This window comes from Sturnus vulgaris, chromosome 5 (genome assembly GCF_052056855.1).
Source record: "Sturnus vulgaris isolate bStuVul1 chromosome 5, bStuVul1.hap1, whole genome shotgun sequence".
Lineage (NCBI taxonomy): Eukaryota > Metazoa > Chordata > Aves > Passeriformes > Sturnidae > Sturnus > Sturnus vulgaris.
In genome coordinates, this window is record NC_142247.1 from 14,799,219 (window position 1) to 15,036,454 (window position 237,236).

Consider the following 237,236-nt stretch of genomic DNA (forward strand, 5'->3'; position numbering starts at 1 on the left):
CTGAATGAGCCATTCGGAGGAGTGGAAGCAGACTAGGATTGAAGTCTAGCATTTATCTCTTCTTACAGCAGATTTGTGAGTGTTTGCCCTGGAAAGAGGAGAGGCTTCAGAAGGCATCAGTGTTTACAAACCACAGTGTTAGAGCTGAAGTGTTAACGCCTTTCTGTGGTTCTGTGTTGTCTTTGTAAAAAGCACAGTAACTTCTGTTGGCAGATAAATGTTCACTACATCCATTTCATGACTTGTGGGGAAGCTATTAGTAATAACAAGGAGGTGTCTGTACCTCATAACATTTCTCTGGATTAAAGTCAGGTATGCCAATTCCAAACTACTTTTCAGGCACACATAATCCGCATCAGTAATTTTAATTAATTTTCTCCTTGTAAATAAGTACCACTAGCAATAGCTAAGATGTTGATAGGATCGTTTTATGATCTTTCTCATCACATGTAATTTATACACAATTGTAATTATTATTATTATTACAAAGCCCTTTACAATAATTGTATATGGTATAGGTATATGTTAATATATGTATGATGTTGTTACAATAATGTATATGTAACAATGTATTAATGTATATAAAGTGTTGTAGAAGTAAATAGTAAATATTAGTGGATATATATATTATTTGATACATATATGCACAAGGCAGTGATGGGTACTTTGACACAGAGTATCACAGTTTGAAGTACATATGAATAAAAAATTGAGAAATAAGAAAAAGGAGCTATGGTAAAGATATTCTATCAATATCCAAATTTTTAATGATATTTTTGAGGACAAGTTAGGATGAAACTAAAAAAAGAAAACAGTAATCAACAATCAAGCTATATTTTCTTTTCTTTCTCCCTAAGAATAACTTTGATTTTTACTGTATTCAGATAGATTCCAACCTATTCAGAAACTGTCACAAGACCATTTGTCATTCATGGGGAGATATAACAGAACTTGTATATGTATATTCAGTAAATGAAACAGGACCATTTGATATTGCCAGTATAATATCAGCACCTTCTATTCAATTTGGATGCAATTAATCTGGAAGGATGGCAAGGTCCCAAGAAATCAAATTTCCCTAGTTTTACACAGCAGAAATAGATGCAATTTACTGGAATAGTGGCCTCATTTATGTGGGACAGTCCTTCTAGTTGGAGATTCCAAGCTCCCCAACACTTTCATTTCATCAAGCTTCCTATAGGGTATATATATCTATTTTCTGTGCTGGAGTTACATGAGCTGTGAACTGCAGGTGTAGTGGCACAGGGTGCACAGCCTCTGCACTTGAGCAAGGAGAATTGCAGGATATTTATGAAAAGATTGGGGTGACATATGCAGGAGGACAAGATGGTGGATATGTAAAAAGGAACAAACACATTGAAGATACGAGAGGCAAAGAAGATCATCTTCAAAACACTCCTTGTCAACAACACACAGAGAGGGCAACCACAAGGTCCCCAGCTCCAGTGGAGTTATTTTCCAGTTTTAGATCCATGTGCTGGCTCTGAATGGGTTGGAAGTTCCTCACTCCCTGGATTTGTCTGCTGTCATGACTGCAAGCATAGGGATGGTGGCTTTGAAAAGCTGCTCAGCTGCTGAGTGACATACCTACCAGGATGCCTCTGCTGAGTGTTGCAACTTCCTAGTGCCACCCTCAGCTGCTGGCAGCTGTTGCTGGCACTAGCCAATACTCAGGCATAAATAATTGTCTTTTACTGTCTCTGCATGAGGTATTCAAACACAAAAAAGGGCAGGTAACTCCCTAGCCTATAAAGCTGCTATGAATAAATTGACATTTAACTATTGTGACTTAATCAAGATTTGTAAATACATTAGAATAAGCAAGTGATACACTCGGTGTCAATTAAAACAGGAGGATGACACATCACTGAGCTGATACTAGTCAAAGATATTTCTTTATCATCTGAAAACCACACCTATCTACTGCTGATGCTTGGGGCACATTATTTCCATAGGCTCAAACAATTAGAGATACCCTTCTGAATGATGTTTATCTAACACTGCTTTCTTCACAGTAAAGACTGTTAATGCAGCAGTTGAGCAACTCCAGGAAGGCACAGTTATCCTGAGATAATCAGGAGCCTGAGGGCTCCGAGGCAGTCATCTGTGTCCTCTGCCCCAATTTCATCGGTATATTAAATTAAAAAAAACCCTCTATGTTAATACATCATGAAGGTCAAACATTGCATTGCAAAGAAGGGTGGAAATTCAAAAACAGGATAGGATACCAGAACAATTCTAACTAAATGTTTACATGTATATAGGCACAGTGCATTATCCCAAATATTACTATGTTGTCACTGAAAACCCTTTAGACTGCAGACAAATTATTAGGAAACTGATGCATCAAAATGGTACATTTGTTCTTTTGCCTACATGTATAAGTTTATGAAGTGTGTGGGTAAGCAAATAACCAAATCAATTTCACTTTGGAGATGTATTTAAAAATATTCTTTGAATTTTGTAATTCACTTACATATTATGCTATTGCTTATAGGGGAGGTTAGGACTAAAGTTCATCTGTCCATCTTAAAAATTCCACGTAACTACATGGAACCTGTTTTATGTGAAACTGGTACCAAACCACAGGACACCAAGTATATAATATATTTTTAATTGTCTTTCAGGGAAACATTAGTTTCTATATAGGTTCAGCTGGCAAGCTTTTTGCCACTGATATACTCTGAAAGAAAATGGGGCCGAGATTTATTAGTTGTGTTTAGGATTCCTAATTATGGACTAAGCTGCCATGGACATATACTAGAAAACCTGGAACAAGCTGGAACAAGCTGACAGGCATCTCTGTGACAGAATGGTTCATGACTCTGTTGTGCACAGGTAGCTTATTATAGAACATTAAAAAATATATCCCCAGAGTGTAACTTGGACAAGTACACGCTCAGCTTTTTATCATGGGTGTCACGCATGTGGCAAGGAGTCATGATTGACTGCCCTCCCTAAATCATCATCTGAGAGAGCCATCTAATCACACTTTGGCTAGATGGGCAAAAATGTGGCCAGAAAATTCTGAGAATTACTGGCCCTGTGACTTGTTGGCACTCAGTGTTCTCTGTACCTTCAGTACTGTGGGCAGTTGTGTTCACTTTCTGGAGTCCATGTGCCTTCATGAACAGCCTAAACCATGCACTGAACATTTCTGGGAACTAAGATACAATGTTATGCCTGAAACAGGGCAGGTACAGGGAGAGTAGGAAACGGGCTAACTTGGGAAGGCCTGAAGCATCTCAGAATTTCTTTTATAAAAGGAAGGATTACCCCCTGAGGACTTTTCCTCCATTACTGAATGCCAGAGACAGAAAAAAAAATCACTTAAATGATAAAAAGCTATTCACAAGAACTGGCTATAAAATTACTCCGAATCTACTGTTATGCACCAGAATTGTTAAATAACAAGGTACTAATCTAAGAGTGTTTTCAGGCAAAAAAAGCTACACTCCTCTCTTTATAACACTGAAGGAGCATAAAAAAACACAGTAAGAGTAAATGCTGATCTCTGAGCATAAATTTCAATATTGTAGTGAATGAAAGGAAATTTAAATACAATTTTGAAGTTGATTATATCACACAACTCCACCCTAGAACTAACTTGAAGTCTTTGAACTACTGTGTTAAAGCAAAAAGGGAGACAAAAGATAAAGAGAAGAAGGGGGAAAGGAAAACTTGCTATTTTATGAAGTAATAGGATTCTGTAGAATAAAGGATAGACACAATTGTAGGAGTTAGAGAAAGACAGCATGAAATCCATTACTTGAATTCATTGTGGTTTCATTGGGGTCTGAAACACATAATTTTATTATTTTTTTAAGGAAGAATGGAAAAATGTAGAAAACAAAAAAAAATAGGAAAAGCAGGGACGAAAACTAACGATTCAGGTGGCAACACAAACAAATTGTTAAAACAAATTAGAATTTTTATTTTATGTTGCATCATTAAAATTATGGCTCTATGTCTTCCTTAATTTGAATTGAATTTGGAAATGCCAGACCGGGCATACAAACAGGCTGCACAACCAGAAGAGCCTGTGGAGTATCACCTTAGCATGTGAAACACAGCACCAGGGCAACAGGAGTATCATTTTCAAGGAAGGAAATGCAACACCAGGCAACAGCTTCCATTCTGTCCCTATCTTTGGTAGTGATTCACAGGCCTCCTCTACAGCTTTCTCGGAATGTTAAAATCCTGTCTGGAGTTCAAATTTTATGCTGCTTGAGGTCGAAATAGAAGATTCCGTGTAGTGCAGAGGCAATTAAAAAGTCTTGGGTCTTCTGAATTTCTAAGAAAGAGAGAGGACAGCATTTTCATTTCAAATGCATGTTTTTATTGATAAAAAGTGAATATAATAACAAAGATATCTCATGTGAATATGATATTATGAAATCTTCAATTTGAAGTTCAACAGAACTGCATAGTACAGCAGAAGTAAAATGAAAGTATTCATAAAATAAATCTATTGCACAAATCTTGTATTCAGACTTTCAGAACAGTTAAGGAATAAGAAGGGATTTGAACACCTGAATCCCCTGAGTCCTTCTAAAGGTGACAATAGAAAGGGGCAAATAGGTTATAGGCCTACTAGCTGATAAACCACCCGAAAGTAGGACTAAGGTGAAGCAAACAAGCTGCAGAGTATGATGAGAGGAGGCAGAGTGGGGCATCACCACATCTCTGCACAAGTCTGATGCCATTGATTATCACTGCACCCATACGACCCAAAAAAACAACCAAATTTTTCCAGATCAGACTGTGAACCATGGCCTGTGCTGGATGTAACATCTTATCTGGAGATGGTTTGAATATATGCACTTATTCAAAATCAACATTTTCCTGTTTTTACACTGGCTATTTACAGGATACAAAATATCACTAAAGTATTTTCTTCTAACTATAATAGATACCATTGGATTAGCGGTAAACACTTTAATGAAATGACTATTTCAGAGGTTTGCAATTTAGGGACTTTTTAAGAAAGGAGTAAAACAAAGAAATTTTTATCAGCTAAAATACCCGCAATGCATTCATATTGAATAAAAAAAAAAAAAGAAAAAAATTAACCTGCTTTTTGGGTAGCTTTAAAAGGCAAGGAATATGTTTATTCCTTGGTGTAGACTTTAACTATACTCATTAAGACCTCTCTCATGATTGTAGTTTCAGCAACAGTTTCCATGGCCAGAGGAAAGATATGGCAGAACAAGGCCACATATAGAGAGAAAGCTAAAAAGGAAATGATCTAGCAAAGTTAGGAAATAAATTCTCCTTTCTGTGCTGTGCATTTTGTTTTTCTAACCAAACTGAGTACCAAAACTAATGAACTACTAATGTAAACAATTATTTTCCCATTAATACTTTTGGCCCATTGTGTTAATTAAGGCTTGATTCTGAAGTGAACAGAAACAAAAAAGAAGCAATGAAAAGTCACTTCCATATCTATATGTCAGTGTAAATTGCTGTATTAATTGGGATATAATTTGACTGCTAGGGAAAGCAGGACAAAAACCTGGAGTATTTTTAGGCGTGTCATTGTTAAATATATTTGTTCCTGTCTTAATATTGACATGAACCAGAAGTGAATATATATATTTTAAATGCAAGTGTTACTAAATGTTGCACATCCGTCAAGGGCTGAATTTAGGTCCTGATATAAAGCTCATTAAAATCAACAGGAACCTTTCTTCTGTTTCCAGCAGTCAGAATCTAGATATAAATGAGTATGCTAAAAACAAGTAGCAATGAAAAAGGAAAAAAAGAATCAAAGAACAAAAGAAGGGTACAAGAGTTAAAATGTTGTTACTTACATTCAGTTATAATTATAAACACGTTTTTACCAAGTAAAAATTCTGTACTTTCATGTTCTCATAAAACATAGTGAAAAGTACTCATTTTTTCCATACTTGTTAGCACTACCACTATGCACCCAGTGTTATCTTTGATCAGGCTGTTCTATTTTGCTCAATGCATTATTCTAAAACGTCTGGTAATGGGGTGAAGAAGGACATTCCTGGGAACAGCTCGGAATCATAAATGAGGAAACTGTTAGTTTACAACTTTATACTGACACATTGTGATCAGTCATCACAATGCCATTGCACCCAGCCCTTTTATGGAAGACTTTGAAGAACTACCCAGGTATCAGAGCAGCTGGTGATTCAGAAGGTAGTAGCCTCCTTTCTGCATCGGGCGCCGCTAGAAGTGTTCTCCTGGAAAAGCAGGGAAGTAAAGCTTCTGAAGCTTTGAAATTGTGAAAAGGTGTGCGTGACTTTTGGCTTTTTTTTTGAGAGAAATAGCCACCCATATCCTGGACAGATTTCCCTCCAGGTAATTACATTCCTCCTCTAGTTTAAAGTACATGCATTATTCCTCATTTACACTTTTAAAGCATTTATGTTGCTGTGACAATCTTGTTCCTTATCTGATGAGCTGGTTGTCCAAAGCAATTTGAAAGATCTTTTCCACAGAGGATAAAATAAAGTAGGCTTTTCCTTCTACCAAATGAATCCTTATTTTGAAGAGTTTAAATTCCAGAGTTCGGGACATTTTCTTGAATCCCTCTGCAATTCAGAGGACTGTGCTTTCACAACAGCTACGTTGTGAAACAGCTATCTCTTGCTTTATCTGAAGTAACTGCAGTGATATAAAAGTAGTCTCTCAAAGACAGAAGAAAATCGATTAAAAAACTTAGACTCCTGTAAATAAATGCTGACATTTACAATTTAAATTGCAGTAGCATCCATTGCTTGTTCTTTCCCACCTTAAATAAACAAAGGTAAATTTTGCTCCTCAAAGCAGGGTAGGGAAGGAGACAAATCACTAAACAAAGGGAGGACTATATTGTATGACCAATAATAGGATTTTGGCCAAGGATAAGGAAAAGGGCTCCGTGAGAGATTTTGGCAGATAAATTGAGGACTCGTGGAGCATCACTTAGAGATAAGAAAAAGCATTAACTAAAGATAGTTTAGAGAAGGAAGAGGAGCAAAGTGACAGAACTTTCTTCAACAATGAGGTAAATGTACAGAAAGCGAAAAAAAAGTTGAGAAAAAATCTTCATGTTAAGTTTCAGTCAAGCTTGTGATTAAACCAATGTTTAAACAACTTTGATTAGCAGACTGCAATACATCAAGAAGATGGAATGAAGAGACATTAAGAAAAAGAACTGCATAATGGAAGCTATGTCTGAAGGGAAGATGATGAAGGAGTAGAACTGATAATTATCAGGTGAAAAACCTCAGGCTGAAGCTGTATCAACAGATACAAAGGCAGAGAAACTGCATTGAGTCTGGAGAGGAAGACACATCCCCGAAACATCTCAAGGTTCTATCCAGACAGACAGGTATTCCCACTCTATGTGAATAAATCTTCTGAGTATGGAGAAATAAGAAATGAAAATCATGTTGAATGATACAGAATGCAAAAAAAAAAATCTCACATACCTGTGTCTCAAAAATATGTTATTTTTCTTTAATATTGAAGTTTTCTCTTTATTGCTCTCATGATCCAAAGCACATTCTGATCTAGTAACCATTCTCCTGCTGGAGCAGTTGTATAGCTAAGAATTGATCTCTTTCAGCCCATCCCCCTTAAAAGATGAGAAATTTGCTTCCCTTCTGAAAGCAAAGCATCCTCTTAGGATTTACCAAATGGCGCTTCTTTTCCCTTCAGGACAAATTTCTAGAAAAGCTCATAGCTAGCTGGCATGCAGGCAGCACTGTATTCCCTGGCACCACATACCCATTTAACTTTAGAGTTTGCTGGCACAAGCCAGCTCTGCATTCTGTCCCAGAGATGGCCGTGTTTCAGCAGTAATGAAACTGCAATACACATAGTGCCACATTCTTCAGTCCAAGACCCATGCAGTGAAAACAATGCAGGCAAAGTTAGGAAAATTACATGGAGGAGACCCAAGGCTGTCCTGCCAAGATTTTATTAAATAATTTTTTAAATATTACTTTGTTTTCCCCAAATAATCTATCGACCCCCACCTTAGTCCCCCACTAATTCCACTGAACTGTCAGTATTTTCCTCCTCATCTTCCTTTAGAGGGGATCTTCTATGTTCTCTCGTTTCTTACATGAGCCATGACATTATCAGATGGCTCACTGTGTTAGAGATAAGCAGATTGAACTACCTCCAGCTAAGCACTGGTCATTGAAATAAAAGGGTTTTGAAGTACATGCAGGCAACTGGTAAATTGGGAGACAGAGATTACAGCACAAAGGACAAGTGCTACAGTGCTTTAGAAAGGTGAAGAAGAAACATCTATTTGATGTTAAGATTCATGTGCATAAGCTGGTCTCTACTGCTTTTTGTTCAGTAAACAGGCAGCTGAGTATTTGACCTTCTTTCAAAAATTCCAGATCAATGCTGGGCACAGCCAGGCCCACTAAAGCAAGCTGATGTATCTGTGTTGTTCAACACAACAGGACTGCAGCCGTATCCTCCTCATTTCAGCCATATTCCTGGTTCTCTGGGAAGTTGCTCTATCATAGGGAAACCTCAGCACTTGTTCAGCTGCTTCAGTGACGATCAGTGATTGGGCACATAGAAACTCTGAGCAAGCTGAGCAGAACAAACCCTGTGAAGTACCAGGTGAGTATGCTTAACAAGCACACCAATTGCCATTTGCCAGTCATCCTGATATGAGTAAAGCTGGTTTAAGAATTAGCCGGATGATTCATAGGAAAATCCAAAACTAAGGGCCCAATTTGCATTCAAACTATGTGGCTGAGAGAGCTGGGAAGGGGGAACACTTGGTCTCTTACTTAGAATGAATCCTAATTGCCTAATTCTTCTGGTTACAGTGATCAATCTCCAAACATGTCTATATTAAGCAAACCATATGTTTATATATGTGCATACGTACTTCTTGTAAAATACTAAGTTCCAGATACCCCTTGTGAAGCTCAAAACACCAGGACCTGCTCACAAAGATTCACTCAAGACTCCCAAAGGCCACCTTCCTCTTTTCTTATAGTATAGCAAAGAAGAGGATTTGCCCCAGAGCCTATAAAACACAGAACAATTAAAGGTACACTGTAAAATACTATTACATTAGCGTCATGTATCTGTTCCTGGAACACTGCAAGTTTTTTGTGATTAACCTAGTTCACTGAAGAAAGTTGTGAGGCCTGAGGATATATATCTTTGTTATTTTCCTCTGAATATTTCTGGGTGCTGATAATAATATCTAGCGACAGAAAAAAATAAGAACACAAGTATTTTTCTGTCTGGTGAGCTAATATGCTACACAGCTAATAATTGCACAAAATGCTCTTTTGATTTTCACTTGAAAGGCTGTATTTCACCTATTCATCTCATTAATGATTTTTGTCCTGCACAGGATGCCTGGCTGAGAAAGGACTGGTTTCTATGGACTTGATTTCTCACAACCAGAACTCTCTTGTATTATCCATCATTTACAGGGATTCATTATCAAAGGACTGCACATGGGTTTAAGCTGTAAAACACCAAGAGATTTGTCTGGATTTTGAAAGAGATTTTATGACGTTCAGGATTTGGGAGCAACACTGTAGAACAAAAATATTTTTTGAAGTGCATCGCTTTCTGGATGTCCTGTATCTCGATGAAGTCTTCCCTACCAAGGTCAGTTCACTTCACTGGTCATCCTTTGACCCTGCTCTGAGCTTTAGCATCTTCCACAGAACCGCTTAAAGTCATATGGTCTCCCTTTCCTATCTGTGTCCCACAGACAGAAAGCCTCTGCTTCCTCCACACCCACTCTCCTTGCCAGAAGCCTCACTGCAACTTCCTGTCAGTTTTATACACTCTTGTGTAAGTGTGGAAGTGCCGTGGACTTCCTGAGCTCAAGTTTTATCTGAAAGCACCACGTTGACTATTCGCTTACCAAGTGTTTCCTAGAAACACAAATGCTCATTTATTTTTAATTTTTATCAGCTAAACTCTGCATAACTGGAAAATATGAGTGGCACTCGGGGGGGGGGGGGAAATGTGATTTACATATTTGAGGGCTAAAATAACAGAAAAGCTAATACCGTAATTTTTTGCAGGCATTGGGAACCCTGCTTTGTATAGGCAAGACTAATGATAGACCGTTCACATCCAGATGCACAATAATCCACGTAAAACCAGCAGTATGCGGCATCTCTGAAACACCCTTCACCAGCGGATCGCAAGACCCTTTTCAGAAATGCAAGAAATACTGCTCTGGGATTTACTTTTCCAGCTCTTTACGTTCTTAATTAACTTCAGGCAACCTTAGCGTGCTTTCGGCGAATCTTTGAGCTGTAACGCAGCCACAGCTGGCACCTGGAGCGCACCGAGCACGGGCACAAGCCCGGCGCACCCTCATGGACACCCGGCCCCCCCAGCGCCCCCACAGCACCGGGCCGGGGTGGGGCGGGGCGGCCGCGCGCGTGCGCAGGGGGCGGCGCGCGGGGTCAGCCCTCCCCGCGCCCGCCCCTCCCTCCGCCCCCGCCGCGCCAGAGCGAGGCTGGGCGTGCGGCGTCACGGCGACGGCCCCGAGCCGCGCCCCGGCACAGGCGCCGAGCGGAGCCGAGCGGAGCGCAGCGGGCGCAGCGCAGCGGGATCGGCCGGCGAGGCGGCGGCGGCGGCGGCGCGCGGTCGGCGGGGAGCGGAGGCGCTGTCGCTGTCCGGTGGGTGGCGGCGGGGGGCAGCGCGGGCCGGGCCGGGCCGGGCCGCTGTGGCGGGGAGCGGCGCGGCGTCTCTGGTACAGGTGGCGGGGCGGGGTGGGGTGGGGGCGGCGGCGAGAGGGAGGTGGTGGTGGTGGCGGCGGCGACGGCGGGGAGCGGCTCGCTTTGAGGGAAGGGGCACCAGCCTGGAACATGGCGGAAGTGGAACCGGGAGCAGCCGCCTCGTCCGGCCTCAGGCGTGGTGGGACCCCGAGGGGTGGGGGGAGCAGGGCGCTGAGGGGCAGCCGTCGCGGCAGGGCCCAGGGCCCGGCCCTGCCGTTCGCCGCCGCCCCCCCGCCCGCCGGTCCTCGGAGCAGAAGTTGGAGCGGAAGCGGAAAGTTGTAACCCCGCGGGTCGGGGCCGCGACGTGGGGCCCGGACGGCCGCGGGGAGGGGCGGGTGACGCCCGGCTCGGCCCCGCCGCGGGCGGGGAAGGGGACGGTGCCCGGCGGCCGCCCGCGTTGTCAGCGGGAAGTCCGAGCCGAGCCCCACCTAGTCCGGCCGCGGGAGAGAAGCCGCTCGCTCTTTCCGGCCGGTGTGTGGGGGCGAGGCGGGGGGGCCAGGCCGGGCGCGGCCGGCCGGGGCAGCCCGCCGCGGCTTGTGCCTGGGGTGGCCACGGACCGGGACGAGTAGACAGCGCGGTGGCCTGCGAGTTCCCTTCCTGCTTATCACAAAATGAAAAGGAAATGACAGGGATGTTCACCTCGTCTAAACACCCCACCATCACCCGTGTCAAAGCAAATGGAAGAATTTGACTGACACTTCCTGCGTCAAACCCGTCTAATGAGCCTCAGATCCTTGTACCCTTCTACGTGCGTTGGTGAAGAAGTGGTGGAAGGAAAACAAAGTTTGCAGAGGGGAGAATAAAACCAAATTTGACTGTTCTCGCATTGGCCCTAGATTACAAAAGAGAATGAGAAACCAAGGTTTTCTGTGGAAAAAGAATACCGTTACTCCCATTTCAATCTTGAAGGCATGGGTTATGCTGCTCAGGGTAAACGAAACAAAAAAAGGAAAGTCTTTCTCTATACTGCTTTGGGGTGCAATAGCAAGGTAGTATAGTTCCAAGAGAGAGGGCAAGTCAGAGATGCCCAGCCTGAAAATCATGTAGATCGTGTATGTGTTCTTGCATTTAGATGTTTTGATTAGTATAATTGTAATTTTCTGCATATAACAGCTACATCTTACCCCAGGATGAGATGTGTAGACAGTGTATGACAAAGACTTTTCAGTACTCTTTCACAGTGAAGTATATGTTGAAATTACTGTTATGAGAAAAGGAGACAAATAACACTCTTCATTTCCCTTAATTATAATTAAAAGGCAATGAAGCAATCACATTGCCTTTAAGAATAACCATTCAAAAACAACTGTATTTCCCTTTGGAAAGAGTCTCTTCTCTCTATGAAAAACTTTGAACATTATTTAAGTTACTACAGTTTGGATTTCTTGTCTCTTTATTAAAATCACAAGCTTTTGGTAGGGGAAAAGATCCAGCCAAACTTGGTAGAGTTGAGTCTTTTCGTTTTTATTATTCATTGCATCTTTTTTTTTTACCCTTGCTCAGAATCTATCCTGTAGACTTCATTCTAGATAAAAATGAACTGAGTGAATAGTGGGGGATAGTTGAACTATTCACATTAAAGGCTTTGCAGAAATAAACTTTAACTAATTAGATGAGATGATTTATTCCTTTGGTACCTGTGTGTTTTCAGGGATGCTTCTTGTAGTGATATGAGCTACTTCAAGTTTAACTTAGAGCTGTAGTGTAAAACTGTATCATTATCTGTACCCAAGAAACTGAGTTTGGAATTACACTCTGCAGTATAAGTGCCATGTATCTTTCTTGCAGCAAAGATGATCATACTTGAAGCACCTGTCTGCCTGGGGGTGAAATAATCTGCAAAACAGAGTTGAAAGACCAAAAAAAAAAAGTCAGACCAGAACTTTTATATGGGGGGGGAAAACCCAATAGTCTTTTTACTGTCTGTACCTGTGCTGTAACTATATATGTGCACCAGATAAGTTTTCTGAGTGGAATTAAAATTGTGCTATTTTGTTCCAAAGCTCTCCTGTAGGACAGTTCATCAAAAATAAATCTGAAGTGAGCCATGACAGTTCTTTTTGTGCTGTGCCAGTTTTTGCAGAGTAAAACCGACTGTCTTTTTAATTGAGAGCCTTTCTGGAGCAGAGGCAAACAGATGGGAATCTAGGTGAGGGCCTACAAAAGGAGAAAGAAATTGTTTCTGTGGCTGAGGAAGGAAGTGTGCTGAAGGCTACATTGTAGCTTGTGATCTCACAGTTAGTAAATGTGACAGGGAACTAAAATAAACAGTTGTCCACCTATCATCTGGGATGTGGGAAGTGCAAGAGTCACAGAAGTGCTTGAGTACTTGATGCTTACTGCTACTGTGCCAATCCTGTCATCCACAGAGCTCTGCTAGCTGCTCGGGGTTAGGTACAGAGAGGTGCTCTTAAGGATAAGAATATCTTACCGATAAAAACAGGTCCTCTTGTCCTTGGATGTATGCTGAGAGGGTGGGCGGATCCTTTATGAATTGGCCTTTCTAAGTAATGCTTAGATGACTTTCACATATCTAGCTGACATTTGAATGTGTTTGTCAGATTAGGCTCAAGTTTTAAGTTTTAATCAAAATTGCTCTCATAGTAAAACAGATCTCTCAGCATAAGCTGTGCGACAGAAGTCTGTGTTTAGCTTGTGGTTGTGAATGCTGCCACTCCTTTACCTCAGAACAAATCCAAAAGCAGACAGAAGTGCACTGTGTGGTGTCAGTGTGCTAAATCCCTGCTGAGTTGGGGCAGACTTCTGCTGTGTTCTGTTGCATCTAGGTCAGGTAGGGGGATATTTTAGACAGCCTCCTTGTTCAGAGAGATTAAAGGAGTATCTACAGTAACTACACCTTCATATTTCAAGGCAAACTTTGTTTTCCTGCTCAGATGTGGTTAAGATAGTCTGTTTCTATTCTTCTTGCATAAAACAGCTTTTGTACTTTAATGCCATTAATAGACCTGTTTTCAAGTAGACTGAGTTTTCAAAGTTGTTTAACAGTTGAGTGTAGTAGATCTTTAATACCTTAGAGCATCTAATGTATGGCTTTTTCCTTAAGGCCTCTCATCCATGAGGCAACTGGGTGAGACAGGCATAGTAGAAGTAATATTTTGATGAAGTTATGGCAGTTTGCTCTTTGGAGTAAGTCAAAAGACCTTGTCTTCTGGTACAGACTGTTTCTTCATGAAGCAGTTGAATGAGGTTACCTTCAAAAGTAGCAGTAGGTTATGGCTTGAAACTCTTATCTCTCTAGCTTTAGAGTGTGAAAAGAAACGCTGGGAAACTAAAAATGAAAAAGGTTTTTATTTTTGTGTGCTTGCTCATGCATGCTGTCATGAGCTCCTGACATACTGCATGTTCCTCTCTTCTAGCAGCAAGGAAAGGGAGGAAGGCTATAAACACCAGGTTGTTAATCTGCCCATTAGGCAACTTTTGAAATATAAAATCATTTGGGGGCCTTCTAGCTATTCAGGGTGATGCTTTTTCAAGAGAAGTGTTTTAGAAGTGATTTTTACTATTGAAGCAGTAGAGTGAAATTCACTATAAGACCTTAGAGGAATGTGTGTTACAAAATTACAGAAACTTTTTAGAGGTGAACCAGGAAGAAGAGGCATTTGACAATAGCTTGTACACTGTCCCAGTCAGCCCTCTATAGTTATTAATCTAAGGACTTGATGTTATTTGAAGTAAATCCCTGCTATGCGACTACAAAAAGAGACTGTCAAGTAAGTCCACATGGTTAGTTCATTCCTGACCAAGGGAGGAAGGCTAGACCATAGTGCAGGAGTAGGACAGCCTAGCCCTTCTAGTGGACTGGTATTTGCATCCTGTGGCAGACAAGCAACATCTCATGTTTCTCCCCAGCTTGAAATTCTCTTCAGGAAATCTGTACTTTCTTAGATCACTTGGTATCATTCCTGCAGCTGTTGCAACACAGGAAGCTGGCCTAAATCTGAATGACTTGACCAGGTCTTCTGCGAAAAAGATACTGTGTGCCACTGTTACTCATTCATGAAATAATTTTCAACGTAACTCTAACTGTAGAGCTGTGAGAAACCTTACATCATTAAATTTTTGGACAATCTTGAAAACCTGGAACGGGGGAAGAGTATTTTCATAACTGAAGACAAAGCAAGGCTCTGTCTGTTATTTTTCTTTTCACAGAAACTCGGGAGAATGTGTTCTCTGCAAGGTTTGTTGACATTGAAGTGACTCTTACTTGCTGTAATTATAGCAGTTATTATTACCTAATTTCAGTAGGTGATCTGGATTAAACGAAAATTTGTAATTCAGCATTTCTATTAGTATGTTTTACTGTATAACTTTTTGTGACATTAGATGGCAGAAGTTTTTTCTTAAATTAACTTCTTAACTATTGGCCAGATAATGTATCTAGTCAAACCTTGTTTTCAGTTAATCTGAAATAATTTGTGAACACAGAGTCCGTGCAACTGTTTCTTTTTGTTTCTCTGCATTAGTTGTCTTAGCTTTTGAAGTCTTGTCCTATTTTTCCCACTCACGGTCTGTTTCTGAAACCAACCAATTGTGCCTTCACTTTTTTTAATGTCTACAGTGAAGAAAAGTTTCTTAAAAGCATGCTTCATATATCGGGGGAAGCAAAAAAAAAAAAACAACAGTACCACCACATCTCTGTCAAGGATGAGCCTCAGACACTTGTGAGGTATCTCTGTGGAGTTCCAGAGGGGAGGTACAGGAGATAACAGGACCTGTTACTAGGAGTGGCACTTCAGCACTACAGAAGTGAAAGTGGTTTTGGTAATTGCAGAGTCAGACCAACTACTTTGATTTTTTTGAGAGGTTTCATGTATGGTCAGTATTTTTTATTTGAGATGAAGATAGCATGCTGAACAGTAGTTGGAGTGTGTCAGAACCCAGATAACAGTGATAGTTAAGTTGTGAAACTGTACAATCCTTGCTTGCAGTTAATCAAACTCCTGTAACATCTTGTCTAATACCTCCCCTAGAAGTGATTTGTTAGAAGGCTAGTGGAAAGTGCAAACTGTTTCAGAAGGGTAAACGGGAATGTGGACTGGAAGTTATCTCCATTGAAGTGGAAGTTACCTAAAAATCTTACTCTCTGCAATACAGTGTTTAGGACTAGATTGATTTATTTATCGGGTGACAGTTACTGTTGATACTGAGTTGTGGATGCCTGATCGCTGAAAATGTTCAGAGTCAGGCTGGATGGGGCCCTGAGCGACCTGGTCCAGGGGGTGGTATCCCTGTCTGTGCCTGGTGGAACTACATCATCTTTTAGGCCCCTTTCTATTCAAGCCGTTCTGTGTGTGTAGCTGTGTCCAGGTGTGTGGGGGAGCAGCCCAACACTGTATAGGAACCTCTTTTATTAATCTTGTAAATGTGAGGCAGTTATGGGGGATTGTTAGAGTTTGTAAGGTGCGGTCAGTAACCCTCCTGTGATCTTTCACTATGAAGCTACCTACAAGGTAACATTCTGAAAGCTTGATGTACAAATTGACCCATAAACGTCACCTACTTGGCTTCATACGATTGCTTTTTGCATAAAATATTGCTGAAGGATTTTCTTTTGGTTGGGAGAGTGTATAAATTCATACAGCTTGCAAAATCTTGACTCTTGCACTTCTGGAGTTATGTTTATATAGTTAGTATGAATAAGGATATATCATACTGTCTTTTTTGACCCTTGTTTAAAATGGAGATTTGATGGGCAGTAGATTTCCCATTCAGGGAATGGTCCTTTTGTTATTTACCGTCTGTTGTTTATATTGGTAGAAGCATACAGAAAATGCAATGTGTTTTCATGGATTTTATGATGAGGAGCATCAAAAATAAGTTTGTAGCAAGTGTGAACTCAGCTACAGAATTCTTACAAATATAATACCAATCCATAGATGAATTTCCAAGGTAGTTTTATATCAACAAGTATACAGTTCGAGATGCCTTGGAATTGTATTCTTTGTGTGCTGTGAAATGTTACGTTCAAAAATCCAACCTCTACCAAGATAAGTTATTTCAGAATGTACCATGCTTCTAGAAACTGATGCCAAATTGTCATCAAATTGTCACTTGGTGGAATCAAAGAGACTGTAGTAGTCCTGTGGCATCGAGGAGCACTGAAGAGGCAAGAATAGCTGACTGTCATGCTGGAGAGTATCACTGTTCCATTTTTCTGATACATCTTTTTTGACTTAGTAGCAGATTAGATGGTATTTCACCAAAGAAGAGACACCCTGGCACTTAAATCTCTGTTGGCATTGAGTAAGTTTGGAGATTAATAGAGAGAAGCTGTAATACTATAATAAGCAAGCACTCATAACTAGTTTTTTCTCTAAATGCCTGGTCTTCAAATATTCTTACTTTTGTGTACAATTTTCTACTTGTTTTTAAATCTGAATACTAAAGAGGGAAGCAAGCATTTCTCAGTCATAGCTAAGTATATCTGTACTTATTGTATGTCCTTATTTTATTTACCTTTTCATCTTTCTTTATATTTGAGCTTACATTTTTATATTTGTTTATATTTTTAATTATCCTCTGGTTTTTGTCCTGATCTCTCTAAACATTTTATTTCAGGAATTGCCCAAAGCTAAATTGAGGTTGAGCCAGAGATGTTGCATAGAAAAATAAGTGTCATAGCTCAAATTCTGCAAAGACTGAGGAGTTGAAAACGAGGTTTTACAATTAAGTGTTTATTGCATCCTTTTGATCTGTGTGTAGCTTTTCATCAAACTCTTAAGAGTAATCTCAGAAGAAGAGTGCTATATCGATGTAAGTAAAAATTAGATTGAGAAAATAAGAATATTTAACATGGAAAAAGATCTAGTAGGTTGTCCAGTTTTATGCTTGAAGAACAAAAAAAGTCCTGAAGTTCTCCTTTTCTGCCAAAAATGTAAGTCCAGTTTAGCCAGGAAACTGGTGAAGAGCCAACATTAAATGCACGTTAGTTTGAACATAAAGTGCAGTACCCAATATTTCGAACAATGTGCAGTCCTGCTAACTAGTTCTGCTTCTAGCCAGAGGCAAGATCTTAAGATGCAGTTTGCAAAAATGTTTTTCAAAGAAAAATGTCAATTTAAAAATATTTGTATTTACAGGTAATGCAATTCTTTACTTAATCTTATTGTTAGACTACTTTTTAAATGAACTTTGATGCTATAAGTTTCACAGAGGAAAGCTGAAGCCTCTTTTCTGAGCTGAATGCTGAATCTGCTGTGGTAGAATTGAAAATAAGGAACTGTTCACAGACTTGTCTACAGAAGGTTGAAGTCATAGATCACAAGAACCTAAACAGAGTAAGCATTTGGTAAACTGCAGGCACCTTAAGCAATGCAGGAATGAGAGACTGATTTCCTGAAGGATAAACTTGTTTCACTGGAACAGTCAGGGTCTTCTGCTTGGGCTATGCCCAAAATACAGATTGTTTTGAGATGCTTGTATTTAATTTGCTGAAAGTTAAACTCTTCAGTGAAAGATTAAGGATGTAGTGGTGATGCTCATAGAAATGCTGTGGTGATTGTAATTGTCATAGCTAAAATAATAGATTACTCTTAGAAGACAGACATGGGGATTTTATTTAGAAAGGTCTCCCCATCCAAAACCCTAGAGTCAATTTTGCATTTCACTAGCCTTTGGACATCTTCTGTTACCTTATCAGTGTGTTTGATTTGTTGTGGATTGACCCTGGGTGGACATCAGGTGCCCATTAAAGCTGCTCTATCACTCCCCTCCTCAACTATTTGGAGTAGTGTATTGGGTTTGCATGGCCAAGGTTTGGTAGCCTATAGGGCCTTATTTTCTGTGAGAAGTTGCTAAAAGCTTCTTCCATGTCTGGCAGATCCAGTCCCTGGTAGTTCCAAAGATGAACATGCCACTAGTCAAAACTTGGCCAATTAGAAATGGTGGTAATGCCTCTGTGATAACAGATTTAGGAAGAAGAAAGAAAAAAAAAGTTATTTCACAGTCATAATTGCAGCCAGAGAAGAGCAGGGTGAGAACATGTGAGACGAACAGCTCTGCAGACACCAAGGTCAGTAGAGAAGGAGGGGGCAGGAGGTACTCCAGGCACCAAAGCTGGGATTCCTCTGCAGCCTGTGGTGCAGCCCATTGTGAGGCAGCTGTGCCCCTGCAGCCCATGGAGGGGCATGAGGATGCAGATCCACCTGCAGCACATGGAGGAGACCCACACCAAAGCAGGGGGATGCCTGAGAGGAGACTGTGAACCTGTGGGAGGCCCACACTGGAGCAGGCTCCTGCCAGGGACTTGCAGACTGATGGAGAGAGCAGCCCACAATGGAGAAGTGTCCTGGTCCTTTGACTCTGTGGGAGACCAATGCTGGAACAGCCTGTCCTTGAAGGATTGCACCCCATGGAAGAGTGATCCATGCTACAGCAGTTTGAGGGCACTGTTGCCCGTGGAATGGACTCATATTGCAGCCATTCGTGGAGAACTGTTGTTTGTGAGATGGACTTGCACTGGAGAAATTAATGGCAAATTATCTCCTGTGGGAGGGACCCCACACTGGAGCTGGGGAAGGACTCCTCTCCCTGAGCAATGGGAGAAACAACCTGTGATGAACTGACTGTAACAGCCATTCCCTTCTCCCTGTGCTGCTGGGGAAAGAGAGAGGGGTGGGGGAAAGGTGTTTTAAGGTCTTACTTTACTTCTCATTATCCTACTCTGATTTCGTTAGTAATAAATTCAGTTAATATCTCTAATTTCAGCCTGTTTTGCCTCTGATTGGATTGGGTGAATTATCTCTTCTGGTCCTTACCTCAACTCATCAACCTTTCATTATATTTTCTCTCCCTTGCCGGGGCTGGAGGGTAGTGATAAAAAGTTTTTGGTGGGTGCCTGGCATCCAGCCAAGGTCAACTCACTACAGATAGATAAAATACAGAACAAGGCTTGTGGGTCAAGATAAGGACAGGGAAGATCACTTGCCAGTTGTTGTCATGCAGATAAAACAGACTGAACTTGGGGAAATCGGTTTAATTTATTGCAAATCATATCAGAGTAGGATAATGAGAAATAAACCCAAATCTTAATAACACCGTCTTCCCAGGCTTTGGGAACTTTGCTCCTACATTTTCTACCACCTCTCCCTTAGAGGCACAGTGGGTAGGGAATGGGGGCTACAGTCAGTAGCATGTGCATGTTGTCTCTGCTGCTCCTCCTTCCTTAGTAGGACTCCACACACCCTTCCCCTACTCCAGCGTGGGGTCTCTCCCATGGGCGATAGTCCTTCACAAACTTCTCCAGTGGAAATCCCTTCTAGGGGTGCAATCTTTTGGGAACAAACTGCTCCAGCATGTCATTCCCGTAGTATTACAGCCTCCTTCAGGTATTTACCCACTCTGGCCTGGGGTGTTCTATGGGCTGCCAGTGGATCTCTCCTCCACTGTGCACTTCCATGGGCTGCAGTGGCACAGCCTGTCTCACCATGAGCTGCAGGGGAATTTCTGTGCCAGCCCATGCAGCACCTCCTCCCCCTCCTTCACTTTGGGGTTTGCAGAATTGTTGCTTTTGCATGTTCTCACTCCTTTCTCTGCTGCTGTTGTTCCCTCAGCAGTTGTCCCCTCCAACCTGCTTCTTAAGTATGTTGTCCCGGAGGTGCTACTGTTACTAATGAACTCAGCTTTGGCCTGCAGTGGGTCTGTCCTGGAGCCCATCTGGCATTGGATATGGGGGAAGCTTCTGGCAGCTTCTCACAGGAGCCACCTAGCTAGCAAAACATTGCCATGCAAACTAAATAAAATTTGACTTCTAGCAAAGTGAGTCTTGAGGTATGACAGGTTTCTCCAGAAAATGGCAAGCTTTGAAGATGCAGAGGAACCAAGAATTATGGTCTAAACATGAACTAGAGTGATCTTAAGAAGATTCAAATAGAATCTTGTGGAGACTTGATTAAACAAGCTTAACCCTCATTAATTTGGCAACTCTGTATTAAAGATCTAGTCCATGTAATTGAAAGTGGTGTGGGGATGAGTGTGATTCAAATTCATTTGGTTAAAATTATTCAGCTTTTTGTGTAGGTGTCCTCATGGGAGAGGACATGAGCTCAGGCTTGCAAGTGTGAATTGATTACCTTTGGGGTTGTGCTCCTAACTTACAGATCTTTCACCTCTTGAAAATTTGTGACCCCTTAAATGAGAGCTAAGGTGCATCAGCTGCTCACAGAGCAGATGCAGAGTTATGGTAGCTCACAGCTTTGCATGCAAATATTAACTAGAATTTGTTTTTTATGGGGGCTGTTTGTTTGTGTTTGGGTTTTTTGGGGGGGGGGACATGGGGATGGGGAATTTACTGGGAGGGATTTTTTTCTGTGGGGTTTAGCTTTAATTGGTTGAGGGTTTTTTGTGTTGGGGGCTTTTCTTAAAAACCTTCTTCTGAAGCTTGTGGCAGCTTAGTTGACTGAGGAACAACCAAGTTGTCTGTGTATCTCCATATGGGCAGAGGTGTGAAGGTCGATGTCTGTAGTTGTCATCTTCTAGTTAAGGTTTTCTTGTGGGTTGGACATTGTCTGCAGAGCAACCATCTCTAGTTTCAAAGTGCTACTGTCTTGCTGCCAGAAACAGAACAGAATGCTTTGCCCAAGTTTTGCCCTCTTCAGTTAAGCATGTCAGACGTTTTAGAAACTCATGTTCATCAGTGGATTGAGCTAATGAAGTTAATTGTGAAAAGAAGCAGTTAAAGTTGCACCTCCATCATTGCACAAGTAGCAAAACCAGGTGGCAAAAAATAGTAGTTGTTGCTGGGTGTCAGTGTATGCCTTTTTCATGTTACCCTCAAGACAGATGTCTGAAGCTGTAACAAAAGAACCATTGGTGAAGTTAGGTATAATTTGAGTGACTTTGTGTGAGGTTTGTTGCTTATGTTCAAATACCGTGTTTCTATTAGGGAAGCGTCAACTGTGAGTCAAAACAGAGTTTTAACATGACTTGCAATTACTTGGGACTTTGCTGGTATGGTTCAGTTATCATGAAAGAGCTAATTTTATTCCTGTTAATGAATGCTAGTAGTGAGTAGTCTCAATTTGCACAGAATCAGTGTCTTTTCAATAGATAAAACTTCTAATCTTAATTAAAATGACATGTGGGAATTTGTAAGACTTGTCTCTGGCTACCAACCTGATTTGTAATAGAATTACTGTAAATTGTACTGTGGAAGGGTACTTTGTACATAAAGGGCCTACACTAGCTGTGTTTAAATGGCCAGTAACAAAACATCATAAAATGTTGAATGAAATCTTTATATCTGTGGCTTGATGATATGTTGGTAATCTAAACAAACCTGAATAAAACCCAAACTTCTTATAGTGAAGACAGTGCAAGTAATGATACATTGGCATTGGCAAGCTCTGGCATTGCCAGGGGTGTGTATGATGTGTAGGTTATGGAGAAAAATAATCAGGAGACAAAAGGTATCCTGGAATTGCAGTTAAACCCAGCATTGGCTTACATCTGTAGAAGGAAACCTGATACAAGGCTTTACTAGTTCAGCAGCCAGTGTCACAATCAAAGTAGAGCTAGGATTGCCAGATATTAAGCAGATACCAGATGGAATTTGAGACTAGGTCTTGCTTCTGAAAGAGAAATTAAGATGCCTCTTTCCAAAGAAGAGTATCTTAAGCCAGCTGGCAAGCTTAAAGTAACTTTCAAACTGCACTTACAAAAGAAATACCTTAACTCAGAAAACTTCCATGCCTTACTTGTAGTCCTGCTGGGTTTTACCTTGTTTTGAAGCTTGAAAGATAAAATTTATTGTAACAGTTATGGAGGCAAACAAATACTTACATCTGCTTTTAATCAGAAGGATGCATATCAGGTAAAGCATGTTGTGTATACTATGAGGTGGCAATGCAATAACTTGGAAAAACTGTAGGGCTAAATACTGATCCTTCTCTGTAATGACAATAGAGCCAAATTCACAGCATCAAATTGCTGGCTCAGTTATCAGAACTTGCTTTATAGTTGAATATCTAGCTTATGCATAGCAAGATATTGTAACATGGTAATTATATATTTTCTGAATTTAATATACTTGTTGTATTTTTTAAAATCTGTGTGTTGTTTCTGTTTATAGCCTGTCTGGATTTTCTTGCAAGCATAAAAACTATTTGCAATTCAGTTTCTTCAGGAATTCTGAGGTCATAATTTTAACTGTAAGTCTGACTGGTAGGACATTCGCAAACAACTTTCCTGGGGGATGGTGACTATTTGACAGGAATAGGGAGAAAATGAAAAATTGTGGCAAACAGCCACAAAAAGTGAGAATGTATCTGATAAATGTTACAAATTCCATTTGGAGTTTAAATAGATTCTATAGCATAGGCTTTATAAGGTACTCCATATTTGAATTGACACATTAGAATTTTTGCATAAAGTTGAAACTTGAACTCAGGAAGTGTTGAAGCATAGCATATTCTTAGTAGCATAAGAAAGTTCATTACATCACTTGCTTTGAAAATTCTTTTTATATTTTGTGTGAATCTACTGCAAGTTGTGCATGATTGCTAATCTCTCACATCAGGAAACTTCCATCTTGAGATATCAGTGACTTTAAGTAGGGAGTTTTTACCCTTACAACATCATTAAATTTATGTTTAAATTTAAAATCTACCTGTGACTAAATTTTGACTTAAGAAAAAAGAAATCAGATTTTATTCAGCTATACTAATTATAGACAGTGGAACTAGTCTCATAAGGTTAGATATGTTAGCTGCTTTGCAAAAATGGTCCCTGTGTGCAGTATTAATCAAGGTAGCTCCCTTCAGTGGAAGGAGGAAAACTTGGTTAAGCATTTTCTGTGTAAGTGTCCCTGTGGACTGTTCAAAGAGCAGGTTAAACCTTGCTGCCATGTTTGTGCTGCAGTCGCTTGTTCACAGGTCTCTGACTGTTTCTCAGGTGGTTAGTATGATTTCATGTCACTGAATAAGCTTAACCACCCAGACAGCTTTTTGAAAATCCTCTGAAGATTGTCTGATATCAGTTAAAATATTTGAACATAATTGAAGAGCTATTTTTGTCCAAGAAAAACTAGAGTATTATTGCCCAGAAGAAATAGCTGTTCAGCTGATGAAATACATGTTTGTCAAGACCAGAGACTATCAAAAGCAGGTAAAGTCTAGAAATGAAAATTGCTTCTAGCTTTGTTTACTGAACAGTTGATTTGTTTCCAGAGAGTGTGCATTAGTAATGAAATAGCTGTACTTACAGGAATCTTGAGTATGAAAATCTTTATTAGACCCCGATCAACTTTTTAGAATTGATTTCTGAATGTTTTTTATAAGTTTTTGTAAATGCGTCCAAGTCAGCTCTGGAGTATTTCAATTTCTCTTTTATAAGAGGTACGCTTACCCTGTTGAGTAAGGGTTATCTGAATTGCTTTAATTTCTAAAACCTCTGAAAAAGTTGGTGAAAATGAACAGGCTTCCACTTTGGGCTATGTTGTCAAAATTCTGCTTGTGCACTGAAATTATTTGGGCCAGGGGGGAACCCTCGTCACAGTTGAGAGGTAAGAATTTAGGACATCTCACGTGTAAGTATTTGGGGAATATTAAGAACAGCACATATCTTCTCTTAATTAGTTGTTTACTTGAAGAGAAGGTTCTAAACCAGGAGATTCAGAACATAGTGGAATCTGGATGGTTTGGCCATCTAAGACTACTCCAGTGTCAGAATAGAGAAACATCTCTGGACAGACGTAATCCTCTAAGCTTGAATGGTCCCGTGACTGAACTAGCGCTATTTTTCCAAATGTCTGGCCAGTGTTATCTTATTTCTTCTCAGGGCTACTATCCCCTTTCTGAGAAAAAGATTGGATTTTTTTCCCACCACTGCTAATTGTAAGTAGATAAACCAGTCAGTTAGTTTGTTTCATCTGTCAATCTAGTGTTTGAATCTTTTTTTTTTTCTCATGCAAATAGTTGGGATTAATTTAGGAGTGCTGTTCTCAAGGCGTTTCTAACAAAGTCTTTTTTCCAGAGAGGTAAATGTTCTGAGGCAAAAGTATTAAGAAAATTTTAGTGAATACAGTGCAACCAAAATGTCAGGGTCTGAACAAGAATCATGGTATCTATGAAGTGCTAAATAATCATGATCTCTTCTGAAAACGATAAGGCTTCTGGGAGGGCCAGTTTATTCCATACCTGAACAACTAGTTCATATAAGCAAGTCTTGGGGATATCTTCAAGTTAGTGACTGTACTTAGTTCATGTCTTCAGCCTGGGGCTGAGCTCCAGTTACAGCTTCATATGGCTTAATGTCATTTGAAAAAATGGGATTATTAGCTTTCCTATCCCTTAGATAACAAAGTTCAGTCAGAACCCAAAATTTAAACTGAAGGAGTTGAAAGAAAACTAAATAAAAAAATTTAAAAACCCACTCCACTTTCACAACTATCACATCAAGCCCAATTACCAATAGTATATAAATTTCCTTGAATTCTTCATTGCGTGGTTGCTTTTTAGAAAAGCTTTACAAGCAGTAAGTGTGCAGTTTTTTCCATTCACCTCTATAATAAGGTTACTTGTTCTTCAACTTCCTTCGCATCATCTTTCGTTTGTGTTTTTCTGAACACATGCTTCAAGAAACTATTGAAGAAAATGTGCAGGAGGCACTTTTTCCTGGTTTGTCTGAGAAGGACAGAACCAGAAAGCAAGTTCCACCTTCACAGTTCTTGTCAGATGTGAAACTTTTGAAATGCTGCATTTTCAGTGACTTGTCCTGGTTAACCTTTCTTGCTTCTGTTCTAATGGGCTTATTCAAAGATGTCCTTCAGAGAGAATCTTTATTGGGAAAAGTATCCATATGTATATCAAGTGTGTGCATGTGCTCTTCTAGTTTATCAAATACTTTAATTTTAAGTATGCCATGAAGAGGTAGAATTAACCAGTTAGCTTAATACACTGCAGGAATGCACTAAGTACAAAAAGTAATATGAACAGACGAGTGGGAGAGGCTGCACAGACACAGTGATTTTATGGACAGTTGCATCTCAGGAAGTGTGCAAGGCAGTTCCTGTGGCGTCACTGGCAGTTAACGGAGGCAATCTAGACTTGAGCTCTGTACTTTTGAGAAACTGTACTCAAGACAGCATTAGAATCAAGTTTGTGATAGTACTGTTTTTTAAAGAGTAGCTTTCCTCCTTTTTTCTAACTAAATCTTACATTAGGCAACTCGACAGTTCAGTTATGTCAGATATATCTGTGCATATAAATACTCAACTCAGCCATTAAAAGGCAGTACCTGCTCCAAATGAAATGGGAACAAAAGGTCTTGTTTTTTGCATGCTTTCTATCTTCTTACTCTTGAGCATCTGCATAGGGGCCATAGTTGATGGTATTTTCCTGTCTAGAGATAGGGGAATGGAAAAATTAAAAAGCAAAGGAAAGTTGGCATTGTTCCCACTTTTTGCAGATCAGTCACCTTATAGGTAGACAGCCTTTAAAGCAAAATTGCTTCTTGAAAGAAACTCCATTAAATGAAGAGGGGGATTCAAACAAGTTACTTCGTATATTTGCTAGGAATAAGTTAGTTTAAACTTACTTGTATCTAATTGTTGGGTAGTTAGGTAGACACTTCCCAAGTGTCTAGTAAATCTGGGGATGTCTTGCTTATCTGTTGCTCACTTACGTTAGTGTCTTTATTTCTGTTGTGCCTGTTTGAGTACACTCATTTTGTATCCCTGAAGTGATCAGGGGATTAGAGACAGATACTGTTGTTGGACTTGACCCTAGCTTATTCTAGAAATGCCAGCCAGATATGGTGTGTTATGGCTTAAACCTCCTCTTTTAGACTTTGTGTTCTGTTTTTTCTCCCGTTCGCTTGTCATTAATGAGTCAAAATGTTGGCACTAGATGAATCTGGATACATTATTAGTTCCAGAGTCAAGCATTGTGTCAATTGAAAAATAAAGTAAGAGTGTGATTGAGATTTAGGATGCCAGCAGTTTCTACAAGATCTGATATGGAAAAATAGTTTTGATCAACAACAGAAGCAGGTCAGCTTATCTGGGAATCACTGGAAAGTCAAGCTCAGGAAGGATAAGAGCTGAAGTCTGAGGCATGCTTGCAGCCATCAGGCATACTGATCAGTGAAAAAGTGTGTGCTAGGCTTTAGCAATATCATAGTGTAGCAGACGGCAGTGTCCTACATGATCCAGTGGTTTCTTGGGTGAGGAGGCAAAGATCTGCAAGCAGGAAAATTTTCTTAGGAAAGCTCTTTCAGCTAGGAGTTGAAGTTTTCTTTTCTGTTAGAAAACAGTAAGAGAAAGGTGAAGTGGCATCAGTACTGTTGCTCAAAGGCAATGGGATGGTTGATTTAAGTGGCAGCAGGCTATAGATGGTGCTTCTGCTGCCTGCTGTGTTAGGGATGTCCAGGTTAGCTTTCTTATTATAAGTGTTTTAGAGGATACACTCGTTTGTGTTCCATTCCAAGGTGTAATGGCCAGGTGAAAACAAACAGTGCAGGGGTGCCAAGCTACCTCTATGCTATATGGGTGTGTGCATATATAAAGCATTACTGTGTGCTCTTGGTGAGTTAAAGAGTAACTGTACAAATGACCAAAAATTGTCACGGTGAAAGAAGGTAGTACTTGTATTGTCCATTGCCCAAGTTTGGAGGGAAGGTCAGAGAAATGTTTAACCTCTGCTGCAGTCTAACTTTATCCTCAAAGATATTAAAAAGCTTTTTGCTTAGATGTTCACTGATTAAGAATATTGCCTAACCAAGCTGTAATACTGTATATATATGTTTTGATTGTGTGCCACCACTTAAAGTATGAAAATCAGCTCCAGAATGTTGTACAGTGATTGGATATTTAGGGTTGAACTTCCAAAATCTGGATTCTGAAAGAAACTTCAGCTTGCATTAAATTCCTGAATTGCTGTTTCAGAGCCAAAAATGAAGTTGGCAGTCTCTCATTAAAACCAAGTTAGTTTATTTCAGGATTTGGAATTTTCTTTGGAATAGTGGATCATTGAGTAAGAAAAAGTCAGAAATAACTTAAAACAGATATGTGGTACCTGCTGCTGAAGTTCTGTTGCTTTTAAACTACTGTCAGCCTTCATTATTGGTATCTCCATATTTAGTTGCTAACTTCATTCTGAGGACTGAAAAATTCAGCTTAAACTTTTCTATTAAAGACAGTGAAATTGCTGCAGATCACCCAGATTACTGTACTGGGTTTTCCACTACATCCATAATGTTTATATCGTTCTAGTGATACCCTTCTAAAAATAAAAGGATAACTGAATGTTTGTTTTAAAGAAATGACAGTAATGTAGTTAAAGGCTTAATTTATCATGAGTTTGAGAGGTGCCTTTCAGGACAGTTCGAAACAATTGTGTTTATAGAAAGACTGGACAATTTACAGATTTGTGGATCTAACAGCATTTACAGTGGTGCCAAATAGATAAAATTTGTGGTGTGAATAGTTCTCGTGATCTGTGTTTGCAAAAAATTTTGTAGGGAGGGAAAGAATTTTTAAGTTGGGAGTGAAAAGATGTCTTACTAGCTGTGAAAATCACTAAAGAATCTCAAAATGCACTGATAATGAAAGCCTGTGGAGACATCTCTTCTGCCGGACATCAGATCAATTATTTCCATAAAGCTTTCTCTTTGTATTCTTTTTGTGAGGGACAGTTTAAATAAATCGAAAGACTATGCATTTGCAAAAAGAAATAGGACCTGGTCTCTTGATTTCTCAGTCTTCTGACAATCGGTAGATTTAATCAGTGATGGTAAAGGCGGGACTCTACCATGGTGGTTTAATTTCTGTGTCAATCATCTTAGCATTTTGCGCTCAACACCTAACAGATGGTGTTTCAGAGATTTCAGAGATGCTGTCAAATTACTGCTGATAAGAAGGGTCTTTCTTACCTTACTTTCCTCCCTGCTTACCTTTCACAAGCACCTGTGTTGGATCCTTGCATTTTTTTTTTCTCTGGCCTGTAGATTATTCATTAGTTGGGGAGGGTTTCATCTTTCTTTGAGGGTGGAGAGGGGAGAAAATGGGTAACTCAATCTGCTTAGTGCTAGAGTCCCTGCAGGAAAGGAACTGAAAACTTCCTCTTGGGGAAGCAGTAACAGTCCTACTTTAGGACAGTCACTCAGTTGCCAGCACAACTGTAAGAGGTGGTGTGGGTTTTTGAGCAGTATGACCCAAAGACATGTCCCAAAATCTGTGGCCTTGTTTTGGTTTGGTGGGTCAGTTTGCAACAAAAATGAGCAAACAGATCTAGTTTGCTGTTGGTAGCCACACTGGCTAGTATGGAACAGGGAAGCAGATCTAGCTTGTAGAAGAGGTATAGTCTCAAAACACTATTTTAGTTGCTTCCACTTGCTCATGAAATGAGTCATAGTAGATCTAGTGGAACATTAAACAGTTTTCAGACTAGGCATGGGATTTTTTTTGAAAAATGATTTCTGGCATCCTGCTGTTCTTTTTAAGAAGTATTTGTTTGCTGGGAAGGAGAGACTTTAATTTTCTTCTAAAAGTCTCTGTGATTCTTTATTTAGTGCTTAAGTGTTTCAGAATTATAAAATTCATGCTATCTCCTCTTGGATAATTATTTCTTATGAATAGTAACTGTTAGCTTTAGTATAGTGGGGTTTATTAAATATTTATGGGAGAACCAGTAATGAAGCAGAGCAAATACTGTATCTGATGGTTTGTAGCATTTTATTGTAGCTGCATTAAGAGTTGATAGTTAGAAAATATCTGCTGTGTTAAGTTAACTAAGGAATTTTTATCAAACCCTGCTTAGTGAGCTGGATTGTGGTGTCATTATTGTACTTCCTGCATATAGATTAAGTTTTAATCAGACTGTTGTTTCATGTGTTTTAGGTATTGAGGGTGATTTATCTCTTGCATCATGCGTGAATACAAGCTAGTGGTTCTTGGTTCTGGAGGTGTTGGAAAGTCCGCTCTGGTAAGTATGAGGCAGTTCAAGTATATTATTTTAGGTTTATTGTATTTTTTTTTCTCTAATACACTCTCTACTAAGTAGAGATTCTTTATTTTAGTGTGCACTAATAAATATAAGTGTTAGTAATGCCCAGTGAGGCATCATGGCTAGCAGATCCTTTCCTGGGTTCATCTGCATCCATTGGTGCATTCTCACATGCTGCTGTTCTCGTATGGGTTTGGTTGATGGTGCTTGATCAGTCTCGTGCAGTGAAGTGCAGAGCTGCAGCATTATGGGGGTGTCTGGTTTTGACAGATAAACCAGCTATCATTCTGTGGGAAATCAAGCTCCTTTGTGAATCTCTCAAAGGATATGAACTAGCTTGACCCTGTAAATCCTGTCTCTAGAAAGATTTTCGTGGTGCTGTTTGCTTAATGTTTGATAGCAGTGTCTTTAGCACTAATATTTTTATGTGGATAGAAATGCAGATTTGCCTGTTGGTAGAGAGTTTAATGTGTATGCTGCATCCTTTCTGTGAAAGTAGGTAAATAGCTGTGGCAGGTAGATGATTAAAATGCATGTGTGCTTTTATTTACAATTAAATGATTACAGAACAGTTTAGTCTGACCTAGACTAGAAGTGAAAAAATTCACAAAACATTACGTTCTCAGGCCACCTAAGACCTTTGCATCTTTCCATTTAATTGTGCACCTTACCATAAAGTAAGCTCCAGAGATTACGCAGTCCCTTGAGTAAGAAGTATTCTCTTTCACAGCAGTTCATAACGAAAAACTTAAGTGACAAACCGTGTTAGATTGTGAAAGAACATTTTTGTTCACTTCTGAATTCTTTGTCTCACTGCAACATTTCTGGATTTGAATATGACTGCTCTGACTTGACCATTGAGTCTTAAATTCCATTGGACTTGTGCTAAAAATGTCCTTCGTGATAGGTACACAGGAACTACTGAGTGTAGTTAAGACTGGCAGTTGTTTTTTGACTAATTCCTGTGCTGGCAGATAAGTAGCAGAAGATGAAGTAGTTCTAAATACAGATGTAAAAGCTGTGCAGCTATATTGTAGCCTGGTCAGCTAGAAACTAATATTGATTCTAAGAGTTAGGCAAACCTTAAATCGATGCATGCTTTAATTCTTACCCTCCATGTGACAGTGGATAAAGGAAAGTGTAGCATTGCTTCATCTAATGGTTAAATAGTTAAATATTCATACACATCTAACTTTCTGTTATGACAATCATTTGATTTGCTTTAAAAATGTAATGGCTAACAGAGTATATGCCTAGAACAGTGATTTGTGTACAACGTTTACAAAATGTTGCTATGCAAGAGAATCTTACAAGAACTTTTGTGTTGCAGACTGTACAGTTTGTTCAAGGAATATTTGTTGAAAAATACGATCCTACGATAGAAGACTCCTATAGAAAGGTATATACAAAAGACCTCTCTGGTGTTACAATGTTTTGCAGCTTTACATTTCTGTCTGATATTTGAGTTAGTGCTTGAAAATGGATATGCCTTGTAATGCTATATTAAACCAGATAACAAATTTGAAATATAAATGTTGTCCTAAAGCTTGTTTAAAAGGAATAATTCAAGACTAGCTTTTTAACATTTAAGCATAATATCTTGCTGGCTAGTCAGTATAAAATGGTTATTTCATTGTCAGAGTTGGGAATGTGGATTGAAAAAAAATACAAAAAACATTACCACTTTTCAATTTTATAATATTTATTATTAGTTTATTTGTGTGTTAGTATTTACAGGTACATTTGGACTTGGAGCTACTAAGCTATTTTACTGCTAGAAAAATAGCTAAAAAAGTTCACACCCTTAGAACACTGGAGGCATCTATCATACTGTACTCATAACAATTTAAATGATAGCTAGATATGCTTCCATTAGATGAGTTGTTGTTTTATTAATAAGTTAACACAAACCTGTCATAAATGAACAAGCATTTACAGCAAGTGGCCTGTTAATTTCTCTCTTCCTGTCTTCAGCATGACAGGCTGAAAGGTCTGATTTTGCTTGCATCATCTTGAATCTCCATATTGCTCACTCTTCAGTTTCACCTGAGACCACGATTAAGATTCCAGACTAAGATAATTTATATCCTAACTGCTACCATTAACCATTTGGTGCAAGAGATAAGTTCTTGGCTGTGTCAGTTGCTTAATCTATCTGTCTTTTTTAGCTGAATTACTTTTCATATGCATTAATACTCTGATCTTGCTCATCATGTGGCCACAAAAATGTTGGTGTCTATACAAGGGAGGCAAGATGCGCAAACCTTAGCTAGGAATGGGCTAACTGCAAGACCTCCTCTTTCAGCACTGAGCTACATATGTATTGGAACAAAGGTGGTGCATTAAGAACTATTGCAGCCTTCAGTCACCAGAATCTCTTCTGAACAGAGAAGGAATTAGTGAGAGCTAAATAATCATTTCATACCTCTTTTCTTTGACCTCATATAAACTGTATGTCGGAAAAACCCAAGTCTGTCTTAAGTATGTGGGCTTTCAGCCAAAGCTAGAACTATTATTAAACACACAATAGCAGAACCAAATTCTATGTTGACACCTTCTGTATTAGAGAAGCAGGAATTTTTTACCATATATCAGTGTTTGTTATATATTTACATTCTTTAGGTCATAATAGAATAATTATGTTTGCTGGGTGAATTTTTCCAAAGACTGCTTCCATGGAGCCTAAAAAAGTAATGCCATCCTATGAAATGTTGCCACTTGCTTACTACTTTTGTTGTTCCTGCTAATAAAGATTTATAATATTCCTTTTAGGTTTGTTCCTGAAATAACTAGTAATAACTTCTTTTCAAATCAGCCAGATTGTTAAGTCTTGCTAAAGTCTGGACAATACTTTATGTAGTCATTTTCACCTTCTCACTGTTAGTTACAATTCTGACTTGCTTCTTGACTTCCAAATACATTGGTTTGGCAGTTGAAATTCTATGTTATTTATGTTAAATACAATTTTATAATATTTAAAGTTGAGAGGATGTGACTTGTTCGTCTAAATATTTGAGCTTGAAGTCTTGAAACTTTATGCCTTAGTTTACTCCCCAAATATTTCTTCATGAAGTGAATAAATGCTGCTTAATTAGCTGAATAACTTCAGCAACAATACCTGTTAAAATAGTGATTATTTTTAAGGAATCATAATCCATAGGAGGCATGGGGGAGGTGTGAGAGGAGGGGAAATGTTGCCAGCTCAATTCTAGTTGCAGAAGAAAAGCTGCAAATAAAACTAGTGGCAGTGCATAAATGCAGAAGAGGTAATTTGTTAACTAGGAATTTCACATGCAAACGGAAACAAGGGAAGTTTGCCAATAGCTTGAAAGAAAAAAAAAAAAGTTTTAAATGTGGGTGGTCAGTTTGAGGGCATTTCCATGTTCTTTGCTGCCCTCAGGGCCATTTCCTTGAGGTATTTCCATTAGATAGAGGAACTCTGGAATGAATGCAGAAATTGTTCTGTCTTCTTAAACCTTCCAATTTTTGCAAACTTTTCTAAGCTGGGTCAGTTTTCTAATTAGTGTTCCTAAAGGCTTGTTTTGGGGACACCACTTTCAGTGGTGGCTGTTTAATTGTTTGCTGTGTACTTCTTACTCTCTTGTAGATGTAAATTACTATGAATGAGCCTTAGTATACCAATCCAGTTTTCTCGATTTCACTTGTACTTTTCTTTCAATCTATGATGATCCCTGAAACAAGTGGAAATTAGTTGTGCTAGTTGCTGATAACCATCATTACAAATTTAGCAGCGTCCTTTTAAATAATCAAAAATCCCTAATCACATTGCAAAGTGGTACTTGGCTGCTGACATTGCATTTGAAAATGTCACTGGGGCTCTTTGAAAGGCTTCTTCCTGCTGTTTTCAAAGTGTATATCCATACAGTCTTTTTAAGCCATTATGTTACTTTATGCATTATGAATTTGCTTTTAAAAAAATCACATAATTTCTGGTGTCTTTGGAGGGGAGAGTTGCAAGGGGAAAAATTAAAAATTATAACCATATCTTTCTCTCTTGACAGCAAGTTGAAGTAGATGCACAACAGTGTATGCTTGAAATCTTAGATACTGCAGGAACGGTAAGTAAAAACCAACTTCTCTAAATACTGATATACAGCATATTTTAAAAAAAACTTGAGTATTGCAGCAGAAAATTAATTGCAAGTTTCCCATGAGTTCATATTCTGTAACAGGAAAGAAATAGAGCATTTAAAAAGAGATTGTGCTCTTGTTTTAAGTTTGTTGCCCAGAAAAAAATCAGGACCCGCTGGCCACTGAGACTTGATTTCTGTTGCTGTAGAGAATACGTGCTGTCTTCTGATGTCCTTTTTCTTTTGTGTGTGAGATGCACTGTGACATTGGGATAAAAATAGTGTTGCTTCCGTCAGCTTATAAGAGCTCAAAGCACAAGGGTTATGCTGACCCTTTGCATACTGGTCAGGGTTTTCTCTGACAAGTTCCAAAATTACTGAAACCAGTAATTTCCTTTATTGATTCCAGTGAGTTTAAAAGACCCTTGGAGTTTAACATGTGTTCTCTGAAGTGTGGCAGTAATCTGGTCCAATAATAACTTATTTAAATTCCCTATTAGATTAATACTCTGTAAATATACAGTAAGATGGAGTGGCTGTTTTCTAGAAATAAATTGCACTTTTCATCTGACATACAGCAAGGGACAGGGAGTGAGTGATCAGGCACCAGATAGCCAAGTCACCAATGCGAAAGAGGCACATGCCATTCTACAGCTGTACTGGTAAGAGTGCACCAACGAGTCTTTATATGCAATATCAGTTCTCCCTGAAGTCATGGAAATGTGGCAAGTCTATTGAGTGTCTCCATCCTCTAGTCCATCTCCTTGAAAATTAATGTAGAATTTAACATTGCCTAGACTACAAAACTGGGGTGAAAAGGGATGCCTTTATGATCCATTTTAAGGAACTATCAGGATATGGAGAAAATGTTGGTGTGTTAGGAGAGATTCAGGAGGAGTTCAGCTTCTGTAATCTACAGATTATACTGTACCTTCTACTGTACTTCCCTCCTATGAAATTAATCTAGTTTCTCTGAACTAGACCTAAAGTTTATAGCAGCTTGTGCAAGTAAATAAAAATTAAATGCAACATCTGTCTTTTTTTTTAATTACAGGAACAGTTTACAGCAATGAGAGATCTGTACATGAAAAATGGACAAGGTTTTGCATTAGTATATTCCATCACAGCTCAGTCCACATTTAATGATTTACAGGATCTAAGAGAACAGATTCTTCGAGTCAAAGACACTGATGATGTAAGATCTCTAAAAATTCTTAATACTTAAAGTTTTCATTAGCATGTTGCAGTGTACACACTGTGGTCAGGTGGTCTCCAAGTTTTAAGTTAAGCTGTATGAACTAGTAGATGCGTAGTACAGAAATGCAGCTCTTAAGATAAACTGGAGAAATGTAACTTGTCGTGTGTTATATGGAGAATTGTTTAATCTCTTTCTTTAAAATACCTTAATTGAAACTGGGTATAACCTTATTCATTACACTGCAGCAAACGTTTCTAAAGCAACTATTGTTCCCTTAATTACTATCAGTGAAGTTTTCTACTCAATATCCCTACTGTTTATGGTATTTTAAAAGCATAAAATTTTAAGTTGTAACCTTTAAACTTGCACGTTCTGTAGCTTTTACATTATGTCTGCTCGCAATTAAGTTTGGTCATCCTATTTCCACACAATTTCTATTATGCATCTCTTAGCATTATTAAAGCTATCAAGTGAGGTTAAAACATCATATTTTATAAATGATGAGAAGAACTTTATAGCTGTTGGAGGAAGTGAATGCTTGGTCCCCTAATAAAGGAAAGAAACATTTCAAATGTGAAATCAGCAGTAGGAGTGTTTTTAACAGAAACACCTTGTAGCCTGTAGCCTTCAGGCAGAAAAACTACCTTCTTGAAGAAAAAAAAAAAGCAATTAACAGTTTTTAAGTGTGATCATCTCATTTAAACTGTGTTTATGCAAATTTTGATAACTTTTGATACCTTCCTTAGTGCATGTATCTGCATATTCTTCTGCATACACAGACACAGAATATATTAACCATTTCAGTTTCAGGGAAGTTCATTAAGATGTTTCTAATACAAACCACCTTGCACTTCCTTGACCATAGGTATTTGCAGGTCTTGCCTATGTTCAGCAGATTTCTTCTTGAAGTAATTTATTACTTATCACAAATGTATCTCAAAAGGTTAATATTTAAGTGGCGTGGTCCTTTCGCACCCACAATCTACCAAGTTATATCCTTGTTTACCATAAAATTAGTTTTGTACAGTAAGACCAAGATAAATGTGATGATATTTAAAATCTTACTTTGTGTGTTATATTTATGGTGATTAGTATCATTTTGGCGGTATTTTCTTAGAATTATATTTTTTGGAAGAGACCCTTCAGTCCTGAAAGGCATTCCATAGTATCAGGAGAAAGATAATCTTCAATTGCAACTTTAGTTTCCATTGGAATTCACAGAAAAAGTTTCTCGTATGTCAGAGTTTAGGTATGGCTTGCTTTCTTGGTAGGGAGAAATTAAATGGTCAAAATATCATAAACCTTTTTTCATCACTTGAATCTGTGAGGACTTCAGCTATGTCCTCAAATTAGTAAAAGAAAGGAAAGGAGAAAAATAGATTATAGCATTTTCTTGCTATAAAGGTCAATTCACCATTTTCTGTAGTTGAAATGCTGGTAAGGTAGCATGTTCCTTTTCTCTCTACGCTGTAGCTTGCTAATAAGAACTGTGTGATATGCTGAGAGCAGAGGAATGGTGAAAGGAGCTTTAGCATCCTTCATCATGGTACCCAGCACAGGACGCTGTTTCCAGGATTTTGGAATTTGTAAGAATCATTTGGTAAATTCTTCAGTAGTCTTCTTGATGACTCAAACATTTAAAAATGAAATCTCATTAAGTCCTCTAAAAAAACATGAAATTTGCTCAATTGGCAGTGTACTAAATCCTAAAACCATTCCCCCTATTGCCCTGCCAAAAGCCAGCCAAAATGCAGTCACTTTCATTTGGAGATTGAAATATCCCACAGCTGTAAACTTAAGTTTCAGTTATATCAGAGCTTAATTATTCTGAAAATCAGGATACTCTAAGGAATCAGATGGCTTTTAGGTGTGCATTTACATTTTACTGTTATAAAATTTTAATTGTTTCTTTGCTGGCATTGAATTGTTCTTTAGGTGCCTATGATTCTGGTTGGCAATAAGTGTGACTTGGAAGATGAAAGAGTTGTGGGAAAGGAACAAGGTCAGAACCTAGCAAGGCAATGGAATAACTGTGCATTCTTAGAGTCTTCTGCAAAATCAAAGATAAATGTTAACGAGGTAAGGCATATTACCTGTGATGGGGAGAGATGTCAGGGTAGAAAAATGGGACACTGTCCTGATAACTATTTACTGTTTGTCAAGGAAAACTAACAAAATCATGAATAATATTCACTATTACAGACAAAACTGTACCCTGCTATTGTGAGATGTTTCTGTCATGTTCCATTCCTTAGTTGATACAATCTCTGTTAATTGAGACTGTACTGCTAGACTTCTATTTTTTAAAGATCTTTAAGGGAGTTAAGTCATTAAAACTATTTGATTTAAGTTATTTGGTGTTAACACTATTTGAAATGGTAAGTAAAAAAACTATTGAAAGTTTAGTTAAAATTAGCTGCCCTGTAAAGTAAAAGGGATGCAAAAGCCTCTCCACTATATATCTCCTTATTTGTTTAACAGGAGATAGACAATTAATCAAATGCATGCATTTTGGGGATTTGCCATAATGCATGCCTCTTTATCCAGTGGGGTGTGCCAGCATAAAGAAAGGGATATAAAAATTTTAGAAAAAGAAGCTGTGTTAGTATTTATATTTTTGGAACAGCTTGAAGTTTATGATAAATCCTACAGTTCATTAGGTCATCTGGAAAACATTGTTGGCAGCATCAGTCAAGTTGAAAGGACCTCTGTGCAAGACTTGCAAGTAATCAAAACAGTATGGTGGTTTTAACACAGCTGATTTTTAAAATAAGTAATGTGTGTTTAATTAGTTGGAAATTTCTGGAAGCCATTGACTTTTAAAAAATTCTAATTAATCTCCGTAACTGTATAAAAGTCATACATTCAATGAAATACAACTTCCAGCAAATACTATAAGCCCTTGTTGCTTTGCAGCCAGTGTTTAGGAAAGTGCCAGGATGGCTTTAGCATGAGGCCTGCATTAGTTTTCAAGATGAAGAAGTAATTGGAGCAATGTCAATTATTAATGAAACAGATGCTGTTGAAATGTTCTGTGTTGATTTGTTTTAAATTAGCCTTTCAAAAAAATCATGTTCTCATTAGAATTCTAGGAGACTCAAAGTGTTAGAGTCCCATAAATGAGTTACTTTTCTAAGAAATTTTATGCTGTCATGCTGTAGGTCTAGAGAGACAGAATTAGTTCTTTAGACTTTAGTATTTTTTAAGTATCTGGAAAAGCATGATCTCATTCAAATACAAGAGACTATTACTGAATATGTAGTGTATGTGAGTCACCATGAAAAATGTGTCATTAAAACTTACTAGAATTTTCTTTAAAAGAATATCTATCCTAAGAGTGATATGAGTTAGAAGAAAGCTGTGACCTGTTTCTTGACCTTACTGCTAAACTGCAAAGTAATACCATAGAGTAGTTGATCACTGTGGCATTTTTCATGTGAGTTCAGATGAGTTTGACCCAGAGATTAAATAGCTGTGGGTTATAGATGCCTTTCCAGTTTGCTTTATTGAAACTGTAGAACTCTTGGCAGACAATTATCTTAAGCAAGAAAAAAACACAACCAGTTATTAAATAAGTATACAATTTAACTTCATAGCTTTGTGGTAACTAAACATTTTCAGGGGTTCTTAAGTATCTTGAGTGTATTATGTGTGAAGATTCAAGGCTTAAGATTATAACAGAATATCCTCCTAATATCCATAATCAACTGATTTCTATCTTTTCAGATCTTTTATGACCTTGTGCGACAAATTAACAGAAAAACTCCGGTGCCTGGAAAAGCACGCAAAAAGTCATCATGTCAGCTACTTTAATGCATAGCTGTACTGTAGCTCTGAGCCAGGTAAACGTTTTAAACTTTTCTGTGCATTATGGCTATTCAAAACAAACAAAACAACAACGAAAAAACCCTAAACAGCTGTGGTAGCTGTTGAGGCAGAACAGCATTGAAAATTACTGATTTATATTATCACAGAAATGTTTATGATCTTTATTTTGCCATTTCAAAGTCAGAAGTACAAATAATGCAAGTTACACTGTTCACACTAGTCTGGGGTTTTTTTTCAAGCTTTAAGGTATTGGTAGAGCTCAAATTAACAGTGTTTCCTCAGATACTTCAAAGATTTTGGAAACACAGTTTTCTCTTTTAAAGCCTGATAGAATAAACAAGAGCTCAGTTATCTGGAATGCACACAGTATAATATTGTAGTTTGCATGCTGGTGTCTATTTCTGCTTTGAACTCCTGCATATGCTTGTGTGATGTCATAGCTTCCTTTCCTGAGACTGTGTGGATATTTTGGAGGCCGAATAGTAATTATTATATGGATGAGAAATTGGATTATTGTAACTCCAAATATTTGACCTGAAACTATTGGTTACTAGATCAATTTCTTACTTGTTTGCCATTGGCTAAATTTCTACATGCCTTACTATGTGCACAAAGAATGGTGCTGAAGGATAAAGCAAGCTGCAGCCTGCTCTTTAAGCAAGCCTTTCCAGAAGTTAGTTAGTCAGCAGGCATGGATTTTTTTCTGCAAATTTTATTTTGGTTTCTGGGCAGGTTTTTTAGCTCTTTCCATCTCCAAACCTTAGTATGGGCAGAGGTCTGTATTGATTGACCTGACATCATCAAAGTTGCCTGTTACCTCCCTTTCCTTCAGTGTTGAACGTATAGTGATGCAGTTACTTAAGTACTGTGATCTGTTCTTTTGTCATCCAATAGACCTGTTGGATATACTGAAGGGTCCTAGCAGGACATCCCACTGTCAGAAATCATAGGCTTTTATTAATAACAGGTAGTGCCTTATGTAACTATTTTTTTGGTATATTAAAATCTCCTCACTTTGAACAACTTAGATCAGTTAAAAGTAAAACTAAGATGGTTCCAAAAGCTTTTGCTGAGGGTGGCAGAAATGGTTGCTCCACTTCCTTAACGGGACTTCTGATTCAGGAGCTTTGATCCTTCAATTGTGCTTGTATTTAAAGCCATGGGAACTGTCATGCTGTAAATAAAACTAGTCCCATCAATCAAGTATTACTTCCACAGTGCAGCCTGGATTTCTCTATGTATCCTAATCCAGTTAGGCTCGTAATTGAGATAGCTTGTTATTGTTATTTCTATGTGTACAGTAGGAAGTGTATGATTAGAGAAGTGTTTAGGTTGTTTTCTGTTTGTCAAGAAGTTTGCTAGTTCCTGCTGTACCTGTTTTTAGTAAAGAGCAAGGATAAATTGTTGTTACTAATACTAATCCCTTGTTTTATTGTTACAGGTCTGAAGAACTGTTGCCCAATTCAACAGTGCCAGCATTCCAACTTTATTAAACCTACCAACATCTTAAATGGACTTTCCTGTGGTGGTACCCTTTAAGAAATGGATGAAAGCTACATCAGTTTGCACATTCTATCACTTTCCAGTGTCATGAGAGATTTTTACTTCTAAATATTCTGTGTATGCAACTGGTAAAACCAGAGCCTACATCCAGTATTACTGATAAGAGACATTGTTCATCCACCAATGTTGTACATGTATGAAAACTGTACTGTATACTTCAACAATCCCCACTTTCTATTGGAGAGTACAATAATGTAAATCCTAAAAGCACCACTATTTTAGCATAATAAAAGAAAGTCCAAAGAGCTCCTATATAGACTACTCCAGATAACTTTGCTTCATCGGTATTTGTAGCTTATTGTAACTTTTTTAAAGAAGTACAGGATCATCATCATCGTCGTATTGTACAAAAGCGCTTTGATTAACACAACGGCTATATAGTTTTTTAATTTTAGGAAAAACCTGTGGAGACAGTGACCTAGTCTTTAAGAGTCCTTTCAGTATAACGTCTGACTAAAGACATGGCCTTTAATATCTGTTGGGAAGGAAATGTCCAGACTTTTCAACCTTTTATTGTATGTTTCCTTTTCCTTGTTTACATAGGGAACAATGTTTATAGTTGTGTGTACAGTGGGGGTCTACAACAAGAAGTGTATATTTTAAAACAATTTTTTAATGATTTAACAATTTTTTGTAAATCATTTTCGGGCTTCTGCAGCTGTAGATTCTCACTGTGAATTCCCTTGCTTGCTCATGCATAAGTGTATTTGCAATACCAAATATACAGGTTTAGTACTTTTGCCTGTTAGTGATTGTTTTACATGTGTAACGTTTTGGTTGAGATGTTAAATGGTGGAAGAGTACTGTGGATGTGAATGTGGGAAGTAATTTTAATCATGTGTAATTGGTCACAGGGCCTAAGTTGCAGTAATTAACTTTTGCTGATTTATTTAACAATGCCTTGTTGCTTTGTATGCATTAACGTTTGGGTGTAAAGATTGTGTGTATATCCAACAGGGAGCCACAGTATTTAAATTGACCAACCTAATGTTACAACTGCTTTGAGGTGGCCAAATGTAAACTAAAAGCCTTAATTAAAGTGGTGCAATTTTGTATGACTTAGCATCAGTAGTTCAATAAATTTGGATTGCCATGCAAGGGCTTGCATTACAGTTATACTACTTGAATGTTTTGTGTTTTAGTAGTGCTAGTAAATATTGATTTTTAAATCTCTTGCACAGTGCAGATTCATACATCTTAGGATGAAGAGGAACCCCTATGTCTTTGTCTTCTAACAAATACATGCCATAGATATTTCTTGTAATAGTATCCCATGTGTTAGTGTGAATGAAATTCTGACTGAATGAAATTCCATGTATTTCTGGACTTGGAATATTCCAAGCTTTAACAAAAGGAAAAGTCTAGCAGAAAAATAACTGTCTTCAAAGGTTACACTATCAGTGGCTGTTTTGGAAACTTGAAAATATGTTGCCTGCTATTTTCTTTTTTTCCAGAGAGAATTAATTGTTAAAATTTACTTAGTCTAGCAAAAAAAAAATATCTTGGGGAGACAATGATTTTTCTGCATGATTTTTGCATGAACCAAACTTTATTTGTTTGGTTTTAAGGAAATCTGCAGAAGAGCATTCCTGCAGTATTGACCGTAGAATTTTGCAGGCTTTTGAAATACCTGTTAATAGTGTTGGGGAAGTGGAATGCATGAACTGTAGATGATTTCCTGATCTTGGCTGTGCTGCTGAAAATTAATGTCACACCCAAATACTTGGTATCTCCTGTTTCTCTGGCACAGAATTATCAGAGAGCTTGTTCAAATTCATTCCTGCAAATTCAGTCAGATTAGGTTAGCTGATACTGGTAAGCTTTGAGATCGTTTATGGGGCCCAAAGTGAATTAAGGAGTCCAGCTGATCCTTCCTGCCAGTAGTTTCATCAGTCATCACCATTGTTTAATGGAGGTAATACACTTCTACTGTGCAGAGCCAGATTTAAGATTGAAATTCCTTTTCGTTTATCATTAAAAACTAAGATGTGATGATCCCCATTCTGCTTGGTCCCCAGAGTAGAGGAGACTGGAGCACTAGATGCCCTAGTTCTTTTTTCACTAGGTACCTACCCTCTTTGGTGAGCTAATCAGAATTTTTCTTCCCTTCATTTCCAACCTCTGCTTATCCAGGTCTTGTAACACTTTTACGTACTGGCTGTCCTTTTATTGGTCTTTTTAAAGTGTTTCTTTTCCAGGCAGATGTAAGATGGCATTGGGTGGGAGTGAGAGAAAATTCTTTGAGAACATCATAGAAAGGGCCTTGGTCTGGTCTTGGTGTCCAGCCAAAGAATCCTACTGACAGGGAAGATCAGGCTTTGTCCTGAAAAGCTCTGTACTGAAGCATTCTTGGTCGTTCTGTTCCTCAGCATTAGAGGTATTCAGTTGGAATAAATCCTTAAGGAAGTAAAATTTTCAGGATCTCTAGGCTTTAGCATCTAAAGATTGTGCTAAAGAAGGGAAATATGTTTCCCCCTTCTCCGTATTTAGAACTTAGGTCAGATGTGTAAAGCCAGCACATTGTAACCCAGGTGACACCTAAACCCCAGTATTCTTGAAAATTTAGGCAAGCTTGAAGGGAGCAGTGTCCCAGGGAAGATGCTGGACAAAATATTGCTAATGAAATGATGAAGTGTAAAGAAAAACACAAGAATTCTCTTCATGTCTAAATAATTATGGTGTAAAAAGCCGTTCCCACTGAGGAAGTGAGCACCCCGTTCCCCCTGGGAATTGAAACTATCTAAGCAGTTCCCAATTCTAGAAAAGAATCCTGTCTGCTGAGATTTTGGAACAAATTTGTATGTATCTTCAAGACAATGCCACTATGCACCATTGCTTAAGAAGTTCATGCTTGAAGTACTTGTACAGAAATGGAACACTTATCTTAAAGCTTTGGATGAAAACATGGATAACTCACATATTGAGAACTAATGCAGACATTTTTGCAAATTTGGTGTTAATACATGTGTTACTGCTTGTATAGTTAGCTTATGCTTACAGTGCACAATGCTTCATTTCCTCTCTAATCTGAAACTGATATATGTCAGTATTTAAAGTCTGAGCCTTCTATGGAAAAAGTAGTATTTATGTCCTGAAATACAGAAGTATTATTTAATGGAATTGCACTCTTCCTATTAGGACTCTTTCCTTGCAATATAAATTTCTGTCTTACCTTATCCTAGTACCCTTTTTCATTCTCAAATTATTCTGTGAAATGAATGTTACTTGCCTAACTTAGAAGACTATTTTGAGACATGGCAAGATGTTTTCAGATGTCCAAATGAATTAAGTGTAAGCTCAAACTACTACTGCTCTCATGCATAAGATACTTAAATTCTGGAAAAGTATTGTGGAGTTAGATATTACAGTTCTTTCATAAGGGATACTGATTCTATGATGCTAGGTGAAATGAAAGGTGGCAGGAGTTTGAAACTGGGGTTAAAATGTTTGAAGTAGAATTGCAGTTTTCTTACAGATGAACAATAAAGATGAGATTTTTTCTTCTTTTAAAATGCTGTCAACAAACTGGATGAATCAAACATAATGAATTTTTTTCCCAAGTTTTCTAAACCTCGCCAGTTTTGAAAATAGCTTAGCTGGGAAGAAGTTTGGCCACAATACTGTACTAGTTCTAGATAGACTTCAGTTTAGACATACCAACAGTAGAAAGTTATACTACATGTGAGTGGTCAAAAATAGTCTATGTACAGCTATGTAGCACTTTTAAAATTGTAATCTGATGATGCAGCCAAGTGTAGACAATTTTAAACTGCTGTCCCAACACCATTAGGCTATATTTCAATTTATTGCTTTTATTTTGCCTGTGTGTGGGGAGGAGGATAAAGACAAATAAAAACTTGATTAAATATATAACAAATGCAATTGTAAGTTGTTCTCTAAGATAGCATTAGAGTACCAGTTACTAAATAAGGTTTTTATTTCTGAATCTCAAGCACGTTATGCTTTTCTTTCACAGGCTTATGATCAACTTGACGATTTCTAACACCTCATCTACCTTTTCCATTTTATAAAGTAAACTCTGGAATGACAGTTATACTTGTGGAAAACTTTACATTCTGAGTCTTGAACTAAAAGACAAGCAAAGTTGTTTTGTAGTCTTGATTTTTGTTCACAGTGTCTCAATATCTGGGCTTCAACCAACATATAAATGTGGATTTTTCTGTGTTTTGGATTTTTTGAGGTTGTTTGTTTGTTTGTTTTAAATAACCTCCAAAGCCATTTATTTTCAGAAGTCTGAGTCATCAAGCAGAAAGTGACTTCCTGTTTTCAAAGAGTTGTCTTTAGGGAGAGATTTGTTAATGGATAAAAGAATGTCTTTGCCGTTCCACTGTACTCACTTCAGTCTCAAGAGATCCTAGTTCTGCCAAACAACAAGCTTTACATCTTCATTGTTTTAAGAAAGTTTACTACCACCAGGATATTTTTTCTTTGAAGTTGTGACTGGGGTGAACTTCATTTGAACATCATTGTAATTTCTAATTAATTTATGTAATGTCTTTTGTTTACCATGGACTTGGAGGCATGGGACATTTCTGCAACCTTGAATATCGAGTGAAATCCTAGTGGGTGTTACAGTTCCTTCTTTTGTCAGTATACTTTACCTTTTCATACCATGTGGCATTTTAACCTTCCAGATTTAGTAGGGAGGACTCAGTAGCTTCACTCCTATACTAAGTACGAAAAAAATCTCTTCATGTGAAATCCCAGCTCTCATCAGCTGGGTTTACTGCTTGTAATGCATTCAATAGCAACAAAGACCCTTGGCAGTACTGTCATGATTTTCAGACACAAATAAAATGAGTTACAAATTTGTCTCTTTCTTTTTCCTGTTTAATAAAAAAATTGTTTTAGCTGAGCTGCCTCAATAGAAAGAGCATGAGAATCAACTTGTTTTGCTAAGAACCTGAGAAAACATTTTGAGAGTCAACATGTATTTAAATACTAAGCAATCACATGAACACTACTTGCATTCTTGAGATTGTTTGTTTTTTTTAAAGTTTCCATGCATTTAAATTTAAAAAAAAAATACACATTTCCAGGAATGTTCTTCAGCTAAGAAAAGATGGGCTAAAACATGAACTTTTTTCTTTCTCTTACCGAAAGGCAAGGATAGTGTAGTTTCTTTCCAGTTTTCTTTGTATTGAGTGCAGTTGTGCTTCTGTCACACATTGCAAAAACTCTTGTCTTCGGTCATTCTGGTTTAACAATTTTGTATATGCAGATGGCATGTATGCAGCTTAGCAGGGCATTAAAATTAATATATGAGGTGTCTTTAAATGTATTTTGTTAAGAGTAATGGGAATTTTGAATTAGTTTACTTGTTTAAAGTTCAGGATATACTAGATTGAAATTAACCTAGTACATCCTGTAAGCTCTGTTAACTTTGCAGAAAGGGAGTAGTAGGGAGCAGAGGGCCGTTAGGCATTGACAATAAATATGCCAGGTTTCTGTGTTAGTTATGCTGGCTGCAGGGTCATCTTTGGGTGTCCTGCCTCTAAGTAAGGAGCATTGCTATATTATGGTAACAACTGGAGTTAAGGTCAGTGTATCTGATGCAAATATGTGAAACTGTACGATTTAGGAATTTTAATTATAAATTTGAATTTAGAATCCTTTATGTCACTGACTGAAAAAAATTGCATTCCCTTCTGCTTCTTGGAAGCATAAGATGCTTTCATGAGATTTTCAGTTAATTTTTTCTTCATATTTTTTTACCCTATTTCTATCTTGGTAGATAAATTTGAAATGTGGTGCTAGTCAAAAAGTACTGAAACACATCTCCAGGTTTTTACCCAGTTCCCCCTGCCTTGCCTCCTTACTGGAGCCTCTAAGATGCTTCCCCAGACTGCACTTTAGAGAGGCTGTACCTTCTAAGACAAGTTCTCTCAAAGGCTCCAATCTTTCATATACTTTTACAGGCTTGTTGGGTTTGGGGTTTTTTTTAAAGTATGCATCCTGCCCTCCCAGGGCTCTGAATTTCTCTTCAGACTTACTTCCTTTGCTTTGTTCTCATCTGTCATTGCTTTGAATAAAGTTGAGAAGCACACAAAGGAAGCTTCTTCTCTGTTATTACATTTCTCACTTGTTTGCTCTCTGCCCTGAGGCAGAGCTAGCCTGAGGGTGTGAGCTGTTAGCAAACGATTGAACCAGATACTAATTTGTGCATTACTCTGAATTTCCCACTGCACTAGAGACGATAATGCTACATTGTTTCAATAGGATATGTTGAGAGGTATATTCTATAAAATATATAGTACTGAACTAGGAGGTAATAATTCCTTTAACACTCTCTTAGTTTTCGATCATGATGAAGGTTGTTACCTTTGTGCATTCTTGATAGTCTTCAAGATAGAAAGACAACTTTTTTTGTTACTTTTTTTTTTGTTTTGGTGGTTGGTTGTTCTTTTGTTTTGTTGGGGTTTTTTAAATCCAAAAGTACATTTCCTGAGTGACTAATCTACTCTCTATAGGTCTTCTCTTGCTTGTGTTTCTGCATACCCAGTCTTCATCAGCTTTCTTCTTGTGAAGCCTTCTGAAGTTAGGCTCTCTGGCAGCTTCAGTGAGACTATGCTTGGCATCGTGGTGTTGTATCAGTATCTCGAGCAAGCTGGAGGACTTCAGACCATGTCTTGCAGTTCTGCTGCCCTTTGCAGCTGTTGTCAGGTGTATCCTTCTGTCTAACGTACTTGCAGTACCCTATTGCAGCTGTAGCCCTAAAAATACCCAAGTGCAAGTGTTTTTCATAACTCGCCTGTCTACATGAAAAGATCCACTTTGGACAGTTTTCCTTGTCCTAGAGCACAGCTAAACGAACCAGGTCAGTTGCACGTTCGTTTGTACTTATAAAGTAGTAACGATGCTTTTCTGTAGTTAAAAATTAGGCAGAATTCATTTGGGGAAGGAGAGGTGATTTCATAATTCTGTTAATTTGTCCAGCCTTGAGTGATCCTGCATGGTGCTTACTTTACCCTTCAACGCTGGTGCCAGTAGACTGAGTTACACTGGGAGAAACGGGAAAGAAACAGACAGACGTGTGTTCGCAACTCGGTGAAAACAAACTCGTCATTGCTAAGACCGGGATGGCAGGTGCTCCAACCGAATGTATGAAATAGTCTGCGCGTCTGATTAGCCCTTTCCTGTGCGGCGAGATAACCCCAATAGCACCTGCCGCCTTTGCACTACTGGGTTTTTCAGCTCTGACTCTCAACGAGGGCTCCGCGCACGAACGGCGAAGAGCAGAGCGGGGCCACCCCAGCCGGGCCCCAGCGCGGCCGGGCAGGGCGCATGCGCCGTGAGGGCGGAAGTGCCCGTGTCCTTCCGGGCCGGGGACCGGCGGCGGCGGGAAGGCTGAGCCCGGGCCGGGCCGGGCCGAGCCGGGACCGCCGCTATGGACAGGTGAGGGGCGGCGGGAAGGCTGAGCCCAGGCCGGGCTGGGGCCGCCGCTATGGACAGGTGAGGGGCGGCGGGAAGGCTGAGCCCAGGCCGGGCTGGGGCCGCCGCTATGGACAGGTGAGGGGCGGCGGGAAGGCTGAGCCCGGGCCGCTCCTGCCGTGAGACGCGTCCCGGCGGCGGGGAGCGGGGGCGCACAGTGCGGGCTGCGAAACGCAGCGGGCCTGCAGCGGCTTCTGAGCCTACCGCAGGCTTTTTGTCACCTTTAAGTCTGGCTGTTGCTTCTTGAATGTATCTTTGGATTAACCGGGAGCTGTGAGTTGTTCGGGGGTCGCGTTCTTTGGCAGGCCTGCTGAGGCGGAGCCGAGCTGCCTCCACAGCCCACCGGGAGCGGGTCCTCTGCTCCGAGTAACGGGGAATGGGCATTTTCCTTTGGGCAGGACACGTGAACTTTCCCAGTCAGTGGTGATTGCGTTATCCGAAGGAAAAAATCGTGTAGTGAAATCATGCTATTCTTTCAATTTAATTTTTCAGTTCAAAATTGAATTTCCTACTGTTGCATCTTTTATTAGTCTTTTTTATTTCCTTTTTAATAGTAAAATGTTAGTCATGATGTAGGAGAAACAGAGTCTGGCTTTTTACCAAAGCTCGTTTCCCTAAGCTAATAAGCAGTGCTGGATTTCTGCAGAGGAAGCTGGACATAAGTAGTAAGATTGGAGATGACTTAACGCTTTAAGTTTCCTGGTTGTGGAATTACTTTGACATGACAGTAAGATCTTGGATCACTGGCTTGTTTTCTGTCTGTGTTCTTGCTTTGTAGAAATGGTTTTGAAGACATGCCATCCCCGCATGATCCAGAGATGGTCAGACCTGGACGGAAGCAAGGCTCTCAGAAAAGAGTTTCTAGTATCCTTTCTCTGTAAAAAACTTTTGTCTTTAACTGCTGTGCTCACCAGGTATGTATATTTTTAATACTGCTTTGATTTTCCTGGGTGTATGAACTCAGGTGGTTGTCCACCCAGAGAACTATGTGAGCCATAGCTGACTCAATTTCTGAGCTTCTGGAAAAGAAAAATAAGTTTTCTTCATTATATCTTAATTTTATGGTTTTGTGCTTATTTGCAGGTATTGTAGTATCAGAGTATCTTATCCACTGTATCCATCCACTGTAATAGCAAGAGTAATGCACAGACATAGATTTAAATTTCCATTTAAATTTTCTCCCGTTTTTTTACAATACGAAACCCCCCCTTTCCATGTAGTTTGACAGCTAAGATAATGTTATTTTTATGGTTGTAATAACAAAGGAATCCGGTAAATTTGCTTGTTCTTCTGGAGTTTGCATCTGAAATAAAGCTACTGAGATATTTGCCCTGATTATATTGTGCCTAAGAATCAAGGTGTTTCTGAAAGTTAACAACACAAGCTACTGAAACTTTTATACAACTATTTCTTGGTAAATCATACCTAGAGCACTGTACCTGGTTGCTGACAGGAAGAAGAAAAGTAGAGCAACAGAGCACCTGGAACAAAGAGAAGGGGGACAATTTAAAAAATGCATTCAGACTCCCATTCTTGTTATGATGATGTAGCATGAAGCAGCTCCTCGTGGGGCAGAAGGATTCTCTCTTTGATCTGAGCTGCTATGAGGAGTCCCAGACCTCTTGTGTTTATATTTCTGAACTTCACTTTGTGGTGTTCCATTTAACCATCTAGCTTTTAATGTTCTAATGAAACATTTTATGAAACTTTCTGTTTTACTCTGAAAGTCAAGGTGTGTTATTTTCATAACATTTGAGTTATAACAAAATATTTTTCCTTTCCAAGTAGTCAAAATCATTTAGAATAGATCCAAAAGTGTGTTTAGGAGAATGTTTCTTAACTTGTTTATTAATCAGTTCTTACATCTCTGGATGACACTATTGGAAACATGACACCCAAAAGCAATTTTCTTTCCCGAACTCCTAACTCATTACTTCACCAGCCGGGTAAGACTGCTTGCTTGTTTGCTTATTATTTAGTTAAAGGATTTATGTGCTTGTACTTAATAATTAATGGCAATCCATAGGAAGGAAATGGATGTGCTGTAATCCAGTGAAGGCCCACAAAGTTGATTAGTGGGTGAAGTATCTGACATATGAGAAGAGAGTGAAAAGAGCTGGGATTGTTTATCCTGGGAAAGAGGTTGGGGGATCTTGTAAATATGTATAAATATTTGATGGGAGGGAGTAAAAAAACCCAAGTTTTTCTTGGTGCCCTGAAAAGTCAAAATGCAATAGACAAAACAGCATATACAAGGAATTCTGTTTAAACATTAAAAAACACCCCCTTTTTTACTCTAATGGTGGTTGAATGCTAGACCTGATTGCCCAGATAGTCTATGGAGTCTCTGTCCTTGGAGATACATAAAGCTGGACAAGGTCCTGAGCAATCTTTTCCGGTTGATACACCTTTGAGCTGCCTTTTGCTTTAAGGGTTGGAGACCAGTTTCCAAGAAAGAATGAGTGGATAGGTACTGTTCTTTATGCTTGTGTGCTTGCAATGCACTCTAGTAACTGGAGATATTTGCCTATATATGCCTATTTGGTGCATATATACAACCTGCTTTCAGGCTTCTATCTGCACTTCATGAGTACTTCAGTCTCTGTTAAAATTTTCTTTTGGGATTTCTGGATAGAGCAAAGTAGTTTTAAATACTTTTCAGAAAAGCCTCTTTCTCTTTCAGGTGCTGCATTACATCGCAGCTCCATAAAGCCGTCAGATATGTCTGCCATCCTGGGAACAGGAGGGAAATCTCCTCTCATTTTACCAACTTCTGGACTTTTTGGCAATCTATCAATGGTAAGATAGTTAGAGCATCTCCTTCTCTTTTGTTCCTGTGAAACATAAACTATAAGTTTAGTGTTTCTGTGTTGTTTACTCCAAAGACAAACTGTGAATGGTACAAGCATGCTAGTACTGCTATCTCTATCTACTGCTGGTGTTATTTATTACTGTGTTGTTCTTTGAGATGATGCAATAAGGAAAATAGAGGTTTACAAGGACTTTCCAAATACACCATGTGTGTTAAGCTAGTCCTCATAATGTAAAAAAATCATAACAAAAATCCCAACTATGCTTATTTACTAATTCTTCAAAGATAAATGTTTTATGTTAGCCAGTTAAAACTGGGATTTTTGTTATTTTAGCATTTTCCAGTATTAGGCTTCACTGGAGTACTGAAGTTTAGACTTCAAAGAACAAGCTCTTCTGATGACTTTTTAGATGACATTGATTGTCTTCTACTGCAATGTCTTTGGTAAAACACTGATTGGAAAAGTTATCAGTAGGGAACTCTGAAGTTCATATCATATCATATCTCCATTTATTTTTAAATTAACTCGAAGTTAAGGTGTTTCTTTTCTATCTACATTTCAATTCATTCTCCTTTTTAGTTATTTCTGTAGTTTGATAGGGGCCATTTGTTTCTTCATAAATTATCAGCTTCTAGGGCCCAGTTGATCAATGTGTATACAAAACTCTTAGCACTGGTAGCTTTTTAAGGCATAGTTGCACCTTATCTAAAGGCAGTTCTTTCACTATTAGTTTTTTCGGATTCTCTGTTTATATACCATTCATATAAACGGAAAAAGGTGTAACAAGGCTTGTAATATCTGAGATTACAATTTATTTTCTTTGTGTTTTTGTTGTGGCTTTAGTTGGATGAAAGTAGCTGGACAATGGCACTCTCGCCTCAGCAGACAGGAATGTTTGTAAATGCAGACATGTCCAATATGACAGAAGATGTCACTATGAGTGCCGTGTTGCTGCGTGAGGATGATCCTGGAGAAGCTGGTGAGACAATTTGAAGTTTTACTAATAATTGATCAGTTCTGATTTGTGGGGTGTATATATATATATATGTCCTTTTAAAAACTTTTCTGTATTCTTTTGCTGGTATTTCTTAGTCAAAAGCAGTCTAGTTTTAAAAGTTCAGAAAATTATGCTGTTCCAGTTTATTAGAGTTTTGTGAGTTTGTGCTTTCTGTGGAGCCTGTTCTGATGGAACAAATGTGATGCTCTAGTGATATGGGAAGGAAAATGGATTCATTTTGTGGAGATACACAAATGAGTTTGCTGTTGAAATTCTTGCAGGTGGCCTATTTACAACAGAAGTTTTATAACTGACATAGCTCATAGCTTTTGTATATCTTACTATCTTAGCTGATAAATGCTTCTGACTTTGTGAGATAGTTCATACCATCATTGTACTCGTTTAAATTTGCAAAGATGAGATCTTGTCATGAGAAGGGTGTTTTCATGGTCCAATGGGAGCTCTTTTACCAAGTTATGCCTCACTAATTTGGCTGTTTCTTCTTATATCTGTCCTAGCTACTATGAGCATGTACTCAGACTTTCTGCATTCCTTTCTGAAGCATACATCAACTACCATTTTTGATCTTGTGGATGAGTATGAAAATATTTGTAACAGTCAGGTAAGTGGTTACTTGTTTTTTTTATTTACTTTGTTTTACATTCCCTTTCCAAAGCAGTGTTGCTGTGAAGTCACAGTGCTTAACATATATACTTTAAATCTTCCAGCTTATGAGTCACTGAACACTAGCATTGAGTAGCATCTCACTTTCCTCAAACACTGCTTTGGCACAGGAATACCCATGGTGTAGCTTGCTGAATATTAAAATTGTCATCTGGCTGCTGTTCCACTGAAAGTGTCAAGTGGCAATAAACATTAGCAGATGTATAAATGTTTTTATTAATGAGATGGATTAAAATGTACTTATTTCTCTCATATATAAGTAAATTAAATAATTATATTATTTTATAAAGGAAATCATCATTTGAAGAGATGGTAATTAAACTCGTGTGTTGGAAATATTCAGGATAATAAAAATACTGCTGTAATGGCTTAGGGAAAAAAATACACTGATGGGCAATATTAACTCCGTATAAAATTATTTTCCTCAGGTGAATATATTAGGGAAAATAGTTTATCGGGCAACTCCTGGACAGCAGAAGTTTTCCAGAACTGCCAGTGTCTTGTGGCTTCTCAAGCAGGAGATGGTAACTTGGAGACTGCTGTCCTCACTTTATAGGTAATTCCTTTGAAAAGCACACTACTACATTTTTGTACTGAGATTACTTTCTTGGATAAATTTTTTATGAGTTAATAAATAGGGAGTCAAGCGATTAAGTACCTAATAATAAGCTGTTTATAGAAGTAAGTTCTGATATATACATCTATTCATTATTTATTTACGAAAATGGAAGTTGTAAATAGGAATGTTCTTACTACCTTTGCAACTTCTTGTATTTTTTAAGAACATTTCTGTAAAGTTTTTTTAAGTATTTATACTTAGGCATTTTGCTAAATTTTCTCAGCTTTTGTTTTAATCTTTAATGCTTTGCACTATTATTTCTAGAGACAGAATACAGTCTGCGCTGGAAGATGAAACTGCATTTGATATCCCTGTAAGCATGGACTCTTTTGGCTTTTTAAAGTTATATAAGAAGCTAAATAAGCAAAGTATAGGCTAAATGCTTGTATTTTACTTACAATCTCAAAGTGGCAGTCACTCAAAATTCCAATGTGAAAAATGAGACTGATTTTCATCAAGACAAGTATTAAATTATTTCATCTATTGTGAAGAGTAAATATAATTATTCAGCTCTAAAGAGAGAATGTTAGTTAAAATTATTGTGAACTAGTCTTTGTTTTGTTTCCTTAAATATCCTGAGTTGAGAGGGCTGCACAAGGATCATTGAGTCCTCCTCCTGCTCTGTATAATACATCCCTAAATTCACTAGAAATAACTATTTATTTATTTATTTTTAAAAGCTGCATTAGTAGCTGTGACGTTCCCATAGGTCAGAGATAATTTTGCTTTGCTTAAAAGAAGAACATGTGGTCTCAAACTGTGGCCTTAGCAGTCCTGATTCCAATTTATCTCAAGAGAAATCCAGATATTCTAGCATTCCTGTTACAGCTGTAGTCGTCTATGTCAATGCAGTTCTTCCAGTCTTTGTTGCCAGAATATGCTTAGGAAAACAAAGCAATAAGTGACTCTGCCTTTGTAAAATTTATGATTGCAGATTTTTCTTCTCAGCCATAAAATAGCTTCATCTACAATTCCCACTGCTAAGCTGACAGTGTTAAACACCGATGTGCCAAAAATACCCAGTTTCCTCCTACCTGTGTTTTCTCCTCCTACCTGTGCATCTTGTATTCTCTTTTTATTGGAAGTCTAATGAAAGCTAAATTGATGCAGGGGATCAGTTAGAAGAATCAGGGTTCTGGGGTTGGTTTTCTGTTTGTTTGTTTTTCACACTTTTTACTGTTAAATGTGTGTATGACCTTGAAAAATGTTATTTTTTTAATTTAAAGTAACAAATGAGATTTAAGATAATATGCAGGCAGTCAAGGAATCAATGACTCTACTGTGTGGAATCTTCCTGTGTTCATATATTTGTGAATTATGTTCTAAGTCTCATTTCTACAGTTATTAGTGTAACTGGATGTAAAAGATCGAATAAAACAATATATAAGGCATGTATTTTTTAAGAAGAGGGCGGGGGAAGATAGCATACTGAACTTGTAGCAAATTCCTGAATGAGTATGTGTTTGATTTGGTATTTGTGGTTTTGTGGAAGCTTTCTTTTCCATTAAGTAATAATCAGCTTTTTCTTAAATAGGCTTTAACTGCTAGTGAAAAAACAACTGTAGACAACTTGTTTCAGAAAGATTCACTTGTTCGACAAAGTCAGGTATGATGGAAAGTTTTTAATGTGAGAATGAAAATAGATTAAATGTTTATAAGACTAATGCTCTATGCACTCTTTGGGGTTGTTTCTAATACTTCTTTTTTAATAGTCCCTCAAATGTGTATTAATTGTATGCATAAAAATTATGCTCCTGACTTGCTGAAGAGGAGAAAGGTTTTTCAGGCTATTTTGCAGAGGATGAAAGGCTGAGAGCTGTTCCCGTTTGCAGCATCTGTTACTGTTGATGAGGACTGATAAGCTGTTAAGTAGCAATGTGTCAAACTGCAGTATCCAGTGAGAGAGATCAAGTGCCAGCCACCTTCATATTGGATACTTAAAGTAAAAGTGGAATAGTCTGCTGGATCTGTCGGCCTTTTGGTTTCCACTTAGATAACAAGTGGATCCAGAGATGAGAGGAAGGCAGTAAAAGTATTACTGTTACATGTTTGTTTTAAAAATGCAATTTAATTTTATTCCAGCTGGTGGTGGATTGGCTGGAGAGCATTGCTAAGGATGAAATTGGAGACTTCTCTGATAATATTGAGTTTTATGCCAAAACAGTATATTGGTGAGTTCAGACTTTCTTAGATTATATGCTTTTCCATCAAGTGTAAGTTTCACAGTCACAGAATCACTCTTGAAAAGAAGTGGTCTTTTTAGGTTGTTCTCTTCATTCACTTCTTTTCTTTAAATTCATACATGTAAAAATTTAGATTTCTTACCCATCCACTGAAGTAAATCTCAGAAGTCATTTAGTGCCTTTGGGGAAGCAAAGATGAAAGGAAAAACGATCAAACCATTTTAATTTCATCTTTGACTGGCTTTAGTTTTTACCCAAGTTCTTATCGTTTTGTGTCATTGGCCCTTCACCAGAAGCTGTTATTGTCACCTGTATTATCACTGAGGGTTTTATGGTAGAATGGACAAAAGACTACCTTTCATGCTAGATGCCTAGAATAAACCTGCTTTTAATGGCTGGTGAATACAGGCTTTTGGAATTATGTGTTTATTCTCAGTTAAATTTCTGTCCTAGACTGACTTTATAGTGAATACTAATGGCAAAATTTGCTTATGCAGAAATCAGTTAATAAACATGAATCATTGAAATAACAGATGCTTTTGAAAGAAATCAAATACATGTGCATTAATATATTAATATTGTACTTGTTGTGAAATGTTAAATTTTCACAATGCTAGCAGAGTCCAGTGATATATCAACCAAACCAAGTGTCTGTTCTGTAAACATACTCCATGTAACAAAATATACCTTTCAATATTTGTCTTACTAAAAGATGCTTGCTAAAAAAGCATTTTTCTATAAAACATTCCACTACTTTCAGGGATAACACACTACACGCCCTGAAGCAGCGACAGTCAAGTACATACGTGGGAAGTTCTCGTCCTCTGGTAACAGAGTTGGTAAGTATTATATAAAAATAAGGCTTGGCTTCAGAATGGGCTAGAGAGTATATATGCTATCTTCACAGATTCCCACCAATTCTTAGATAGTTGTACTATCTAAAAGTAGTTGTAGTATCTAAAATTGCTACAGAAATTATTTTCGGGATCACTGTGGACTTGTGTTTTCTTTCAGCAATCACTTCCATACTCCCACCCCCCTCACAAGTATTTGTGATCTATTTGGTGAAGTAATGGCTTTCTTATGATTTTTTATGTCTGAAACAAACTCAGGTTCCTAACCAGAAAAGCTTATAAAACTTTTTGGGAGCCCTTGCAGATAAGGGAATGCTGTCTTTATGCAGTAACAAGTACAGAGAAACCAAGTCCTAATGCAATACTTTGAGAGCTCTATAATAAAAGCTAATAGGAGAGAAGTCAAGGAAAGAAAGGACTGTCCATTAGAACGAGGTGATGAACTGCCTCTGTGACAGCAAAGCAGCCACAGAAGATTGATTCAACTGAGGAGTGATCTGAGGTATTGATTGGCCTTAGAAAATCTCTTTGGATTAAATAGAAGCAAGTGCAGCTGTTGTGGAAAACCTTCTCAGATAGAAGGTGGAGGAGGAGAAACGGTCTGATAGGCAGATACACAGAAGGGCAAAGGATGTTTGAAGGTGAGAAGAGCTGGAAGATAAGAAATTTGGGGCAAGTAACAAGGCAGTGGAGTAAATTGCATTAATCCTTCTGATAGGAACAGTGACAGGAGAGGAATAGAAGAAATCAGGGGAAAAACAGAAGTATCATGCTCAATACTGTAAGAGTTGTACTGATTGTTGTGCTAACATGAAAAAATAACTCCAAATGGTAAAACAGGGCAGGACATTATTGGAAGAGACATATAAGTATTGTGTTGACAAGTGATGCCATTTTCCTTGCAGGATCCAGATGCTCCTATTCGACAGAAACTGCCTCTTGATGATTTGGACCAAGAAGATGATGCAAGGTTATTGAAGTATCTCTTCACTCTCATCAGAGCAGGAATGACAGATGAGGTAGTGTTAAGTTTTAATTAAGTAAACATAAATACCTTACTGTTAAAGCCAATGTGTACTAAAATGTCTGTTTAAATTTGGCTTGTAGTGATTCAGTTTTCAATTTGTTGTCAATACTGACTGCCAAATTAGCATTTTAATCAAACTTGCTTTTAGTGAAGTAATTTTGCGTGTAGAATAGATGTTACAGAAAAAATGTAGGTTTGAGTGTTTGGGTTGTTTGACGATATTTTTTCACTGTTGTGTTTTGATACTAAATACTGCCAAGACAAACACACAGAATGCTTTAAAGAACTTCCTAATTGTGTCTCTAATCATCAGTGGATTATCAGACATGTATACATAATGACCTTTGAGTAATGGGGAGGAAAGGGGATTTGAGATTCTGGTGCCAAAGACCTTAACTGAGGACTGTGGTTACTTGCTCATATTCTGTTCCAATATGGTGCACATCTATTAATTTTCTGTTGATGGTATTGGAACATGAGTATATTGCTGCTGGACAAGGTGAGTAGGAATTTGCAGCTTCAGTTGGGGTTGGGAAGGCTAAGTGAGCTGGGAAAGTAGGTGACTGCATGAAGACAATGATTAAACATCTAAGCAAAAGGGCTGTGCTTTACACTAAACTTACCAGAATGACACATAACAGCTGTTCAGCTAACAAAGAAGAGGCTGTAGCACATTTCTTACATTGCTGTAAATACTGACTGAAAAACTGAACATTTCTATGAAAAAAATGATGACATTTACTTTGAAATCTTTCAGTTGTTTTGAGTTTAAGATCTTCTGTGCTTATTTTTCACATCGTAAAATCTCTACACAAACTATTTTAATGATATTCATATTTTTAAAGAAGAAGCTGGAGGTTTTCCTGCCTTGAAGTGTGTTGCTGAGAAAGTGCATTGTTTTTCAGGCACAGCGCTTATGCAAACGATGTGGTCAGGCCTGGAGAGCTGCAACTTTGGAAGGATGGAAATTGTATCATGATCCTAACATAAATGGAGGTATCTGCTCCAAACTGCATTTGAGACAGATATAAAAATACTAAGATCTCCTAGTATCTGTTTGTGGCAAAGAGAAATAGCTCTTTCTTTTCACCTGATGAGCCTTTTTTGGTGTCTGGAATATTTTACCATGTCTGTTGAGCATGTAAAAACTAACATGAAATTATTTTAGTTGAAGGTAAGTTCACTGAACCCATCTACACATGCTAAAGCCATTTTCTTTCTTTAAGTCAGATGTAATCATTAGAAAATAGATGTCTCAGAGTTCTGTACTGATCTTCACCTCCATGTAATACTTGGGTTTGTATTTTCTTAACATCTGGCTTATACTGCCTAGCATACATTTTGTTGCTTACAGCCTCAAATTGGACTATATACCCAGCTTCAGAAATGTGTAGTAGGACTAGAGTTCAGCAAATGTAAATGCAGGAGAATGAGATGTTTTTAAAATATTTGAAAATTGTAAAATACCTTTCTCCTTGATTCCTTGCACATTCTTCCCCATTATAACACAGTACCTTGCTTTTCTTTGTGTTCAGTACATTGCTGAATTTAGCAAGGAATTTAAGAATGAGTCTAAATATTGTTTATAGCTGGGTGTGGAAGGCTTAATGCTTTCTTTCTTTTCATATCCTGCTAGCCTGTTGCCTTTATCTGCATGCCACACCACTGTCCTAGCTTTTTTTTGAGTCTGCCTACCTTAACTGTTGTTACACAGGTATAAATGCCCATGCAGATGCATGCAAAATAGCAATACTGAAGCAGTGACATTTTTAAGAAGTTTTGATTAAAATAAAAATTATTTTTTCCCCTTAACTTAGTTTTTTTTCCAAATGTAGACATTGTAGATATGTTACAATCAAAAGCATTATTTTTTAAAAGCTAGATAGCAGCCAAGATTTCAAATTACTGTAACTTACAGATGCAAATTCACCAAACTAGCCAGAAAAGCCACCTTGCTGTCCAGTCAAAAGCATCAAAATGCTTTAGGAAGAGTTCTAAAGGGGTTGAAATTGGGCTATGAAAAGAAAATAGACTTCACCGTTTTTTAGATGTTACTGGAATCTCTCTTTTTAATAACACTTTCTCTCTTTTTCCTTTCCCACTCTTTTTATTTTTTTTAAATTATTCTTTGCATGTAGGAAAAGAGCTGGAGCCCGTTGAAGGCAATCCATACAGGTGCATTTGGAAAATAACTTGCTGGCGCATGGCTGAAGAAGTAAGACAATGCTGCTTTTCTTTTTATTAATTCATAAATTTGAACTTTTCTGAAAATGGGATTTTAAGTAAAAATACCCACTCTGTGTTTGCTGCTTAGAGGATCCGCAATTAATGCTTCTAAGAGGACTTCTGAAATACCATATTTATGTATTGCAAGAAATCTACATAATCAGCACCACTTTTTCAGGAAACGTCTGCCTTTTTATTCTGGTTGAAAGTAAAACCACTGACACTGACTTTCATCTTGACTTAATTGAATGGGAAAGAGAAAACACTGTTTTCTTTCCAGGTCAATGTCAATTTTTCAGTTAAGTTACAAGGGGATGCTAGTGAAGGAAAAGTCACTTGCTATTCTTATTTTGGCTCTTTGTGTGATTTTCCTGTGATTTTCCAACTGTACTTGGAACCTGTTAGATGGAACATTTTGCAATGGATTAATCTCTAATAAAATGTAAAGTGACTAGAAAACTTAAATGCTTTGTAATTTAAAGTTTGGATGTTTTTACTGTTCATTTTAGGAGCAGTTTAATAGATATGAAAGAGCAATCTATGCAGCCCTAAGTGGAAACCTCAAACAGGTATGTCAAGACCCCTAGTTAAGCAATGTTTGGTAGCTGTTCATTTCCTTTCTCATATGTGACAATGATATCATCAGAAATACTTAGTTACCGGTTTCTGTACTTTTAAAGGTCTAGTTAACAGGACAACAATAAACATGGCTATTAGCAGATATGCTCTTTGTAGTACTGACATGTCTTAGTTAAATATATGATGGACTTTTCAGTCAAGGAAAGGCTGCTGTTTAAGGTGGTTACTGCACTGCTTTGGTGCCTGAAAATCTAAATTATAGTTGCTCTATTTGGGTTCTGATGTTTCTTCATCTCTTAGTAATTTTTACTCTGTGTTTTTAATATGTAGCTTCTTCCAGTTTGTGATACCTGGGAAGATACTGTTTGGGCATACTTCAGGGTCATGGTGGACACTCTAGTTGAGCAGGAAATACGAACCTCAGTAGTAACTGCAGAGGAGATGGAAGAGCTCCCTCGAGATTATTTAGAAACAAAGTAAGTTTCAAGTCAAATTATGTTGCTGCTACACTCAACAGAGCATCAGGTATGGAATCTGTGTGGAATAGTCAAGGTAACAGTATTTATCTTTTCTCTCTTGCTTTGAAGCTGGACTTCAGAAAAAGTTTTTGAAGAACTTCAGGCAACAGATAAAAGGGTACGTAATAATTGCAGTGTTTCTCCTTACTGCTTATCATTTTTAATTATTCACTAGGTCCTACTTTTTACTGCAGTGTTTAATGAAATACTCAAATATGCACAATGACTAATTTGTTTCATATTTTCTATCCCCAAAAATGTGTGATTTCCCAATTCAAATGGATTTTTCTTCATGCTACTACCTCTTAACAGTGAAAGTGATACAGGTGTTGTGCCCTGCCCTGTATCTGCCAAACTAGCTGGGTGTGCTAAAGAAACAGATGACTGTCCAATGTTGTCAGACCTACGAAGCAGACAGAGTAAATGAACTATTCAACGCTTCAATAAAATGTTCAAAATTGATTACATTCGATTTTCTTCATAGGAGGTTTGTGTGCATATTTCAGAATAGGCCCTTCAAAATTTAAAAGCTTATTTGCTTTTTGACTATGATTCTTTGTTACTTTTAGCACCCAAAATACTCAATTCATGTAAGATGGGGACAAAGAGGTTAATTTTGCAGTGATTAAATTGAAACTACACTTACTTTTATTTGATGGAATGGACACATAGCATTTATCATATTGCTAAAACAAAGACATGCAGTCAGCTACAGATACATCCAGCTGTATTTGCCATTGCAACATAGTGTAAAACTCACCATAAAGCAAATTTACAGATGTGTTTGGATTGCATTTCATGCATTAGTGCATTGATTCCTCTGGGGACAGGGTGGAATTTCTTCCTGAAGTAATTTTCACAGGCCTTTTCTTTAAGGATTTATACACATTGTTGCTTAGTCTGTGATTTTTGTAAATCTTATCTGTAGCATCATTGTTTATTCTCCTTCTCATAGGAGGAGAGTGATAAGCCCTTAGTGTTGGATATCTTCCATGAAAGTGTTAACTGGACAGATCTGTATTCCAGCTCTTCCTTTCAGTTTGTCAGTGTTCTTGTAATTTGATGTGGAGACAGCAAGTGCCTTTTCTTTTGCTCTTTATGAAGAATATCCTTTGAAATAGGATAGCTTTTTCCCCCTGAGGAACCTTTGCTTTATTTATAAGTTTGTTTTCCTCATACATTATGCTAGAGGATTTATTCAAAGTTTGAATTTTCTTTTTTTGTCTCCAGAGGATTATAGAGGAGAATCAAGAGCATTATCATGTGATTCAGAAATTCATTATACTTGGAGATGTGGATGGTAAGCATTTTTCTAAGTGATTTTTTTTATTGTCAACTGACTACATTATTTTGAGGGACCTTTCCAGAAACTTCTGTATGAATGGATTTTTAGAAGCACACAGTAGGCAAGCTCTGCATTAAAGCTATGCTCTAATCAAGAACTGTAGGCTCAGTTTGACCTAAAAGGTAGTTTTCAAAGAAGTAATGAAATCATGTACATGTGTCGGGATATATGCCAGGCTATAGCTATAGCATCTTCTCAGAAATGGTGGAATACATACAGTGCATTTTTAAGCCAAACAGCTACATCGTTCCAGAATTGTTGCTATCCTGTTTTGTTGGACTTCTGGGACTAATTTACATTTGTTGAATAAATGCCAAATTTTGAAATATTTCTTAGGTGGATTTTTCTTTTTCTCTGTGGTATGGCTAATGCAGACATTTCCTTGGTGGTTATAGGTTTGATGGAAGAAGTCAGCAGGTGGCTTTCCAAAGACAGGAGTGTGCTCCCAGGACACCTCCTTCGTTTCATGACACATCTTATTCTGTTTTTCCGCACTTTGGGTATGCAGACTAAGGTCAGTTCACTTGGACTTGATTTGCTGTCATAGCAGTAGCCAGTCTTTGAAGTAGAAATGCTTGTGTGCAAATACACAGACAACACAGAGTGATGGTAAATTGCTACCAGGCTGAGGAGGAGCTGCATGCTTAAATAGTGTGTTTGTTGATCTTGGAAACTAAAGGAGAAAAAAGCATCATCCTCCCTCCATTCTGAGCTTAAAAATTGGGTTTTGAGGATGGTGGATTTTACTCAGAAGCCCTTTGTTGAGAAGGTCCTGAATCAAACTTCAGTGTTATGCTTATTCATAGCAGCCAAGATGTCTTAAATATAACCTGTTCTTATAGACAATTGCTGAAACTGCACCTATTGCTCCTGTAAGCTCACAAATGCTTTTGCTTGAGGTGATTAGTACTAGCTGAAACTTTCTTATTATCTCCAAGTATAAAGTAAGTATAGGTTACTACTTACCTGGCCTATTTATGCTAAATATGCAAATGTGTCACATAGCTGTAATTACTTATTTCTGACAATATCACAAGTAGTTTGGGGCTCTCCTTTTCTACTGTTTTTAAAACTAGAAAAATTATTCAGTTGCTGAAAAAAAATCCTTGGAACACTAAATCTTTGAATCAGAAGACATGCTTTTTTAATCATGTTCCAGGAGAAAGACTTCTTCCAGTTGAGCCTGTTTGTGTAGATTACTGAAGCAGTAATAGGCAAATAACCTTGTGTCTGTTTTAATAGTGATAGCCTGTCAAGTATATTTTATTTTATTTTCCACATTATGTGATTTTAAATCGAATTTATATTTGTTTGCAATAAGGAGGAAGTTTCTGTTGAAGTCCTAAAGACCTACATTCAGGTAAGCTTTCAGAAATATTGTTTGTTTTCTCTAATGTAATTTAGATGTAAAGGAGGAAGAAAAGCAGACTTAAGGTTACAGGATGATAAGAGCTATCATGCAGCAAATGCTCTTTTCTCAAGAGATTCATGGAAGCTTGCCTAACACGCAAAGTCTCTGTCAGCAGTTCTTAAAGAAGAGACTGTTTTATTGATCCTTGTTTAGAAGCTGAGTGGAATTTTCCTGTATCAGAATAAATCAATCAGAAATTTGTTACACGTTTTTGGGTTTACCCTGTACATGTTTTTACTTAAGTGTAAGTACACTGAGGAATATAGTATGCATATCTGTTATATGTATTTATATATTAGTTGATATCTTGTATATATTTGCTTCTTATATCTTTGCTTCTCATTCTGTACATTTTCTTGGTACTGTGCAGCGGTTGGTGTCTGAGAAGCACACAGATTTAATAGCATTTTATGTCAGCCACTTGCCCCCAGAGCTGGCTGTGGCTCAGTACGCTTTATTTCTTGAAGATGTCACTGAGAGTGATCAACGTCACCACTGCCTTGAATTAGCAAAAGAAGCAGGTGAGAGACCCTGATAGTCCAATAATCATTTTATATCCTGGGTTATTTTGTCTTTCAGTAGTTTTTGCTCCAAAACCTAGCTATGAATATGACACTCTTTCTTTCTCCTGTCTCGCTGTTTTTCAGTTAAATAAAATTAATTTGCTGATCACTTCTTCAAGTAGATGTATAAGTGTGTCTTCATTAACCTAGAATTGTTTAAACTAACTGTTACTGATTCTGGGTTATGTCCAAACACACCAGGAAGTAAATGCCAGCTGCCTGTCTCAAATATATGTTCTGAAGCTTGATCATATTATTTCAGAGAACTAATTATAAAAATACATACCTCTTTAGGGGTTTAGGAAGGTTATAAGTATCTTAATTTTTTTGTCTTATTTATAATGCTTTTTCTTAGCCGTGGTGGGTTGCTTGCATTAATTGTAAACTTCCTTCCAGGCCTGTACATGAAAATAGAAGGGATGACAGTGAAGCAGCACATTGTCCATTGCTTGACAATGCCTCTGTGCCACTCAGAATACACAAAGAAGCAGATTTCCTGCAGATTTCAGTATCTTAACTTCTCTTCAGTCATTTTTCAATCATTTTCTTTAAACTCAGCTAAGGTTTCAAAAACAAAACATCCTGCTTAAGCATCTGTAAAAGAACTATTCTGAGCTTTTCCTGGTACATTCCTGTCAAATCATTGTCTTGCTGTCAGAATTGTAGGAGTCAGTGATCTTAGCAGATATATCTATATACTGTTTTCAGCACAGACTGAAAAACTTACTAGTTGTCTTATTCTGATGTTTGATATTCTCTGCTACATCAAATTTCATTCTTGTAAAATATCTGCAATAAATTACATAGCGCAATAAATTACATAGCACAAAATCTTATAATTTATCTGACAATGTGTGTGTGAGCAGACTGGTAAGAATTACCAGTAGTAAGGAATAAGATCAACAGTTGGAGTCTGAAATTCAATTTGTGTCAAGTTTGAATTCATGATCGTTCTTACATAGTTCTTTTAACTCAGGTCTGGACGTTGCAACCATAACAAAAACTGTTGTTGAAAACATCCGCAAGAAGGATGCTGGGGAGTTCAGCCACCATGACCACGTGCTAGACACGGGCACAACAGAGGTGAGTGCTTTGCAGAGCAGAGAGTCCAGTTTTTTGAACGTGTATGAGCCACATTTTTCTTTCAACAATGGTGAAACTTGCCTTGAAAAAGCCTATGAGGGAGATGTGCTTTTCATGTGACCAAGTGAGGATATTGCACAAATCTGTAACTCTCTTTCTACTTCTCTTTGCTCTTTGGGTGTGTGCTTATCAGCAGCCTTACCTATATACAAACATTAAGTGAAGATAAGGCCCTTGAAATGGCTGCAGCACCCTATGTTGTAGCTGGGAGCAGGATGTTGTTGTAGCCTCTACAGTTTATGAGGATTAATACTTTGGGTCTCAGACGTACCTTTTAAGATGCTGAAGTGGCATTTCTAGCTGCAGCAGACACTGCTTTTGCTGACAGTTTTCTCGTCACTGCTATTGAGTGTTGGTTGGATCCAACTCAGTGCTTTAGGAACGGCAAGGTAACGTTAATAGGCTCTCTTCAAAGTACTGATCATTTTCAAATTTGTGGTAATGTTTTTGCTATTCATTACAAAGTTTAAGCTCCCTAAGACAAAAAGGTAGTTTATCCAGTTTATTTCAACAAGAGTTGGAAAACTGTGGTTGCAGGCTGATGGCACCCCTGAAGATTATAGCAAGAGCTCCATAAAACATGTTGGTACAGTGTATCTGTATTAAAATTGGAGGAAAAAGCATCATAATCTGTAGAAAATGTTGAGATATGATGCTCTGAATATCTTGGGAACACTTAGCAATTTTTTTTATTATTCCAGATGGCAGAGGTTTTCTAAGCTTTTGAATAAAGCAATCTTTGCTACTATGTTGTAATCCTTTCCGAACTTGTGTATTTCCTTGACTAAATCTAATGTGTGTTACATCAGCTGTGTGCTTGAAATGGTGGTGAATCTCTGTGTTGGTTTTTACAGGCGGATCAGCTGAAAATAGATGTAATTGACTGGCTCGTATTCGATCCTGCACAGAGGGCAGAAGCACTTAAGCAAAGCAATGCAATCATGAGGAAGTTCTTGGGTACTAAGCTTCACAAATATTGTAGACTTATTTTTAAATGTTGGTTTTGTTCTCATTGGCTCTTGGCACTACATTTGATATAACTTTGGATCTAGTCTATTAAAAGGCATGAGTTTGCCAGCTTAAGAAGATAAGGTATGGAAATTGCAAAGCTCTCATACCCAGTTCACATTCTCATAGCATCCAAGAAACATGAGGCTGCAAAAGATGTGTTTGTGAAGATTCCCCAAGACTCTATAGCAGAAATATATAACCAGTGGGAAGAACAGGGAATGGATACTCCACTTCCAGCTGAAGATGACAATGCTATCCGGGAACATTTATGTATTCGTGCATATTTGGTGAGTTTCAAATATGCAGTATTCCAAGTTATTGTTTAGAAATATTGGTGGCTTTGCCTTGGTGGTGGAGTTTTAGCTTTGTCCATTTGATTTAACTTCTGATTCTTTGATGCATTAGACCTGTGCATGTAATGACATTCTGGTTATTAGATGAGTCAAAAATACCCAAACACTGTTTCCAATGCAATCCAGGAAGCCCATGAAACCTTTAATGAATGGTTCAAACACATGAACTCAGCTCCACAGAAGCCTTCTTTGTTACCACAAGCAAGTTTCACTGAAAAAGTGGCCCATGAACATAAAGAAAAGAAGTATGAGGTAGGTGGAAGTGCTCCTTAATTGCTGTAAACTTTTATGTTCTTGCTTTAGCAGCAGTCTAGTTTAATGAAACAGAGTAGAAGACTGCTATTTCATATTATTTAAGGACTCTATTATAAATTATGTTAAGAGAGTATGAGACAGTAGAACAATAAGGCCAATGCACAATAAATTCTGTTTTTTTAATGACTCAGCTTTACATAAAATACTGTAATGTAGTAGTAATATTGTCATGTAATATTACCATGTGTTGATTGTCAGTGTTATTAGTAAATGTGAGCACTTGAATTTGCTATTAACTCTATCACCTTTTGTTTTCTTGCTTTGTCTGATGTTGTTTTTGCAGGTCTGGCCAGTAAAAATATACTGTATTCAGTTAATATAAACATTTATTTTATAAGCATGGCAGAATAGGTTGTTTAAAATTATCTTCCTCTAGTGGCTTTGCTTCTGAACAACCTATCTGACTCTTTGGACAGGGCATTAAGCAAGGATGTAAATAGCTGTTGGCAGCAGGCTTTTAAGTTTTAGCCACTGACTGAAGATTCTGATTTGAATTGGAGCTGCACTGCCTGTTGCAGTCTGTTTTAAAATAGCCTTGGAAATTATCCTGTTCTGCAGTAGTTTATTTTTTGTTTCTTTGCCAGATGGATTATGGCATTTGGAAAGGCCTCTTGGATGCTCTTACAGCTGATGTTAAGGAGAAAATGTACAATGTGTTGCTGTTTGTTGATGGAGGATGGATGGTTGATGTCAGAGAGGTAAAATGAATTTTTATGTCATGGCACAGACCACAAAGCACAGATCATGTGTAGTTGTACCTTTGTGACATTTAGTTTCATGGGTTCCTGTTTAATTGGCTCTGGCCTTGCTGTGAGCATTTAGAGCTTGCTCCCCTTGGGTACCATACAGATCCTATCTGACAGTCCACTCCAGGCTGCTTAGGCCAGTTTTCTGCCTCTGACAGTACTAACTGCGTGGTTATGCTGAGTTGCCTGTTAAAGGTAGATTTTCCTAACTCTACTATTTTGTTTTGCTCTGGTAAGGATGCCGAGGATGACCCTGAGCGAACACACCAGATGATCCTGCTGCGAAAGCTGTGTCTGCCCATGATGTGCTTTTTGCTGCACACGGTGCTGCACAGCACGGGGCAGCACCAGGAGTGCCTGCGCCTCGCTGACATGGTCGCCTCGGAGCGCCACAAGCTGTACACGGTGAGCTAGGCAGGGCTGCAGGCAGCCTGGCTTACATTAAAAGCTCTGTGGGCTGGCTGTGGAAAAAGCTTCTATATAGAGAGGAAGAGACCATATGTTCCTGAACATCATAAGTTTCTTTATTGCTTCCCATTCGCTACAGTTGTAAAAGGTTTCCTTGCGTTATGACTTAAGGAAAATCAAAGAGCTAACTTTGAAACATTGAGGATAATGACTGGTGTTCTGACAACCAGTTTATTTATTTCCGTTACGTTTCAAACACTATATAAGCAGGTTTTGGTTTAGAGGGTTTGGTTTAGCCTTTACCATCTTTGCCTCCAAAAGCCTAAGAAACAACCCCAAAATGAGACAGAGCTATCTTGAGCCTACCTACAGGTTTTGGATGCTGCTACTAACCTCCTGTGTCTTACTAAGTGTCCTTCTGAAATGCCTGATGATCACACTATCTTAAATAGAAATAAATAATCAAATAGAAAAATAGTAACTTAATTAACCACCACTTACTTTTTTGTATCAGTACTGTTCATTGCAAATAAATACAGCTTTATGATGTTTGTTTTTTTATTATTTATTCTTAGGTATTTTCAAAAGAAGAACTCCGAAAGCTTCTGCAGAAGCTGAGGGAATCTTCTCTGATACTTCTGGACCAGGATCTTGATCCTTTGGGATATGAAATTCAGTCATAAGTTTTCATGTAGATACTTGCAAAAACTTCGGAGCATGGACATTCTGGTTATTAACAAAACAAACAAAAGATACCAACAGCATCATTACTTGGACAAAGTGTTCCCTTTTTGCGGGGTAAAAAACCTCAACCTTCAGATTTCAATTTAAACTTGAAAAAGTATGACCAACTTCAGAGATGTTATTTGTTATACAACCTTTTTCATTTTTTTCCTAATAAAAGTGCTTGAAAAAGAGAAAATATTTGTTCATTCTAATCTAAAATGTCACTATGTGAATTTGGTGATTGTATGAACCTCCTTAATCTATTTGCTACCTGCCAAAAAGAGCTGCCGATAGACTGGAAACATTACTTGGCAGTAAAATGTGCATGGACACGGGGAAGAAGGGTGAGACTGCCGGAAGGTGTATGGAGAAAGTAGGGGAGAAGAAAACAGACACACTGAAGGAAAGCCAAAAAGCAAAAGTGAGGGGTTACTTCCAGCACTTCAGAAGAGAAGGCAGCCTTGCTCCATGGCTTGTGCTGTTCTCCTGTACATGAAAGAGTTGCTAAAATGTGGATGAAATCGTGAACCAGTGGAAAAATGATCATACATTGAAACCTCCCCGTCTGAGATTTTGTAGTTAATTTTGAAAGCTTGTTCTGCCTCTGTTTACATGTGTAAGCACACGTTTAGCTGCCTTTCTCTTAAGGAGACGGAGTGCAGAGGACACGCAGTGCAGTTAGGCAAGGACTTCGGCTCCTTCACCCAAGTCGGTGTCTCTTGACACCTGACAAAGAACGTACTTTGTGCTGTCCGTCTGTACGAACAATGTCGTGTTTGTGTTCGCGGAAATGCACGGTCCACTTGTGGAGAGGTGCTGGTGGCTCGGAGCCGAGGGCAGGCGGTGGGGGCACGCAGACATACAAACACACACGCAGAGGCACAGGGATACACAAACACACACACACACACACACACAGAGAGGCACAGGGATACACAAACACACACACACACACACGGGCACACGGGCACACGGATATACCAATACTCACGCACACGCCGCCCCCCGCCCCTCCACGCCTCCCGTTCGGGCGGGCGGGGCCACCGGAAGGCGCGAGCCCACGTGTCCCGGCAGGGCGGGGAGGCGGCGGCGGGCCCGGCCGGTGGGCGGGCGGCCGCCGGGCTGCCTCAGCCATGGGCTGGCTGCCGGCGCAGGGCCGGCTGGCCGCCGGGCTGCTGGTCAATCTGGCCGCCTCTATCTGCATCGTCTTCCTGAACAAATGGCTGTACGTGCGGCTGGGCTTCCCCAACCTCAGCCTCACCCTGGTGCACTTCGCCATCACCTGGCTCGGCCTCTACCTGTGCCAGGCGCTCGGCGCCTTCTCCCCCAAGAGCCTCCAGCCCGCGCAGGTGCTGCCGCTGGCCCTCAGCTTCTGCGGCTTCGTCGTCTTCACCAACCTCTCCCTGCAGAGCAACACCATCGGTACCTACCAGCTGGCCAAGGCCATGACCACGCCGGTCATCGTGGTCATCCAGAGCGTGGCTTACGGCAAGACTTTCCCTCTGCGGATCAAGCTGACCCTGGTGAGGAGGCGGCGGGGCCGAGGGGAGCGGGGAGGGGCAACGCTGAGGGCAGCGACCCTGCCTAAACCCGCCGTGTGTCCCTCCACAGGTGCCCATCACGCTGGGTGTTTTCCTCAACTCCTACTACGACGTGAAGTTCAGCGTTCTGGGGATGGCGTTCGCCACCCTGGGCGTGCTGGTCACCTCCCTGTACCAAGTGGTGGGTAACGGCGCGGGGCGGGAGCGTTGGGGTGCTTGGGCTTTGATCGCCTTTAAGTAGCACCCAGTCTCCCAGGATACCTTCCGTGCTCAGTTATTTCTTTTTTTAAAACCACCATCAAATTATCATAATCACCATAACCCCCGATAAGTTAAGGAACTGATCCTCCTTGCTGCTAAAAATTGGGGTGTCATCTTTAACGTGAGCGTTATTTTCAAGGGGCGAAGATGGCTTTAGCGGTAAAACTCCTTTTTTCTAGAGGGAGCAGATGTTCTCCTTGCTGAACCAAGTGCCTTGTATTTGAGCTTTTTCCCTAGAAAGGATATTTTCCAGTCCTTCAATCCCATGGTTTATCCTTGAGCTATTGACATTTTAACAGTATCCTTTTTCAGTTTTGATTATTCACATTCTACGGTGGTTTTGTAGAGAGTGAATTAATACATAAACACACAATACAACCTCTCTGGATAATTATGATCTTAAAAATTCATATATCCAAGGACTGCCTCAGCCCTTTCTGCTGTAACATTGTACTAATAGCTCACCGGATTTGTTATTGACCATGACTGTAAGAGCCTCCTAAATTAGAAACTCCTGTCATGTTAATGTGATAGATTTAAATATGGACTTCTTTGTATGAGGTGTGCTGTGCCTCAGAAAAAAAAGTGAGGCTCTTTGACCTGTAATGTGTAAGATGATAAATAATGATCTCTTGACCTGTTTTGGGGCTGGAGGAGGAAAGAGGTGCTGCATTATATAAATATAATTTATGGGTAAAATTATGTAGATAAAAAAACCTGAGTGAGTTTATATGCCGGAATCCATGTTACCATTTAATGTGATTTAAGTAAGTATTAAATGTCAGTTTTCAGCACAACGCAAAGACCATCCTTTTGGCTGTAACATCTGTCTGCATAGCCATAGATAAGTAATACTTGTGAAAACATGCAACCTTAAAAATTGAAGTTAGCATCAATTATAATCAATATTGAAATTAAATCTGGTTTGACAAAGGACAAATGTGTACTGGTTTTGTTAGCTTATATGTACAGGAAAATGAGAAGAAAGGAATGGAACCCAGTCCCTGCTTAGGCAAGGATACTCAGCTCCAACTCAGGCAGGATCTGGAATTTGTGTTGAAAATAAAGGGGAGCTACTATTTTCTTCCCAGCTCCACAACCTATTTCTTCTTCCTCGAGCACGATACTTTATCCCTAGGCTATGGGAAATGGAAAGTTTAGGCACTCTTTTCACTGCCCCTGCATACGATTTTTTCCTCTCATGGCCTTTTCACTTGAAAGAGACAAACACATGGGGCCTCCGGTGAGGCAAAGGTGAGGCTCAACAGCCTGTTTAAGTAGTATTGTCCACATTAGACTCCCTCTCTGTTAGTAGCCAGTTTGCTTTTGCTCCGTTTTTTCAATTTATGGGTTTTTTTTCCTCATGTTTAACAGCTTTCTCTTTTGGTTTTAGTGGGTAGGCGCTAAGCAGCATGAGTTGCAGGTAAACTCTATGCAGCTGTTGTACTATCAGGCACCAATGTCCTCAGCTATGTTGTTGTTCATCATACCCTTCTTCGAGCCAGTCTTTGGAGAAGGGGGAATATTTGGGCCCTGGACACTTTCTGCTGTGGTAAGGCTTTTATTGACTTTATTTATTTATCACTGATGTAGTTAAATTTGATAGTAAGATCTCTTTCTTTGTGAAACAGATTTTTGTACAGCTGTTGGCTAAGGAGAGATGAGAGGGGCATGTGCAGGAGAAAAAGCCCCTTGTTGAGCCTGCCCCACTTCCTCTGAGAGGAGCGAGTCTGTCAATTGATTTATCTCCTTATTCTTGTTCCTATTTAGAGGGCATCTGAACAACAGGAAAATCTATCAAAATCTAGAAGCTTCTCCTAGTGTATTAAGTGCTCTAGTTCTGGCTCTGTCTACTCAGAGAGAGAGGCTGTTAACTTCTCTTCTATGGAAGGATGCCAACATTGGTTGTTCTCTAGAATTAGTAGTTTATTTTCACCAAGAAAACTATAGTTTCTCTCTGTGTCCTTCTGTTCAAAAAAGAGCCAGTGGCATATTCTTACTACTGCTGATTGTGTCCCTCAGTGATGGGTCATTTCTTGTAGCACTGCATTTTGTGAATGGGATAGCAAGTATTTACAGTAATAAAATCAATTATTTTGCTAAACTAGTTTTTGTTGTGGCCATAAATAAGACTTTATCTCAAACTTAAAGAATACAACCTGTATGTGAAAGAGTATCCAGATTTTCCAAATCACTCTTAAATGTTCACCCAGAGTAAAGGAGAAAAGGCCTGTGACTCTATCAATGTGTATTTATGGATGTTATACCCTGAGCTGCTTATACACATCACCAGTGTCTGTACTGATTTGAAACTGTTCATATTTTTGTTCTCCATATGTTTTTCTTGCCTGATACTTTGCATTTGAAAGTAAATGAAACTAAATAAATAACCTGGAATGTATCTGCAAATTGCCCAAAGCAAGTCAGATTACTGACTGTATCCATTAATCCACAGATAATGGTACTGCTGTCTGGAATAATAGCCTTTATGGTAAACTTGTCCATTTACTGGATCATTGGAAATACGTCACCTGTCACGTATCCTTTGTAACATTGGTTGTTTCTCCTGTTTCCAGATTGATTATGTTGGAATTCATTTGGGCTGATTTATGGGGGATTATTGTTTGATAAACTTCCTGGTTTATTTTAAATGATGAAGCTGGAAAAGCGTGTTCATGTTTTAGTGTATTTTGTTTCTTTGTTTGGGATTTCTATAGATAATGGCTGTTCACTGACCTTCATACCTGCAAGGAATGTTAGCTCACGCTTTGACTGCCTTGAGGAAGTGTTGGCATGTCCATCAGACTGCAGTGAAAGGCTTTAGGTGGAGGTTACTACAGCCACAAGAATTGGAAAAACTGTATGAGTTGAGTCAACACAGTGTACATTGCATGCTTTGGGTAGAACTAATGAAAATTCCAAGTGTTTCTTTTTGCAAAAAATAATACTGGTATTGGCTGTTATCCTTAACAGGTCTCTAGGTATAACATGTTTGGACATTTCAAGTTCTGCATCACCCTCCTGGGAGGGTGCCTCTTATTTAAGGATCCATTGTCTGTTAACCAAGGCCTTGGGATTCTGTGCACGCTGTTTGGCATTTTAGCCTACACCCACTTCAAGCTTAGTGAGCAGGAAAGCAATAAGAGTAAATTGGTCCAGCGTCCATAGAGCAAGAGTTTCTGAAGACTGTTGTGAAGGAAAACAAGTATTTAAATATGCAGTGATTTTGGAATGCACAAAATTGCCTCATCCACTTAGATCTATGATTTTAGTTTAACTTCCGGGATTGTTATTCTGTAACTAAACCAAACAAACTGAAGGATGTAAAATGCTGGGCTTTTGCCTTCTCAGTCTGTCCTATAGTTTTCATTAAATTAAGACATTAACTTAAAAGAGAAAAAGACACACTTCAAATTGCTGTGGAAATTGTACTGAAGTAATTATATTTTTTTGCATACTAAATGAGATCATGATGGCTACAGTTATAATAGAGAGAGAGAGAAAGAGAAAGAATCCTGTCTCTGTGATCAAGCCAGTATTGCTGTTGTGAAGAAATTGGAGGTGCTTTTATGCAGATGTTCTGGTATATAGTGAGGCTTCCTCTTTTTTGTCTGATGAACAAAGAAGAGGGAAACATACTTTGTCCAGTCATTTTAAAAAAAGGCTGCCAGACTCGTTCCTATTTCTTGTATATGCTTTCTTATCTCTGGCTTCAACACAGGGATAGATTTTTAGATGAAGAAAGTAGATAAAATTACAGGTGAAGAGGAAAGCAGAAAACTTGAAGCCTCAAGCCAAGCTGTGGAAAAATAGGAAATCAGATCTAAACAGTTCATCTTAATTTTTTCTTTTAATTTGTCAGGACATTATTGAAGTAATTGACGTTTTGAAAAATGTTGTTACTGCTTTCTAATTTTCTCTGTGCCAAAACCAATACTTTACACAAGATCTTGTAAATACCTGTGAGCCTAATAAAAGCTCTGGTTTTGTGGTAGTAACCAAATGTTTTGCAGCCTTTGCACACAGACACTCATGCTAAAAAATATTTTTGAGAAGGCTTTGGGAAGGTCACAGTCTTTAATGGGTGTGAAGGTTGCCCAGTTCTCTCTCTTGGCTTCAGCACCACCTCCTTTGCTCCAATGCCTTTCCCCAGGAGTTACCTTGGGTGGGATCTGCAGGTTTGTCTTTTGTCATTGCTTTAGGGGAGAGGCCCGAGGGCTGTCTGGACATTGCTGGGTGTGAGGCAGCATTTCCTTAATAGACAGTCCTGGGAAATGTATCTGAATGACTGAAGAGTGCAAGGTGGGACCTGCTGCTCTAATTAAAAATGCTTTGAAAATTATTTGATTACAGTATCAGGCAATTATTGTGACAATGTGGATGGAAGAAGTTCAGTGCTGTTCTAGTTTAAAAAAGGAAAGAAAAAATAACCGTAAATCTGGTGAGAACATATGTTCACTAGATTTGCAGGGTTAGAATTTAATTGCAGTATCTTAATCCTTACATGTTGGGGTTTGTTTTGTCTTCATCTACCTCTGTCAGATTTAAAGAGGGAAATTGTATGGACAAAACCAAGTATTTAAGCTGTGCAGCCACTGACAGAAATAATATTTAGTTCCTCTAAGTTTTTTACAATAGAGGTAAGAAGTCTTTGTGTTGGAAGCAATGCAACTTTTCTCAGCTTGTAAAATATTTATTCTGTTTATTCTGTTAGAGAGCTCTTGATTTAAGAAAAGGTTACTCCTCTGTGTAAACTAGGTTTATACAGTAACACTATATCGTTTCAGAGTTACAAATACCTGAATAATTTTACATCTTTACCAACTGTTTCTTGGACATTGTACTGGTCCAAGAATCATTTGTTTTAAATACAGTTTTGTAGATCTGTATACTTAGTTTAAAAATACAGCCTGGACTACTGAAAGATGTGTTCAGATGTCAAGCTCTGGATACATATCCTTCAGTATGCACACTGAGAAAGCCATTTGCATTAATTTGTGCTGTGCACAAGTTCTTTTGAGATGTAGATAGACTGCAAAAAAACAGCTAGAGAACAACTGAATTACATGCCTGTATGACAAAAATATTTGAGATGAGATGAATGTAAATATATATATAAAGTGGTAGAATGAACTCAACAACCATGCCTGGAAATAGAAAAGACTCTGTAAGGAGAGGAGAAGATCTGCAAGAGAAAGTTAACAGCATCATTAAAAAAGTACTTTATAAATATAATCTGGTGCTGGAAGGTGTGTGTGGGAGTCACTTAAGTGATGTGATTTTTTTTTCATGCATTTAAGAACTCTCTTTTAAGATTTACTTGTTGCATCTAATAAATAAAGTATATTGAACTTTGTCATATGGTTCAAAATATTAAATCCAGGATGCTTGTGTAATTGTGGGATAAATAGATCTTTGTATGTATTGTTTCTTTAGATACCATGTGTAGGGTGGGAATAAATTTTTAATCATTTGTCTGATGCCTGCTTATTGCAGAAAAGAGGAGTTGTCTTTTTTCATCTTCCTTTTGAATTACATAACTTTGGGGGTCTAGTGTGTATAAGACAAAATGGAACCACATGGATTTCTGTCCACATGAATACAGGGGAGGAGTTTGAACTTTTTGGACTTGTGGCTCAAATGAGAGAAACTTTAAATCCCGAGGTGAAACTGGAGTCTTATAAAAATCACTGATATTTGCTTATTCTATTTTTCACTACATCACTTGAATGTGTTCTGCTGCTGTGTATTTCAATGAGTTTTGGCTTTCCTGAAAGAGAAATCACAGACTTGCCATCTTCAGCAATGTGTAGTCATCACCCTGTGTGAGCTGTTGCAATTGAAGCCGTACCATACACACCCTAGTGTTTCCTTTCTGCTTTTCATTTTACTCTATATTCATACTTTATGTGACTAAACTGTGGTAGCAGCATAGGCTTTGGTCTTTTTCTGCCATGCAGTGCTTTGCTGCTGTATTAGCATTCTTTACTTTAAAAAGCTACCGTTGATGTAGTTCAAATGGAACTGTAGATATCAAGATGGCATTTACAAATGAGAGCAGATGATTCTGATTCAAATGTGAGCGACTAGTGGTAAGTCATCTAGCCTTGTCCCCAAAAACACTTTAGAACAACATCCACAAGGTTTTCCCATTTTCCCCAAAGCAATAGGAAGTATGTCTTCATTTAAGAGATACTCAGTGTAAAGCTTTGTGTTTCCTTTAACTTTGGTAACTTGGCGCTTGTTTGATAGCTTTTTGCACTGGGTTTTGTACAACTTGCTAAGTTCTTGCAGGCTCCGGGGCAGAGTGCCAGAGGAGTTTTCCTGTAGATGGGTGAACAGCTGCTCTCTCAGGCTTGAGGTTGAAGGAGCGTGGTTTGCTGCTGTTCCATGTATGAAAAGAAGGTTTGTCTTGCAGGGAGCCTACAACGTTCAGGACAGAACTGCAATTCAGCAGCACTATATCCTCTCTCTGTCTCATTTCATGAAATGAATGCCCAGCAATGGCCTGGGGCTAAAGCAACATTAAAACTTTGTTTAGGCTACCCATAGGTTTTTACTAAACTTTTTAAAGAATATTAGTGGTAGTAAATGCTGCTTAAATATTAAGGTAAAATCTCATTTTTTATAATGTCTTACTATATAAGAGTTTCAGAAGAGTGGTTTTTAACATTTTGGAATTGAGCTAATGTCTAACCCACATGTAGTTTGTCAAATCTTCAAAACCTATCAAAAGATTCTGGATTTCGTAGGTGGCTGTATATATTGGTACAGTTGGACTGCTGAGAAGAGGCCTGCTCTAGAGCAAAACTGGACACTGGCACACTGTTCAGGTGTTTAGCAGTGACTAAGAAACATAGGCCAGAAATTCACCAACATATTTGGGAAAGGAAAAATGCTCACTGATTGGTGAGAGCTTTTTAACTTCCTGCTTTTTATGTCCCTGCTTTTAACAATAAGCTTGCAGGTTAAGGGAATTTGGAGAGTAGGACTTAGTCCCTCATATCTCCTTTTACATGAAGATTTTTCTTCCAAGATGTCAGTTTTGCTTCCAGTTAAATAGTTACGTCTTACCTAGATCGTGAAAGATACAGAGTTTGGATTAAAGACTTGCAGGTATTTGTGTTACGGAGTTTTTTCCTCTTAAAATTTTATTTTAGCCTTTCGAAACCCAAATTCCCTATTTAATGAGAAAACAAAAAATTATTTAACAAATGAAAGGCTACTGTGCATATATGGTGAAAATATGTTTTGTTTTGCAAAAAAAATTCACTCTTCTAATTTTGAAGATTCAGCTCTTTGTTTTTCTACTGTTACAATCAGGCAGATGAAAAGAAGCACCGGCTTTTCTGCTTCATACAAATTCATTCTCTTCCTGCAGGTGCTCTTCTTCTGATTGCAGTCTCAGCCTTCCATTTGACAGCTCATTTGTTGCAAAGATGATTGGGATGTCAGCTGCAGAGGGTTAAGAACACAAAGGAAAAAACTATCAGCAGGAGCTGATAGAATCTTAGATGATGAGAAATACTGCTGTAAGACATAGAGACATCTCACCTAGCAGGCCTGTGCTAAGCAGCAGGCAGAGATGTGTGGTATCATCTCCAAGCAGGTATTACAAAGAATGCAAGAGCCTAATTGTTTGCATTCTTACTGTGCTGTAGTAGTTGACAAATTTAGTATAAAGTAGTTTTTAATAATATAAAATTGAAAATATAATGCCATTAAACAAAACAAAAAAAACCCTGGATTCAGACAGTATAAGATCTTTGCCAAGCTTGTTCCACAGCAGTGATTAACCTTCCTTGAGAGAAGGGAGCTATTGTTGTTTCTCCCCTGCTCCAGTGATGCTGGGCTTGGTGAAGGAGGGTTTGTGTTCCGGAAAGCTGCTCTGCTTGTTTTCAGTTATATCAGTTGGTCCAATGAAAACATATCACCTCTCCCTATGGGGCTTGTCTCACTGAAGCTGCTGTTTCTGCTTTCTGAATGACTGATGTGGCTCCTTCTCTTGTCTTCTTCATGTGTGGTAAAATGACCTGAAAGGTCTAATGGACCTAACGATTCTGTGATTCTCTTCTATGCTTCTGTGACCCTGGGGAGTGGAACTTACTCCACTGCCTTGTGTAGCTGCAGTGTCCGGTCAGCAGTAGGGAATCCAGCCCTGCCCAAGGGGCCGTAATTACAATCTGCAGTACAAGGAATAAAGAAAGGGGAAATGTGATCCCTTTTCATTGTTTTAGTCGCCTTGCAGTTTCTAATACTTTCCAAATTTAGTCTTTGTCATTTCCCTTTAGTAGGTACATAAGCTCTATTTCCTGTTCCAGTCTGTCCTTTCTGTATAGTTATCATACAGTCTATGGAATTCTGGAATTGAGGCAGAAATTGTATCACTGCACACATAAATACATTGATCTCACCCACTGCTGCTGTTTTTTTACATAGGGGGCCCTTGCCTTCCAATCCAGAAAAAATTATTTGCTTAAAATACAGGAGGAGTTAGGTTAACCTGAATTAAGAGGTAATTGGTCAGTTCAAGAGTTGCACGTGCCTTCCCAGCTGCACTTGCTCAATATCAAACAGGCACAATGTGCTGCCTTTATAATGGATAGGCAAAAACAGACATGGGCAGATTAAACATAATGTGAAGTAAATTACATATTTAGAAGCAAGTAGGGGGAACAGTCTAAAGGCTGCTTGGAGGATTGGCATTGCAAAGATATTTTCTGATCTGTGGCTTCACTAGAACATGAATACAAGGCATTCATTTGAAGGCATGTGGTTATATTCAAGGAGCTGCAAGAGGTCCAGCATTGCTGTTGGCTGTGTGGGTAACACACACATGCAGGATGTACATGTAGGCTAAGCAGTGTGTCAGAAAAGAGCAGGATTATTTTAGAACCATAGATGGCTATGTCTCATCCAGGAAGTGCAGGGAGGAGATCTCTGGTTGAAGCAGAGCACAAGAATGTAATTTTTAATGACCTTGGCACAAAAAAACTGTTGTTTTACTTTCTTACTAAGCAGAGTTTGAGAAGCAGACTCATTTAAAGGAGCTGTGTTCTGAAGCATGTGGAATAATCATGGATACTGAGACCATAGAGTAGAGGTGGTTGTGATTAAAGAAACGAAAGTGAGACAGTGGATTAAGAAACAATTGAGAAGAGTAAACAGCACATACACATCAAGGCAGGTCTTTAAATATAAGGTCTAAGTTTAGATGCTTAACTACAATTAGGCAGCTCAATAACAGTGCCAGATTTGTCAGTGTGAACTTCTTCCCTTTCAAGAAAACTTGATAGAGAATGGCATTGGCTTGGCATTTCCAGAAAGGAAGCTGCATAATTGCTAACAAGTTTGATATTTTTTTGTCTCCAACTAAATTAGGTATCCTACTCAACCAAGAAACCGAGTCCTTTTTGTGTTTCCTTACTCTGCCCACAATGTTTTTAATCTTCCTTACTCTCTGGGGAAAAGAAACCGTTTGTGCACTTTATTTTCTGGCTAGAGTGACTGAATGGGTTTTGTTTTACAATACACCAAAGTTGTGTATTAAAAACTTGGATTAAGATCTTAATCAAGCCTCTGTCTTTGAGCTGAATGGAAAAAGCCTCTCCAGCTCCTATTATACAGCATCAACAGTTGTGAAATAGATTCTTCTCTCCAGAGAGTCCAAAGCAGTATTAAAGTCTGGGATCTAAAGTGCTTTACTTGTTAAGTGCATTTCTTGTGGTGATTAGTCAGAAACTCGTTTCCTATTTGTTAATCCAGTTGAGAGAAGAAACTGACAGTGGTGATCATACGCCCTCCAGGAAATTATGTTTCATTTCTGAAAACACAATCTTGCCTTTCTGACTGTTAGGGTGTTTCTTCTGATCCGGATTAACAATGTACCGATGTTTTTCAGCTAGTATCATTCCCCAGAGATACGGTAGATTTTTTTCTCAAGCAAAGCCTAAGCAAAATTTTTCCACAAAGCATTTTCCATTTCATTCATAGCTTTGTCTCTATTGGGATGGATATGTAAACCTTCATTCTATACCCCTAAACCTACAGTCTCAAAGAGTTCCAGCTGACAGCAGTGTGAATAGACACTTGGGAGGTTGGCACTGAGCTGGTATTGCCGAGCACCTGCACCAAGCTGGTTTTATAGAAATAGATGCAAGTTTACAGAACCAGACCGTACAGTATTTGGATGTCATTCAAACCTCATATTGGATGCTGAAGACAGAAATGTAAACTCAGAAACTCTGAGATATTAGCAGATGTAGTTGAAGGCACGCTCCTAGCACACATTATATGTGAGGGCAGCATCAGTGGAATGTCATGTTCCTGCTTAAAGGCACAAGTCCCGAGTCTCCCCACGGACCTAGCTTGGGCTTTTGCTTCTGCCCCTTGATCTGTCTGAACTGGGAAGTTTATATGGCTCTCCGCTAGGCAGAATAGCCGCGACTGGCTGTAGAGCCTTCCTGTGCAGGCAGGCAAGGGTCCGTGCTGGGACAAGGGGAAAGGGTGACACCACACGGCTAGAAACAGGATGGGGGCAAACGGGGAGGAGCGGGAGGCGCCTCTTTCCATAGTCCAGATGTAACTTCACACGCCCAGACTCAGAAGACAGGTTTTGAAGGAGGAAGTGTCACACATAAACGAAATGGTGAGAAAACACTATTTTCATGTACAACTACCAGCCTCTCAGACAGAAGCCCTCAAAGAGCTTCTTAAGCACTCAAAGATATTGATAAGGCTTTAAGTGGTCTGAAAGTCTTTGGGAGGCTGGCCCTGAGCCTCAGTGGCTTCCGGCCTCTACAGCCTCCTGGGGACTGGCAGTTCTCTTCCCCTTGTCTCCCGTATAAAGGGAAGATCTTTGGAACGTAAATTGTATGTTGAAACTATTTTTCAGTGTGCTTTATTTAGCTGAACCAGTCTGTGCTACATCATCTGTTTCTGCTTCTTTGATAGTCTATAGTAATTTACTGGATGTCACACAAATCACAGGGATATTTTTTATAAAGGCTGGTTAATTTTCCAATCAGTTACTTGTCCCTAAGCAAGCCAGGATTTAAATGCCTTCAAGTTAAGTATTCTCGGTGTTTTCATTGAGTGTAAAAGTAAGATAAATAAGTCCCCTCATCTTCGGAGTTTCCTTTTAAAAACGAATGTAAATCAGCGTATGCAAAGATGTCTGAGGAAATTATTTTATGATGTGATGTCCTTATTGTCGAATAGGATTTAAATTTGGGGTGCTAAGAATGACTGAGATGAAGAAGAAATTATGTAAATACTTTGCTGCAAAAGTGATTTGGCAGGATTGGATTGTAGTAGAAGCCAGAGACACTGGGCTCTAAAACAGGGATTGCTTGCATTGGAACTGGAACCAGAATCTAGTAAAAATGGAGAGCTGATATGCAATATATAAAACATGGATAAAAGCATACCGGTGTTTTTTTAGTTTTAGTGTTGCATCGTTTTACTGTTGCATAAAATAATTGTATGGCTGCATGAATCAAAAGGACCCAGTCCGTGTACAGAGGATGCCAGTGGTGTGTATCAGCACTGCTCCCCAGCTACTTCAGGCTTCTGTTTTCCCAGAGACGATTGTCCTTTTCCTGTCTGTGTCAGCATGTGTGTCCATGCCGTGGTCTCCCTTGGATACAATCCTTGGAGTACCAGTTTAACATGCCAGAGTGAGAACTGAGATGTGGGTAGCGATCTTGTCACGGAGACTGAGGGAAACTCTCAAAAATCTCTGCATTGTTAGAGAATCAAGGCAGTATTTTATTCTGGCCAAGACGTTATTTCAGCAGGACGTGCAATAAAAATTATTTCGTCCACACATGCCCGGATGGTGCATCCCGGGCACATTCCATCACAAATGTTTTTTCACCACATTTTTCACATATTTATACAATCCCGAAGAAATTCAAGTTATCTGGTCTTAAATTGCGCAAATCTTAGTATTCTGTTCCCTATTAATTAGTAATCCCTTCGCCTTCGATGCTAATTTGGTCCTCATTCTTTCTCGTGACCTGGTGTCTCCTACCGCACCGGGGCGGGTAATGGTCATTCATGTTCGCTTGTCCCCTGCGCATCTTCTGGTCTCCCAGTCTGTAGATGTTAAATTCAGCTGACCCAACCCAGACAGAGTCTTTTGAAGAGAAACTTCAATTCCCCTCCCCCTGGGCAAAGGCGAACAAACCCCTGACTAAACATACATTAAAAATGTTAGGAGTTGTATCATTTCCAACAATCCCTCCAACTTAAATTGTGTTGCAAAGGCAGTAACTTTTGTCACAAAGTCCCAACAACAGCAGAAGGGAGTGATGACTTGTAATTTTAAATCAGCTTTCGCAGAAAAGAGCACTTGCAGTTTGAAGTACAGAGCAAATGAATTATAAAACACCACGGCCTGCAAACTACCATCAGAAGTGCCTCCTTTGGTAATATCAACACAACTCATCTTGCAAACCTTTCAGCTCCTTTGCAACACAGGAAAATCTGGCTTTGAGTAGCTAAAGTGATCATCGGTGCTATCATGCACTCTTTGCTTCTCCCTGAGTAACACCTGAGGGAAACTTCTGGGAATATGGTCCCAGTTTTAACTGGTTTATTAACCTAGGTGACTGATACAGGAGATAACATTCAAGGTGGGTTTAGATGATAAGGAAAAGACCACTGAATGGCTCCCTGCCTTCAGAAGGAGTTATTTCCCCATTTCCATCTTCAGTTCTCTGCTTCCAGCTGTGTGTCCCTGCTGCTTTCCTTATGATGTCTTATGTTTTCTTGATAAAGCAAGCTGACATACTAGCAGTAAATACAAGCAAATAAATATCCTGCTGTTGAATCAGATAAATCTGTGGTCAAAGGAGCCAAAGCCAGTTCAAAGAAATACTTGGCTAGGAATGCACAGCTCCTGGCAAGGCCATTGTTTCAACAGGGCATTAGATGAGCTTGGGACATTCTTTCGGTGAGGTATTTGATGGCCTCCGTGAGGTATTTGCTGGCCTCAGCTGCATCACCAAACAGTACGAGGAGGCTGAGGCAATCCAACACCAAACTTCTTCCAAAAACGTTCTCACCATCAGCTTGCAGCTGTAAGTGAGGAGACCAGGAGGAGAATGCAACACTTCTCTCGCAGTTGTGTGCCCTGAAATCAGCCAAGCTTAATTTAATCTTCCTCCTCAGTAATGCTGCTGTCTAAGATAGCCGAAGCCGATCCCACCTTTTCCCTGCCTATCTGTGTGCTTCCATTCCAGTGATGTCCTGGGCCAGCAGCTGTGTAGCTGCTTGGGACTATCTCAGGGAGCTGATCTACAGGGAAAGGATTGCATTATTTCTCAGGTATGCCAGGTCACCTTATCCGCTTTATGCCATAGGTGCACAAATAAGAGAAGAGGCAGCAAGAGGATGGAAGAAATGGCTGGGAACAGAGCTCTCTGAAGTAACATGCCACTAACCCCTTTATAAAGGGATGCATGCTGAGTCTTCATCATCTTCCTGTTACACAAAACCATTTTAGTTTGGCTCTGCAGCTAAGTTACCCCCACAACTGCTGTATTTCTTGAGCAGAACAGATAATGTGGCTGATTAAGGATCACAGAGAGGGTAAGACAGGCCCAAGTCAATGACTCCCTGCAGCTCTACCTACACCCCATCCAATAAGAAAGAGGAAATTAGATATTGTCATTACCTCTGCCTTGAATGAGTTGAAGATCAGGATTGGCAATTATCTGCCAAAAACTATAGTCTGTATTCTAACAGACTCTCTTCAATAGATATGGGGGGAAACAAGTGTTTTTGAGAATCTTTTTGAAACTGTATTTTGGCATGAAAACAGATCTGTGCTCTCAGATGTCTCATTACAGTGCATTTCGGGGTATGTTTGTGTGAGGCTTGTTTTGCTTATGTGAGCAAATTGCAGCCTGTCCTCTGACAGCAAAGGCATGATATCTTATGTAATACCTTACAGTCCCACAACAGTGGATTTGGGATTTTTCCCTTGTGAGTAGCACTACATGGTATATTTCTCTCAATGTGTCCTACCCTCTGGCCTTGGCTCATAGGTGAACAACATGTTGTTAAGATAAATAAGGTAGGTCAGAAGTCAAAGCCCAGTGCCTGTATATCCCTCCAAGTACACAAACAAACACAGAAGAAATTGCCAAATTAATTTTAAACTACAAAGGTGATTTAAACTAAGATGCTAGGATGGATATTGCAAAACCAGCTGAGTGAAGGAATACCGAAAAGTCCATGCACTTGCTTTTTGTGCAGGCAAGAGATAACTGCAATATTAATGCTTCAATGGAACCGAACAAAGCACGGAATTGTATTTTTCACGGCTTCATCATCTGCAGTCAGAGCTTAGTTTGTTCCTGCTTCTTCAGTGGTATCAATGGATTTGTGCAACTTTCATCCAAGAGCCTTTTTTGGGTGCTGTAGATGGAAAAAAGAAAAAAGCCTTTTCTGCACCAGATGGCGCAATCACCAGCGAACCTCTCCTGACAAATCTCCTGCCGAGGCCAGCGGGGCGGGGGCTCTGAGTCCAAAGGCTCCGAAACTGCAGTGCTGACTGTCAGACCGGCTAATGGAGTTAGGGCGGGTGGCAGAAAAACAAGTTTAGTGGCACATACAGCCTTCAAAAATTCATGTACCATTCGCCTTAATACTTCCTCTCTTCAAATACTGCCTTCCTGATCCATACTGCCCACTGGTACTTAGAAAGAGGTTTCAACTTGTAAGGCAGCTGGGGTAGGGGATTTCCCTTAACTTTACTGTTTCATATTTAGTTAAAAAAAACAACCAAACAAAAAAACCACCCCACCAAAAAACCAAACAACAACAAAAAAAAACAAACCAGAAAAAAATATTCTGGTAACAAAACCAAGTTATGGACTTGGACAAGAACTAACTGTTACTATTGGAAACTGCTACTAGCTGGGTTTCAGGTGGAAGTTATGAAAAATTAAAACTTTACAATAAAAGAAGTGGAGTGTGAAATATATGGATATTAAAACACTTTTTTAAAGGAGCAAAACCTCTTGCTATATGCCTCTTTGTTGATCCACTTCTACATACATTTTCACATATAACTACCAAAAATCAGGACACATAAAAGTAATTGCAGAATTGCAGAATTGTATGAAACTACTTTTTATATCTCTAGAGCATGTATGTGTATATATAGATATATATAAAAAATATACTGTGGAAATATTAACAAAATCTGAAAAGCAGAAATGACGTGGAGGAGAGAAAGATGCAGGAGTATGCAAGTACTGGAAGAAAACACTGTTGGAGGCAAAGTGGAGAAAATCAGAAGTGAATGTGAAAAAGAAGCTCAAGACAGTGCTGGTCATCCCAACCAGTGTCTGGCACCTGAACTGCAGGACGCAAAGTTCCACTTCCTTAGTGTTTCTTACTACAGATGTGAGAATGTAAAACATGTGTGAAAGCTTTTGCTTTGACCCGGGGGAAAACATCACATTTTCCCCTGATTTCTGTGACTGTTGTGTTCCAGGGCCTTGGAACCCAGCTTGGAACAAGCAGGTAAATGGTCAAAACTCCTCCCAGGAACATCCAGTTCTACTGCTATGCTGAGGCTACTATTCCCTTGCTCCACAGAGACAACAGTTTCTGTTTCAGTGTCATGAACGTGCTCCTTACTCACATGCCGTTGTTTCATGTTTGTGTTTAAACAGGCACTAACTCACAGGCACGCAACTGGGCACTGCAAAAAATTCTCTCCCTTGACAACAAGTTACTGCATACCAGCTCCTGGGTGCTGAGGTGACTTGTGATCAGGATCCACCTGAATCAAGAGAGGGCATATGAGCAAAAGACAAAAGACAGACTGGGTAAGCAATGTGGTTTTTCAGAAGGATGATTTAGCAGAAAAATCAGATTAATTGAGGAGATATATGGATTTATGCCTCATTTGGGAGGGACATTTAATCTCAAGGAAACTCTTTGCAGCAAATCTGCTTCCAAAGCGGGCTTCAGAATATACATCCAAGGTTGATAACTTAGCCCTGTTTGTGATGGCAATGGACTCTTGGAGGGAAACTACTCAAATTACGGTTAAGGGTTTCAGGTCAAGGCTACATCAGACACTAATGCCTCTGGTAAATGCTCCAAACTACTCTTTTGTTGCACTGTTGTTCAACTGCATGTGCTACAACTGTATGCTAAAAGTTGCACTGAAGAAGCTATGCTCTCAAACATAGAGAGCCAGCAGAAAGGTGACTTTGTAATTCATCAGTAAATCATGTGTTTAGGAAAGGAAGAGGGCTGAGGCTTTTTTCAGGAATGGATGGTTCATCCTGTGTCAAGTAAAATCGTAAACTGGTCAGTAAGACTGCATCAACCAAACATTAAATTGTGGAGTGGACCACAAGAACGTCTGTAAGAAAGATGTTGTAGATCATGTGATCCAAGCAAAGCATATATTCTTTGTATAACAGGCAGCTAGAAAGCAAGTATGGAGCATGCAGAGGAGATGTGGGCAACTGGGTCAGCAAGACTGGGACAATCCTGGGAGATAAATGATCAGGTGCATAGAATGGGTCTGAGTTAAGGAGCTGGTTGTGTAATAAAATCCTTTCTGGGTTTTGTTGCTAGAAACAAACGGTTCAAGTAACAGATGGACACTTAAAATAATTTTTTGTCTTTTCTTCCTCTAACCTAGACTGCAGCCTGACTTGAATAGTACTTCAGGCCTGACCTTATCATCAGCTGTAGTTGTCTCCATGCATAGCATTCCAAGCACTGGATGCTGTGTTTGCTCTCAGCTTCTCCTGGAGCTAGATTATCCCTGAATACATGTCAGTTTCAGACTGAAAGATACCTCAGTGTTTCTCATGAGTCCTTTTAGCCTGTGCACACCCCACTCACCCTTCTGGGCCACTCCCTTGCATAGAAATGTTTTTTTGCGCTGGACTGAACAGCACATTTGAATGACAAATGAGCACTGAATTAAAAGAACAATTCTAAACTGAATTGGCATCATCCTAGTTTGATTAAATAAGGCAGATGAGTATGATTATACTTGGACTTTTCTGATCTAATTACATACAATCAAGTACTTCTAGGAAAGGAGAGATCAGTGGATTATTTAATTTTCACAGTTTAGTAAAGCAGGACATGGTCATAACCTAGTCACTTATTTCACTCCTGCTTAAGAAGAAAAGCATGTTTATTCATTGTGATGTGCTTAACAAAAACTGTTTGACAGTAAGAGGAGTCTTTTCCTGAGATTTCTCCCTTCTACTTCTTTAGAATTGTTCCATGAGCTTCTTTCAAAAGGAAGGACCGGACAGAAAACTAGAGGGGAAAAAAGCACCCAACCCTTTTATTCTGTGTTAGATATTGAGCATAAGTTCAAAGTAATTGGTTTATATTTTTGCCAGTTGGCTTCCCTTCAGAGGGCATACATTATTATTTTGTTTAATTGTGCTTGTGGCTGACTGCACTGCTACTAAATAGGAATCAGATTTGGGCAGACAGATTACCAATGTCTCCCAGATGGATGAAGGAATAAATATACCAATTAAACAAAAGCAGAAGAGCTGCTCTTTTCTGATGTGGGTTTATTCCACCTCCAGGTGGTTTTAAAGCAGCTGTAGTTAATGTGCTCGAGAGCAGACACACCTGAACTGAGTGCCTGTGGGAGGGAGGTAAGAGCTCATGCACAACTGCTAGGAAAATATTTTTTGAGACCCTTTTTTCCAATACATCTGAAGTAATTTTACCTTTTTCAAAATAAACATCTGAAGTTATGGAAATGTAGGAAACTGACACATGGCACATGGTGTGACTCTCGGTGGTGTCTTGTGCAGGGCCAGGAGTTGGACTTTGATGACTCTTTTGGGTTCTCTTCCAATCAGAATATTCTGTGACTCTGTGATAAGACACCACACCCCCGGGGGTGCACCCAGGTAAAGCTGTAGAACGCCTGCCATGCCACCCAGCCTGCAGAGTACCTGGGGTATTTGAGAAGGGCAGTGCAGCCCTGGGAAGCTCAAACATGGCTCCTACACACCAGGAAAACACAAGCTGGACAGCAAGGAGAGTTTAGTGTCCCTTGTTAAACTGCTGCAGTAGTATTGCATGTGGTTTTTGGTTTCCCACTGCTGCTATGAGCTGTACTCTTTGACTCCTGCCTGTCTGTTCAAACTTGCTCCCAGGAAGGCTGCATCTGCTTTTGGCTTAGTAGAACCTGATTGTCATTTCTAGTAGAATTTCTGGTGGAGGTGCTGACAGACCTCTTCATTGGGATAGGTGTTATATTGTGAAATATAAATTCCCTGAATCAAAGATGCTATTACTGGCTTGAGGATTTCTTATCACTGTGCTTTTTCTTACACAACAACAGAAGTGTCAAAAAAACAACAAAATTCTTTCTCCTATATTGTACAGAATTGTACCGACCCACTGTCTGGCACATGGGGTCACAGCTGCAGCAGGCAGCCCTAGCAGAAAACCACATTAAACAGCACATGTCCCAGCTGCATGCGGACATTTCAGCATCTTTCTTCCTTTGTCCTCTTTTCCCTGAGGTGCCTGACAATCTGCAGCACACAACAGATCCTCTTTACATCACAGTTATAGAGATGCAGTCTAAGGCTTCAGAAAGGACACATCAGCACAGTGCAAAGCCCTGGAGGGCTTTGAATTTATTTCTTTTTTTTTGTCTGGGCGAAGTTCATAGGCAGTATGAGATTATTCTATCTGATTAGGAGCAAATAGCTTGGAGATGAGACCTGACAAACCCGGGCCACCTCTGCCTCTGATCAGCATCTGGCAAGGACCATACTGTGTATGTGCTGGATGCTGAATAGGCAGCTGCCAGGAAAGGGTAAGTGGGACATATTGGGGGGAAAAAAAAAATACAGTGAGGAACAAAAATCAGAAACTGAAGTGTTTTAATGGTCCATCCATTCACTTCAGTTGGGCACTCCTGCAGCACAGGGACTTGCCTTTCATCTGCTATGTGCCTATAGGTAGACCAGATCCATCTCAGGAAATAATTTAGCTTGTAAGCATTAAACAGTGAAATGTCTGCAGTTAGAACCTGAATATATATTTTAAAGGGTCTCATGCTATATTAGTTAACCACAATGTAAAGTATTATAAATATTTACTTATAATGCTACAGATATTTCCTGTAGCATTTTAAGTAAAATATATAGGTGTGGTGACATCTCCTTTTCTTTTTACAACACCCAAATAGTGGAGAAGTCAGCTCTCATAACTGTACTAGTTTATTACTCATCCTTCAATTAAAACTTTTTAATTATACTTGTCCTGAATTATCAAGCACAGGAAAATAATTATATATGTTGATGACATAGCAACACTAACTGTATTAGTGACAAACAAGTGTTGCAGCACTGCATATCAGAAAATATCCCCCTCTTTCACTAAGATAGCACAGACAGCATATTTTACCTACTTGCAGTCTCCCTTAAGATTAGTCTGTTGGAGAAAAGAGATAAGATTGTCCTTGAAGACTGATAAAAATTCTAGACAGAAACTGTTGGGGTTTTTTTAACCTTATCAGTTAATGAATCAGTAAGGAAAAATATTATTTAAATAATCTCAGTCTCAAAGTCATTGGTCACAAAATGCTTATTGGTAGAGCAGTGGAAAAATAAAATAATAGTTATGAGTTTGGCAAGGCTTGGACTGCAGAAAATTTATGGCTAATTTTAAAAAGCTCTTTAATATCCACATAGCCACAGCAAAATGATACTGTGCTTAAGATGAGGATCAATAATGTGATAGCTTGGGGGGAACTACATAAACGGTTTGGTTTTAGTTCAGTAAAATACGTTTTGCATTGGAATTAAATAGTTTTTGTGCTGTCTGTACGAGGACAAGATTAAACATCAATAGTAGAGCTGTTTAGTAGCCATTCACTTCAATCGTCTTGCATTTTTGTGTAGATGGAGTTTTCTCCTAACAATGAAATTAGCTAGCTAAGGATCTCAGGAACTGGGGTGCTGGGAAGAAAAGAGCAGCTTTTTGCCTTCTGCAGACTTTGCCTGCTGCAAGACATTCTTGACTTCACTTGAAAGAGATTTCTGTTTGCCTTGAAATCCCAGCACTAAAAGGAGGTGAGCAGACTTTGCAAAATTCTGGCAGCTTCTCGGTTGTCCCTCACTAGACTTTGAGCTTTACGCTCTAGAGGGATAACAAGGTCATCTTGAAAATCCATCATCACACAAATATCTAGATTGAAACCGTTGCTGGAATTTTTACAAGATGCCATGGTTGCTGAGTAGCTGTATTTGGCCAACAGACAAGTCCAGGCAGTTATCCACTGCTTGTTTGGACAAGTTAGTTGTCATGGAAAAGTAGCATTACGCTTCCTCTGCTCCAGCCTATCTTTAGACACTGTCTGCAGCACTCATGTTCTCTGACAGAGCTTTTCATTATTCAAAAATAATTTCAAAATGTCACCGTAAGCAAAGAGAAAACCTGAGAATTAGAAAAGGCAGTCGGACTAAAAGCTGATCAGTTCGAACTGAAGTGTAGCAACTAATAACTACGTGTTAAAGTAACATACTTCCAAACACTCCGCATTTAAAAGATACAGAAAATTATAGAATGGGAGATGATAGGAACACAGGACGACAACATCCAATTATCTTTAGAAGCAGAGTTTCCTCCTAGTTCCATCTCCTAAACAGCTCTGAAAAAAACAACTTAGAAGGCATGAGCGACTGCAGGAAATGGAACTAGTCCGCGGAGGCGCTGTTAGGGATGAGGCGGGTGGCCCAGCAGTCCCGGAGCTCCTGGGTCTGGGCATTCCCGTGCCGGGCCATTCCCGTGCCCGGGCCCATTCCCGTGCCCGACCATTCCCGTGCCGGGCCATTCCCGGCCTGGCGCGGGCTGCCAGGGGGAGCCTTTCCCTCAGGCCCCTTCCCACAGAGGCTCTGCCAGCGCTGCCCGGCGCGCCAGGGGGCGCTGCGGACGCCAACATGGCGGCGGGCGGCGCGCGCGGCGCGGCGCGGCCGCGGTAGAGGCTCCGGGCAAAGCCCCGGGGGTCCCGGCGCTCCGCCCGCCGCGGGCCGGGCAGAGGAGCGGGCGTGTCAGGCGGTGCGTGGGAATCGATCGCGGCTCGCTCGGGGGCCGGGGGAGCGCCGGGGGTCTACGCTTGTCGCTCGTGCGGCCTTCGGTGCTGGGGGAGGGGCTCCCGCCGGGGGAACGGGGCCTGGCGGGCGGGCGGGGGCCGCGGAGAGGCCGCTGTTCCTCCACGGCGCCGTCTCTGCACGCCGCCGGACCCCGCCGCGCTCGGCGGCCGCGGTGAGTCAGCGCCGGGCCCGTCCCGCCCGCCTGCCCCCCGCGGTGGTTCGGCGGCGGCGCTGCGGGTCATGCTCAGGCATGTCGGGCCGGGCCGGCGCGGGAGCTAAGCCCTGACTTGCCCTCTCCTGGCAGCGCTATATAAGGCCCGGCCCGGCCCGAGTCGGCCCAGACACCGCCGCCGGACTCCAGCGCGTGGGCTGGACGAGGCACCGAGGTGAGTGGGCCCCGCCGCGTGGCGGCTGCCGCCCGTCCGGGTTGTGTCGCCGAGTGCCGCGTTCTGAGGTTTTTTCTCTCCTCAACTGCAGGCAAATGTGCAATACCAAGATGTCCTCCCTTACGGATCCCTCTTCTGTCACCGCTTCGGAGCAAGAGGCGCTGGTCAGTAGCTCTGTTGGGCGGGTGGGTTTTTTGCAAACTTTTTGCAGTTTTTAGGGGCTAATTCAGAAGAATCACTGTACTTTGTGAGCGATGGTTGGAGAAAAGCCAGGAAGTCCAGCCAGTGAAGGGGGTCTCTTTTTCATTCTGTAGTAAGCAAATCTTAACCATAAATTGAAAGTACAGGATGATGATATAGGTCTAGACTGTTTCCTGGAGACGTTTAATGTTTTTTGATTTATTTTAATAAAAAGGATCCTATGATCCGATTTGATCGTGGTGAGTATTTCGGGTGGAAATTGTTACCAGATCATAACTGAAGGGCTGTGGAAAATCTCCATCGTACAAAACATACTGTTGATGAAATAATCTGATGATTTTCGACTTTCTCCTCTATTGAAATTCTTAAGAAGGTTGTAAGAAGTGTCATTTGTGTTTATGGCTTTGCATTTCCAGGCTTTCCATGATGTAGTGACAGTTCTGCTGTTTTGTACTTAGTTTTCCTGAGGATGGAAGCCTTTTACACCTGAAATACGAGTTTAAAAACCGCATATGTACAGTGATGGTTGAACTGGATTATCTTGTGTAGAAGGGTAAAGCTTAAAAGTGTGGACCTGACTGTAGAACCTCAAAAAAAAATGAAGTTGCAGAACAGCAGACTGTTCAAAATTGATTTTTTTTTTTTCATTTGTGTCTTCCTTTTTTTTACGTCATCATATTGCAATATGTCTGCTGTCAGATCTGCAAGGCTGTAGAACTTCATACTTGAAGGAGTCAGGAGGAGAAGGCTGGGGAATAAAACTGGGCTTCGTTGTGGACTCAGAGTTCTGAAACTGTGCCTTGCTATGCTTAGCTGTCAGTAGTACTTGAATAAGTCATTGTTTGCTTCCTTTATGAAACTGTTAACATATATATACCGCGTGTCTGCATATAATTCAGTTCTTAGGAGGGGGTGAATGGACAGCTAATGTTGTCCAGGAGATTAGTTATTTTTTTCATTATGTGGAATTCTTGCAATTAATATCTTGTTATCTCACTAAAACTTAACGTTGGTTTTAACGGGGCTTTGGAATGGAATGTAGGGTAGTTCCCCTCCTTCACCCTTCCCTCAAACATTTATTTCTTGTCTCATGATATTTTATTCACACTTCTCTGTTTTGCTTTTTAATTTTTTTTTTTAATTTTTTTACATTTTATTTTATGTAATATATCAGGATAGCTAAATATTAGTCTGGTTTTAGAATGGTTATGCTATTATTAAAGAGGTGACACTAGCAGATAGTGCACTGGGAGCATCAGTGGCTCCACAGGCATTGCTGTTGTGGCACCCCCTTCAGCTTCATGTTCTCATCTGCTGCACTGGTGCTGCCACTGCTGTGTGGGACGGTGCAGTTTGTGTGTATGGGGGAAGTGATTTTTCCTGTTTAACTTTTACATCGTCTGCCTTGGAAATTGTCATAGACTGACTGCAGATTAAATTGCTGGCACGGTGGGTGGGTGGGAGGCCATTGCAGAAGTAGGAGTGAGTGAAGCATGGTGGAAGGGACAGAGTGTGCTTGTCCTGGCTAAGATAAGTCTTCAGAGGTAAAGCAGCCCAGCTGGCAGATGCAAAACCAAAACCCTAGAAACTGTCACAGAAAGAGACTAAGAAAGAGGTGAACCAGTGTTTTGCTTTATGACTTGCACTCTGCACCTGACAGTCACAGAGGTCTGTTTCTATCCTCCCTCCCCTTTGGGAGTCGTGGTAATGGTTAAAGGAGTGAAGCTGACTTCCCCAGGACCCAGCCCTGGACTTGGAACTAATAAACAAGTCCTGTAGCTTCAATTAAGGAATTTGTATTTACTGATTCATTGAGGTTTAAACCCAGCTGCCAACTAAGTAGCACGGAGCACCTTGTTCCCTGCCCCCCAACTCCCTCCGTGGTGGGATGGGGGAATCAGAAAAAAAGGCAAAACCTGTGGGTTTCATAACTGAAATAAAGTATAAGAGTAATAGTAAAGAAGAGGGAGAGTAGTTAAATCCAAGGAAGACAAGTGTTGCACAATGCAATTGCTCATCACGTGCTGATGGATGCCCAGCCCTCCCAAGCATCAGTCAGCACCTCCTGGCCAACTCCCCTGTTCATGACACTAGGCCTGACATTGTCTGGTATGGAATGTCCCTTTGGCCAGTTGGGATCAGCTGTGCTGGCCACGTTGCCTCATGGCTTGTTGTGCATCTCCTCACTGGCAGAGCGCAGGACACTGAAAAGTTCTTAGCAACAGCAAAAATATCAGTGTGTTGTGAACATTATTCTCCTGCTAAATCAAAAATACAGCACTGTACCAGCAACTAGGAGTAAAATTAACTATCCCATCTGAAACCAGGGGACAATGAAAGACTGGGGTTTGAGCTAAGTTGCACAGTGTATGAGAAGTTTAGTATGATTTGGTTCATATTATTTGCTTTTAAGTTTGAACTTTGCGAAGTGAAAAAGTTGAATGAAGATTTTAATGCTGTTGTATGTTTACATATCAGATTAATACAGAAGGAGGAAGACAAATGTAAATAATGTTTTTTTGGTGAATAATTAGTGCATACTGTTTTTCTCTTTCCACGCACAGGTTAAGCCAAAGCCACTGTTGTTGAAATTGTTAAAGTTAGCTGGTGCTGAAAAGGATACTTTTACTATGAAGGAGGTGAGAACTTTTAATCACTAAAGGTAGACTACAGTGAGTACTGATAGATTGTTTGGGGTTGGGTAAATAGAGGGGCAGTGTTGTTCATAGTTTGTCTAGAAATTGAGATAAGACACTGTGTTTATTCTTCTGCTGACTTGTAACTGGATATTTAGCAAGTTTCTCAAAAATCTGAACAAAAGTTTCTAGTGGTCAGTAGAACAGCAGTGTTCTTCTGGAATGATAGATGAAAGTCTGTCAGCTCAAAGAGAGTTTTAGGCAGAGTTTGAAGAGAAAATTTCAATGTATTTAATAGGCTTTGTCTTTTAAACTTGAAGCAACAACCTGGGTATTTAATGTCTGTATTTCATTTATTTCACAGGTAATATTCTATATTGGACAATATATTATGTCTAAGCAATTATATGATGAAAAACAGCAGCATATTGTACACTGTGCAAATGATCTCCTGGGGGATTTATTTGGAGTAACAAGCTTTTCAGTAAAAGAACACAGGTAAAATGAGATTCTTTTCTGAGAGTCTGGTTGGGAAATGATGAAGAACATAATGCCTATGTCCCTTTTTTAACTCTTCGCATCTTCAAAGGCGGTAAGCTCTCTTTTATGGTTACGTGTAGCTAACTTGTATCATCTCTTTCTTTATCCCTGTTTAAGGAGACTATATTCAATGATTTCCAGAAATCTGATAGCAATCAATCAACAAGGTAAGCTAGTTTAGGAGGTTGATTTGTTTCAGTAGGGAGAATATAATTTACATAATGTATCTTGCAGGTAGTGATCAGATAACAGCACGCTCTCCATTATTAGCTGTTTGGCTTTGCTTACTATAGTCCAGGGCAGTCACAAATAGTGAATCAAAGCAGACACTTGTTTCTTCAGGAGGAGAAAAAAAATCTGAGCAGAGCATTTGGGTAACTTTATTGACTAGAACCAGAAAAAACACAGAGCTGAACAAAAAGGCTACTAAATTACAAACTCAAGTCATTTGCTTGTATTTGTTACTGATAAAGCCCTCAACAACATAAAAAGTTTTAATATGAAAAATTAGCTTCTTAAACTTATGCCAGCTATGAAATCAGGGCAAAGGCTCTTTTTTTAATGTTAAAGTTCTATTTTAATTTTCAAAACTGAATATGAAGACCATTTAGAACTGGTCATTCTTAGCTGTACTCAGTCCTGTTTTAAATGGGCCGTATACTTTTAAAAAGTAGCTTTCTGGTGATGCTGTGGATAGCCGCTTCTTGAACGGAGAATTGTTATACACAGTCCTGCAGTATAAAAATGCTCAATATAGCTGTAATTTTTGCCTAATGCACGGTATGAAACAGAAGTTAGACAATGGAAGCCATTTTGTAAATTGGCCTCTAAATCTGTATAAAGACACCCTTTGTTTCTAATTTTTCCTAAAGGCAAGTGTTCAGCTGCTGAACAAGGGAAACTTGCTCTGTTTGTCGTCCCCATTGTTAAGCTTGCAAACTTAAATTTATCTTTCAGTTCTTTTTTCATGAAAGATTCTTTATTAATTCAGAGTCTGTCTGTTAGTAAGCATATATCATTAACAACAGCTAATTTTTCTTCTATTGTAGGTCTTTTTAGCTCAGGGTTCCCATAAGATGATAAGTAGTAAGAAGCACTTAGGAGAAGAGCAAATAATTAGATTTCATGCCTGTGTTCTTTCATACCTGCATTCTGAGCTGCTTTCAGTTGATATTTCTTCTTTCTCCCCGCATTTCCACTTCAGTAATGTTACAGGGAAGGTGCTGCACACGCCTGAAAAACAAAGGAGCAATGTAGTTTTTTCCATTGTTGCAAAATGTTTGGATTTTAGGTTTTACTTGGAATTTACTTTTTGAGCCTGAAATTGACTTTTTCTGCTGTGTTGTATTATGGGTTTTATTTTGGTTTGGTTTCAGACTCCACCCTTGGTGACACACCTGAGGATGATGCCAAATCTCAGCTTGAAGAAGAAAATGTTATTAAGGTGCTATTTTTATTTTATTTGAATGAATTTTCTGAGTTGTACATTCTATTCAGTTTTGCATGATAGTGTTAATGGTTTAATGTAGTAAGTTGATTCTAGCACTTTACCTCGTATGCTCAGGCTTACTCAGTATTTCTGTTGTCAGGAGTCTGTACAAGAGTTGGAAGAGAAGCAGACTTCATCCAACATGACTTCCCGACCAACTACATCTTCTAGGAGGAGGACACACAGTGAATCTGGTATCTGCAGATTTGTAATACAGAGCTTTCAGTAGCGTGGCCACTTTGGGGGAAAACCTGCATTCTCTTGCCTTTCTGGCTTGAAAGATGCTGACAAATACTATTCGTGTTTCTCTGCTTATCTAAAACAAAGTTCAATCCGAAAGAAAAACAATTCCTTTCATTGCTCCAGTGTCACATTACAGTTTGGATCTCTAGAATTGTTAGTAAGATGATGGAATAACTTGCTCCACAGCTCTGTTAAACTTTTTCACATCAGCAGGACTTTATCAATTGTGTTATCTTCATGATGAGAACACTTATGTTTGTAATAGACTGATATCATCAAATTAATTTCAGTTCCCTCTGTAGACAGCCACAAAATTTGACATTTTGTTTGTTCATTAAAGCCAGTTTTCTTTGGATTTCAACTGGTGGGAGGCATCAAAGGTATGGTAGTAACACAGGATGGTTTCGGATATATTCAGGTACCTCACCATTCATTAAGCACATGTTAAAACATCTGGTGACCTAAGCATCAAATTTGCCTCCTCTTTGTCTTTACTGTGGTTATGCAATAATCACTGGCAAATACATTTTCAAAACACAAAATGTTTCTTCTGATAAGTAGCAATAACAATCTGGTGAGCATAAACCTGAGTAAGTTTCTCAATGGAAGCATTCTCTACAGTTCTACTAAAATATTATTCTGTGGAATTTCTTGCATTAGTTTGTTCCATCACTTACTGTCTTGCCTCATGACTTGGTAGTTGTAATTACCTGGGCAGTGATAACCTCCTCTCACTGCACAGAACTTCCTTTTCTTCACTTGCTCAGGAACATTTTTCAGTTCCTCAGCTTTCAAGTAGTATTTTTTGTGTCCCTCATAGGCCACTGTTACATCAGTCCCAAACCAGTGCTGCGTTTCTGAGCGGTTTGCACTAAATTAAAAGAACACTTTAATGTTGTAACTAAAACTGATGAAAGGATGGAAAGTCTCGGTTAAATATCACAACCTGTAATATTTAGGCATGACACAGAGCACATAAGGTCCTGTGTTGTGCTTACTTATTGTAGGTTTGATTATTAACTCTTGGGTTTGCATCCATTTATTAGTTTGTTACAACCTTAAGAGTTCTTTTAATATAGTGTTTTTATATACACTTTTTTTCTAATTTATAGGAAATCTTCCCTTTAAACTACTATTCTTGTTAAATTGGGATGGTAGCGGCTCCTTTGGAGCCGCTTAATAGTGTATAGAGACCTTGTGGTGATACAATATCAGTACGGCATGGAGCCATGACAACTAAATGAGGACAACGATGGACAGGAGCAACCTTTGTGCCTGGGGGCACCAAGTTTGGTGGGGCTCTCAGGGCGGAAAAAAGAAAAGAAAGGGGCTGAGCCAAGAAGCACCAAGGGAAAGTAAGAGAAGTCTCAAAGTATGTACAAGTGTTTTGTTCTCCTTTTTTTATTTTTATTTTTTTTACAATGAAAGATTCAAGACTTGAAGACTTGTGGATTGGCACAGTGTGATTTGCAAGGCAAGGGAGAAGCTGGGCAACAGAGGGTGGGTGCAAAAGGCACCTTTGGGGAAGCAGCAGGCTCCTACCGAGACCTGTTGAACCAAAAGTTTTTGGCATCTTGGGAGATTTTCACTCCGCTGCACTGACATTCTGAATTTACAACACCTTTTTATATAAAGTTGTTTTTTGCTAAACGCTCTAGAAGTCAATGGAGCTGAATTTTGACTGACTTACCCCTAAAATGATGTACTCTTAGTCTTTATGCTTCTGTAGGTGATTGTTCCAAAACACGATGTATTTACAAAGCATTGTCTTTTTGCCTTCAAACCAAGCATGCTTAGTAAGCAGAGCTTAAAGCAATGCTTTCAGAGTTCACCTTTTGCATAGTATGTCTTAAAGATTTTCTTGCTAGGGTGCAATGAAAGTTCTGAGAGTTTGTTACAGAAATCTTGTTGAGTAAGTACAATTACATGTAGCGCAACTATTCACTGATAGATAGTTGAGGTGTCTGAAACTTGAACCTGAACTTACCTTGCTTAGCACAAGGTGTTCTGTATGCATGTGACCTGGGATGTAATTGCTGTATCTCCCTACAAATTCTGGGATGGGCTCAGAAGCCCTCTGAAAGTGCCTTTCTGTCTGTTGCCTGTAGAGGGAGTGAGGACAAGTAAGCTTCTAACTGTATTTCTTAAAATTAGGAAGGATTTAACATGTCGTGTGTGGAGTAAAAATTCTTTCAAATTTGCAATTGTTTTCCATGTGGAGACTGCCATTCATAAGCTCTACTGTTGGGACAAGTGGGGAAAGCCAACCCCTGAAATACTATTTTCAGAAATGTTTCATGCTATATGGGTATAAGTGTTACTGGGTCTTTTAAAATAAGTCTTAGTGCCTTTTTGCCCCATAAAAAAGTACTGAAATTATTATATTTCTTTATAGTAAATTGTATTTTAAGCTTCCGTTGAGAACATTCAAAACTGCACGTTGCATATATGTTTTTGAGTAATAAGAAATTCTTTACTGTGCCCAGAAGAAAATTCTTCAGATGATCTGCACAGTGACAGAAGAAAGCGACACAAGTCAGACAGCATTTCCTTGACGTTTGATGAAAGTCTCTCATGGTGTGTAGTCAGTGGTCTGTGCCGTGAAAGAAGCAATAGCAGTGATTCAACAGATTCTCTTTCCATTCCTGTAAGTCAAAATAGAAATGTAAAATATTTTTGTGGTACAGATTTTACAGATGCCACAAGTGCAAACATGCATCTGAAAACACAATATTCTTAATTAAAAGCAGCAGTGCCTTCAGTGCTGTCTGAGGAAAGAAAAGAGGTTGAAAGAAAAGTAGGTGTGTGGGTGGGGTGGGGTTTTTCATAGATCTGCTGGCAAAGCTGAAGTGAAATTTTTAAAAATATTACCATTGAATATTCTTTAAAAACCCAAGATCCTCAATGCTTGGCACAGTGGGGGAAAAATGTCAGATGAATTTTGTGTTTTAAAATAAGTATTTCTTAGAATGCTAAGAGACAAAAAGAGTCATAGACATTCCATAATTCAGAGTTAGGTGCTAGTTCTGGTACAGCTTTGGTAACTGTACCCAGTGGAATGGATGCTGATGGTGTGTTGTATTCACTTGCCATGCCACTACTTAGAAGTTTTATATTGTTTTTAACAAATACCAAGGCAAATTATTTGTGGTTAGATCAAGTCATGAAGAGCTGAACTAACAGTATTTGTAGTCACATACTGTGTTCTAAATTGACAGAACTAATACTGTATCTTCAGTCTTCCTGTTCTGTAATTGTTAAACCATGGTCTCAGAATAAACAAAGTTTATGAGAGTAGAGAATTTAATGTCAGGCAGCCAAAAAGATACCATCTTCTTGCATCTGTTCTTTCACTTTTTAAGAAGTACTTTCTGAAACAATAACTGCAGCCTTTCAGCTGCCTGTAGGCTGAGTGCAGTTTCTTATTACAGAGCCAACAAAAGGCTTCCAGACCTAGCTTTATTTTTACCCACCTGTAATTTGTTTATCTCACAAAAAGTACTTGTGTCTCACAGCAGCTGGTCCTTTTTCTTCCATAGCTAATTACATTGAGTAGTACAGTTTTATCCTGAGAGTTGTTTTAACAGTAATGTTATGTATATGGACTAGTGAGGTTGAATGTGTGTTCTTTTTTTGGTTTTTTTCAGGATCTTGACGCTAGTTCATTAAGCGAAAACTCTGATTGGTTTGACCACAGTTCTGTATCAGACCAGTTCAGTGTTGAGTTTGAAGTTGAGTCTATTTATTCAGAAGATTATAGCCATAATGAAGAAGGGCAGGAGCTCACAGATGAAGATGATGAGGTACTATCTGCTATCTTTGTTTGACCCTGGGGGCAGGGGATGAGAAGGAGAAGTAATTTCAACATGAAAAATTCCTATGAGTTTCCAAGGAGAACTCTTCAGGTATATATTTGAACTGCATGTGCTGGTGTCACAATCTGCACCCAGTTATTTATTAACATCGGTGCAGTTGGGTCACCCTTACACAACCCACCAGCCAGTGACTGAAATGGTGCTGAGCTTTCTGCTGGCTCTGAAACAGGCTGGATAGGAAAGTCTGGGTGCTTAACTTCTCTCACCAGCTGTTGGAGTCTGTGGCAATATGTGTACTTTTGTCTTTCTGCATTTTTATTTCTAGGAGTATGTATTGAGCTTTGACAACACTTGATACCAAAAGAAACATTTCTGAGTAATTATTTCCAAAGGGCTATGTCCAAGTTTTTTGCCTCTGTGAATGTAAATGTTTCATAGAGATGCTGGAACAAAGTTTTAGAAATCTTTATTAGTAGGCAAGAAGACAGAAAAATTTAGATTATCACAATTTTCAAGAGATTTCTGGAATGTTGGGAATGAAGTGAGAATGTATGTGGGGTTTTCTTTCTGAGTTAGTTTTCTGTTACTTTAGAGAGGTTAATCAGCTCATGGCAGCATTGGGTAAGTACCAGAGGCAGAATTCACCCATACATGATTGTAGTACCTGAGAGGCTGAATGGGACCTCATGTGTTTAATTTGTGCTAGTTGCCTCTTGTCCTGCTACTGGACACCACTGAAAAGAGCATGACTGTGTTCATGATGCCATCCCTTGAGGTATTTACCCACACTGGTCAGGCACCCCCTGCTCTGACCCTTCTTCAGGGCTGAGCAGTCCCAGCTTTTTCAGCTTTTCCTCACGTGAGAGCTCCTCTAATCCATTAATAATCTTAATGGACCATCCCTGGAGACTCCAGTAGCTTGCTATCTGAAAATCTTACCAGGTTAAAAATATTTTGGGGTTTTAATTAAATACCAAAACCCAGTTATATCTGTTTTTTTTTAATTTAAACCAGGTTTATCAGCTGACTATTTACCAGGATGAAGATAGTGATGCTGATTCATTTGATGAAGATCCAGAGATTTCTCTAGCTGTGAGTAAAAACTTGTCTGGTGAAGCATCATAACTTAGGTTAACTGACATAGAATAGATCAAGAAGTATAGATGAATTCTATTGCTACCAGTGATTTTTTAAAAATTAAATTGACTTTTTCATCTATGCACGACGGTTCCAATACAATATTTTAATTACTGGACATGTGATAATTAAGGAATCTTGGTTTGTTGTTTTTTTTTTTAATGATTAATAACTTACTAGCTGGTTAAAAAAAGCCCAATTCCATGCTAGTTTACCGTTTCATTGACTTAATGGAAGGAAATTATTTGGAACTTAAATCTGCCTTTCTGCACAAAATGGAAAAAAATTAAAATCTTCGCTATGTTTACAAATTCTTCCTATAAATCAGAATACCTACTTTTATTGTCCAGCTTGAATGAAGGTATCTGTAACAGATGAAGGCAAGCCTTTTTTCAGAGCACTACTGTAAAAGTGGCCTTGACTATATTCTTTGTGGCCATTCTTGAAGAGTGGGAAGAAATTTACAGTCTTAAGGCCAAGTATGGAGATATTTGTGAAAAAACACTGCATTTTGACTCTAGTGTGTGTTATCTCCTTATTTATATTTGCTTTTCACATTTGGCATTTGAATTAAAGCTATTTTGTGGAGCTGTGAAGTGTTCAGTCCCTTGATAGTCTGTAGGACTGAGGGACTTTGTTAAAGACAGGGCTGGCCACCTTCTGAAAACATAGCAGTGCTTATGTGTGGAAAAAGAGACCAGTACATTATTTTTAGGATTTGAAATTGGTCTTATAAGCTTTTGATGTTATTCAGGACTTGAGTAAGTAAGTTTTGGGTTGGGTTTTTTTGTCTTTATTTCCCCTACAGCTTGCATTATTTCTAAGAAGGGTCTCTGTCCTTAAAAACAAAATGTATATTTAACGAAATAGTGATTTATTTTCATTGTAGTGTATGGAGTAACCTCTGAGAGGCTGGTGCACCACTCTTTTTTTTGCCCTTTTATTTTTTTTCCTTGTCCCGTCTGTTCTTGCCCCGGCCGATGTTCCCTGTCCCGGGGGTGTGTGGGAGCGCCCTCACGCGGCCGTTTTGTGCACCAGCAGCTCAGCAAAGCGCAGGGCGGGGGATCCCTCAGTCTTTAACAGCTCCCGGTGCAGAAGCCCGTAGTCCAAAAGAAGGGAAATCAAGTTCTTCATGGGGGCCCCTGAGGAGTTTTGTGGTCTGGTTTCTGCAGTTTTGCATAAGAAATAATAAATTGTAAATTCGCAAACCTACTGCAAAACGAAGGAAATCCAGAGTCCTTTTAAAATAAGAACTATTTTAATCTAGACCTGTAAAATGGGGCCAAAACCACTGAATGGAATTTTAAAATTGTAAACAAGTTGGTAGCTCAACATAATAATTATTTTGGCATTAACAAATTGTTTATAATCTTTGAATGCTTCAGTTGTAAGTGTTCCAAGTAGCTTAAGCTGTTCCAACCTTTGATTCACTAAAGGATTATTGGAAGTGTCCCGAATGTAATGAAATGAATCCTCCGCTTCCACGACATTGCCATAGATGCTGGGCCCTTCGTGAGGATTGGCTTCCAGATGAAAAGAGTGAGAAATTGGAAAAGAGCAAATTAGAAGCCTCCTTTCCTGCAGAGTCTGGAGAAGGTTTTGATGTTCCTGACTGCAAGAAAACAAAAATGACTGAAGATAAAGAACTAGCTGTTGATCAGAATGAGGATAAAGCATTACAGCTTTCTGAGTCCCAGGAAAGTGAAGGTTATTCCCAGCCATCAACATCAAGCAGCATGTTCTGTAGCAGTCAGGAAGACTTTAAGGAACCTGAGAAGAGAGAAACACAAGACAAAGAGGAAAGCATGGAATCCAGCCTGCCTGTTACCAGCATAGAGCCATGTGTCATATGCCAGAGCAGACCTAAAAATGGCTGCATAGTACATGGCAAAACGGGACACCTCATGTCATGTTTTACCTGTGCAAAAAAGCTCAAGAAGAGGAACAAACCTTGCCCAGTGTGCAGGCAGCCCATACAAATGATTGTACTAACTTATTTTAGTTAGACATATGTTGACTGGAAAGTTGCAAAAGAAACTTCATAAACTGGTTAAGAGAGTAAGAAATTATTTTTGTATGCGTATTGGAAAATTAATATTTTGTGTCTCTTGGCATTCTCTGTGAAAAATAATTGCTGACATAAATGCACTGGAGTTCTTAAGAGGTTTGCCTAGTATTCATAAGTCAACTTGGAGATTTTAAATCCTTCTCAGTAGAAGTAACCAGGTGCTCTAAACCACCTGCCTCTCCAAGTGTTTAATGTTCCATGGAAGTTAGTGACATTTGTTTTATTGAATTAAATACGCTTACTAAAACCCCAAATTCAATGATTGTTGGAGGAGAGACATGTTGAAGTGTTTGTTTCTGCAGGTTCCTCATTTAAGAAAATAGATGATTATCTAGGTTCCAGTTTTTGTTGTCTGGTGAAGACATAAGGCTCAATCAGACCCCTCTGAAAATGTCAATAAAATGAATAAATATAATCTTTTTCTTAAATTCCTCCAAGTAACCAAATTCTATGGGAGATCTTACCAGGAAGTAGGGAAAGATGTGGTAGAAAATAATACTTTGGAAACAGAAAAGGGTATTGTGTGTCTTTTATTTTTATGGTGTGCATTGTAAACTTAAGGGCTGTGTGTCCCCTGAGAAATCATTGATCCAAGCTCAGTCATACAGTTCTCTCTCGAATGTCCTGAGAAACTGGCATTTAGGGGTTTGGAGGTCTGTACTGATTATGGTGGTGACTATTATTAATTTAGCAGCATGAAACAAGTCTCAGTCAGACAAGATAAATGAAGGATGTGCTATGAACTGTCATGTCAGGCAGTATTAGGGGACAGTTGTTTTCTTTTTCTGCACTTGTTTCTGACTTAGCAGAATACATTCAGCTGCATTGCTACATTCACTGTAATAAAAATAGAAAAAAAACCCACCTTCATCTGCAGAAACGATTCAGCTGTGCAGTTCCAGTTCACGTTCTTTAAGTACAGTAGTCTTTCCAACTCAGTGTTCTTATTTGTATCCCAATAATTCTGAAAATCTTTTGCAAGGTGTTTGGCCAACTCAAATTTGGTCTCACTGGACCTGTCCTTTACTGCTTTTAGCTCTTGTCTCCTCACTTTTGTACTTTGTCAAAAACTTTGTGAAACTTAGCAGTTCCGTTCCCAGGGAGTCTGCTGCCTGCCTCAGTTCTGGAGGCCTTCAGGCAAGTTAGTGTCAGTGTGGGAACCAGGATGTGGTAAAGATCACTCGACTTCTTTTCACATGGAGGTTCTGTACCCAGTGAGTGATATTTATTCCTTTGGAAAACTATGTTGCAAGAAGAGTTGTGTATTTTTTGCACCTTTTGTTTTTACAGGTAGTTGCTGATTGTGTAATAGGGAGTGGCATATAAACAGGGGAGTGCCAAGAGTGGAGATGTAGTCCAGGTGCAGGAATTGTGCTGTGTTACCATCTTACAGGGCAAGGCTCCACAGCTTCCCTAGCACCAGCAGTATAAAATTCCTGCTGCCTGTGTGCTGGCACAGAGACTTCTGCTGCTCTCCTTAACTCCAGGGCTGCAAATGCCTGGAAGGACCCAGGAAAAGGACATTAAGATGTACAGGACAGACTTAGTGAATCCTTGGATGTGACTTGGTTGGAAAGTAATAACTTTATAGGTAAAGACTGAATTATTGGGATCATTCACATTTTGTTCAAACATTTGAGCTATTTCTTTAAAAATGCCATTAAAAGATACTGGTGTACCTGAAGTTCTAACACAGTTAATTTTAACTGAACAAAATATAAACCCCAAGTTGTATACATTCAAATTCTTGCAAGTTTCTTGCCTCCTGCAATTTGTAAAGGGACAGCAGGTAGCTGGAAGTTTTTTGATCAGCAGAAACCTTTCATGGATTTTATAGGATTTGATAATCCTTCATCCTGAGATAGAGAAAGCCTTTGGGCAGATAGTTAATTTTTTCAAGTAGGGATACTAATAGAGGGCTACCTGCCTTACTTTGCACTTCCTATTAATGTTTTTTTAATTTTTGATTTGATAAACTTAGTTGCAGTGAGGTTTGCAGAGGCTTTGCATTGCACTTGCAGGTGAGAGAGAACTGTAGATGTATATATGCAGATGCATCAATAACATGGGGACTGTACCTAAAAAGTTTCATCTTCTTATGAAGCTTTGTCCACTGCATTGTCTCCCACATCTGCAGTCGCTGCCCTGGCAGTGTAACTGCAGTGCTGGGGGAGCAGCTGTCCTTATCTAGTTCCTGTTGGGACAAATTGTACCATCCCACTCTTGGCATTGTTTTCCAGTCACATGCCTTCTGTTGCGGAGAATAGCCCTGGAAATACCTTCTGCTTGCTACACTAGTGACGAAATGGGAAATTTTAATTTCTCCATCTGCAAATCACTGTGCCAAGTGTTTTGGTTTGAGTTACATTTTATGTCGTTAATATTATTCTTAATGACTTCTAGCACAACTTTAATTTGTTTGGCGTGGGTGCACGCCTTCCAGATGGAGGTGATGGGTATTGATTCCTGTTGCTGTTGGGGACGCTGGCAGGCAGTGCATGTGCAGGCCTGGTGCCCGGAGCTGTGTCACAGTCACTCCTGTGGTGACTCCCGGCTGTGGCCCGGAGCCTTTGGCTCTGCCTCCACCCCCTCTCCCAGCCTGGCCGTGCTCGTGTGTGGGCGTGAGCAGTGAGCACCCTGCTTGTTCTGGCCCTCAAACACGTTCCTGGCCTTGGGTGGTGGCACAGAAATCGCAGTTAAATTTTGGTACAAAAGTTGTTACTTATTGGTAAGGTGTTTGAGATCCTTATTTAATATCACACACAATCTTTAATTTATTGCTGTTTGTAAATATCCTTATGCTCACAGTTGATGTTTTGAGATCTAATTTATTGAATTAGTCTATTGGTACATGTATAGTTATATAAATATGCTTATTTAGTAAATCACAGGCACGAGAAAAATATTTTAAGAAATGTAGCATTAAAATACAGATAAATACTTGTATTATATTCAGATTGAGAAGGGCACAGAAAGATTTATGGCTATGTTTCCTTTTTTCCTTAAAGCAACTTCTGCATTGAACCTGAAGAAGAATTATTAAGTAGGGATGGTGCTGGTGCAACATTAGCATAGTGAAAATATTTTGGTGGTGTTTTGCTTTTCTTTGGAATGCTTTTGCATCCCTCAGTACAGGCAAGGAGATGACTGACTGCTTTTGGGGGTGATGGTTTGGGAGATGCAGGACGGTGATGAGAGGCTTTAAGGTTAATTTGCAAAGGTGGTAATGGCTTTTGCCTTTGGACATGTGACCAGGAAGGTGCAGGGGAGGCCAGATGCCCGCAGGATGTGACTGTATACGATTTTCAGTAATTTTCTTAGTCTTTTCCTTCTTGCACATCAGGTAGGCAATAGTTATGTACAAATGGTGCAAGAACTTTCATTTATTCTTTTTTAGAAAGTACAATAAACCTACTTGTTTAAATACAAGTCTTTACCTATTTGTTAGTATTGACATTATTATTGAAATTCACTCCACACCGGCAGGATCGTGGGCTGTGCCGTCCTGTGCCTCTCCCCTTAGAAAATAATTTAGAAAGGGTAAAAGTGCTTCAGAATACTCACTGGCAAAAAGCTTACATTTCTGCTGAGAGTGTGGTACGATTTTTATCACTGAGTTCTGTTTGCTGTACATTTGTTCAAATGTCGCTGCCTCTGAAGTGTCTGTGCATATGAAGATGCTTGCAGAAGTTCAGGCAGATTTTTTTTCTTTTATGACTAATATGAGGAAGAGAAAATCCCTCGTTCTTACAGAAAGTGTCAACAAGAATAATTGTTTCAGAAAATTGTATACAAAAGAGATTAGAAAATTATTAGGAGCCTAATGAAACTGAATAAATAGGATGAAAATAAGATTTTTTTTCCTCCCCATCTTAATCTAAGGCTGCTGTTGTCTTAGAGCATGACTTTAGGTAAAGTTTATCATTTTAAAGCAGGTAATTTATTCAGCATATTAACTTGCCACAAACATGGTGGGGCAGGAGTTATTTTTATCCCAGGAAGATGTGGCATTTTGTTGTGCAACATTTGGCCTGAAAAGGGGCGTTTGCTGTTGTGGGGCTTCCCTGTGGGAAGGAGCATGTTGGACATATTTATGGGACTTGTGGACAGGCAGTGTTGTCATGGAGGGGCTGTAGGGTGGCCTTGGTCCCACAGCACAGCAGAGCCTTGCTGGAGCATCAGCCCTCTCCTCTCCTGGGGATTACCTGCCCTGCCTTTCCAGCTCCTCCATACCAGAGTCCAAGGCAAGTCTTGTTCTCTAAAGGTTGCACAAGCAAAGCACAAAACGCAGCTTAAGGTTTTAACAAAGAATTGCACTTACTGAACATGGAAAATTGTTGCTTTTAACTAAAGTGTGGGGGTTTTGTTAGGGTTTTTTCTAGCACAGATGCACTGAAAGCTTCAAGTGAATGCCTGTTTAGTGTATCTATAGCTATATTATACATGTGAAATTTGTCATGATACTTAAAAAGGTGGTGGCTCCCCTTTTGAGTAGATGTTCTAGCTTAACACCCTGCTTTTACAGTTCTTGGTTTTGAGCCACAATAGTGGCTATCAGGATGATGATTACTTAATGCCTAAAATACCAATAGCTTTTCTAAAACCAGAATCTTTGTCTGACTACACATAGCCGGGATGACTGTTGAATAGAGTAGTTCATAGTGAATTTAAATAACTATGCAACACACTTTCAAGAGCTTGGCCTGGTGCATTACTTTCCAGCTACCCAGTGCATGTATGACCACAGTTAGTAACCATTAAAATGCAAATATCCATTCCAATTGCACACAGTATAGACCCATTTATGAGAAGTTTCTGTTGTGTTTATCTTTCAGTTTTCAGTTTTTCCTTTTCTGATGAAAATGGAGTACTGTGTTCCATTTAAAAGCTTTAAATAAAGATTTGTTTATCTACTCCGTGGTGCTCTTTTTTTTTCAGGTCAATTACTTGATTGTTACAAGTTCTGGTACTTTGTTTTCACACAGATGCTTACTTTTGTGAGCCACCACCACAGGCTCTTTCTGCCCCCACTCAGCTGCTGGCCTGCTGACTTCTGTCACATTTCTTCGGTTTGGGAAATTTTAACTCAAGGAGTCTCTCGTTCTTCCTGCTACAAGTGGCAGGATCAGTGATGGAGATTTAGTAGATAATTAATTCTCTATGTGGTAAACAACCGACAGCAGATCAGAGGGTGAGAAAAAGTAGAAAATGCAAATGGCTATGAGGAAGACATTCCAAACCAGTCTCTTGCACACACAGCACTCAGTGCTATCGGCATTGCTGTTTCAGGCCCTGGAGTTGCCCACTGAATGTGGCCGTCTGGCAGACAAGTGACTGATGCCCAAGCTCCACAGCCCAGCTGGTAGGGCTTGGTGTGAAAGGCAGCAGTGCCTCAGGAAAGATTTTAAAAGGCATTAAAGGATTAACTGCATTCCTGCACTTTTTATTTACTGTATACAGGAAAAGATTGATGTTTCCAAAGATAATATTTGCTGGTTTACTTTTGAAATTGCTTAAGAAAATTACTGGGAGATAAAGCTTTAAAATAAACACAGGAGATGGTACTAACTGGCTTTTCTCGATAAATTTTCTGTTTATTGGGCAGCTTCAAAGGGCCCTGAAAATTACTTGCAACTGGCCAGGCAAAAGGAATCTGCTAATCCTGCCTGCAGTACAACCCAGCCAGGGGAACACTGAAACCACCCTCTGTAACTGGAGCTGGCTTTTGCCTTGTTGAGTGTGCCTGCCAACTCCTGGCATGGGTGTTAAACAGTCCCAACAGTGGAGTAGCAGGGCTGTGAAGCTGTTGAAACAGTATAAAGCCATTGCTAAAACTATTCAAAGAATTCTGAAGTCTATGTGGTTCTGTGCCACAACAAATTCAGTTTAAAATGGACAAAATATAAATGGTCTGTGGTTCTTTCCACATTATTTTCAGCAGCTCTGCAGTAGGAGAACACTGTTTTCAGAGCCACAAATTCCTCCTTTTTCCCTGTTGGTGCAGATTATCATCCAGCTTCTACAGTATGGCCCTTCGGCCGATACTCACATTTTGTTTTCATCTTCTTGTCTTAAAACATGCCTGTGTTACTGGTCTTTACCTCATTTGAGCCCTGAACAGTCTCATCTGTCCAGGTAAGAAAGAGCATATATAAAAAGGCCATTCTTCATTTATAACAGTGGCTTTATTATGAGAAATTAGTATTGAGCTGATGGCTTACAGTTGTGTGGCACCTGAGCTGTTGGCTCAGTGAGGAACCTGAGCTTGCATGAAACACTGCAGTACAATCCTCAATGTTTTTTTAATCTGGAAAAATTCAAAAGTATTTGTACTTTCTGCATCAAAATTCTACAGTTATCTCCATAGACTGTACAAAATTTGTTCAGAGTAAAATACATAGAAAAATATGACAGTCTGTTACAATTAAAAATATGTCTAACTAAAGTAAAACATTCAATTGTCAAGCCAGTATTTTACAACATACAGTAAACATGATTGTCAATCTGAGAATTTGGTTTATAAAAACATACATTCTTTTGCATATACAATTCCTTCTCTGAAAAGCCACATTTGTGCAGGAAGGTTTGCCTTTGCCTTTTTCATTCCTGACTTTATTTGAAAATTACAAGCATAGCGGTCACTAAAACCAAGATGTGTATGGTTGGTTTTACTGCAGCTGAAGCCCGTGTGAGCTCTTGGTAGAGGGGAGTTTTGGGACATGAAGCAACTCTTGATCTTATCTGATCTGAGACCTCTGGGAAAGAGAAGTCCTGTTTCAAAGCACTGAAGTTTCCAGTATTGTCATGTATTTCCACTGTCTTCAGCATCGATTTAAATCCTGGTACAGTAACCTAAGAGGAAACACAAAAGTGTTCTTCCTTGGTTTGAAACATTGAGTTCAACTGTGAAACAATCATTGTTTACACTTTAAATGTACAGGGAAAAATGTTCCAAAGATACATTTGATAACATGGAAAGGGAAAAGAGTAAAGTTTTCATGTTATAGCAAGAAGACTCTTGCTGTATAAGAGTCGGAATCCTGCAGTGATGCTTAAGCATAAGCCTTTGCCAGCAGGCAGAGCCTACAGGGCATGGATGTTCTTTGGACTTCCACAGAGAAACCATTTTGACACAAGGAAATGACAGTCACCGATGGTGGTGTCAGCCTGGTGCTGCGGATCCCAGGCTCCACCCCTCACCCTGCAAGAGCTCTGTGGTTTGTTTCAAACACCTCAAGCTCCTGTTGCTGTGCTCCAGATGCTCATCCCAGCTGGATCCACCATCAAGGTCTAAGGAGTGCTTATCTCTGGACATTGAGGACTGTGTAAAAAAATTTCCTTTCTGCTGCCTAATATTTAAATATATAGTTTATTAAAAGTCTGTTGAAGAGTCTTTACACCTCCTATCTATGATGAGCAGTTCAGCTCACCCACTTCTAAGGCTTCAGTCTCACTGTGCTCGGGAACTCAATCCAATTAGAAACAATACTTCAGTAAGGCTGCATACTCACATTGATCACATATGTCCCAGGCAAAAGGAGAAGAAAGTACTCCCCTTGTTCATTTGTTCTGTAGGGGCAGACATGTGGCCTTCCTTTGGCTTCCACGATGGCATTGGGAATAGGATTCCCATTCTTATCAGTAACTTGGCCTTTGACACCTATGGAAAAAGGAGAGGAGGGAAAGATCATGAACTGTAACTGGTGAGCCTCCTTCTCTGAGAAAGGCAGACTGTTCTGTTGCTGGATGCACTCAAAGGCTATTTCACCACGTTTCAGCACATCTAATATTATCACTAGTCACTTTGGCCTTGCTCGAGGGAATTAAACCAGAAAATCCTTGGCTGAAGGCTTTGCTGAAGGCATCATACACACTTACTGTATGTCCTTTACTGAAGGGCTTCAATCTTCAGTACAGGTTTGGCAGTTTTTGCACACAAACACACACCCCCCTTCTTTGTGATTTAAAATAAGTCAGCCTCTTGTCTAGTACTTTCCAAAGGCAGTATACTAACAATGTCTGCTTATGAAGTAGTTTCCCTTAATTCCCACACACAATCTTCAAGGCAGCACAGGCATTAAGCAGAGTTAAAATTGCAGTCAGATCTTTAGGGCAACAAAATACAAGATAAGCAACAGGTTTGTGCAAACCCTTCAACTCATTGTAAAGCACCACAGCTTCACGAAGCAGAACTTCTCTTCCAAATGTGAAGTCATATCATACCTAGAGAAGCCGTTCAAATTTACAAAATCCAAGTAGCAAAGACCCGTGACAGTTGTGCTGAGGCACATATACACTTAGAGACCCCTGAAATAAATGATAGTCCCAAGGCTGCTCAGGAAAATGAGGGGAGAGGGGGAGTGCATGGTCAGACAGCCCCCAAGGCCTGTCCCTTGCTCCTGCCCCAGCACATTTTAAGCCCCTTGCACACCTGTAGCAGCACCCATCGCCCCTCACCTGACACAATTGTAAATTCTCCTGCCTTTCCCATCCCTGGCTTTGTGGCACTTCGTGTTCAGAAACTCCCAAGTTAACACCAGACCTCTCCCCTGTGAGCTGTGACATTGACCCAGGCTGCTGAGGAGTTCCCCCTAAGCTCAGTTTTCACTCTGCTCACATTTGCATACCCACCTAGGTGCACTTGTTTGATATATTCGATCAGAGCAACTTTGTTGTCTCTCCAGAACTTTTCCAGCTGGTCTGCTGGAGGATATTTACAGCATGACAGCTCCAATGTAATTTCAAAACACTGTCCCCAGACATAGTTGTAATCTTGCATTCCACCTTAAAAGTGAAATAAAAGGATTTTCAGCTGCAAAGAAACACTAAGGTCAAACTAAAAGACAAACAGGAGAGTTAAGAGTTGGTACTTGCATCATGCCTGTAAGAAAAGTAATTCAGATAAATTATTCCTCAATGCCACACTTGTATTTACTGCCTCCTGTGAAAAACCAACTCAATTATTTACTCTAGTTACTCATAGAGTGTGTTTTCTAAAGCACATTTCATTTTGGAAATGATGATGATTGTGGCTGAGAAAGGGTGGGTCCTTGACTTAATTCATTCAAGCTTTCCCAACTAAAAAGGGACAGATAGGCTGGCACAGGATTTGCCACTGCCAAAGCCATTCCAAGACCCTTTTAAGTCTTTGAATTAAGACAATGAAAATAACATACACAATGCACAAGCCCCATATTCTATTTGGCTACACATAAACAATAATGAAAACATTTATTTCAGTAATTAAACATTAAGAAATGGATGATGTATAAATAGAAGATTGGTTTCGATTCTGAAAGGAGAAGCTCTTGATGCCAAGCAGTGTGTGCTGATATGTGTAATGCATCCAGCTACTGCAGGCCTTAAGGAAGGCCACAGAAGCAGGCAAACAGCAGCCACTGCCTCATTCACTTGTGTAATTGCTGTCTGGAAGAGTCTGAAAACACCCAGGTCCTGCTCACAGAATCTGCATGAATGACTTGACTTGCCCCCCTCATCAGCCCTCTACTCTGACTAAAATCACTGCCCTTTCATCATTGGAGATAGCAGGAGAAAGTAAAAACATCTTACCAGAAGCAGCTAAATGAAATATCAATGAAATTCTTACCTTCCAGCTGGTACCAAGAGTACCCATTGGTAATGCCTTCTGGGAAAGTTTGCCTGTTGTCACACCCCGTCCCTTTGTACATGCTGGCATGGTTGGAAGAATAGGTTTTTGCCAGGTGAATAAAGACATCATCATCTGGAGATTTGCTATAGCCTTTCAAAGAGCCAGTAACTGCAGAGTGAAGATAACCATTGTGCAACTCTCATTATTGGTAAAACACTCAGTGTTAGCTTACATGCAGGATAAACATCTTCAAAATGCCCATATTAGACTGTAAATTTTGATGGGGTTTATCAAATTTTGCCCATCCCAGCTCAAAAGCTAGAAGAACTTTGCAGGAATCATTATAAATTTTGCTTTGGTACAGCCAAAGTTCTTTAACCCAGTCAATTGTGAAGAACAGTTTGTCACCAGCTTACCTGGGTTACCATTATCAAAGGTGTAACTGGCAACCAGGGCACCCCCATGCAAGTTTGCTGAAAGAACAAACGTTTCATTTTTTATCCAGTCCATTACTGCCCGAGTCTCTGGCTGAATGCTGGCACTGTTATTTTCAAAGGCATCAGGAAAATTTCTGTTCAGATCTTCTCCATTCTTGTTGTACCTTAGAAGGAGAGAAGATATTCCCATTACTGTTTTGCCTGTGGATACTTCCGTATCACCCAGTACTTCAGATCTCTGGTGTGCTAGTATCTTTGGGGAACAGACAAGATGATAATTTTTTATTTCTCAAGTATTATGGTGATGGACTTCAGTTTGCTTTCTGGCAGCACTGGAATTTTCATAGGCCACAATAAAACAATTCTAGAGTGGAAACAGAATTTTTAACATGCTCATAGAATGTACATCTATTCATAAGTGAATTAGAAAAATCAGAGGCGGATCAGAAGGACTTTGCATTTTCTTCTGCCTGAGCCTTAACGTCCTCTGTTCAAATGCTCTTGCTTTTTCACTCAGGTCAGTACAGGAATAAAGAGGTTATTCAGCCCTTGACTGTGTTAACTTTTGAACTCAGTCTGTTAAACTCTGTCTATTTGACAGTGAAGGAATAAAAAATACACCCTTCCATACAAGTCCCATCTATTTGTTGAGGAATACATTTTTTCTCAATAAAAAGGATGACCTAAACTGGTTACCTAAAGAACTAAACAACCTAAACTTTCTTTTCACTTGCTTCTGATGTTGCCAAGGCCAGTGATCCAAGAGAAGTTCTAGCTCATGGGTTTGCTTTTCTGCACGTTCCAAATTTGTCCTTTGGGCGTTTCTTCCCATTCTCTCACTGTCACTTTCCCTGTTCTCGCTTGTTAAGCTTTTCATCCCCTTTTTGGTCTCTGCAATAGTCACAATAAAGAATTCAGAAGTAGCACGGCATGCAATGCCAGGTTATATTTTCTTCTGTGTAGGTTTTTTTTTTCCTACCATCACTATTAGCACAGAACCTATTATAACCAGTTCTGCTTGTGTAACTCCTCCTTCTTATTAAATCCACATTCAACATTATTTTTAAACACATTGCTAAAGTCCATTCAAGGAGCTTAGACACACCTTTTCTCATTAAGAAGGGTTACAGAATTCTGCAATTGAAATAGATCCCTGTGGGTGGAATTTTCCTTCTTTTCTCATGGCACTATAAAGGTGCTACAAAATAGGGAATTGTGCTTGTATTCACAATCTGGGTCTCCTGCCTAAAAGGTGAATTCATTATGCCATTCTGACCAATTTTTTCTGGCCACACCATATATAAACACCAATATGACTCAGTCTTCCAGAAGCTCTATGCCATAACAACGTGTCTTCAGAAGAGCACAGGCAAAAATTAGCCCTAGCACATCCTGTGGACTCTGCTCTCCACCAAGCATGATTCAGTCTTCTGCCTAGCTGCGATTACTCCCCACCCATTTATTTTACCTCTCCCACCCTCCTAAGCCACTCTTACCTTCCTCGTGTGTAATAACAATCAGGCACTTTTGTAGCTTCAAATCCATCGGGATTCATCGTTGGCATGATATGAATCCGGGTATTATTGAGTAACCGGGTAATAACTGGATCACGTCCATAGCTGGTCACCAGGAAATCTATCAAATGGAGCAGGATTTCTCTCCCAACAGTCTGTGTAAAGAAGCACAGATTTTAAGTCTGATATGGAAGAAGAAGAAAATAGATAAAGATCCACCACCTTGAACTTCAGATTTTTCTTATGGACTACACAGACATACAAGGCATATGAGAGCACACTGATCAACACGATTTTGTTTTATGCTCTCCCCTAAATAGATTTAAAGCAATTGAATAGGTTAAAGGAATCACTGAAGGGTTTTCACAAGGGTTTTAAACCTAGATCAACCAGACCTTTTTGTATGATGGGGAAACTGACTGTATCAGATGCACTGCTTAAATCTTGCATGGATAAGGAACAGCTATAACAAAAACTAGAGCTGCCTTATAAACATCATGTGGGCTTGGGAACACCCAAGTGTTTTCTCAGTCCCACTGCAGGGTCCCAGCTCTGTGCTGGTGCCAGAGTGACCCTGCACATGAGCACCAGTGCTGTGCAGCACCACTTGGAAGTGGTTTTTCAGCAGAAAGGGAAGACAAGTCTGCCACATTTTTCCAGGATGCCACAGAGCAGGATTTTTTCTTGCTGATCCTCTATTACAGGAAGCCGATACAAGATCAAAGAGGCCACATAGATACTTCTGCTACATTGCTTTATTTTAATGTCACGAACATGTGCATTGGGGAAACCAAATATATCCTTAGAAAAAGACGTGGAAAGACATTTGGATAGAGATTTTAGATCAAGGAGGGGCAGTGGCAGAGAAAAAGCTGAACACGTCTTTTTGTTCATATAAGTTTGTGTAAGTCATGCATGAAAGCTCTCCCTTTAGTCTATCAGTTTTTAGTATAGTGTCAAGTACCAGATCTAGAGTTAAGGACAATCCTATATTCTACCCCAGAAACCACTGCTAGTGTTCAGTGGGCCATATTTTCCAGGGGCACTTTCCACAGCACTGTGACCCTGCCTCAAGGGTGTTTTAGGTTTCCTAAGCCCTGTCTGGAAAGGGAACACACTAAGACTTGCAAGCAGATGAATTCTAAAGATAACTTATCTATATTTTATCTCCAAGAACAAAGCCTGGTATATCACAACATGATCTAAACCAGCACTTGAGTATGTGAAAACAGACTGCTCTGCAGGTTTGATAAATATACTCTCTGAAATTTAAGAAGGGATGCAACAGAACCTGTCTTTTACAGGCAGCTCTTGAAAAGGGTGATAGACATCTTAGGAAGCATATAAGGATGGAGGAGGAGAGGAGAGGAGAGGAGAGGAGAGGAGAGGAGAGGAGAGGAGAGGAGAGGAGAGGAGAGGAGAGGAGAGGAGAGGAGAGGAGAGGAGAGGAGAGGAGAGGAGAGGAGAGGAGAGGAATCAGCCAAATCATAGCTCTGGGCATGAGAGATGAAGTCACCAGAATCAGCAAGAATAGCTCTACCACAGAGACAGCTAAACTACAGACAAGACTGGACTGCTGTCTGGAGAAACTGGGAAAGTGCTCTTCTCCTACTGTACTTCTCTTCAGTGCCTGACCAAAAGAAATTCCAAAAAGAAAGGGTAGAGAAGCAGGAGCAGAAAGGGGAGAAAAGAAAAATAACAAAACCATGTGGTAGAAAAGAGCAATGTTTACAAAGAATGAAAGATGACCAGATTCTCACAGATGACATTGTTTGCACATAAAAGTTAATCTCAGGCTTACTTACACATACAGTATTTTACAGGATTCCTGGTATAGCTGCTGTTGTACTCAGGACATTAGGTGAGTCAGATTATCTTAAGAGTGTTGGTGCTTGGGCAATTGCATAGTGAGGGAAGAAGATACTTTTCACCACTGTTTTGGTGTGATAACAGGGGTGGTTTGTTTTGGTCCAGAGCACGCTGCAGTGCCTGGGAAAACACATCTGCAAGTATCTGAGGGAAAGTTTTTGTTTCTGGGAAAGTTCAAGTTCAAGGTCAAGTTTTGACCAAGCCCTTGGAAAGCATCTGCTGTGCAGTCAAGCTTTACCCTGCTACTATAGAGGTCAGGTGTGTCTGTGGATAAGAGTTATGAGTCACTTAGTTTTATTTTAGAGTTTCAAATAAAGGATCGAGACAGACTGAAGGTAGGTTGCTGACAGTAAAGTCAAGGACACACACTTTTACCTGCCTCAGGTTTAATATGAAGATAGAGAGAAGAGCAGGGGACAGCATGTATGTGTTTTGGGGCTTTGAGAGGACATGAACATTTAGTTTTGACTGCAGTACCAAGGGAGATGCCAAAATGAATTGTGCTACTGTATTTCGCACCAAGGGCGACAGAAAAGCAAAGGAAATCCCTTTCTCCCAGCTCTAGGGATACAATTAGACATTAAGTTTCTCTATGCACTTTCAGATGTCAGCTTCCTCCTGTGCCCCAAAGGGAGAAAGTCAGCAGGAAAGGCTTTCAGTGATCCTCAGGGGAAGCCTTGAATGAAGAAGCGTGCGTGTCAGGACATGGATCAACACTGTAGAAAAGGGTGCGACTGCTGCTTCTAACACAAATCCTTTAAAGTTCCTGACTGCCTGCTGGCAGGGCTGTGTCAGCACCCTGCTCAGCTACCACAGGGATTACTCAAGACGCCCGAGCAGCAGCCAGTTGGGAGATTCAGGTTAGCTCCAATTGCACCTGCACTGTAACATTTTAGAACATCAGCCCTGGTTTAGAACAGCACTGTCACCACATGAGAGAGACCTAATAATACCAGGGGACTATGGGTGGATGGACTCTGCCCATTTTTATTATTAAAATTCTTTCCTTAAACATAGCCTGGTTTTAGAGCTGAACGATGTTGAAAGCAAGATCCAAACCGTCAGGTAGGACCTGTTCCAGGGTTACACGGTGTTGCCCATCTCCTTGCTCCAGCCCTGGCTGCTCCGCAGGCCAGGCTCAGCACACCAGGCACAGCCCCACCTACGGAAGACAGCACGAGCAGAGAAACCAGCAGGCTATCCCGCTTTCCCACTGAAATGCCACACTTGCAAGATGTTATTTTTAACACTCGTACACACCGCTAGGACACACCCCACTGGGGTTGTCCTTCTTGGCTAAAACACGGCAGTGTTGGAGTGGCTGTTTATGCAAATAGTTTGGCACACATCCACACATCCCTTTATCTCTACAGCAGCAATGGCTGTGGGCATGTGAGAAATACCACGTGTATGACAGGGCAGTGCAGTTCTCTGGTTAGACACTGAAGGAAACAGCAACATAAAGCCCGCTTTTGAACTAGGAACTGGTGCAAGCTGTTACCACCTGGACAAACTCCACTGACCTGGCTGAGAGATGGAGAGCTTTTTCTTTTCCCACTCAGAAGAGTGTGAACAAAGATAAAGAAAAATTAACTGCAGCAAGGCAGCGTTAAATTGTTCTGAAATAGACCTTAGCAACATTCAGCTTTTTTCAAAGTCTGTTGTTAGCATTGAGATTTGATTGTTTTGAATTTTGAAATCCCTGGTGTTTCTAAGTTTTTTCACATTATATCAGCTAATACTGAAGCTAGGTGGAAAATAGCTCACTATGCAATATCTTTTATGAATAGGGATTTTTTTCCTAGAGCAAATACTGTTTCCCTGCATATCACTTCAATAATATATCACACAGGACTGAGGACACGGGAATATGAGCTTACAATTCCTTATAGCAAGTTGTGTAGCATATGCATCATTCTTTTTGTGCAACTGGCTGATAAAAAAGCAGCCCTTTTTCCACAGTGGTATTTTGACAGTATAAATGCAGCTTCCAATAATCATTTAGGAATAAGAGTAAGAAATTCTACATAAGACTCATTAGGTTATTGTTTGGTGTTTTTTAAAGACCCCATTATATTGATCACAAAAAAATCCACTTCAGTCCTTACTGACCTAAGCCCTAATATTTCAGGAAACCCTACTGTGGATATGACTATGACGACATGGAAAATTGGGTAGAGTTGCTTTAACTTATTTCACAAGATAAGGCAGCAGATAAACAGATCCTTTCACACAGGATAGTTCAGACCTATCAGTAACAGGCTGTTTCACATAATGAAAGAGGAAAAATAGTACTATTTAAAATAATATTTTATACTACTATATTATTATTTATATTAGTGTTTTATTTATACTATTATAAATAAATTATTGTTTATTAAAATAAGCTATTGTATTATTTAATATTATTTGCATTGTTATTTTATATACTGAGAAAATAAAGCAATCAGAAGTGGACACTTTAGGAGAAAAGGACTGATATCAGCACTGCCATCCTGAGAAAAAGTTTATCTTGTGATGGTCCAGTTTCTTTCTACAGCTGTGGAAAGTTAAAGCCATATACTCAATACATTAAAGGGGGAAAGCAGAAACACACAGGAAGTTTACAGTTTGTTCAGATGTGCTTTTCCTGGCTTCCCTGCATTGATATACACAGTTTAGGAAGTCTTCCAATTAGATCCTATTTATTCAGTTGTATAGATTTCAGTCACTGGCACAGAGGGTTCAAAGGTGATAGTTCTGTTCCATTTATGACCTAGGAGTATTTAGGGGTTTGGTCGATGTTAAGCAGGAGGAGTTCTCCAGGGAGGAATGTGTGACCTAAAAAGGGAAGATCTTTCAAGTAAGAGTACAAGGCTGGGACAAGAGAGGCTGCTAATTCAGAATGGAAGTTGTCCCAGAAGATCAGGCAACCTCTCCCTCACCTTCCTCCTACAGACTTTATTAACATTTCACAGGCTTATGCATTTTGTGCAGTCAATTACTGCCATCTTGATTAAAGTTAGCTTAAATCCATTTTAATTTTGCTCAGGTTAAACAAAAAGTACTGCTAAAAATGGTGTCCAGTTTCATACAGCCAACACAAAGAGTGGGAGAAGTCTTTTGTTGCCTCTCAGTGGATCTGGGGCAAAAGTTCACTCTATCTGGCAACAGTGAACACAAATGAAAGTCTTAAATCTTGGCTGGTTATGTCTTAGAGCATCAAGAAGAATTAACCTACTTAAAAAAATAAATCTCCTCAGTTCTGAAAAAAAATTACTCCTCTCCTGATACTGTGTACTCACATTACTTTATTAGAACTTCCTTATTGGGCAGCTTTCCAAATAACCTAGATTTTCTTCCAGCAGCATGTGTGAATAGCCCACACACATGCAATTCAGGTCTATGTTTCTGGAGCAGTGGGCCAGCTGAGTCAAAGCTCAGTGTCTTATGCATGATCATAACAGGTAAGAAGGGCAGCATCACCAAACAACACCTGAGAACAGAACTTCTCATTTTATATCTTTTGTGGAAAACATCACTGAAGAACAAAAGACCTGACTGGATCAATGAAGCCATAATCCCACAGTTTCAATTTACGAAAGACTCTCACACACAAGTTAAAGCTTGTTGTATAATTTGTGCAAAACTTATCTGCTTAATATACTGTAGTTGACTCTATCCCCAGTGACTAGTCCAGCAGACTCTCAGATTATGGGAAAAAAATATTCTAGTTCTCCAACACTTCTCTATATGAGGAATTAATTTCCTGCCATCTGAAATACATTTATGAAAGAAAAAGACCCCAAACACCAACTGTGTGTTACCTGTATGTACCAAAAAAACCCATACAGCAAAAATCATCCTGAGGGCCTGAAAAGGAAGAATAGCTCTATTTCTGGAGTGCTCCCTAGGTGTGAGCTTGGTCTGACAAACAACTGGAATGTAGGACACCTTAGCTAGGCAGCTCAAGGATCAACCCTGCTCAGACTGTCTGGCACTGCGTCTGACTTTAAAAGAAAACCCTGCCTCATTTCCTCATGAAATTAATAAAAAACTCAGATCCTAGGCAGTGATCCGAGCTGCCAGTGCCCATCAACTCCCAGCCCTGTGGATGTGCAAACAGCGTGTGTTTCTATGGTCAAAGCTCCTTTTGCATATCCAGCTGGGCAGTGATAATGACAGGGGTGCTTCCCTGTGGACACTTCAGTATGTGTGGCCTTTTGCAGCCCAGCAATATTGGATTTGCAATCCAGCCCATTCTGGATGAGATCATATCCTGCCCTCCACCTCATCCCCATCAAAGCTGGGCGATTTACAGTCACAGGTTTGCAATCCCCTTCAGCAGCCTGCAGGGATTGCAGTGTGGAGCCTGGGCTCCCAGGTGCCTTGGTGACACACGCCAGGCTCCAGGAGCCCTATCTTGGGCACCCAGTAACAAATGTACCCAACTGACACCATGAATCAGCTTCCTCCCACACAGAGCTCAATTCCCAAGCAGTCAAACTCCCAGCAGCACTTTGAGCAAGGCCAGTGTGGAACAAGGTGAAACTAGTCTAACTTGGGCAAAACTCTTGGCACATAATGTCACAAGTGCCTGTAGGCGTGCAAGCGCTCACACACAGTATTGTCAACAGCAATAAGTCGTGACACATTACCCTCTGCACAGGACACACTTTCCACTACATCTATCTTTCTTAGTTTGGGGAACTCAGTCTAGCACATATATATACACATATATATCTTGCTACTCCTGTTAAATTATTTAACCTTCACATGAAACACTGCATAAAACATATTGCACAGTTTAAACTTATCCTGAAGATGACTCATATAATCAGGTAAAGCTAAAGAATAAAAGAAATATAAAGCAAAAAGTACTATAGAAAAAAATGAAGCTTTGATTCTTTCTGATTCAGATTCAAGCACTGCACCAGGTAGGCTCATAATCATCATCTCTCCCTGATCATTAAGAAGTGAGCGCTCTTCCCACAGCAAGTTTATTGTTCTGGCATTGCTTTTTCTTTTGTACTCTATGTTATGTCAGGTGTTCCTAGTTACACCTAGTTCAGGTTTAATCTAGCTGTTCCTAGCTTAAGGTTCCCAACATAAATTTTCTTCCTACAATAGATAATTTGATGCTTCACAGCAATTATTATTTAATCTTAGGATGTAATTGAAGAGTTCTATTTCACGCCTAGGTGTGGACACATGCATTTAGAGAGCTAGGGTATTTAGACAGCTTGGAAATTCTTTTCAGGCCTGGATTTCTCCTGACTCTCAGGTCCATTCCCAGGCTGACAAGCTGACTACAGCTTCAGTTAGGGAGGAAGTCTCCCAGGGTGATAATATGGTGAAAAACAGAGTGGAATTCATAATAAAGATTAACACCTGGTGTCTTTCCCGTGGGATACATCCTGAGGTACTGTCCCAAGGATGTTTTTCCCAATTGTCCAATGAGCTACTGTCCTGTCCTAGCTGCATGTAACACACTTTAAATACAGGCTGTCCATACAATAAAGTTGGCCTTTTTTCCCCAAAGAAGTCCACGTGTGCTGCTGTCCTTTCTCTCTCTTTTCAGCACAGTAACCACACCTAGGCAATAACAATGTACAACCAAACTACTGCATCTGACTCATTGCCAGGAAACTTAAAGCCTCTGGGTTTACTCACTTGGAGAAGACAAAGCTCTCTACTTAAGAGACGTCTTGAGTGTAGGGCTGCAGGACTTTTCACCATGATGTAAGGTCTCCTAAGGCCCTCCCACCAAAACAAGTGAACTTTATTCTGAAAATTCCTCAATAAATGCACACATATTTTGTCTTCCTTGAGTTATGATATACCTCAATAATAAGAAGCACATGCCTGAGAGAAGCTCACTGTAAAGCTCTGGTAAGTGTATTTGGTATAAATGACATTGCAAAAATTGAAACGTACCTCATCCCCATGCATATTAGCAACATACTTGAACTCTGGAATGCCAATCTTATGTTGGGTTGGAAACCTTCCCAGAACAAGAACCCACAGGTCTCTACCTTTAAGAGGGGAAGGGGAAAAAAACATTTTTTAAAACAAGTGCAAAATCATACAAGCCTTAGAAGAATAAAGAGTTGGTCATTAAGACCATTGTACAAATTCTCATATTGCATTGGTGCCCACTCAGTCCTCTATATAACATAGCAAAGTAGACTGTGGAGTTATTTTATTCTATGAATATTTGCCATATTAGTTAAATATGCTTTGCCTTCTGCTCAAGTATGTAATAAAGCTTGCAATTTCTAAAGCATTTAACCAGGACTAGAAAAGGTGGCTCTTTTTTTTTTTTTTTTTGTAATAAACACTTTTCAAATTAAATTTAGCAAATAAGACCACTCTTCTCCCCCTCCCCTCCAAATTTTAAATCATAAGGCTTTTCTGAAATATATACAGAAGTTTTCATTATCACAAAGAAAGAACAACTGATTTGGTACTAAAGACAACACAAAAGAGCTAAACACATTCATGCATTACTGCTCAGAAAACAGGAGGTACCAGAAAGAGCAGTATCAGACTTCTTTCAAATATACCAGCAGGGAAAGAATTAATAGCGAGAGAAAGAGTATTAGTTAGGACCACTAAAGCTGCACAAGAAGCTGAACTTTAAGTAATAAAATAAACATACATACAATATCTAAGTCCACATTTAAGCGGGGGGGGGAGAGGGAGAGGGGAAGGCATTTATCGTTATTATTTTTAGCGATACTGTGGCATTTCAGATCTCATCTGCAAATTTGTGCTTCCCACTAATGTGCTCAGTGAGGTAGAAAACTCAAGTTTCAGCAGATGGCAGCAATGAAACTGGACCAGCTCCTTGACAGTAGCAGTGACAGGCTATAGATTGCTGATGCCCAGACCTCACACGTGTGCTAGCTGCCCCAGCTCCACACAGGGCCTGCTGGCACCCACGACCTGTCTGAGAGGAGCCCAGCCATCACTGCTACTTGCAGGAAAGATGCAGTACTATAAAAAGCCTTATTTTCTAAATCTTTGTGGGCCATCAAATCTGCAGTAAACAAACTCTGGAGCATATCAACTTCCCATTCAGAAGGCATGACCCCTGTAGTCACGCAGATGCCACAGCATTTTTGTTTTCTTTTCTAGCTATGTGACTCTCAGCAGCTACACCACAAGGGTCATGACTTTGGGAATGGAAGAAAAACCTGAAGAGGACTGAAGCAACACTGCAAGATGCACTGAAACAGTTGTAAGAGAGGTAAAACTGAAGACAGTGGTAGCCAAACTAAGTTATAAGTTAACAGAATCAGAGTCCTAGGCTTAGGATCAAGAAGCAGAAAGACAGTGCTGCGAGCTGACAGATTCAACAAAGAGTGATCTCAGTATCCCCTGGTTTTACAGTTGCTCTTGAAGACTTTGGTGTTCCATCCCCGTAACCATGCTCACAGCACAAAGCTGTGAGATGATGCTACTGATTCTTTTATTAAAGGACAATGTGAGCAAGCAACCCATACTTTTAAAATAATTTTGTGGCACCTGATTTGGTAAGAAAGCTAGTTATGTGGCTTTGTTGTATGTAGAGCCACTGTTTCATAAAAACAGAAAAAGCTTCATTTCTGTAAGCCTAAACAAATTGCAGAGTGGAGAACCCAAAGATGCTAGCTTTTAATCACATTCTTCTTCAAAAAGGAAAGAAAGAACACACAAATCATCTCACCCTTCTCCCCTCCAAAACCTCCACAGATGCCCTCTAATCTCAACCATCCTACATCTCTGTGAAAACAGATGACAAGTCTTGCTGCGGTAGCATATGTTTGGAATTGAAAACAATCGTAGTAGGGAAAAAACTGTCATTCATAATAATCAAGTGTGGACAACAACCAACTTAATTTCCAACCCTGCAATGTGTCATTCTCTCTCTAGTTGTATCCTAGGGCAACTTCCAATGAATTAGCAAGGAAGTCCTTACAGAATGCTCCTATGATTCTTCATCCCTCTAAGCCCTGCTTCCCAGCTCTCCTTCCCTCTACTGGAAGGCAAGTTCAGACATCCCTCCTTGGTGTCAGTTGCCATGTGGACTTCTGCACCTAGAGGCACACACTTGCTTACAGCAACAACTGCAGCCCTTCCACCACAGCCCAAACATGAAGGTGGCTACTGCAAGCCTAAAACATGCAGCTCACCATATACTACCGAAGCAAAGAGTCCAAGTAGAGCTAAAGTGCTCGAGATGTCCCCATCATTTCTACAAATAATAGTGTATTTTGATTTTAAATTGTAAAATAATACTTCCAGCGTCTTGCCATCAGCAGTATTTATTCCTGCTGCTCTCAGTGTGAATTGCACTCATGGGAAGCATAAGGAAGAGCTAAGTATAGACTAACATTAAATACTGATGCACATTGGTCTTTCCTGCATTAGTGTTCAGAATGTTTAGAGTTTGTATGAGGGCCATCTACACGATAAACACTCCCATGAACTGAGATACCAATTATTTCCTGGCATTTCCAGCTTGTAAGAAGTACTAACCCTTCCATTAACAATTAAAATACATTCCCGAGTCTGCTCTGCCTGCAGTACTGGATAGTGTATCTATGAGGGATGATGTAAGATTTCTTTCCATGCGGCTGTAATTAACTGCATATAAAAAGATTCAGGATATGGATGGCTTCCTTTAATCAGCAAAGCCTAGATAACTGGTTTGGTACCTGAAGGGAACAGCTAAACTTCCCCTCATGCTTTGAAAAGCCATTTCTCACTGCCAAATTGCCAAACCAAAACTGACGTCAACTAATTAGTGAACTACATTTCAAGTGATGAAGACAAACGTGTGGTTTTAAGTGTGTGTCTCAGGACAAGTAACAAGACTTGCACTGGAGCAGAGCCAGACCACACTAGTAGAATGAGAAGCATTTTTAACTTTTTAAAAAGTTTTCTAGCACTGCCAATAGTTCGTGACGTAGTGTCAGTATCCTAAACAGACGTACAAAAAACGGTAATTAAAATGAAGAACTGAAACTGATCTCCAGATCTAGTGAGAAAGAAACAAAATCAATCTGTAGATATTGGGAGTCTAGATTGTGCTCCCTGCTTTTGTTCTGAATTTGAGTTCTTCTTTTCTTCACTTTGTTCTTTACAGCTGCATTTATGAAAAACTTGCCATTTCAAAGAAAGTTATGGCTAGGAAATAAAGTCAAATGACTGGGGAATGGCTCAGATTTACTGTCAGTACTAGTCAGGCTAGGGTACTGATTCAAGAGTTTGCAGGGAGGACCACTTTGACCAAGAAAAAGCAATAGACTGACTACAGTCCTGCTGGTTTGGCCATGAGTTACACACTGGCTTCATGGGTAGGAACTGCAGTAATGCTCTTCTGTGATAAGGCAGTCCCCACCTAGAAAGATGCAGAGAAGAGGGGAAGAGAGATTAACTCTCATTAGAATGCAAGGTCCCAGAGCAATTGAATCATAGAACCAATCTCAGACTCATTGAACAGCCCAGGTTAGAAGGAACCTCAAGAGATCATCTGGTCCAAGCCTACATGGGAAAGGAAACCTAGATAAGATTATTTAGCACTTTGTTTGACTGCATCTTTAAAACCTCCAGTGAGGAGGACTCTACATCATTTCTGGGAAAGTTGTTCCAGTGAACGATTCTCACTGTAAAAAATTTTATTATATTGAGATGGAACCTCTCATAGTGCAACTTGAACCCATTGCCCCTTGTTTTAACATGTAGCTCCTTGCAAAGAGAAAAAAAATCCATCCTCTTTCATCCACTCTTCAAATACTAGAATTTTGTGATAAGATTCCCCCCCCTAGCATTCTCTTCTCCAGGCAGATGAGCCCCCCCAGGCAACACTGTCTTACAGCAAAACACTACCACACCTAATAAAGGACTTCAAGAGTAATTCCTTTTGCTAAACTATTACCAAAAACACCCTTGCCCTGAGGGAGTTTGATTTGTCATTACCAACTGAAGCTGGAAAATCTAAAGCCATTTTTGAACTTTTCTTCTGCAAGGGGACTGCCCAACAACACACATGGCTTGATTCAGGTTCTAACAGAATTTGAAGTACCAGTACAAATAAGTGATTTTAATCTAGCCAGACTAAGTAAAACATCCCCAAAATAAGCTACATCCTGAAGCTGAGATCAGACAAACATCTGTAAGAACAACTGTATATCACATTCTTTTGTGAGCATTTACCCTACCTTCAGGTATACTATGATCCACTGAGACAGAATGGAATATCTAAAGACCTGGCCTGTAGTAGCACTGGCATTAGTAATGAACAAAGTTGATATGCCAAGAATAGCTAAGACACTTTAAATATAAGAAAGTCTTCAAGGTATTTTAAAGAATAAAGAAATACCATCAATCACATACATCAACCAGGCATATCTGGCAACATTCAGCATGGTGCTTAGGTAAGCAGAAGAAAAGCCAAAAGGCTGCAGGTCTATCACTGCCACTGAGTCACTGTGTGGGGGCCACTGCTCAACTTAATACTTCTGGCCTCTTCCCACGGATCCCTTATTACACACATAAGGCTCGCTCTCTTGGCAAAACATAAATAGAAGTATCATTTTTCCACTATTTAATCAGTTCCTATCTACTCCAAGAGATTATACCAGTCACTCTAAATTAGAGTCAGCACTATATAAGTAGAACTGATGGAATAAACAATGACTCTAAAAAACAAGATACTGTTTATTTGTATCCAAAGCATTTGGAAAAGGAAGGGAGTCAAAACAATTAATGGTTCACATACTTGCTTATCTTCCTAAAGGTTTACAAATCTTTGGTTGATTGGGACATCCATAGCTGCTTTGGACACTTTCACAAGGCTTGTATCTTATGAGAACAGCAACCCTTTCTTTCCTATGTACATGAGTCATCACTGTACCATTTCCAGTTCTCGTGATCAAGTTGAACACACTCTTTATACACAAAACCATGAAAAATTGCCAATGCAGAGCACAGTCTCTACAACAGTACCTTAGAGGTTATTTGAACAAAAACCAAGAAATAAAAATAAATTTGTAAAAGCCAAAGAAAAACAACCCCAAGGGAATACTGGTTTTAAATTCAGATATACTAACTTTATTCAGTATTACTCACTAAGAAGATGAGAACACTATAGACACAGCCTGTGCAGGCTTTTTCTACTATTTACACTGACTGGTTTCATACTTACACCCAGAAACCAAATAGACTATTTTTCCTTTTCACCAACTCTTATTTCTATTAAAAAAAGGTTTTTAAACCTGGTTCTAAAAAGTTGGATTTTATTTTCTGGGAAAGCTGTGAAACTGGTATGCATCTAGTAATTTTCAGAAAAGCTATTGTATACATGATAATAAATACTTAATAAATACATAATAAATATTACCCATTCACAGCAGTACCGTTGGGTCATCATGAATAAAGTGATTGCTTGTAGCACAAGTTGGCCATAAGGGAGAGAGGTGGTTTGTTTTAAAGTGCAATTTATGCAGATGCAACAGTTTTGTTTAGCCTACGCTTTTACTATCAGAGGCAGAGGACACCAGAACTATTTCTGCCACTTGAAGGTAACAGAGCGAGTGCACTAGAGGTTGTGGTTCATACATGGCTGAGAAGTTACTGGTGCACTTTGAGGATTTCAGTTCACTGAAGTACCTCACCAAGAGGCTTGCTACACCTATCCTGTAAAAACCCTTGTCAGATCTCAGACTTTACGTTTATCCCAAGAATAGGAAGCTCAAAACCATACACATCTCAACACTGACAAGCAGACTCCTACAAATCCAGATACAGATACCCACCCCTATTTTTTTTTTTTAACTCAATAAAAGGGGAGAAATGGAGGCTAGATTAACTTTTAAAAAATAATTCAGTCTCTGTCACAATCATCTGTTTCTGGTTTAGTTAACAAGCTACATCAGCCTGACCAGTTGTGTCCAGATTCTCTCCTAAAACAGGTAACAAAATGTCTCTGCAGAAACATTAGCGACTGGCTTTCAGGAAAGGTAACAAAAGCACAAGGCAACTCCTAAGAATGAGGCTGTGTTACTACCTACAAGTAGAGTAATTTGGCCTTTAGTTTCTTGAACAAACATGTTCTGGAGCCCTTTGTCTATTCTTGCGATTTTGAGATCAGCCCAATGCAATTGTGTATCAAAGCAAGTTTTGTACTTTAGGCACACCACAATCAGGAAACATACTTCATCAGAATCATCCTGGCTGCGGATTGCTTGATGTGCATACCAGGGAAGGCATCTACCTCATTCATCCAATTTTCTCTAGATGTTCTTTGAAAAACGGAATTATGGATCAGACTGAACTTTTGAACTGACAATAGGACTACATTTCTTATTGAGAACAGAATTCTCTTATTTTAGGTTTAGGATAAGTGTTCCTTTTTTAGATGTGCTCAAGCTCTATTGAAATGCCCCAGGTAACTGCAAGACCATAGATGTAGAACACACTGGCTAGGGACAAACAGGAAATATAACTCACTGTCCTAAATCCACCGTGAGCTCAGCATGTTACGTAGCAGCTACAGTAATTTAATTAACTCCGACTGCCATGGTCTGACCTTTCCCATAACAACAAGTAAGTCCTAGATATCAAACTGCAGAATCATCTGCTTAGAAAGATCCTCTAACCTCTTTCTTACATTTGAGCCACTGCATAGCTTAGAGTGAACAGTTTTACAAGGAGGGTATTCTCTCAGCTGTGAGGGGAAGAGATCTACAGTCAGTCCTATGCATCATTTTTTTCTATGTCCACTTCATAAAATTAATCTTCTAATTAATCAAACGTTCCAAAAGCAGAACTTGCAGAAAGTTTAGAAATCACATGCACATTCAGATTTCATTCAAAGAAAAATCCCAGCTTAAAAACAATCTCTCTTCTACACAGAAGCATGTACAGAACAACTGTCTAAGGAACAAATGCTTTGTTGTAAGAAGTCTTGCAAACAATTAATTAATGTATTATAAGTAGGTCTCCATGTACTTATGTGAACACAACACGCCATAGCTACACACAGCAAACGTTTAATTAGGTAGCCCTGAAATTAAGCAAGACTGGTTCCTTCAAGGATCTACAGCCAGAGGTCCTAGGCAGAAAGGCTGGGCAGGAGGGATGCAGGGCACACTGCTCTTCTTTCGTGGGAAGTGAGTGGAAAGCTACTAGAAACACTTTTCCACTAAAAAGTCTCATTGTCTGAAGTGGGAGAGGAGAGATGGGTTACTAAGTTCTCCTCAAGCTAAAAGGAGAATGCAGACAAATTGACCATCTGGGTAAAACTGAGACACAAGATGAGCGTTTTATTTCTTTAAGTAAGTTTGTGATTAGGATCTCATTTCATTTACAGAGCTAAAAATACATGCACAATGCTCCAAAATGCAGAATCCTACAAGGAGTAAGGGAGAAAAAAACCCTTCATTTATATCCATTGTGCACCATTGCTAGTATCTTGAGCTCTGTATTTTAGTTAGTTTTAAAACAAACTAAACCTCCAAACATAAAATGTCTTATATATTTACTTCCTCAACACCAGGAAAGGATATGGATACTGCATCCACCAGCTGTAATTGGTGATTTTATGTTACAGGAGCTCCAGAGCATTGCTAACTTCATTGGTGCAAATTACAATATCCAGTAGTCAATTCTGCCTATTTCTAAACAAACACAGAAAGCTGCAAAATCTTGCTGATAGAAAACAGGATGGCTCCACCCTTAAGACCTCTCTTGCTGTAAAAAAAAGGTTGACAAATATATGCTGCAACCAGACAACTACAAAGCAAAAGATACAGAGGAAGCAGGAGAACAGATTTTTTCCCACAAGGCTGATTCTACTCACATTAACAGTATACTATTTCTAAACAGATCAGATTGTTCCATTTTGAAATTATAACATTAAAATTTCCGTACAAGATAACAGTTTACATATGAGAAATGTTTGATCTACATTGCTAGGATAGGTTCCCCACACACTTTTTGATTTATTTATTTAGGCTGGGACAGGAATCTCTAATACAGCATGTTTCACGGGAAAAAAACCAAATAAACAAACTTTCCCACAAAATTTTCAGCAAGAAGTGTATTTAAGTAGGAGAAATCATAGAAGGCAGGACAAAAGTGATTGGCCATTTCACAGCAAGTGTAAAGAAGAGAAGACTTAAGCAAATCATTTTACTTTTACTGCAGTAGAACAGGAATATGTTCAGTCAGTGACTGCAGCTCCAAGAGTTAATGTCTAAGCTTATCAATCTTTCAAACACTGACCAAATGACATGCTTTTTATAAACGATTCAAGCAGAAAGCATAGTTATACTGACAGGAAAGCAAAGTTAAATCTTGTTATCATCAAATAAAATCTTAATACTTGGCTATTGGAGGACTGATTGCACACCAGCTACTTGTGTTGCATCACAGGAGCCAAATGCTAGAGGGTGCAGACAAATAATATATGAATATATTTCAGCATTTAAAGAATTTTTAGCTTCAGTTAGGGCAAATAGACTTAGAATTTAGAGCTAATATAGTAATGGTGACTTCTATTTAAACACATGATTTAGAGCAAAGCTCAGTTGGGAGCTGAAGACTTAAGAATACAATCTAATACTTGTTTTTAAAGTCTTCGTTTAGCTTTCACTAGATAAAACATGAAGGAGCCAGTATCCCTTCTCTGTTTCATTTCTCCTTCCTATCACAGTGACTCACATAATGTACTGTAAATAGAGTTTACAACGCTATAAAGATCAAGCCCATCTGCGAACCTAAACACCTTTTCAATAATAAAATGAATATGTAAACCTTCTTACAATCTTGTTAACATACTTTATATGCCACACATACTGTCAAAGACAAGAACAAAGATGGTTATGAGGAAAGATAAAAAAGAGCAAGTGAACACATAACAGGAAAAAAATTTCAGAAGTGGGCAAGAATGGATAAGAATTTAACTATCACAGTAAGTTTTAGACTGCCCATTTTTACATGGAGCTCTGCACTGGAGCCAAGCAACTTTAGTAGGGGACCTCAGAGTGGAAAATGTCTCATTCGTTCTTATTTCTAAAAACAAACTTTGAAAAACCTCAAGCTTATATTATCTACACACATCATATTTGCATGACGAGCCTGTAAGGAAGTTTGTGGGGTAGGGATAAGGAGGAGGGAAGGGAGAAAGAGACATTATCAGGGATTGGAGACAGGAGGAAAGTCATCTGCAGCATTCAAATGGAACAAACCTAAGGTAACAATCTTCTATACAAGTATACCTCACATAACGTAATCACAGAAAAAATAGCTGCAATATAGTCTTAAAGACAACACATTTGCTATGGATTTTTGTCTAGGTAATTTGTTCATTTTAAGACAAAAAGAATTCTCTCTATTACTTTTAATTTTTCTTCCTTCTTTTAAAAACACTGGTACTAGCATTTAACAATGGGTAACACGAAGAAACTTAGCTGGAAGTACAGTGGGCTGTAAACAACCTTCTCATTCTACTTTTGTGCAGTGCCAGAACCCCAGAGCCAACCGGATAATAATTCCAGGAGAATACAAACATTTTATGGATAATTTATTTCAGCTTTGTTTTCTCCAGCAGTAAAATTTGTTTTCTAGTACTTTAAACAAAGTAAAATCATCCAGAATATAAAAAAGTCTGTAATGTAAATTCAATAAAATTTCCAATGCACTTTACTATTGATGGTAGTAACTCAGGCTCCTTCCATACTATGTCACAATAAATAACTTAAAATGAGTTCCTATTTTCCCCCAGCTACATATACAGACTATTAATGTGTACATGAGACAAGTACATTTCCTGGCCTTTTGTTATTGAGTATTTTCACTGAAGTGCAGTGAACCTTAAATCAGTACTCCCCTGTTCAATTACCGCCCATAAGTGCCTAAAGGCATCAATCACACTGTATTTAAGTTGACCTCTGGCACACCTTGGACACACATTCCACTGATGTTGATGAGGAATGATGGATTAACCACCTAGGTTAATTGCCTATGTTTTCTATTGTCTGTATTACCAGGCACATGTTGCATACAATACACCTGAGTCCTAATCCCTAGCACACCCTTTTGCTGAAGTCACAGCTGCTTATCAGATGGAAACCCGGGCATGCTCATTCCCTCCTGTTTTCCAAGGAGGAAGACACGAATGCAGGCAGGAAGGAGACATAATGTGCTCCAGCAGGCACCTAGTCACTGGGAAACCTGGCCTGCTCCTTCCCCATAGTCCACAGCACAATCCATGCACGCAGCCACGAACTATAAACCCCACTGCAAACATACACACACCCCCTGCACATTTCAGCCACTGTGGTTTACAGAGCAGGGATAGCAAAATGATAATAAGCAAGGCGCACTACTTCAAAACAAAACAAAAAAATTTCCCCCAAAGTTAGCAAAGTGTTTAAGATTAATAGAATTGTGTCCGTCCAAGGACAACAGAGAGAGCAACTGGATATTGGTGTTCACTAAGCATCAGAATTGGATGACTAAGCCACATAAACCAAAGAAGCTTTCAGGACAGCTCTTTGGCAAGGTATTTCTGAGAATTTCTAGTGGAACCAGAATAAAGTCTGGTCAGCTTGTTTTACTTTTTGTCTCTCCAGTGATAAAATCTGGCAAAGGGATATTAATACATAAAGTCAACTTTGAAGCTTCATTAGGTAAAGACAGGGGATACTTTAACCATACACAACCTTTCCCTCAGTGAGCAGAATCTGGCCTGAGGATGTTTACAACTGCCCCAAGTTGACTGGAATTCCAAAAATGCAGACTGGCCTCCATAAAAATCTAGATCTAAACCACGCTGTAATTAGCATGCTATCACTTTATCTCAATCCAGAGTGTATCTGAAAAAACTTTTTAGAGTGTGTATCTACTACAAAAGTTACTCTGCTCTTCCAATACCTGTTTGTTTTTATCCTAAAGAGGTCATCAGGTCTGTTAGAATCCTTAAGTTGGCTTCCCACCACCTTCATTTTCTTTTCAAAGAATAACAGCAGCACTGCATCTTGAACAATGAAAAACCATAGAGCACACACATACATTGACTATTTTGTCTTTGGTAATGCACTCTAAGATTTGCTTGCTGAAGAGTCAGTCTGTTTTTCACTGGGGTGGCAGTAGGCAGGATGGGTTAATATGATTACACCAGGTCCCATTCTCCCATCCCAGACTGATGCAGCTCTGCAGATTCCTCTATTATTACAGAGTGCACACACTGAGGTTGGATATTGGACATATTAGAAAACTGAACTCCTGACAAAAAGCTTTTATAACTTTATTCAACAACAGAGCTGAAACAATATAAAAGAATTAAGGTATTTTCTGGGCCATCACACATCTCTACCTAACTGCTGCTAAGACTGTATCAGGTTTCTCACAGACAAATCACCTACAAATCTTGAGGGATGTGAGGATATCTACTAAATTAGACCAAAAGGTAACACTCAGTTTTGTCAGCCAATGAGCTACATATTTTAAGCTCCTTTCTCCCCTCGTTTAAGGATAATAGCTTAGCAGATGAGATACATAATTAAATATCATAGCTTCCATATCAGATCTGGAGACTGAACAGGCCATTGCCAGTCTAGAACACATTGTGCCCAGTAATTTGGCAGAAGTGCTCCTAGCAATCTGGCAGGAGGGAATTTCTACATGGTGATGTAAACCACCACAAAACAAATTGAGCGTTTTCCCTTGTTTTACACTGAGGATCTTGGTACAGGTTCTGCTGTGTACATCACTATTACAGTCTACATGCATCAAATAAACACACTATGTAAATCTCACCTCAAATTTATCCATGACAAATCACACTTGACTGTTTGAGTTTTATGCAGCAATAGCTTAGTGAGATGAAGCAAAGCACCCTATTTCTTTAGCAAGGCTTTCAACAGAACCACAGATCCAGGAATTGCATGGGACCTCTGGAGGTCACCTGGTCTAATTTCTCTCCTTAAGCAGGGCCACATACAGCCAGCTGCCCAGGGCTGTGTTCAGACAGCTTTTGAATATCTCCAAGGATGCTCCCTGAGCAGCCTGTTCCAGTGTCCAGTCAATGTAATGGTGTCTTCATAAACAAGCTGGGAACATATGGATTAGAGGAAGAGTCTACAGTAAGGTCAGAAGCTGACTGGACTGAATAATTGGTGATTCAAGAGGCAGCAAATCATTAGCAACATTCCTCAAGGGTCAGTACTGGGGCTGATGCTGTTAAATACCTTCATCAGGGCCAGGGCTGCCATTCAGAGGGCCCCTGATAAGCTGAAGGAATTTCTTGACAGCAAACTCACGGAGTTTGACCAAGATAAATGCAAAATCCTGCATCTGGAACAAAAGACCCCCATATTTGGATTATCAGATCAATAAACTAGCCCCATTCAGGTACAGACTGCAGACTGTGCAGCTGTGCAGCCCAAGGGCTGCAAGGTGGCTCAGGTACCCAGACACTGTAGAACCTCCACCCTTACAGATATTCAGAAGTAGAGCAGAGAGGGCCCTGAGCATCATCATTAACTTTCAAGTGAGCCTGGCTTTGAACAGGAACTCAAACTAGATAGCCTTCAGACCTAAATTACTTTATGATCTGCCTGAAGCAGGTGAGGTTTCCAACATGAAGAGTGTTTAGATGCTTCTTTTAAAGAACTACATACAATCACTTCCTGAAGTGGTAATACACAGGTCCCTATCACCCTCCACAACTTCTAAGAGCTGGATTTTTATATCCTTTCAGAGCTCTGAACCTACTCACACCTACCAAAAGTCAAGCCTTTACTTCACATTCTTCATAACACAATTCTAGATGGCAGTATAAAATACTCGATTATTAGATAAAATTGGAGTAAAATATTGATTAGCAAATAACATGGGAACAACAGCCTTTCATGGTAATAGTAAAATAATGTCTGTTGGCTTTATAGGTGTTACTTTGATCCATGGGATACTGTATTCATCATCAAGAATGTTCATATCTAGAGTATCAACTTACTACATCACATTGATCTCAGTTCTATAGTACTTAAATTAATTTCTGTTTCTCATCATCAAGAAGTACATTTTGCTATCATGGTTTAGCTAACTGGCAGGAGGACTACACTAGTAAACCCATACAAGTGTGTGCATGCACAGACAGTCTTGCTTGTGTCAGCTTAACTGAGAATAGAGGAACAGAACTTCAACCCATGGACTTTATTTTCACCAAAATTCTATAACCACTGTTGTCATAAAATTTTTTTTCAGTATGATTAAATCTCCCCCCAGATAAGACCCTAATTCAGTACCATCCCCTACCATATTCTAGGTGACTCTGCAAGCTCATTTCTCAACAAAGGTAGAAATCTCCTAACATTTAGACAAAACTGAAAGAATAGAGCAGCACTTAACATTTTTCACTGCCATTCGGCTTTACATGGCACTGAGAATAATAACAAGGAGAGCCCACACAGTTCTCTTCTCCGAGTTTGGCAAAGCAGAAGGTAATATATCAAAATCTGAATGATGTTTCAGTGCATTGCTCAATCAAGAGATGATGCTTTTCCAGTTTTTATGCTGATGGAACTCAGACAAGTTGAACACCTTATGTTATCAGCTTTCAGGAATCTAGATATGTAAAAGCCAAAGTTTCAATCTCTCAGGTTGGATGAAAGGTTTTTGCCTACCCACACAAAGATAAGCCAGCTGAGTTCCTTGCAGAAAAGTCATAATCTAGTCCTATCATCAGAATGTTAGCAAAGTTCTCTAAAGGTATGAAAATGAGGATGTGGATAATTGCTAGTTTGCACTGGAGGGAACTGTACATACAGGAACTAACCTCTTGCATGGATGAATAACATAACCCAATCTAATTCTGCCTTTGATGAAACCAAAAGCAACACAGTTTAAATAATTTTACGATTCCTTGTCTACTTTGAGATACATGGTAAAGCAAGGGAGAAGGCATGAAAATGTCTTCATCATCATCTACCAAGAGGAATACAGATTTTTAGTTTTTTAAACACAAATGTGCATTTGATAATAGATGCTACAAATGGCTCCTTCCAGTGGTAAAAAATGGGATTAGAGGAACAGATGATGTTTTTAAAGAATGGATTTTCTATCTAGTTTTATAGCTCTTCTCAGAGTGATTTCGTTTCTTGAACTGAAATTTAATAAAGCAGTTTGGTTGGTTTTGTTGTGTTTTGGTTTTGTTTTTTTTTTTTTTTTTTTGTTGTTCGTTTTTTTGCTTAAAATTGAACAGATATACATTAAAGTCCACATGCTAATAAACACTAATCTTTTAAAAAATTAGCCACTTCTTCCCCCCCCCCCCCCCCAATTTGTGGTAGGAAAGTACCAATCATAGGGAGATAAAATATCAATATAAGGTCAGAGAGGTGATTATTGATTTCAATACATTTTCCTGTAAGGTTTGAGACTGAAATCCTATTCTTTATCTACAGCACAGGACTTCGCATCAGAAGGCATTTTTAACATTACAACAAGCTAGAAAACACACGTCTTTAATTATAGTCCCAGCCAGAACGGGCAATTGGTAAAGGGGTCCCAAATATTCTACGCTCCATAAAGACTGCCCTCTTTCTGAAATTGCCACTCAGGACGTTTCCAATTCTCAGAAACGTAAGTGTTGGGAGAACTTTTACCCTGATGACACATATGATGCTTCAGCCAGAGTGTGTTATTCACGCTTAAGCAAGAGGAAGACGAAACTTCACGGAGGTTTGTTAGAGCAGCCCCGCAGCCAGCAAGCACCCACGAAACGCCACCTTTACCCACAGCTGCCCCCATTGAATTAGAACAAAAATCCTCTCTCCCCTCGTCCCGCCGCCCTTACCTTCCACCGATCGCCCGATGCTGTGCAGGTGGGTGAGGGAGGGGTACGAGGCATGAACCCCCCTCAGGTACTCCTCCAGCTCCTCGGTGTGGTGGTACTTAAAGTCCAGCGCGGCCGCCGCAGAAACCAGGCAGAGGATGAGGATGCCCACCACGTCCTGGAAAAGAAACAGATGGAGCTCCCTCCGCGGGCTTGTCGCCGTGCCCCATCGTCGGGGCAGCAGCCAGCCCGTGGAGAGTTCCCTGTCTGTCTGTCTGTCTGCCTGTCCGTCCCTCGTTCCCCCGTTCCCTGCCGGGAGCAGGTGCTGCCCGCCCTACCCCTGCCGCCGCCCTCATGCTGCCGCCGCTGCCGCCGCCGCTCCGCCAGTGCCGCCCCGCTGCGGGCGGGGGCCGCCATCCCCACCGCCATCCCCCGGCCCGGCCCTGCCCCTGACTGACGCGGGACACATCCACTCAGCTCCCCCGGCCCGCCCCGGCATCGGGGCCGGGGGGACAGCCCTCCCCTTGTCCCTTGTCCCCTCCCTCCTTGCCGCCGAGCCGGAGCGCTCACCTGCGCGGGCGCGGCTCCCGCGCATCGCTGCTGCTTTTTCCTCCTTTTTCTTACCTGAGCGGTGTCTGTAGGGATTAAAAAACCCCAAACAGCAAACCGAAGAGGGGTTCAAACGTTCACGTTTTGACTTTTGGTGTTGTTTCGATTCACAAGAAGGGCTGTTAAATAAAAACCAAACTCCTCCTCAGCACCTGTGTGGTCCTGGCGTGTGATCAGCACGGCAGCACCTGGGGCCCAGAGACAAAGCCTGCTGCATGAGCCGTGAGAGAATTTATCTGCAAATCCAACAAAATCTCTACCTGGTGCTATTTTTGCTTTGGCTTGTTTTGTTTAAAGATGAGTTTTTAATAGGCTTGTGTTCGCTTATTAAAAGGACTGGATTCTATCTACAGAACGAAGTGCTTTTCTTGGTTCTGCACTAACCACATTGCCTTGGGGATATCTTGGTCTTGGGATTCACCACAAAGACTTTTTCATCACCTTTTGTTGTCTTGAAGATTGAAAAGAACTAAGAGAAAGAAAGTTAACCTGGCTTCCAGCAACAAAAATTACTCTGCATTTTTAAAATTCAGGATACTGTCTGCATTTGTGTTATTCATTTAAAATATGAATGTGGATATAGCTGAGCATTAGAATACAGTTACTTGTAAATTCTGTATAATTTTACTGAGAAAAAAGTTATAACCACCCTTGTGATTTCACATGCTTTCTTCTGAAATTTACTATGCTGGTTAATGTCAGAAAAGGATGTTAAAGGAAATGAACCTATGAGCCAACCTCTAATAACAAGTCCTGTATTCCAAATAGAAAACACTATATTTTGCAAAAGTTCTTGTTAAACAAAAAGTTACTGTTAAATTTAAAAGTACCCTTTCTTTTTTTAACCATGAAGTTTTAAGAAAAAAATGTTAAAACTACATTTTAATGCAACTATCTGTAGTATCCCAATGTACCAGAGGCATATATATCTAAAAATGCAAGTTGTCCACATTCAGACCCCTCTTAGTTCATGGGAGGGACTTCTGTATTATATATGACATACAACGAGGGATGTATGCAAATTATAAGGCTTGATTAAAAGAGTTATGTAATATTATATTTCTGTTGAATAGGGTTCCTTCCAGCGTCGTATTCTGAGGGAGGGGACAGAGCCAGAGCCTTTCTTCCATACACTGACTCCACCTCATTTTAACTCATATAACTTGACAAGACCTTCTCTCTCTTATTCACAAAACAAAATTCTTGTGAAATTTAAATGTGGATATCTTTTACATTCTGTAAAAAAAAAATTAAAAGTTGATAGTTGATTTTGGTTGTAGTTACCTGCTATGTGAAATGGGAGAGAAACTGCGAGGTTACACTGCAAACATGTCTCCAGAGAAGCAGGAGAAAGAAGTCAAGTATGTGAGCTGCATATTTGAATTTATTTGGCTACAATATACATATTTATAGGCTCCTTGAAAGATGATCTGGACACACCACTTGAGTAAGCAGGGAAGAAAATACACTCAGGTAATAATCCCACATAAACATACCTGGAAACCTTCCCAAGATAATCACATGAAGTCAGAGAAGTCTGACTTCAAGACAGAGTAGGGTGTTGGCAACACGGTAAAAATCACAAGGGGTGTAAAAACTTAATCTTAGTGAAACAACTAAAGTCACCTTTGATACTGGGTGATTATCCAGTATCAAAGGTGACTGATAACACTGCGTTATCTCATGTGGGAATTACACCACCCTCTAATGCAGCCAGCATAGTCATGGTTAAATGAAAGTATTACTGCATATAGGAGTGTTCAAATGATAGATTGTTTCTGTGCCAGGTGCTTGCAAGTTAAGACAAGCCAACCTGTTTGGCAATATTTGAGTTACATGTGACAGAATCAAAAACCTTTTTTTCTCCTCCCCAGCCTGCACAAAATTCAAAGATAAACTTGAATCGCTTTTCACAAGGTCAGTTTAATCCAGCCTGGGCTAGTAATGTTCTGGTGAATACAGTTGTGGGTAAAAGTCAGTACCAAAGATCAAATCCTGCATGAAACGGAACCAGCAGTAAGTCTCCCGTTAGCATCCATAGCTCAGAATCAGGGACTACGTGTCCGAAACTGACTGCAGTTGTTCTCGGCACTGCAGTGGGCAGTGACCCTCACGAGGAAGTGACACACACCGAGAAACCAATTCCTCCTGCTGTAAGAAGAATTATTCTCCTCTCAGTGTTATTCCGGATCGTCCATTCGAAAGTATTCATCGGGTAATTATTTAGGTTAGCACTTGAGGGTGGGATTTGTGGAGAGAAGCCCCCAGGTCTCTGTGCGGGGTTCGCGCCCGCGGGCTGGGCTGGTGCCGAGCGCAGCTGTGCTGCCCTCTAGTGACAGGCACAGAAACTCCAGCCGCAGCTGCGGGCAGTCAGGTACGGCCCCGGGAGCGAGCCTTCACTGACCCCGCTGAGACAGGTACCGGCGGCAAAGGCATCTTCTGCAAGGTTTTGTGGCTTTGGAGAGCCGTTCACAGACGAGGCCTTGGAGTTTGAAATCTTAATCAGTGTTTTGTTATCTTTCATGCAGGATTCCTACACTTCGCAAAGATCAGTAAGAAAATATAGGTGCACCACACTACAACCGAAGTGTCGAAATATTTTTGGCTAGAAATTCAAAAAGAGGTCACTAACAAAGATTAAGTTTTTAAGAATCACCACTGCTATTGAAACTGTCATCTGGAATCATGCCCTAGGCATACAGACTACAGCTGCATGTTCTTTACGTTGATGTAACATTAAGGACCTGACAACCCCATTCCTCTGGGGGAATATCACAAGATAAAGGCTTTCTCAAGTGAGATGGACCAGACAAGTGAGTTCAGTACAAGTGATGACACAGACACATGAACTTGATAGGACAGCACAGTCCTGGATTAGCATAAACCCTGATAAAAATCACCTGAATAAACATCAGTGAAGCCATTCTGGTGTATAATATCCGCACCGTTGAATTGACAGGCTGATATTAGTAAGGCAAAAGATAGATTCCCTGCAAGAAAGAGCACTAAAGTATCAGAAGCCTCTCAAACATTCACCAACTGATTAGCTGTCTCTACCATACTGACAGTTCTCAGCATATTTGGTTCACAAATTTCCTCCCCTCCATCCCAGCATAAGAATGACCCCTGGAGAAGAAAGGGATGCCCTGCTGTGTCTGGTAGTCTGCAATTAGAAATTGATCCCAAGGGGAGCTATCAGCAGCTGGTACTGCTTAGAGCTGTCCAGACAAGCACTGATTCAGCTGGAGAATCTGGAACCACAACCAGCTGCCTGACGATTCTCTCACTCATCCCATCTTGCAAACATCAAGATCTGAGTACAGCAGAGATTTTGAGCTACTGTATGACAACACGTTGTCATGTGCTATGGTAGAACAGGTCAGTTTGCTCCACACGGGGTTGAAAAATGGAAACATGATCTCATTCAAGACAAAGGTCCTGAAGTGTTGTGTCTCGGCTGTTGTAATACAATTGTAACATTTTTCAGCTTTATCTTTCTCCTCTTAAATTGGCTTATACTTGCCCTTTCAACAGTCCACACATAATTAGATGTAATTTGAAAATAAATTATCCTTGGAATGGCAGAACCTAATCTTGCACCCGAGGCATTACGTGTCCCTGGGTAGGTACGAGCATGGGACTAAGAACAGGGAAAGGCAGAAAGGTTTGGTGGGAAGTTCAGTGGCCTAGGGGCAGATGCATCTCGGGGGAAGCAAACAAAAAGAAGGAAGGTGAGGATTGTCCATAGAGGTCTTTAGGAGGTGAGAGTGGCCTGGAAGGTAGAGGGGTTATAGATGGTGTGGTTGAGAAAAAGCAGTTGAGAAGATTTGGCAGGTGAGTTCATGTGGAAAAGGACTGAGAGTAGTCTTTCTGCTCACTAACATCTTGCTGATCTGACCTCAGGGTAACAAAATTTGAGGGATTTAAGATGTTGACATAGCATCTTGTCAGGTCTGCTAATTTGTATATGAAATGCATTGCAGTTAATACCATGGAATTTAAAGAGATTTTTCATAGCTGATTTCTTGTTGATATTAGGCAATACTTTTGAGCAATCTGAAGATTATCCCAGGAACTGGACTCATTTCAGCTTTAGCTATTTGGAAAATTTGTCAAGCTTTGAAATAGTGTTTTGCCATTTTTGCTAATTACCTTCAAATCAAAATTTGTTTTAATTGCCATTTTCAAGAACAATGCAACACTCTTACTCACAATGATGGCAACTCTGTCTCCTAAAAACAAAATTCCTCCAGGCCACTTAGCATATCTGTCTCAAGTAAATAATAGTGCCATTTCTTGAACAGGAAATTAATATCCTTTTTGGAAAATTTCATTGTGTTATAAAACAATATTTTATTTCTCTGCACTGACTTATGCATAGTGGGCCTCTACACAGACAACCAAGTAAACAGTGTGCACTGAAATCTCCTATCAGTGAAAATACATATTCTGATGTTTTGCACTAACCTTTTTATTCTGAGAAAGAAATGAAAAAGGAGCTTTCCAGATACACAATAGCTATGAATTTGCTGATTGTCAGCTTAAAAATGAATGTATAGTGGCGCAATAAACAAAGATGCCACTTGTTTAACCACAGTGAAAGCAGACGGGTCAAGACTTTTTGGGTTAGTCTGTGCTGGCTAGACTGTCATTTATTAAACCATATGGCTCTGTGTCGGCTCCATTTCTCTGAAGATATGGGTATGGTTTTCTAACCAGCTTAAAGTAACCTAAAACTGAGCTGTTCCTGAAAGAAGCCACCCTGCTGCCTCCCTTTTGCCAGTGTGAGCACTCGAGCAGCTGTGTGGTCAGTTGAATTAGGGAGCTTGTACATCTGGGAGCTAACACCCACCCATCCAAAGAATCTGTTTTCACCTGGCTCAGCTCTCTAATCCATGTAGGCACTGGTCTTTGCTGGGGGAGCAGAAGAGCCAGATGGCTCCTGGAGAGTGAACTGAGTGAACTGCTGGCTAAGGGAAGGTATATATGGGATGCCACAGCCTGAAAGAGTCTCTTTGGATGAATAAACCGAGCTTATAAGAGAGACTGTTGTGTTCTGCCTCTCTTCTGGCAGTGGCTTGTTCCCTAAAGATATCCTACGTCCTATTACTTTCCTCCCCCGCTAATGATATGCAAATATTAATGGTAGATTTAGCTATAGATTAATTAGTGCTTCTTAAGCAGTCATGTAATGCCAGTTAAACAGAAATTTGAGAAAGAGAACCGTCTTACAGATATGGAAACTTCTACTACCCTTAGTCTGATACCTGTCTGATACCTCAGTCTGTTGCCTGTTTGGTATAGAAAATGATGATGACATATAAATAGTTCCTCCAGCCACATGAGACTTCCAAGACTACTGTCATGACAGAAACTGCATTAAGGTTGTCTTGATACAGCCAGTATATACAAACACAACAGCCTGCATAAAAGAGCACTGAAAATAATATTTTTTATTCACAAATGCTTGTAAGTGAAAGAAAAGCTGCTCCCATGGTGGCTATGGAGGCTGGCTAAAGAGAAGCCCTTATGAAGATACAATCTGTACAGCAAGGATCTTTCAATACCCAGGACCTGAAGGTAGTTTATTTGAGGTCATGAATATCTTAATCAGAAAATCCAAAATCAGGATGAAAAAAGTTATTTTGCTGACAGCAGAAAATTTTTTCCCTGCTAGTTAATCTTTTACAAAATTATTAGAAAACTATAGAAATAGGCAAGATTTTATATGAAGCAAGAAAGGTAAACTTCAATTTTGTCTTGGTTCACTGAATTTGTATGCAATTGAACTTCCAATGTTATTTATTTACAAATACTTTTAAGTGCTTTCTTGCTTTGGAATACTTTGTACTTAAACTAGATCATGAAAAAATAAACTTTCTTTTACAACAATGCTGCCCTAAAAGTAGCCCGTCAGCAATTTTTCCTGTCAAATCCACACACAGACAAGATATATAGGAAAAGGGACGTTGTGCATTCTTGGCACATCTTTGCTATAGATGTTTTAAAACAACACACATTACAGCAGGCTTGAGCAGAGTCAGCAGGCACCAAACTGACATCTGAGCAAGCCCCAGACTGGAACAATTTCCTGTACCAGATACAGAAAGAGACAAATCTTCAATGGGGTTCAATATCTTAATTTTTGTTTTGCTAATATATGGCTGTGAAAATAGAATATAAAATTCTCCGCTGGGAATGAGGATTTCAAGTGTTTAAGAAAGAGTAGCCTCATCTCATTTGCATTAGTAATCCTTGTTGGCAGTCACACACAGGAAGCCTGAAAATACGCAAGAAAAACATTAATTCCCCAGAGAGCTGTGGTAAGGAGATCTCTAAATTAAGATAACTTGAAAGATGTTCTCATTTCAAGGCATGTATTCAAATCCCCATAACAGATAGCAAGGCTGAATATTGCATGAACTGCATAGATTGCCAAAACCATTTTGGTAGTCGATTGTTTTTCATATAATTTTAATTATTGTTCATTGGGTTTTTAATGGATATCTATGGAGCCTTGATCTGCTCTTTTCATTACACAGAGTAGCTTTTTTGAGCCACTCCTTTGCATGACTGCTCCCATGCAAGCCTAACTTTGTGAGAATCTGTCTTTGATCAATGATTGAATTGTTGAGAGAAGTATTTGATATTTAAAAATATCTTTTTATGGACTGACACTTCAAATTCCATTATATACTACAAAGATTTCCATAGATTGCCATGTATATAGATATTTGATTATTAAAAAATGTACATTTCCCATATTTGCCTTCTTTAAACACTAATTATTTCACCTTCTCCTAATATTCGCAGATCTGTTGTGCTTCAGGATTTGGCATTATTGCAAAGTAACTATCACAATTATGAATGTATTACAATATAAGCTTGATGTGATTGCTGGTTCTTGTTTTAACTATAATAATTCTAAAGACTGGACTAAATGTAACGGAGAATCTGAGTCAACAGAACTTGCATCTTCTCCTGATCCTATGATCAGGATCCTATAAGTTATATTAATGAAAACAGTTTATTTGTTTTTCTTGGTTCCCTTAGATTCATAATTTTTGAGATTGGACCTTTACATTTGGCCTTGTGGCCTAAATGTAACCAAAACGTGTGATCACTTTATCCAGCTTCTTTGTCTTTAAACAAAGAATTATTTCTTTTCACAGCATGTGAAAACACTTACTATCCCGTGTGTAAGTTTATATCCAGGACATGATTCCTTATAAGAGGATCAAAATTTATTTCTTCCTCTCCAGCCAGTTTTGTCCTAATTATCCTTGGTAATTTTGGTACTTTTGTCTACATCTAGAGTTACAAAAAAGATCTCTATCTCTATGTGTTGTCCAGCCTTTACCCAGCTCTAAATAGAGACTCTGAGCCAGTAATCACACAACCATATGTTCAACAGCTTTAAACTTAGGCCAAGGTTGTCTTGATCTCAATCACAGTTAAGATGATATGCACTATCATGTAGGAGATGGAATAAGTTTGGGAGCTTTCATAGCTGGGGCTTCAGCTGTTCCAGAAATGTAGAATGCTAACTTCTGTAGAGTTTACATAGCTTTATATTAAAACAGATGATCCATGAATGTCGGAATCTGTAATTTCTGTTGTGTTTTAAGGATTTGAGATCACAATTTGTATCGCCATTATTTTCTCCCACACTCTTTTAAACCAAAATTTTAATGAGTTGCTAGGCCAATAGGGATTTATGAACTTTTGCTGTCTCATAGGAACATTTTATCTGATTAAAATATGATATCATGGGGTTTTTTTCCTTTCTCCATTTATGTTCTATTCAGAACTGATTAACATGGAAAAAAAATCTTGGTTCCGTCTCTTTTGAGAATTAAAGAACTGGGAATGATTTTTCTTTTGCTCTATTCAAGATTCTAGGCTCTCAAAACTCTCAGTTTTGCATTGTCCTATATTGTATATGGAGTGATTGAAGAGTGTGCAAAAGTTATAAGTTTTTTTCCATACATTTGGCAGCGATCTGTTGATTGGACTGCAGAGAATATGTCTACTATAATTTGGCATTCTGCAAAGACCATGGCCAAGTAGTAGCTGGTACAGAGCTGTGGTTTGGATTTAGTGTGAGAATATTGTGGATTCCACAATGATGTTTTAGTTGTTTCTGAGTAGTGCCTACTTTAAGTCAAGGACTTTTCAGCTTTTTATGTTCTGCCAGTGAAGAGATGCACAAGAAGCCAGAGGCAGCATGGCCAGCACAGCTGACCCGAACTGATCAAAGGGATATTCCATACCACGGAATGTCTTGTCCAGTACATAACCTGGGGGGACATCAGGGCTGATCACTGCTGGGGGACTGGCTGGGCACTGGTCAATGGGAGGTGAGAAATTGTGTTGTGCATCACTTGTGTTTCTTGGGATTCATTCCTCTCCCTTTCTTGTCTTCCTTTTCATCAATCATCATCATCATCTTTTACTTCATTGCAATTACTGAACTGTTCCCTCAATGCACAAGTCTTACCTTTTTACTGATTCTCCTCTTCTTCCCACTGTGGGAACATAATCCATAGGGGAAACATCTCCCTTCTCCTCCAGACTAATTACCACAGCTCTTGCAAATTTCAAGTATCATTGGGATGTTTAAACCAGCATGGTTTTATGGCTGTGTCTTCTGACTGCGTTCCAGCTCTTGTTGAACAACCACTTTAAAAACCACCCAGAGATCTCTGCTGAGATTGGACAGCTCTGAGAGGACGGGGGTGTGGGATAATGTGGGCAAGTGCCTAGGACAGTGGGTACATCCAGCATTCTGGAACTTCCCCCTAAACAAGTGCAGGATCCAGAAAAACTGGGAAAATACTTGGAAAAAGGATGCCATCAGCCTGGCAATTCCAGAGAGACACAAATCACTGCAATGTGCTGGGTCCTGGCCCAGGCCTACCGAGCCCAGCTCAACACTATTCAGGATCCTCAAAGGAAAAGAATCTCCCTGGATTTGATGACAAAGTGACAGACACTGCAGCTACTCCAACCCTGGCCCCAGGCCCTGAACCAGAGCACCAACCCCTGCCAGCATCAGTCACCCCTTTTCACCAGAAGAAATGGACACAAGAGAGCTCGTTTAGTAAAGGAGAATAATGCAGGGCCATCACAAGAACAGGAGGAAGAGGCAGAACAAGAGGGAACCACTCAATCCCTATCCCTGAGAGAGCTGTGGGATATGCAAAAGATTTCAGCCATCACCCAGGTGAGCAGGTCAACACCTGACTGCTCAGATGCTGGGTAACAGGGCTGGGAGCCTGGAATTAGAGGGTAGGGAAACCAAGGAGCTGGGATCACCTTGTATAGAAGGGGGCATTGACAAGGCAATTGGCAAAGGGCCCCAAGTCCTAAGCCTTTGGAAGGTGACTCCTGTGGAGTGTGAAGAAAAATCCAGGAAAAGGCTGCATGGACACTTTAGTTTTCAACAATACTCTTTTAGTGAAGAGACTTTTAATCTAACTTTCCACACAAAAAATCTAAAACAAGGAACAGGTGTTCTGTCCTGTGAAGTGTCACCATGTGATGACATGGTTCATAACTAATGACCTAAGCTCCTTGTTGTTACTTCTTCCTTATTTGCAAAGAAAGCAGTTGGTCAAATTCAAGTTTCCATAAACAAAGCCAAGATCCCTCAGGTTCCTGAGACATATATACACTTATGTAAGGCCTGAAGTAAATCGACACAGATTTAGCACAAGTTTCATAAAGAAAGAGATACTTGCAGTAGAAAGTATTTATATTAAATACTAGAATATAAAGAATGGCTGCATGTATGTGAAGAAATGACATTATCAGGACACTAAAATAAAAATACTTAATTGTTAATGAAGGAAAAATATTAGAATATTAAAACCCGAGGCAAATACACTGAATTTTTTTCTAAGTCATGGAATTCAGACCCTGAGACTAAATGTGTTCTTGAAACTCATTCTTTTCTCTGTACATTTTCTCAATACACTCTGCTTCAAAAAGACTAAAAACATAGAACCTTAGATTCATCTCTAGTTAAAACAGTCAGCCTGTGCATGATGTAAACTGACAGATTTTACAAATAGTAAAGCCAGAAAGAAAGAGCCTCTCATTAAAATTTCCTACAACAAACTCTCCTATCACAAAATGATATTGTCACTTCATTACACTCAGAAAAGACTTTAAATTCAATCATCAAATAAACTGCTTATCCTGTTAGTGTAGCAAAGATCAAAATTGCTCCGTTTGCTTGAAACACATGTTTTATAAACATTTCAGAATTATCTGCCAAATGCTTTGTCAAAATGAGACACTAAATTATAATACATAAGAAGCATATAGTGACTCCAGGGTTACATTCTGCAAACAAATCCAGAAAAAGAGAGTAAGTTTACTATAGCCCTGCATGGAGTGCTGAAAATGCTGCTGTTTTGCCTAAACTGCTGTGTATTCAATTTGGTCTTTTCTTACAGATACTCCACTTTATTCTGTAATAAATGCTGTAGCTCTGGTGATGTTACTGTAGCCCCACAACTGGTAAGGTAAGGCAGAGAAAGAAAAATGCAGACAGGGGATTTAAAATGTATGAACATATTATTCAGGAGGATTCACTAGTTTTAAAATATTTTTACAACTGCCAAAAAGTGTTGTTACAATTGAGAATTGTTACTATTTGCCCAGTAGTACAGGATAAAGCCCTTAAGGTGTTTAAGGTGGCCATTCAATTTTCCTGTGAAATAGATTGTTAAATCCACTGTTTGTCATGCTAAGACTGCTGAGGATAACTTGGGAACACCAGGCTCTTGAAAACTATGGTGCAAATAATTCTGAATAATGAACACATTGAGTGAAGAGTCACACAACAGTTGTCCCTCATCAAAAAATAATCATCTCTGTCTGTGGTGGCTTGTGGGCTGCCTCAAGCTGATCCAAGGTATTGCATATCTTTGTAATGACGAGGACTCTCTAGACAGCTTTTGGAGCAGATTTTCTGAGAAGACTGACACATCAGGCTCCCTTACCCTTCCCTAGCAGCCTTTTCAAAATCACCCTGCTTTGCACGGGTATTTATCTATGTTCTGAAAGATTTAATATTGTCTGTAAGCCACTAACACAGCACTATTGCCTTCTGGTACGGGCTGTTACTGTGTTAGTCCTCTGTACTCAAAGAAATAAGCTACAGTAGGGCTTTTGTCCTGCCTTTCTGGGATGCACATCACTCCAAGCCAATCTTGTCCTTTCACTGATTCTATCTGGACTGCTCTGAGGTCTGGGACACTGCAGTTTTGTTTCCATTTCTCTGACTATATGCTTTGTGATACTGTTTCCCACCATCACTGCCTTTCCATTTTGGTGCACATAATCTGGCCTTAGAATCTTTTTTTTTTTTAAGTTGAAGGGAAATTTCTACAAAATCTGTCCTGTTGCGTCACAAACTTGCTGCTCTGAAAAGGAAGGATGATGAGAGAAGTCTGTGACTCCAAGAGAAACCACTGCAGGGACAGCCCATGACATCACTGTCCCCTATCTGACAGCAGGCATTATTTCTACCATTGCACACACAGCGTTAGCGAGGGCAACCAAAGCTTCCCCTTCTTGCAAACCGTAAGCTTTGTCACTCACAAGAACCGAAAGGATGTTGCAAACATCATTTTAGCTAAAAGCTTCTGACCAGGACCGAGCAAAGGATCTCCTAGGAGCTGTGTTTGGTCCTGCCTTGCAATGACAGTGGGTGATGTGAGGATGGCCCCTATACAGAGCTTCGGTGGATCGCCATCAGCTGCTCCATTTGCCAAGCATTTCATTCCCATCATCAAAACAATTCGCTCAGTTAACAAAGTCGTCATTACAGTTACAATGACAACTGTAAAAGAAAAGGCTCCATTTGAAAATGCCTGCAGCTGTGGGAAGCCACCACTAGGAGAGATGTCAGAGATTCCCACCATGGCTGCAATATGAGTAATCTGTAATTTCTGGAAAGCTACCTAGCTGATGAATGCAGTAAAGGTAGGATGTTTCAGAGTGTACTTCAGTAGCTTAGCAGGTACATAAAGCCATTAGTTTAAAGTTAACAAACAACTGCCTTTACCTGATGGAATTTCTAGGCCTATCATAACTGTAACCATGAACCTTCATAAAGATTTTACTACAAATACAGAAATGTTTGTCCTTTTTGCATTGCAAAGATTGACATACACTACTCATCCATTTCTTAACAATCTATAAAACCATATATACATACAATCATCTGATAGCTGTAGGTATGGGACTTGACAGATCTTCTACACTGATTTGCAATTTAAGACAGCAATATCTGGAGAGTAAAACCATCCATAAAGCTTTCTCTTGCTCTAATCTATCTTGACAGATAAACAACAAGGTTAAAAAGTATGTATTTTGGATTACCACACCCTGAGCAAACAGGTCAATTCTCAGTTTTATGACCCCAATGGCAACATAATTTTCTTTTAATATTTTTGTGCACAGTTAGGCTCCTCTAAGAGAGAGAAAAAAAAAAGAGAGAAACAAAACAAGAAACCAAACCAAACCAATCAACCAACTGAAAACCCAAAAAACCCTTCAAAACACACCGCCTCTGGTTTTGATCATACATTTCCTTTCCATCAGTTTCCTCCAATAAACATTTTAAAATATCCTCAATATAGCCCTGTACGAAGTGACTTTCTTTTCTAACCTCAATGCTACAAGACTGCACATGATGCTACACCAAATACTTTTTACCATAATAAGCATTTATATAATTAATTGATTCACCTTTTTCATAATGCTATCCCCATCGTTCTCTCAGCTCTTAATCACTTCAGTATCAGCAGCACTTACATTTTAAATGTCTCCTTTTCTTTCCACTGGCTATTGTGCTGCTGATGTACACGCTCCTCTCAAATCTCATTTATGCATGTATTCACATATTTAATAGAAAAAATATTATTGACTTTCATAACACTACTGTCATTAAGCCTGAACCATTTTTTTATTGTGATAACTCTCAGATTTCCTTACTTCGAACCCCTCATTTTAATTGTCTTAAATTTGCTAACAACTAGGAACTATTTTGCTCTCTTTTTCTTCCAAAATTTTTGGAAGCTGTGTTACAGATTCCATAAATGCAAAAATAAATCAGCAAATGAAAAGATAAAAAAGACCCCAATAAAAGTAAATGGTTCTCTTTCTTTCATCTACCTCGTTGGGTTTTTTTGGTTTTTTGGTTTTTTTTGAGATCAGAATAGATCTATTGTATCCAGATTTCTTCATCATGCTGCTGGATAAGTCAATATCTGGCAGCTAATAAAAAAAAAGATCCTAATATGCAGCAGCTTCCAAGAACTTCTTGTTCACTTTTCACCCCAAAATTCCACCAGAATGGTGAACACTTAACAGTGATTAAATTTTTCCTGCAAAGGCCCCAGGCAGACTCTTTGTATAAATTCTAGATAATTCCTTTCTCTGGAGGTTTTGTTTCATATGCTCATATTTTTCCAGGCTGGTGTAGCTTTCTGTTTTCATGTTGATAGTTTCTCACATGGTTTGTTTCTTGTGCCTTTTACTCCAAGAATAGGGAGCAGAAAATTTATTTTCTTGTCCTGAAAGGTCTGTGTGTTCAGTGGAAGATAGCAGCCTGGACAGCTCAGGAACAAACCTGATCTTTCATACTAATCACTTGCACTGATTATTAGGTGATTGCTACGTAGCTGTTACCTGGGAACTCAAAGTTCTAGTTTATTCCAGCAGCAGCAAGGGGATAAATGGGAAACAGATTTCCAAAACTCACAGACTCCATAAATTACGAAAGACATATTTTTCATATAAAATTAGAACGCTGAAGACCTTTTTATGTCTATATATATATATATATATATATATATATATATATAATGAGATGTGCGTTAATTTGACAAAAACCCTCAAGCCCTTATGTTTTGACTTTTGAAGCTAATTCTATTCCCATCCAATTAGGATATTTTATTATTCATTTTCTCCCTCTCAAACCTTCAAATACACATGCAGCATTAATTCCAATGCCTGGACTTTACTGGCTTGGTAAAGAACAGGGACTCACCCAGTTCAGAGCTTTCTCTACTCTCTGGACAGCATCTGGCAATATTCTTCTAGTAAATCTTCCTCTTCTATCTTTTTGTCACAACACACACAGTTATGAGGAACATATGATATCATTTTAGTTGATACATCTCCAGTTTGAAAAATTCTGACAGCAGGCAAAACTGTGAAACTGTTCCCTGGAAATAAATTTCACAGCATGAAACTGTTCTCTGGAGATAAATTATAACTGATAAATTAATTAAGATTTCCAGTCTTACTGGAATGATGAGCAGCATTCAGGGGGAAAAAAAAAGGGGATTTGCAATCGGGTTTAAAAACCAAGAACAAAGTCAGGGTCTGTTTTTGTTTAGTGAACAGTTCCAGGTCTGGATTACAGCAGTTCTACATGTTGATGTTGGAGTCATGAGAATGTTGCCCATGCAACATTATTCATCCAATCATGACTATAGGTATTAATCCTTTTTAATGAGACACAGATAAAACACATTCTTAGAGAAACCAACTTGATGAAGAAGACATAAATAATTTAAATGCTCCAATGTGATAATTCTTCTGGTTTTATTTGGAAATATGCCATTAACTGTGCTTCTGTGATCACACATCTCTTTGTTTTCCAGAACTCTTCATTCCAAAGTCACGGAGGTAAATCTGACACACAAAGATTGTGGAGGCTGTTTCTGCTCTGCCTTACCAGCAGGACCTGGGTGGGCTTGACTGGTTTTGATCTGTGCATGAACTTTGCCCGGTGATCCCCCTGTAGTGTACATACTTAGCTCCTTCTCACACATGGTTGTGTTACAGACACACTCACGGTGATCTAGCTGATGGGGTTTCTTTCCCTGTAATGCCTGTTGTGACTCTGGTGGTTCATCAGCAAAACTGAGGTCAAAAGAACCTCCTCTAAATGATAATGTATAGGAAATGATACAATCACATAGTAAAACCTGCTTTTAGACTGCTGCTACACTTGGCAGCCGAAGCAAAATAAAGCCACCTTCTGCTTGATGTGCAGCTAGAGGGAGTCCAGGTGGGCTCTGTGGCCTTGAAAGACATATCCAGCCAGGGCCAGATGTCTCTGGATACACATTTTCCTCCAGAGATTTCATCTAAATCCTCCAAACTAGAACAGCTGGTGCCTCAAGAATTAAAAATACCATCAGCAAGAAGAATGGGGAGTCATCCTTTCAAACAAGATGGCTGCCAACAAGAGCAGCAAGGCCCAGCTGAAAAAAATTACTGTAGTCACTTTGGAAATTAAAATCACAGTGTCCAGCAATGCTGCTAGATGTTACTTCAATTAGTTCTTCTTGGCAACACTACTGGGACAGACGAATGAACCTCAAGGGGGATATTTGTGGTGGAAAATGAAGTACAAGAGATCCCTGCCCAGATCCAGGAAAGTCTTCAGACAGATACATCCTCTGAACTAGCCAAATCCTGCAGCCCACAAGGAAGGACAAACCCTTGAAGCTTGTCTTCCTGCTCCTTACAAAAGTGCTCAGATGGCTAGGAAATGGTGAATTTAAATGAGGAAAAGCTCTGCACCTGGCTCCAATTGCAAATACCATGTACTGATATTTACACATCTCAAACTACAAGAGCGAAAAAGTACTATGAGAGCTCAGTCAAAAGAATTCTTTTGGGGATGCCACATTAAAAATAATAATTTCCTGCAATTTAGCACAACACATTATGGGACTGTAATCACCCCTTTAAAAAGTAGGAAATCTGCCAGGTGGCAAGTACATAAACATCTTAATGAAGTTTCCAGTTCTGTTCTGCTTTCAGATCAGTGAGGAGCTGCCTCCAAAAGCTGTCTTCCAAAAGCTACTGGTTTCTAGTCTTTAACTTTCAACAGCTCACCCCCTGGAAACAGGAGAGTTACTTCTATTTTCAGTAAAATATCAGGAAAAAGTGTTAAATGATAGCTCCAGCAGCCAACAGAGTGGAAGAAGAGATCAGCACATGATGATTCACACTATCTGTACAATCACCCACTAACCTATTTGTATTCTTCAACTGCTTGTACCTTCCTATCTCCCCTTTCTTCCTCCCTTCTTTCTTCCCACATGCTCTTCCCTCCCACCCCTCCCACGGTTTTCACCACCCTGCCCTCCCTTTGATTTAATCCCTTATTCTCTGTGCTCCTTTGCTCAGTTTCATGCACCATATGAGGCCAGACCTCCCATGCATGAACCTGGAGTGAAAAGTCTGTAATAAAGAATCAGTCACTGGATTTAATTGTCCGTGCTTTTTGCTGCAAAAGTTTGCAATTTGTCCCAGAAGTTAGATTTTCCCCCTGATAGCTGAACCTTTGCTTTGCATGTCAGAAGGAAAGAGGCTGCCTGCTTATGAAGAATGTGGAAGGAGAACTCTGATGAAGCCTCCCACTCCCCCAACACATAACATCTCACTGAGAACACAAGGATATTGATGAGGGTATTCAGTCTGGAAAATGATAAATAACAGAGACAACACAATGGCCATCCACAGTTAGGGAGCACACCTGGCAAGTCTGGATGTATCTGCACAGCATGCTCACCCCTCGAGTGCTCAGCACCCAATGGTGCAGGAAACATCCAAGGGTAGCAAAAAGGGCAGTGGAAGGGGGAGTGCTGCCCAGGTTGGCATCCACCTCAGCTCCAATAACTGCTCCCAGAAAGCTGTTTGTGGCTTAATCAGTGCCACAGTGAGTGGCTTTCACCAATGCTGCCTTCTTTGACATGCAAGACTGATATCCTTCCTCCCTAGCCAGCAGGTCCAGCCACACTGCTGTGTTTGTCACAGAGATTGAAGGAGCAGAGGATGGGGAGGAAGATGGGCACACTCATACCTCTGATACACTTTCTGTCTCCTTATAGCCTCTTCCAGTTGCCTCCAATTGCTGCTGGTGCCCACTCCCCACCCTCCCACACCCCCAGAGTATCCTTCTTCCCAGCTTTCTGCAGCTGTCCCACTGCTGCCAGTGGCAAGTCTCAGCCACTGTCTGGAGAAACAGCAGCTGGTGAGAACTGGTCTCTCTCCAGTATCACAGAAGTTGCCTCTAGGGCAGATTCCCTTCCCATACTGGCTTTATTATGGCTCCTGTATTGCTCATGTACAGCCAACAGACAGACAAGTTGCATCCTGCCCACAAAGCCAGGCTCTGTCTGGGTATTCTCTTAGGCATCAGAAATGATTAATTCTTATATTCACAGGGACACAGACTCAACTGGAAGATGGAGTAAGTCACAGATTAGTGGTTAGGCAGTCTCTAAAAGAGATGCAAAATAGGAGTTTGTTAATGCTCCCAGGCAAAGGAGAGAACTGCAACTCTGGGGCAGTCCTGTGAAAAGGGGTGATGGTGTCACCATGATTTAAGTGGAAACAGTAGCCATGACTGTGTCTACTGGTGTATGAGAGAGGAGGCTTTGAGAGCAGACCACCAGACACAGCCCAGCACAATTCTTGTTTCGGAATTCTGGTGAGCTACAAGCAGTTCATGCATGAGACAGAAAACAAATTGCTGTCAAAATTGAAATGTTTCTGCAAGTGTCCAGAGGCTGAACCTTCAGAGGCTTTGAAAAGCCAAGGATTTTAGAGGCCTCCCAGCTGAGGTCGTATCTGAGCCCTGGTCTGAAGAGTAACAATTTTGGGTGCGGGTGTTCATGGTTCATTGAGTTCTTCACATGATCCGGTCTTCCAGACTTAGGAACAGATGTGATCTTCAATAGATGATGGTTCAGATTTGAAAAATCCAGGGCAAAGTACAACATCACATCTGAACTCATCTCAATTACTATTCAAAGAATATGTTCCTGACACAAAAATTAGGTACAATTTGGGACGTATTTTGGCTTTGCTTCTTGGTTCAATCTTGAAACTCTGCTTCTGTGAAGAATAGTGGAATTGCTTAAGACTTTTGGACACTCTTTGGTGGGTATTTAGCAACACACAGTTCAGTAAATTAAGAAGAAAACTTGAATTAGATTTGCCTAGGTCTATAGTTAGGATTAATATATTTACAAGTAAATGGACGTCTTGATCTCTCACATGTAGTCCTTACAAACACAGTGAATATAGATGTGCAAGTGAAACACGTATTTCTAGTAAAATTAATTGTTTAAAATTTGAGTGTTTGGGTGTTTGAGACTTGGAGAAGAGTATATCTCATATCTATAAAACTTTGGAGTTTACAAAATTAAACAGCAATGTTGAATCTACGGAGTTCCATTTCCAGCACAGACTGCCAAAATTGCCACACTTTTCAATGTTTAAATGCAGTACACATACCTTCACAACCTCTCTAAGAGCCTACCAAAAGTCATCAGTCACCAAATAATTTCATTCAGTTCTGAAAACTCAGTCAGTAGAAGAAGAAATAAAGGGGTGTCTTACTGCATGGAGGTTTGGTAAGGGATTGCAAGTTAAGGGGTGTGGAAACGATGAACACTGTTTCCTAGGGAGTGAGACAGTGCACTTGGAAATTGATGGGATTTTTCTGGGGACTTTCCTTTGCTCTCAGCTGCTCTTAGGAAGGACTACGCCTCCTGAACCATTGAGAATGGCACCAACGGAGCCACACATTTAAGCATGAGTTTCTTGACTCTGTTTTGCTCCCCTTTCACCAGGACAAACCAATTTGTAGGATCAAAACACAATTAAAATTTTGGTGTCAGTTGCTTTCTCTAAATAAAAGGTGCTAAGCAATATAGCTGAAAACTGTGCTGAACTTTTGCCCTGCTCAGAAAAAATAAGATGCATGGATGTATGGATGGATGGGTAGACAGATGCACTAAACATTTCACCCTGTACTTGAAAGCTAATGAAAAACACATTTTGTGGCTTTGACAAATTAACAGAGCAGAGCAACCTAGTTTTATATCTTATTTCCTGTTTTTCTAGTGAGTTTTGGCTTGGAAAGCAAACAGACTTGTGCACAGATGAATAATGTGTTTAGATTTAGATTTGGCCAGAAAAGGAAGTCACGGAAGACCTTTTTACTTGGATGGAAATAATATATGTTACTCTGATGTTACTCTATGGGATTCAGTTCTGTTGCTTCTTTCATAGCTGATTGCAATGTGCTAATGTCCTAGTGCCAAATCTCAAATGGCTCAGTGAAGTCAGTGGGAGCTCTAAGTCAAATCTAAATGACATTTGAAGAAGGATGTTAGGATTTGCTTTGTCACAAGATCTTCCCTGGCACCCTAAAATCTTTTCACCCTGAAAAAAAAAAGAAGTGTTTTGGAAGAGTCCTAAACACTCTGTAACTGAGATGGTTTCTGGAGCACAGACATGCACTCAGGAAAACAGCTGTACGACCATTTTCCAGTAACCCCACCAAATCACAGTGCAAAGGGCATTTCAAGGACAGACTAGAGTTGTAGCACACAGCACTGATGTCAGGCAAGCTCTCAGGGTGTGCAGGGTAGCATGCAGAAGACTGTCCATGTCAGACCCCACCTTCTTCTCATGCTGGCCCCCTTACATGACTTAGGAAAGAGGGATGATCTGTTCAGCAGGATCAGGAATTCAGTGTTTCAAACGAAATCATCAGCTTTATTCTCAGCTGAGATTCCTGTTAATAAAAAGCAGAAACTCATGCCTTAGCTTTTGTGGCTTTAATTATCATCCTCCTGTAGAAGGTATTGAGCTGGGTGGAAAAAAACTCCTGAGCCTGACTCTTACTAGGGCCCTTTTACAGTGTCAAAACCCTGTTCATCAGCATAAAACCAAGTTCATAGTTTTATGGGATTATACAATGGTCTCAGTTGCTATTTATATGCTTTTTAAATAGTTGCATTTTTCAAAAGATTTCAGGCCTATGTAGCCAGAAAATGTGAACTATATGGATTTAAACTAGCATACCAACAAAGAGAACATTTTACTATTTTTAATCCTCCTATTTTTAAACTACTCTCATGAATCATCACGTTCTGGGGTCTCTGGGGTTTTGAAGGGCTGCAATTCACATCACTTCCCACCTCCAGAGGGTAAGAACTGTTCAGTGTTCTCCTCTCCTTAAATTTCCATTAAGTATAAAGATTAGCATTAGTCTGCTATGACAGCTTTGTAATCAGAACTTCCTTTCATGAGAAGCTGGCTGGAGCCACAGATGTTTCTTGTATTACATATCATAAAATACTCACCTGAATGTACAGATTATAGCCTTTTTTAGACATTAATCTAGTTTGGGTGTTAGCCAGCTGGACATTTTTGAGGCACTCTGTTTAATCAGCAGTCGTCTGCCATCTCTTCATCCTTCCACAAGTATATATACTTGTACACATACAGAACAGCTAAAAGACATAATTCAGGAATTCTGGTAGAATATTTTGAAGTATTGACAAGAAGCCTTGTATGCTTCAGACCTGTGTGTCTTCCAGAAAACAATACTGGCTCACTGGCATGCACCACGTGGTAGGTTGACCCCAGCTAGATGCCAGGTACCCACTCCATCACTACCCTCAGGCTCATGGGTAGAGATAAGGGAGAGATCATTCACTCATTACTGTCACAGGCAAAATAGACTTGACTTTTGAAATTTATTAAGTTTATCACCAGTCCAATCAGAGTAGGATAATGAGAGACAAAACCTAAACCTTAAAACACTTTTCTGCAAATCCTCCCTTCTTCCAGGGCTCAGATTCACTCCCAGTTTTTTACCTCCTCCACACTGGCAGTGCAGGGAGATGGGGAATGGGGGCTGTGGTTAGTTCATCACATGCTGGTTGTGCTTCTCCTTAGTCCTCTGGAGGACAACTGCTCACACTCTTCCCCTGCAAAGGGCAACATAGGGGACATGCTCCAGCATTCTTTGTGAACTGCAGCAGGGTTGTTCCTTCAGGAACAAACTGCTCCAGCATGGGTCCCCCACAGGGTCACAGGTCCTGCTAGGACCCTGCTCCATCATGGGATCACCATGGGTTCACAGCCTCCTTTGGGCATCCACCTGCTCTGGTGTGAGGTGTCCACAGGCTGCAGGTGGATCTCTGCTCCACCATGGCTGCACCATGGGCTGCAGGGGAATCTGCTTCTCTGCCTGGAGCACCTCCTGCTCCTCCTTCTCTGACCTTGGTGTCTGCAGAGCTGTTTCTCTCATGTATTCCAACTCCTCTCTGCTCTGACTGCAATTGCTCCTGTGCAGTTTCTTCTTTCCTCTCCTTAAACACATTATGTCAAAGCTGCTTTCACTGATGGGCTCAGCCTTGGCCAGCAGCGAGTCCATCCAGGAGTGGTCTGACATTGACTCTGTTGGACATGGAGGAAGCTTCTGGCAGTTCCTTAAAGAAGCCACCCCTGTAGCCCCCCTGCTACCAAAACATTGGCTCACAAACTCCATACACACTAGTATATGCACACACATCTTTCACATTGAGGGAAGTCAAACAACAGAACAGAGTTTCCAGAGATGCTGGGCAGCCTCCATCTTTCGAGGTTTTCAAGACCTAATGGAATAATCCGTGAGTAACCTTTTATGAACTCATGGCTCATGTTACTTGGAGCAACCCCTGAGCTGCAGACTTCCTGACATGTCTTCCAGTTTCAGTTATTGGGTAATCCTGGGATTCTAGGACTATGAAGTGAATAGTTAGAGAGATATAACATTTATTTTAATGGATTTGGGGATAAATATTAAATAATCTACACGCTGCTATAAGTCCTGGTTGTGTAAACCAATTAAATCCATCCAATATCCTTGTTTTCCTTTACAGCTTTAATTTTAACTATTCCAACTAACAATGCAGAGTTTAAATATTTTTGTGAAATAGCTCTAAAAATACACATTAAAGTTTTCTTTCCTCCCCACTCACCCTGGAATGCATAGGGAAAACATTTCGGTCTCTCCAGTTATCATAATTGCAAGCTCCCAGTATATAGGACTAAGAACGCTTTTAGAGTAGAGGTGTACCTGTTCACACACAGAAGGGTCAAAGTACAGGCTATAAACCAAAGGGAAATCAAAACAGACAGAGGAATGATGAATGCAAGAGAGGAGTAAAAACATCTGGTGATATCTTCCCTCAGTTCAATACTGTTCATTGCTGTCCTGAGAGTCTCTGTTGCCAGCCATAGACACAGCATACAACTCCCACTGATTCCCTTACAAAGCATTCCATGCCTCTTGTAACATGTTTGCTGTATTACCCATTGTTCTCAGGTTAATATTCCTTCCTTCCTTCCTCGGTTCCTTTCCACTGCCCTACAAGGACAGGATTTTTCTAGCCTCTCAGTTTACAGCTACTCAGAGTTCACACCCTTTTCATCCTCTCTCATGAGCTTTTGCAGTGCCCTTTCCAGAAAAAATAAACTTTCAGATTGCACAGTGATTATCCACATTAAGAATTCCCCTTGTGAGCATGAACACAACAAAAGCTCATTTGGGAAACTCAAGCACTCTGCTGTAACTGGGAGAGGTTTCACCTATCTCCTGCCGTGGCCTTCTTATTCCCCTGTTAGATTTAATGAACCATCAGTGCCTATCATCTCACCAATATGTTCTTTTGCTTCCTGAGGTTTGCATGAATTTCAAAAGCTGCTGCTTAATCACCAAGAACGATTGTATTAGTTTCTAGGGGTTTTTTAGATTCCCTATCTGCTTATCTCATGCTTAGCCTATTCTGAGATCCAACTATTAAAAGCTCAGAGTTATTTTTTTGTTGGTAAAGCATTACCTAAAATATCTGAAAGCAAACAGAAAGGTCTGCTGTTTCTTCAGGATATTCCTCCCTGATATTCCTCCCACCTTCACCCACACAGACACTAAATTGACACAAAATAAGATAGAACCTGAAGAAATGTTCATTTACTTGGGGATTTGACTCCAGTGCAGAGAACTGTGTAAGTCATAAATCTTTTTTACATAATCACCTCCCTTTTCCAGCCAAGTTTCCTGTTGTCCCAACAAATTATCTACAGGACACAGTTTGATTCAATATTTTGTCTCTAAGATAAATATTTTGATATTTTCTCTCATTTCAGAAAATACAGGCAATGAGTTGTTCTCAATTAAGGCTGAAGAGTTTGCTGAGGATTTGGGAGATGCTTTTGAAGTTGGGTAAAAAAACAGTTGAAACTCTGATAGCTTTGGCACAGCACCAAGCATTACAAAAGCAAAAACCCCATGAGATTGCCCATTACTACCATCTCCAAAGGAAAGTGTTACATTGAAGTCTTCCCTCCTGCTTTCTTAAGCTTTTCTGTTAAGTGAATGTGATTCATTTGGCTTATGGATGTTAAATTGGTCATAGTAGGTGTAATATCAACATGCCTACAAGAAAACAGTAAGCTACCGAGTCATTAAATGTTGAATTTCCCGTAAAAATTAAAAAAAAAAAAAAATTAACAAAAAATGCCAGTAACTCCCATGTCAGTCATGGTCAATATGGTCACATATCAGGTAATACGTGAAATCAAAGAATTATTATAAAATTACTACTTATTACTAAATGTCTAAAAGTGTACTAAATGCAGTATAAAACATTTAGAATTTCTTCTGCTTCACAAAAAACCAAAAAAACCCAAACAAAACAAAACAAAAATCCTAGATTAAGAAACATCTCTGACTGTATATGAAAATGTGTTTGTTCCCCATAATAGGAAAGAGAAAATTTTTCATTTTGATCTGTGGGCCCCATTTCCCTGATCATATAGGTAAAAAATTTCACTTACCAAATTAAAACTGAGCCAGAGTGTACAGTGACTCAGTACACAAATTTAGCTCTCAGAAAACATTTTAAAACATAAGGCTTCAATTTTATATCAGTTTTGCATAGGTGTTCCATTCCTGCAAAAGAAGTATAAAGGATAAATTTTTTCCAGCCTCAAATAAAGGGAAAGCTGAAGACGTAAGTAGAGATCAGGGATAGGCACTCTCTTTATTAATCTATTTTTTAGGAAGAAAACTGTAATGAAAGGATACATGCAAATAATGTATTTAAAAAGTTGTATGAACAATTTAAAATTAATTTTCTCATAAGCAGAATTCTTAGTCTGAGTCATCCCAGAATCTTCAAGGGGTGAAAAGCAGAGAGTTACACTGTCTAACCATATGGAGTTAGTGCTGAAGAATTTTTTTTCAAGTCTTTTCATAACCTCACAGGACTTGTGGAAGAAATAAAAAACTTAATATAAGTTCTGGCACAGTAGAATCAAACAGAGATTCAGTACATACATGGCAAGCTGGTTTTAGTCTCTAAATCTGTTATGGTCTGATGAAAAGAATAATTCTGGCTATAAAATTAATATAACCACTGTTAGAAAAATATTTTTTCAAGATTATTCTTTCATTATGTATATAAACGGCTTATGGTAAACTATAAAGGATTCAGAGTTAAAGCAGTACCCTGGATCTAAGGATTTTTATACTTTAATATAAAATTTGTAGTTTAATGATGTAACTGTATCATCTGATAAACAAGTTACATATGTAATGTTTCAGTGAAATATATTTTAAAAATTATAGCAACCCAAGGAGAAACATTCACACTGTTTGAATTAAGGCACCTATTTCAGGAGCCTCCTGTTAATGGAGTGAGTAAGGTTCCTTTGAAGGTTAATTCAGGAAATCTTGCTTGGAAGCCTATTACAAATAATTATTCAAAGAGTTTAAATATGAAGTATATGACACCTATGAAACTACAGTGGACATATTTTCTTTCAAGCTTTTCATTGCAATTTTTTATTTTAAAATGATCCTCGGTAACTGCTCTTTTTGGAATAAAATCCATGCCTGCAGTTTGCACTTATCTAGAGTCACTCTTACTGTTTCAACTATTTATCTTATCCAGGCCAAGTTGTTTACTGCATCAAATTATGTCTTGAATAGTTGTTCATTTGAGATTTCCTACGTGATTTTTTATGCGTCAAGGTAAGAAAAAATAAATCAGTCTTAAGAAAAAAATACATTATGAATAATAGTTCTGAGGATTTTCCTTCTTCGCATGAAAATGTGTTCTCTGCTTTCATTCTGGCAATCTAATGTACCCCACTGCAAATGAATCACAGAAGATTTAGCTTTTGGAAAGGCTTTGTGAAGTCTTTGCCAAATTAATAATATTCCTAAGATAGCAATATGTTGCTCTTCCTGACTTTCAGATTTAGCTGTTGTCTTAAAATTATTTTTGTTATACTAGAAAAAAAAAAGTCCTTGCATTATAGGAAGTACAACCAGCAGCATAGTTGGTTTGATGAACATAGACATACAGACGCCAACAAAACATGGTAAAAAATCCTAGAGCCCTTTCTGGATTTCTTTTTGAACACTAGGAAAAAACTCTACACCTCAAGATCTGGTTTCATCTTGGCTGTGTATTACTGAAGAAACAAAGGTCCATACATAACTAAAATTATCTTGGAGAAAGAGATGACCCTGATGGAATGCAGTAGCTGCCACAGCTGTATTTCAGTATACACTGGACAATAAAATGATACATAATGGGAAGATTTACATCTCTTATGTCTTCTTGTGGAATTCTTCCTCTGCCCCTTGGAGAGATTCAGCTTGTATTTTAAATATATTATCAAGCTAGAGAATTGATTCATTTATAGCTCTATGATTTTTCTCAATACACCAGAAAGAAGTTCAGTAACAATAAAGAGGTAAGCTACAAAAAGCTAAAGAGGTTAATAACAGCTACAAATACCTTAGGTTGGTCTAACCATCTTTATTTTGGATATCCAATATTAAGGCCTTTTCCAAAGTATATATGGCTTAACAGCAACAATCACATTAGACCAAGCTTTCATTCTGTAAAACACCTGAATAACCTAAATAATAGTGTAGAGAAAAGTGCACTTTTCTTCAAATGAGATATGAAGAATCAAAACATGCTCTATGTATAGCTGAGATAAAGATATGCTCCATATGTAATGCAAGTCTCCATTCTAACACAGTCTCTGAGTGAATGAGGTGAAGTTTTTTGATCTCTCTCCTCTTTGACTTTCTATTTAGAAGTATGAACAGCATTGCTATCCTACCTCCTGGGACACTAAGAGACCCCAATCAGTAAACAATTTTGGGGTCCTCAATATTAGGGATATAGAGACAGATATACAATTCTAGATCAGGTAAGTCCTATTAATGAGTAAATACCAAGTGCTTACAGTATCTCTCCAGGATGTGATCCTCCCAATTTACAGCAAGACATGACTGTTTCAGTTAGTAATAACAAGATAGCAAGTTTAGATGATTATGTTGTATGCTGCTGATAGCAGCCCAAAATTGTAACAGAAATTAATAAAGAAAACAAGAAGCATGTGTTTTCAGGTGAAATATTAAAAGTAACAAAAAAACTCTCTTAGCTGAGAAATGCAAGCAGATGGAAAAGCTATTATGTAAATGCATGATTCAGAGTTTTCCTAGGAAACAATTTGACCCGAAAATTCTAAAACTGGAATTTGGCCACAACATAGATGCATGCCAAAAGCCTGATCCTCACTCTTTGTTGGAGTGCTCTTTAAAATTGCTCAAAGAATATTATTCAGGGGTTTATGAGATCCCCAGTCCAGAGGACTTACTCATTTGACTTAAGTTACAGTGCCATCTACTGTAGTAACAGACACAAAGAGTCCAGATCTATTATAAAATTCCCCTCTCCTGAGCTTATTTTTCATTTATATTCCACTGTAACTGTAATCAAATAAATTTTTGAGTTTACAAGCACTCAAAGTCATATCATATATGAATATAAATGGAAGGACATTCAGAGCTAAACCAGCAAAGTTAGGATACAATTTTAGGAAAATAGACAGACATATAAACTACAATGAAGACTTTTTGAGGGTATATAAATCTTGCTTCAGAGTTCAGGATGGCCAAACAGAAGGCTTTTTTCTGTACTCTGCTTCATTGAATGTACTTTCTCCTAATCTTACATACCTCCATACCAAAAGAGATGCCATAAAGTTGAATTTTATGCCCATCTGCCAGAGCAGGGATACAAAGTTGTAGATTTCCATACACAGAAATCCCAGTGCTCCAGTATGATGAGCATACATGAAATATTCCAGTACATTAACATTGCAATCTCAAAGACAGAACTGGGCATGAAAACCTTGTCATTTTGTAGATAACTGGAACGTGTTGAAAGGACAGATGTTAGTCAGAGAGAGTTCCCCTGATTCAAGCAAGGTAAAGGCAGATGGAGAACAGTCTTCAGAGATCTTTCAGGCATGTTGGTGTCATGACTGGGACATAACCAGCTCTTAGGACAGGTGCAGTTGACACACAGCTCACAATTTTACTGCCCATGTTCATTGTGCTGCTGTAGTCTGGAGAGCCCCATACAGTAATCAATGATATGCAATCATCTTGTTTTTCTACATTTGTTAAATCAGAGGTAATTATGGTCCAGACTCTCATGCAAATGTGTAAACATATCACATACCAGAATGAAGTAAAAGGTGCTAGCACTATTTCTGTAGCGGGCTTTAGTTTTCTAGATGCAAAGAAAGAAACCACGACCCTGAAAAGTGAGGTTTTGTTGGATATGACTTCTGTTTATGCTCTAGTATAACACTAATTTACCACTATTACTATTATCCACTAATTTACTGAACCTGCAGCCAAAAGGTATTTAATATTTTCTCAACACCTTTGCTTCCAAGTAAAGTCAGGAGAATTCACATCCAAAATGGACCTGGTTGCATCACCAAACATCAAATTTAATACAATACTATACTGCTTTGTGTCTTAGACTGATGAGTCTCCCTTCTATTTTCTCTCTACTTCTTCAAACCAGCCTGCCCTTCCTGCTGATTCCTCAGACCTTTTGGCAGCTGATAGCTGCACTGCAAAGGCCTCAGAGATTTACAGCTGGTTAATTCTCTCTTTCCAGTGAACTGCTTTGTGCACACTGCTCCTTTTCACTTGTATTGTGAATGATTCCCCTGTTGGAAGTTTTACTGAGCAATGGAAAACAGACCTTAATAAAACACGATACTGTAGTTCACTGAGAAGTAATCTCGTATAAAGACTGATGCAAGTTGGTTGTGTCTCAGATGGGGTTCCTAAGGATTTAATTCCATATCAGCTGGTTTGACACTGGGCTTTATAGTAAGCTGGTTTGAAATATGTTACTGCTTGAAGGCACTCCTTCTTGAAAGTCCTCTGTTCAACATGTTTATAGCACACATACCTGAAGAAAAAAGAAAAGCAATTTTTCACTGGCTATAGCACCAGAACTTCTGGGGGAAAAAAACCAACAAAACTTCATCAAAACAGACAAGCTAAGGTACTAAGCAAGACCTTATTTTCACGAACCATAAACCAGAATCACCACTGAAAGAGGCCACCCTGCCCTTCCCAGACCCTTGTGCGTGCAGCCTCTACCACTCCCACCTATTTACACAAAGGATCCTAAAGCCTCATGTCAGCTTTAATCTTTTTGCCATTTTGAGTCAGATCACTGCTGTGACCCAGTTCACCAATGGTCTACACAAGCTAGGACTTTACTGCTAATTAAGAGAGTGCCAAGCAGTGCAGAGGGACTTGCAGCTACTTTCTCCTACAATGTCTCCTTCCTCTCCACAAATCCCTGGCTCTTGGTCTTGAACAGTTCACACATAGTACCATTGTGGCCCCAAGTCATAATTGCTTTTTTGTCTGCTTTTCCTCAGTTCAAAGAGTCTGAAAGAATATGATGGCCATGTTGCAGCTTACCAGGAGAGGTTTCTTATTGCATGAAATAATGACCATGTGTTACACGTTCTGTGACAACATGGGCAGGGAGAGCATAGATAATAGGATAGAGGGACCCAGAATTAACAGTCAGGGGTACTCAGGATTAAATTGTATGGTGAGCCTGCCAATGCACACAGGGAAGGTGCAGGCAGAGGAGGAGGAGTTGTAGAAGGCCAGCTTCCCTTCCTCCAGTGGCAGCCTCCACTTGAGTGCTTGAAGGACTTCAGCTGCTCTTGGAAGGGTGCTGTGAATCTTGTAGCAATGATGTGTAATAAACTTACCTTAAAGAAAGGGTATGTAATTCCAAGGAGTTAAAAACTGCTGAGTTGGCTTTGGCAAATGTAAAAGATGGGTGAGCACTGGGGGGCATCAGTTCAGAAAATAAATCACTTGGTTTCAGTAAACCAGGGTCCTGTTTTACTGCTCAGGGCAGAGCAATTGAGTCTCTATCATGGATGCAATCCTGTCAACTAAAAGCTGTTGCAGTTCATCTGTGTGAAATTATATGGTGGTGATACTGAATCTTTACATGTTCAACCTTGGGGCAGAGAATATTATTTGGAGTGTGTGGCAGTAGACAGCATCCTTACTGCCTCTGCTAAAAAAAAAATACTGAGTTTATCTTCAGTGCCATTCATTTTTAGTTGCCATAGAAACAGCCATTAGAGCCATTTTATATCTGGCTGACAGACCCTACATTTTCTGATATGTCTTGCTTTTTTTTTCCTCCTTTTTTTTAATTCTTTCATGTCTGGTTTTAATTAAATGCAAAATGTCTGACAGAGACATAACTCCTACCTGAAAAACAGATACAACTTCTTTTATTTGTCTGTGAAATTCTCCATTGCTCCTAATATATATGTGCTCAGTTCATAATAAAATCATATATTTCTACTTGAAAAAAAAGAAAAGGAATAAAGATACACATATAAAACAAAATTACAATTATAGGCACTGTGTTTTTTCTCTTGCAGTAAAGTATCAGATTAATATTAGGATGAGATCTTTCTTCTAATAGACTCCCAACTGTTCTCCTAGTTTGCTCCTCTTCAGTTATCCCAAATGGATTCCAGGCACAAACCAGGAGTTCATATTTAGTTACTTGTATTTTAAATTAATCAAATTACATTTTTTTGGTGATGCTTTTAATTGATTGAGCTGTTCTTCCATTAATTCTGAATTTTTCTAGTTTTTTTTTAATTATATAATAAATTCATATTTAAAGTGTTGGAAAAATGCTAAAGATTTATGAGTATTTTGTGTATTTTCTGTAACTCAAAATGAATTTGAGCTAATTCAGAATGAGACATTCTATGCCAGAAGTTATTTACTACAAATGCAATTCTTAAATTTCTGAGATACCCTTAAAATTCCTAAAGAAATAACCTAGTTGAGAATAAGGAATATCTTTCTGCCACTAAGCTGCTAATAGCAAAAGGATGCTCTATTCAGACCCATGGAAAAAAATGCTGAAGCAGCCCTTGAGAATGGCCTGGGAAACCATAATTTTGCTGTATGACATACAAGTATTCTGACAGTAAGCCTGGTGGTATCAGCTCAACAGTACACATGGCTTTCATCAATTCATATTCTGTTTATTTGCTTCCCTTTGTGGTGTTTAAATCTAAACCTCTGTCTTGTAACAACTGTAATCAGTGCACGTATAATTGTTTTATGGTGTGAGCAGCAGTTGATGGCTTCTCCTCTGGGGTGAGTCCCTGATTTGTAGGGCAGCAAGAAGCTGCCATGGGATTTACTATGGTTATTTATTCTGCAGTATCAAGACCAAACCCCCTAGCTATCTGTGCAGCCTCATGTCCCTGACACCCTCAGGGATTGTTGGCAGGAAAACCTGATCCTTCATTCCTCTCTGCTGTCTCTGCAGGCAGGATGGTCCCCATAAAAGCTGCAGATGAGTGTGATCCCTGTTCCCTATAGCACTTCTGCAAAGGTACCTGGCACAGCCCATCCAACTGCACCTGCCGGCTGTACACAGCTACTCCCGAAAATGTCAGTGGTACAAACAGGACAGCCTCTCCTCAAAATCCTGGTGACACAAAAGAGCCTTTCTGGTGCAACCCCAGGTGTGGGATAGGGGTTGGGACCTGCTGTACCATCCCTAGAGCAATGAGCAATGATCTCTCAGAGGGCACAGGCAGGAGCGTGTCCTCTCTGACCCCTGCTCCGTGAACATCGCTCCGCAGAGCTGCAGAGACGTGGATCAGGGCCGGGCTCAGGAGGTTGGTCTGCTCTTTGAATAAGATACATTGCTTTCCAGTTCCAGATAATTCTGCTTATTTATAACACGGTAATAATAGATACTCCTGAAATCTGGAAGTTTAAAAGAAAAACAAACCTGAATATTATAGAGGAGGCTTCTCTTCTCTGAAACTCTATCTCTAAATAGCTGAACTTGACAAAGAGGAAGCCTGGAGAACAGACTTGTGCCAGCCTGTGCTCAAAGGAGTAAGGCACATACAATGCACGAGTGAGCCATGAAGATTTTATCCTATTTCAGAGCGACTCCTGGTATCAGAAGTAAACAGAAATTAAGTAACAAAGGTATCCTTGAGCTTAAATTCTTTGAAATATCAAATAACATCTTAAAGTGATCTTTGTGGTGCTGTTCCTTTATTTATTTATTTGTATATGCATATAGCCAATTCAGAGAAAGAAAGATGTGTTTAATGCAGTTAACACGTTTAGAACGTTTTGATCAATTTAGAAGAGGAGTTGAACTGCAGAAAGGTATTGCAAAATATAGATCAGTGACAATCTTAAGGGTAAAAATAAAATTTTGGAGACAGGTTTTTAAACAAGGGAAAGGGAAGCTATCAAAAAATAGGATGTGATATTAAGCTGGAAATTCAATTTCATAATTTTTCTGAAGGTAACTGAGCCCTCTGATTAGCAGCTTATATGAAAGTGGATTCAAATGAGGCAATTGAATTTATTATCACCTTTTGCACTATACTTACCTACTCTAATACTTTTCTGCCTTGAGGGTTAGAATATGCATACCGTTTGCAAATCATATCCTGATTAACCATAATTTTCAACCTGGCTCTGAACCAGAGAGAGAACAGTTGAACCAAGAGAATCAGCAGACTGAGAGGCACTTACAGAGGGGAAAAAAAGATGGAACACAATCCTCACATGTATGATCCCAAAACAATTGAATACCTATAAAAAGATAACTCTGAGCAAGCGATGAATAATGCCAGCTATTTTCCTACAATAGCTATGTCAGTAGGAGTTCCTGGAGATGCCCTTTGGATGCAGTTTTATATTACACTTAATCCAATCTAACTGTGAGCTGCAACCAAAAGATGAGGTAATATTCCCTCTTTTCCAGCACAGGCTGTTGGTACTTTGTTGGGAATACAATTGTCTCTTTTCATGTCAGCCTGCAGTTACACAAGAGTTAACAAAACTGAAATTTTGGCCTCTGAAAGAAAATATGTAGATTTGTGCTATTTGCCATCTCATTTTGAATATAACATTTTTTTCTCACCTTTTGTCTGTGCAATTTTATAAACTAAGGTATTTCAGTGTAAAAGAAATGGCTTAGAGTGTACAGACTTTTACCATTTGGATTATTTCACTGGGAGAAAACAATAAAAGGGCCTGCAGAGTGGCTTCAAGAGGATTCAGAAAGATCAAAGCCTTCAGGACTACAAGTAAAGAAACAAACATATTGCATTTGGACTGACATAGCTAGGACGTAGGTTTATATAACAAAACATACACCGCACTTCTCAACTAATCTGAGGTCTTTTCTGATTTTGACTACTATCCTGATTAACACTTTTTTATAGCATATATTTTAGTGTTGTTGCTTATAACATTACTGCATGAATATTTATGCTGATATTGAAATAAAAGTCCATTTGAAAATTCTCCACCATTCTCAGTCTTGATTCCTCAGGCAAATTCTACATAAATTAATTTTTTAAAATATAAATATATATTTTTGCCATGTTGATATTGGCAAAAATAGGTTAATGTTTAAAAACACTAATATATTGAAACTAGTTCTGCCACTCTTAACTAAAGTAATACATTTAAATATTTTTGAGATAATCACATACAATACAAAGGGGTGGGAAAATAGCCCTCCTCCCCTTTGTCATGCAGCAGCAACCTCCTAATAGAAAATGGTATGAAATGCTTTGAGGAGGAAGGTATGGAGAATTCTGCTGGCTAACAAGATGTGTGTCACAATACCCTCAGAAAACCAGCTGCTGCTTTTATGTTAAAAATGAGGATTATATCTGAATTTGCATCATTAACAGCACCAGAGGCCAAAAGAACAATATACAGATAAATAGACATTTGTGTATCCATGAGAAACAGGGACTTGTAGGCTACCTTCTTATGTAGAACTGCTGCAGTCCCTTTCCCCTCTTCTTTTGCTATTAAGGGAGCTCCAGCTGTCATCATCAAATGACAGCACACCCCATGGTGTGAAAGAAGGACTGAAGGAAGACACCAGCTCATCTGCTGCCATTTGTTCCCATGGTGGGCTGAGGGTTTGGAAGGTGTGCAATTACTTCATGAGTAGTGGTTTCTGCTGTCCCCAACAAAACTAATGAGGACACTTCTACAAGACCATGTTGCAGTGCCAAGAATTCTTTTTCTCATGATCACATTTCTGTTTCAAGCCCTGCTTCACCTCAGCCTCCTGAATTTTACTGGATGAAGGACAGCAACATTTTGTCTAAATAATTTCAATGTGTACAATACATAAAGCATTAACATTTTCACTGGAGTGGATCAAGTCTGAAGTTGCTCCCTTGAGGCACAGTAATTCACAAAGAAGCTATTGATGACCACAAGAAAGAGGAAGACATATTTAGTAAGTCTACTCATGGAAAGAATGAAAACACAACAGAAAATAAATAGATCAGCTTGCATAATATTTAGTCTCCTACACTGCCTGCAGAATTTGCTTAGTAACATGCATACAAGAATAAAAATTATCATAGTCTATTCTGTAAATGACTGTGGACAATAAATCTAGCAAGTCAAACTATTAGAAAAGGCTCCAAAGTGGAAAAGCCCTCTGAGCATGAAACACAGCATATGGGGGACCAAGGGCTTCACTGATCATCCTTCATTATGGCAAAGAGCAAAGCAGAGGCTGATGCCTTTTCCCACCTCCTCAAAGGCCCCAGATGAGATTGTTCAAATTCTAGTGGCAATCCCTGAGGTGGTTCTGAGACGATGATGATGATGACTCTTTAATTCATGATCCATTTCCTCGTCTTTTAAATTATCTGTGGGTAATACTCAGATGCATATAAAACATTTAATTGCGCATGACCTATTATCTGCTGTTATTTTTTAATCTGATCATTAGGATAGCAAAGCTTAGGCTTTATTGATTTCGGAAACTTTATTTAGTATGGCCAGAAGTGGTAACTGTCACAGTGCTTCACTTTAGACTAATTACTAAATTAGTTCACCATTAGGCATGTATGTGAATCCAACTAGATCTTAATACTTTAACAGTTTCTGTATGGACTGGGAGAAATCCAGAAGAGTGAATTCTCCTTGCAAAAACCAATCAGTCATTTCATTCACCAGCAACTTGTGCATGCATAGATATGAACATGTACTTTTAACCTGTGATCAAATGTAGTAGTGTAAATCATAATTTCAACCAACATTAGAAGTCCAATTAAGATGTCTTATTTGTTTGTTCCTAACTAACACCTCTAAAATGGTTTTTTGCAGGTTCAGATATTCCGAACTTTACCAAAGGACTCACAGTCTGGTAGTTTGTCTAACCAGGAAACTCTAATAAAAACCCCTTAAATACAGTATTTCTGTCTTCCAAAATTAACAGCAGGAATGACACAAGATCTGCAGCTGATAAATTCATCACGTCACAAGTTGGATAAGAACACCTGGAATAACCCAAACATCTCCATACCTGAAATATATTTAGACTGTCAGCAGGTGTGCTCCACAACATATCCCTTGTTTTGGATCTCTGATTTTTTAGCTATTTTTTGGTCTATTCATTTTTCTTTTCCATGGGCACTTCAGTATGGGATTGCAACATAGACAGGGATGATCTGCACACAAGTCCAGGACCCAACATGAAGTCAGGACACTTTGGATGCTGATCCACACACCATGAAATACTCCCAGTCATGAAACAAGAAATTCGAGTCAAACTAAAAATAACATTTTTATTCATTGCAGTGAGGTTTTTACATTATTTAAATTCAGTCTGAGAAGCACAGCTTCTTATTGTCTGCTTGTGATAAAGTAAAAAAAGTGGTTTTATTTTTGGATGTGGAACATAATGTACAAAGCAGAACATAATCTATTATGTAGAGCATTATGTGCACTGCGCTTTTTTTTAACACCAGGAGATGCTGTTTCTAAAAATCACCTGGAGCTTAAACATGGATCTGGGTAACAGAACATTCATTCAAAATTAATTTGAAGCTGTCTTGCAACCTTAACAGTTCTGAATGCACAACAAAAACAAACAATCAAAAAAATAACACTTGATTTGACACTATCTTCACTTCGTGACGTGAGAGAGCTCTGCAGCAGCACACTAGAGTCCTGGCTAAATGTACTTGGGAGTGCGTCTGTTTTGTGTCCTTTCCGCACATTTTACTGCGCTCCCGAGCCCAGCGCGCCCCTGCTTTGAGGACGCAGCACGGCGCTCATTTTCCAGCCGATAATTACGGTCCTTGGCCATTGAGCACCCAAGGCGCTCTGACTGCGCTGGAACTCTCTTCCCCGGAGCGATGCAGAGCGGCAATGAGCCTGCACCCCGCAGCGCCGACAGCTACCTCACGGCTCGGCACAGCACAGCCCCGCCGAGCAGGGCCGGACCGGACCGGGCAGGAGCGTGAGGCGGCGCCGGCGGGCGGGGAGCGCCCCGGGCAGGGCGGGGCGGGAGGAGCGGCCCCGGGCGGGCGGGAGGAGCGGCCCGCTGCCCGCCGCCGGCGGAAGCCCCGCCGCGCCGCCGCGGAAGTGACGCCGCGCTCCGCCTCCCCGCTCCCTCCCCCTCCCGGCGGCGGCTCGGGAGCCGGGCGCGGCTGGCGGCGGCCCCGGGTAGGACCATGGCGGACGGCGTGGACCACATCGACATCTACGCCGATGTGGGCGAGGAGTTCAACCAGGTACGCGAGGCTCGCGGGCGCGGCCTCTCCGCTCCGCTCCCCTCCCTCGCCCGCCTTCGTAGCTGCGCCGCCTGCAGGGCCCTCAGCGCGGCGGCCGCGCCGCCGCCATTGTTCGGGCGCTCCCGCCGCCGCCGAGCGCGGGGCTGCGCGGGGCCGGGGCGAGCGCGGCCTCACGGCCGGGCCGCGGGTGCCGGCGGCGGGCCCGGCTGGGCTCAGAGCGCGCCTGGCGCTGAGAGGCGGCTGCTGCCGGCGGGCTGGACGCACCGGGAGGAGAGCGAGCGCCTTCCTTCCCTCGCTTTTTTGCTTCTTACCAGCCTTCCTCCGTCTCTGCCTTTCCTTCCCTGGGGCCGCTCCAGAGGGCTCTTCCGCGCCGGCTCGGCCGACGGGACCCTCCCGGATGCGGCGGGGAGAGCGGCCCCTTCCCGCCGGCGGCGGAGGGGAAGCGCTGCCATTGTTCGCAGATGAATCAAAAAGCCGCCGAGCGGTGGCTGTTTCTCGGCCGCGCTTCGCGGCGGAGGCGGAACTAGTGCGGCGTTATTCTGTTGCACAAACTATCCAGTATATTTTTTTGTTTGTTTGTTTCTCTTATTCGTTATTATCTTCCATTTAATTTTTTTTTTTTTTTTTTTTTTTTTTGGCGCAAGTCCTTTTTAGAGGACGAGTTCATATTTTGTTGAGGAAATGCGGACCAAATAGCCGTGTGCCAACTTTCCTACCGAAACGCGATGTTTGTATCAGTTTTGCATGCCATCTGTCCTGTTAGTGAGTCCTGCACTTCTCCAGGTTGAGTTGCCCCAGATCGCTTTGTTCCTGCCCTAGAGCATAAATAACTACGAACAACTGCACTTTCACGCACTTAGGGCAGCTGTATGCCAGCTTGCCCTACAGAGAACTGGGAAATAGGTGATGGCTTTGGAATTCACAGGTGATTTCTAACTTTCTCAGAACTTGTAGCTTTCTCAGAAGACTATTTCTTCAGATATCGATTAATATAGTAATTCTAAATATTAATAATCTCATAAAGCTATACTATGAAAGAATGCCGTGCTAAAAGGAAATGATGAAAAGCTGATTGGCTTTTGGTTGGTCTGCATATGAAGGTTTTCTCCCTTACAGTTGAATACCCACTATATGAATTTAAACAGGAATGAACCCTAGGACAGACACCATTCAGAGGAAGAGTACATTTTTTGAGATTGTATGATAACTTGATTTTGATTATATTAATTCTAATTTTTCAGGGAAAAAACCCTTGCTTGAATCTGGCAGTGTTTGTGTAAATTCATGTGTGCAGAAGCCCTCATAGTAGAATAGTTATTTGCTGTAAATATAGTGTAAAAAGAGAGTGCCAGAACAAAAGTAATGGAGATGATCTGTTTTGCTCACGTGGTCCTGGTCTACTCAGGTCGTCATTACTGTTGATATTCTTTGTAGCTACGGTGGTATGAATGAAGAGAGTCTTGTGATAATTTAGTTTAGCTTAATCCAGCAAGCAGGGAACCATTTTGCTTTTTTCACTGTGTTCACCACAGTTTCTTGCCTATTGGATTTGCATTTCTGCAGTCTGTTGCTTTAGTTCATAAATCTTGCAAAATATAGGGCAGAAAGGTGAGAAGAGGCTAGTGCCCTTTTTCCATCAGCTTAAATTTGGGAGGTTTGTTTGTTTTAGGGGGGTTTTCTTCTGTATTTTTATCTGTATTACACGCCTTCAAAAAATTGCTGTTTGTTCATTTCCAAATTTCATTTCTGTGACTATATTTAAAATTATATTATTGAAGTGAGCAAGTCTTGAGACAATATAAAAGCTTTACTGTGAGAGATTGACACCTCTGCACTGTCCCATTTCTTTCTGTCATATATGAAAGAAGGCGAGTTGTATTAGTTACTACCTCTTAATTCTGACATCGTTGAGAAAAGTTGTCTAGAAACTTTTATTCATTAATTGCTGTTCCTCATTTGAAGCTGGCAGCTTAAATGGATAAGATGGAACATAGTTCTGTAGATGTGTGAAGATTACAATTAAGAAAATGCTTTAGGGAGAAAGTGATTTGCATTATTTATTTGTTTATGTAGAGGGCATTTTACAGAACATTTTATGTCATTTTTACAGGCATTTTATTTTATTTGTAAAATAAATTGTCTTTATCTGTTAAATGGACTTGCTATTTTGTTGCCCTATATTAATGTGACTTACTAATATTTTTTAAATTGGACTATAGAAACCCTTTCCAGTGGTTTTGGCAGAGCAGGGACTACAAAGTATAATGGCTCTTGCTGTTCTTCTGGATGCAGTACCTGTATTTATACCCAAGCTGGGACAAAACTTTTGTTTACATCTGGAGTTAACCCTCCATTTAGGACTTGTGACTGGATAAATATCCCTTGGTTGTTTTGTCTTGTTCTCCACCTCCAGGTACTCATCCTTGAGGCTATTCTGGGATTTTTTAATGCCTTTTTTCCAAGTAGGAGGAGTGTAGGGATGTTCTCCTTGATTAGCACTAAATGAACCATAGGTTATAAAGGTGAAATAAAGACCACAGAGCCAGAGGTTTACAAGGTGGCTAAGATGGATGACAGCTATAAACTGTCTTGGGTTGTATTTAGTGTTGGTTACAGTGAGCTGACTAACTTGATACCGGATCTTTTGAGTGAAAATGCATCTTTCCTATTCCATCTGAAGCTCATAATCTGTCAATGTTGCCTCTTACTCTTTTATTAACTTATTGTTCATCATAATAATATTTTTTGTCCTTGGGCTAAGAGCTTCAGTCAATTTGTGTCTGACTAATTACATTTTTGTTTAAATTGTGGTTTCTTTTTTTTCTCTTTTTCTTGGAGAATTTGGTGGAGTAATTTTTCTTTTTTTTTTTTTTTTTCTAAGCTGGCTTCTCCATCCAGCAGTCTTTTCTATTTATTTAAAGTCTCACTTTGAGATGATAGTCTCATAAATGTAGTACTTCCTGCATGCACTGTTTGTGCCCTGTTAGAAATAGGCATTGCATGGAATATTTTACCTTGAGCATCTCCCTACATGTCACACTTCTTGCTTTTCAAGAGAGGGAGATCTGTGATGCTTGTTACAACTGTTACCTATGTATAAATAGCTGAGGACGGCATTCTCCGAAGGGCAGAAGACCCTCAGTAAGGTTGAGGTGCTTTAGCAAGTATTAGGGTGTGGTTTTATACACAAAACCCTAGTACATTGCTGTGTGGTAACAGAAATAATAAGGAGCTTGTGCAGGAGGCCAGTTTGGGTCTAACTTGAGGCTGCCTGCCAGTTTGGCCAAGCAAACTCGGCTGCTTTTTTATGGTCATGAAGATTTGACCATGCATTGTCAAGTTCCTTGATGTTCTGATGTTTCCACATGTGCTCATGCATTTAGTTAAACAGTTAAAACTTTTATTTTACACGTATATACACATAACAACCTTTCTGATCAGAAAGAGGATGCAGAAGAATTTAAGGATATTATATTTTAATGCTGTGGAAAAGGTGCTTACTTTGTTTATACTCTCAATGAGTAAACTTGCATAGTTGCATTGTGGATATGTCTAAACATGCCTGTAGTGTTCTGTTTTGATATTTAAATGCTAACAATTAGGGATGAAAGACTTTTCACTTTTTATTTTGTAACTGGATAATAAAGTGGTTTTAGATGGAATAAGCAGTTAAGAGGCTAATTATCGGAAAACTACAGTATTTTAGGAATGTGTTAGTTACTGTCTTGACTTCAGATCTGTAACACAAAGGATTTTGTGTATGATAAATAATAAAAGCTAGCATTTAGTGGCCAGTTAAAGCTAGTTATTAAAAACAGCCTTTATATTGGAAAGACAGATGTCTTATCATGGGAGGGGATGGACACATTGTGGTATAATAAATTTGTACTCAGTAGGGCTGTCCTGGTCAGAAAAAGCATAAGCTGGCAGATCTGCATGTGTTATAAAATATATCAAAAATATGTGACAGTGTATGCATTTTGTCAGTTCTGCTGAAAGGGAAGACGTAATTTCTATATATTGGTAAATACCAACTCCAGAAAAACTTCAGACCTTCTTATCTAGCACCTCTTCACTTTGTTTTAATGTGAACAGTGATACTATGTATGTTTAGTTTGTATTTTTGAATACTTGTGAGTTTTTAGTTATTCTTTGTAACTCTGTAATTACTTTGTAATTTTTAGTTACAAGGGATCAGGTTGCTTAAATTTTAATGCTTTGTTCGTTGTAGGGCCAAGAGCATTTGGGCCTGTAGGGTAAACATGAATCCTGTGGTCTAACAAACTTGTCCATTTCTGCCATAGGCAGTTTGCTATCTTAAAAGTATCAAAGGCTGCCTTTTTTGTTAATGTTCCAGCTTGTATGTTCACACAGTTAATCAAGACCAGAAAGATATTTATGTCTTTAACTTGTTATTCTTCAGGACCTACAAACTTATTTTTTTAAGAGACGATACTAACATGTGTTTAGAGTTTTTGACCACAAATATGGTAACTTGAGTGAAAAAACAGTAAGGAGGAAGCTGGATCATTTTTCTTTTAGTTTTTTTTTTTTTTTTCACAGAAGCAACAGTAAATATTTTTCATGAAACGTTATTTACCTCACTGTTTTTTTTAAATTTGTTTTTGAAGGTGTAAGTTAGTATTTAACTCTTAAATTGGACAAAGTTCTGCAGAAAAAGCAAGTCTAACAGACGTATGGACAGCTTAGAGAAATTTTTCTTAATGACAACAAAAGCCATTTCCAAAACAGCACTTGTAAAGGAAGTAAGTGGTTCTTTGCAGCTCAGAGGAGTATGACTGCTAAGTTCCAAAGAAGAAATAACATGCTGTTTGTCCCTTCTGGACATGAAGTTCCTTGTGTTCATGGCTTTCATATGGGAATGTTTCACCTAATTCCGTCTATTAGTGCAGAATGTGAAATTTCAGTCCTGATTTTATGATCAAATATTTCAGACTGTGGTCTGGTTAAAACATAGACTTTGGAAATGCATTGCTGTCTGATTTGGTTTTAGAGGGGGCCAGAACAGCAGTGCTGGCTTTGTTTCTTAGCATGTTTATCTGCAAGATTGTGAGTTACAGTAGTTGAAGTAGCTGAGACTAGAGAAGTAACATTTCCTGTACTTTTTTTCCTCTTCTGCATCTGAGAGGGAACGGTGTGTTTAGGTAAGTTTCCACAGAATACGGTATGAAGGAGAAAGAGTTGTTGATCTTGTGCAACATCTAACAGGACATCTCTCTTCTGTCTACACTTGGAGTTGCTGGTTCAGATCATCTGTAATCATCTAAGCACACACCTTGCTGGCAGATTGGTAACTGAATGAATTCCAGCACGATGTGAGAAGAAATTCTAGTGAACATCAGGTTTTCTCTTGTGTCTTTATTTAAATTAAGACACTGATGCTTATTGAGGCTGCCCTGTCCCCCTCTGAATTACATGCAGGATCTGCTGCCTTAATAATTCTTTCTCTCCACTGATCAGACCTGAAAGCCTGTGTGATACAAACGATCTGTTTCAGAGGAGTCTCTTGTCACTAGGGCAGTGCAGCAGAGCTGTGGACTGCTGCCCACTCTGGTGTTTTGGCAGTTCTGACCTCAGAGAGATAGATTAGTGTACATAGATCTACTGCAAGTTTGGTGATTGTGTTTTTGCATCTGTCTACTAAGACTAAATTCTACTTCCCTGAAGTCATCATTCATGTACACAGATGACTAGAGTTACTGCACATTTAGCAGAGGACTTTAACTGCCTTTTGACATCAGTCTTAATCTACCTGTAAGATGTCATGTTTAGGCCTGTCTCAGGCAGTTCTGTGAACCTGATTTCATTAGCTATGGTGATAGGAGACTCAAACTGGGAACTGGATAGACTAGCTGAAATATGAAACCCTTAATTTTATTGTGATAAGCTTACCTTTGGAGTGAGATTTTTCTATTGAAGTTTATTGGGACAATGCAGTTTACTGAGGATTAAATGTACTTGCCAAAATGCCAAAATTCAGTTTACCTGTTTTTTGGGTTTTTAAAAAATTAATATTATTTGTTTTAGTTAAACTTTCCCTGTATGAGCAGTAGTTGATAATATTTTTATATCTTCAAGACGGTGAATCTTTTGATCATGGTTGTGGATATCTTAGGTTTACAGCAAACATTGCCAGCTTTGCAGCCTGTGTTTTGTGGAGTCCAGCTTGGTTCTCTCTAGCTGCCGTATATGATACCTTGAACTATTCTGTCTAGGATGCTTCTGTGAATTTCTGGATATAAACTCATAGTCGATACTGAAATATGTCTGATACCAAAACCTGGTGAGGCAGTTTCTGTTCTGGAGCAGAGTATGAGAATGCAGTAAACTGGGGGCATTTGGCTCAGAGGGGTGATTGCTGCTTGCAGATGGACTGGGCATTTGGTGAGCATCAGTGGTTATGCATCACTTGACTTGCTTGTGCATTATTTAATCTCTTTTTGTTGTCTTCTTTTTCATCATAACCATTATTATTTCTATATTTTACTATATTTCAGTGCTCCCTGTTGTGCTGTTTATCACCCGTGGGAACTGATCTAAACTGTGTTGTGTTTTACCATAAGTGATCTGCTCTAGTGGCAGATATTCCTGGCCACAGCAGGGGCATTGGAACTAGATAAACTTTAAGGTTTCTTTTAACCCAAGGCATTCGATGATCCTGTGAGCACTTGCATATGATACAACAGAATTACTGGTTGTGAAAGTAATCTGTTACTTGTACTCAGCTCTGCTGTCATCTTTCTACTTTGTGAGTGATCTATTGGAAACTATTAATGATTACACCTTTTACCTTTTATCCTCTGAGAGTTAACCTGTGGAGGAGGCATGATCCCACATCTTCTCCTTCTCTGCCAGGCTAATCACAGCAGCTCTTGAAAATTTTGAGTATTCTTGGGATGTTGAAACAAACATGGCCCTATTGCCAAGAGCCATGACTGTGTTCCAGATCTTGTTTAGGGTTAGACAGCTATTTGCAGCTGCTCAAACCCTGTGACGGGCACTGTGGCTACTCAAACCTTGGTGGCAGGTGCTGCAGGTGCTCATTCCCTTGCAATGGATGATGCAGCTGAACCAGAGCACCAACCCCTGCCAGCATCAGTCACCCCTTTTCACCAGAAGAAATGGACACTGGAGAGCTCGTTTAGTAAAGGAGAATAATGCAGGGCCATCACAAGAACAGGAGGAAGAGGCAGAACAAGAGGGAACCACTCAATCCCTATTCCTGAGAGAGCTGTGGGATATGCAAAAGATTTCAGCCATCACCCAGGTGAGCAGGTCAACACCTGACTGCTCAGATGCTGGGTAACAGGGCTGGGAGCCTGGAATTAGAGGGTAGGGAAACCAAGGAGCTGGGATCACCTTGTATAGAAGGGGGCATTGACAAGGCAATTGGCAAAGGGCCCCAAGTCCTAAGCCTTTGGAAGGTGACTCCTGTGGAGTGTGAAGGAAAGACATCCCTTCAGGGAAGATGTTCCATGTCACCCAGGGCCATCCGGGTATCCAGTACTTTTGTTATGACCCAGACAGTGCCCATTCACCCACAGACCCAGAAGAATTCTGGTGCATGTGACCCTTGGCAGAAACGTGTCCAGAGCATTCCATTTTCATATGCTGGGTTTGCAGGAGTGTATGGATCCTGTGGCCTGGCCCACAGGAGTGGAAGGCTCTAGTGCACAGGGTACCCCAATGCCATCCAGCTCTGCTGAAACAGAACCTATTTATATTTCTGAAGAGAGGGAGGAGAAACCCAACAGCTGACTGAACTGGAGGCTGAAATGAGCCTGAGTGGAAATGTGTGGCAAAAGCACCCCTCTCTGTCTGGCCCAGAGGTTTTGTGCATCCCTGGCATATACTGTTTTAGGAGAGGGTATTTCAAGGACCCAAAAGGGTACTGGTGGGTGTTCAGTACCACTGCCTTAGAGACAGAGGAAGTTCAGCAGCTGCCTGCCTTGCCTGTTCTCTCAGAGGACCCTTCTGTTCAAATCCCCTGTTTGCTGAAGGTCAGAGAACAGGTGCTGGTCAGGCAGCAGCATTGCACCAACTGGGACTCCATGATTCCCATCCACAAGCTGATTTATCAACTGGAGAGTCAAGCAGTGATCAGCAGGACCATATGGCCAGTGTGAAAGTATAACAGAGAGTGGAGACTAACAGTGACCTGTGGTGGCCTGAATGAAGTCACGCTGTGTCTGGGTGCTGCTGTACTGGACATGCTGGAACTCCCGATACGAGCTGCAATCAAAAGCTGCCAAGTGGTTTGCCACAATTGACATTGCTAATGCCTTTCAGTACCTTTGACAGGCTACAATTTGTTTTCACTTTAAGGAATGTCCAGTAGACCTGGAATCCAGTGCCCCAGGCGTGGAAACATAGCACTAACAATTCTGTGGACTGATCCAGACTGCATTGAAACAGAGTGAAGCTCTGGAACACCTGCAATACATTGATAATATCATGTGGGGCCATACTGCAGCAGAAGTTTTTGAGGAAGTGAAGAAAATAGTCCAAATTATTCCAAAAGCTAATTTTACCATAAAACATAGTAAGGTCAAGGGACCTGCATGGGAGATAGAGTTTTTAGGAATAAAATGGCATGATGGATGTTGTCAGATGCCAGTGGATGTGATCAACAAAACAGCAGCAATGTCTCCACCAACTAGTAAGAAACAAACACAAGCTTTCTTAGGTGTTGTGGTAAATGTTGTTTTTGGAGAAGGCACATATTCCAGATTGCAGTCTAATTGTAAGCCCTCTCTATCAAATGAGTTGGAAGAAGAATGATTTCAAATGAGGCCCTGAGCAACAACAAGCTTTTGAACAAATTAAGTGGGACGTAGTTCATGCAACAACCCCCAAGGCAGGGCAAGATGTAAAAATGTGCTTTATACTGCAGCCAGGGCAAATGGCTCTACCTGCAGTGTCTGGCAGAAAGCACCAGGGGAGACTTCAGTCCATCTCCAGTCCTCTCTTTTGGAACTGGACATACAGAATATCTGAGGCCTCCTATATTCCAGCTGAAAGAGATACCAGAATCTAACCAAGGGACTTGAGCTGCTTTGGAAGGCATTGGTGCTGAAGCACAGCTCTTCCAGCTCCCCAGCAGCTGCCAGTGCCGGGCTGGATGTTCAAAGGGTGTCTCTACACATCATGCAGCTGGAGTTACATGAAATGAATGGGTTACAGTGACCATAAAATGAGCTCAAATGGGAAATCCCAGTTGCCCAAGAATTTTGGAAATGATCATGGACTGTCTAGAAGACAGAGATTTCAGAATGTCACCAGGGGAGGAGATGTCACGAGCTGAAGGGGCCCCATTGTATAATAAACTACCAGAAGATGAGATGCAATATACCTAGTTCATTGATGGGTCCTGCTGTATTATAGGAAGGCATCAGATGGAAGAGCATCATGCCCAGTACATAAACTGGTGGGAGTTGAGTAGAAGGGGCTGATCACTGCTCAGGACTGGCAGTTTATTTTATTTCAGTTTTTAAACTGTTCTTATTTATCCCACTGGTTTTACTTTTTTTCTGATTTTTCTCACCCATCCCATGGAGTGGTTGGGGAGGGAGAAGTTGAGTGAGCAGCTGTGTGGTACTTAGTTGCAATCTAGGATTAAACCATCACACTTCTGCATTCTAATGTATACAATTCTGGGAGTGGGGTTTGTGGATTTTTTTACTTCTGCTTATATTACAATGGCAAAAGTATTGGAATGGAAAACAGTGGCCAGAAGTATTTTTTTCCCACATAAGTTTAGAATATAGTAGGAGTCATAATAATTTTATATGTTTTGATATGGATGAAACTGGTGCTCAGCTTTTCAGCAGGGATGTTGTGTAGGTGGTCATTCAGACTTTGTCTGTGGAACATGGCAGTTATCACCACTTTTGCTTCAATAAGTTTTAAGAGTAATATTAATTATAATCAAGATATCTTTTTATTTTAGGAGGCTGAATATGGTGGGCATGATCAGATTGATTTATATGACGATGTAATTTCTCCATCTGCAAATAATGGAGATGCTCCAGAGGATCGTGATTACATGGATTCTCTTCCACCATCTGTTGGGGATGATGTAGGTAAAGGAGCTGCACCAAATGTTGTCTATACGTATACTGGAAAGAGAATTGCCTTGTACATTGGAAATCTCACTTGGGTAAGTATCTTACTGCTGTTTAGTTGTAGACAGCAAAGTTGTAGACAAATTTGTAAAATTTTTATATGAAATGTTACGAGTATCAAAACCAAGTTGTTATTGTTGTTGGTTTGATTTTCTTTAATTTTTATTTGTGGTTGTGGAATCATTTTTCCTTTTACCTGAAATTCGGAGAGCCTGTTTGGAGCTATTGTGATGTCTTAAAAATCAAGAAAGTCCAGCGAAGTCCAACAAACTTTAGAATTTGTGTCATGTTTTTAGTGTTATGAAAGGATATTTGTGCTACTGTGTTCTTAAGGTTTACAGAGAACCAAATGAAAGAAGAGAACAAGTTTAAACTATTTAATGCTTTATGCATGTAAATACTTCAGGGTTCTAAACGAACTCAATTTTTAGTAAACTTCTGCTGAAGGTTTTAGTTTAAAAGGAGGTTGAAGGTTCTCTGTGATTTTCTTGAAATTACTTTTCACATTTTTCCAGGGCCTTTTTCCATGGGCAGTGACTCTTTCAGCATAACTGTTTTCAGGTATTTGTATTGAGGTTTATTTCTCTGTCCAAGAAGAACAGGTTTATGATAAAACTCACTGAACTGCTGTTGTCTTTAGGACAATTACCTTAAACAGTGCAAGAGCTGGTCAGTAGCTAAATTAAGTGAAGCTTTTATCTGTTTACATGAAATCAAGTTCTTCAGGGCCCACATATGCAAAATTCTATTTTAAAGGATAAATAAAAATATGAGGTTTTTTTCATTTCTGATGATTTCTTGCTGTAGGTGTTTTTTTCATTAGTTATTACAGTATTTCAGGAGCTAATAGGTAAGTAAAGGACCTGACTGTTGACTTAAGTTGTCCCATTTTGAAGTACATGAATGGAATCAGTAAAACGCGCATGAATTAGCTGAACTAATTGTTGAATTATAAAATAAAAATGACTACTCCAAAAGTCAGAATATATTGACAGCCTGAATAAAGTATTCCTCTGGATCAGTTTCACACACACACAAAAATCCATGGAAAATTTAGTTGCCCTTTGCCTGGTGTTTTAGATAAGCTCTCATAGTTGAATATTAAAAATATTTTTCAGTGGACAACAGATGAAGACTTAACTGAAGCAGTTCATTCACTGGGGGTAAATGACATTTTGGAGATAAAATTTTTCGAAAATCGTGCTAATGGCCAGTCTAAAGGGTAAGAACTTGTCATTTGTTTTTTCTGTAGGTGAACTTAAATTTGGAGGGGGAAGGAGTTCTCATTTTCACAATTGTCAGTCTTTGAACTGCTCATCTTAGCTTATTGATCCAGAAATTATTTGGCATATAATTTTATACTAATGACTTAAATTTCAGGTATAAATTTTTGTGATGGTATTGTGTGTCTCATTATTTTGTGAGTTAAAGCTTGTTAGTCATCTTCATTTAAGACTATTTCTAGATTTTTAGTTGGTGTGGTGGTGATGCTTGTTTTTCTTCAGTGTAAGTGCTGTTCCCCCAATCGTCATTATTAAATCTTTCTTTACATCTTTATTTTCCATTAGCTATTTAAAGTAAGTGCTTGAGCCCGTTTTTCACTGACAACCTAAATTTCACTGCATGAATGTGCCTTTCAGTCTCTTTGGCAGCAATGAGCACACAGTGTATGCTTAATAACCTGGTCATATGAATTCATTATGTAGTCTGTTGATACTCCACCAAAAAAGCTGCCTTTGTTGTGATAAATTTTGATGCATCTTGTACTTGCTCTTTTGTTTCCTTCTGTTATGGCCTAGGATGAGTTATTTTATCTGTTCTGAAAACTGGACTAAGACCTGTGGGACATTTTCTGTGCTAGTTGTCAAGTATTCTTTTGCTTACTGTGTGTAATGTTTTTCATGAGGCATCTGGATGTCAGGAAATGAACAAATTGTAGTGTAACTTTTCTTGTTTCCTTTCAGATTTGCCCTTGTGGGTGTGGGGTCGGAAGCATCCTCCAAAAAGTTGATGGATTTGTTGCCTAAAAGAGAATTGCATGGGCAGAATCCTGTTGTAACTCCGTGTAATAAACAGTTTCTGAGTCAATTTGAAATGCAGTCAAGGAAAAGTAAGCTTTTCTTAAGTGCCGTCTTGGAAAAGCAGAAAAAGTAGAATAGCAGGTTTTTAGCACATTGTCTTAAAATTTCTACACCGTTTAAAATAGCCATAAGATACTTAGAGTCCAGGTGAATGAAGTTGTATCTTTCTTTAAAAAAATCACTTCATACACTGTAGAGCTGCTGCATTCTGAATGAAGGTTGCAGCTTCGTTCAGCTCTTGTCTTAACAGCTGGAGGTGCTTTCTCAGTTTCTTGTGGATGTAATTAAAAAAAAAAAGGCACCAGAGCATTTAGAAATTTAACATTTGTAGACAAACTGGTCTAAATTCTAATGTGTAGATGGTCTGTATTTATGATAGGACAGGGAAGAGAGATTCTGTGTTATATTTTAGCACCGTATCTTGTGTTTCCCAGTGTGGCCTTGGGCTTCATTGAAGGAAGGACTGGCAGTCTCTCCAGATCCTCTTCCTTTAGTATTAGGCATAGTATTCTAGCAGAGAATCCTCCCCAAATGCACTGGGTTTGGGTATGGGGAGCAAGTTGGTGCTCATTAGGTCATGCTTTAGCACTGCATAAAGCTTTAGACCAAGTGTTGAAATATTTTAACCTATTTTGATCTATGTAATGACACTTCTGCTTTTCCACTGCAGCCACACAGTCTGGCCAGATGTCTGGGGAAGGTAAAGCTGGTCCCCCAGGAGGAAGCTCACGAGCAGCATTTCCACCGAGTAATAGAGGTCGGGGCCGTTTTCCAGGTGCCATTCCAGGTGGAGACAGATTCCCTGGACCGGCAGGGCCAGGAGGGCCACCACCACCTTTCCCAGGTAAAATTTTGCATATATGGAGTTCCAATCTTGTGTTTCAATATGGCATACTTATTTGGGAAATGATAAAGATCAAGGCAATTCAATAATGAGCTGTAATTAGTGTTCTCAGCTGTAGGATTTGACTGTTCCCTTGTTGATATTCAACAGGAAGTCGTACCTAGTAAATTTGGTAGGAAGACAATAGCTTTTTTAGTTGCATTCTTTATACTATGTCAATATACATATTTGAGTATGAAGATAATTAAAATAGATCATGTTAGCAAGTAGATTTGGCTTAGTTGAGATTTTCTGATTTGCTGTATGTGCTGAGAATGCCTGTTTTGCAGAGTGTAAAGTAACTAATTTCCTTATTTTAGTACAAGTTTGCAAGTGATCAGAAATTCAGCTTTGATTGATGCCCACTGACAGGTCAGTTAGTAGGCACTTAAAACGTCAGAAATTTGAGGAGGAGGTCTTCATGTTTAGTTAGGTATCTGATGTAGCAGAAACATGTTAAACAATTAGGTTTGCCCTGTAGTGAAGTTCTTTCAGCTGACATATATTTTAGTAAATGTAATTCAGTAATGGATTGTCTACCAACAGTCCATGGGACATAGTCAAATTGAAAAATCAGTAATTAGAATCTAAAAGAAGGTTTGGATACTGCATTTACTTTACTTTCTCCAATACAGCTTCTCCCTTATTTTTAATATATATTGTTTCTTAAGCCCCGTATGAAAGACTAGCTGCAGTAAAATGCAATGTTTTCTAGCTTTTATATTTATAGTTTTATATTAAATATTAATTATATTTAAATATTTTATATTTATACTACTTGTGGGTTTTGGAAATCAGGTGATGAAGTGATTTCAGGAGGGGAGCTGTCGGTGTTCAAGATAATGTTCTTTATAGATATCTCTAGATATCTAGTATCAATAGATCCAGATAAGTTAAAAGTTTTCTGAGCTACTGGATCCGAAGCAGGAACATACATGTCTTGTGCATGTTGCACAGTGTTCAGAGAGGGAGGATTGGTTTCTTTTTTGTCATTGTTTTTAAGAATAAAAAAAAGGAAGAATTTTAAAGACTTTTATTTTTTTGTATTTATTCACTCAATTTTTTTTGTCTGTTTGTTTTTTTGTTTCTAATTTTAGCTGGACAAACTCCCCCACGTCCACCCTTAGGTCCTCCTGGCCCACCAGGCCCACCAGGCCCTCCACCTCCTGGTCAGGTCCTCCCACCTCCATTAGCTGGACCTCCTAATCGTGGTGATCGTCCACCACCACCAGTTCTGTTTCCAGGACAGCCTTTTGGTCAGCCTCCACTCGGGCCACTTCCTCCAGGCCCTCCACCACCAGTTCCAGGCTATGGGCCACCACCAGGTCCACCACCACCTCAGCAGGGTCCACCTCCACCTCCGGGTCCATTTCCCCCTCGTCCGCCTGGCCCTCTTGGGCCGCCCCTGACTCTTGCTCCTCCTCCACATCTCCCTGGGCCACCACCAGGTGCTCCACCACCGGCACCACATGTGAATCCAGCTTTCTTCCCCCCACCTGCCAATAGTGGCATACCCACTTCAGACAGCCGTGGCCCACCTCCAACAGATCCATATGGCCGACCTCCACCATATGACAGAGGTGACTATGGGCCACCTGGAAGGTGAGTTCTTTTTGTCTAATGTGTTTGGGTAGCAGATTTTACTCCTCTTGTTGGAAGCATTTGATTTTTCCCTTTTAATGCAAATGTTAGGAACAATTAGAAGTAGGGCCAGAAGGGATCCCGTCAGTCTTGTAGTTTGCCCCTTTTAATTTCTCCAAGGGAATAAATCTGAGAAACATGTTTGCAACAGGAGGAAAATCCTGAAATGCAACACCAGTAATCTCACTTCCCTTTTCAGCTCTGAACTGTTTGTCTTCGCTGTATTTGGCAGTGTCATCATTCCATGTGTTGTAAATGTAAACTTATGTATCACTTCTTATGCAGCAGCTTCTGGTTGTGCTTCTGTCTTAACTTGAAATTCTGACATGTATCATCGTGCTTTGCAGGCTGCCTTTTAAGAATGCTCTGGAGTTTTCTTTTTCATATATGTGCATATGTTGAGGTCATACCAAGCTCATACCGTTGTCATCTTTCAGCAGCATTGCTTGTCCCTTTTTTCTTCAGGATTTAATTAAAACTTGGTGTTTGTCTTAAAAGCCGGGTGTGAATTTACTGCAAGACTTTTACCTTACTTTCCTATCAAGATGTTTCTGCTCATTTGGTGCAATCTTGCTGTGTTTGTAGCAGTGGCTTTTACTGTGGTTAATCCTATCTGTGACAGAGTTCTTAAGTCCCTGACTTGACTTGTCAAGTTTTTCACATCTTGTTTGAAACATATTTTTCATCTGTGATTTCAAGCATCTCTGTCTTGCTGCTGTTTCTTGATTTTCACTGTATTTGTCAAAAATATTGGCATAAATTGTAAGAGAGACTATTTTTACATAGTTAGATTTTAATTTTTCAGTAGTAATTTTACTGCTAGCATGAGACACACTTTTCTGGCTTAAAATGTTTCCTGCAAAGATGTTGTGCTTTGATTATTTTTTTACCACAAAGTTTAAACTCCCCTCCCCCAAGCATTTGTACGTGTGATGTTTGTGCAAGGAAAAATTATAGAAATTCAAGAATTTGGCTTAATTGCCTGAAATATAAGACTATAAGGTGTTGGGTGCTTTGATGGACAAAATCAAGGTTGTCTGCAGTTTGTAGAATGTCTGGGGAGGGAAGGAGTGGGAATAGGACAGTATAACTTACTGTCCAGTATTTTCATTAATAATGTTGAAGCTATCATCCATAACTATTTAAATTGTCATTAATTATATATCATAGGCGTTTCACTGGAAATAACATGTCCATAAGAGAAAAATTACATATTCCATTCTATGGGAGGCACACGAAAAATAATACTCAAAACTCAGGGAGGTATGAATTTTTAGACATTTCCTCTTATGCTAAACTGGCTATAGGATCTTGTTCCACTTCTTGCAATTAAGAGGATAGCATTGCTTATTATTCTGCATTTTCTTTCTACCAGAAGAACTAACACTGTTCTAGAAATATCAAGCAGTGGGCCAGTTTGACAGTCTCAGCATTTATCTCTTAACACATTTCTCCAAATTTTCTATGTTACACAGAGACTGGCTAATAGGACACTGCAAAACCTTTGGGAAAATTTAGGTTTACTTCTGTCACTTTGCAAACCCTGTGTAGGTAGCTGATAATGAAAATGTAATGAGTATGAGGATTCTGCTTTATTACTTCCTCCTTACTGTGTCTAGTAGGGAGATTAAATTGGAGTACCTTGAACTTGACCAGAAATTAAAAAAAAAAAAAAAATTGCTGTAAAATGCTGACATATCATTCAGAAAATTGAGTGTCTTAAAGATGATAACTATTACTTGTTTTTCAAAAGTTACAGCATTCTGGTCTTAGTTAAGATCTGGGAAACAGGATCATATAGTTCTGATTCCAGTACTGTTATGAAAATTTTCTCTAATTTTGCTCAAAGCTGCATTGCCTATGTACATGTATTTCCACATCCATTCAGTTGGGAATCTCTATTTATGTATCTTCAAGGACTTTATGAAAATTGTAAATATTTGTCAAGCACAATATTAAGTGCTGCTGAATGTTTGAAATAGATGGGATGAACAAAAAAAAGACTATTTGTACAGCAATGTTTTAATTGTTTTTTTGGGGGGGATTTTTGTTTGGTTGGTTTGTTGGGATTTTTTGGGGTTTTTTTTTAAGCTTTCAGGATTTTATACTGTAACGATGGTCCTTAACAAAAACCAAAACCAAACCCAGATCCTGCTTTCTTTTCTGTTTGTCACTGCTTAAAGTTGCAAACTTGGATTGTTGAAATTGTAATGATAGCTTCTGAAGTTCTCCTTAACCTTTTAAATACTAGTTTTATTGCTTGCAGAGAAATGGATGCTGCGAGGACACCTCTAAGTGAAGCAGAATTTGAAGAAATCATGAATAGAAATAGGGCGATCTCAAGCAGTGCCATTTCAAGAGCTGTATCAGATGCCAGTGCTGGTTAGTAAAACTCAATGTGTTTGCTGTTCTACTCGACTGAAAAGAGTTTATAGGCTTTTTTTTTAAATTAGGAATCTGAAAGGCCTGAAGCCACATTTTCCTGATAGGATGCTGAATTTAGGTACAGCTTATGACTGATTTTTGTCCTGTGCTTCAGTTAGTTTGTAAGAAAACCTTCTGAGTACTGATCTTAGCAGTATTTTAATATTTGGTGCTACAGTAAATTATCTAGATGGCTGTTTAAGAGAAGATACTCAAAATGGTTATACTGTTACAGATAAAAATCCATATTTTAATTTGCATGATTTTCTGATCCTGATCTTACATCATTTTCAGGGGACTATGGAAGTGCTATAGAGACCTTGGTAACTGCAATTTCCTTAATCAAACAGTCCAAAGTATCTGCAGATGATCGCTGCAAAGTACTTATTAGCTCTCTTCAGGACTGCCTTCATGGAATTGAGTCCAAGTCTTATGGTTCTGGATCCAGGTAAAACTTTCCTCTTCCATCTGCTCTTACTTAAAAAAAGAGAAGATGTAGTGCAGGACTAGTTTACAAAGAAGAAAAAGAAACTAAGGCATGTAAGAAATTAGTGATTTGCTGAGTTGCACAGGAAATAAGTGAAGGAACCAAAATAAGGCTTTCCTGAACCTAAGAAAGCTGCCTTTTAATTAACCCTCTTTTCAAAATTGATCTGACTAGCTTCAGTTTAATTCTTAGTTTTATTGAGTGGTTTTGTCCCATATTTTCCATATGCAGATTAGTAGCCATGTTGTAGTGATCATTTGAGATGAAGTGTATTTCCCTCAGCTGATTTCAGTCATCCTCCTTTCTCAGTATGTACTTTGACTTTTCCTTGCTACGTTAGAAAGTGAGTGCCCCTTACTACCTGTAACTGAGTTTTTAGCCACCACTGTTTGTACCAGGTATCTTTAATGTTATATACAAAAATCTACCTCCATCACAATGAACAAATCTTTCCCTCATACCTGTTTTTGATCAAATTCATACTCATAAGCGGAGTACAAAACTGGCGTGGGGATGACAAGTATTTTGAAGAAAAAGTTAATGAAGTAATTTCTTTTAGAAGACGTGAACGATCCAGAGAGAGGGACCACAGTAGGTCACGAGAAAAAAGTAGGCGCCACAAATCACGTAGTAGAGATCGTCACGATGACTATTACCGGGAAAGAAGCCGTGAGAGAGAGAGGCACCGTGATCGTGACAGAGATCGTGACAGAGAACGAGACAGAGAGAGGGAATATCGTCACCGTTAAAGGTGAGCGTTTCTTTCATGTTCTTCAGCTTTTCTGACTTACTAGAAGTAACCACTGTAGGTTTGAGATTATTTATACCATTCATGTCTGTATTTAAATGATCCTGCAGTTTGTACTGAATCACTTTCTTCTTGCAGCACCTGACATGAGCGTAGGTAAGTAACAACAGGTAATTAACTGGTCTTGGGAGGGAACAAGTATTTGTGCAATTATCTTCTACATTCTGCATGCCATTTCTTTTATTTTGGCTGATAATAGTGTTCCCAGTTTTTATGAGATGTAATTGAACCACTTCTTAAAAAGGCAATAAGTCAGACTGTTCTTGTAATCTTAAAAGGTTATATGAATTTTGTAGTTTTATTTCTTAATTGTATTTAAAAATACTAATTTTGTATTTTAAAATACACTTCTGTAAGGACTGCAGCATTTAGCCCTTCATAGATTGTGTGTGGATTATTTCAATGTCCATACAGTTATTGTCCTTGCACAGGCATGGTGGTGATTTTGTGGGTTTTGGTATTTGTGGGTTTTGTTGCTTTGTTTTGTGCTGTTTTTGTTTTTGTTTTTTTTTTCCTAGTGAATTTTAGTCAAATTCAGGAAGTACAACCAGATTTTTCTCTTTATTTTATGAAATGTGACCTGTCAGTATCTTCTGCCTTCTAGTGAAATCCAGGTGTTAACCTTAAGTAAAATTTATTGTCAGTTGTTGCCTTCCACCCTGCTTTTTCAGTCCATCCTCCTTCTGGTGGTAAAGTCATTTTCTGAAGACTAGTAAACAAATGTATGCCACCAGAATTGATTCTGTTCTGGTTGTTCACAAACAAATGCACATTTTATTCCATGGATCTGAAGTCTTGTATGCATCAGATGTCTAGACAGCTAGAGTAGCATACTAAATAATGATTTTTTTCAATGTACTGCTTTAAAATGCATGGAAATGTTTACATTACATAATGTACCCTTTTGAGGGTTGGGAATTAAAGCCACCCATGATTCCTTACATTTGACAATTGAAAAAAAACCCCACCCTACCTAATAGTGACTCTCTAGTGGTCTTTTCCCTTTTTGAAAGAACTTCCACTACATCTAGACTGAAATTGAAGCTTGTAGATGTGCCTGTCTGCCCAGCTTCCATTTCTTATATTTAACCTCAGATTTAGTTTCCAGATTTGGATGTGGTTTTTATTCATGGAAGTTCATTTATAGATGTTGCAGAGTAAAACTTACAAAAGTCAGATAAGTGTAGTATAGTCCTAAGAGAAAATACATAGTTCTGTATGTGTTAAGTGTCAGCTTTTCAGTCAGGCTTTTTGTGTCACTGACACTCCTTTGGGAGAGAACAAATTATGATAGTAAATGCTCTAGTGTTATGAGAATTAAGTAGGATGTTGTCTCAGGTTCATATACCAGCAAGGAGACACGAATAGAAATAATTGACCTAGAGAAGGGGAGTCAAAGGCATAAATAGGAAGGTGAAACATGGCAGCTGAAATAAAGTTAGCAGTATATTTCTGTTAATGCCACCTTTTGCCATTAAAAATGGATTGGTAGAAATATTTCTGGAACTTAGTAAAAATATCAACTCTGGTTCTTAATTGTAAAATAAGAGAATGAAAAAACATATATAACAAAAGTAAATGCAATTTCATTTGTTGAACTGGGTTTTTACCTTTTATAATAACTGCATATTTTTTATATTTGCAAATAGTTGTTACTAGTAGAGATAACCTTTGAGCTGAGTAATGGATGTATTTCCAGAGTGTTTTCCTTCTGGTGGAGATGAGCAAACCATACTAAAAATTGGTAATAACCTGGAATGAAGGACAATTTTTTTAACCCTTGGCATAGTTGACTAATCTAGCTTTAATTTTTGTGTATTTAGTGTTGTGCAAATAGATACAGATTTACTGTGCCAAGTACAGATTTCCTTCTTCCTTATCTCAAGAACATATATCAGATATCAGCATTATCAGTATTAGGTTGCATTTTATAATTTCTGAAGCACTATTTATGGTGAGGCTGTGATTTCAGTCTCAGTTAAGGTGGGATTTATATTTGCAAGATCCTTCAGCTTTGTTGTGTGCTGGGACTTTTCTTTCTAAAGGGTGTCTTGGTAAGATTCCCTTGTGCGAAGAATATAGGTCCTGAGAACTTGATTTAAACGGCAAATTTAGTATACTATATGTAAATGAAAGCATTTGGTATTTTTTTAAAGTTAAGTTGTAAACATTTTGTCTTGTTGCTGTCTTAATGAAGAAGAGCTTTATTGTAGTTTTGTTTTTATATATTTATACACACACACATATAAAAGAAATACAATTATTTCCTGGTTTGTATGTTTCATTTTCAGTAAGATGTATGTTTCCCATACATTTTTGTTTCATTTTTTACATTGAATAATATTCATAAACTGATTTAACACTCAGTCATTTAATAAATATCAACAGTGCTGATATGAGTTATTCCCCATATTACTGTGTTTTGCCAGAAAATATGAAGTGACCTCTGTGCCTGCACCTTATGAATGGCACCTATATTTCTCCTTATTGTGTACCTATAGTCATGACTGTGATACTGTACTGGCATTTTTTTCCAAAGTGTTACACGTTTAGTTCAGAAGGATTCTAAGGGTCCGTTGTGAAAACTTTTGTAAACAGTGAAATTTGGTTTGTGCTGTATTACATTTATAGAGATGGGTTAAATTGGAATAACTTACAAAATATGTTTATAAAAGTAAAACTATAAAAAGTTTAGTTGTATCATATCAGGTGTTTACACTTCTGTTTGTACACTTAATGATTTAAAATTAAATTGTTGTAAGATTTTTGTGCCTTCACTTGAGTAAGACTTCATGTGCATCGACAATCTATTCTCCTGAATTACTATAAACTGAATGCTTCCTTGGAACATTTTGCCTTTGCTCATAGGAAGCCTGCAAATATAAAAGATAACAATAGATTTAAGACAAGTGTCTAACCTGTATTAGTCAAAAAAACCTGGGAATCCAATAGAATGACATTTAGAAGAATTAACAGCAAAATTAATGTGTACAAACAGAATAGTAATTTCATCAGCATGAGTCCTGACTTATTAGGCAGAATTTTTTTTAACTGATAATCAGTAATGTATTTCTAGCTGATACATTGTCCCAATCTTAATCTGTCTGAATTTCTATAACTGCTGAATGTTAAGTTTTTCATTTTGTTTTTGTTACTGGGTTGATTGATTATTTCCTATTTAAACTGGATTTGGATTGAATTGCAAAGACAAAAATCACAACATTGTAACAGGTGATATGTATGTAGGCTTTGTACTCCATATTTCATGTTTATTCTCTGATTTTTCTGCTCTCAAACCACTGTAAGCAAAACAATTTGAAGTCTGAGGCTCATATGCTTTTTCAAAAACTGCTCTCAGGAAATTACTTTCAGCTTTCAAGTGATTCAAGAAGTAACATGGTTAGATTTTTTTGTGTCAGTAGGAGGAGAAATGGTACTGATGGTTTACATGGTATTCATTATATTATTGCTTCTCTAAGTTGGAACGATCCTGTAATTGTGCTAATAACCACTTAAACATCGAGTGAAGTATGAAATTAGCCTTTTAAGAAACCTTGTAATGATTTGCAAATGCCTGTTTTTAATAGGCTATTTTAATAATAAGCTTCTAGTTAATATTAAGTGAATCATGTGGTAACATTGTTCAAGACCTGGGTATATATACCTGTCTAGAATTATATCAGGTCTTAGTCTTAAACTATTATGAATATTGTTTACCTAATTTTTTTTTAAACTGTGTGTTTTATGTGGGACTAGCACTATTATTTTGTATGTACCATTCACCAGAGAAAGAATGCTTTGTGCATCTGATTCAGTGTTTGAAATCCAGCATAGCATGATAGAGGCAAGCAGTGCCACTGGTTTATGTGCTTCTTAAAATCTGTTTTGCCATTACTCTGGTGCTTTGCAGAAACATAGAGTTTGTCTGTTAATGTTCAGTGATGAATCTGATTTTCTTGAGGGTGAAACAAGGATTTAAAAAATGAATGGAATATCTTATGCTACTTATTTTCAAAGGCATAGCTTTTATTACTTTTTTCCCATGAATATGTTGCTGTAATTTTATTGACTTCTGAGGTGTCTTTAGACACACTTATATTTTTTTGTTTCTCATATCCTGGGCTTTCTATTTCTGAATTCATTAGTTTTTGCAAATTTGATCTGTGTGAAAAGTTCCTCAAGAAACTTTTAGGCATATGAAACACAGAAGTGAAATTGTTGGTTTGATGCAATTGTTCTTCAAAGAATGAAAAAAATTCACTTTTTTACTTTTGCTCATTGTGGTTTGAGAACTAAGATTTATTTTTACCAAAAAAAAAGGAGACACATGAGAAATCTTCATTTTTGTTTTCCTGTGGCAGCTCGATCTACCTTTTTGTCTCTTCCTCATACTCGAATGTGAAAAATACTTGCCAAGAATTCATATATTTTTAATTTGTAAACTAAAGATTGGTGAACAGAGAGGTGCATTCAGAAAATTCAGTTAGTTTTGGTCAATAGGCAGGCTGGGATAATAGAAGAGAGATACCTGACAAATGAAATCAGTTTAGGAGGATTTTGCCCCACGCAAAATTATTTATGAAGTCATGACGTTGTTGTGTTGATCTTAAATTATACACTAAGAGTGAACAAAGACAGCAGGTAAGTACACTCATAATAGAAGGGGGGAACAGGCAGCAAATGTGAGAAGGTTCTAGTGCTGATAAAATAGTCTGTACGTGTATGGTGAACAGAACCACATGTGTATCTCTGCTTACATGCTGAAAGACAAATACAAAATCAAGCTTGAAATTCCTTCTTTCTCGCTATGTTACAGCTAAAGCATCAGAATATTTGGGGCATTTTGTCATGTTCTGGAATGTAGGTTAAATTAAAAAGAAATTTTTGGCTTTTAAGCTGATACTTTCTGGGATTTTTGGTTTGTGTATTTTTCTTCATGTATAGAATAAAATAAAGGAGAATTACATGAAATAATTCATAGGAGCTTCTAGGATATAATAACAAATGTATATTGTGCATTTTACTGAAATGTGAACATGTGAGATTGAAATTCAATCTCTGAAAATAAACTACTATATTAAAACTTAATGGCTATATGTATATACAGCTTTAAAATTGCTGTAGAATTTTCAAAATTTTAAAGGCTGTTTAGAGCTTTTATGTGAATATTTGGATAATTGGAATTAAAGGGAAAAAATTAGAGCTGCTATTGCAAGATGCTTTTGATATATATAAATAAGAAATCTATTGGGCTTTTGTTGTAAGAGTGTGTCTTTGTGAGTAAAAAAAGTGCTCAAGTTGCATCTTGCATAAATACAGAAATGTTTGATCACTCAAGTTCTGGGATTTCATTTGTGAAATGTGCTGGCATAAACCCCTAACTTTTAAACCACAAAGTTTCTATTCAACACCTAAGTCTGAAATTTGGATAGATTTGGTAAATTTTCGTAGAAATGCTGAAACTGATTACTGTCTGGTGTTACATTGTACAAATCTAACACGTGCTTGGGACAGATAGCTTATGTATGAGCTTGAGGCAGATGGAAAGATGCCAAGAAATACTGACTAGAGATTAAATTTTTTTGTTACTTCAATATTCTACTTGCTTGTAGAATACTGAAAAGGGCTGAGCACGCAGGTATAATCCATGCAGATTTTTTTCTTTTTGGAACCACAAGGGTTTCCAGTTTTGCAAAGATACAGTGGCAGAATACCTGGAACCAAAATGTACACCGCTTTGGATTTTAGTTGGTCATGTTTTTGAAAATGAAGACTCAGTGTGGTGCTGACCATCTTAAAAGCCCTATACCATAAAGCATTAAACATAAATTCACTTTATTGTGCATTCTTTAGGATTCCTGTAGTTCTCTAAGTACCTTTCCAAATATAGCAAATTATTCCCAGGAGCTGAAGCTTTTTTATGGTAGTATTATAAATCGTATATAGGGCGCTTTGGATCTGTTAACTGTTGTCATAGACATGATAAAGATCCATCATTCTGGCTGCAGCAATTGTATGATGAGAGCAGCAAATTCTGATGTGCAGTCTCACAGCTGTCAGGTACTGTCTTCCTCCACTAGAAAACTGAGATTCTCTCCTGTCTGTTTGTCCTAACTTAGCTCACAACTCTGAACATATTTTTCTTGTGGAGGTTTGCTACTAATGAATTTCAAAAGTACATAACTACTATGGAAACATTGGCCTCTGGGTAAAGAACTTCCCCAAAAGTAGTTACTTGTTGATGCATTCAGGACCTGGGAACAAAATCTGTGAATAAGAGAAGAAATTGCACTCGATGATTTGGATTAGTTTATGTGCATACTGTAGTGTATAGGGTCTACTTGGTTATACTTTGGATTTTTTTTTCAAGTTATTGTTAACAGTCACTTTTAGGAAATGAAGAAAAATTGCGTATTTAGTTTTCCCAGCTTTGAAATTTTTGAACTAGTAGAATATTTGACAGCTGTGTACTGTTGCACGTTCATGAAATTGCTTCTCTAAATGTCTTGGTTTTCAAATGAATAATTTAATGTGTTGGGTTTTTAAAATAATTTGATTGAAACTATTTTGAAATTATTGAATGTTGAAATTGTGAATTATTAATGAAATTAAGATAGCTAATTGTTTTGTAATGGAATTCAACTGAAATCCAGTGTATGGAATTATACCATCCCAAGTATTTTGTGAACTCTTACAGTAATTAACTTTGAATTGTGTGGTTCCCTGATTTGCCAAAATAGATGAGAGTAGTAAGTAGGGCTTGGGTTTTTCAAGGGCAAGTAGGTGAGGAAACCTGCAAATCTACATTGTATTAATTGAAAAGTGGGTTCTTGTGCATAACTGCAAGTGTGTATTTTTAGATGTGAACCCCATCCAGCTTGCTGCTAGTCTTTTGAATTACTGGTGTCAGATTCTGTGTTATTAAGCTGTGAGCCATCCACTTGATTATACAATCAATTACTTAAATGTCAAACCAGCTTAAAACTTATGTAAGTGGGCAGGTAAAAATGTAAAAATCTAATTGTGGTTAAATTACTTTAAATTCTTTTTCAGTTACTCTTGCAGAATGCATACTTTAGGAAGTGTTCTATATATAAATTTTTCAGTCAGTCACAGAAGCAGTAGTTATTTCTTTATCATCAGTACTTTAACTGTGAAGTTTATATTCTTTCAACTTTGTTGTACAACAACACTAATCTTATTTTTAATTACTGTATTAGAAAACTACTTCAAATGAATAGCTACTGCTTCTGAGTGTTTTGTGTTAGTTAACATCATGGTGAAGTAGATGCACGAGTTGTGTATGTATAGATAAGCCAACAATTTTCTGTGTGTTTTGGGGACTAGCAAAATCTACATCACAAATTTTGACACATTACAGCTGAAGGAAGAGGAACAGCATGCAAGACAAGATACATTCTTCAAGGAAAGATGCTTGTCCAGCAGTTTGCTTCATGTGATTGAACTGAGCCTGTAAGGATTCATGGATAATATGAACAGGAATAGATCTGAATAAAGCAAATCTGCATACATGGTAACCAGTAGCTCTTTTACTTTTTTATGTTGCTTAACTGTTTTATTTGAGGGAAACCTGTGTGATTTAAACCTTATAGCTTTTGCAACTTTATTACTGGTTATATACATTTGGCAATTATAATGTGCAAGCAATTGAGAAAAGTCAAGTAAAATGCTTGTTTTTATAGTAGTTTGTTCATGTTAAACTGTTCATATAATGTCTGTATACAGCACCACTGATTACAGTAGATGTAGTGTTGTAATAAACTGTTTAATGGGGCTGATGTGTAAAGCTGTTCAAGTTATTTGATGTTTACACCTCAGGGAAAGTCATGTGTTCAGCAATATTTAAAGATAATGTTACAATGAAAACATTGATGCTGTCTTCAGAAACATCGCAATAGTTCTTGCCTATGCCTCAACCTAATCTTGCATTCAGCGAGTTAAACGTACTAATGTTGCGCTCTCCCACTCAATTTTGATACAAAAATAGGTGGTTACGTAAAACCTTTAATTCTGTTTTGCTTTTTAGCAGTGTTTACCTAGGTGGCTTGTGAATTTGCTAATTGACTTATAAAACTGTAAAAACTGCAGCTCTCTGTGGTCAGTTGTTCTGAGGATAGACCCACGTCTGTGATTTTTAGCACACTGAAAATTTTGTCTCTCATACAGCCTTGATCCTGATTGACACTACAGTTAATATAAACATAAACTATTCATATAAACTTAAACTGCCCATAACAAGGGGTAGAAAGGTTAGGTTTAAAACACCCAAAATCCTGCAGTTGTTTACAGTTTTATAGTAATAGTGCTTGTGTGTGTTCCCTGTCCACCCCCAAGGCCGTAGCAGTCTGTACATAGTTGTATATTAGAAATGTGCCAGAAGAAACAAGATGTTACCATTTTTATGACTTCATGGGTTTGGTATTTTCTTAATACTTCGGGGTTTATTCACACATGCATATAAAAGAGAAGGTACATTTGTATGTCCTTGTTCACCAGTGGGCAATATTTAAATGTCTTAGCAAAAAATGGCACTGATTAAATTTGTCAGATGAGGTTTTGTAAATTTACCTAAAAACAAATTAATGGAGCACTCAGTGAAAGTAGGCGTCAAATTAAAGAATTTGTTTTAAATTTTATCAAGTGTGAAATGCAAGCTAATAGAAATTGCATAAAAGCTGCAAAAGCTTCATTTCCGTCAGCCTTGCACAAAGGCTCACTTTTAGTCTATGCTAAAGCGTTACGTAACAGACACGCTCTTGGAGTTGTCACTCGTCCAAATAGCTGCACTTAATGTTTTAAGTTAAGTTTCAAGACCTCAGATGGCTTTAAGAGGGAGCTCTTAGAAGCCTCTTGATTTCCTTTTTACCAATTTTGAAGATTTTACAGCTGACTTAAAATGTTACCCTGTTCAGGAAAGCATTTAAATCTGGTTATCCAGAGCATATAAAGCATGTGCTTACATGTCATAAATTTTAAGGCATGTAAACATATGCTTTAAGTGTTGTATTTGCATACATGAGTGATTTTTATGCTTTACTGAATTGGGACCAGTAGCTTGTGCAACTGCAAAAGTTTTGCGTGAGCCTGAAATGCTCTAATATTTTTGGCACCTACTATTCAACCAGATTTCCTGCAGCCAGGTTGATGCTGTTGGACTTGGCTACAGCTTCAGACTTCCCCCTTTTTTCCTTTTTTCTTAAATTGTGTACCTCAGTTCCTCATGCATGGGATCACTGGTGTTTATTGAACTATTTGCTACTGAGAAGATATTTCACGTGTTTGTTTAATCCTGTTTGAAAATGAAAACTGCCTTTAAAAATTTTGTAAAACTGAAAGTTGTACCAAGCAAGTCATGAATCACTTCCTGCTTTTTTTGTCAATAGGTATTGGTTATAAAAAGTACTGTTGTAACTTTTTTTCTTTACTTAAAAACATTGTTTACTACTGTGTGTAATAAGTTTAAGGAAGAAATTACCTGCCTGTAGCAGTTAAATGGGGAATAGCTAATACTGGAAAAGCAGCAGGTAAGTAATGTTCCATTGCATAGATATATTAAATTTTAAAATAAAAAAGGTAATGTTACAAGCATTTTATGTAGGATCTGATATTTTAGTCCACATTGAAATAGATTTCAGACTGTTGCTCTTTTACATAGAGTGTAATTTCTCACTCACATATTTCCATTGCTGGCAATGGGAATAGCAGGAGGTAAATAACATAAGTTAAACAGAATGACCATTGTGACCTGAGAGATGAGATCCCTGTATGAAGCCCGTTATTTCTGCCTGTTCTCCAAATTCATACTTTTAACTGATAAATGTACTGTGTTGCAATTTAGATAATACTCTCTTGTTGTTGTGAGCTTCCTTTGTTAGTTTTTTTTATAAAACAAAAAAATGTACAGAAAAAAATCCAAAGACCCTGATAGACACCAAAAAGGAATATGCCTAATGTACATCATGTATAACTGGATCTGTAGTAGAATTTTTACTGAGTCTTGGTTTACTAAAGGTTCCTGCAATTTCCTGTGCACATGCAGGAAATGGCAGTTTGGAAACTTGCTGACTGGTGGTGATGCCATAATGGCTACTGCTGTTTAATATTCACTCAGTTGTATTTCATTTCCTTTTGCTGATGAAAGGATGAAATAATCTGTGAGGAAATACTTCATTTTTTTCAAATATTGAGTTTATAAGTAACATTGAAAATACTATCTTAAGGCTATGTCATTTATCTTGAAAGACAAAACTAACAAGTGGTGACTTAGATGTGGTAGCGCTTTACCAACAGAACTTGTTTTGGTGGTTTGTTTTTTAGAAGTAGAGGGTGGTTTTTTTAAAGTAAAATTTTTACAGGACTATGTTTTGACAGGTCAAAGTACTTAAGAACAACAGCATTTTAGAAACTGTACAGTCTCTTTTTTTTTCCTCATTCCCTTTTTGCTTTCTGTGCCAATAATTTTTGTTCTGATTACATTTTGAAAAATGTTTGTCAGAACTTCAAATTTTTATTTACAGTGTGGCTTATAAGCTTGGATAGCTGTTGTTTTTTGTGTTAAACAAAATATTTTTATTAAATTTAGACATTAGCTTTTTCTTTATGGACTGAGTACTTTCTGGTTTTTTTCCCTTGAAATTGGTGAGGCTTAGTTTTTCTAACTGTATTTTTTTACCTGATTGTTTAGTTGCATACCCAAACCCTTGTAAATGTTTTTTTTCTTAGTTGTATGTGGATAATTGGAGATTTAAATGTTGTATATACTTGTCATCTGTGTTTCTAGTAAAATACATGGCATTCTTTGTAGAAATACTTAATTCCTGATTTTCTTTCCTTATCCACTTGGCTCTTTGTGTACAGGTTAAACAGACATTGCTCCTATTTTTATTTATAGAATTTTATACATAGCCTGTTAAAATTGTCTTTGGTTCTTGTATGAACTGAGATACAGCCTTAAATTTCCTAATACAATGCTCATTAAGATACTGTCAGTCATGGAGATCTAAATATAAAACATGCACATTTAGGACTGGTACTCTTCAGAGATCTGAGACACTAAATTGCTTTTGGGTTGAAATATAAACCCATCAAGATTTTAGAGAAGGAAAGTGCAGGTCAGTGTCCATATAAAAAATGAATTAATATGAATTCTTTCCAAAATAACAATTGTAACATAGAAAAGAAGCAAAGTGGATTCAGTTGAGATTGAAATTATTCTGGTAATTTGACTGCACGGGTCTTGAACATAATCGTTGCAGCATGCTGATGAATCATGATGTGTATGCAGAAATACTGTCTCTTGCAGTTATGATGCCTTGCAATTAATACTTCAGACTGGCTTGGGGTGGATGGGAGTGTTGAGTTGGGGTTTTTTTTGGTTTTGTAGTTGTTTTGCCTTCTTCCCCTTTCCTCCCCATACCCCATTAAGGTCTGACATCCCATGTATTTTTAGATTTCCGTTTAGCTTTAGAGAAGAAATTTACTAGGGAGCAGTTTGGGGTATAGAAGTTCATCAGTTTGATATTCTTATGGGATTTGTTTTCCCCCATGTTGGACAAAATATGATGAAGCTCCTTATTCCATTTATATATGATACATTTATTAATTCTTGAACCCTTTCTGTAGCCCCAGTGATTGCAGTGGGTTCTGGAATGATGCCTATGTCTGTGCTTAAACCTTCTAAATACACTAATTTTACAGAAGTCTCTTGAAAATAGTATACCTTTGATCCTGATGGAATGGAGCACTTAAGTTGTAAAAATTCCCATCCATTCATACCATGTAATGTGATTTTTACATTATTTCAGGAATAACACTTTAGAGTATATTCAATAGACTTCAGCCTCACCCTCTTGTACACAGTATTTTGTAATAGAAAATATTTTAAACTGCATATTATTATCACATTATGAAACAGACATTCCTTTGATCTTTGGATGTACGAAAATGAGGAATGTGTGTGCTTTTATAAATATAAGTGGTTGCAAATTCATATTCCTTACTACTGCAGTTGTCCTTTTTTAAAATAATAAAGGAAAAAAAGAAAAAAAAGCCAAATGTTTTAAAGGTGAAATACATTCCTATTTGGTAAACTGTAACATTTTTATGACGATTACCAGCAGTGCTGACTTCCTAAACAAAAGGCTGTATTGTCTTCCTGTACCATTTGATTTCCTGGTTCCTGGTTTGCACAAGGATATACGAGTAAAATATTCAAGAAATGGTTTGAAATACAGGAGAGGGGTTGTCCGAGTTGGAATGCAGGATTGCAATGCAAAATGTAAGGAAATGGATGCCTGTCAGAATGCCTGACTCCAAAGGATTTTTTTTATATATATATATTTATATATATATATATATAGTTAACAGTTCCCTGATGCTGGCAGGCCAAAGAGTCTGTTGAATACTGGAGTTTTTTGAGACCTATATTTCTCCACAAGGTAAGATGGTATCCTGGCAAATGTGGATTTCAATACATTTTCAGCAGAGGTACTTAAATAATCTGTAAGTTTAGGGATAATTTCATTTTTTTAGATGTTATACTTGAAATATTGCACAACTTTTAGCTTTCATAGGTTTCTTATTTTCAGCCTTTAGGAGACTGTTAAGCAATTTGCTGTCCAACTTTTGTGTTGGTCTTAAACTGCAATAGTAGTTTACCTTGTATTGAAGAAATAAAGACCATTTTTATATTAAAAATACTTTTGTCTGTCTTCATTTCAATTTGTCTCATTTCTTAGACATTCTCATTATTGCCAGACTTCAAATTTTCAGACATTAAAACTTGGAGAGTGGACATGGTAAGATTGTTACAGCTAGATTCTGTGCTGTAATTAATTCTGAATCGAGAAATAGTTCATACTAGCTCCTGTCCTTATCTTTTGCAAAGTTTACAACCAGTGAGAAGTGCAGACTTTTTTTTTTTTTAACTAATCTTATTTTTTCTGTAAAATACAGGGATCCACACGAAGTGTGTTAACTAAAAGGAATAAATTAAGCATGTACATAAAGCAATTTCAGTCTCTTAATATTACATTTTCAGACTCAAACATCAATGTAGTAATGTTTGGAGCTGTGGGCTTTCTCTGTAGGAAGCATTAAACCGCTGATGATAGAACTTTTTAATCTGGTTTCTTGCTTTGACTAAATCTGGCAAATGCTAATCATTGCAAAGCATGTGAGTGTTAAATGCAGCAACTGTAAAACAGCTGTATGGCAGGTTGAACTGCTGTCAGCTCATTTCATGCAAAACATTGGTTTGGTGCCCGTGACAGTATCCATCCTATGATGATTTGAAACTGCTTTTGATTCTGGGGTTACACGGGCAAGTGTTTTAACTGCTAAAGCAGAACATTGTGTTACGTACATAAAGCCACTTGCATTGCCATACTGTGCCATTCTAGTGATGAACTTCCATAATTCATAATACTTGTCAAAGTTCATTCAGTCTGGCACAAAATGAGCTGTATCCATTGTGCCATCTTAGATGTACTGGTATCATTTTCTGTGCTGTTGGCTCCACCTTTGGCCTGTGGTGAGCCTCTGCAAACCACATTTGATGGTTGTAAGATTATGTGAGAACGCTGGTGTTCATTTGGGAAAAAATTATAGTTTCAAAAATAATATTTTCAAAAACCAAAATTTAATCTGATTGGCTTGGAAGAACACAACATTCGTGACTGTATTTAAACCCAGTGGGTAACTGTACAGGTCTCTGTAGAGGAAACAAAATGTTCATTAGAAAATTAACTTGAATTTCTTTGGGTAGTGCTCCAAACCTGAAATAATGGAAATAACATTCACTTACTCTAAAGGGCTCAGCCATTATTTGTCCAAATAGCAAGCAATAGGATAGCAAAGCCAACTTGGCCACTGAGTTTACTGTGTCAGAATTCACTGTAACAACCTGAGTTTTTAATGTGATTGTGTGTTTAGCCTGGTTCCATTGGCCACGTGAAAATTCAGAGATGGAAATGGTATTAGGCTGTGGCTGGTGGGGTTCAGGGGACTCCAGGCTTCCTTCTGGCTTAAGATCAGAGGAGAAAATCATTGCGAACTCTTGATTTTAAAAGTATCTTCCTGCAATTTTCCTCCAGGTTAGGGTCTTCAGCAGTTCCAATTGCTGAAATATGAGATAAGTGTAAAGCATCCTATCCCCCAAAATATGGGATGTATACTCAAACACAGTGAGGATTCAGTAGTACATGGATGAACTCATTGTGGACGTGTTCAAGCATAGGTCAACTAACCAGGACACAAGACCATCAAGGTAGGCTTTGAAATGGTATTAGAGAATGGGGAAGGTAATATAACAAGTATGGAGTTTGCTTTCTTCCATAAGAGTTCCCTAGGGAAAATATTATCCTTTGAGTTGCAGACATGGAAATAATTTGATTACACTTACTAGGAAAATGTTCTTCCTCAGTTCTGCTTGTAAGGACCTTGCCTCCAACCTCTTTCAGGGTTTCATAACTGCTGCAGATTTTAAGGCCCAGAGGCCTAGGTAAGCTGGAGGGAGAGATTCTGGTGGAATCCAGGCTTCAGATTATTGTCCTTGCTTGTTTCTCTGACTGGAGAGTCTCCAGTGCTTAGCAATGTGGAAGCTGGTGCAGAAGCTTTCTCTGCCACCTCAGCAAAGAGAGCTAACTCTTCCCATCTATCATGTCGTGTGATGGCTGGAAACAAGATAAAAATGCCAAAAACCCAAAATCACCCACACTAGGATAAACTTGTTATTGAACATGGCTGTACGTGGCTGAGTAACCTCATTGTGTGGCCCTTATTATTGACTGTTAGTTTTTTGGGAGGAGAGGGAGGTGGAAGGCATTTGTGAGGTTTGGCAGGGGAGCCTAAAATAGTTCTGTGAGCCTTCTGTTCTCACACTAACTGCAATTGAAGGGAGATTACTGCACTGTAGGAAAACTTTTTCTGTGAGAAAGCTCTGGAGTTCCTGTGGACATCTGCTGTAGGTTTTGCGTGCCAGGCAATGGGACAGCTGAATTCTCTAGATGTTTTTACAGGAAGAAGTCGTCTTCCCTTTTGCTGCTGCACCTTTTCTGCACCAGTCTCACTGAAAGCATTACTGAAGCTTCTTCTCTCACAAAGCTGGCATTTTGTTTTATTTGCTATCAGTTCAAGAGTTACTGATCAGAGAAAGGCTTTAATTTTAAAAATTTGTCTCTGTGGAAGTGAGACATCTTGAGCACCTTCAGGGAAGCAGGCACTGAGTAAGGAGCTGGAAGTGTCTTTTTTAACCCTTGTTTGGGCTGCAAAGACATGCTCAGGTTTGGAGTATTAGTGCTGTTCTCTGCCTTTTCAGTTTCCTCTCTATCATCCTTCAGACAGTTTCATAATACTGCAGCTTGTCCAGGAAAAATGGTGAGCTGCAACAGAGGAGCAGCAGAAAGCAAATCAAACACCCAAATAAGCAGAGCAAAGTCTATGAAGCTAGAAAAGGTAAGTTTGTCCAGTGCAGACTGAGTAAAGGAAGACAGAGGTATGTGTGTAGTTCATGGTCACAATGATGGCTTTTTTACAAACATTATTACATGACATTCTGGTGCAGGTACCTGAGTGTCTGTACCTGAAATTCTGGGCTATAACAAATCATGGCACACAAGGTGAGGAAAAACCAGGTTAATAATTTTGGGGCCGGGACCTCTGTTTTGCATTGGGATTTAGCTGAGTCCCCTGGAAGGCCTGCAGTATCATGCTCCTAGATATAAAGTAGTCAATTGAGAAAGGAGTTTTGCTAAGTTAGCATTTTTCTAAAGATAAGTTCCTGGTCAGCACAGAATATTTGTTAAAGGAATGTAGTCTGCACACTTAACACCTCTGACAACGGATTTAGCATATCCCAAAGTACTTAAAGCGTGACACTACTTTCTGCATGTATCTTGACTAAACGGATTACTCCAGACATAGTAAAGAATTTATGACTTGATGCTCCTTCATGTTCTATGAGTATAGGTAAGGCTGCAGCTGCTCAAGAGACTTTGTAAAGCAATAGATGGACAGATGAACTGGAACTACATAAGAAGGAAAACTTATCTGTCACATTGAATATTTAGCTATTTTATCTCTTGGAAGATACAAAAGTAAGTGGTGGCATCTGTAAAATGTAAGTAAATGGCTGGGGATGAGGAGATGATAAGCCTGCTCCGTGTCCAAGAAAAATAACTTGCTCTGGGAGATGTACAAAAGAGACAACAGAAACACCAAAGTGACAGTGAGGTGGGAATATATTTCCTTTTTTAGCCTGGAGAAGAAAGGAGGGGCTTGTGAAAGGTGCAGAAGCAGTGTTATGTGGAGTGACAGCTGGGGAAGGCAGCACATTGGTCAAGAATGTCGCAAGCTTGAGAGGTGTGGTGCTGTCCTTGGGATGAGGGAGAAGGGCTGGTGCAGTTAAGCTCTTCTGCTGGACAGATTTTTAATGACAAAGTTTGAGCATGAAGTGGATCAGAGAAGTGACACAATGTAGCATAATGTGTAATATTATAGAAAACATATGTGGATCAGCTCATGCTTTTAATGCTGAAACATAAAGCATATGATGTTCAAGGAACGGATGAAAATTTTGCTGTTTTTTTCCTCTAATCTTTCTGTTCCTGGAGAGACACTGTGAAAAACAAATGCAGCCCAGTAGAAACAGAGCTCTTTGCTGCAGACAGAAGATTGTTATTCCTTTCAGTTAATTCAATCTGAACCTGTTTATGCATCTCTTCTGAACAAGTTGCAGAAAAATTTTAGCACTTTGCTTTCCATCAGACTACTGAAAGTCTTGTAAATCCTGTTCCCTTGGTGTAAATGAGAAGTAAAATTAATTTATTCTCAAACAAGGCTTCTCAGCTTTACAGAAAGGACCTAGTGTAAACAGATGGTTTTAAAAATTATAAATTGCTGAACTTTATTTTTTCAAAACTACTTGAATCTACTTAGCACCGGCAGTCATTAAGTAGATTTTTTCTTTTATCCTGCATCTTGGTGAAATAGGCCCCTAGGTGTCCTGTAAGGGTGCATACATTCAAAATGGTGTAGATGTGATCAAGAGTGTAAACGGGCTCTTTCTGCCATCTAGTGGCATCAAAAAAACCTCTCCACTTAATTAACAATCTCATTAATTGTGTCTGCATTGTCAGCAGAACTAGGTGTAATAATCCTCAACTGTCTTTAAGTTTTAGAAGATAGCAGTCACTTTTTATTCCCTTTTTCTAAAAAATAAGCTGTATTTTCTTGCCTTGACACCTCATGAAAAAGTCCCTGTTTATTATTTGAATGCCTTTTGAGTGCACTGCTCTTAAATTCCTGTGTTTGTTTCCCTATATGGTACACTGGTACTGAAATACTCTAAGCCTTAGAAACCTTTCTTTTATGCTAAAGACACTGGAAAAGGATATTGTCCGCACAGGTAGATAAAACGTTGCCTGTAGTGGAATGCATCTCTAAAACCCTCTGAAGATGGGTGGTTCCCCTGTGGAACAAGGCAGCATTTGCCTCTGAAGGAGCAGTGAGCTTTATGGAGTTACTGCATTTCAGAATGGTTCCTGTTAAAACTGATTTCTGAGGCTCGCTGGTGTCTCACTTCCCTGTGAGCCATTTATTACTTCTTTTGACAGACAGCTACCCTTACCACCTTTTACAATCTGCAGACTGTGCTTCACTTAAAAAATACCTGATTCTGCTTGGATGTGTTATAACTCCACACTGGTGGGAGGGGATAGAAACAGAGACCATTCATGCCAAACAGAATCCTTATTCATGGGTCAAGTTATAAGGGACTTGGGCTCCCACCTCAGAAAGTTAATTGGAGCCTATATGTAATTAAAACTGCAGTTCTCACTTTCTTGAAAGTGATTTAGCCTGGAATATTTACAAGATGAAGGTTCATAGCCCCTACTTTCTCAAAGACCCGTAGTATAAGGGTATTGAAAATGGTGAATAGTATAGAATAGTTACAGAACCCTCTAGAAGAAACTGTTGAAAATAATGTCTAAATTGTTTGCTGGATTCTTTTTTCGTACATAGAGTACTTTGAACAAAAAGAGTCAGAGAAGGCCAATGTTTTATTAGCAGCTCTAAAAAGCTGCTGTATTTTGAGCTTCTCTATGTAAGTATAAATTCTCCATAAGATTAAAACTATCTGCTGGCTGGCTTCCATCTCAGCAGGAGTGCAGGAAAATCTTCTTGGTGTTAATTTCACAGTAGTAACAGTATGGTACTTCAGAAAAATAACTTATTTTGTCATGTAGCATTCCTACTGTGCCCTCTTAATTCCAAGTTATCTCCTGCCTGTTCCATTTAGTTAAGTAATTTATCATTTATTTTAAAATAAGCTTTATGCCTTTTACTCAAAAATAATTTAGAAATAAACCTCTACATTATCATGTCCCCCTTTTTTGAGTTATAATTACAACAATAGCTAGTTCAGATTTTTAACTGTGACGTGCTTGGGTACATTACTGAAGAAGGAAAGGTTTCTAAAAATGCAGCTCTTTATTTAGGGGAAGAAGTAGCAACTTGCCAAAACCACGTTACCATCAAATTAAATTAGTAGACTGTTAAAACAGTTAGGGTTATTGAGAGAGATGGTGGTATACCATTCTTTGCTGGAGCCAGGTTTGTGCTATCTCCAGCTGCACTTGATTATTGGAGCAGCTGGCCTCTTGCCCCACTCAGTTTGTCCTTTTCAGGATTGGTAGAAGTTTGAGGAAAGTCTTACCTGACACTTCTGCAGGGTCAGCTCCTGTGAGATTGTATGTAATCCCCGTACAAAGAAAAAAATGTAACCATCTCTTTTGAACTTTAAGAAAAAAAAAGGAAAATTAAACCCCACAATTTTGGAATGAAATCTTGGAATGTCGAGGAACCTGGTAATTTTGCCGAGAATCTGGAGTTGGAAGTTGTTCTTTATTTGTTGTGTATGCCAGTGTCCAGTGTTGTGTCCCATCTGAGGACAGCTGGCAGGTGAAGGGCTCAGCTCTGAGGAGCAGCCAGCTCCCTGTACGTGGCTCTTTCCTTTCACAACAGTGGCATATGAAAAAACTTCACCTGAACTGAACTCTTGGACAGAGGCTAAGCCAAACAGTCACAGCATGATGGCAGATGACATGCAGCAGCTCCCAAAAATAGGTTGGTATAAGCAGATTTCAGCACTTATGTTCTTCAGGGTGCTCCCAGCCCTTTGGTACAGATAGGAAACCTGCCTAACGTGGTCTAGTTCAAACAATCCCATTCATTTCCAGTCTTTCCCACGTCATCTTGTTATGCAGATTCATCTCGTTCCACATGTTCCAACAAAGGTTTTCCCTCCATAGCCACAATCTGCCTCTGAAATTCAGTGACTACCTTGAAACCTTCTCCATTTAAGATGATTTCCTTTTTCATTTGGCACAGAGCACATGTCCAGTGCCAGTTTCTCCAGTTCTGCCACTTCTTTTCTTAGATGTGCTTCCATCTTGGTAATAACATTCAAGCCTGTGAATATTCAGATAATAAATCCATTAACCATTCTTTTGGTGAACGAATCTTTGTATCAGGTTTAAAAAAGGAATTTATTTCTTTTTCAATCAACCTATAGCTCTCTGATTGGCCATACTTATAGGTAAAACAGGTTGGGAATGGTGTGGGTGTGTTTTAGCCTCCCATACTTCATTGCAAGGGACACAAGAAAGCAAAATAGCAAGAAAGACTGGAAAATGATGCCTGGGATATGAAGCTCAGTCTTGGCCTGGGGCAGGCAACTGCATCATTTAACTTCTTCTATGATTTATCTTAAAACTTCATAGGGTTTGTCCAGAGTGTTTGCTCCTGCACTTCTTACAGGACGTCTATCCTGCTCCTCCCATGCTCCAGGGGTTACAAAAGGAAATTGCTGCCTGAGTTTATTCTTGGCTAGATTATATTAATCTCATTTTTGTGCTAATACTGCTTGCCCTCTTGTTATTTCCCTTCCCATCATCCTTAACCCCCTAAGGCATTTGCAACAGCTAGTTAATACTTTCTCTACCTTTATTTTGGCAAATTTAAGGAGGCTCTGGCCTTCTTTATGGCACATGGTGTTTACACCAATTTGCCCTGTTCTTGCATATTTGCCTTTCAGGTTTTTTTTCTATAACAGGAGATAATAACACTATACTAAGATATTAAGAAGAAATGTTTCAGTATGAAGGTGGTGAGGTACTGGAAGGGGTTGCTCAGAGAAGTTCTGGATGTTCCACCCCTGGAAGTGTTCAAGGCCAAGTTGCATGGGACTCTGAGCAGCCTGATCTGGTGGAAGGTGTCTCTGCCCACAGCAGGGGCGAGGGCGAGAACTAGATGGTCTTTCAGGTTGCTCCCAACCCATTTTATTATATGCTCTTTTAATAGGAAGGTGCACTCTTTTCCAGATAGGGCCTTAACAGGGTTTGTATGATAGCTTCTGATCAAGTTTTCAATGCTCTTAAATACTGTTCTTTTTCTGACAGATTAACAAAGGTTGGTTACACCTCTGTCTTTAAAAACCAAAGCAGAAATGTTTGAGCCTATCCTTCCCAAAGGGAGATCTGTAGAGTAGTCATGAGCACGTGGGAGGAAAAGGTTTCTTTAGATGAGGAACTGCACCATTCCCCTTCTTGTTCATCTTGTTTGTGGAATAGTCAGTCTTCCACAGAAGCCAATTATTAATTAGATTAACCTCAGGAAATTTTTCTTTGAAGACATAGCTTGATTACTTTTAAAAAACTGGCCCAGCTGCAAGTCTTGCCAACTTCCTTCAATGAAAATAGCTGTAACATTTCAGAGCTGAGCAGTGCTATTCACACAATAGCTCATACAAGGAACAGGGTAGGAGATTTTTGATCTCTGGGAGAGGGTTAGGCATGATGTTCGCTGTCTTCTTGTCTGCCAGGAGTCCCAGCACAGGCATTGGGGGGCCACAGGAGGTGGGATGCTCTGGAAAATGGTTTGCAGGCAGGGTCTGGCTGCAGCTCCCCAGGGGAGTCCATCGAGTTCTCCGGTCCATCACAGGGACAGACAGAGCCCGGCTGGCCAGAGGCTGCAGCTGGGGCAGGGAGCAACTCCACAAATCAACAGCCCCCTCAGACTCATCTCCTCCTGGGACAGCTGGGTCAGCCTGGAGAAGAGAAGGCTCCGGGGAGGCCTCAGAGCACACTTCACTTCCTAAGGGGGCCTGTAAGAGAGCTGGAGAGGGACTTTTTGCAAAGGCATGTAGTGACAGGCCGAAGGGGAATGGCTTTAAAACTGAAAGAGGGTAGATTTAAAATTGATCTCGGGAAGAAATTCTTCCCTGTGAGGGTGCTAAGGCACTGGAACAGGTTGCCGGAGAAGCTGTGGATGTCCCATCACTGGGAGTGTTCCAAGGCCAGGCTGGATGAGCCTTTGAGCACCGTGGTGTCGCGGGGGTTGGCACAGGGTGCCCCGGACGGTCCCTTCCGCGGACGTGTGCCTGTGAGGCGGCGCAGGCCGGGCCCCCTCCCCTCCCTTCCCCTCCCGCCCCGCCCCGGCCGGGGGCAGCGGCGCGGCCCCGCCCCGGAAGCCGCGGGGGATGGCGGTCGCGGGGCGGCGGCGGCGGCGGGAGCGGCGGCGGGGCCGGGCGGGGCGGGCGCGGGCGGCGGCGGCGGCGGGCGGCGCCCCCGGGCAATATGTTCAAGAGAATGGCAGAGTTCGGGCCTGACTCCGGCGGCAGGGTGAAGGTGCGGCCTCGGCGGCCGGCGGGGCTCGGGCCGCGGGGGCGGAGCGGCAGCGCCTCTCTGAACGCGCCGTGCGCGCTTGTGCTCTTTTCATGCAGGGCGTTACCATCGTGAAGCCGATCGTGTACGGGAACGTCGCGCGGTATTTTGGGAAGAAGAGGGAGGAGGATGGCCACACTCACCAGTGGACGGTGTACGTGAAGCCGTACCGGAACGAGGTACGGCAGAGCCGCTTCCCCGAGAGGCTGCTCAGGCTTCGGAACAGGCGGGTGGGAAACGGGAATTGCTATGCCTGGAAGTGTGAAAACGCCTGTGGATGTGGCCTTGGCTTAAGGGCTGGGCTCCGTGATGTTAGACGTCTTTTCCTGCCGGGCAGCACCGGGATTCGAGGAAAGGGCAGGAGGGTCTTTGGCTGTAAGCAGAGAAAACACATTGGCTGGTGGGTTTCCAAAAAGGAAAACCATGGGAAAGGTATGCTTCCATTTATGGTTTTTTTGGAGTGGTCTTTCCAGTTCAGGGGAAGACGAGAACATTCATGGGGACGAACTATTAAAAGACTTGTGTGCCAGAACTAATTTTTCGATTTGCCATTTTACTTTCCCTTTGTGCTTAAAGTCAGAAGAAATACTGTTTAAAATCAGAAGGGATGTATGCATGTAGGATAGATGACTGAATATTAACTTGGTGTGCTGAATAGTCAGAAATAACAATGTTTCTGTTTTAGGACATGTCTGCATATGTGAAAAAAATTCAATTCAAGTTGCATGAAAGCTATGGTAATCCTTTAAGAGGTGGGTTTTGCATTTCGGCAGTTGTTCCTAGAACTGCGCTTTTGTTCTGGCTTTGTCATGAGATTAACACTTCTATGTTGCCTCTTGCAGTTGTTACCAAGCCACCATATGAAATCACCGAAACAGGCTGGGGTGAATTTGAAATAATCATTAAGATATTTTTCATTGATCCAAATGAAAGACCTGTAAGTACATTGAACTTCTAACAAAGTTAAATAATAATAAATAACAAAATTAAATAATTAATTAGGGTGGTCTACAGCTCTAGGAAATTGCTGATCAAAATAAGTCTCATTGGCCATGGAGGTAATAAAGTCTGTGCTTGTAGAAGATTATTTTAAGGATTGGTCACATTTTCCTCTTTCTGTGCTTCACTCCTGGTATTCATGCTTTTCCTGTCCTCGCCTTCTCTGACATTTACTAATATGTGACCACATATTACACCTTATCTGGGTTGAGCACACGCTGAGGATTTCTCTTCTATGTAGCTTCTAAGTTCTAGGGTATTTAAGTGTTTTAATTTTTTTTTCTGTCAGATCAAAATCAGTCAAAAAACAGCAGGGTTACTATGCTAGCACAGGTCTCTGTCTAAGAAGACCGGGTTAAAACAACTCTGTAGTTGGATAAATTACTGGAATTAATTTTTCTTCCATTCCTGTGTTTCAGACATATCTTGTAGGTTTGTTTCTTCAGGTTTAGGTAGGAAACTTGATTGCTCTATTTTAGGGAAAGAGGATGCTTATTTCTGTAAGAATTGAGTTCCTTCTGTCACATGAACAATCCTTTTTTTAATCTCTTTTTCGGCTAAATGAGAGTGAAACTAAATTTTGTTTTGAATACTTGGCAATTGGTAACAATGGGTTTCCTTTGCTGTTTGGCTCAGTAGCATCCTGACTTGTATTAATTCCATTCACAGCTTGACCAAGCTGTCCTAAGGTTGGTTGGGTGTTTTTCTTTGCTGCTGTGCTTGGAAGGCTGTTTTGGAGCCTGTCACGTTCTTCCTTTCCAGGAAGTACCAAAGGGAGTCAGGTACTGCTCTGTTCCACCACGGCTGCTGGGCCTGTTTGGAAGGGGAGAAGCGTGGGCTGTGTGTGCTCTTCCCGGGCCAGGTGGTCAGTGGCTCCTCGGGGCTGCACAGAGGGCTTCCAGTCCTCTCCCCAGCCTGCCATGTGCAGGGCAGGGATGGAAGAGTAATCCCATAGAGAGTTCAGTGAAAACTGATTCACAGCCTCCCTGGTGCTTCATTTTCTCAGGAATAGAGGATAAGGTCACAGAAAGCACTTCCTAACTGATTAACTGAGAAAGTCGGTTTGAATTAAATCACCCATTTGGAAATGTTTTCAGAGGATGTGATATTAGTATTTTTTATATATCTGTCCTAAACCACTAAATTTTTAGTCTCAAGAGGCTTTGGATAGTTGGCATTTTAACAGGTAATATTAAATTTAAAGTTTAATTCTGCTGAAGCTATATGACATTTATATTTGCATTCCTAAAACAGTTTTAAATCCTGTACAGTTATTTTGTAGGAACAAATACTGTTTGTTGATACCTAGAACAAGATTTCTATTCGCCTACAATTTTCAAGCTAATAAAAATCTGTCTTTGTATAGGTAACTTTGTATCACTTGCTGAAGCTTTTTCAGTCGGATACCAATGCCATCCTGGGGAAGAAGACTGTAGTTTCCGAATTCTATGATGAAATGGTATGAACATTCTTAATGTAATCCTCACTTTATTTTGAAGAGTATTAGTGATACCATGTATTTTTCTCCTTCATTAGATATTTCAAGATCCTACTGCAATGATGCAGCAGCTGTTAACAACGTCTCGTCAGCTAACACTAGGTGCTTATAAACATGAAACAGAGTGTAAGTTGAAAATTAAAATACTTTAATTCTAGAAATAACGATAGTTGGATTTGCTTTTAATGTGTTTTTTCTGGGCTGTAACAGTACAGTGGATTTGGATGCTGCAAAAAAATGTAATTTTGCATTAAATTTAACTTCAACTTTTGCAAAGGTATTAATATTTACCTCAAAACTTCTAAGATTTTCTTATCCTATGGCTGCTAAAAAAACAAACAAATTAGGAATTACTTGGTTTGAAGAGTGATGGCATGAACTACACCTAGTCTGACATCTTTGAAATGAATTAAAACAGAATAAATGAAGGCCACTCTGTGGTACAGTTCTGTTCAGCACTGCAAGCAAAGGTCACACTTGAAGGCCTGAGATACAGAACAGTTGGTGATGCTTAAGTCAAAGCAGCAACCCTTTGTAGATCAAGAGTAGTGTCTGAAAGCTCTTTTTCCCTTCTACTTCTTTACTGCAGGTAATTTCATAACATACTTTTTCAGTGCAGTGTAATGGTTTTTAGGTTGTTTTAATCCAATTTGTCTCCAAATATAAGCAAAAATATTAAGGGAACTAAGGAAATTAAATGAAAGTCCATTGGTTCATAAGTTGTAATGCATTTAGTGATTATTTCTGTTCTGTATTTCATCTCTCATTTGCTTTCTGAGAGTAGAAGATGTAGTAATTATTGAGCCAAAATCCTGCCCTATTAATTACAAACTTTAATCCATTATAGTCCACCTCACCTGACCTTATGTTCATGTGACAACAAATGTCAGGTATTTTTTGGACAGCAGACACCTAGAGCTAAGAGTGGTGAGTGATTATGAGTTTGAAGCCCTTCAAAGTTAGGGTTCCTATTTGCCTTAAGTCTGCTTGGCTCTGTGAGCATGTACTTCCTGCCTCAGTTCTGCCAGTCTTGAGGTGGATTTTTGTTATTGTTGCATGTTACAGTTTTTGTTTAGAAATTGTATAATATGATTCATAAAAACATTAAATTTAAACTTTTTTCATTTAACATTTTTGGATATTTTTCCAGAGAGTAGGTAGAAACTTTCAGTAGGCAGTGTTTCTTTGTATAAATGCTTTCTTAAAATGTGCTAATGAAGCAGATAATATTTGGCACTGCCCACAGTTATGTAATGGATGGGATATGAGTGGTCTCTGCAGCCTTCATAAACTTGTTGCTTTACCATCTTTGTCCTAAGAGCTGACCATGAAAAAAATAATAAAAAATAGAATACTTGATGCCAGATATTCATAAAAGCAGGGCAACATAACTGATACGTAGAATTAAACTCCAGTGAGACTTAGAAAATGGTTACAATACATGGAGAAGGAACCACAGAATGGTGGAAGCTTGAAGGGACTTCTGGATGCATCTTGTCCCCCCCTGCCCTAGCAGGGCCACCTGCAGCTGCATCCCAGGATTGTGTCCCCAGATGGCTTCTAAATGTCTCCATGGATGGAGATTCCACAACCTCTGGGCAATCTGTGCCACCACTTGGTCACTTTCACAGTGAAAGTTTCCTGATGTTCACAGGGAACCTGCCATGTTTCAGTTTGTGCCTGTGGCCTCATGTGCTGTCACTGGGCAACATATATTTATAGTTCTCTGTAATTTTCCATGTATCTGCTGTCACCATGTCAGGTTTTATTTTCCTCACCTAATCTTTAAAAAAAACTGTAGAAGATTATTTTATGAATTGTATAACTATCTATAAAACTGTTAGGCTGAATGAGATTGCAAAACTTTTTTTTTTTTAAATCCAGATTCTTATGCGGATACCATTTCGATTACAACCATTGAATCTCTAAGGATAACAGTAACAGACTTTTTTTTCAGGACACATGCTATCCAAATTACTGTTTCAATTAAAAAAAAAAAAGCAAATTTCATGATACTTAAAATATATATTTTTCTTTGTCACTGCCACAGTTGCAGATCTTGAAGTGAAAACCAGGGAGAAACTCGAAGCTGCCAAAAAGAAGACTAGTTTTGAAATTGCTGAGCTTAAAGAGAGACTAAAAGCAAGTCGTGAAACCATCAACTGTTTAAAGAGTGAAATCAGAAAACTTGAAGAAGATGATCAGTCTAAAGATATGTGACAAGTGCTGACTTGAGTGTGTACTGAGAACGGAAAGACTTCAGTCATGGAATTGTATGAGTTCTCTTCAGTTCTGTAACTGAGACTGTGAGAATTTCACTGGCAAGTGATTGAAGTTTGTGGCAATCAACTCCATAAATGGGAGAAAAAAGAAAGAATGTATCCTTGTTTTATAGTCAAAATCTGTGGGTACTTAACGATTTCTTTCAAGTGGAAGTGATCTTGAAGACCAGACTGCTTTTTCTTTGAAAACTGCATTTGAGTCGTGTATGGAAACTTTGTATTAAGTCTTGTATTAGTTCAATGTGATTTTACAAAATGCTGGTGTTTACTTTTTTACTTTTTTTTTTCTACTGATTGTTTAGAGATGCATCTTTAAAGCTAAAAATAAAATATGCAGTTTTTTATTTTAATTTTTTGTCTCTGTCCAGCTGTGGGCTTCAAGAAAAACTGTAAGTAGCCTATCCTGATTTAAGGCAGAGGTTGAAATACAAAGGTATGCAAGTTGTTTAAGTCTGGTTACAATGATTTTTGGTGTATCTCTGTTATTAGCACAGTGAAAGCACTTCCTGAAAACAGGATTTAAAATTACTTGTGTATTTACAGGTAAGAGTTTCTAGCTCCAAAGCTGCTTTAACACATAAAAATGCATCAATGCTACCAGCTATGCTCAGAAACAGCAAACTATTCCAGTACTGTTTTGTAGGATTTTGTTTCATATTTGTACTGTACTACAGTCACTTAGTCAAATGTTATCTCTGCCACTTCTTCCTCTTCTCACTCTTCCCCTGCTCCAGCCTGGTATCCCTCCCACAAGAGACAGTCTTCCATGAATTCTCCAATGGGAGAGCTTCTCATGGATTACATTTCTTCATGAAGCGTTAAGTACCCCATGGGGTCACGAGTGCTGCCAGCAAACCTGCACCAGTGTGAGCTCCTTTCCATGGGGCCACAGGAGCCTGTCCAGTGCAGGCTTCCCACGGGATCAGTCTCCTCTAGGCATCCCCTTGCTCTGGTGTGAAGTGCTCCACCTCCACACAGGCTGCAGGTGGATCTCTGCTCCAGCACCTGGGGCATATTCTCCTTCCTCACCGACTGTGATGTCTGTAAGGCTGTTCCTCACATATCCTCACTCCTCTCTCCACTCCTGTTCCCCCTGCCCAAGCAAGATTTTCTTCCCCCTTTTAAAATCAGCAACCTGTTGGGCTCAGCCTTGGCCAGTGGCAGGTCCATCTTGGAGCTGTCTGGCATTGGCTTTGTTGGACATAGGGGAAGCTTTCTGGCAGCTTCTCACAGAAGCCACCCCTATAGCCCCCTCAGTACCAAAATCTTGCCATATAATTCTTAAGTCACCAGCAAGCGTTCCCCCGAAAAATCAGTGCATGATTTTATCAATCCTTTGAGAACAAAGCACTCATTTCTTCATATTTGAAACAACTGATGATTGATCGGCTTTTATGTGGCTTGGTAAACTGAAGTGAAAGTTTCATCACTCAATATGTAGACTTAGGGTTTTCATTAGGTTTTTCATTAAGCAACTTGGCATACTTGGTTTATGGTATTATGACTACACATAGGTTGAAGAGCTTGAGCTTGTACTGTGGTGTCTGCACACATCCTTCCTGGCAGTGCAGAATATCCAGATTTGTCAATTTTTGGCTACCTAAGTGCTTTGGCTTCTTTATTCAGTAGCCAATTTCCTTTTAAGCAGCAGCTGAAGGAGATGCCATTTTCAGGGCTGTGCACTGAGCATAAGACTTGCATGAGCCACAGTATGTTGTGCATGCTGAAACAAAAATGGGAATTGAAAGCACAATTTTTAGTGTACACAACATTATTATTTTTATATTTGTCAGTTAAAAGAATAGTAATGATGACCAACTCAAATGAAATATTAAAGGGGTTCTGCAGGAGCTGTGGCTAGTGTGAACAGGTCTGCTGAAACAGACTTGTATAGACCAAAAAATAATGGAAATGTACCTTTTGAATCCAACTTTCTCATGAGAACCTGAAATATTTTTTCTTGTTTATATCCGATAAACAGCCTCGTGTCCTAGGATACATGAGTAATGATCGTGGCTCCACTGCTACTAGCCATAAGCATGCTAGACCACTGATGTAATTTCTATTTGGAGTTAGTGGTCTTTTTTTCCTCAGTTTTTATTTCAACTTTTGGGGTGTTTTTTTCTTCTCCTTTGCACTCTCTGCAAAGATCTTAGAAGAGTAATTGGGTTCCTCTCTCAGTAATAAGAAAATAGTCCTAATTTGCTAACAGAGCTGTCTGTGCTGAGTAGTCATTGTCAACAGAGAACAGGAAGAGGATCTGCTTTACCAAGTTCCATGTTAGGATATGTGTTTTCATTAGAAAACATATTTTTCAAATGCTGAGAAAGCAACTGAGCCCTGTATTAGACAGTAACTAAATTCTGGGAGAAGTTAATGACAATTAATCCCAGACTTAGTCATAGAATATCCTGAGTTGGATGTGAGGATTGAGTCCAGCTCCTGGCCTTGCACAGGCCATCCCCACGAACTGCATGGATCTCAGCTAACAGAGAGGTTATGTTTTTCCCATGTGCTCTGCAGATAAAACACCTGAGAGTGTGTGTACACAGTAAATTTACAGTAAGTGCTGATCTTCTAGTGTGTATCATTTTCAAAGGTATTGGAACTGAAATGGAGTGGGGCACCTAAGGACACAGTTGCATTTGACCTCCATTGCCTTGAAGAAAAAGACAAACCCAAATGCTACACTCCACTTTATTTTTGGCAGTCCTACAAAGATGCGATTCCAGAAAAATAGTTCCAGTTTGTGCTTGCCAGGGTGCAAACTTAAATGCTGTTTTTATTGCTGAGACTGACCTTAAACTGTGGCTTTATCCTGAGCTATTATTGGGAAACCAGTTGTATTTAAATCTTGCTTTGCAGAGGAGGAGAAAAAAACATCTCACTGTGCTATAGGTACAGTTTGGTATCATTGAGTTGCACAGTGATTTGTTCAGTTGCCTACACTAAAGCTTCAGCCACCACTTGAAGTAATCTTTTGCTAGATAAACATGGTTTATCTCATTTATATGCTTACTGTTATGAATTTTACCAGTGACCATCAATATCAAGTATGCAAAATTAGTGTCGTAGCCATTTCCACTATAAAGACTTGGGCGTTTTAAATGCTTTAGCTAAGACAAATTAATACTCATCACAGTAATTTCAGACAATGACTCACTACTTAGTACACAGTATTATATACCACTAGTCCTTTTCTTACCTAGCTGCAACTCATACAACTCAGGTCTTGCCTTTGGGTTTGGCACACCATGGTTTACAGTCAGACTGTGAAGTACTATAAGGCTGTCACCCAGAATGTTTCTCACCAAAAGCACCATTATCTGACAGGAGATATGTAAATACAGTTGAAGAATTTTTGTAGTCAGTAGAGAAGGAACTGGAAGCAACATTAAAGCACCGTGTTCATTTTGTTTCTAGACAGACACTGGTAATAACACCGACCTTTTGCTGCTTCTGCATTGCATCCATATGAAATACAGCAGTGTGTGTCTTAATGAGAATACAGATTTAAGAGCATTTCAGGTTGTTTTCAGACATGATGTTTTCCAAACACCAGGTGGCAGGTATGTCCAAAATATTCTCTAGTCTCTACAGCAGCTTAATTACTGGGATTTTGGCAGATCTGTGACATCTTTGGTTGATCTCATTTGCTTTGAGACTTGGTCATCTGATGAGAATAGCTGTATTTATTTTTGTAGAGGTGACAAAATTATCTCTTGCATGTTACAGAACTGTTCAGCAGCCTTGTCAACAAATCAAGTATGCTGTGCCAGGAAGCACAAAATAAAGCCTGAATGTTTACAATTTTTCTTCATTTAGGAAGGGAAGGAGCTTTCAAAAGAAAAATCTCTGTGGCTGCTTTTAGTTTTTTTCCTTTTTCAGGCCAAGATTATGTGACAATATGAGTGCACAAAACATAACAGGCACTCTACTGGACTGCATATTTTGCTTGCACTTAATTGCAGGTCCAAAATGGCAGGATTTTACACTAGTAAAAGTAGTTACTTTTTACAACTTAATGTTGATAAAATTAATAAACTTCTTTGACTACTTACTGCTTAATGAATACTACAAATGAACCTTTAGCTTCCAAGTGTGTTGGAACTTCTAATTTTCCTGCGTGCAGCAGGGAAGAACAATTTCACTTAAGAGGGAGAAGAAAAGAGGATGGTAGAAAAGAATAGCAACAATGAGAAATTCATGTTTTATATATATATATATATATTTAGTTGGGATTTATGTAACATTCACTTATGATACATTCATACTATTTCCATTTTGAAATGTTTTAAGCCAGCACACGAAGTCATGTAAGTTTCTAGTGAAAAAGTCTTGCCTACACAAATAGCTAATACATATAGAAAATTAACATTTATGTCTTGATTTTCATAGGAAAAATCTCTTGAATGTCAGTGATTAGACCACAAAAAGAACTTAATTAATATTGCAATATACAGTATTTGTCCTGCTCTGCCCCTGTATGTTTGTATTTTTAAGGTGTTCATATGCTAAATGAGAAGTTGGCCCTTCTCATTCCTGCACTTGTGGGGAATTCTGTACTTTAGGACAGAAAACAAATTTCATCTGATCTACTGCTGGCTTCTGCTTTGCAAATGCTTTCACCTGAAGTGACTAATAGCTCTTTTTTTTTTCTTAATATCTTAATTCTGCAATGTCAGGCAAATCTCACTCTTTTTTTCAGCTACAAACCAGCTTTTTCCAAATTGCACATTTTATTTAACCTCTGATCTCGAATGTTAATAAAAAGCATCTCTATGATTTTTGAAGTAAGAATGAATCCAGGTTATTCTTGTTTTAATTACTGTCCTGAGTAGAGTGATAACCGTGTTCCACCTAAAGCTCCATTCAGGTCCCAAGCCATCTGAACTCAGAGGTAAAAAGGAGAATGTTGAGAAGTTATGTTTGAAGAGCTTGCAGTAAACTTTTAGTGTTATTTCCTGATTTCCTTATGGAAGTTTATGTAGTAGGTAAAGCATTTACTTGGTAGGCTAAATATTCCCAAGAAAAACTGAACGTGCATCACAGTTTTAGTTCTTCACCATGAGATCATGAGAGTACTGCCCTGTGCTGCTGCCCACGGTGAGCTGTAGACACTCAGCTCTGCAGGACTTCTCTAAGACTGGACTTTCCTCTCTAAGAAAAACCATAACCTCGTGTAATGATTAGGGCTTTAGAGAAAACAAATGCAGTGCTTTTTTTTCAAGCTGAAAGAAGCGACCATCTCAGGAAAGAGTTGCATCCTTAGTAAATCAATATGTCTAAACTAGATGGAATTATTTTCCCGTTACCTTTGGGAGTTATACAACATTTTAGTGATTGTAGAATAAACATGTATATATATATATTGGACAACTGGAACTGTTTTTTCCTTTTCTTTCTTGCTACAGGTTAAGTATGTTTGCATGGTGAAGAAAGACACAAGACTAAACTAGACAGACTGAACTCCAGCACCCACTACATAGTGTTTAAAATGATGAAAACATCTGCTGCTTTGCAAAGCTTTGTGGTTGCTCTGAATCGTCTTTGTATAGTCCTTATCAGCAACAGGCAGGAGGTGCAGTGTTAGATGAGATGGGCATTGCCTTGGATCACAACAGAAAACCGTGGGCCATGTCAGAGGGCACAGCTGATTTGGTGTGAGTCACCAACCACAAGGCTGCTGCTCTTGGGTGGTGTTTTGTACTCTTGGAGTATCTCATGGCTGGTTGGTCTGCTAGTCCTGCATCCTGATAGATTCACTCGACATTATTTGATAGTCAGGAGTCTACAGTTTCAAATAGCAAACATAGTCTAGCTAAATTTAAACTAAACTGTGTTGAGAGTTTTGCTTGGTTTTTGTTAGTAAGTAAGAAATGAGTCCTAGTCCTTGTGCATTTGCTGAGAATAAAGAAGATACATTTCTAAAGATGTGAATTCTTTCAAGTATTCTTTTTCCCCTCGGGGATAAAAGATAGAAACAAAATCATTACTTTTTGGAACAGCTGACACAATATGTGCATTTTAAAACAGAAAAGCAGTAAAACTCTTCATGGATTCATTGTCTGAAAATACTTTGTTCATAGTTTAATCTGACCCTTTGTGGTACTAGACGCTTGCAATTGCTCTGCCTCTGTGTTTGGGGATGGAAATGCTCAGTACTCCACTAAATAAATCTGACCTTCAATCCTTGTGAAGTGAGTGAATTTCAATCAGGTCTCTGGTGAATGAAGGTAATAAATCAGTAAATGAAGAAGCCACATTTTAATAGTAGAAGAGAAACTTAAATAATGTTTTATATTTCATGATAGTTAAGACTTTACAGCATTCCTTTACAAGTATTAAGCTAAGGCTTTTGGAAATCTTAAGATACCTTATGCATAAATTTAAACAAACCATTTGTCAGTTTGTCACCTAGTCATTGCTATTGCATGCCCTCTTGTTGACTTAGCAGTAAAATTATTTTTTTACACTGTATTTTGCACAATTGCCAAAAGATTTGCCCTTTATAATTTCCATTATTCTCCTCTGTTCTGTGCTACAGCTACTTCACCACTCAATAAATACTAGACAAATGATCAGTAAGACAAAAAGTAGTGGAACTTAGTTTTGCGACTGCTGTTATTTCTTGAGCTTCATCTGACAATGATGCTGTAGAGTGTCTTCAATATTATCTAAACTCTTACCTTCACTCTTACCTTCACTCTTCAGTCTTAGCTAAATCTAGAGACAGTTTGTGTGACAAGTCTGAATACACTGTGATCATCAAATAGCTGTGCACACTCAAGCATGTTGAACTTGGTTGGCAGCCATTATGTACCTGCATCACTTCTCTGTGGCCTTGTGTAAAAATACCCCTAAGAAACCAAACCACTGTGACTGAACCTCTATCCTGGTATCCCTGATACAAAAAAATAAAATTTGCTGATCTGATGTATTTTAATAACATTTTGTAAATGCCATGTAATGCTAAGTCATTGATGTTTCACATCAGGTGCCAGTTATCATTACGGCTTTGGTTGGAATTTCTGTCTAAAAAAACCCCACCACCACATAAATCAACTCAGTTATTTGGGTTCATTCTGATCTCTTTACTGCTCCATAGTCATACCTGGTTTTCTGAGGACTGACTGTGGTTTACTCTACTGGGGTTAGAATTGCATCCAAACTAACTTCAGTGAAGACACTTTGTAATTGCAAAGCAAAACTGGGATTGAAATAACATTCTCATGATCAAAGATTCCAAGAAGCTTTTGTAGTAATTGGAGAATAACAACTACATAAAATGTGTTTGCTTCTCATATTTAAATGAAGCATAAAGATAAAATGCATGAGAGGCATATTAAATGAACACACAGATACTTTATCTGATAAGACTAAAGCAATTGAGTGGGATTTTAATTTAGGCATTTGACTGACTTTGTGAAAAAAGAAATGTTTTTGAAGTAATGCTGGCCTTGTTCCACAATATCTGAAAGGTTCACTCAGTTGTGGATTGCTTCACTGAGCTATTCCCTTCAGTGATGATATATTATTATTTACATTCTATGCTGAGAATATTGCACATGTAAAATGCACAGGCAGAGTTCCAGGCCTGAAGGCCTGCAATCTGAATGGGCAGTATAGGATGGGTGGTATTATAAACTGCAGTTCTTTACTCCAACTCTAAGCAAGGTCTTTCAGCTCTAAAATTATACCCTTCATCCACTTTGATCTGAAGAAGCATTCAGTACAGTACAGTTCTCATCCTGTGGCAACACAACTCAGTCTGACTATAGTGGGTAGAGAGAAGAAACTGCTGTCTATGAATTCACCTTCATTAACAAATCAGACTTATTTTTTAAAAAGTAGTAGTCCAGGAAGTCACTTCCATTAAAAATGTTGTTATGGTTTTAAAAAAGGAGAGATGGAAAAAGCAAAAATATTCTGAAAATCTGCCATTTGTAGCAAAAAGGCTGTTTGAGGATTGAAGTGGGTACATGTTAGGTACAGAATTAAGTAGCCTTGGGAAAAAAAGAACAAAAACTCTAGGCATCTTGCTTCATACTTTAACAAAATAATCCTGTATCCACCAATTTTGAATGCAGAACAAAAACCCCAAATACTTCGGGCTGCTTCACAGAGGTCTGCACTGATGAGTGGGTCTCGTTTAAAACCAGGATATGCAGTCTATCCTGGGCTCTGACACAAACAGCAACTAATTGAAACTGAACATCTCAGGAAAGGCTGAGAGTGTGACAGAGAGAGAAGGAAAAGCCCATCAAAGCTCATCTATGGTCCACAGTCACCAGTCTGGCTCTCCTTACATAATTAAGCTCTCTGCTGTGAGGGGCAGAAATTTTCTTAGCAGTGCAATGAACTTCCCCAAGAGGCAGGCTCATAAACTTCACCTTTTCTCACTTCATCTTGAAGGTCTGTTTCTTTGGGGTTCTTTAATGTAAACACAAGACTTAAAAAAAATGCTTAATTAAAGCAAAAACTGTTCTGTAATCTTCCATTTCTCCTGCAAAAAGTGAAGCAGTGGGGAATAACAAACACAGTTGGGCAAATCTCTATTAATAGAGTTAGTTAGTGCCACTTGAACTAAACTGCTTCAGGAAAAATCTTGTGAGCAAGACTTCCTTGGTCTCCATCCTTCAGACTCTTCCCCATACTTGTTTCTGCATGAGGGAATAATGTTGGTATGTATTTTGATTTTGTCCCTAAATTGCCTTAAAATATAAGCTATTATATGCTACTGAAGGGAAATCTAATTATTCCTGCTTGAAATAATTATTGCTTAAAATATCATTACATGAACAACTCTGCTTTTATTTCCCTTGTTTCAAGCAATTATGTAGTTTGCTTCTACTGGCTTATGTGTGAACTTAGGCAGTCCTAAAAGTGAGAAATAATATGCTAGCTGCAAAATGAGGCAGTGTAAAAACAGCTTTACATTCCATTACCAATAATTCTGCTTTGCCACAAGTCACCTTTTCTTTTCTATGCCTCTTCTGAGGGAACATACCCAAAGTTATTTACACAGACTTTTACATTGGCTGTCTCAGCTCTAACTTTAAAAGTTATTTTTTCAAGGGCTTGGAGTAGTTCATCCCTTTGGATGGCCCACTACCTTCACTTGGTGGTTTCTGTCCATATGGTAATAAGATTTTTTTTTTCCTGAAGAAGCCCACTCCTTATATGTTGGGGAGAAATGAAAAAAAAACCCTGGCATTTATGTTTTTCTTCTCTTAAAACCCCAGGGTATGATCAGTACTTCGGCAGCTCCATAAACCAAGCCTTTCCCAAAGCAGGGATGACACCTTTCCAGGGGAGGGCAGGTGACACCTTTCAGAGTGCTCCAATTTTCACCTCTCTGTATAAATCACAATGTTTAAGTTATCTGCTCATGTCCAGATGTGATTTTGGAGTCTGTGGGACAAGGGCACATGAATGAAGGAGAGTGTAGCCTGCTCTACCAGTGTTCAGAACAGCTGACCTTGCACTTCCTTTGACCACTGCTTTCACTAACAAATTATGATTAAGAGGCAGAAGCATAATCCTGCCAGTGTGAGCTTGGGTTCTCTCTGTAGATTTACTGCTGAGTAGGCAGAATTGTTTTGGAAGACAGAGAGTGTGTTTTACTTCTTCTCAACGTGATAATTTGACTTCTTCAGGGAAGCTTTTAAGTTTTTCCTGAAGTACTATATCCATCCCAGAGAAACTGCATATTGCCGTGAGTCCAATTTAGTCGCTGTTTATATAAAAGTTAAATTGAAGTAATGTATTTTATTTTTTCTACTCCAGATAGGAAAAACATGGGATTAAAACAATGGTCATTATGTAAATCAGTTCTATCATGGCTAGGAGAAAAAAAAAATCAAGTTGCAACTTTAAATATTCTTTTAAACTTCTTCCTGACCATACCAAAGGGCAATTTTCTAGGAAAAGGCATGGTATTACTCTCATTGCACAGGACACACTAATTTGTATGTAAGAGAAAGGAGTTTCAGAAAGGCAGATACACAACTCTGGTATGCAATGTAGATTAGAACTTAATATTGAAAACTATTTTCCAAAGACAGTTAAGTCATTCTGCCAACCTCAGCTATGAAAATGACCAAGCAGAGCAGTGATCATCTGCCTGTGACAATGCAGGTCTTTCCACTACTGCTAAGGATACTGCTTAGTACCTGCAGTACTGCTGCCCCTAAAGGCACTGGGTTGCCTGAGGGTCATTTTAACAATCTTTGAACATGAAAGAAGTTTATTTAAATGTAGTCCTGGAACCTGAAATGCTTCATTCACCCATTCACGAAAAGCTGTCTGTAAGCTGATGCAAAATACATACAGTAGGAGCTATTCTAGTAAAAGTTTACATCAATTTGCCAGTTTTCTTCCCTCACTGTCTCAGATCCTACATGTTGCCATGTTATCACCAGAATTTCTGCTACTGCCCTGCATTTACTGAATGGGAACAATAGTAGGACATATTCTTGTAACAATGCAGACACCAAGGAAAAAGTTATGTTTTCCCTCTAGAAGTCACCATTCGTAACTTATAATATACACTGTGAAAAGACTGAAAAAAACATTGATTGATTTAAATCTGCCTTAATTTTTGACCAAAGGCAAAAACTCCACACACCGGTGCTTAATCATACTTTGCATCAAGTACAAGCATGCAGTTTTCCATACAAATTCCATAAGGTGTTTAATCTGCTATTGCAAAAATACTTATTTGCATACAATCACACCCTGCTGTGGTTTTAAATGTTTTCTGAGAATGCATTTTGAGACTATTATCTTAACCTCACTGCCTTTCTACCCACATACAGACTAACAGACATGCAAACCCTTTAATTTTTATTCAGGCCTGACTGTAATTAAGTTGAAGTACATTTATTCTTTAAAACTATAGGACTCAGCTTATTCCATAACTATTGCTGATGAATACACGTTGTTAAGTTGCTGAGCTGTGGCAGGATCTTCAGCTCTTAAATAAAAGTTCTTATTACAGGAGAAAACAGTGATGGGCAGTTTTGGTGTTGCTGTAGTCTGAATTGTTTGTTCATGCCATGGGTGCCAGGTGTTAAACAGAAGCAGTCATCCACAAATAGCTTTATCTTACCTTTCAAACATCTTAACCCAAGTATTAAGAAGCACTGACCCTAGTTAGACATATCAGGGTGAAGAACACCTTTTTACTGACTTTCTTGTTGGAGACAGGTTTGATCCAGATGCAGAGAATATGTACCTATACAAGCACATCATGTGACTTGGCAGCACATGCTATGCCAGGTTAACTCTTCCCCATCATTCAGTGTCTGACAAATGAATTATGTCATTTGTTTAAAGAAGACATTGGAAGTAAAAAACCAAAAACCTTAAGAACGGACAACAATACCACTTACTGACTCCTGCTATAGCTGCACCCTGACAACGAACTCCTCTTCTTGACATTTTACACAGTATTTTAATACTTTATCAAGCCTTTATACAGAAAGTACCATAGCTGACTCTTGCTTTGTTTATGCCAAATCCAAAGGGCCTTAGCCCCACAATGTTCTTGAACTGAGTTTTAATAGGTAGTTGTTAACCTGGAGCAAATATATTCCACTTCACTCATGAATATGCCATCTGAAATAACATATAGTTAAGGCTCAAGCATGTGGTAAGAACCCACCTTGAGAAGCCAGAACCAATGGGTTGCCATGGGCCTCTGGAGGCCACTTAGGACCAGCTACTGGTCAAAGTGGGGCCAGTCAGCCCAGGTTGCTCAGGAACATGTTTAGTCAGACTCCAGGTATCTCCCTGGAAGGAGGTCACATGCCTCTCTTGGCAACTTCTTACGGTATTTGACCACCTTCATGATAGAGAGACAGAAAGAGACAGAGAGATAGAGAGACTGAAAGAGAGAAATAGAGCAGGCAAGAGAAATAAATAAATCTCTGAATCTAAGCAAAACTTAGCAACATGTTTCCATTCCTTCTCAGCTTGTCACTGTGCATATCTGAGAAGAATCTGGTACATTTTTCCACGTGGGCAACAGCAGTAAGTTCTGCCTGTAGCTCTCTCCCTAAGGCAACACACCATTTTCCTGGCCCCCTGACCATCTCCATGTCTCTGTCCTATATTAGCTGTCAAATGGCCATTCTGCATCAGACTACACAAGTATCCCTAACTCACTTCTGGACTTAATGACCACGACTAAACAGTCAAGGGTAGAAAGAGCAGGTCAGGTTCAGTACAATCTTTTTGATATATATTCAGCTTTTTGTAAATCATTGGCTAGGGAAAACCAGAACCAAAGGCCACTGTATTAAATTCAATTTACTAGCTGCTAACGCACCGCTTTGCTTATATTTCCTTTATTGGTTTTGCTTACATTACATTACAGTTAGAGACCAAATTTCCACTTCTAGTCTAACACCTATGCTGTTCAGCAGAAGGAGATCCTTTTGAAACTCCTTGCTGTCAGCTTTGTAGTGCACTACTGCACAGGATTTTGCATCAGCAGCAAACTGTGCTGCTACTTTTACTCAAGTCTCTTTCCAAGACCATTTCTGAGTATGCTAACTAGTGCAGGTCCCAGCATGAATCCCTGTGGGAGTCCAATCTACTCTCCCACATTGTAAAAAATGACTATTTACTGCTACCTCGTTAAGTCTTCTCTTTCAGCTAGTTACTAATTCACAGGAGAGGCTTCCTTCCCAGCCTGTGACAGCTAGTGCTCTTTAGCAGCACTGCTGAGAGACTGTGCCAGAGGCTCTTTTGAAATCACTACAATTAATGTATCACTCTGGTTTATCAGTTTGTTGATTTCGTCAAAGAACTTCATAATTATGACAAAGCTCCTCTATCTACAAAAACCCATGTTGATTTTTCCACAGTCTGACGTATTTGTCTGTATGCTAAAGCCTCACCCCACCTCTCTGTCACTGGTTAGCTTCTGTGACCTGAGACAAGTCTTGCTGGCTATTCCAACAAGAGGGCTCAGATGCTCAAAATGAACACTTACGTTCCTTAAATCTCAAATTTACTTGCTATAATAACTCTATGGTGGTTGTAGCACACCCCGAATATGTGGAAAATTCTAATTTATAAGTTCACAGATTGAGGATGAAATGAAACCCACATCCCCCACAAGCAAATTTCAAGCTTTCTAATCACTGAACTACAGGAAAAGGACAGGATGGCTTTTCCTAGCCTTGAATATGCACAGTCTGCATAAAAGGTGTCTAGCAAAGAAAAGTTCACTGACATGAACTCCAAGTGGAGCAAGGAGCTCCTTCCAACTCTGTTATTTTGAGGATTTTGAGGGACACACTTTTAAGTTTTGCATCTGTGTTTCTGAAACATCTGAAACACTGAAACACTTTCTGTGTTGGCAAAATGGAGTGTTTGTCAGTGTCCTGGTTATGAACTTGCAGTGTGGACTTAACTGAACATTCCTGAATTAGCACTGTAGTGGCAGAGGCAAAGGTGCACAGTCCTCCTGCTAGTTTTCCAACCCAATAGCAGTTGCAATACTGGCTCATGAGACAAAACTGACACAAGCCCAGCACTGTCAAGATTATTTAGCACTATTCCTCAGTCACATAAATGTCATTTCACAGTGAAAAGTTTAGCCAGCATCTTTTTGAGAATGGATCCTGTGTGATCCTGTTTATCCACTTGCTTCCATGACATACCACATAGGAAACCTGGACAGAGAAACAGATGCAATTGAATTCACCCACCATCAAGGTTCTTCAACATTAACTGCCACAAATCCCAGCTGTGCAGTGCCAAGACCTGCTGCAGACCTGACCCACATTTCCTTGTAATGAAAATGAAACTCTATTGCTTCTCTTGCAAAAGAAGCACAGACGTAATTCCATTAGTGCTAATGAAGTATCAACTAACACAATGACAAATGCCCTAAGAATATCGAAGTATTTACTCATTAAATGAATAAGGCAAAGGGCACTTGCTACATGCAGAGATTTAAAATAACTGTTTCTTCCTGTGAGAGGCCTCTATTCTGTCCCCCAAAAGGCACAAAATAGAAAAATGTTGTATGATAGGCAACCTAATTCTATTATACCTGGTGCCCACAAGGAAGTCAAAATCACAGCTGCACAAGTTGCCTGAGTTTTAAAAGTCTGCCAATGTTATGGTGCTCTTTGGACACTTTTGTACATAGCACATAGTCAAGTGTACACAGTTCTGAAGCCCTTAATCAGGTTTATATCCCACTTGTTTATTTCAGGTGTAATAACAAACAGACGTGTGTACATTCAATAAACTGATGGTTCTCCAGGGAAACAATCACCAAGAAGTTACTGGAATTGCACATGACAGCCTTTTTTAGGAAAATGAAACCAGTTCAATTTGGTTACACAGAACATTAACTTGTGAAAAGAACTGAATTAGTATATATACTTGTGAGGCCCAAAAAGCAGCTTTACTTGCAATGATATTTTTCAGGCTTTCAATATTCAAATTATAAAGGACCAAACAACTAGCATCTCTAAGAATAAACTACATAATACCTCAGACAGCAAGCTCAGACCAAAATGAGGTCAGAGGAGATACCTAAATTTAAAATTACATTTTTGCAACTCATTGTACTATCTTTAAAAGTTTACTGACAAACTGTCACAACAACTACCCTGTCCTTCATAGAATATTACTTAGAACTCATGGATCCTTTAACCTTGTCAGCAGTTTTTTTGTACAAGGACAAGACAATTTATAAAACTGAGGAAAGCCAAATTACAATACAAATAGCCACCAGAAGAATTCCTGAATGACCAGGTCTGTTCCACTTTTCCTTGCAAGAGCAGAAAGTTTGTCATAGAGAGTTTCCGGAAGAAAATTCGCTATGTGAATTAAAATGTCCAGCTGCAAGGCATCTTTATTTACTATTGGATTTAAACTTTCTTTTTCACTTTTAAGTGAAATCACAACTAATGACAATACTCAATGAAGCAGGAAACTACTGGTTCAAACTACCTCAACTTTGCACTTCCTTCTGAAAAAAACCCCAACAAATATTAACTGTACTGTGGAGGTGTGCTTTCATAGAAGGGCAGGATCTGGCTGTAAGTAACTGCTGTATGGCCCTTGCTGTATGCAGGGGGTTTGTTTGGTTGTGAAAACAAAAACTTCTTGATGTGATATACAAAGGGTTATTCTACTTAACATGCCACGCATGAGGGGACGCAGAATGTGATGTGACTGAGAGTTATTCTGCTCAGCTAGCACACTAGTCCAATTCTCTCTCTTTATAAATTTGTTTTCCAGCTTCTGTAATGTTGTCATAGTCTGAATGTGTGGGTTTTTATTTTTAAAAAGAAGGGTTTTCTAGTGTCAAATGGATTTTGGAAAATGTGGGTCAGAATACAATTACTGTAGGTAGCCTCCTATAGCAGAGAAAGTGCACAAGCTTCCACACTGCATTTCAACCAGAAAGATGCTTTCACTGCAGTCATAAAGCAGGAAACAGTCCTTACCTATAGCTGTGTTAGGTGGTGCCTACAGGAATATCAAAGGCTTTCTGTATTACAAAACAAAGTGACTGCAAAGTTATTTGATTTGTCATGAGGCCGTTGCTACGATTTAATTTTTAAGAGAAACTGTATAGTCTCCTATGTTTACTGCAAGAGTAGAAGTTACAGTGGAAATGTTAACGATCTGAGTCCATATTCATCTCCAAAAACACATCCAGGCTTTGTGCTGGTGTAGGCATATCTCATACTGGTCAGAAATGACTTCCTGATGAGAAGACAAACTATACATTGAAGTGTGAAAGGTTCTTGAAAAAGTTCTTGAAAAAAGAGATATAAGTCTCCACTTCATGGCCTTGAGAAGTTTGTTGCTAGGAATCTCTGAACAGCATATGAAAGGAAACTGCCAAAAAACAATGCAGAATTTGGTGTTCTATTCCCCAAGAGTCCTCTCTTTGTCAGGTCCAAATATTAAGACAGAATACAAAATAAATAAGAAAACACTGTTCTAATCAGATAAATCACAGACTCAATTAGGTTGGAAAAGACATCTAAGATCACTGAGTCCAACCTGTAACCAATCTCCATCTCATAAACTAGACCATAGCACGAAGTGCAGTTGCTTCTTGAACCTCTCCAGCAGTGGTGACTCTACCACCTTCCCTGGCCAGTCCACTCCAGTGGTTGGCAACCCTTTCCATGAAGAAATTCTTTCTGATGTCCAACCTGAACCTCACCTGGTGGAGCTTGAGGCCATTTCCTCTTGTCCTGTTGCCAGTTGCATGGGAAAAGATGAACCCCACCTTCCTGCAGCCTCTTTTTGGCTAGTTGTGGAGAACAATAAGGTCTCCTCTGAGCCTCCTTTTTTCCAGGCTAAACAACCCCAGCTTCCTCAGCTGCCTCTCATATGATTTACCCTCTAGACCATTCTCCAGCTCTGTTGCCCTTCTCTGGACACACTCCAGCACCTCAATGCCTTTCTTGCAGTGAGGAGCCCAGAACTGGCACAGGACTCGTGTTGAGGCCTCACCAGTGCTCAGTACAGGGGGAAAAATCTGCTGTTAAAATATATGTGACAGGACTGCACTCCTGCTTACAGAATTGAATACTGCCTAAATCAACATAGGCCAAGGGCAAAAGCACTTGACCTGCAGAGTCCAAATTTCATTATGAAAGTCATAAAAACATGTTGGTATCATCTTGTAAGAATTCAGGAACTGGAACAAGAGTGGTCTATCAATGAACACTGAAATACATTAGGACAGTGCATTAAGAACTTCTAGAAATACAGTCTACCATATATCTGATGCAGTTCAAATTTAATTCCCCTTAAAATACTATGAATCCTTCCAAAACACTTACATGACCTAATTTTTAAATTCTGTTGCCTCAGAAAAGCTGTGCATTTAGTGGCTGTATAATACCATATAAAAATGCTGAAGCAAACAATTTGAAAGGTTTAGTTACTAAAATAATAATGTTACAAATTTTATCTATGGATGAAACATCTATGGAAAAGCTTTAAAGATGGCAGCAGCATCTAATTTTTAAAAAGAGAGAATGTGAGCTATAGTGAAAGAACACAGAAGGCTTTTGATTTCAAAGCTGACATAAAGAAAGTTTAGCAAGACCTAATACAAATGAAGATGCCATCAAAGGACTTAAAGCAATAAAAGTTCATAATCTACAAAAGTCTGTAAGCATCTATGCAGTTTTTGAAAGACTGTAATTGTTGCAGCATCTGGACAGAGCTGCAATAATCTCAGTTTGGGATGACAGAAATGATTGTAGATATGAGCAACAAATATGTCATGGATCCAAAACATCTATGTAAGTGAGAATGAGAAGGAACAACAACACAACAGAAATTCCCACCAGGAATGCAACACAGTAAGGTCTCACGAAGCAAGAAAATCCCCCAGAGAAAGATCTATAACAGTCACAAAGTGCAGCTCCAGTATCTAAACACTGAATTGGTCTGTCAGTAGACCTGGGTGAGCTAGATAAGGTGACACTCAGGTAAACAATAAGGATGACCAATTTCACACATGAACAAACATAGCACTTCACCTTTGACGAAGATGTTGAATTTGACTGTCAAAGAGACACTGTGCTGTCCTAATTTAATACAAAATCCTGACGTAATTTAAGTGCAGCCATTCAAATGAACTGGTGAAGGTGTGGTGAGAGCTAGAGGAAAGAAAATAAA

The 237,236-nt window shown here is 39.2% G+C and overlaps 7 protein-coding genes across 16 annotated transcripts; 6 read left to right on the plus strand and 1 right to left on the minus strand.

The window, feature by feature from the left end:
* Positions 1-10,498: 10,498 nt before the first annotated feature.
* On the plus strand, positions 10,499-41,520 carry RAP1B (RAP1B, member of RAS oncogene family). Its single transcript, XM_014879920.2, has 8 exons — positions 10,499-10,670; positions 29,623-29,707; positions 31,059-31,127; positions 33,751-33,807; positions 34,874-35,014; positions 36,953-37,096; positions 38,744-38,859; positions 40,287-41,520. The coding sequence occupies exons 2-7, from the start codon at positions 29,651-29,653 to the stop codon at positions 38,828-38,830; spliced, it is 555 nt and encodes a 184-aa protein (XP_014735406.1). The 5' UTR covers positions 10,499-10,670; positions 29,623-29,650; the 3' UTR covers positions 38,831-38,859; positions 40,287-41,520.
* A 6,208-nt stretch (positions 41,521-47,728) lies between these two features.
* NUP107 (nucleoporin 107) lies at positions 47,729-68,577 on the plus strand. 2 transcript variants are annotated; one of them, XM_014879873.2, is made up of 28 exons: positions 47,729-47,824; positions 48,639-48,724; positions 49,717-49,806; positions 50,544-50,659; positions 51,517-51,652; positions 52,189-52,292; positions 52,783-52,910; positions 53,238-53,286; positions 54,508-54,579; positions 55,056-55,144; positions 55,917-55,995; positions 56,916-57,029; positions 57,943-58,033; positions 59,176-59,252; positions 59,773-59,832; positions 60,173-60,318; positions 60,430-60,478; positions 61,591-61,660; positions 62,101-62,219; positions 63,027-63,065; positions 63,487-63,637; positions 64,656-64,762; positions 65,677-65,779; positions 65,960-66,120; positions 66,313-66,438; positions 67,086-67,199; positions 67,485-67,652; positions 68,231-68,577. In XM_014879873.2, the coding sequence occupies exons 1-28, from the start codon at positions 47,817-47,819 to the stop codon at positions 68,336-68,338; spliced, it is 2,760 nt and encodes a 919-aa protein (XP_014735359.1). In that variant the 5' UTR covers positions 47,729-47,816; the 3' UTR covers positions 68,339-68,577. The 2 variants fall into 2 exon arrangements, with proteins under 2 accessions (XP_014735359.1, XP_088021059.1); XM_088164933.1 differs by lacking the exon at positions 47,729-47,824 and adding an exon at positions 47,834-47,938.
* An 887-nt stretch (positions 68,578-69,464) lies between these two features.
* Positions 69,465-75,656, plus strand: SLC35E3 (solute carrier family 35 member E3). The gene is made up of 5 exons (XM_014879857.2): positions 69,465-69,904; positions 69,993-70,103; positions 71,577-71,735; positions 72,639-72,721; positions 73,165-75,656. Exons 1-5 carry the CDS (start codon positions 69,515-69,517, stop codon positions 73,349-73,351), a joined length of 930 nt encoding a protein of 309 aa, XP_014735343.1. The 5' UTR covers positions 69,465-69,514; the 3' UTR covers positions 73,352-75,656.
* A 15,487-nt stretch (positions 75,657-91,143) lies between these two features.
* Positions 91,144-104,241, plus strand: MDM2 (MDM2 proto-oncogene). 3 transcript variants are annotated; one of them, XM_014879825.2, is made up of 11 exons: positions 91,144-91,276; positions 91,789-91,861; positions 94,463-94,537; positions 94,899-95,032; positions 95,192-95,241; positions 96,451-96,518; positions 96,664-96,757; positions 99,293-99,453; positions 100,454-100,609; positions 101,636-101,713; positions 103,195-104,241. In XM_014879825.2, the coding sequence occupies exons 2-11, from the start codon at positions 91,793-91,795 to the stop codon at positions 103,762-103,764; spliced, it is 1,455 nt and encodes a 484-aa protein (XP_014735311.1). In that variant the 5' UTR covers positions 91,144-91,276; positions 91,789-91,792; the 3' UTR covers positions 103,765-104,241. The 3 variants fall into 3 exon arrangements, with proteins under 3 accessions (XP_014735311.1, XP_088021061.1, XP_014735303.1); XM_088164935.1 differs by having other exon boundaries at positions 99,296-99,453; XM_014879817.2 differs by lacking the exon at positions 91,144-91,276 and adding an exon at positions 91,523-91,697.
* A 5,751-nt stretch (positions 104,242-109,992) lies between these two features.
* On the minus strand, positions 109,993-138,509 carry CPM (carboxypeptidase M). 3 transcript variants are annotated; one of them, XM_014879805.2, is made up of 9 exons: positions 138,404-138,503; positions 138,087-138,243; positions 123,173-123,270; positions 115,370-115,542; positions 113,853-114,037; positions 113,434-113,604; positions 112,458-112,610; positions 111,338-111,486; positions 109,993-110,678 (listed from the first exon to the last, which is right to left on the minus strand). In XM_014879805.2, the coding sequence occupies exons 1-9, from the start codon at positions 138,419-138,421 to the stop codon at positions 110,439-110,441; spliced, it is 1,344 nt and encodes a 447-aa protein (XP_014735291.2). In that variant the 5' UTR covers positions 138,422-138,503; the 3' UTR covers positions 109,993-110,438. The 3 variants fall into 3 exon arrangements, with proteins under 3 accessions (XP_014735291.2, XP_088021062.1, XP_088021063.1); XM_088164936.1 differs by lacking the exon at positions 123,173-123,270 and having other exon boundaries at positions 138,404-138,509; XM_088164937.1 differs by lacking the exons at positions 123,173-123,270; positions 138,404-138,503 and having other exon boundaries at positions 138,087-138,274.
* A 35,907-nt stretch (positions 138,510-174,416) lies between these two features.
* Positions 174,417-200,824, plus strand: CPSF6 (cleavage and polyadenylation specific factor 6). 5 transcript variants are annotated; one of them, XM_088164938.1, is made up of 12 exons: positions 174,417-174,560; positions 184,531-184,740; positions 185,824-185,927; positions 186,670-186,815; positions 187,457-187,630; positions 188,767-189,271; positions 190,481-190,573; positions 191,577-191,692; positions 192,029-192,182; positions 192,781-192,972; positions 193,108-193,125; positions 200,411-200,567. In XM_088164938.1, the coding sequence occupies exons 1-10, from the start codon at positions 174,501-174,503 to the stop codon at positions 192,968-192,970; spliced, it is 1,752 nt and encodes a 583-aa protein (XP_088021064.1). In that variant the 5' UTR covers positions 174,417-174,500; the 3' UTR covers positions 192,971-192,972; positions 193,108-193,125; positions 200,411-200,567. The 5 variants fall into 5 exon arrangements, with proteins under 5 accessions (XP_088021064.1, XP_014735242.1, XP_014735249.1 ...); XM_014879756.2 differs by lacking the exon at positions 193,108-193,125 and having other exon boundaries at positions 200,411-200,824; XM_014879763.2 differs by lacking the exon at positions 193,108-193,125 and having other exon boundaries at positions 192,784-192,972; positions 200,411-200,824.
* Positions 200,825-214,635: 13,811 nt separating this feature from the next.
* Positions 214,636-219,901, plus strand: YEATS4 (YEATS domain containing 4). The gene is made up of 7 exons (XM_014879793.2): positions 214,636-214,736; positions 214,832-214,951; positions 215,458-215,524; positions 215,615-215,709; positions 217,138-217,230; positions 217,308-217,395; positions 219,320-219,901. The coding sequence occupies exons 1-7, from the start codon at positions 214,686-214,688 to the stop codon at positions 219,487-219,489; spliced, it is 684 nt and encodes a 227-aa protein (XP_014735279.1). The 5' UTR covers positions 214,636-214,685; the 3' UTR covers positions 219,490-219,901.
* Positions 219,902-237,236: the final 17,335 nt, after the last annotated feature.

Bases quoted from the DNA above. Each gene is read 5' to 3' on its own strand.
- RAP1B (XM_014879920.2), top strand. From the start codon at position 29,651: ATGCGTGAATACAAGCTAGTGGTTCTTGGTTCTGGAGGTGTTGGAAAG. The intron at 29,708-31,058 runs GTAAGTATGAGG...TTTGTGTTGCAG, and splicing joins GTGTTGGAAAGTCCGCTCTG to ACTGTACAGTTTGTTCAAGG. The intron at 31,128-33,750 runs GTATATACAAAA...CTCTCTTGACAG, and splicing joins TAGAAGACTCCTATAGAAAG to CAAGTTGAAGTAGATGCACA.
- NUP107 (XM_014879873.2), top strand. The intron at 58,034-59,175 runs GTATCTGCTCCA...CTTTGCATGTAG, and splicing joins TGATCCTAACATAAATGGAG to GAAAAGAGCTGGAGCCCGTT. The intron at 66,121-66,312 runs GTGAGTTTCAAA...AATGCAATCCAG, and splicing joins TATGTATTCGTGCATATTTG to GAAGCCCATGAAACCTTTAA.
- SLC35E3 (XM_014879857.2), top strand. From the start codon at position 69,515: ATGGGCTGGCTGCCGGCGCAGGGCCGGCTGGCCGCCGGGCTGCTGGTC. The intron at 69,905-69,992 runs GTGAGGAGGCGG...GTCCCTCCACAG, and splicing joins TGCGGATCAAGCTGACCCTG to GTGCCCATCACGCTGGGTGT. The intron at 72,722-73,164 runs GTATCCTTTGTA...ACAGGTCTCTAG, and splicing joins GGAAATACGTCACCTGTCAC to GTATAACATGTTTGGACATT.
- MDM2 (XM_014879825.2), top strand. From the start codon at position 91,793: ATGTGCAATACCAAGATGTCCTCCCTTACGGATCCCTCTTCTGTCACC. The intron at 91,862-94,462 runs GTCAGTAGCTCT...TTCCACGCACAG, and splicing joins CTTCGGAGCAAGAGGCGCTG to GTTAAGCCAAAGCCACTGTT. The intron at 96,758-99,292 runs GTATCTGCAGAT...TACTGTGCCCAG, and splicing joins GAGGACACACAGTGAATCTG to AAGAAAATTCTTCAGATGAT.
- CPM (XM_014879805.2), bottom strand. The intron at 123,271-138,086 runs GTAAGGGCGGCG...CCCCTCTTAAAG, and splicing joins CATCGGGCGATCGGTGGAAG to GTAGAGACCTGTGGGTTCTT. The intron at 115,543-123,172 runs GTACGTTTCAAT...TTCTTTACACAG, and splicing joins CTAATATGCATGGGGATGAG to ACTGTTGGGAGAGAAATCCT.
- CPSF6 (XM_014879756.2), top strand. From the start codon at position 174,501: ATGGCGGACGGCGTGGACCACATCGACATCTACGCCGATGTGGGCGAG. The intron at 184,741-185,823 runs GTAAGTATCTTA...AATATTTTTCAG, and splicing joins ACATTGGAAATCTCACTTGG to TGGACAACAGATGAAGACTT. The intron at 190,574-191,576 runs GTATGAATTTTT...TATTGCTTGCAG, and splicing joins AATACTCAAAACTCAGGGAG to AGAAATGGATGCTGCGAGGA.
- YEATS4 (XM_014879793.2), top strand. From the start codon at position 214,686: ATGTTCAAGAGAATGGCAGAGTTCGGGCCTGACTCCGGCGGCAGGGTG. The intron at 215,525-215,614 runs GTGGGTTTTGCA...TGCCTCTTGCAG, and splicing joins CTATGGTAATCCTTTAAGAG to TTGTTACCAAGCCACCATAT. The intron at 215,710-217,137 runs GTAAGTACATTG...GTCTTTGTATAG, and splicing joins TTGATCCAAATGAAAGACCT to GTAACTTTGTATCACTTGCT.